At 40.5% G+C, this 284,723-nt stretch overlaps 2 protein-coding genes across 6 annotated transcripts; one reads left to right on the top strand and one right to left on the bottom strand.

Annotated features, from left to right (window-relative positions):
- Positions 1 to 48,547: 48,547 nt before the first annotated feature.
- PDIA4 (protein disulfide isomerase family A member 4) lies at positions 48,548 to 62,568 on the bottom strand. 2 transcript variants are annotated; one of them, XM_087766278.1, is made up of 10 exons: positions 62,097 to 62,568; positions 56,767 to 56,941; positions 54,845 to 55,050; positions 54,040 to 54,178; positions 53,302 to 53,507; positions 52,459 to 52,617; positions 51,200 to 51,351; positions 50,084 to 50,243; positions 49,756 to 49,989; positions 48,548 to 49,207 (listed from the first exon to the last, which is right to left on the bottom strand). In XM_087766278.1, exons 1-10 carry the CDS (start codon positions 62,197 to 62,199, stop codon positions 48,792 to 48,794), a joined length of 1,950 nt encoding a protein of 649 aa, XP_087622404.1. In that variant the 5' UTR covers positions 62,200 to 62,568; the 3' UTR covers positions 48,548 to 48,791. The 2 variants fall into 2 exon arrangements, with proteins under 2 accessions (XP_087622404.1, XP_087622414.1); XM_087766288.1 differs by having other exon boundaries at positions 50,084 to 50,240; positions 62,097 to 62,567.
- Positions 62,569 to 87,030: 24,462 nt separating this feature from the next.
- On the top strand, positions 87,031 to 175,690 carry RAMP3 (receptor activity modifying protein 3). 4 transcript variants are annotated; one of them, XM_087766239.1, is made up of 5 exons: positions 120,776 to 120,961; positions 122,264 to 122,341; positions 139,539 to 139,568; positions 142,270 to 142,402; positions 174,305 to 175,690. In XM_087766239.1, the coding sequence occupies exons 1-5, from the start codon at positions 120,907 to 120,909 to the stop codon at positions 174,558 to 174,560; spliced, it is 552 nt and encodes a 183-aa protein (XP_087622365.1). In that variant the 5' UTR covers positions 120,776 to 120,906; the 3' UTR covers positions 174,561 to 175,690. The 4 variants fall into 4 exon arrangements, with proteins under 4 accessions (XP_087622392.1, XP_087622365.1, XP_087622376.1 ...); XM_087766258.1 differs by lacking the exon at positions 122,264 to 122,341 and adding an exon at positions 133,966 to 134,008 and having other exon boundaries at positions 120,833 to 120,961; XM_087766266.1 differs by lacking the exons at positions 120,776 to 120,961; positions 122,264 to 122,341 and adding an exon at positions 87,031 to 87,048.
- Positions 175,691 to 284,723: the final 109,033 nt, after the last annotated feature.

Raw genomic sequence — 284,723 nt, 5'->3', positions numbered from 1 at the left:
CACATACCCTTTTAAAAAAGTTGGCCTCTTGTTACATTATTATAAAAAGCAGTTCTTTTGTGTTAACTTTTCAAAAACAATTAATGACTGTGTTTTGTAACCAGCCGTTTTGAGATCAACTATGTTTTTAAATGTTTTTCCATTAATATCTTAATGGTACTTACAGGCCAATTTCCCTGAAAGAAATGCAACCTTATGTCCTGTTTCGCAAACCCTTTCTGACCTCTTTTTTTCCATTTGCTATATGCTTCTCTGTAGACTTGAACTTAATAATCAGATAATCGGCCAGCGTAACTTTGGACACAGCAGCCATTAGGCCGGGTTAAGAGAACCAGGAGCCGGGTCACTGCAAGACATACCATATGCACAGTGTTTCTCAGGCCTGCTGGGTCTCAGGTATTGTGCTCGAGACTCCCGCTCTGCCCTCCCCTGCTCCTCTCGCATTCGCAGTGCAGCGCTGCGGCCTTGGCTGGTCCGGCACCTCGCGTGCAGAAGGCGCAGGGCCTGGGGGCTGCAAGGGACGGCAGCACAGACCCGCGGCTGAAGGCATGCCTCGGAAAGAAGCACCGTGCTCAGAGAGGGTCCCCGCTCGCAGAAGTTGCTGCTGCTGTGGACTCTTTCCCTGTCGTGCAGCCAGACGCGTGGTTGCCATTTGACTTGATGCGCTTGTCACGAGACCCAGTACCTGGGAACTCACATAACCAAAAGAAGGCTGGGAGGTGTACGCAGTCAGGGTGCAAAACACGCGTACAGTGGCAAGTGTAAGTGTAGTTATTGTCTCAAAGTACTAATACCAGAGCACCGCGACAATTAAATAGACTGTATGCATGAAAAAAAGGTATAGCAGTAAGTACATTGCTAAACATGACCAGGATTTCATGAAGTGCGGTCACAGGAAAACGCACGGATTTCTGTGCCACTTCGGGTCTGTCTGCGTCTGATGCTGTCAATGGTAACATGTGCAGCTGGCTCGTAGCTCTGCAAAAGCGTTGGTCGTCCCCCTCCCAGCAAGTAACAGGCTTTCACTGAATGTTTACCTCCTGTATCCTGATGAAGGCATGTCATATATTTTATGCTAAGTATAAGTGCTTTCCGCATGCTGGGCCACCTCAGCTCTATCATGCTGAGTTCAAGGAGATTTTTTTGAGGGAAGGGGATGCAAGACAAATAAAGGTGGAAGTGAGAGTGATGCAAGCAATTAAGTCAAACCATGGCTCTGTATCAAATACAGGGTAGTATCTTTTTGGCTAAGGAGAAATGCAGCCGGAAGGAAAACTCCAGTGTTGTTTTTATACAACAACGGAAGCAATGTAAGTGATTTTCTATTAACTCTTTTTAACACGCAGAGATAAAGCTTATCGCATGTGATCATCCATTTCAATTTGTAAAAAGGATTAGTTGACTTCCCCTGGCTTCAATTAGAAATTAATTTGACTTTAAACACTATTGGTAGGTAATGGTTTCACTTTAAAGAACCTACTTTTGTTTATTTTGTGGTCACAGAAGCTGCTTGAGTTGTGTAAGAAAAATACTTTCCCATGCTTGTCTGCTTGTTTTCCCCTTTTCTTTTTATTCTTTACCTGACCTGCATTTACTGTTGTATTCAAACCACTTAAAGGTCTAAATGGCCTCATGTAACAAAATTGCCATGAAAGCATATGCTTGAGAACTTAAATTCCAGAGCCCCATCCCCGTTTCCAGGTGTATTTGGCAGTGTAGCTGTATGATACTGCTGGGTGTGCCACTCACAGGGGAGGATTTTGCCCAGACAGAAAAAGCTGCAGATTTAAAGGTTCGAGTGGGCATTCAATGGGCGTTGATGGATGGTCTCCCACCGGGCCAAGTCCAAGATTAAAAGCCTGAGCTCTCTTTGAATATTCCATTTCTGAAGTGCCAAAATTCTTCAGTGGCAGTGGCTAAATTACCCTAGCAGAGGGACAGAGTTCACTGACTAGAATCAAATCTTCTTGTTCGGCTGCAGAAGGTACTTCTTCAGGCAGCAAAGCACAGTATACATGTAGTGATAAGTCAGGCTGTTTGCAAAAGTAAATGCAGTTGTGAAATCTCTTTCCTTCTGTTCATCATTTCACCTCTCGGAAGTATTACCTCCAAATGTAGCCACCCTTCCATCTGTGTGTGAATTTGCCATACATAGGCCTCCATTTTTTAGCATCATTTACCCCTCCTCGTTCTCCCTTTGATATTTATGGTACGCCTACTTTCAGCTCTTCCTTTGTAAAGGTGCAGTCCTGTCCTCTCCTAGAATTACCTGATCCTAACATCTAAAATAGTAGGAGGTATTTGCAGTTGCACTGACCCTACCTACCTTTTTTAAAAAGATAATAATACGTATTAAGTTATGTGTATATACACATGATCTGACGTACTCAAAGTTAGTAAATTCATAAAGGTAAAAATGAAAATATTGTTGAGCAACATAAACTTGATTAAACTGAAAAAAATTCCTAGTCTTCTCATCTTTATGGGAGAAGACTGGGAAAACCTACATGTGAAAGTGGATTTGATAATCTGTTAAATCTTGCCTGGACTAGTAAATTATATTGTCAAAAAAGTCAATTTGAGAAGATGTATGGTAAAGACTTTACAGTGAAAGTAAAAAGATAATGATACTCATCCACCCATTAAATAAACTCCGTCTAATGCAAGTCATAAAAATAAGATGTTCTTCACAAAGGTTTCTGGAGACGTACAAAGTACAAAATATGTATCCTATTTGAATGTGCTTCTGGGTTGTGTTAGCGTTTCTCATGATTCAGGAGCCTTTTCAAACAACAGGTTTTTGCAAATTTCATCCCTTGGCCATGGCTTGCAAAAAGCTTCTGTCAAGTCCAGGACCATATCAAGTTGCTGCCGCGTTCCTCTTCCTTGTTCGCATGTTTGTGAAGAGCTTGTAGTGAGCTGAGATGCTGGTCCCTACCAGCAGAAGGCCAAGTCTTCCGGCACCCCTGGCTTTTTGTTTACCAGTCTTAGCCCTCGATGAAAACATTCAGAAATAAACGCAGATTTTAAAAAAGGATTACACAGAGCCATTCGCTGCTGTGACATTGTGTCAATGAGTTTACTTCCTAGCTGTAAGGATTTCTAGTTATTTGGCAGTTTTTTGCCAAATACACGGTTCTTTATCATATACATAGCTCTGAAGATCGAAATGGTAAAACCAAAAATCACTCTACTGCTGGTCTGAGAAAGCTCTTACTGGGAAAATAATGTTCTATTTCTAAAATCAGTGGATGATAAGAGTGCTTTGTGCTTTATGACAGGATAAAAGGATCACCATTGCAGTGATTTATGTGCGTGTGCAAATACAGCCAGACCTGAACATTAATGTCTGTCATGCAAGACTTGATCATGAGATGGGCAGACAGCATTACGCTTGAGGTGTCAACTGAATATGCTGGTCAGATATGTAATGGAAAGAATCACCAATTTGAATTTGTATCAAATTCATATAGAATAAAAAAGGTTATTGGTTTAACAATTTAAAAATATTACGTCACTTTCCTTTCTGAAGACTTCATGCTGGGTATGAAACATACAATTAAGAGAAATTAAGGGAACTGGACTTTAGCCAAGAAAATTTTGAAATAAATGAGTGTCTGTGCAGACTGATGCTGAGAAATGCTCTATGAAGGACAGATTGCTGACAACTACATAAGTGTTAAAACCTTGTCTATAACTTGTGTGCAAAAGGCCACATTTAGCTTTCAATAATGCTTACTTAAATAAATAATACCAAGGGCAGAATCACGTGTTTTTCTTTCAAAGCAAGTGAGCTGAAAAGGAGAAAAAAAGAAGGCTAGGCAAGGCCTGCGCAGCACTGAATTTGTACTTCAGACCTTAAAATACTTCCAAGTCACACTGAGGCATTGTTTCATGAAGTTTAGTATCTCTCAGACCGAGGGTGTAATTCTGATTTGCTCGATCTATGTTGGTCTTAAGTGAATTTTAATTGGCACTACTCACTGGGAAAGTGAGATGAGATTCTAAGGCTGTAAGGATGAAGGACTGAGTCAACCAAGTGAGTGAAACAGTGACGAACTAATTAAGTGAACGAGTGAGCATGGCATTGTTTGCTTTTGTGACCCTTTCTATGCATGAGTGAATGGCAGGGCTATTACATGGGTGTGAATGAGTGGGGTCAGGGTTGCTGAACAATCCATACATTTGTGTGGTCTTTCCATCGTTTGATTAATGAGCCAAGTGTTTGGAACATTAATACATGCAGACTAGAGCTAAACTTGTTATGTAGTTTGGAGACAAATTAGGAAATATGAATGATAGCGTGCCAAAGTCTGGTTTTGGTTGCATACGTGTAACCCGGGATTGGGCAATCAGCTGTTCCACGGCAGGTTGCTTTCAGCCCATTGGCGTCAGGGAGCTGAAAGGTACACAATTACTTCTTCCAGGATTAGTGTTACAAGTGACATTACCAAATCTGTTTGTAGTTTATTGCAAATCTAATTGTGTAATATAAACTGAAGTATTATCTGACAATGAAATGATTTTCTGTCTTATTACACTTTCATAAAGGAACAGATTTGGCTATCCTTATGTCAACTATTTTGCTTCCAAAGTAGTTAACAAGGCTAGCAATAATTTTGGCACCCTAAAAGCTTATTCCTTCAAATAGCACAAACAGAAGCAGAATAAACCCTTCTTCCATTATGTCCTATAAAAATCAGGTTCCATTGTCACTTTTCGTTTCATAGCTTCATGCAATGAAGAGAATAGGAGTCAACATTATGCTGCTAAAATCCAATCAAATCGTAGGTGTGGTGCATGGATAGAAAGAAATAGTCTAGAATGTTGGAAAAATTAGAGGATTTTCCTCCCTACGAAATTTTTTTTTAAGATCCACTGGCCTTCATCACCCTGCCCTTTTTCTCAAAAAAAAAAAAAAAAAAAAAAAATTGCAACTTCCAGTAGTAGGAAAGGTCGAAGAAAATATATCAAGTATTAGTAGTTACCAGCATTTCAACAACTCTGATGTCTTGACCTGAGCTGGGGAATGCTTTTAATTATTCTGAATTTGAAATTTGAGGTTATGGGAAACATATGTATATTACATAATTAATCCTACAGTGTTTCAGGCTTTTTCTTGCATGATGGCTGATTGTTCCAGTGGAAGATATTTTCTGATCCTAAGCCAAAATCTGCCCTCTCATCTGCACTGCACTCTCTCAAAATGTTTCAGTAAATTGAGCAGCTGGCAGTATTTTTTCATATATCTTATGACCTGACAACATTTTGCCATTCTTTAAAAAGCAGGAATCCTTTGCTTTTTACATCCTCCAGGTTTGGGATGGCAGTCCTCCAGAGAAGGAGATGATTTGGCAAACAAACTGTGATATAGCAAAATGCTGATGTTCTGCATATGCTGCATCTTTCCAAGTGTATTTGATCTTGAGTTGGATGTCTTAAATTATGTGACTAGCTTTAGAGAGAGTAATAATTTGGGGATTTTTGTGGGTTTACCTAGCCAAAAGAGCTATCTGACTTTATGAGCAAAATTAGTCACTGATGTATGTGCAAGCCCAATGCCAAAGGTAAAAATTTGTGACTTCTGCTCTGATGGAAGTCACGTACGTATGTTCTTGTTATTCATGCAGTGGTAGGACTAGGGTGGGGTTCCACTCAGGTCTCGTGACAAAAATGATCAAACCCGGAGATAACAAAGGCAAAAATGATCTAAAAACTTTTAAATGGCAAAATTGTTTTATAGAAAGCTGAGAATTATCAGTCTGTGTTTTAAACTGATTGGTAAATGGCAAAAATCTTCTAATCGATCTCTTCAATCAAAACGTGCGTGTTCCTTCCTAAGACTACCGTTAGCAGCCGTTCTATAAAGAGCGGAAAATTGGCTGATGTTCTTCTGAGACACTGAGTCTCCAACTACCAATTCCAAACAGTGCTACTGAATAGAGAAGGCTGAACAACATTTCTGTGAGATGGATTGTGTTTCAAAGAAGAGGGTTTAGGGGTTATTTCAGTCTAGTTCTTTCGTTTAGGATTAATTGCTGGGAACTTGAGATGTGAGGAGTAGATGGTCCAGGATAAGGGAGCAGAAGTGATTTACTCTTCCTTTGATTTGCTTTGTGGTTTTTGACAACTGCACTTCCATGTGCCTAATTCTCACATTTTCAAAATAAGGATAGGATTAATGAATGTTTATAAAGTGCTCCTAATGCCTAGAGAAAAGGAGGCTTTAGCATCTCGGGATGTCATTATTAGAGAGGAAACTTACCATAGTAAGTTGTCACTGTTACTCATATTTGTGAAATATTTAAATTATTTTCAAAGTACATTCTGTATTGGAAGATGTGAATGCAATATTGAAATACAGTATCAGAAGATAAGTAGGAGTTAAATCATGTCATATTTGCTTTGGGTGGCCAAATATGCGGGGAGAGAAACCTTGCCCACAGCTGGATCAACTTTTCAGATAAGAAAGGGCAATGTGCCATGTTAGTTACACCATACAGCAAGCAAATGCTTGTCTGCATGTAATTCTTGCAGATCTTCAAAAGGTCACAGTCTGGCTGTGGCTCGACATCTACCATGGACCATGGCGCTTAGCTGAAGAGCATCTGCTGCACGCAGCTATCAGATTGCACTCTGTTTCTTAAACCAGACTAATAGACAAAACTAAATCAAAACGTGAATGATTCATTTCGTATTTGATCTTCGGCCTTATAGCGATGCCTGCACAAAAGCAGAACCTCGTTAAATACTTCTGTGCATGGGGTTGTTAAGGATAATGGGCTGCGCTCTGGAAGTGCTGCGCTTTCCCACCTTAACCCATGCTTCATGTAACCAGTTCAGAATCCTCCTCCTGCTTCCTCAGAGCGGGGAAGTCGAACGCGTACACTTAGCACTTCACGTGCTCGTTCGTAGTGCCTCTTTCGCAAAGGCTCTCACGGGTCGAGAAGTTCGCGTTAGTGTGAAGATAGAGAGGATCAAAAATAAAGAACTGCTGCCATTTGAGAGCTGCTGATTGACACACTTTATAAGTATCCAAATTTATTTCACCAGCTTTTGCTGCCATTCTCTGTGTATAGGCTCAAGGGACCTGAAAACTGCTACAGAAGCTACGTATTTAAAGCCAGTTTGTACAACGATGCAGGAATGTCCAGCATGAACAGCTTCAGATTCGTGCGTTGAGTAATTTTTACACATTCTCAGAGCTGTAGCTCAATTATTTATAGTATGTACAGGGTTTTCCTTAGAAGCAGTATGAAGGCAGGTAAAGAGAAACTTTGTTAATCTTGAGATCCAAGCTGTATCTGAAGGACACTGGCAGTTCAGAGGGCTCTTCTAAACGGCACAGTTGAGAAACACTTATCCCTGTGTGCCTTATCCAGCACACAGAGAATGCCACATCAAAAGCACCAAATCAGCCCCGTTGGCCTGCATAAACAGAAGGCTTTGTGTTTTTATTCGCTCTCCCTCTTTTTTAAAAAAGCACCAATCTTAGGAAATTAAATGCAAAAATAAATAAATGAAACCCTACATTCATACACACATACAGTTACCCTGTTAAAACGTAAGGAGTCAGGAAATGCAGAAGTTCGTGTTCTTATGCCAGCTCTGCCACACTGAATGGAGACAGTCTTTCTTGTCCTGTTTTCCTTGTTGCACTTATTCAGGTTTACGGCTCCTCTCTCAAACTGCAGAAGCTCCACAGTTTTGGGGAATAAGACATTAACGTCTGGAACAAACCAACTAAACTGCCCACACTTGTTTGGAAAAATATAATTAGACCCTTGCCTGATAATAAAATACAACTCAGTAATAAAATTAACTGAATACATTGATTGCTATGCTTTTGCTGTTTAGTGTGTGCTGTAAAATAAACCAGATGTACATTGCGACCAAATTAATATTGCTGTAGAAGCTTAATATTTGCATTTTGTGGTTGCTCACATCCTGCATTAGTGAATTAGAGAACAGTTCTATGCAGTGGGATTATTTTTTTAAATTATCTTCTACTTGTAGCCCGAAGTGAACAACACCCAGAAAGTTACTAACCAAGAGAGGATTCCCAGCACCTCTCTGCTGAAGGAGCTTTGAAATGTATACTCTTCTAAGGACTGCTGCAAGATCTGTATTAATTAGCATGTTCTTCATTAAATAATGGGTGATATTTGACATTTTATTATCTGAATAAATTTCACACACAACAATACAAAAATAAGGTTTGGGACCTGAGTTAAGTGGTTAGCAAACTTTCCAAAGCATTTTTAGAATGTGATTGATCACTAATATTGTGTACTCTGCTGAATATATGAAGAATTTGACTTGAATTGGTTTTGTCCATTGTATATTAATAAAAAGACCGTTTGGAGGGTTTTCCTCGTTTTGTTTAATTTTTTTTAAGGGAGGAAACATCTGAACCTTTACAATTTATTATTATATGAATTTAATACTGGATATTAAATTTGACTGAAAGGACCAATAGAAATAGCATGTACAGAAAGTCTCCAATTATATTAGAAGGATAAACACTGCACTGCTGTCCCCAAAGCGCACTTATAGTCATGCCTTCTAGTTGAAGTCAAGTCTGCCAAGAAACACATAATTTTCATCTGTTTAGCAGAAACAGTCTTATATGTTAGAGCTGGCTTTGCAACCTAACTTGCAAATAAGCATGCCTTGAAAATGTGAATATGTTTCAAATTAACAGCTAGCCCCAAACTTCTTATGTGAGTCTGCAGAGGGTGCTGAGTAAAGAAAAACGCAGCTTGCAGAAGCAAGTGGAGACCTTGAGTAGCTGTTATTTGGCCATTCAGTATTCATTGTCCATAACCAATGGCAGTAAAAACGTTTATGAACCCTGAGCATTTCCCATGGGATTAGCAATGTAAGAATTGGTACAACAGCACTTTATTTTCCATTTATGCATCATACTATAGTTTCTAAAGTTTTAATCATCTATATGTTTCAAAACATGCTGTGTGTGTAAAGGAATCAATTCTTTTTTATAAAGCATGTAGATTATGGAATACACCAATTTACCAACTATCATAAAATTTATTCTGTTTCATTTCAGAAATCTGACCCTTTTTCAATCTTGTCTTCCCTGAGAAAAAACATCTAGAATTCACATTTACTTAAAGAAAAGAAAAACAAAGCCTATGCATGCGCCATGCATAGAATAGGAGAAGAGGGGATCAGAAGAGGATTTAGTCCCATTTGTTGAATAGCTGAACTTTTGACAGTGATCTCGTCATCAGTAGAGGCTGCTTTGGCACTATGTTTGAAAAATGCTCAGACTTAGTCCCAGGACCATACAGAATGAATAATACATATACAATACTAAATATTAGTGTAAAAGTGGATAGTTGGGTATAACTGAAAAATTATAGAGGCCCTGTTGTGGCTCCTTTATGAATATCTGTACTGCCACAGTAGATGTGCAATATGAAGATACTGTCGGCCTGTATAAAGAGGTCTGCAGTTTTACTGTTTTTTTTTCCATTTTGCTGTTACATTAAAATTCTGTTGGTCATAACAAGTGAAAGCCGGGGAGAACAGATAAACATCTGCCTTGCAAAATTTCTCTCAAGACAAATTACGTTTGGTTGGCCTTATTTTTTTCCCCTCTACATGTAAAATAAATATATACATATTTTTTTTTCCCCCCAGTGCTGCAATCTTTCAACAGGGGCTGCACAAAGACTTGCAAACATTTAAGAGGGCAACCTTATCTTCAGAAAAGCAGCTGTTGAGCTGACTGTATTTTTCGTGAAGCGGTGGTTCCTCAGCCATTGCTGTCGCATCGGGGCACTGCGAGTCCCCACGAGTGTGCGTTCAGTCCAGATGAATGGGCCCGTGATCACATTGCTGTTGATTTACTTAGAGCCCGTGCTTATTCAGACGGTGTGTTTTCCGTGCAGGCTTTGCAACAGCCATGGCAAAATGGAGGGTCAGTAAGGTGTCTCAAGGTCAGGGCAGCTCAGAGAGAGAGTACCTGCTCTGGCACTAAAACCTGCCACCGCAAAGCTCTTCATCCGTGGCTGTAAACACATTTGAACCAGCTGGGAGAGTTTATATTGGGTCAGCGTTTCAAATTATGTGGCCATTGTGGTTTTTATCCAGCGCTGGTGTAAGTGTTAAATTCAAGTTTATAGTATCATGAAATCACAGTCTGACTTTAAACTCATTTAGCATTGCATGCGGCAGTGAGATGTGATCATACCTCATAAGCTGCCAGTGTCCTAATTTAGGAAATAATGTCTGCCAGAGATCTAAAATGGATTAGACCAAAATGTTAACACTGAGAAGAACCAAAAATAATGCATGTTTTCTTTCCGTAATGTCAATAACATTTTCTGTAAGCATACATACCTTGTATTTTACTGTTAATGGAAATAATTTTCAGCAATAAATGAAAGGGGCAGCTTATTTCTAATTACAGAACTTTTTTTTTTTTTTTTTTTTTTTTTAAAGAGAAAGCAGTACATTTGGAAGTCAAAGATACCAAGACAAACTCTGGGAAGGATTGTGCACCTGCCTTATTACTGCAAAGCAATAATAGATGCAGCAGTTTAGTTCAGCACCTTTCAAAATTTAACATGCTGTTGGTATCTGCCTTGCTTCAGTAAAACCTTAGTGTTGTGTAAACAGAACGATCCTCATCATTTTCTGGATTGTTTCCAAATGCCTTGTTTTTTGAAGGACGTCAGGCAGCTGAAATGTCAAAATCTGGAAACTAACACATATATATTCATTGTAAAATATTTGTCTGCTTTGATACTTCATAGGAATTTTTATATCGTAAGAATATGACACTTCATTTCATCCAAGTGCTTCAGGGGTTTCCTGGCTAAGTGGTTTGTACTAATACCTACACTTCTTTTATAAGTATAAACTCATTTAAGATTTTTGGATGGCACACAGTAATGTCTTCCAAGTTATGAAGAAAAGTATTTTTAGTAACATTTACCATTTGACAATTTTGCTTTACATACTAATAATTTCAAGCGCTTTTGGACTGTTAGACTGATTTCCTGACAGGCTTATCATACCTGTGCAAATATCACACACACTGTTTTGTACCAAGGGAAGAGCAGAGAAGAACAGCACCTATCGTTAAAAAGAAGTAAAAATTAAAAATATCGCTCTGGTCTAAAAGTTTGAAAGCTATGATTTTGTCAGATTACATGATGCTCTCACAGAGGACTTCATTCTACAATTTAATAAGGATGATAGATACAGTTTTAGAATTACTCATACTTTTCACTGAGTTCTTATTTTATTGGATTATTATAATTTCTAATTGTTTTTCAGCTACTTCTCCCTGATTTTGTTTTCTGTTGTGTTTTACTTAAGCTTTTTACCCATGCATAGATGAATCCACACATTATCCTTTCTGTCTAAGGATCCTGAGCATCCTTACAAACGGCTCTTGAGAGCTGCAGTTCAGGCCTAACAAGTAAATGAGATGGTTTAAGACTGCAATTATGTGATTACATTATGGTCTGAAACAGCCAACAAGGAACCAACACCTATTATCTTGTTACCACATATTGTATACACATTCAAAATACACGATGAAATGTATAATAGACCGGAAAGGGTTGAAGATGTTTGGAATACAGCTGGTCAACCTTTCTGATATTTTAGAAAGTGTATATACTGTGAAGAAAAATTACAGCAACATTTGCTCTGCAGCCAATTAAAAACAATTATAGACTGTCAGATTTTGTCTAAAGATGGAAGAGGTATTTACCATTTTGATTTGCTTTTTAAGTTATGGAATCGAGTTTGTTTGCCTTCACCTCTTTTATTGGAAGAGCCAGCCGGTAGCTTACTCACATGCCCAGACTTTGGGTGCCAGATGCTGAGACCTGCTGTAAATCTCTGCTAGTTCCAAATTTATCAGGAGAGGAGAGGAAAGACACGTATTTGTAGGGGATGAGGGAAAAATAGCAAAACTTGGCTCTTAATGTTATAGAGAGGTTGTTTTTCACAGAAGTTATGATTTTGTATACCAGTATATATGAATGAAAGTATACAGAAAGCACAAATTATGATGTCTTAAAGTTATAGGTATACTCAGCAAAGTCTGTTAAGTGTAGGCTTAAGTTCTTTGCTGAATGGGTGCCACATTTGCTACAGCATTCAAGTTTCCTATGGATTGCAGCTGTCTGAAACAGCTCAATTGCTGAAGTGACACCTTTAAAAGGGATGTGCAGCACATATGCTTTAACTTGCAGGTAGGATTGTTCTACCAAAATGTAATTTTAGACCTTTTTCAGGTATTTCAGTTGGAAGTACCAACATTTTTCAATACAATATGGAAAATTATAAGGCAAAGGCTATTTTTAATGTTATTTTCCTTCACAGCTATGTGGATAGAAAAGGGCATTTATTGTAAGCCCTTATGCGTGTGTTGTCAACCTCAGCCTACTGAATGGCCCCAGACTTTGTCAAATGCAATGTCATGTAACTAGGCCCCAAGCAAGAATTTTATGGAAAGGGAAACATATACAGGAAACTTTACAGCTGGGAGATGTATTATCATAGGTGAAGACCAGAAGAAAGCATGTTCATATGTGTCCATGGCTTCTGGAGTTTTGCTGCTCACATCAGGACGTACAGCTTGGCGTGGCTGAATTATCTGATCAAGAGTTGACCTGCTACAGACTTCCCTGCTGGAGAAGTCTGTGTCTCCAAGTAAGTTATTGAAAATCTTCTTTACTGATAGACATCTACTAAGACATGAAATCATCCACAACATGTTATGAAAACGGCTAGAAACAGACAAAAAATGAATAAGTGGAGCCCAAGATACTGTAGACAGAGGTGAGTATTATTTAATACTTATCTAGACTAAAAGATGTACTTGTGCTTGTGTACATATGCAAGACTGGTGATAATGTATTGCTTAACTGTTGACAGAAACAGGTCAATTATATGTAAAATTATTAAAACAGTGGCACAAATACACATACATGTTTTATTTTTATAGTTAATAAATACACTAGCATTCCAGTTTCTAATTTAGTTTGAATGCAAATAAATTTTAAAAGAAGTCTATCTTTAACTGATGGAATGAAATTCTACTTACTTACATCAGCAGTAAATTCATCCATTTAATAAAGCAGAAGACTCTTTGCTGAGGTAAATGTGAAATTACCCCTAGTCTAGAGAGCCCATGGATAGCCGAGACATCACTTCAGCTACAAGGAGCAAAAGGAAGGCCACCTGCGGTAAATTTTGTCTAGTATATATAGACATTTAAGAATTAATTAGGTAGCTGGAGGTTTCCAGGGTTTCATTTTGTTGGCGCATTTTTAAGTGACTCTGGTGTTCCTCAAGTACAGCAAAGGGTTAAATGTTCTGCCTACAGCAGGGTCTTCCCTGAGCTGGAGCTGCCCAGGTGCAACCCCTAAGGACTGAGGAGGAAAGAGAGAGGAAAGCAGCGGGAGGGAGGGATTTCTCTGCATCCCTGCTCCCCAGACAGGAAGTCAGTATGGAAAAGAAGGAAATAATACAAACGTTTGAGTGTAAATGAGTGAAAACCAGAGAAAAGGCGGAGTGCACAGAATGGGGAAGGGAAGGCACTGAGGTATTGAGTAGGTTGTAAATAGGTGAAAAGAGAAAGAGTTATGGACCCAGCTAGGGTTGTAACATAAATTACAGAATCTAGTGCTTGTGATAACCAGAGTGTTAGACCCAATGAGCTAGAAAATAACCTTTAAGACTTCTGTCCTAAATATAGCATCTTAGTAGCCCTTCAGTCTTTGGGGGATTACTTTGTGGGGTATAATGCTGATTTCATTTTCTCTCTTTGCTTTTGATCTCATTTTCTTTAGTTGTTAATATGTCTGTGTATACCAAGCATCTCCTGCTAGGTGCTGATGGGGAAGACCACCAGCTCATCTGCCAACCATAAAGAAAATAAGTACCAGTACTCTTTCACTATTACCTCCTATTCAAATCCACTCGTGGAAATGTAGAGCCTACACATCCTTTTTGCATCTCGCTAGTGCTCTGCTTTATTGGTGACCCAACAGAGGAGACGGATACGAGTCAGGAGGCCTCGGGTTTGTTCTTCGCTCTCCAAGTCGGTGTTTGGAACAATTCACACTTTTTATGCCTCTATTTCTTTATCTGTTATCAGAGAATATAGATGATGCAGGCTTTTGTAAAACACTTCATAAACCTTGGATGGCAGGATATCAGAGAACTAATCATTGTTAGCTAAAAATTATTTTAATTTTCCAACATGATTTTTTAATACCAAATATTCCCTACAAATTCCAAGGAAACAGAAAATAATAGTACTACCACTATTACTACTACTACTACTACTACTGACAATGATAGTGATGATAAAAAAAAATCACAGCTCACGGCACTTAAAGTTTTTTCTGGCTTTTTACTGTTGTTTAATTTCAATCATTTTTTCTTATCAAAGTAAAATTTAATTATATGTCAGAATGCAAATGCTCAAATTGCCTTCATGTAAGTTTTGTTTTACTGCTTTATGCAGGAAAATCATATAGTGTATTATAATATATTCCTTCTGGAATATTTTTAACATATAGAATAAATTACCGCAAGTTATGCAATGGTAATAATGACAATATATTAAATAAATAATGGTGTTATGTTCTGGTTTGAGTTCTGTTAGTGCAGGCAAAAACACAATGTAAAAATATTGATTTGGAAGCAGGTTTCTAGTTAGAAAAATAATAGTTTCACAAAAAGCTGCAGTTAAAATGTTTGTATTAATAATTAAAGTATTATTTTTAGAATACTGTATTTATATCGATATTTGGACAATTTAAGTCTTTGTTTTCAAAGTCTTAAAAAAATGTTGGTTTACTGCATGGTGTATCTCTTCTCTCCCTGCTTTTTACATGCTTGCACTGCTGACAAAACTAGACCCTTAACTACCGTTAGCACTACAGAGCTGCACAGCTAACAGAGAGTCAGCTGGGTTTTATTGAGACTCGTGAATCCCTAATGAAATTATCATTTCAGTTCTAATTCCCTTCCTACCAGCGGCAGCATGTGAACCAGAGGGAGTGCTCAGATCACTGTCAGACTGCAGTAAGCAACACCATGTGATGACAGGGGCAGAGATAACACGAGACTCTGTTTGGGCACTCATGCTACCGTCTTCTTGGGGTGCAGTCAGCAGAATGCTATTTAAACGTGTTGCTCGAATACCACTTGGCACATACACAGCTGCTCTCTGTGGATGATTTGTAAAAAGGCCATCCAGCATCCTGGGGTCAAGGAAATCCTAGCCAGCTTCTTTTTTGACTGAGAAAAAAACCCAGTCATTGTCTTGACAGCCATTAAGAAAAATCTGCTTGCTGTGGGTTCAGGAGAACTGAGAGCCGAGAGGATCCATGTTTATCCAAATGTGTTGCATGAGTAAATGCAATTGTATAAAATCCAAACCCCTTCATACTCAAAACTATAGAATTTTCTACAGTTCTTTGGGTAGCTTGCAATTAATATCTACTTATACATTCAAATGCTAATTATAAATGTCCACTGAGACTACCCACTTAACATCTTGATTTATATTCAAGCTTAACCGTCACTTCTAATTAATATTCTGTTTAAGCCTGTATAAATAGTATATGCCATGATTTAAATTAAAACACTTAAAACAGTAATAAAAAAGCAGATAAAATTTCTGCATGACGCATACTTTTTACACCCACAAAACAAACTCATGTAATCCAATGCATTTCCCATTTTTTATTATCTTTTCCTGCTTCCTACAGAGCAGGAATAGATACTTCTACCGGAAAGAATATGTAACTCTAGGATCATAATTTTTTTTTTTTTTACTTTTGACATTTTTTGTTTCATTGTTTGGGTTTTTTTCATTGTCCCTTTGGTATTTTGCTATTTTAAAGAGAATATATTCTCCCTGTTTGAGTCACTATTTCTTGTCATTACCCTTTCCAATATCTCTGCATTCATCTGCAGGGGAAACTGAACACTGCCTTACTTCTTACACACAGAATGACCCGAAGAACTGACTGCAGTATGGCTTATCACTGTTAGATCATTTCTGTTTTACCATATTCAAAGGAAAACCTAAATTTAGAATTGTTTTTAGAATTTTTTTAGAAGTGTTTTTCAAAAAATTGAGAGCATTTAGATTATGAATTTGACTCAGCTACGTCTTTTAATATAATTGGTTTGGGATTTTGAAAAAGCATGATGTAATATTCCTCATAAAAATAAAAAATAAGCCATAAAAAGACCCTAAAGTAAAGTGACAGGCATAGCTTGAAACTAAAATCCACAAAATATAGGAAGAACCTTTTCTCTTAGCACAGGTGTACCTAAGCATTCAGCCAGCAGTAGCAGATCATACTCTGTATGCCTCGTTGGCTGGGAAAAATGGGAAGATTAAATTTTATATTAAGGACATATCCAAGATAATTGAGGTAATGCTAGTAATCTTCATATCTTTTCTGTGTTTGTTTGGTACATATAGTGTAGTAACATCTTCCTTTTAAAGGCTAAAGAGCTGCTGTTGTAGTTACTGTGAAGCCTGTAGATGATTTTCCATAAATGCTTAGATATTCATGCCGAATACAGCTCAGAACAAGACAGGTTTTTACATAATTTCAATTAATTTATTTTACAGCCAGTAGTATTCCTTTACATCCATCACAATACTGACAGAAAATAGAGTTTTGCTTTCTCTCTAAGTGGGAATAACGTTACAGTGTACTTTTTAAGCAAATAACCCCCGAAGAATAGAAGATGTCATATGAATTAATTGGATGGGATGCCAAAAGGCTGATCTCCAGATTATTGTTAGAGTTGTGAAATAATTAATTTTGTTTTCATTGACTGGTTTGTTCCAGAAATTGTTTTTCATGAAGGGTAGCACCAAGTATGTAGATGCATGAAAAGTAAGAATCATTTTAAGAACACCATCTTTTCATTGTGAAAAGGAAAGTGTCACGCTCCACAATGACCTGAACTGTCAGTGATCTGAGCTGATGTCAGACAGACAGAAAAGATAACCGCTTTTCTGGGTCGAAACAGTCATACTAGACTCTGCTTGGTTCCCTTCTGAAAGGCAATGGTTACGATCTAACGGTGGCACGAATTCTGCAAGACTCTTCCTAGATCAGCTTCTCTTTATCAAAATATTTTGCTTAGACTTAATTCTAAGTATTTCACCTATTAGCGTCGCTGATCTGATGAACTTATGGGCTTCATATTCATAAGTTTTATCTGCAGCATAGTTTCTCTTAGCATATCTTAGTCACCACTGGCTTTCAGTAGATGAGTGTTATTATTATCATCTAGTGATGATAATTCTTTATTTTTTTGCAGTGGGGTTGGCTGTGGCCAAAAAAGTCTAGATGTCATTTTAAAAAAAAAGAAACAAAACTTTCATTTACTATTCATTTACTTTCTATTAATTTACTTTCCTTGTCACTAATAAAGGAGAAGGAAGCATTATTGCTCCTTTAAAAAAAAAACAAACCTTCTCAAGAAAGACAGTAGCCAGTACTGTCTTCAGTTCTAGGTATTAAAGAGCTTTACCCAAACACTGGTCACTGATACATTCCCAAGAAAGAGGAAAGTCTAAGCAAACCCTGCAGTTGGGCCAGAGGAACGCTGAAGACAGGCAGGGAGAAAAAATGAACTCCTTGTGGGTGCTTTTTAATGACAGCTGTGATTAACAGTGAATCTCATCTGCCTTTTCTCTTAAAGCTCATTTCTTGCTCTCATGGTTGAAATCAAGGGCAGATTCATTGGGGAGAAAAAAGGGAGTTTCAGTACCCTCCATTAGGTGCTTCCTGGGCTTTGTCAGCTCGCAACATACATAGAATCATGGGGCCAAAGAGGTCAGAAAACCAAAGTGTATACAATTAACCCACCTCCTTCCTAACACCTAATCTCAAAGCCATGCTCACGCCTTTTTTCGAGACTGATTGGTGATGGCTGTGTTTCTGGGCCTGGCCACAGGAACATCTCTATGGGGGATTTCAGCCACTGTTGCAGCTGAAAGCACATGCCCCAGTGCAGATCATACTTGTTGTGTGTAATTTGCAGGAGTGTAAATCGTGTGCACATCTATGGGGTGGCTGAAGTCTGAGCATACCTAAGCCCATCATTCATGATTTCTGACAACTGATGTCCAAGCCACCTTGCAGCTCATCACCTCTGGCAATGCTGGCTCTCACAACCCCACAGCCATATCACCAGGGTGGCCACAACCCCCTTGTCACAGGTCACAGCCCAACATATTAACGCAGAGCATCACCGATCTCGGGTTTGATACGTATTTCAGCAGAGGCTGAAAATCAGATGCAGCACCATTCAGCTAATTCTGCCGAATTTGTTTACAAGAAAAAGCTGGGTCTTACACTGCTGCGGCACAAACCCCACAGGCTGCGAGTTGGAGCCCAGAGTTGTTAATCTGACAGAAAAGACATCGAGCAGGGTTATCGTGGAGGCCGGGAGTGGGAAGGACTCGGGAGACCTCCCTCCTGAAGGTCTTCTGAGCAGCATCAAACAGAGGATATTCTTTCACTTCATTTTTAGTTAAATATTCTTGGGATGCTAAAAATTATATCATCATCTCTTGAAACACGTCAATAATACTTAATGTTTCTCAGTAAGATGTGCCCTATTTTAGCTGAAAGTTTTTACACTTTTTGCAGAAAATATGTGATGAAATTCTGTAACTGATAGCATTCAGGAGAGTTGCACTGCTCTATCTTTTTCAAATAAGCATGAATCCATGAAATACTGCTTTTTAAAAGTCATAATATTGGATTTATCTGATTCATCGTTTTGATAGTTGGCACAGGTGCTTTAAAAATACGGCTGAAATGAAGTCAAGATGCCATTCTTATTCTGAGTAGGTGTGCCTTAATATCAGCAGCTATTTCTTTTCAGGTTATTTATTTATGCTGACAGCATCTCAGTGATGTTCTTTTGAACTCGTAAAGGCATTCCGCTTTGAATCTTCCTGTCTGATTCTTGATTTAAGACACTTGATGACAAATAGACTAAAGCGAGTCGAAATCCAGACGAGTAAAATGGAGACACTTAGCAGCTCTAGGCCAGCCAGCGTGAGGAAGGGTGAAGTCTGTGTGCCCAGGGTAATCCTGAGATAAGCAAAGGATCATGTTTCCTTTGTACATTACTGCCATCTGCTGCATTTTATCAACAGGCTTGTGGAGCGTTTTTTTCTTCTTAATTATACACGGAAGAGCTCAGAAAGTGGAACAAGACCCACAAAATCCATCTCTCCGCACGAGTTTCGAAGCGCCCAATATTCTTTTTAATTCAGTAACTAAACACACCTCTCTCTCGATAGTCACTCAACTCAAACAATGTTTTCATAGCACAAAAAGGAGAGTTTACAACTCAGTCATTTGCTTATATTTCCCATCATGCAAATTTGTGGCAATCCAAGAACTAGTTCTGCCATCTGAACTGCCAAAGAAATGCAGCAAGGGGACTGAGAGATTGTTTGCTGGTGCTCATGCTACAAAGTATATACTGTACATTAATCATCTCCTTTGCTTGGATTAGTTAAATAAATCATCCTAATTAGGGTGGAACAGTGATTTGAGAGATTTATATAAAAGCCAAAGGAGCCACAGTGTCGGCTGGTCCGATGGTAGTGGGTTAACAGAAATTATTACTGTTAGTTAAACTAACCTTTCTATATTCCACCCCACTGCTAACCTTGACTGGTCTTTTTAATGCCTTTTAGGCACCTGCTTTTCCTAACAGGTTTAGAGCTGCTGGCCACATCTATTAGTCTGTAGTTGAAGTGAGCCTGTATCTTCTCAGATGATAAAGTCTTTGTGCTGTGACTGTCGGTTCTCATTACCTAGTGTAACTTTTACAGTAGATAGTTCAGTACGTGGTACATTTGCCTCTGAAATAAAAGCAAATAATTGTTCTACATATGGTGTAAGGAGAACTGAATTTCCAAATTTCTGTGTTTTTTTGGCAGCAGTAATAAAGCTCTGATTCTAGGTACTTGGGCCATAATAGTTAACAAAGGAGACTACCTAAAAATAGAGATGATAAATCTAGCTATGTGACCAGATTAAAATCCTGGGTGATTAACCCTAGTTGTCCAATTCATACAATTTCCCTGGACATTTCAAAAGGTTCCTAACCAATTGTACTGTGCTGCTATCTGCAGCTAAGCCGCTGCCAGGTGTCACAGCAGAAGCTCTGCACTCCAGCGGCAGGCGAAGCCAGGTGCCTCTTATCGGCAGGTCTGGACCTATGAAGCTGATGGCATGCTTCACTTGAGCACACAGATGGATCCCACTGGAGTCAATGCATGACTGTTTTCTGTAAGTGGGTAATATAGTATAATATCCCACAAAGACTTGTTTTTACCATCATCTGCCATTTGTTAAGGGTAACTACTTTTTTTCCCCTAAAGCTTGGCTTTTTATTGAGATCAGTGAACAGCTTCCTGGTAAATTGTTACTTCACCAATATTTTATGATCTCCTTTAAGTACAACTTTTACGTTTCACTCTTTTGAATACAAAAGGGTATTGATGATGGATTTAGATAAAAGGCAACAGGAAAAAATAGTACTTACACCTGGGTAAGATTTAAGTGGTCAGTAAGTGTTACCTAACCTGCAGAGAATAAAATAGAGCCAGGGAAACAAAGACCTTTACTTCTAAGAAGCCAAGGAGAGCTGGAAAGGAAATACTGCGGTAGAAAAAATGCAAGTTACACCCAGACAGGAGATGATGAAAGGTGGGGAAAGGTGTAGAGTGTAAAGAACTTGCAGAAGCATTGCTCTCTAATAAGACTTACTAGTGTTCAGGAAAGATATTTTGTAGGGGAGGCCACACCTGCATGATTGTTTTAAAGATGGATTTCTTAAGACTGCAGACTGATTTCTCTGTCTTTACAAGGGTGACTAGAAAAAAAGTACATGACAGTTGATTTAAAAAAAAAATTATTCCAGAAAATAAAAAATTCTTGTCATTGAAAGCTGAACAGTAATTTCAGCCTTAGTCTTGAAGTGAACAGAATCCAGAAAGGAAAGATGTACCTGCAGAAATCCAGGCTGAGCAATTTAACTATTACGTCAAACATTTGTACGGTAATATCATGAGTGTCTAAAAATTTCCCTTTCCTTTGATGCAATTCTCCCTGACACTGAGGGTAATGAGGGTATGGGTCTGTTATACAGAAGAGAGGAGATGAGCAGGCAGAGTTATGAGAGAGGGATGTAAAATTATAGCACAGAGAAGTGAATTTGGGACCCTACTTACACCTACTCATATTAAAATAAGAGGTGAGTTTTAACAGTAATGAAAGGCAATCAAGATATTGAAACAAACCATATTTTACTTCAGGCATTGGTAAGTTGTGCAAATTCTTGCCACAATATATCAGGAGTACAATACTGATGTGGCATTTATATGGGTAATGATCTTGCGCAGAGGATCATTTTTTACACAACAACAAAAAGCTAAGGAGGATTAGAAAAAAATCCTTTTCTTGATTAGAGGTTCTTGCATGCTTCTGTAGAAACTGGTCTTTTGATTATTGGTCTTGGTTATGAGTTACCGTACCAGATAAATGTTCTCTGTAGACCTCTGAGAAAAACTTTGCTTATTTCTCAAAATCTTTCATTTCTCAGACACATTTTGATTTTTCCAGTGATTTTTAGTTTGAGAATTTCCTCTGTAGGGCATTACATTATTCTCCAGAAGTCAAGATGATTCAGGGACCACTATGTAAAATTAGAGAAAACTCCCAACTCAGCAGGAAAAACTACCAGTAAAACGGGCTGAGTATATTTATTTAATTAACTTGGCTGTCCTCACAGCAGTTGAGTGTCAGGTAGCATTTGCTAGGTAGGGGGGGAAATGAAATAGAAACACATGAAGGAAAATTCTTCACAGTTAGTAGTCTGAAACATATCCAATATCTCAAAATGTTTTTTCCTTGCGATAGCAGTGCAAGACAGCAGAGATCACAATTCTGAAATGCTGGGAAAGGTAATTCTTTCCAGCTGAGATACACTTCACAAACTACATCTCACCGCATACATTCACAAACGACATCTCACCCCATACATATTGCATTAAGGAGCATTAAGGGCTGTTTCGTATAGCAGGCTTTGTCCGTAGTAGAACGTTTAAGTATTCTAACCAGTGTCAATCTAAAATTGATGTTGTAAAACAGCCATGAGCCCGTGCTGTAAATACGTACGATGGTTTATGTCTGTTACTGAACTAAATTACCTGAATACAAGCAAAGCAATCTTAATGGCTCTACATTAGATGTTCTCACCAGTTTCTAGATGAACTTTAAGCTAACAGCTAAATAGTGGAGATAGGAAAATGTTACTATATTACCTGATAATCTAAAAGCTCTGTTTCCAGGTATTCACTGAGCTTGAACAAAAGTAATAAAATATGTTCTCACAGGCAAGAATCCAACACTTTTAATAAAAAGGAATACTATTTTTGAGGAGAGGAGAAGATGACCACAAACACAAGGGATTTTTGTCCTGAAACCTGCCTAAATGCTGTGGTTTGAACCCAAACTCAGAAGGAACTTCAATTTCTTGTCCCAGTTTTAATGTAACTGATCTTAAAAAAGGTTTACAATACAAGGAAAGAAAGTCTAGAAGGAAAACCTTCAGAATGAGAATCTCTGGCTTGAACTTGGATAACAGCCTACATTACTATAAATGTAAACTGAATCCAAATGTGGCCCCCATAGGTCATTCCTGACTGTTGTAGCAACATAAACATTACTTGTGCATGAATATATGCAGTAATGTGTGTGTATATGCTTGCCCAGTGCTATTCAATGCCTTATTAAAGTACATTCTCAAGGATCACATAACTTCACTTCATCTCTCTCAGAGGACCTTCAACTGAAGTTAAAATACCTCATTAGCCTTGACTAACACCTTAGAATAAAAATTTAAAAATGAAGCTGTTAGTTTAAGAGTAACATACTGATTATTATTTTCCCCTGATACAAAAAACATGAGTATCTTTCCAAACTTTGAATCCTTCCTTCCTAGTGCACTTCAGTCTTTCAAAAAAACCTGTTTTCCTATTCCATAGTGCATTTTTTAAGTGTAGAAAGTAGCTGTTATTTAAGTTTCTAGCATACCAAATGTCTTATTTTGGATGTCAACATTAAACCCAGGCTGCAGGGGAGAGGAGAGAGAAGGGGAAATAAGAGTTATTTTTGTTTTGTTTGCTTTACAGCCACTCAGCAAGTCATTGAGACCCACTTTTGCAGAGGCATTTAGGCATACAAAAGTTACGAGGCACTCCACATCTGCTTGCCAAGGACTGAATTAGCCTAATTTTCTTGTGTCTCTAAGCCTTGGCCTTTTCTAACACTATAGTTTTGGGTAGGGTTACAGAGAAAAGGGCAAGAGGAGGACTGGTTTCCACTTGCAGCACAAATACGCAGTGTGCCAAAGCCTTTGCAGGAAAACAGCTGTAACTGAGTCTAGACAACCAGCATAGACGAAACACTATATGGCCTCGATTCAGCATTAAGCTAACGCACAATATTTTCAACACCTAAAGAAATAACTGCATGCTTGCAGTACTGCCAATATTTAAATATTTTGCTAGATCAGGACTCCAGTTGACACTGTTACTAAATGAGATTTGACTAAGCAGCGCTTTGCCATAAACCATTTAACTGCTTGCATAAGGTATAGTAAAAGGTTGTAACCTTAATAAAAACATGTAATATAAATAAAATCTTACGCAGAGAGGCATCCATTATTTTATTTTCTTTAATTGAAGGCCAGCTAAGTACTAAGTACCAATAGTGAAGATTATTTGAAACACTAAGTTAAAACCATGATGTGCTAAGCACTTCTCAGGGGCAGCCCTAAATCCTTATTAGTTGGAACAGAGATATTTCGGAACATGATTGTATTGGCATCCATGGCCATCATTTGTGTTTTCATATTTAAACCCCTATTTTCACCATGACAAGGTCTTTTTCCCTGATCAAGCCTACCAAAAGCAATTCAACACAGATGTTCCAAATGACAAATGTAATTGATATATCAGTTTACACAGGGCATAATATTACTATTGTATTAAGATTTCAGCATCCGCGGGTTCCTGAATAAGATGACGTGTCATCATAAATTAGGAAATTGCAATATCAATTCAGCTTTGGAAGAATGACTCAGATTAGAAAGATGAAGTACAGAGACTAGCAAGAGACTTATTGGTAGGCAATTTACACTGAAATAAAAATTTCTGATTGAAAACGGTCAGGACTGTCAGAACAAAAGAAACGGCAAGATAATTTTCTTGTTTGAAATTGATAGAAATCAATTTTCAGGTGACATTTCCTAAAGTTGTCTGAACAGGTGCAAATAAAATTAGCCTTAGTCTCTGAACAGATTATTTTCAAGTAAGCTAATAACCATGAACATTACAGGTCTTTAAATATTTTGGTCATGATCTCTTGCCTTTAGAGGTGGGAATGCTTGTTGCTCTGAATTAATAATCTTAACAAATTGTAACACTTAGCTGATTCAGCATACTAAACCATGCTGTACCTTAAAACCAGAAAGCAAGAAGTTAGACAAACATTTTTCCCCATGTCTGGAAATGCTCAAAAGATGGTATATCTGTTCACATTTCCAATTACATAAATACCAGTTTATAAGCTTTCCCTTAGGTGAAACAACAAAGACCCTCTGCCCAACTACATCATATCCTTGTCTGATCAGTCCTTTGATCTCTGAAATATCCTGCTATTTATTACTGCATTTATAGACAAAAAACCAAAAGCGGAGCAGTTGTTCTGCTGCTACACATGGTTTCTGATAATTCTGAAGTATTATGGACTTATTAAAACTCCTGGGAAGAAAGCAGAAGCAGTATATGCTAGCAAGAAATTTAGCTAGACTCATGACATCACTCTGTCTTCAGTGGGCACTTGCAAGTCTGTAATGAATTAGAGAGCTTGCCGGCATGCTACAGAGAACAAAAAGAAGTTATTTCAAAGAAAATGAGTGCCATACTGTCATATTTAGTTGGTTGATTTTGACCACGAAGCTCAGCCATCAGTGGGAAATTTGCATCACCAAACACTGTTTTTACTACTGCTTCTTGACCACAGTTTTGATGCTTTTTAAAACTATATGAGTCCAGGGACTTTCAGGAAAACATTATAAAAAAAATAAACCACGTGTTTCTCTTAGGAAATATAAGGCAAAGGAGAAAGGAGATGTCTTTGGGACCTTATCTCCACCCACTGCAACCTATTGCCAGATTAGATCACTTGGAAGGGTCATTTGTTGGCTCTAGACTCATATTTTCTTTAGCTAGATTAAGGCTGTATGGAAATCAAAGAAGATTTACTTCTCAGTGCTTTGAATAAGTATCCTGATGAACAAAATTCCTTTCTGAGATATGAGCTACACTATTGTTTGCTAAGATCAACAATATTGATAAAATATTTCTTCTGAAGGAGAAGTTATTTTTCTGGAGGAGAATACGTTGACTAACATAAGTTACTTTTCCCTTCCTACACAACGGAAGGAGACACCTCTTATTCTTTACATTGCAGATGTAAAGATGATGCGAACACACTCATCGAATCGTGTGTTGCCTTGCATTCCTCAAGCACTCTGGAGAATGTGGTTTACAATACATGTTGAAGTGTCAAGTGAGGTCATTTGTTGCTTTTAGTGAATGCCCGTACCCCCGTTACTAACATTAGACGCTGAAATGCTGTGTAGCACACTGTATTTGAAGCACACTGTAGAATCTTTGCCACCTTTTTCTCTGTCTGCCAAAATTAATTAAAAGTAACTATATGTAAGTAATAATAAAGGTTTCTGTAGCAACATTAACTCTCCCACTTAACATGTCAAATATTCTGATTGTAGGTTAAGCCCCTAAAGACACAGCTAAACACAGATAGAGGATAATGAGAGAGAAGAAGTCAGCATTAAAATTAACAGAGCTAGTCAGAAGAGCAGTGGTTCGCAACAAACAAATTAACACAAGCTATATAAAAAAATCCTCTTGAGCTTTTAGAAAAACCTGTCCTATTATTTTCAAAGTGCGTCTCCACTGTAGATGGGGTCCTCTGGAACAGATAGCAAGGCTCCAACCTGTAATATTACATGTGTATTGAAAAAGCTGGTATAGAAGATGACATATATCCCCTAGTTTAGCCCTGAACCCCAGTTCATGTTGCAGGGTATCTAATTAGTGTGCTAAAATAATACTGAATTTGAGGCCCGTGGAGATGTGGCTGGAACAAGGCCAAGGATGAAGCCAGGAGTAACGAGCATGGGACCAATCTTCATGTCTTCCTGTGGGCTGGCCCAGGGTTCCCATTGTGAGCCAGAATTTACAAATATTTTGGGTCTCTGCAATGATAGGGCATTATTCCTTCAGGTCTAATCCTATCATCCCTTGAAAATCTCTGCAATAGGTAAAAGATGTACCTGCGGAGGTAAGTAGGGCCCTGTTGTGAAACAATACGCATGAAAATAGGGGTATGAAAACTCAAGGAAAATAAAGAATCCCTTTTAAGGGTGAAAACAGAGATGACTTCCAATGCATATTCACTTGCTAGCATCTCTAAAATGGAATGAGAAAGCCAGTGAAGGAGTCTGCCGTAGCAATGGCACAAAAGCACTGAGAGGCAGCTGAGATTGGCTTAATTTTGCAGCCTTTTGAAGGAAATAAATTCCACAACAAAACAGATTTTGAAGCAGTAGCAAGTGAAATGGATTCCAACTGTGATATAGTCCAAAAAGATGTTGTTAGATTAGGAAATAATCTGAAAAGCTTGAATGAGATATTACTGATGTAAAATATCCACAAGTGAACGGCGTTGCACAAACAAATCCCTAACCAAACATATTTACAGCATTATCGAGTTATTTGACAAAGAAGAGAGGCAGCAAATAATCTTAGGGATCATTGCAAATTCTACGTGCATCCCTTGCATTGCATTTTAACTGATTTTATACAATGACATGCTCTTTTTTTTTCCCCACTTCCCTTTCTGCTCAGAAGGTTTATGCGGCCAAAAGAGCTCTGCAGTACAAAATAAAAAAATCACTTATAATTTCCTGATAAATCAGGAAAGGTAAAAATGTCCTCAGGTGGAGGAGGAAGACCAATGACAAGATCTGGCTGTTTTTTCTGGTTGGACGCTGTTTTCCCATGAAAGTGACACTGCTTCAGTGCCCCTGCTTGTGTCACACTAAGCTTTCTCCAACTCAAGTTGAACCTGCTGGGTCTCAAGCTCAATGGACTGATGTGCCTTCAGAAAGAACAGTTTGCATGAAGCTATGACTCTTCACTTCCTGGTTTATCTGGTTTCAGAATATAAAAATTCTGGCGTTTAATGGGTATTGGAATGAAAGCTCAGTACTGCTCTGAAAAAATTAATCCATTAATCGTGGTGCCATCACGGCCAAGTAGGCCAAATTTTGAAATTCAGACATTATTCCAAATTTTAGAAAATATTTCCATTTTCTATTCTGGCAGCCTGCGTGGTCTGAGAGCAAGCAATGTCTGTATTTTCACTTTTTGTAGCCCAAAAGATAGATCATAGACATCAAGCTGAATTAAGCCTCTGGAATATTTTAAGCTAATCTGTCTGAAATCAGTAGGAGCGGTATTTGGTTTCTTTAGGATTATTTAACCTACTCCTCAGATGAGTCAGTGAGCTACTGCACACACAGCAATTTAAAGACGATCTAAAATCAGGCTCCTGAAGATTTTCCAGGGCAATTCCATCCTTCTCATTTCCTCACTGCCCCTGTGCAATTGCACAGTGAACTGGTTGGGCTGTAAAGGTAACATTTGCAGTGTTATTTGCCACTGTATCACTTTCCTGGATTAGCTGTGTTGATGCAAGGGAGAGGGTGGGACTACGCAACCAGGGCATCGGGTAGAAAAGGTGTAACCCTCAGGAGCTGAGTCTCAGGTCAGCAGAAGGGGCTGTGGAACTGCTCGCAAGGTCTCTTTTGCTAGGCGACCAGAAAGGCGACAGTGAGAAGAGCTGCGATGCAGTGAAATAGCGTTGTGAGATGCTGAGCTTGGAGGGTAGAAGAACTCCTGCCCCAGTGCTGTGGTTCATTGCCCTTGCAGTTGTGCTCTTTGGGGATCTGCACTGTGAACTGTATGGCTGAGCTGATCTGCACTAACCAGGGCCCGCCACATATTACATGTTTTTTTTGTTTTTCCAAACTGAGGCCACTGTGTCCCAGGGGTGTGGGGTTTTGCTGTAGAAGCTTATTCCAGCACTGCTGAAGGGGCAAGTGGACATGGAAGTGGCTGGGGACAGGAGGGAGATTCTCCTTCAGCCAATGAGCATTTCACTGAAACTACCTTTTGGATATGTTCTTTCTTTGATGCACTTTGGCTCTAACATAGTCAGAAAATTAAAAAAAAAAAGAAAAAAGAAAAAAGAAAAAAGAAAAAAAAAAAAAAGAAAAAAAGACATTATTGAGGCATTTATTTTATTCCTAGATGAAAAGTTCTGTTTTGCAAGAATAGTTTCTCAGTAGCTGTTGAGATCCAGGTCGTATCCATACCCATTTGCTACTGGCCTCTCCATCTTCTCATCAGCAGCACTGATGTGGAGTGTAGCAGGGAACTGCCAACAGTGAGAGGCTTCAGCAGCCTCTCTGAAAGAGAGAAAGGTATTTGTGGTGTTACAAGCTACAGCAGACATAACTGAAAGAATATATTTGTGTAGATATGTGTGTGAACCTGCTCGTCTGTCTCTGGAGGCCTTCAGACATAGAAGTGGGGGTGCAGAGCGCGGCACTCAACACACACGTAAATCCTGCGTGCTCCACTTGTTAAAGATTATCTGAAAACAGTTTTTTTTTTTTCTCCTATCAGAGATCATCTGTAATGCTTGCTTCGCTACTTGAAAAGGAACGAGACAACAGCCCTCTTCTTCAGCAATTTTCAGTTTCTGGCTCGAGGCTGCTTATTTGCATATCACTTACCCATCATGCAACAGTGTCCGCAGTTGCTTAAAGGAAAAGCTCCACACGAAATATGTTACACAATGGGTTTTAAGAGAGATATGGCTGCATTTTTTGTAAAAGAGAAAACCGCAAGGATTTTATTTTGCAAAACCAGGCTACTAGCACACTCATCATAACGACGATGGTGTACCATTCTCAGAGATATAAATACTTTATCTAAAGGCACACTGTTTTGGCTGGTCCGATGGCAGTGGTATTTATAATTAATTGATCACAGTCAGTTACAGATTTCTTTGTTCTTTCTCCACTCCCACTGCTGCACTTGACTAGTCTTTTGCTGCTGAAGTTCTGCGTATTTTTTAATATCACTTGCCAGCGAACATTATACAAATAATGTTTGTATAGAGCCCCAATGGGCAGGACAAAGCCATGATGCAGCTGCTCAGGTTCAGGAATATTTCCAGGACTGCACATGTGTAATTCAACCTTCCTCATCCTGCCTCTGCTTTTTCAACTGCTTTAGTGACTTTAACGTTTTCCTTTTCCCTTTAATTTGTAAGCTGACAGTCTTCTTTGTTAGCCTCTGATTTTCTGGAATAAATAAGCATTGAGTCAAAATATATTTTTTAATCTTAATCCCTTATGGAATACGCTTTCTTCGCCAGTCTGTTTGAGAAGCCAGTGCCTGCTACTTCCTTGATTTTTACCATTGTTAACAACACAGGCACTGTGCTTCAAAGGCATTTGTGCAATGACAGTTGAAAGTGTTACTCGCTGCTGGGGGTAGACGAGGAAAGAGGAGTCGCTTACCTGAGATTCTGCTTTAATTATATGGTTTTTATTTCTAATACATCATGCTTACAACTTCAAGCATGCTTTTCACAGATTAATGAAACGGAATAGTCAAAAGGATAAATAGCAAAAATTAAGTGATGACTGCCTAAACCTTTCACATACAAGACACAAGAATTTCTCCTCTAGGTGCTTTAAGCAAATGTGCCATTTGATTATCAGAGAATACAGCAACTGAGCAAGGTGGAGGCCCTCATTTTATGCAGAAAAGTATTTAATATTTGGTTGTCATGACCCTCAAATATTTCTTTGATGATCTCTTCCCACAGGTGGCGGCTCAAAGCTCGTAGCCTGGAGCCATCTCAGCCCCCTCTTTCTAGACTGGGGGGGTGATGTGTTGGGTTTTTTTTTTAAATCAGCTGTGGAATGTTAATTGTGCTGAGAGGAATATATCCTCAGCCACTACAGATTAATTTGCTTGTAGGTTCTTTATGTCAGCATTTCTCATCTATTGAAATCTGCATTTATTGTTCAATTATTGAAGCCTGCTGGCTAAAATGCTATTGTTCCTATTCACCTTTCTTTTCCATTACCCTTTGTTTTTTTTCCACTGCCTTCCTTTCAAATATGTCTACCTTATAAATGCCTTACAGCCCCACAAACACATAGTGTACAAACAAAAGGTTCCTTTTGTGGACTGAGCTGCAGAGGCAAAGTTGCACCATACACTATCCCCATCTCCACAACCTCCTTCTCACTGCGTCCGCAGGCCAAACCTGCAAAGGCAGTGAGAGCTCACCTGTGCTCACATGGTGCAGCTGCACCATGAGCTCTGCAGGCAGAGCTCTGGAAATCAAGAACCATGTACCTCTCCATAAACCGAAATGACATGAATATACCGGTAGAAACCTGCATGCTGTCATTGATTTAAATCCAATATATATATATATTTTTCCCCCTTCAAGATTTTCCTTACCAGTTCGTGATTTCCCCCCCTACAGGTATTTCACTACTAATATCCCTTCTCAAAGGGTATGGAAGCTTTTTCTTAATGAGGGCCAAAGACAGCCTTCCAGTAACTCTCCTTTGCCACATATTAATATTTAACTTCGCAGTGTTAATCAACATGAAGGTAATTGCACTTCCTTTCCCGGCCTGGCAGTGGGTGTGGCGGTGGCAAACACCCAGCTCTGTCTCCATCACAGGGCCCTGAAAACATCCCCACCTGCGAGCCCTCCCCTCCCTACCGCAGGGACATGGCCCTTCAAAATCCCAAGGGATATGCGCCTCAGGGATAACGCTGAGAGCCTGATGTCAATTATCAGAGTTAATATGCGAGGCATACCTCCGCCGAGCTCCTGACCAAGTGCCTGCTGCCCATCCAGCCATGTCTGCCGGCATCCCAGCGGAGAGGCTGCCTGTTCGCTCAATGCTGCAACGTCCACCTTTGCATAACAGGTGCCCTGTCAGCCATTTGGCCAAGCGGACAAAAATTACAAAGCTGGTTCCAAACTCAACATCGTGCCTTTCCTGGGGGGGGAGGAGGGGTTGCAAACGCCTGAGGGAAGCCCTCGAGCCACCCTCACGCCAGGCCCCCCGCTGCTTTAGCCTGCCCAGCCGATGCTGCAGCAGCCATGTCTCGGTGGGCCAGCCCCACGTGTGGTGCTGCAAGGGGCAGGGTGGCAGCTGGGAGCTGACGGGAAGTGGGGCACCCCTGTGAGGGACAGGAACCATCCCCTTCTTTTTTGACACTTTTGACAGGTTTTTTCACTGTCACGCCTCCCCGCTCGTGCCAACAGCCCATCCGTCCCGCCGACAGCCCCCACTTGTTCTTCAGCGGCCAGGCCTGCTGCCATTTTCTCTTCCCTGCCTCATCCCAGCTTTCAGCCACCTCCTTGGACCCGGCTGGGGCCTGCCACATCCCAGGGCGCTGCCTGCCTCCTCACAGGCCTCTGGGCAGCACGCCGCCCAAGGGCCTCCCCATGGGGCCTCTCCCCTCAGTGCGTGGGGCTGGCAGAGCTGTGCTTCGGCTTCAGCCCAGCGTCAGTGCTGCCATGTCCGTGGTGAGAGAGGCCATGCCTGACCTGTCCCACTCCTCTGCAAAGTGCTGTGTAAAATCTGTGTTACCGCAGGGATATTTAATAAAACCTAGGCAGTATCCAGTGTGTGAGGAAAGACACCTGCATTATTCATCACTGCATTCAGAGGAATTAATATTTTTTTTTATTATTTTACAGTATATGCTTCTAGTCTGCTCTGCTTTCACAGGGAGTTTTCTCTTCCTTTTCCCGCTTTGGAAACCCAGTCTTGATTCTGTTTCCTAACCACTTCTCCCTCCCGCTTGCCGCATCCTCTAGGCAACCACACTCGCTTTTAAAGAAAGCCTCTTGAATAAGTGAGACCCAGCAGAGTCCGCCCTAGGGCCCCCGCAGCAGTCGCACGTGGGGTCAATCCCCTCTTTAATTTCGGCATGCCGTACATCCCTGCCATCCCTCCCAGCACATCACTCCTGTTGGAGAGAGGCATCCCAGTGCACCCGCGCCGACTGCTGTGGTTGAATAGGGATCTCTAGGCATAAATAGCGTATCGGTTATTTTCTTTTTGTCATCGCTGGTAGTTTTTTTCCCTTGCATCCACTTTAATTCCCAGTACACTAACGTCTTTTCCTATTGGGTGCAAGCAGCTTAAAACCCATCCCCCTGATGTCCATACTCTCTCTTTTGCCTCTTCCAGTCATGGAGGCCTTTTTTTAAACTCAGACACATTGAGGGGTTAAAGTTAAATATTCTGCTAACCCTCTTAGCACAGCACCCATCCCCGCTGTGACTCAATTCAGCAAACCTCTGAAGACAGAACCACGTCAACATCGTTTTAAAAAGCCTCAACAACCCACCTTCCTTTCAAACACAAGCAATGACTAAGTTTCATCCCCATCTAGGAGGCCCGTACAAATCTTGGGGTAGTACATACACCCTAAATGTAAGGTTCACCCCATTGTTTCCCAAAAATGCCCTGGAGGTCAAAAATTTTGAGCAGAAAAAGAGGCAATCACTGTAAACAGAAAAGGCTGCATGTATGCTGTTCCAAGAAATGCAGGAAAAGGTCAGCCTCAAAGCATTTCCTTCAAAAAATAAGCTGTTGTGAACTGAGTGGGGATTTAAAATTTAAACTTTTAATTTTTAAACATTAGGACTTTCTGACTTTAAGTATTTGGGAGTCCACTAAGAATGTAGCAACCAGCTCTGCTGATTACATTACATGGCTGGCTTCACAGTCACTAGATTGGTAGATAAATTCCTACTAAATATGACTGCCAGCTCAATGTAGATTTTGGACAGCAAGTCTTTACACTATACTTTATGTTTGGAGGTAAGAATGCCACCAAGTATCTTATATTTGTGTGATGATTATTTTTCCAGAAAATTTCTTATCTTCCTAACATTTTGAACCTGTGAAATTTGTATCCAGCTGCTAGGTTTCAAATGAAATTTTATAGACTGATTTTAGTAATTGCTCAGAGTATTAATTATTAGAATATTAATTACTAGAACATTGTAAAGCAAAAGCTAGTGAACTTTTTTTACTATGTGATATAAACTGCAACAACTGAGGCTTGCACAAATGAATGCGATATAAAGATCAGTGGTAGTAAAAGAGGTATTGGCATATGCAATCACGTGCTCTTAGTTTGGTCACCCAAGTGGAAATTTCATTAGGAATTTTTAATCACTTCTCCCAGACTCATAGGTCTTTTTAGGATCAGAGTAGCTTATTTACAGAGCCACTGGTTTTCTCCATCTCAGACCCACGGAGTTCAGCAGACCAAGAAAAAAAGGTTAAGATAACTTAATTGAGACCACTGAAATTTCCACCGGGGAGACATAATCCAGTCATCAGCTGTTAGTCCCAGTCCCGGAGGTGGATGCTGGAGAGCTCATTCCCGCTGGAGAGAAGGAAATATCCTCCTTCCTGCCACACCACACTGCAGCAGAGTCCACTCTGCCTGCCGGGACAGTAACTCACCGCGGGAAGCCCTTATGCAGCGGTGGGTACCTACCTCAGACTTACAGCTGATGCTTTCAGTGCATCCCTGCCCCTCTACGCAGGTGTGGTGCCTGCTCCACCAGGCACAACACCTGTACCTTCTGCAGGACAGTCTGCCTTTGTGCCACAGAAACGTTGCTTTTTTTCTGCCACAAGGTTATCTATACCTGTGCAGGAGGGAAGAGGATTGTCCCCAAAATAAGCTGCAAAAGGAAAACTGTTGCTTTTCTAGCCTCCACCTCAGTCTTTAGGCACTATCAATCACAATTGTTTTGGCCACATCCACACCACAAACCTGTAAGAGTCAAATGTGGTAAATAAAAATACTTAAAAATAATCTTCCTCATGATATGACCGAGTTTCTTGTGAAATTTACTCAATTTCTTTTAGCTGAGTGATAGGGAAGTAGCGTAAGGCTAACGGATTACAAAATTCTCTCGTTAAGGCAAAACAAACATTTTGAACAGAACACGGCTCAAAGTACAGTCAGACATAGTACCTTCTCTCTAGGCAAAGTTATCCTTTCACTAGAAGTTTTTGTTGTTGTTTAAACTGAATTCTGGAAGTATTAACTTAGATGCATAGTGTAGGAAATAATAATTGCAAATATGCAACATCATTACCTCTGCTGAAAAAGCTGAGCTATTTCTTCAGCAAGCATTCCCTAGGGAAAGGTGTTAGAAGACTCTGAATATACAAATACCTATAGTCCACAGAGATTAAATAAAGTTATTTTAATTAATTCCCAATGGGGAGAGAGACTTCCCAAACTCTAAATTCTATGGAAGCTGTGTAAGAAGAAAAAGACATGTTGTGTAATTCCACATACTTAACAATTTTTTTCTACCCCAGAAAACACGAAATGTTTTCAGAGTGATACAGGTTATCTCCCTTAGGACTGAAACCCTGAGTAGGGGAAAACCAAGTCTTACTTGGCCTCAGAAGGAAGTGCTGCTAACAATGTTACATGAAATAATTTTCTCTGTAACCTTGAAAATACAGATCTATAATTTAAGAAATCGCTCCCCACCAATTTAAAACAATGGCAGGTTAGACATCTAAAGGAGACACGCACTGTGTGTATCATTCCCTGTCACCGTCCTAGCCCTGTGAGGACCGTAGCTGATGTAAATCAGAACGCATTAAAGCTCTGCCTTAAGGAGCTTGCAGGCAGTGTCTCTTGCCTGTTGGTTGTACTGTTTGTCTGTACGTTGGGGGTGCTGTACTGGCTGTCAGAGGGGGTGCTGGTTTTGTTGAGACATGGGTGCTTTTTTGATGTAAATAATAGCTAACAGTCATTGATGTTAATAAAGCAATATTGATTTACACTTACTGAAGGTATGAACCTAATTATCAGCAAGTATAAAAATAAAATGAAATGGAAACCTATTGTTCATGCTAGCTGGAATAAAATAGCTACAGTACAGTGCAACATTCCCTTGAAAAAAAACAAGCTTCGGAGAAGCAAAACAGTATGGATAAAATAAATCATTTTGCAAGCAATTCTTTTGTTATGAAAATTTCTGTAGCCATAATGAACGGCACCATGGACTCCAAATAATTTCCGATACTTTCTGCTGTTGAGGAGAGTTCTCATTGTAAGCAGGAGGACCAGGCAACAAGTCGGACCTGATTTGTGTTCCCATCGTTGGTTCCAGAAGAGAAAGCTGGTCAGATAAAGATCTGAGTCCGTGATCTTCTAATAACCAAGCAAAAAAGAAACCCAGACTAAATCAAACAGACCAGAACTTACTCAGTTTGTAGTACTGACACATGGTCAAACTTTCCTAGAAGAAAAGAAGAAAGAATAAATTGATATAAAAGTGTGGGAGCTTAGCATCTCAGTAATTACCTGTGATTATATTTAATTGCAACCCATGCTCTGAAAATGCAAGATAAAGATCGGATATGAAGCGTTGGATAGCTAATAATGCTGCAGCTCCTGCTCCAAAACAAGAAGTCAAACCATTGCTACCAGTAATCCACCCAAACAATTAAGCACCTATCCTTTGCTAATCCTCACCCTTTTACTACATATCTTCTCTACAGTTGGGTATTTTCAGTATTACAAAAAATGAACATTCAGGGGAAAATGCAGGGAACATTTCTCTTATGATTCCAAACCAAGTACAGCAAGTGTAGCCCTTGAAAGATTTATCTCTGCTTTACCATCTTCTGCATTTCAGGTGTTACTGCTGCTGAGGGAGTTCATCTCGCCGATTTCTTTATATAACACAGAGCCCTCCTGAAAGCTGACTTTTGACAGTGATGAGTTTCCTCTCCTGTTGCAGTCAGTTTTACCTATCTCATGTTTCTGTTCATAATCACGGACAGATCCAAGGAAGCCACTAGCTTTTTTTAACAACCTACTTCATCAGACTTTCATACTGTCCTTGGGGCTCCTCTCAACGGGTCATGCAATAGCAATCGCAGTGGCAGTTTGCAAGGCCACAGAAGGAAAAGAGCACCTACTGCCATGGTTCTGGGAAGGGACAAGGAGGAGGCATTATGAAAACACAGCGATGGGGGAGGGATAAGTAGTCAGGTCTCCTCCTGCACATGTATTGGGAGCTTAATCAGACACTCGTGTCTTTTCTGCAGTGAGGACCAAAATCACTTGGGCATGTTGCATCTTACTGTACACCCACCAGAGCAGGACCACTGGGATAAAACTGTATGTTCTCCTGCCCATCCTTTAACCAGGACAGATTTTCCCTGGAACGTATGCTGGCACCTGAGGAAACTTTCAAGAGCTTGAAGAGAGACTTGGCTGAGTAGCATTCAGAGAATTCAATTATGGAAACACTCCCAGCAAAGACTTACACCAGACCTAACAGCCAATGGAGGCAAGTACCCACAGGCCTTTAGAGAAAAATCCAAGAGAAGCCCTCCAAATCCAGGAAAACCCAGCTTCCTTCAATAATCGCAGGCCTTCGGGGAAGGAAAAAGGTAGCAATTAGGGAGGTTAACCATCAGGTGCTTCCACTTACGGAAGGAGAGAACACAGCTGTGTCTGGCCTGGGGCTCCCCCAGGCAGAAGGGCCGGGCGGTATTCCCGGAGCAACAGCAACCCCCTTGAGAGAGGGGAGAGAAGCCCAGGGGAAAATAAGTCCTGTGAATCAGTGCTTATCGATATCTTTGTTTGTTACACGTGGAAGAAGCTGAAACATACGCTGGAGGGAGGCTCTCAGGCATGAAGCTCCTTTCTGCGGCCGAGCAGATCTAGCAGCTTGCTTCTGGCAGCTGCCGTTGTCCCGTACCCAGCTTCTCCCAGCCGCGTGCTCCTGCTGCTCGCCTCGGGCTGCCTCCGGTGCTCACCAAGTTTCTCGGTGAGCTCATACAAATTTTCGGTATCGGGCAGTGCTGAAGGGAGCTCTTCCCATAATTGAAGCGTGTACACAGGCCTTTTTTTGAAATACCTTTTTTGAAACCTGTGGAGCTTCCCTCCGTCGGGGTGCCTAGGAGCTCCGCTATTCCAGCCGGACACCTCCTTCCACTTAGCCCGTAGAAACAGAACTATTTTTGCCATTCCATCTGTCAAATGCCATTAAAACAAGCTAATGGAAGGAGACACAAGCAAGTGGCAGTCTTGTGCCTACACAAGTATGACACTAGAAGCTTAATTTTCTTAAGAAAACACGGTACAAAGTTGTGGGCGGGTCCTCCCGATTTGCATACTGCCTTCCCAGAATGCAGCGGGGCCGCCCAGCGGGAGGCGGCGGGAGGTTTTGCTGCTCTCCTTAGCGGCGTTTCTTTGCAATCGCGGCTTTCACCGCGCTGTCACGATTAAGGTAATGAATATATTGCCGGGGGAAAGGGGGAGCGCCGCGCCCGCTAGCCACAACCGGTGGGGCACCCAGGCAGCGGTGGTATAAATGGCCTTGGGGCGGAATGGCACTCTCGGCTGGTCCGAAGGTAGTGGGGTATCTCAATTGATTGTTCACAGTCAGTTACAGATTGATCTCCTCGTTCTCTCTTTCCCCCCTTCCCACTACTGCACTTGACTAGTCTTTTGCCCCTCCGGACCCCACCGGCAGTTTTCATCCGCCGCTTTCCAGTCTCTCAGTTTGATTTAGTGCAAGGGAAAGCATCCAAAAAAGTAAAAAATGAACTTTTATAAGAATCCCGTACCTGCTATCTCAATATCCACACTTCCAGCCAAATTCTCGGTGGTTCCGTTTGCCTGGCGCCACCTGCAGCCTCCCAAGCACAGAACGTGATCTGCTCATTTAGTTTAGCTTGGTGACACGCCAAAAGCACAGCAGGGTGCTGCTGACAGAGATGACCCTTTGGGACAGAACTGGCTACATAAAGCGTAACTGCACCTTGTGGCTCCTAACTGCGTTGGGGTAGCTGAGTGCAATGCACGGCGGTCAGCGTCGCTCCTGCCTCTCTGGGGACCGGGGTGTCGGAGAGGTGCTCAGCCATGAAGGCCCCACAGGCTTCTTGCAGCCGCTGCCCTGCCTTTAGCTGGTGTGAGAGCCAAAATGCCTGCTGGCCTTTGCACCCTTTTTCCCAGGGCCGTGAGTGGGGAAATGGGCGGGAAGCAAATCGACAGCGTACTGCCGGTGCCAAATCTGGCTCTCCTGCAAGGAAGGGGTTTAAAGAGTCAGAAATTGTGGGGGTTTAGGGCTCCAGGGGAAACCCAAGAAGAGCAAATCAGGTTTGCACGTGTTAGGAGAAACTGTGAGTTTTTGTGGGAAGGGAGGGTTGATGGACGATCCAGAATCTGGGCTGGGGGAATGTGGGCACCTTGGAGAGCCAAAGACTGAGCAACTCCGGGCACTTCGAAGCTACGGGTGGTTTGGAGGAAGCCCGGATGGCACAGAGCATTAGGGATGTAATTTTTTTTTTTTTTTTAATTTCAAAGTAATGGGCAGAGACCTGTCTGTTCTTCCTCAGAAAAAAAACAAACAAAGGATTTCTGAGTAAAATGGAAATATCTGCAGCAGTTAATTTGTTTTTGAAAACTAACTCCTACTTCTTTATGAATACAAACACATTTATAAATACATACCATTTAGTTAGCAAAATTAGAAGTATTTTTGTGAAACAGTATAAGAACCTCACTCTTGAAAGTATATCTGGTCAGATAAAGGGGGTTTCAGAGCACACTGGAGTACTTCCAAAGGTACATTTTGCCTGTTGATATATCTCAAATCATCAGGGGTGTGGGGATGGAAATTAAAGGTAGCAGCAGTTTTGGCATATAAGGAGAAAAGAAGGATGTGCCAACAGGGTTCAAAATTACTATATAAAGAGTGAATTTATGTTTTAATGCAGAGAAAGAAATCATGCCGATTTACAGAGGAAAAAAAAACCAAAACAAACCAAAACAGAAAATGACATTTCATTCTTTTTGGAAAAAAATCTTGTCTTTGGAACTTAAAGAAGTACCAGCTGATTAAGAATTGCATTACAACGCTCTCACTATCTTTGTTTTTCCTACCTCTTTGCTTCTTCATTCCTCCTTATGTTCCCCTTCTCACTGGGGCTTTATTCTCTTCCATCCATTTTTTTTTCCTTTCTTTTCTTTTTCTTGCCCTCAGCTCCATACTTCCTCGCCTTATCCCCAACTCTTTCCTTTAAAGCCCTTTACCTTCAGAAGTCTTTCCCCCAAAGCATGTAGCACAGGGAGGTAATTCTCAAACCACCCTTTCTCCCACCTGCTTGGCTGTACATGCAGGGACGTGGAGGAGATGCACCCCCCAGCTTCCCCGGGCCATACAGAGTATCAATCAATCAGCTGGGTGGACTGGGAGCGGCAGCCCCATACACCAGGTCTAGTAATCGAGTCATTGCCTCTGTCCGTGCTCTCTTGGGCAGCCTTGTTCCACCATGATGCAGGTCACATCTACCTACTGGGTGAGAAAGACCTGCCTGCCCTATGAACAAGATCAGTAAGCTGGTCCTCTCTGTCAGCTATCCACTAAAGTTTTGTTTTCTTTCTCTAACCCAACGAATTTTCATTTCTCTAAACAGATGCAGCAGAAGGGACAGCCTAGCTGTCTCTGACGGTGTGGTGGGTTGACCCTGGCTGGATGCCAGGTGCCCACCAAGCTGCTCTATCGCTCCCCTCCTCAGCTGGACAGGGGAGAGAAAATACAACGAAAGGCTCCTGGGTTGAGATAGGACAGGGAGAGATCATTCATCAATTACTGTCATGGGCAAAACAGACTCACTTGGGGAAATTAATTTATTACCAATCAAAATCAGAGTAGGATAATGAGAAATAAAAACTAAATCTTAAAACACCTTCCCCCCACCCCTCCCTTCTTCCCAGGCTTACTCCCTATTTTCTCTACCTCCTCCCCACCAGCAGCACAGGGGGATGGGGAATGGGGGTTGTGGTCTGTTCATCACACGTTGTCTCTGCTGCTTCTTCCCCTGAGGGGAAGAACTCCTCACACTCTTCCCCTGCTCCAGCATGGGGTCCCTCCCACGGGAGACAGTCCTCCATGAACTCCGCCAACGTGGGTCCTTCCCATGGGCTACAGTTCTTCATGAACTGCTCCAGCATCGGTCCCCCACGGGGTGACAAGTCCTGCCAGCAAACCTGCTCCAGCCTGGGCTTCTCTCTCTCCACAGAGCCACAGGTCCTGCCAGGAGCCTGCTCCAGCACAGGCTCTCCATGGGGTCACAGCCTCCTTCGGGCATCCACCTGCTCTGGTGTGGGGTCCTCCACAGGCTGCAGGTGGATATCTGCTCCACCGTGGATCTCCATGGGCTGCAGGGGGACAGCCTGCCTCACCATGGTCTGCACCAGGGGCTGCAGGGGAATCTCTGCTCCGGCACCAGGAGCACCCCCTCCCCCTCCTTCTTCACTGACCTCGGTGTCTGCAGGGCTGTTTCTCTCACATATTCTCACTCCTTTCTCCAGCTGCAGTTGCGCAGTTCTTCCCCCCCTCCCCCCCCCCCCCCCCCGCCTTCTTAAAGATGTAATCACAGAGGCGCTACCACCATCGCTGGTGGGCTTGGCCTTGGCCAGAGGCAGGTCCCTCTTGGAGTTGGCTGGCATTGGCTCTATTGGACATGGGGGAAGCTTCTAGCAGCTTCTCACAGAAGCCACCCCTGTAGCGCTCCCACCACCAAAACCTTGCCATGCAAACCCAACACAGATGGGTAGAGAGCCAGAGCACCATCTCAAGAGATGCACATCTGAGCGTTTTTAGGAAGAAAAGGGGAAGACGTCTCCCTGACCTTGGGCAGGTGCTATAACCACTGTTATAAAAACATGGAGGGTCACACCTCCTGGTTAAAGAGAAATTCTTTGCTGGAACATGTCAGTCACCTGCTTTCCAGAGGGAGTTTTATGCTGAGGATCACAACAGACTGCAAGCACATTCCCATGACCTCAAGAAATCTGTGGAAGCCTGAAAGAGAGGTGGCTTTCAGGCCCTTTCCTCAGCATCTCCTGCTGGCTAGAGCTTGATTCCTCCTTACTCACCACCCTGTTTGTTTTGTATCTTGTCGGAGGTGCTTAATTCTCCCCAGCCAGGATTTCTCCCCTCTAGGTGCATCCCAGACACTAAACTTCAGTCTTTACATTTCACTGCAGGGACCAGTCACACAATTCTTAGGTACCGAGTCTTCCACTGGATGTAATAAATTGTGACTTGGATTGAGGAAAACTTTGTTGCCACCATAATGCTGGATGTATCTTTCTTATTCTGATAGGTTAACACTGGATTCAGTGTAATAAAAGAGAAGAAAGAAAACTTGACCTAGGAGAAAGGAAATGTCACAGTCAGCAGAGAACCGTGTAATGACCACCAATAACCACTTCTTTCTGGTGGCAAACAAATGAGTCCAGCAGTATATTACTGAATGCATTTGATGGACTCACTGAAGTCAAAGTGTATGAAGCAAGTAAATTTAGCTGTTAGTTTCTTTGCCTATTAAAGGAGCACCTCTCTTGAGTCAGGCAATGCTCATTCATTCTTTTATCACCATTAAAAATGCGTGGTCTAAATTGGTTACTGATTTCAGCTAGTGATAAGATGAAAAAGAGGAAGGTTTCAAACCAATCTAGTTTTGTGATTTTTTTCTTTTTTAAAGAAACAGTAACATAAGGCCTACAATTCCCACTAGAACATCTTCATACTGTTCTACTTAGAATTCTATGTCTGAGCTGATGCATTTCTCAGATTAAATTTTTTCCCAGATTTTCCTGCACCCACATTCATCTGTATTTGCTAGTGGCATATACAGGTGATTAGCTGTATTGCCTGGTACCGCCTCTTATTCATGGTTACGTATGTGTAGTGATCTTTACATGTTATCCTAATGTCCAGTTTCCTTTCCACGCAGTATGTTTTCCATCAACGAGTTAGGTCTGGTCTTTCAAAGTGCAGAGTTTCATAGCCAAGAGGATGGCTTGGTCCTTATATATCCATAGTTCAACAGGATCTTCTCAGGCTGAAGTGTTTGAGTACTGTATGTCTCATGAAGGTTGACCGTTCCTACAGTCCTCAGCAAAACAGGCTGCATTGTTAGGAAAACAAACCAAAAAACCCACCGAACACTGAACTGCTCATACCACAGAAGCTGTTTCCACATCATTGTGACCAAATAAAGACTTTTTGATCCTTACCCATTCTTTTGGGCAGCTTCCAGTATGAGGAAGTGCCACCCTTACAGCCACTGCTGTGCTGCTATAGAAAACAGCGTGCTCCAAGGATCTCATTAATACTTGTGGTGCATCTTGGAAGTAAAAGAATGAAAAAAACAAAGCCCACTGTGACTTTTTTTTATTCAAAATGTGACTTCTCTATTTCAAGATTGGCTGGTTTGTCCAAATTGAACATTAAGGGTGATCTCTCAGAAAAATAGACAGACAGGCAGATTAGTAAGGCCACTTAGATTTCAATGGACTGGTTAGTACACCAATAAACGCCCCTCTTGATTTGCATCTGCTGTAGTTATGTGCTCTATTACTGCTCCTTCAGGCTCACTGAAAGGATCTTAAAGCTCAACCCACCTGCCACTAGGCCCTCCGTGAAGATCTGCTAGTTGGGAAGAGCTACAGCTTAATTACGCTTGTGGAGTTTTACCAGCTACCCTTTAGTTGTTCTATCATCTTGAGACTGTAAAAGACTAAAAACAACTCCAAGCACAAAAGAAGAGCCAAACCCCACATTAAAATACATGACTAAAATCTATTGTCCAAATGCATTAGCAAAAGTAACATATGAAATATTTCACATGGCAAGTGAATGCAAAACTGCCTTCCTTACTCAAAGCAGCACCAATTTCAAGAGCCATGTTCCATTTCCTGAATGCATTCTGTGGTTCAGAAATCAGCATTAGTGTAGCATCAGCACTTAACAGAGCTGTGGAGCTTTGGTTGTGTTGCATACTTTTTTTTTTTTTTTTGCAACAGGTGCATAGGTTAAATGCAAGTTATTAGGCTGAATATGGAAAGTAAACAGCTGAAAACTTGTGGCCTGATACATAAAGCAATCAGAATAGGTGAGTAAATGGTCCTGTCTAGCCTTGATTTCTCCGACTTTATGGAAATTTGAGTTACCATTCGCTTTTTTCCTGAGCCCAGCTTCTGCTGTATTTTCTTTTACTCTGCTTCTATCATTCTGAAGAGCAATTTATGAGGCTGTATTGCAGAACAACTCTCCCCTATTCTAAGGCAGAACATACTGAATTTCAGGAAGGCTACTGTAACTTAGACAAAGCAAGCAGGAGGGCATTCATCAAGAGCAGGCTGACAAGCATCAGCTTTCACTATGAAGAAACAACTGGCTGTTCAAAACCCCAGCATACGGAAATCCACCAGAGAACTGGGTTACCGATTGTAATAAGGGCTTTCTTTGCATGATTAGATTAAATATAGCTTTATCTCCTTTACCTTTTTGTTAATCAAGACACACGCAGTTTGGGATTTGAACAAACAGCATTTCTGAAACTGCAATGTCCACCTTTGTAATGTAAGGGTTCATGGTAATTCACAGAGCAGATCTCTTCCTCTCTATATGCAGAAACGAAACTGGAGAATGGCCACGTCCAGACCCAAGTAGTCTCACCCAGCCTCTGCGAAGGCATGGTAATTTAGATTTCATGGTGTGGACAGAGCTTGTCCAGACATTCAGGAATGGTGCAGAGAGCAACACTGCAAAGGGTCAGATAACACAACAGTGGCTTCATATAAAACCAGCTGTTCATGGCACAGAGACTCCAGCACCAACGTTAACTCATGTTAATGGTCTGTGGCCTCAGAGCATGCACAGCTGTGTCTCAACAAGCCGGCTTCAGTGCAGAGCAACCTCCACAGAAATCGAAAGAAAACATGCTGATTTATGAGCTGTGTACGATTCTAGGCACAGATGTCAAGACAGGTTGCACATGCCAGGAAAACGTTTCTCCTACCCATGGCTGTGTGGATTCATGCAACCTACCATGGGTCCAGGCAGGAAAAGAGGGGGAGCCCTCCCTTGACAAATGCACTGCAGTGGAGGTGTTGCAGGAATCACTGCACATCATACTTTGATCTGTGCAGCACTACTAGCTGAAGTACCACAAGTACCAGAAATGCCCAGCAACTGAAGCAAGATGCTACAGCATTTCAGTGCCTTTGGTTAGGGTTGCTCACAGATCAACCCACCATACCTGCTGTGTACTGAAAATGGAGTTTTGCAACTGAAGTACAGCAAACCAAAGACAAAGAGCTTAACAAATACAAGGCTCTCTACCAGTTTGACTGAGCAGGTTACATACTTGTTTGCACAGGGCTTGATGTACTCATTACCCCACGTCAAGGGCTAAGCGTACGGACTGCAATACTCAGTCCTGTGATCCTTGTCCAGTTCCAATGCAGGCTGTGACCAAAAAGCCTTTTGGAGCATGGACAGCTTGCAGTGGCTTCTCTTGCCTACCACAAAGGAAAGGACAGAAGTCTGACCACTACCGTTAATGCTACTTTCTTAAAAGCCTTTAACCCATATCATGTATTCTTATTCATGTTCTGCTTTTCAGAAGCCCGTTTTCTCACATAGCCTCAGGTACAAGAGGGAAGATAGATTAACTGTGGAGTAGTCTCCGGATCTGCAGTGCCTTGCTTGCTTGCCAACAACTAAATTTTGGGCCACACCCAGGCATCACCATAATTAACAGTTTTGAAGTATAAAATTGTTTCAAGTAGAAACCAAGTAATAACCTTGACTGTGAAGAGACATGTCCCTTTACTGTTATCAGTCTCTTCCAGTACTAAACAAGCTAGCTTTTAATGCAGTGTCAAGATCCCAGGCCAGTATTTACTGTCACCTTGAATGTCTCACAGACAGGGAACAGATGAACTCACTCCTCAGGGAGCACCGACTGTGCTAGAGTTGCTGCTTACCTTGACCTGATCCTTCAGGGAAAGGAAGCAGCCCTGAAGAAGTCTCAAGTCTGACTACTTAAAGACGTACTGCAGTTTACAGAAGATTCTTTATTTTCTAGAAGACGCATGCATGGAAGATATTTACACCAGGCCAGGCTCCTTGGAGCCTACCTGGGAACTGTTGGTCCTGTACTGAAGCATAACCTGCAGGCTTTCTTCTACTTGGAAGTATAATCAGAAGTGATGCCCTATGCTCATGCAGCTGTGGGTAAGAGCAAATGAGGGAGCTCCCTTGTTCTTCTACACTGCATGCAATTTATTTATTTCCTTCTGTAAGAAGGGAACACCAAAGCTGGTCAGTGGCACTTAGGTAATATTTTAATGGAGTTCAGGACGCTTAGGAACACATCCTAATGCATCAGGAAGGGAAAAACAGACATGCATAATGCATTTAATAGAAAACCCTGAAGATGGTATGACCTGTTCCCCTTAGGAGGCAATCACATTAAAAACCACTGTTCAGGTAGATAGCTTTATCTAACTGAGGCCTAATGATGGAGCCAGCCCAGTGAGTTTCACAAAGTTGATGTGATGTTGATAGTGTACACAGCAGGGGACAGGATACTGGAGCTAAGGAAAGCAGTTTGCTTTCCAGCATGACTTTGCCCAAAGCTGAAAGGCAACAGTACCCTCATCTTCCTGGGAAGCAATCAAGATAAATATATCAGTTATGGGGTGCAAATGCCAAGGTGTGTGGCACAGTCAAGAACTCGCAGGAAATGCAGCCAGAAAACACCAGTGTAAGGATGGATCAATTCCTCATTCCCTCTACTGCTCACAACCCAAACCCATGACCTACTTGAGGTAACGCTGCCTGCTCTTGCAGCTCACAGTTGTCAAGAAATTAAGTTAGCAATACTACAACTAGTGTATTCCTCTTCCTCATTCAGCTCTGACTAAAGTACGCTGCTCCAGAACAAAAGTCAGGTCTTTGAGCACAGCCACAACTTTGTACCTGTGCACCAGGCTGCCTCCACCTGCAAAGGCAGGGAAAAGAAAGCCAGGAGTGCCACACAAGCGCACATCGGACACTCCCCTGGGTCTTGCAGCTTTTACTGCCATGAGGGCTCCCAGCAGGCTGGGGAGGTTGTTTTCAACCCAGAGTGGTGTCAGCTCCTGCTGGGAGGAAGAAGTCTACAGAAACAGCACAGCATTGGCAATGACAACATTAGTAAGTCAGCACCTGCAAGAAGAGAGGCGAGAAACTCATCATCAACTTTGACACTTGTTGTCCTGAGAAGAATAGAGCTTCAGCCCTGCCTGTAGTCCCTGCCACCAATAAGGGACTTTCACTCTCACTTCTGTACATTCCATATTTATCCATGTCCTCCTGTTGGTTAGACATCTGTTTTGGAATAAATCCCTACAAGCCTGCAATTAACTAATAAGCAGGAGCTATTTAGTTCCCTGCAGTATTACATGAGATATGTGCTTAGGGATAGAAACTGAACTATGCTTAAGAACTGATTTATAATGTCTGTGCCTACTTCTTTGAAGAACTGAGTTGATCTCAACCGGCAGACAAGACAGAACTTGCTACTTGGCTTATGTACACTTTCTAAAGCTGAAAAGTAACCTCTAATGTAAGCTGGTACTCAACTGAGTCTGATCTCAGTCCTGTTGCCTACACACAGACATTTAATCACAGATCATAGCCTTTGAAGGCTCTACAGAAAAGCTGCAAACAGAAATGGCAAGTGATGGGAAGATAAAGCACTTGGTAAGAGTCTTGTAGGTGAAATATTGCTTAACAGATACCTGTACATTTAAAGGACAGTAGAGAAAAAGCCTTCTGCTATGAAAAGAGAAGACTGACAATGCCAGGGCCTGAAGCGAATTATTACACTGCTTTAACACAAAGCAGCAATTGAGATCTGATCCTGAATAGTTGCTTAACACTTCCTAGCTTTTGCTGGTAAACAACAGGAGCTGAATGGCATTCAAGCACACCCCAGCGCTCCGTGGAGATTTGATACCATCCCCTTCTTTCATAATCTGCTGGTGAGCTTTGTTCACCAGCTTCAGATAAATTGTTAAGTAAGAGAAAGCCTTCATGCAGTCACATACACCTCTGCAAGAACAATTCGGTAACAACCTAGACAGCAAAGCGTGGCCAACAGTCAGCATGGAACAGTCCTCTGTTCAGACAGCAGGAAGGCACATCCCTTCAACAGGGATGAAAAGTGCAGTAGGAAAGGATAGGGATTATGTACCCTCTTGCAGGCCCTTTTGGGTCCTTAAACTACAGCTTAACGGCCACCTCCTAGACATGAGTTTACCCTTGCTACACAGAAGACTGCGTCTCCACAGAAGAAAAAAGATTGGGTGGTGTTTTCAGATTTGCACACCCTCCAAAAAGTTGAAAACTGATGCAACAAGGAAATGCTGAAGGAAGACTGGTATTTGTCTTTTGCAAGACAGAAAACAGTGCTGCTAGGAGAGAAGTACTACCCATAAAATGAAATATGTATCGAAACTGCCTCAGTGACACTCAAGTCGCACACACCGCAGCAGCACAGCTCTGAGAAGAGGCAGACAGTGCTTCTGGAGTATATAAGTCTGCCATCCCAACATGTCCCATAAATTTATGGACATATCTAAACAGGACATTCAAGATCAAAATCCACTTTTAAACACATATACTGCCAAGTGCAGCACAGAGTAGATGCGATCATCCTTTGTACCTGCAGTAACTGCCACAGGAATAAAGTCCATCAGAAGGTCTCGGTCTGCTTCCCCAAAGAAGAATCACTACCAAACACTTTCCTCTCTGCAAAAGGAAAGGAAATGGTAACACAGATCTGATACCAGAATCCAAGCATTACCACCCACTAGATGCTCTTTCTACCACACTCCAATTACTCCAAAATATACATGGGAAGACTAAGATATAGATGGGTCAATACAGACTAGTAAAGAGAGGTAAATTAGAAAAACTTACTATGTTAGCATCACCCTCTCTACAGAGGGGCACAAAGCAAAAGCAGAGAGGTCTAGAGCACATGTAGTTAGCAAGTCACTGTTGTCTTATCTTAATAGGACTGAATAATTCATCCACACTTTAGAAGACCCTCATTCTTACCCTCAGCAGTGAATATGCTGATATAGTCACATGAATAGGTATACAGAAATAGAACAGAAGAGAGATTGGCTCAAAACACCCTTCCCCCCAGTAACCATACCAACAAATAAGAGAAAGAAACATTTGGCAGAGGCAGTTGGTTCTCCCTCTCTTTTTGGTAATACCTTTTAACTTAAAAAAAAACCAAAACAAACCCACACAACAGTTGCATTGGAGTCAAAGAATCAAGCTTAAGATAGTCACAAAAAATAAAGGATGTATTTTCTCCAAAGATCAAAACCATAACTAACGTAAGACATTCATATCAGAGAAGTAGTTCAGTGTCCAGAAAAACTTCTGCCATATAAAAAAAGATACTGCAATTGCTTTACTGCTCAGGAATTTCCTTGCTCAAATTGCTTAATTCTTCTTTCAAAGTTTTGTCAGTAACCTGCTTTTAACTACAACGTACAAACAATTTTTCTTCACCACTCATCTTATTTAAAGCTCTTCTTTTGTTCTGGAGAGTTTCGTTGCATGTTCCTCTATAAATTTGCTCAAATGCTCTAAATCTCTGTCCCCGCCTTCAAATTTAATAGGGCTGTTCTTCTTGTCCCTCGGAGCAAAGTAGATAGTGGGGAATCCCTCCACTTTGTAGCGGTCACTCGTCACGTCGTTGGCAGTAGCGTCCATCTTGGCTATGACTAGATTTTTCTCGTTCTTGTATTTTTTGCCTAGCTCAGTATACACTGGTTCTAGTTTCTTGCAGTGTCCACACCATGGGGCATAGAACTCTATGAGAACATCATTCTTTGGATCCATTACTATGGTATCAAAAGTTTTACCCACTACCACCTTCACGGGCCCTTTGTTATTTTTTGGCACTGGCTGGGACTTCACAATAGGCTTCAGTTTTCCTAGAAGGAAGCAAAACACATACCATTGTTAGAATACACTAAGAGCAGTCCTTACAATCTCCCCCAAGAACGATCAGAACTACATCCTCCCGCCAGGGAAAAGCGCTGCGCCAGGAAAAACATAGGCTAGCTTGCTGGTGACCTTTTAGCACAATAACCTTGTGAAATATGGGCAACAATTTGTTTCACAGTTTCCCAGAACCTTTCTCCCTCTTTTTATGGCTGTCCATCCACAATGTTTTAGACAGTGATTTATTACACTGGTTCCAAGTATGAACGATCAGCTCACACTTATTGCAAAGCTGCAAGAACATTTAGGCTTGCCAAACACGTTCAGTTTTAGAATATAGCTAGATGCCAAAGCACAGTTCAAGCAACAAAATTAATGAACTGAGATTAAAAAAAAGGCAAGAAACACCCAAAAGCTTTAAGCTACAGAGTACTATAAAGCTGCACGTACAACTTCATTGTAGCCATTGCCTCAGGAAAATCTCTTGGAAGGGGAAACAAAGCAAATGGCTTAGAGAACCCTATTTTAGAAACCATACCTTTTTTGAATGCCAGCACAAATTGCCTGAGTACATCAGAGTCAAACTCTTCTGGCTCCATGGCATATTTCTTGCCACCTTCATCCAAAATGGCGACATTGACATCCTCTCCACTCTCAAGCAGGCCCAAATCTTTTATTTCAGAAGAATAATCTTCCTCGTCAGAAACAGCAAACACGTATTCAGGGAAGTCTTTGGCCACTTCCAGGACTTTGCCTCTCCAGTACTGGGTAGCTAAGATACCAGAACACAACGGGATTAGTAATTTCTAGTTACTTACTGCTTGTTTCCTCCCAAAGTGAAGGAATGGTAATCTTAGTGAACTTACCAACACGATAGTCAAAACTAAAGTCTACAGAATAATAGACAACCACTAGAGGACGCTTAACGTATCTTTTAGCATCATTGGAAGGCTTGCGATGACCAACTAGAGGCAAAGCATGTTTTAGCACGTGCTCTTTAATCTCCGATCCATCTGTAGAGTCCTGCTTAAAAAAATCATGAAAGAAGTTCAGACAAATGCATTTAAGTGGCACTTCTGTTACACAATACTGAAAACTAATATTTATGCGTGCATGAATGAGAAAGAGGGGCATGTTATAAAAAATACTGTCACCATATACTTCAAATCCTTAAGCACTAAAGATAATTTAGTATTCTACCCTTAAACTGAATATTGTAATGGTACATTATTATTTGAATACGTAGCCTCTGGGTTAATGTCCTGGTTTCAGCTGGGATAGAGCTTATTTTCTTCCTAGCAGCTGGTATAGTGCTGTGTTTTGGATTTAGTATGAGAATAATGTTGATAGCAACAACTAAAACATCAGTGTGTTAAGTAGTGTTTATACTAGTCAAGGACCTTTCAGCTTCTCTTGCTCTGCCAGGTGCACAAGAAGCTGGGAGGGGGCACAGCCAGGACAGCTGACCCAGATTAGCCAAAGGGCTGTTCCATACTGTATGGCATCATGCTCAGTATATAAACTGGGGGAAGCTGGCCAGGGGGCAGTGACTGCTGCCTGGGGTATGGGCTGGGCATTGCTCAGCAGTGGTGAGGAATTGCATTGTGCATCACTTGTTTTGTATATTCTTTTATCATTATTATTATTTTCTCTTCCTCTGCTGTCCTATTAAACTACCTTTATCTCAACCCATGGGTTTTACTTTTTCTTTTTCCTGATTCTCTCCCCCATCCCACTGGAGAGCGGGGGGGGGGGGGGGGGGGCAGCGAGCAGCTCTGTGGTGCTTAGTTCTGGCTGGGGTTAAACCACAATAGTTAATTTCATAGAGCTTTCTTGAAAAAAGCAATACAGTTTGAGGGGACAAACAGGTTGCCTCAAATATGTAGTAGCATCCAACAGGAAGATGCCAACTGCTCATATGTACAAAGGAAGAGAACTTTTAATTTGCGCACAAACTTTCTAGCTTTGGATCAGCTACTCACTGTAAGATCCAAAACGTGCATCTTGGGCTCGTGCTTTGATTGAAATTTTTCTGGCTGCATGACAGCCAGTTTTCCTGGAGATGCTTTCAATAGTTTTGCAATCTCATTGCTGAAGGTGTGATGGAACTTGTAATCTTCTCTTAAACCGTTAGCTGAAAAATTAAGGGTAGGGAGAAGGAAAAGTCATCAAGAAGTGAACTGACAGCCTCTGACTGAAATCTTGAGACTGCACTGCAAGGAAACTCTCTTCCCATTCTCAAAGTGACATGGGACAACCCAGAGTCTTGGAGAACAGCTCTCATCCAGGGGCGAGAAGCATGTGAAAATAGATACAATTCGAGTAGCACTACTTGAATGCTATTCAACAACCCATCTACTTGATGAGTTATTCTACATATTCAAAAACCTTGAACAGCTTCCAAAACATATACAGTGAAACAGCTATTTGTTTATCAGTCTCCTACCTCTTGGCTTCCCCCCAAATAACAAAGTAGAGCTGGAAAGGAACTCACAAGGTCACCTAGTCAATCTATTTGCTTTGGGGCAGCCTGGGAAACAGTTCTGTATCTTGCCATGCTGGAGCAACCAAATCAGCTTCTAATGCAACTAAGTGACAGCAGCCCCAGAGGCAGGCATAGCCAGGGGGAAAAAGACACCACGCTGGTCTCAAGGCTCTGGCAGAAACCAAGGTGGCTGCGATTGGTTCAATCATGCGAGACACAGGGATTGATTGAAGGGACTGAGCACTTCAAGTGCTTAGTCTCTTCTGTGTGGTAGCAAATATCGTTAACAGAACTGCCTATGTGTCACATCAAAGGGGTTTTTAAAGAATGAAGATTGCCAGGAATGGTCTAGCTACCACCACCCCAAACAAGCTCAGCAGAGCCCAGCCTCTGGAACTGTCAGATACGACACAAGCAATAGCAGATGGCAAAGCTAGCAAAGATTTAAGCCAAGAAGCTATTTGTTCCTCAGCTAGGAATTTTCCCTCCTTTCTAGTTCACATGCTTTTAGGGACACAATACCAAGAGCAGGTATCTCCTGTGACTGGCTGATACTTTAGTTATAGCCTCAAAATCTGGTGTGAGCTTTATTCTTGAGTACAAGTGGAAGATCACCCTTCAGCCTTCTTCCTCTTATTCTTCTCCAACCTCCCCCACTGAACTAAGAGCAGAAATAAAGGATCTCTCCATGCCCAAAGTCCTGGGCAGAATCTCAACAAAACATACATTTCATTAATATTTTAAAACATTCTTTACCTGCTTCCTGATAGAGCTGATACGCTTTGTCATTCTCTCCACTAAAGACACCAATGATGATGACATCATCCCCATCCCTCAGAAATTCCTGTACCTGCTTGGTAGCCTGAATCTGTTTGGATGGAGGACCAGCCTGTTCAATCATGTAATCGACAATACCTGCGAGACAAACCCACCCCCAAAAAAGTTGCTTAGAACATTTATTGAAGTGAAAGGTTCAGGCATTCCCTCTACGACATTTTTTAATACCACATTTCCCATAGACACCTTTCTTTCTGTGCAGCCCTCCCACAGTAACTCAAAGACCCAATCAGCAAGACCTCAGTCCAAGTTTTTAAAGCTGCAGTTCTGGATATTGTCTTTCAGGTTGGTTTCAGAAGAGGTGACCGAGCACGAGTTCCATGGATATCAGCTGATCTTTCAAGTAACCCTCCCTTCTGAAATTCCAGACCCTTCACTGCCTCCTGACCTTGCTATGAGCCAAAATTCTATGTGGATAGTCTTAAGTTGTCCCTCTTATGAAAACCCAATATTGAGCACTTTGCCAGCCCTTATGCTGCATTCCAGTGCAATTAAAAGGCTGCCCATTTACTCATACTACCACTGCTTCACCATGTGCATTTAACTTATTTTATATTAAAAGGAGCTTATAGTACCACCATAAGATGTTATAAAGATTAGAGACAAATTTATATTGCCAGCCTATGTAGGTATGAGAGCACAGCTTTTGAGGTTCCTCAACTACCATTGCTATGATGTTAACAAGTCTGCAAGTCCTACAGATACATCAAAACATTTGTGGTCAAGCCCTCAGAAAATACGAAAAAGCAGTAGCTGCAGTACCGTATTTTTCCCGGGGACCACTGTAGTCATAAGGTTTGCCCTTGCGGAATATTTTCAGAGTTGGGTAGCCAGTAACATCAAACTTCTTTGCAAGCTCAGTTTCAGCAGTGGCATCGACCTTAGCCAGGGGAATAGGAGGTGTGCGCTTGCTGAGCTCCTGGGCAGCCTTCTCGTACTCTGGAGCAAGCCTTTTGCAGTGTCCGCACCTAGGGAAGGTGAGAGGAGGGGAGTTTTTACAAGCCATGAATCCTGCTAGGTTCCTTCTGCCTCTGAAGTGGAAGAGTTAAGTGTTCCAGAATGGAGAAAGTAGAAAGGGGGTTATTCCATCTACAAGAGGACACTTCAGTCTAGGAAGACTTGTCTCTCCAACCTGAAGCTAGCCTCTGTGTCTGGCCCCACATTACTACATGTAGTTTCATTTTGAGAGGCCATTTTTAAACTAAGAACCAGCTCTCTTTCCTTTTCAGTATCTCTCAACATGTCCTCAAATTAGTAAATAAGGAGAATCTTCAGTGAAGTTTTGGAGACCACTCCTTGCTGAGACACAGATCAAGTCTAGTTTTCAAGTGATTTGTAATGTGATCCTAGGTCCAGATTGGAACTAAGGTAACACCAGAGCTACGCACACCTGCACAAGGCAAGGCTCTTTAAAACAAGCACAACAACAAAAAATAGGTTCACCAAAAATGCTCAGGCCAGCTGTGCTAGGGAAGTACAGGTGACTGCCATCTTGCTTACCATGGAGCATAGAACTCCACCAGGATTATGTCAGCACCATTCACGACATCATCAAAATTATCCTGGGTCAATACCAGGGTAGCCTCTGGTGGAGGGGTCCAATTGGGGTCAGAAACCTCCTTGACTTTGGCCACAATTGCTGAAATACAGTTCAACAGCTCAATTAGCAAGTTTGCATTATCATACCAGTAGTGTATCAAATGCAAGAGTTGCTATGAAGAATTTAAAATCACGAGTGGCAAGCATGGTCTTGGATCAAAGCCTACATGTCAAGCTTACACAAGAACAGTCTTAATCTCCTTTATGCTTTACTTCATTGTTGCTATTGCCAAGGTCTTCTCTTAACCCCATAGAGCATTTTACTTACACAGAGCACAGATGTGTACTTTGCAGCACCATAGCACATGAATTCCATCTCAAAACAGACAGAAAAGGTAGTTTCCCCCCCCCCCCCGACTGAAGTTGGACACATTCATTAAGCAAGAAACAAATGGGTTTATATACAGTCAATATACAGATCAGATGTTTCTTATTAGCTGATCCTTCAGCAAGCATGAGACTACCTCTTCTAGTCAAGTCATATTTCTAGAAACCTTCCATCAGTAACAGCACTACCCATTACCTGCAAAATTGTTCTCTAGCATGCAGCCAATTGAGAAGAGAGGCAAAATTTGAGCCTTCATAATATTATTCTGCTTAAGATAAAGTAACTTGAGATCAAAGTCCTTCAAAATAGTCACATTAAGAAGCAAGACCATATACTTCTTTGCTTTATTACAGAGAATTGCAAAGGACCGGTGCTTACCATCTTCTGTCCGAGAACCGTCATAATCAACAGGCTGGCCTTTTTTCAGGATTTTGATGGTTGGGTAGCCACTGACATCAAAACGACTTGCTAGCGAAGTGGCTGCAGTAGCATCTATTTTGGCAACTGGAATAGGAGGGTCATTTTCCTTCAGAGTTTTGGCTATCTTTTCATATTCAGGAGCAAACTGCTTGCAATGCCCACACCTGTCAGAGGAAGACACAAGTAGCTACATAAATGTGAGACAGACCCACAAGGGTATTTTGCTATTCTGCATTTCCAGGATGCCTTCTGACAGATGTTCACAACATAAGAATGTTCTTCTTGTTATGTTTTCAGATCATGAAGAGGTAGAGAGTAACTGTAGCTAACGTGCTGTTTGTTCAAATCCCAACTTTTTTTTTTCATTCAAAAGGCAACACATTTCCATGTATGTTTTATAAGCCCATTGTAAAAAAAATTCAACAATTCCTTTTAAAAACAAAACTGCAAACCTCGTACCGTGCTTCTCCTTCCTCCCTGGCCCCCCAAGTATGGTCTCATTCAGACCAGCTTCTCCCTAAGCTAGGTTCGTCTTCTCTACCCAGCACCCTAAACTGAACTGAAGTGAAAAATGAACCAGTAGTTAAGTTGGCCTAATGAAATCTCACACCCACCACGGTATCGCAGCACCTGCTCTCTCTCTGGCCACACCAGAACTTTTTGGGAAGGGCAGAAGCTCCTGATGCAAAAGCTGGCACGACAGAGGATATCAGCATAAGAAAAGCTGATAGCTTGATGAGCTGAAGACGAACCAGGAAAATGAAGAAAAAAAGAAGGAAAGTCATGTGCAGCAGACAGCCTGTACTCCTTAGCCTCTCAACTGGCAGGAGGGGGAGTAGAAAAAAGAGAGGTGTTTAGTCTGTGATGACCACACATCTTTCTGCTCGGATAAATTAAGCTTCATGTTCAGTTTTCATGCAGGCAAACTACAGCTGCAGAAATAGTACCTACAGCCAAGCAGGGATGGCATTCTCTGTAATGAAAGTGGCATTAGTTAAAATGCAACTACACCTCAAGCAAGATCATATTCTCCCCTCTATTCAAAGAGTAGAAAAGGACAAACAAGTAAGTCTTTATATCACTAACCCACAAAGGAAGAGAGGTTCTGGCTGCAACACTAACTCAGCAACTTGACTGCAAATATATTCTGCTCTTGTTTTTCCCCACTTTTGTCCATAAGAATGCAAAAGAAGATACATTCTGACCTAAATTCTTGGTCTCAGTTGTATGCAGGTAAATCCACTGTAGCTCCTCTGAGCACACTGGTGTTACTCTGTGTACCCTCCTATGCCAGCAGAATTATCATCATTAGGTAGATGTATGAAGCACTGTTTAAATTGATAATATGAACAACCACACCCTTCTGGCAAGGGCAGAGATTTGAACCGCAGAAGGAAAACCTTCTAGCAATTCCCCTGCTAGAGAAGCCTCCTCCATTCCTCCATCTAGATGAGCAAGTGCACAAGTTCTCAGTGGGCCAGCACAATGACATGATAGCAGGCTGCGAGAACACACTCCATGACTTTTCTGGTGCTCACTGGGACCATCTCTGTTCCCTGACAGGCACAGAGCAGGGATGGAACCAGGGCTGTGCTTCCCTTGGCATGTGATCCCTCAGCATGACCCACATCTGTGGAGAAAGAAGAGGCTGTTGTCTGTTGCATGGTACAGGGGCAAGGAAAAGGGTACCTCCCACCACCAGAACCATCTCCTACCCTGGACTATGGTAAAGTCCAGTGCTTCTCCTGCAGGCAAGCTACTCCTACATCATCTTTAAAATTGCAATCCAAGCTCACCTTTTAGGAGTGTGTCCTGTCAGAGAAGCCCCCAACAGCCACCCCATCCCGTACCTAAGGAGGTACTACAGGCTGTGAACCCACCATGGTGCATAGAACTCCAGCAACACAGTGTCCTTGTCTGCAGTAAAGGTGTCAAAGTTCGCATCATTCAAGACTAATACGCCATTTTCTTCTTTAACTTCAGAATCGTCATCATCATCTTCGTCGTCTTCGTCATCATCATCACTGTCATCATCAGCTTCTTTTGTAACAGATTCTGGGAAAGTAATAGCAAAAATGCAATATGGATTAGATTGTCTCGAGTTTAACATTAAAATAACACTACCAGGTTAAAGATGGATTAAGTATATCCCATGGTTAAAAAGAAGTATCAACATAGGTTAATTCCTGCTTCGCATACAATGACAGCTCCCTCAGATTGCAAAGAGTCTGGACTCTGATGTTTGACCAGTCCCATTTCATTTCTGTCCATACTATGCCAGCTAACAATATCAATATTTCAGTAAAGTGTCAACATGTATTTTGCTCTTCAGGGCAAACTAACAAAATGGACACAGTAAGAATTAATGCAGACCTGTGTGACAGTTGCTACCAAGGTCCATTGGGTACCTTGTTGAAATGTGGTAAGTGAGGCACCAGACATGTTTTGTTGGGCAAGAAGGGCACGCAGACGATACCTAATTTTTGCAACCACAAGTTGCTGCGCTTGAAGGACAGTTGTTTTGCTGCATGATAGAGGGCTTCTGTTTGAATTCAGGTATCTTGTACCAAAAAAGCAGATGTTATCTGTCCCCAATGCTTTCCTTGTACACTTACTCACTACACCTGTAACACCACAACTGCTACACTCTGCCTGTCTGAAGGTCTAATAAACAGACAGGCTTGCTATAAACTCAAATGCTATATTTTCACTACTACCAAGGTGATTTAGAGTCAGCACTTAAAAATTTTGCTTCTATTCTTGACTGCTCAATCCCACCCCTGCCACCTCAATTTATCTTGCTTTCAGTTACAGCAATGTTTCAGGTCTGCAATTCATTGAAGAGGTTTTTCACTCACAGGAGCATTGCTCTATTCTGGATCAGCACCAAGCTACAGAGTGAGTGTAAAATCAAATAAGTGACTGTCAGGGAAGTCCCATCTAAACCCACTCCCACGTACTTGGCAGATGCAAGGTACTCTTCTGAAGTAAATGGAGTGAAAACTTCTTTCAAGAACTTTTGGGGAGGCCTTTGATTTAAGGAGACCAAAACAGCTAGTCCAGAACAGGCCTTTCAAGGAGAAAGTAGATTTGCTAAATTACCAAAGTAGAGTTAGCATATGAAATATGAAGCCAGGACATTTCAACTGGTTCAGTCTTTGTTAGCTTGGAATTTGAGATGGTTTCTTTAACATTTGATCTTTCACACGTTCCTTTAAACTTTTTTTTCCCCCAAACTGCTACAATTCACTGCAAGCGGACCTTCCTGAATGACTTTAAAGGTATTTCAGTCACAGAACAAGTCATGAAAATACCTCATCTCAAATGAAAACTATACAAGAACGAAGCTAAGGCCCTTTCAACCACGGGAAGTTCCAGGATTAAAAAAAAAAAAAAAAAAAAAAGTTTCTTGTTCAAAACTATTCTCTACTTAATTTTAATTGGCTTTTGACTAAGCTGACAAAAGTTACTGCAGCAGGACAGCAAACCATGTACATCTAAGTTACTTACTCAGGACAAGAATTCTGAAAATACTCTGATTTCACCTGGAATTTGAAAGTCAAGAATGATAAATACGTAGTATCCAGGTATGAAAAAGTGATTAAAAACAAACCCCACTATTCTCAGACCAAGAGCAGACCACAGGAACAAGCCCACTGTGGACATAATTATGATGTTGAATTGCAATAGCCATTTTTCTGTTAGAAGAAGGTATTAAAAAAATAATTCTATACGCTCTCAGAAAACAACATGCACCCCTGGAGAGAACGCATTAATTTTAATTAGAACCCAGCTTTATACACCACCAACATATTAAAGCTTCTGATGAGGAGAGAGATCACAGGACATCATTTATCATACAACAGTTGTCACCTGGATTAAGTTTCTTTAATAACTATTATGTTTCATCTGATCTATGAAGCAGGTAAAAGCACTATTTGTAAGTGGACAATGCCTCCTGTGTTGCTCCCTCTGGGCACTTGCAGTGAAAGGGCTGAACTGTCAAACGCCCTTGAAGTGAATCTACAGCAGTCATTTACCTATGGGACTGCACTGGTGAAAAAAAGCTAGTTTTCAGGAGGTTTCAGCAGTCAAAAATTCTGCTTACATGCATGCCCAGCAGTTTTGAGGGCTATATTTCACCACGGGGTGTTTGTGGTTGGTCTGTGCCTGAATTCCCAGCAAGTTGCACAATGCCCATTGCTTTTCCAAGCAAATCACTTCAGACTTGATTTTTCCTGACACAAGAGAATGAGCAGAACTAGATGGCTAATTCTGGCCATGCATCTCTGAAACTTACCACTGGGCTGCAACTCTCATTCCTGCTTACTACGCTAACTACCCACCCCTGACAGAGAAAGACCACCGCAGCTACTGTGGCACAAGCTCATGGTTTGGAAAGCTGAGAACAAAACATCACCTACAAAAACATCCTGCACAAGTGGAAAATCTTACCACTAGCTAACATTCACCATGGAAATAATTTTCTGTCTTTCACTGCAAGTGTCTGTATAGCCTGCCATCATAAAACTTCCCTGACAGCGATACATTGTCATGGACATTACAAGACACCCACTTCCTCTTCCTCAGAGATGGAGGCAGGACAGTGGCACATAACAGCAGGACTCCAGCTTTTCCCAACTGGCTTATGGAGGGCATGCATTTCCAAAAAAAAACCCAAAACAACCCCCCCCCAAAAAAACCAAAAACCCAAACAAAAAACCAACTAACCATCACCAAAAGTTAATCACACTTACAAACTGGTCCTTAAGAGTGCAGACTCACCCTCTGTAGTCTCCAGCTTCACCGACACCTAGGGTTATCACAGCTACCTCTCACATCCCCTTTAGTGTTGGGACTGAAAGACCTGCTTCAAGGACCTGATCGAGTATGGGAGAGGTAAGCTGGACTTTTTTCATTAAGAGTGAGAAACTTTCTTTTGCATTAATGATTTACAATTTGTATAGAACAGATACAGAATGAGTCTAACTGTGACACCTGAAATGGCAGAAGTAGCTAATAAATATTTGCATAAAACAGCTCATGAAAATAAAATAGCTGCACCCAAACTGAAGTGTCTTTGTTTCTTAAAGCTACTTGCAAAGCAGGTGGACAAACCAGCAAGTGACAGCGGTGGCTAAAACCTGCCCTCCAGTAAAATATGGACCACTCCCTTTTACCGCAACAAAGCATTTCCACAAATTTCAACACATGATTACAGAAGTCAAAAAAACATGATGAGGATGACACTCATTTTAAGACTTTAGGTACACGATGCTGGCTGGCACGTCTTCTTCAGGATGACAGCTACTCTAACTGAAATTCTTATAGTAACTTCACTGAACTTTCAACATTTATTGGAAGTCTGGCCTAGTAACTTTTTCTTAAGTAGAGTGAATCCCGCATGAAAAAGCTGCATCCAGGCATCAGTGACTTCTGGATTCTGCCTGAAAATTTCCTTTTGAGGAGGGCACTGCAGTGTCTGTTTCTCAATTGGATGAGCTCAGTTTCCAGAAACACAGAAGTCAAGACTTGTAATCTGTTGCCAGGGCATTCAAAAGCCTTTTTATGAAAGCAGTCTTCCTCAGTCTTTTCTGTAGTGGATCCTCTACATGATCCCTCCTTTTCCTTCATCAGGATGCGAAGGGTGTAACAGCCATGACCAAGGCTAACCGTGCTGAGAGCATATTTGCCCCACTGCCCTAGTCAAACGTCACTTCCAAAATTGTACAGTGCAACAAGTTTGGTTTCATGAGTTTTTCATCTTCTGAACAACCAATTTTCATAAGGTTACTTGCTTGTTGCACACTTCATACAGGTCTGCATTTCAAGGGCAAAGATGGAAATCCCTAACTACATGCATTTTTAAAGGAAAGGTTTGGTAGAGCCTAGTTCATGATTTATATACAATTTTGAGATATACAATAGAAATAGGAAAATGCAATGGATCAGTGTTCACCCTACACACAGGAGGAAATACTTTTGTCACTGTGCATCTTTGATCCTGAGAACTCATATGATAAGAAAAGTGCACATTGGAAACAGTGATGAGAGCCTGGCCCGCGAGAAGCTGAGCTACTGCTGCCAGCCACAGGACCCAGGCTTTGCTGAAACATCACAGGTGTCACTTCATCATTTGGAGGTAGTAGGGGGAATCAGTACTGGGCTTTGTCACATGTTACAAAGTGATGACAACCATTCTAGCTAAAAGCAGGGAAACAGACATAATACAGAATCTTCATGTGAAGCTCTTTTCTTTAATTCTAAGCTGAAATACACATATCTCCTTACTGCAGATGCTATATCCTATAAAAAAATCTTTTCATCTTTATTGTACAGATCATACAGTTGGTCACACAGATATAAATGCGTTTGTTCCAAGTTTCAGTGCCTGTTCACTGAGCAAGAATTTGCAGGGCAGGAGCTCAGGAGGTCATCCATAATCCTGTCTCCCTGAACGCCCTCTAATACTTAACATACAGCAGTGTTAATGTAGAAAGTACAAAACATGTAGGATTTCTCAAAATCCACGTGAAAGATGCTTAAAAACAAAAAAGAAGCCCCTTCAAATGCCTGCCTCCTACATATAGGCACTAAACTTGGTAAGTCAGACCAGCTTTGTTTCAGCTAATTTTGGAAAGGAGAAGACACACATCAGTGAAATTCAAAGACAATGGGAAAAAACACCAAGGAGCTAGCAACACACAGCCTTCCTTCTGGGAAAAAAATAAACAATCAGTTTCAAACACACAGAATGCACAGATCCCCTGAACTCAGGGGTAAGGAAAAGAGTGCTCTGTCGGTTAACGAAATTACAAATATCCTGCTCATGTAGAAGTCAGCAATTGCCAACACGGCTAATTACTAGCTTTTAACTGCGCGTTTAGAAGCGGCGCGGCAGAGCTGCCGCACAGCGAAGGAGAAAGCAACGCCGTTGTGACAAGCAGGCTCTGGGGGGCACCGGCACCTGCACGGAGGGGGACCAGGGCCCTGCCTCCGCCGCCTCGGCCCCGGGGCCTGCGGGGAGCAGCCCGGCGGCGGCCCGCCAGCGCCTCGCAGGCCCAGGGCTCCGCGCAGCGCCCGCCCCTCGCGGCGGGGGGAGCCAGGCCGCGCACCGGAGGCCGCGGCACCCACGCGCCCAACGCTCGCCGCCGCCAGTCCGTTCCCCGCCTCGCCCGCACGCAGCCCGCCGCCCCCCCCCCGCACTCACCCCCGTCGTCGTCGTCCTCCTCGGCCGCCACGCCCCGCGCCAGCAGGGCGATCTGGGCCAGCCCCAGCAGCACCACCAGCACCCACAGCCCGCTCGGCCTCATCCCGCCGCCGCTCCGCTCCCTGCTCCGGCCCGCACGGCCCGCCGCGCCCCTCGCGGGACGCCGCGCCCCCTTGATTGGCTGCTGCCCTACGACGCGGGGCGGCGCGGCCGCCAATCGCCTCACGCTCCCCTCGAAGCGGCTCTGCCGCGCAAGGCCCGGGCGCGCGTCACGAGCGCGGCGTTCCCAGCGCCCCCGGCCCCCAGCCGCCACCGCCGCTCCGGGCTGCGCGCTTCGCCGCGGCGGGAGGAGAGCGCGATCGACCGAAGCAGGGGGCGTGCGCGCCGCCGTGCGTAAAACTAGACGCCTGCTCTGAGGTGCCTCTCCCCCATTGGCTGCCCGGGGGCCGCCAACCGCCGGCTGCCACGGTTCAGGCGCAGCCGCTCTGGGAGCGGGAGGGGTGTGGCGAGGCGGGGGGGAGGCGGGGCTCCCGCCCCCGCCCCCAAGGGCGAGAGGCCACATCGCCCTTCGGGATTGGCGGGCTGCCGCCAGGGGGCGGGCGGAGGGCGGGGCGGGGCGGTGCCAGCGGGCGGTGGTAGCCTGTGAGGACGCGCCGCGTGCGCGGGGCGGGGCTTCCCTCGTGCGGGGAGGGGCGTGGCGTGGCGTCGGTCTGCCGTTGGAGACGGGGGGGAGGCCGGGGCGTCGCCTTCCGTCAGGAGCCCGGTGAGCGGCCCCGGGGCGGGCCTTGGCGCCGTAACCGGGACCCGCCGTCGGTGGGGCTCCCGGGGGCGGAGGCCCCAAAGTTGTGCTTGCTGTTTCAGTAACTTATTGCCGTGACAGTGCCGCCGCGCTTGGGGGCTCCCGTAGGGCTCAGGGGGATCGGGCGCAGCAAGTCCATCCGTAATGCCGTAATTAACGACTGTAAGCAAAGGTGTTACAGGCCTTGGGCGGAGTAAGGGTGCGCACTGTCGCCTGTCTGAATGTCTTAGGCTTAACTTTTTGTATTTCCAAAAAGCTGTGGTGAAATTAGAGTCGTTTATTTAGGTTATAAGAGAGAAGTAATTTGCCGAGTCAGGTTTTTCCAAGTGTATTGCCCTCCTATTGGTCAACAAACCCACAAACGTAAGCAGGCCTTGGGATGGTTGATTCTTCCCCTTTCCACTTCCCGACATAAATATGACACTTTTTTTTGTAATAATTGCATTTCTCTCTTTTGCTTACTGATGATGACTCTGGAGAGATATATCAGCATAATTTCTAGCGATGATTGTTCAAATGCTTATCTGGTGAGCATCTAAGATCTAACGAGGCAGTGCTAAAAACTGGGCTTTTGGTGCTCAAATTGCCACTTTGGCCACATACTTTGACAAATCACAGCTGTTCGTAGGTTCATGAGACAATTATTTTGTTTTTAACAAAATTTCTGACCGTTGACTAGATAGTTTGTAAGCATAAAGCATTGTTAAATTCAGTGCACAGTAGTCATGCTCTAAAGTGGTAGCAGTAGCTTGTGATAAGCAAATATCTTCAAGACCTTGAAGTGCAAGCTTAAAATATGAAAACCATGATTTTAGGGGACTGAGAAGGCATTGTGTCGCTCTGAAAGACTACTGATGCATCTAGGTTGCCATTTGGCATTTGTCAGTGGTCTGTAGCAAATAGATTGGACAAAAGGCATTAAAAACCTGCCTTGTTCTGCATTGCTAAGTTATAGAATGGGAGTCAATGCGTTCCCTCAACTCAGCTGCCAAACAAATTATTTTGAAAATACAGTGGCTGATACAGTAGCAATTTTTCAACTCACCTGTGTACCACTACAATTAAATGAGATCTGATTTGAATCAGGTTAAAGCTGTCTTGATCCTGTCAAGATCTTGATCCTGATCCTGTCTGGTTTTGGTATCAGTATAAAAAAAAACAGAACTTGTTTTGATGATTAGTTTGATTAACATGGATACTCAGTAATTTGACAATAGCACGTAATCAGATTGGATGCTCAGTGTTCTGAATGGGAAAAATTAAGTCTGTGGAAGGTTTTTATGTAGAATCTTCACTGTTTGGTTAACACCACCCTTGATCTGAATATTGTGTTGGTGTGTGAAATATTTACTGCCTTCGTCATCAGAGTTTATAAGAGAAATAGTGGCTATTGTAATCCATTTTATTCTGATTTAGGTTGGAGATTATGCACCTGACAGTGACCTGTCAAGGTAGAGGAGTTCTGTCAGGCCCAGTACTTCATGACTGACATTGTCTAGGCCATTGGAAAATCTGTTAACAAAGCTTACAGAAAATATAGGCACGTCAAATGGGGAAGTGATGTGAGTATTGCTTTTGCCTGTTAGAATGTGAAACACAGGATTAAATACTTTTTCTTTTGTGATGGCTGAGTTTTATGGTTATTGTGTTTTATGTCTATCCACAGATTTGCTAGGCAGTCAAAGGTGTCAAGCACCAACATCCAGCTGGACAGGGAAAAGGAAGTGCAAACCGTACAAACACACTTGTTTTTTTTATTATTTGTTTGAACTGCAGGAGGAAAGCCTGTGATATAGAACCCCTGTAATCCCTGTTCGGCCAAGGACAGCCTGATCATCTAACTGAGAGATTTGCTAAATGTAGGTTCATTGTGTGGGTAGTTACAGTATTGGTAGCCTAGATCTTAGGCACGTCCCACTAGACAAACAGAGCCTTGGCAAAGGACCATAGTCCGGTCTGTCTTCAAACCAACAGGGCTGTGCCTGTCTTCCTAGTTTGGGGTAACACAGGATAGCACAGCGAGTCATAAACAGCACACCAAACAGAAGTGTAATTTATCATAGACCAGCTGGGGTGTAGGCTCCATGCAGTTGTGAAATACACTGGGTACTGGAAAAAGTGTGCTAGCTGTGCAGCTTTTCCAAGAGATTCCTTCAGACTCTCTAGAGGCTTGCTTACCTGTGGGGATGGTCATGTGAAGCTGAAAATCCTCTGAACTAACTACCACTGGTAAGAGCACTGCTGCCTTTTGCCAAGTACTCATTCTTTGCATGAGTTGCATGAGTTGCATGAGGGAAAACCCTCCTCTTTACCAGGAGGGTCTCTAGGGACAAGGTAGGTGGAACAGAGCCTAGAACAGATAACGTAAGTATAGGGTCATCTCTAGGTTAGATGCATGGAAAAGTGAATGGCACAGGTTCCTTGCAGCCTGTCTGATGTAAGAAATTGGCCATACTTACAAGTCACTTCCACCCCATACATACTAGAGAGCAAACAAGCACTGAAAGTATGAGACCTCACAGAGCATCTGTGGAGCCGTTTCTGGGTAAAAGGCATTTCTATCTGATAACATCTGCTATGCTGCAGAAAAATCCAGCTGTTGGCATGCTTTGGTTATTTGAAAATGGATTACGTTTTGCACATACTATGTTTTCATATCCTTACAAGCTGTTAGCATTGCCATTGACAGACTTGCATCCTCAGGAGCAAGTGGACAATCATGCTCCTTAAGTATGCTTTTCCTCAGGAACATTCAGCAAGTGTCTTTCCTGTTGGTTTAAGTTGTCAATGGCTACCTTAAAGTCTTCACAGGTTGCACCTGTGTTTTCCAGCACCATTAAGTGATGGACTGTGGAAATATCTCCTTGTACCATACTGTAATTTTCTCCTTCAAAAGGTGGCCTAGACGCTAGTCATCTTCTGTACATCATTCTGCAAATTCTGTGGGGTACAGTTGTTGGAGATACGTGAGAAATAAGGCAAAGGATGTGAAGGCAGAAGATGTTAATCAACCTCTGTAAACAGTTAACAAGACCTGGCCTGAGAGAAGAAACAGGAGGACACCGCAAAACAGTCTGGCAGGGAAATACCAAGATAAGCACGAGAAAACAAGGCCGCTGATAAAGCCGAAGTGAGAGTCACTTGAACCATGAGTGAACTATCCTAATTAACATAGTAAAAACCACACCTCCAGCAATGAAGCCCCTGGCCCAAGCAATGACCCCTACCCACTGAGCATGCTCTGTAAATTTAAAACACACTGTACCTTTAAGTGGAGACAGGCGTGTGAGAACAAACAGAAGCAAGGATGAATAAGTGGAATTGTGAAAACACTGATAACAGCTACTCAGAATGTATAAAATATCACTGCATGTTAACCAAGGTGGGCTAGCTTTGTGGGGTTACCACCTAGCACCCATCTCTGCGCAGACATGAAATAAACAAATATCTCGACACTGTGTGTTATTTGGCTTTTGGCACACCGAGTAAAAGAACCCTGCTTTTTGGGACAACACGGTTGTTGATCTTAGAAGAGGCATATTCAGCAGAAAATGTCAAAGAATAAAAAGCCAGTGTTCTTTCACAAAAATCATGAAAAATGCAAGGTATGCCAGAATAAGCTACATTAGTCTAACTTCTGCTATTAAATTATATTACAGTCTCAAAGGTAGATTTGAACCTACTTGGCCTTTCACAGCCTGATGGTACTGGGTGGCTCCCTGTAAGGATACTGAGCAATTATAATGGTCTTACATATGTGGTAGCTCCTTCAATTTATTGTAATTCTTGATATCACAGAGTGATGCTGACTAGATGCTGACTGATACTGTCTGAATAGAGGTGCAACAAATTAATTTACTATTTTTAAATATGAATTTTGTGTCTGGGTGCTATAGTAAGTTGCTGATGGTGCTTAAAGGATTGGAAATTCATTTTAATAGGATGTGTGCAGCCACAGCACCCTGCCAGTTAACTAAGGTGTTGGACCGTGATGCACAGTATTTTCAGTTGGACTGTGTGACAGACCACTTTGTCTTTCTGTGATTTTTTTTTTTTTTAATAGAGTGTTTGATCCATACGGCATGAGCTGATGGTGCTCTTGATGCCACCCACTGGCAATGTAAAACATAGCTGAAATGCTGCTAATGCACACTTGACATTGCAGCATGTGCACAGTTCTGAATAGTTCTGGGGAATGCTCTCAAAACTTGTTTTCTAAAAGAAGTTCAGTTGCAAAACCTCTCTTTTATGTGATCTTCCAATTTTAAACTGGCACAGTGTCACACAGGTGTTTTGAATGATTTTTCTGATAGTTTTCTCGTGAACCTCATGTATCTTTTTTGCATAATAGCTAAACTTTGACAGCAAATGATGCTGAGTTGCCTTGCACATAATCTTCATGTGAATCACTTCAGTGGCTCTCAGAACAATGCTTAAAATATCTATTCTGTTTTGCATTTCATCTAAATCTAGAAACAATTTAGAGAGCAAGAGAAAACACTTGTAGAACTCGTTTTTTTGATCAGTGGTTGATTCATGTATTATCATGCTTATTTTAAAATATCTTTCAATAATTTTCAGTCATCGTTGTAGAAACATGATAAAAGTTTGATGTGAAAATGTTCTGCTTTAATACTACTAAATTCTTGCAAGTTAATGAAATATGGTAAGTCACAGTAATATAAATACTATTGATTCCTATATTGCACTCTTGTTTTGCTGCAGTGATTTTGAGTGTCTGTCTGGATGACTTCTTTTTTCCAGGTTTTCTTATGGCAAATTTTTTTTCTCTCTTTTTTTTGTTTTTGGCTTTTTTTTTTTTTTTAGGGACTTGCTGCTTAGTTCTTGGATGTCTGTGCCATATTAAGTAAGTTCATACTTACTATCGTATGATGTGCACAGCTCAAAGAAACTTTTACAAACATACCAGCCTAAGTTTAACATCTGTCATGATAAAATTCTGGATCATTTCATCTGGAAGCGGAAACATTCTAAGAATAGTGTACCATCCCCTCTAAATTAGAAGATGAATATATTGGTAGATAATGTTCAAACCTCATTTCAGAAGCAAATGATACAAATAAGTAAGTTTGCAGACGACACCAAGTTGGGCAGGAGTGTTGATCTGCTGGAGGGTAGGAAGGCTCTTCAAAGGGACCTGGACAGGCTGGATCGATGGGCCCGGGCCAACTGCATGAGGTTCAACAAGGCTCAGTGCCAGGTCCTGCACTTGGGTCACAACAACCCCATGCAGTGCTACAGGCTTGGGGAAGGAGTGGCTGGAGAGCTGCCAGGCGGAAAAGGACCTGGGGGTGTTGGTTGACAGCCGCCTGAACATGAGCCAGCAGTGTGCCCAGGTGGCCAAGAAGGCCAATAGCATCCTCTGTGGTGAGCAGGACCAGGGAGGTGATAGTGCCCCTGTACTGGGCACTGGTGAGGCCGCACCTCGAGTACTGTGTTCAGTTTTGGGCCCCTCACTACAAGAAGGACATCGAGGTGCTGGAGCATGTCCAAAGAAGGGCAACGAGGCTGGTGAAGGGTCTAGAGCACAAGTCTTAGGAGGAGCGGCTGAGGGAACTGGGGTTGTTTAGCCTGGAGAAGAGGAGGCTGAGGGGAGACCTTCTTGCTCTCTACAACTCCCTGAAAGGAGGTTGTAGCAAGGTGGGGGTCGGTCTCTTCTGCCAAGTAACAAGTGACAGGATGAGAGGAAATGGCCTCAAGTTGTGCGAAGGGAGGTTTAAATTGGATATTAGGAAAAACTTCTTCACCAAAAGGGTAGACAGGCATTGGAACAGGCTGTCCAGGGAAGTGGTTGAGTCTCCATCCCTGGAGGTATTTAAAAGATTGGTAGATGTTGTACTTAGGGACATGGTTTAGTGGTGGACTTGGCAGTGCTAGGTTAACGGTTCAACTTGATGATCTTAAATGTCTTTTCCAGTCTAAACAATTCTATGATTCTATGATAAATACTGCTAAAATTAGCATATGTAAACTGTCTACCTTCAGTTATTATACTGATGTCATTAAAAAATTTGATCAAGGGCTTCAAAAACATTTGAAAATTTAAAATGACAACCGTTAATAAAATTCTTGTAGCTGACTTCACCCAGTACGGATTGCAGTGTCTAATGTGTAGAATCATAGAACCATAGCATGTTTTGGGTTGGAAGGGACCTTCAAAGATCATCTAGTCCAACCCCCCTGCCATGGGCAGGGACATCTTTCACTAGATCAAGTTCCTCAGAGCCCCATCCAACCTGACCTTGAGCACTTGCAATGATGGGGCATCCACAGCTTCTCTGGGCAACCTGGTCCAGTGTCTCACCACCTTCATAGTGAAGAATAACTTCCTTATGTCCAGTTTAAATTTACCCTCTCTCAGTTTAAAACTGTTGCCCCTTGTCCTGTCACTACAGGCCTTGGTAAAAAGTCTCTCTCGATCTTTCTTGTAACAGCCTTCATATATTAAAAGGCTGCAGTAAGGTCTCCCTGGAGCCTTCTCTTCAGGCTGAACAGCCCCGACTCTCAGCCTTTCTTCATAGGAGAGGTGTTTCAGACCTCTGACCATTTCCATGGCCCTCCTCTGGACCCGCTCTAAACAAGTCCCTGTCTGTCTTGTGCTGGGGACCCCAGAGCTGGATGCTGTGCTCCAGGTGGGGTCTCACGAGAGCGGAGTAGAGCAGGGGAATAACCTCCCTTGACCTGCTGGCCACATTTCCTTTTATGCAGCCCAGGAGACGATTTGCTTTCTGGGCTGCAAGCACGCATTGCTGGCTCATGTCCAATTTTTCATCCACCAGCACCCCCAAGTCCTTCTCTGCAGGGCTGCTCTCAATCCATTCATCACCCAGTCTGTAGTGATACTGGGGATTGCCCTGACCCAGGTGTAGGACCTTGCACTTGGCCTTGTTGAACCTCATGAGGTTCACATGGGCCCACTCCTCCAGCCTGTCCAGGTCCCTCTGGATGGCATCCCTTCCCTCAAGTGTATCAAGTGTATTGGGACACTCCCTGCTAGTAGGATTTGGCAAATTTGTGGTAGTAAGTTAAACAGCGCCCAGGCAAGGGAATGTGATTACCTGCTCTAGTAAACTGTTAGATGCTCGCTGGCACAGTGCTGGCCTGTGCCAAGTAGAGCACTTTCAAGGACTTCCGGACATTCTTCTGGAGCTGGCATGTTCCTGGGAGCCATTTGTGTGCAGTCAGCCTGCTTGGAGAACAAAAGAATTTTATAGAATCATAGAATCATAGAATCATTAAGGTTGGAAAAAACCTTTAGGATCATCGAGTCCAACCGTTAACCTATCACTGCCAAGTCCATCACTAAACCATGTCCTCAAGCACCGCGTCTACCCGTCTTTTAAATACTTCCAGGGATGGAGACTCAACCACTTCCCTGGGCAGCCTGTTCCAGTGCCTGACTACCCTTTCGGTGAAGAAATTTTTCCTAATATCCAATTTAAACCTCCCTTCGCACAACTTGAGGCCATTTCCTCTCATCCTGTCACTTGTTACTTGGCAGAAGAGACCGACCCCCACCTTGCTACAACCTCCTTTCAGGGAGTTGTAGAGAGCAAGAAGGTCTCCCCTCAGCCTCCTCTTCTCCAGGCTAAACAACCCCAGTTCCCTCAGCCGCTCCTCCTAAGACTTGTGCTCTAGACCCTTCACCAGCCTCGTTGCCCTTCTTTGGACATGCTCCAGCACCTCGATGTCCTTCTTGTAGTGAGGGGCCCAAAACTGAACACAGTACTCGAGGTGCGGCCTCACCAGTGCCGAGTACAGGGGCACTATCACCTCCCTGGTCCTGCTCACCACAGAGGATGCTATTGGCCTTCTTGGCCACCTGGGCACACTGCTGGCTCATGTTCAGGCAGCTGTCAACCAACACCCCCAGGTCCTTTTCCGCCTGGCAGCTCTCCAGCCACTCCTTCCCCAAGCCTGTAGCACTGCATGGGGTTGTTGTGACCCAAGTGCAGGACCTGGCACTGAGCCTTGTTGAACCTCATGCAGTTGGCCCTGGCCCATTGATCCAGCCTGTCCAGGTCCCTCTGTAGGGCCTTCCTACCCTCCAGCAGATCAACACTTCCACCCAACTTGGTGTCATCTGCAAACTTACTGAGGGTGCACTCAATCCCCTCATCCAGATCATTGATAAAGGTATTGAATAGGACCGGCCCCAATACTGAACCCTGGGGAACAATTTGTTAGCATAGATGCAAGCGCTTCCACATTGGTTGGCCTGAGTGCCTAGGAATATCCCAGACATGTCTGAGTTACTGGTATAGATATGTCATTTCAGTGATTTGTTAGTTGGTGCCAAGAGTAGCAGAGAACATGTGTGAAAATATGTACTCATTGAGATAAGTGGCCTAAAAGCTGTCCCTTACATTATTTTTCTTCAGACTTCTATATTGTAGGAAGCAATGGGTAATGGATCAGAGGAGATTACTTCAGGTGTCTGTGAAGTTACACAGCTCCTAAATTTGGATGACCACGAATCCAATACAACTCTGTAAGTGTAGTTTATACTTGAACTGTAGTTTATACATTTTTTTTTCAGCTGAAATATATACATATAGATCACTTTCATGGAGTTTAATGGTAAATGAATATGGAATAAACATTGGAACCTTTCAGCAAGGTCACATTCTAGCGCTTTCAGTGTGCAAAAGCAGTCTTATCAGTATCAACACTACAATGTGTTGACAGCTTGGATGTAACAGAATGGATGTAACAGAACCTTGATGGTGACTACTGCTAGAATTACTTACTTTTTCACAAATTGTTTTTCACCTTTCGTACAGATGACTAAATGTTTGTCCTGCCTCCTGTAAGGGACAGTTAAACTTGGTGAAGTGCAGTGCATTGCTGTCTCTAATGCTTTTTAGCATATGGGGATCTCATTAGAAAAAACTGTAGCAGATTTATGTGTGCATATAGCACAATGGAGGTTTAAGAGAACAGTACTGTGAAAGTACAGAACTGTGTGGTAGTATCTTGCTAATGGTTGACCTAACAAGATGAGAATAGTTAGTTGTTTTATGTCAGAAAACTTGAAAAAAAAAAATAGTAATTACCTTGCAGAAGATGTTGTAACTTTTCCAAAGGTCAGAGGTGCCACAGTGTTTGGGCACATCTTTCCATCTGAAGAAGCAAGGGAGGATGAAATAATATCATGTAGAAAGGAAAAAGTTTCCTAGTTGGTTTCACCTTGCCTGAGTCTAGCCTGGAAAGCTGAAACACTTCTTTGCAGCCAGAGAAAACTCTGTTGTTTCCGCTGTGACCTGCCACAAAGGACCCTAGGTTAGGGCAGTACCTGCCTGATAGGTGCTGCCCAAACAGGGAGCAGAAAAGGCTTTGAGAGGCAAGTATTGAAGGATGCATCTTAAATAAGCAGCAGAGAGGAAGAGGAACTGTTGTCTTCTCAGCAAAGGTGCTGGTGAGGGACCCGTGTGGAGGAGTGGTTGTGCTAATGGTGTTGCGCAGTCACTGGAAGCACTGGCTTCATTTTGGGATTGTGTTTGGCGTTAGTGAGGCTGATGGAAATGCAGATTTCCCAGCATTGTCTGTTTACATTTCAGCCCCTGTGTGGATTTGTCTCTGGTTTTCATTTAGCTCTGACTCTGATCCATCTGGCCTGTGAAGAGATCCACTGATCCCACAGAAGAAAAAGGGGGTATAACATGGAATGAGCATCCCCTTGAAATAAGGGTCCCATCTCCATCAGAGCAGGAGTGTTGTCATATGCACAGTTGGTCACCAGATGTTGGTGTCAGAGAACAAGCTGCAGTGAAGGGCCTGGGAAGCTGAACACGGGGTGGAGATCTCCCTGTTCCCCATTCTGGGAACACTGTGGCGAACAGTTGCTGCATGGGCCCCTGGCATTGGAAACTGGCGCAGTATTGTTGCGGCGTGAGGCCACAGCTCAGGTCAGGAATTGTTCCAGCTCTTTGCAGGGTGGTTTTGGTTTAGTTTGACCAGCAGACCCAGCAGAAAGCCAAGAACTCTCTGAGGCAAGGTAAGAGCAGGAAGCAAACAGGATTAGGAGCAGGAACAGATTCTGGCCTGGGGGGAGGCTGTTGCCTCTTGAGCAGCTATCCTGTGTGGATGCAGAGACAACTTTTCCCAACTGCAGTAACTGCTAGCATTAGCTACTCGTTTGTATTGGGTGTACGTGGCAAGGTGCTGGCTGCACGGGGGGCACAGGGGTGGCCTCTGTGAGGAGAGGCCAGTACTCCGCTAGTCAAAGTAACTATCTTGCGCATGGCTTTTGGCTGACACATGAAAACACAGGCCTTCCAGGTTGTCACCTGTAAAGAGCCCATTTTTTTTATCCAGGGGGATGATTCAAGGGGTTTAAGCCTGAACTGTCGTGGTATGGTCTGTTGCAGATTACATCAGTGAAAAACTTCCTGAAGAAAACTGCTATGTGTAGCTGGCACAAGATGGCACAGCTTTTCCATCCCGGAGTGTGCTGCATGGGAGTCAAGGGAAGGGGAGCTTGTAAGCCCTGTATGCCCATGGGAGACCCACTCTTACAGTGCTTTCATTATAACCTGTCAAGTTATTCTACTTCCAACCCCAGTTCCATATGTATAGTGCCGTATTGACTCTATGTAGTTGAAGTGACAGATGCACCGAGAAAGGATGAACAGTGTAATTGCCATCCTCCTTCTTAAAAGTTGTATGTCTTGGGCACACATGAAACTGCAGAGATGGTAGGATGTTTGTTAAAAAGCAGTGCATCTTCAAACATTATCCAATACATCGCATAGCGTCTAACACATCCTCTAACAGCTTAAGGTTTCTTTTCACTTGCATGTGGTTGATAGATCCTTCGCAGCAGAAGCACTACATTTAACCTCCCCGGCATGAGTGGTATGTCAGCTACTTCGTAACAGTGCTGTAGATTCTGGTGCTTGCTATGTCTCACCATGTGCTCGTTACGGCAAGCTGTGCAGTGGCAGTGTTTTTCACAGATATACCCGTGCTCATCACTGGCGTTGTAGAAGAATTTCACACAAGTATTTTGCATTTTAAAAAGATTATTTACATCTTCATAATTTGCATATTGTGTGCAAGCAATACATGATCTAGGCACTTTTTTCTGTGTTACGCTGACATGCAGCGACAACTTTTCCCAACTGCAGTCCCTGCTAGCATTAGCTACTCGTTTGTATTGGGTGTACATAGCAAGGTGCTGGCAGTGGGGGGCACAGGGGTGGCCTCTGTGAGGAGAGGCCAGGCACTGCCCAGTGCCAGACCCACCGCAGGGCCCAGCCGAGCCCCTCAGCTATGGGCAGGACCTCGGGGAAAGCGCAGCTAAGGAAGGGCAAAACGCTGCCCGGCGGTGAGGGGAGAGGGCAAAGGTGTGAGGAGCAGCGCTGCGAGCCCCGAGGGGAGAGCGGGAGGGGGGGAGGAGGGGCTCCAGGTGTCCCCACAGAGATTCCTGTGCAGCCCCTGGAGAGGACCACAGTAGAGCAGGTATTTCCTTTTCTCCCGTGGAGAGGACCATGGTGGAACAGGTATCCACACCGCAGCCCGTGGAGAACCCACACTAGAGCAGATTTAGTCCTGAAGGACTGCAGCCTGTGGAGGGGACCCACTCTGGAGCAGGGGAAGAGTGTGAGGAGGAAGTAGTGGCAGAGAGGAGCTGTTGCTGACTGCAGCCTCCCGATCCCCATTCCCCTGTGCCTTTTGGTAAAGGAGTTGGTAATGAAGTGAAGTTGAGCCTGGGGGGAAAAAGGGGCATAAGAGGAAGGTGGTGGTTTTGGTTTTGTGTTTATTTCTCACTATCCAACTCTATTTTAATTGTCAATAAATTAAATCAATTTCCCCAAGTCTAGTCTGTTTTGCCTGTGATGGTAATTGGTGTGTGATCTCCCTGTGTTTATCTTGACCACCAGCTTTTTTATCTTATTTTCTCCTCCTGTCCTGTTGAAGAGGGGAAGTGAGAGAGTGGCTGGGTGGATGTCCGGCAGCAGGATTATGCTGTTTTTACATTAATAACTTGCAGAAGCAATGTAGAAGCCACATGAAAATCTGTTTGTTAGTTTGTTAGCCTTGTCATCTCTTTTTGGCTACTATAGTGGGAAAAAATGTAGAAGTTTGCTATCTCTTGTAATGTCCTCATGTCCTCATCTGTGGTTAACGTGGCTATGACATTTGCTCTTGAAATGCACCACAAATCTCAGCCCACCAAATTTATCTGGCTGGACCAGAAAGTTTTCTCTCCTTTATGCTCTGATTGCTATGGAGAAATGCTCTTTTCATGTCTCCAGATATCCCCTTACTTCCCTGAACTCCCTTGTGGTGGCCCCAAAGGGTTCTAGCTGTCCCTCAGAAAATACCCTACGAGGCACCAGAGCTCAAAATACCCTTCCTGGTAAGTAATTGCTTGACTGTTGCTTTTGTTGCTCCCTTTCTTTCTTGACTGGTGACTGGGAAACGTGCAGTTTGTCCTTGCAGCCCCAGTGACTGTCATGATAAAGAGGACACTTCTGCATAACTCTTTCCTTCCCTGCCATTGGGGCTTCTTTCTCCTGGGGTCCCCTGCGGTGGAGGGGAGAAAGCTGGAGCCCCAGGGGTTTTACCAAATTTTCAGCCAAAGCTATGAGCTAAAGTCAGGGGCCGGGAGATGAGCGAGCTGAGGGGAAGGGATCACCTCACAGGAAAAGGAAAAAGCAAGAATCGCTTGGTGCCTTGCAAAGAGGGAGCAGCACTGGCTCTGCACAGCACTCAGATAGCAGGCGAGGGGCACACAGTGGCTGGAGGATGCTAAGAAGGCACCTTTGGGGCTGTCTCCTGAGAGAAGATGGAGGGATACATTAGCCCAAGGTAGCCCAGATGCAGTAGTGTGGAAAAGGCTGGGCAGCCTGGGAAAGGAGGCCACTGCTTCCCCAGTGACCCCACTGTGATGGGACTCCTCGTTCGTTTGGGAGGCAGGGCGGGTAGCAATGCAGGAGCTCCACTGTTTCCTGAAGCTCTGGAGGCAAAGGGGGCTGATTTTCAGATGATTGTATGTATGTATATAAGTCCTTATCTTTCTCTCCATTACCCCAATAGGAGAGTGCTATAGCCAGGGTCTCCCATACCTCAGATGAGAAGATGAGCAACACTGGGGGTTTGCTTTATGATCCTTCTGCTGGCAAAATGGAGTGAGGGGCAAGATCTAGAACTCATTTCAGGACGACCCAGCCCCTGCAGCCTGTACCTCAGCCAGCCAAGGTCTCCCTTTCCTTACAGGTGGGATGTTGTACTATGGCTTGCTAAGCTTTATAATACTAGTGGATATTTATGTTAAAACTTGACTTGCAACAGCTTTCATGTGATTATGATTAATAACCTGGCATGATGACCATGCAGACTGCTGGGTACAAATGACTTGTGAGAAGTCTGCAGCTGAAGCTGCTTTCAGAGGAAGCAGGAATACCAGCAGGGGGAAGTGGTGTGCCATTATAAAAATAACTGAACAGCAGGCTAGCGTCCACTAGCTATAAAGCAGGGATGATGCTGAAGCATTCCTTTCGAAATTCCTGGACAAACTGTAGCTAGAAAAGAATATCCCATGGCTCGTTTTGATTTCGGTTTTGCTCTTGCGAATACCTGTCTTTTCTTGCTCATTGTCTCCCTAGGACATTTCTTTCATCAAACTTGTGTGATGATAGCTCATCAGACAAAACATTCTCAAGGTCATGTTGATGTTTCCTAATATCACCTGGAAGCATTTCAGGGACTAAGGAAATGTTGTACAGTACTTGGAAAAAAGTCATGTTTCCTTAGCAGTAAAAATCTCTTTATTAGACTGGTTGGAGTTTTGTCACAGGGTAAAGGAGTTGCTTAGTCTTTTTAGGGTCATTACTTGCTCTGTCTTTAGATTCAACTTCATGACATGATCTTATGCTGAAATCCAACTTAATTTTATGTTGTGTAGACTATGTATAAGATTCTCTGCATTGACTTATTTGCTATTTAGCCTTCTGTTGCTGTCTTCATAGCCTTCTGTTGCTGTCTTCATAAATGAACAGTTTCTTATTTGAATAACACGTTGAGTAGTTTGTCTAGTTTTTGCATCAATAGCTAGCTGCTCTGTAGGGTTTTTCTTATGTGTTGCTTTACAATATATGCTTCAGGATTTTTTCTTGTATCCAAACCTTTAATTTCAGGATGTGGTGCCTGACTAAAATCCAGGCCTTGTTTACTTTTCTCAGGCCACTAGATGCTCTTTGCTGTAGTATCATAATCAGATAAGCCGCATCTGAGGAGGGGAAAATAAATGAATATTTATTTCACACCATGTTTTTGTTCTGGGAGGCCGACATGGATGGACAACTTTCCTATAGTATTACTATGGTTCTGCCAACTTACTTACCACACCTTAGAAAACAGATTGACAAGCTTTTGCTTTTATTAGTTGTTCAGTAGTTCAGTTGGTTATTTAATATTAGTAATAATGTCTCTGGTGATACTAGAGACAAGATTTGAATGGCTGCACTTGTAAAAAGGTGAAACACTTTTGCATACATCTGTACTTTCTCATTTTGAAAGTATTTAAAGAAAAATATGCCCCTTTCCATTGTGTGCTATGCAAATTGAGAGAGGAGAAGGTCCTTTAAACAAATAAAATGGTTACTGTTAGCAACCTGAATATCTGTCTGCTGGCAGAGGAGTCAGTGGCTACAACAGGATCAGTCTCTGCACAGACAGTTTTCCACATCACCTCTGTTAAATGTAAGTGTGAGAGCATGGAGGAGCAGAGAAGGGAAGAATGAGTCATGTGAAATCCAGTGTGGGGGGTCAGTATAAAACATATTGTGTCTGTAGAAGGTTGTTCTTGTTCTTGCTGAGTGGTCTAACTCCATCAGTGTTTCTGGGCTGCATAACACCGTCATTTTGCGCCTCCAAAGCCTTCCTCAGCTGCAGGGTACTTTGCCTATGGCTAAAGATAGCCCTGCGGCCAGGTGCCTAATGTAAATAGCTAGACAAGGAATGCAAATATGATATTGTATCAATGCTACAGGAATTTCAGAGAGGGGGAAAAAGTTATTTTACTAAGTAAAATATTTCAGAGATATTAATAATATTTTTTTAATACAGCTTTCACTCAGGGCTTCCGTGTGACTAGTCACAGTCCTAGGTAAAAACAGAGAAGGCAATATTGTGTGACAACATCCATGACACAAGATTATGACAATGCTGAGAAGATTTTTAAAACAAACAAACAAGACTGTTTTTTGTGAGCTCTAAGAAATGGCTCACCCTCTAAGCCACCAAATTCTAATTGGCAACGGGTCTGTTGAAGCTCATTTCATGTTCAAGGGGTTAGTTGAAAAGAGTCAGCTACGGGAGTGTTTTTGAAGTCTTGGAAAAGGATCTTGCAAGTCAATTCCCCAGTGGTAGACAAAAAGCTCAAGTCAACTTCATCATAGTCTTCAGAGCAGACTTTGCAAGTGGGAAGAAGTTGAAGTTACTCTTCAAAATCATAACTTGATTTTGAAGCTTCAGCTTTGTGCAAAACCAGTAACATAACTAACAGGTGTTGAGTTTTGTTGGTTTTGATCATGTTTCTGCAGTTTCAGTTCACTAAGATGCTTGGTAAGTCTGTAAGAAAAAGGCATAGGTATTTGGAGTCCCACCACTCCTCTCCTAGATGAGCAGCAAGCAATTTTAATCCCTCAGAAATCTAATAAACTCTTTCCTAAGAAGTCTTCTTAAGACATTTTTTACAGCTAAACCATCAGCCTTCTGCATGCAGTAACAATTTTTTGGATGCAGTATTCAACCCTGAAAAAAAATGTAACAAAACTGTGATGAGCACATCCTGGGTTACCATTTTTGATGACAGTAACAGATTTCATGACCATTTCATAATATTTGTTAACTTTTAAAGGTTCACTGTGAAAGGCTTCCTGCTTAAAAATTTAATGTACTGCTTGGGTTTTGTTCCATTTATGCCTTAATAACCCAACAAAGCCATTATCACAGAACTTAATTTCTCTTCTAGGAAGTCAGATATAACGCCAAAGCCACCATATTCAACTATGGCATGATGAACTACTTCAAAAATATTGGCATTGTTACTGAGGGTACCAGGTAGCAACGTAGACCGGTTCTCTTTTGTGTGACAAAATCTTTGCTATTACTTTTATCAATATTAGCTCTTTAATGTTTGTGATATTTGTGCTGTCATCAAGGGAAAGAGAAAATAATATTTTGTTACTATAGCACCTAAAATTAACTTGAAATGTGTTTCTTCTTATTTGCAGTTTTTCTGTGCCTGTTTGTTTTGAAAGAGAAATATGAAAATGCTTAGCAACTTTGTTTTCATTTACATGTCATTCTATGACAGCCCGTAACAAATTAATCATAGTAGTTTTATTTCTCTTAGAAGAGCTTATAGCTTCTGCAGTCTTACAGAGGCTACAAACATGATGTTATTCCTGTAGCTGTTTTTATGAGGATGTTTTCTAGCGGCCAAATATGTGTATTTTTAAAACGCAGTCATGTCAGCATTTTGAGATTCACCAGAATACTGTGCAAATTTGAAGCAACAGTAAATGATATCATGTCTGTTGAAACTCTTCCCTGTATCTGGCAAGTTCTTGTAAACACACAAGACTATCAGTCTGTTGAACAAAAGGGATATTAAATTTCTTTAAAATAAGTTGGATTTTAAACCTCTTACTTCAGTATCCATTTAGGAATTTTTGTTTACATAATTCTGTGTTTCATTTACTGTCACTGTCTTCTGTAACAAGTACACAGCAAAAACCATGTTTCGAATCTGTAGCTTCAGTCCAGTTCAGGTATATGCCGCTATTTCTGGCTTTGGAGTGGATTATTACAGAAAGTACACAAAATACAGGCTGCAAGAACCCCTGTCTTGCAGCAGGAAAAAAATAAATCTAATGCAGTTATTTATTTTTTTTAGAATTAGAAATCCAGAAGGAGGAGAATGTTAGGGATCTGGGAGGACTTGTTGGTTAACGTCCACAAAGAACTTCGAAAGGTGGAATGCAATTAGGAAGCCTTTTCTTCTTAGGGATCCTGAGAAAAAAATGAACAAAAACTAGGGAAGTTCAAAGAAATTGCAACACCGTGCATGATGCCCTGTTGTGTAGAAAGGAGACTGCTAAAGATTTCCTAGAAGCTTTCTGTGCTCCTGATGTCTAGTTTTGAGCTGAGTCACTGCCAAGACTCCCAGAGAAATCCACTTACAACAGCAGCACCAGCAGCTGGCTCAGGGTGGGTTAAGGTGGAAAACAGGCTTGCTCTTACTGGGAACCAGACCACCTCTGATGAAGGGGGAAGCTGCCGTTGTGCTCTATGTAAAACCTTCCCCCATACTCTCTGGGTAGAAGCCTTACCAGCCCAGCTAGTATTGTGCTAGTAGAGCTTCTGGTTTGAGCTCAGGAAATTCATACAGTGGTTGATGATGATGATGATATTAAGACCTCACTACCCTGGTTTGTTGTCTGGACCCCTGTAGCCAGGGGCAAATAGTTCTGCAATGGAAGTTTCTTGGCAAGGCTTATTAGGGTGTTAAACAGGGCATCACCGCTTTTGGCAGGCAACAAATGCAGAAGCGATGACTGCAGCGGTAGTGTAGGTATAGTATTAAGCAGCACTGCAGAGGACCAAATTATTATGGCCACAGACAGGAACTAGACCCTAGGGAATCCATCAGTTTTGAAACATATGCCTTCCAAATGTCATGGCTGTCCCAGCATTCGTAACCGTAGCATGCAATCATGACTGTGAGCTTGCCCAGCTACTTTTCATGATTCAGTTAAGCATAACTTTGTCTTTTTTTCAGGCAAAGCCTGTGTGATTGCATCAAGGCAGTTTGTGTATCAGTCCAAAATTTTTGCTGTGGCTTAGCTGTCCAATAGGGAAAGAAATATTTTCTTTAAAACCATCTAATTTATTCATCACAGGTTTAAATTACCTGAATCTTTCTTGGCTTTCAAAGTGGGAAGAGTCTCTATATTTTCTTCATTGTGTGTATTATGTCATTAGGTTGAGAATTTAGTATTTAAAACAAATAATTATCTTTTGGTGGGTCAGGTAGTGAAATTTGTCAGTGTAATAGGCATTGAACTCTTCCTCTTTGCTTGTCTGTTATAACAGCAATACCATCAACAGTTACATTAAGAATCTTTTTTTGCCTACCGTCTTCAAAATGTTGCTCAGAGAGAGCTTCCATTGTATCTATCCCTTCTGTTTAAGGCAACACATTTCCTCTTGGATTCCATCCAGGGGATGAGGTCTTGAAAGAATAGCCATATGTGAGGTATCATTTAAATTCATGCTTTCATCAAGTATAAAACTAGTAAAGCTCTCTGTCTTTTCTCACTGTTTGTTATTCTCTAACAATTTCCATTTCTTATACCTGCTGTTCATCAGTTTTTACAGAAACTGGCACTTTTCTGTTCAGGACAACATTAAGTCATCATTTGGATGATTATTAAGCTAACACTCAGTACTTCTGAGGAAAGGGTGTTTTTTCCTCAGAACTCCCATCTGTAAATGCAGGGGTGTTTTGTTGTAATCCAGTAATTTATTTCTGTAATGTCTCTTTTTTAAAAAAAAGATTTTAGTGTGTTTCTACATGCATCAGAACACTGTCTTTTCATGTGCTACCTTCTTTCTTCTCTTTGTCCTGGTTATTACTAAATTATTTTTCATGTTTGATTTAAAAATGGTATTGAATGCTCGCCGGGTTATACCACACACTTTGGTAACATAAACTGCACAGTTGTCTTCGAAAAAAGAAGTCATCATCATGTTTGTTTGTTTGTTTTTTTTCATGAGAAATTGACAGGATGCCTAGCTTTGCTTTTTTATGGCTAGGCATTTTTATATTTGCTCACAACCCTTGTTGTGCTGCCTGATTCTTCAGCAACACCTGCCTGATCAACAACTGCAGAGGCCTCCCGAACGCCTTTCCTCCTTGTGCAGTGCCTCCTTGCACACCCGAAGCCCTGCCTGGTCATGTGCTACCTTGCTCTGATGGCTTCCTCAATAACTTCCTTTTCTGCCCTCTCTGAAGATGGTTGTGACTCTACGTCACTCCACTCAGTCCTCAGTGTCTGCTGCTGTTTTGTGAGGTTTGGGGTGGGAGACAGTGATTACACCAGATGTCACAGGAGCAAATGTAAGTTTGTCTTTCCAGAAGCCAGCGCAGATGAAATGACATATTAGGTGCTAGTGACTGTTGGTATTTGCTTTCGTAGGATGGACAGTCTGGGATGGGGGCCTGGGTGAAGACTTGTGTGTGTAACAGTACCCAAAAAAGAGCTGGATTGTTGAAATGTGAAAAGCAGTGAGGCGTTTGAGGGTTTTTTGCTCTAAACCTGTGTTCATTATTAGAGGTATTTTGCTGCCTTGCCTCTGGCCTGTAGTGGCTTGGATGAGGTGCAACTTAACATACACAACAAACAACAGTGCAGCTGTTTCTTTACCACATGCTATCCCTTGAATCCTTTTCACATAGTTCCTAAAACTATCTGAAGAAATTATTACAGTAATTTCTTTTTAAAAGGGAAAATAATATAACTTTCAAAAAACACATTTCCTGGAAACAATTTAGTTGTTTGAATTTCAAATTCTCCAGAAAAACTATTTTTTTACAGACTCTTAAAATGACCTATGTAACATATAGTAATAGTTGTAAAAATAGAAACCAAACAATGGAAAGAATTGGATTTTTGTTTTAATAAATCACAAACCAAGTGTGAGTATTAATTCAGAACACAACAATTAAAATTGCTGTGACATGATAGCGAACTGAATTTTCTGCTAAAATGCCAAACTGTCCTCTGAAAAAGTTGCAAATACAAGGTCAACTTCAGGAAAGAGTCAGTGTTTATGAGTTTCTTATCAAAACCATGTGAACTACAAGCTTTGCAGCATTTTCTTATGAAAGCTCAGGAGGATTCCTCTGCTTGATGCTCTGCCTACATTACAGAATATTAATCTACCTGACAGATATTTTTACTGTGAATCTGTTTATTACAAAATTTGGTATTTTATTTTTTCTGTGGTATTTGTGTTATAGAATATTGATTCAGAGCTTAAACTTGGTGAATATATGAAATTAAATAAAAATAAAAGTATTTCTCCATAACTTTCTGTCAATTTAAGAAAGTAAGCCTAGCAATTGTTATCAGTAAGGACTGATTATTTTTTGGTAAGTATCTGACCAAAATCTTACCTTGGACTGCAGCACCTAATCTAAAGTTCACACTAACCTTCCTCTTCTTGTACCTTTAGAGGTAGCCCTCTGGGCTGTGCTAGGGCTTTTCATTGCTGACTGCATCTCCTGCTGCACTGCAGAACCTCCTTCAGTCTGCTACAGGCATTTGTAACCCAAGCAGGTCTGCCTTTTGGGAGTGCAGAGCAGAGTTTGCTGGCTTTGGCTAGTCAGTGTGAATTATAGAGGTTATTGGGTGATCCCGAACTACAAGTGCGCAAGAGCAATCTGACTGAACAGCTAAGGGTCCTTTTTCTAATTAGCTAATGTTTTTTGTTGGGCTCATGAGTCAAGCAGAGATGGTCTGTGTGTAATGCAAATGTTGATGTGTTGGCTAAAGCTGGTCAAACCCCAGGGCTAAAGTGTCTGTCAATACTCAACTAGCTAATAATATGAGAATATGGAACAGAAATAAGTTAGTTTATACTTGAATATTATGTATTGGTTGACCCTATGAAGCTGTTGTTTGACTGTCTTTTTCTAGAAATAAAAATTATTTAGAACAAAGTATAAACTAAGAAAATTCTTTCTGATTTTTTTGAAGTAAACCACTGATCTCATTTATAAATTCCAGAGGTCAAGACTGGGATTGATATTGGATGGATAAAATCTTATGTCTGAAATGGAAATAGAAGATAGCCCTTTAAAAGAAGATTGATTAAAAGAAGGTGAATGTACTTCAGTGTCCAGAATGAGAGAAAATTTGGGAAAGCTGTAGAGAAACACTGCAGAGTGTGAATATATTTCTACAAAAATGCTGAATTTAGGGAATGGTTAATAGCAGAAAAAGAGAACTGAAAAGACTTCCAACAAATTTTGCTTGTATTGGTCAGGGATGTATTTAAGAAAAAACTAACAAACTGAAACTGTGGAAGATGACACTGTCTCAGAGACGTTCAAAGTGAGTGCATCTCTTAACTTAGTCCGTAAGATGAATTGCCAGTCCCTGATATGATTGCCTCATGTTCTCAAAGTTCTGATTACCACTGTTCTGGCTTGAACTTTTGGGTTAGAGGCCATCTTTATCTCTTCCTTTCAATAGGTACTGTCATGACGTTGAGCTTGTCACAGCTAAAGAGCTGTAGCAATCCTGTGACTATCAACTGCAAGTCAAGGACCGATGTTTCTGCTGCACATCCTTAGGTCACAGGCCTAAGAATTAATTTCTGTCTGAATAAATCACCTTAGTCTATGCTTGCCTTTTGAGGGGCAGGCAGCCAAGTGTTTGTAGCCAATAATACTTTGGAATTTTTTTTGCCCATGATCTAGTTCTTATCAGACAGGAGCTTTGGGAAGCAGTTGTTTTCCAGAAAGAAAATCATATCAGGATAACTCATGGTTCCTACTGAAACATAATTTTCCAGAACTGTAGGTAAGACATAGTCTGCTTGAGGTTCAGTTAGATGTTCAGTACTTCCTTTGTGGCAAACCCTTCAAAAGGGTTAGGAAGGAAGACTGGAAGTCCTAATTCCCTCTCTTCTACCACTGTCTAAAGCTGAATAACAAAACATGGATTACTGTAGATCAAAAATCCCTTCTATTTATAGCAAATCAGAACCAGATTCTTTGAACTGTGTGATATATATTTTTTTTCTAACTAGCACTGTATTTTTTCCAAGATGCTCTTGTTTTCTTATGCTTTAAAGGCTCAGCTAATGTATTTTTCTCCTGTTTATATTTCCAAGCACAGACTTGCAGTTGCAGTTTGTTGTATATTACATGCTTGAAATCTGTGTCATTCCTATTGTGCTTCTAGCTTTTGTAGGAGTAAAAGCACTAAGGGATGCTTCTTCTCAGTTTTCTGCTTTCAAACAAAATCAAGGCATAAGTTGTGCTGAAATCTCAAATTCTTAAATAATTACATTGGCTAGCTTACATCCATTTTCCTCATATATGTACAGTTTGCCGAACTAAGAGTCACATTATCGCCATGAGAATACCCTCCCTGCAATCCAGAGCTGCCGTTCTAGCCCATATGGGCATACCCAAGCTCGCTGGTTTTGGTACCAGCAGTTACAAAGCTGTTGAGAAGCTACCAGTGTGAAGGCCTTGGCTAGGCTTCTACAATTTGTCCTGACCCAGCTTCACTACTGTGCAGCTTAAAGCTACTGGAAGTACAAGCAAGTTTGAATTTTCCTCTGAAAGCCTGCATAATCATACACTACATTTATGTGAGTGTTGCTCCCGTAATTTCCACTTCTCCCTTTTCAGAGCCTCTTGCCAGTGCAGTACAGTACAAGTGACCCTCTGTAATTCCACAGATTTCAGCCACAGTTTGCCTATATGTGAATCCAGGTGGTGAAACCATTTTTACGCCTAGAAATTTTCCCATAAGAAAACATATTACTCTGTCACCTCATCCAGTGGGTGCCAACTGCTACCAATTTGTCGTTGATCTTCTCAGGTGGATTGTGGTAGGTGAGCAAGAATTAAGGAGAGCGTGTCTAAAATGCAGTCACATATAGGCTTGGAAGTCATAGGTGTTTACACTTCGAAAAAAAAGAAGGGGTCCTGAGGTGCATCCTCTCCTTTCTTTTTGCCTTCTAACCCTCTGACTATGGTTCAAACAGTTCTTTCTTCAAAATCCTGCCTGCCTCCTCCTGTCAGCGAGAGCCAGCTTCACCTCACCGGCTTCTCTGGGAAGAGCTCATTGTTTTGGCGGATGATCCAGGAACAGAGGCAGAGTCAATCATCTGTGGTAGTATTGTCATTAAAAACCTCCAGGCTGTGCCATGCCCCATCTGAATAGGACTTGACTGACATTTTGAGGCTTTGCTGCTTTTAAATTCCAGAACACCCACTGAGTTCAAACCATATTAGCATCTCAAGCAGGAACATCTTTCCCAAATGTGGGGTGCAGTGCAATATCAGCACAGAGTAGACAAGAGAAGTATGCAGAGCTGCATATGTATGCAGGCTGTAGCAAAATCAGCAATTTTCCATTTATGGGTATTGTGAAGTTTCTCACCTTTTTCTTTATGGTTTGGAACCGTGGAGTATGACTTTGCATATTAACAATGCAAATCTGTAACAGAGGAAAGTAGCGTATGAAGTTTAGGCTAGAAAATATTGAGGCTAGAAAGTGCAGATATACTCCATATCATACCAAGGCAAGGAATTCAGATTATTTGTGATTGTCCTATTCAAATTAATCATAATCATTAAATTAATCGTATCTATTTACCTCTGTGAAGTGAATCTCACTCTTGAGTATTTTTATCATTCAAATTTCTGGCTTTTATTTCCCTACTTTATCCGTCTGACGCAGTTCAAATGACACAAATGTTTTAAGAATTTCAGCACAATTCTAGCTCATGCAAACAACAGTACACTTAACAAGAAATAATTGGAAGTAATTCACATATAAAACAATAAGGAATAACTCTGTCCAATTTGACACCATGTGATTATAACTTGCCCTCTGGAAGAACTGTCTGAGAAAGTGTATATGCTTTAGGTTTCAAAAATATCTATACAACATATAGCGAAAGTAATTGTATTTGAACCACTATTGTAAAAACTGAAATAGATTCAAAATTCTGTTACGCTGACTGTATTTAAAAGCACTGACAAGCTCTCTTTGAACTGAATTTGTCAAGCAGTTGGAATAATCAAGATTTTCTGCTAGAGCTGTTTTCAACAGCTGACTAGTTAAACCAGTTAAATGAAATTATGACATGGTAGAATAAAGATAAACAACCTGATGGAGTATATTCTGATGGTTCAATCAGAACAGAAACTACTAGGAGGGCTTGAAGAATTAATTGGGTAAGGTAAGGGGAGCAGGAACTGGCAAATATAAAAATGAGTGATTTTTTTTTTCTTTTAGGAAAAGAACGTGGTTTTCGATCATCTGCATGAGGAGGACCTATGTAACACATGACACACAGTTCCATGAGGTAGCATATTTTACAGTCTGGCAACTAAAGAGATTTTTACATTTAGTGATTAAACTTTTGAAGTCAAAACCACTTTGAAAGATTGTGTGCACAATGAAGGGAAATTCTTGCCGTAGTATTTACATACTCTCATGGATGGGATGTAGAGAAACAAAATGAATGTTGAAAGAGAGTCCTCCTTTGGGAGGAGGTTTGAAAAAAAAAGTTATTGTAAGATGATATTTGCTTCTGCAAGCCAAGGAATGTAAAGAATTGGGCTAGGAAAACAAAGGCCAATGTGACAGTTCATTATCTGCACGGCAAAAGAAAATTACAAGGATAGGCGAAGGCAAACTATTTTAAGAGTTGCATATGCTCTCCTTCCTACTCCCCACAAATCACTCACCAAGAGTAAATCCACTGCTGGTGTGCGAACTGCTGCTGTTTTCAGTCTGCCTGAGAATTCTTTACCTGACATTTCTAACTTTGACATCAGGGGCTTAAGTGCAAGTTTAAATAATATTTTTTAAGAGTGTCCATTAGCTCTGTTTGACCTGGCTTTTGTTGCTTCCTTAAGTTGATACAGGTCTTGACATTCCTACAGGAGTATTTAATAACATTAGCCATGGCCACCTGACATATAAGACTGAGCATTTGGGCTGAATTCTCGGCTGTGTAGATGAATACAATGCCAGATGTTCTGTCCTTGTCAGGGTCCGCAGGCTTGGAGTAACCAGGGGCTACAACAAACACACCTACGTTTGGTTATCACCTACTGCTTTGCTACCCTATTTCCTAAAGACCCTCAAAAATCACAGTAGCACTGTCTGTAGTCATATTTATCATCAACCGTGTGTTGAACAATTTAGTCTATGGTTTGACATCAGAGTTGATGTGGATTAGACTTCCCAGGAGAGGTGGAAGGGTTCTCAATTATAGCAAATGTAGATAATCAATAGCAAAAATTCCAATAAAATCTTTTGTATTTTTATTTCAAGTAAACATGTCCCTGCTTACACCAAGAATTGGCAACGTGAAAAAGGTGAAGGCGCTGCTTTTTTCCTGGGTTGCTCTCTTAGTTAATTTGCTAGAAAGCACCATCTGAGGTTTCTGCTAAGAGAGCAAAAACCACTTTTGGTAATTACTATAATGCCCTTTCCAGAAGTCTTTACTTCTCCAATCCTGAAAGTGGGCTAAACTCAGCAACAAGGTTGCAGACCTTTCATTTCTCTTCAGGAATGTCATGCCTTTCCAGTGACTCGTGATCTGGTATTTGAACAAAGGTAAGAGCAAAGGATAATGTACTTCTTTCTTTGTTTTGAGTGAAAGTGTTATATAGGGTGGTATCATAATGCAAAATTCAGTTTTGGTGAATCTGTGCTCTTACATTAACTGGCCAAAGAAAGTTTATGTGTGTGGAATTCAGTGTGTTTGTGTAATTAGAATCACCACTAGATGGTACTTTGCAACAGACTATAGTTGACTTAAAACAGCTGGTCCTTCTGTAACTGCCTTCAGGCATGAGGAAAGGCTTCCAAAGGGATGTGCTTGTTTATATATATTTTTTTTTTTCCTTAAGTCATCATTTTATCAATAATGTACAGGTTTGAGTCTTGGCATAGTGGAGAGAATGTTATTTAATCCAGAATTTGCAAACGGTCTGCATGGTGTATTTTAAATCTGTAACATTTTAAAGGGGAAGTCTCAGGCTTTTCTTGTTTCTTTTATGGTGTGGATAATGTTTTAGATGCCCTCCTCTTTCCCTTGTGTTCGCGAGGAGGCCATCAAGGCATGGTGCTCTGAACCATATGGGCAGGTGTGCTGCGGCTGGGATATGAGTCCGCTCCTCTGAGCCAGAGTCATGACTTGAGCTAGCAAGGTTTAGGTCAGACAGGAGGTTTTACTTACTAACTAGCCAGTGAAGGTGGCTAGCTGTACATTGTATTTATTTAAAGGATGGCAAAGCAATTTCTTTCATATGTAGCAATTTCTTTCCTGCAGCCTTGTTTAGGAGTTGTAGGGGTCTCAGACCTTTCTCAGTACTGCTCTCCTTGCAAGCTGATAATGTTTCTATGCTAGGTGCAGTATTCCGCTGTTTTTCCTAAGAACATACCATCTCTGTGTGTGTGTGTATGTTATGCAGTAATAAAACACTTTTATTTTCATAATTTTTCAACAGTTGATTTTTTCCTATACAAGGAATATTATTAGTAAAGCAATGAAAACAGTAAGTCTCAGCTATGTATGAGATACTCATATCCATGAGATTGACTCTTAAAACTGGTTTAAATTCAAAATATCTATTTCAGATAATTTTAGTCTTGCTCTTTAGAGAACAGCAACAGGCCTTGACATTTATTTCTATTTCATTTGTAAGCCTCAATATCTAATCACTTGTAGGAATCATTTAATAAAACTCAAACTCTACTCTTTAGAAGAAGCTTTTTATGTTTTGTAGCATAGGTTCTTTACAAGAGCAGTTTGTTATTCTTGCATGTAAACATTGCATTAAGTTTACAGACACTCACAGAGAGAGAGCTATTCAGTAAGAATGCAATGGCTGTGCTGAAATAAATTATTTAATAAATATATATTATTTAGCACCTTCCTCTGTGGTTCGCAGCGCTTTACAAAACTCAAAATGTTTTCCTTATTTCCATGTCAAAAGTGCAGAAAGGTTAAGGATCTGTATTCTTAAACTGAGATTTTCCAACTTGACATGACTAAAATCATAATTACATTTCTACTTGGAAATGGTGGAAGGTGCTGGCACAGATTTACTCTTGAAAGGATTGGAAGTGCTAATTAGGCTGTAGCCAAAAAGGTTATCTCTTGTCTCTCCAACCACTTCTTAAGCAAAGGGAACTCTATGGCATGAACAAGAACGTATCTTCTCTCCTACAGAGCAGGTAGGACTTGCATCAGGTTCATTTCTGATACCAAGTGGGCCTTAGGAGGTAAAAAGTTGCTTCTTAGGACTGAAAGAAAGAAAATGGGGCATCTGCAACTAATGCTGCCAGAAGATACTGCACTTTTCAAACTATTTACGCTACTATATTTTATTCTGGACATGGAAATCTCACTGAAAACAATATGAATCTTTTTACCATTCTATCTTGATAAATCAGCTGCAGTTGTCTCTCAGGTCAAAGAAGCTCCTGTTCTGTGCTCATGTGTTTTCAGATACTTAACTTTAAAAAAAAGGTAAATATTGACACCATCACTTTTTATTTCTTTGTTTCCAGTGCTTTGTTCTCCTTTGCTGTCCTGCTATGGTTCATTCATGTGTCTTCAATGTTTTGATCATTTGCAGCACAGTTTCTCCTATAATTCTAAGAAACATTAACCTATTGTAACAATAGTCCCAGTGATCTAAATTTGACTTCCTCCTCCACTGAAATGATATGTGTCTTAGTGAGAGAATAGCTTAAATACACCACACTTGTAAAGAAATACCTGTAGAACTGCAGTGTCCCACAGTTCTATTTCTCCCCTCCAAAATTGCTATGAAAATTGCATAAACAAAATGCCATGTTTCACTGCTTTTGTTTAAAATGTAATTATTTTTCAGGATTGTTAAAAAAACCCCAAAACCCAGACCTGAATTAATAAAATAAATATAACTCCCTTTTGTATTTGTGTTTTTACTTATTGAAGATCATGAGATACAGAATATTTACTTTTATGAAAGAGCAGGAAATTATATATATGTCCTCACTCTGCTTTGTGTTACAAAAGCAAACAGAAGTTGTTGCAATGTCTAAGTGGTATTTATTTGTTTTTCAAATAATGTGAAACATACTTTTCATTATTATCTTCCTTTCATGTCACTGGAACTCTCTTTTAAAAACAAAGAAATTTATGAAATTACTATTGTTTATATGATGTCCTGGATTTTTATGAAACAGACATAACATCATGTAATAAGCCAATACTGTAGTATTAATTTTTTAGAATACATATTTATTAAAAGATTAATTCCATAGCACACACAATTTATTATTTATTGCCTGTGGGAAAAAAAAATCTTTCCTAAATACAGATACAATTAAGAAATTGCCCTCAACTTTAAAAAATAATAACATAGAAGATATATTCTGCACTCTAAAGGAAAGCTAAAAAACATTTGATAGAAATATAACACAGCAAAACGTAAATGATAACTTGAGATTAATAGAGATCTACTTAATGAGATGGTGGAGTTCAGGGTCCTGAGGGAAGGGAGGAGGGTAAAAAGCAAACTCAGAACCCTGAATTTCAGGAGAGCAGACTTTGGCCCCTTCAGGGAATCTGCTTGGGAGAGTCCCATGGGATAAGGCCCTAGGGAGAAGAGGGACCTGAGAAAGCTGGTTAATATTCAAGGATCGCCTCCTCCAAACTCAAGAGAGCTCCATCCCAATGAATATGAAGTTAGGCAAAAATGCCAGGAGGCCTATGTAGAGGAACAAGGAGCTCCTAACTGAACTCAAACACAAAAAGGAAACATACAAAGGGTGGAAACAAGGACGGGTAACCTGGAAGGAATACAGAAACATTGTCCAAGTATCCAGGGATGAAGCTAGGAATGCTAAAGCTCAAATGGAATTGAATCTGGCCAGGGATGTCAAAGACAACAAGAAAGGCTTCTGTAGGTACACAGGTGACAAAAGGAAGGCAAGGAAAAATGTGAGCCTGTTGCTCAACAAGATGGGGAACCTGGTTACACAGGACATGGAAAAAGCTGAGGTGCTCAATGGTTTCTTTGCCTCAGTCTTTACTAGCAAGACCTGCCTTCAGGAATCCCAGACACCATGCACTGGGGGAGACTGGAGTAAGGAAGATGTACCCTTGGTGGAAGAAGATCCGATCAGGGAATACTTAAGCAAACTGGACATACATAAGACCATGGGCCCTGATGGGATGCACACATGAGTGCTGAGGGAGCTGGCTGATGTCATTGCAAGGCCACTCTCGATAATCTTTGCTCAATCACGGTGATTGGGAGAAGTGCCCAAAGACTGGAAGAAAGCAAATGTCACTCCTATTTTCAAGAAAGGCAAGAAGGAACACACAGGGAACTACAGCCTGGTCGGCCTCACTTCTGTCCCTGGGAAAGTGATGCAGCATCTAATCATTGAAACCATTTCCAGGCACATGAAGGACAAGAAAATCATCAGGAGTAGTCAGCATGGCTTCACCAAGGAGAAGTCATGCTTGATCAATTTGATAAACTTCTATGATGAAATGACTGGCCTGGTAGATGAGGGGAGAACAGTGGCTAGTGTGTACCTGGATTCAGTAAGACCTTTGACACTGTCTCCCATAAGATACTCATAGAGAAGCTGTTGAAGTATGGGCTGGATGAGCAGACAGTGAGGTGCATTAAAAACTGGCTAAATAGCCAGGCCCAGAGGGTGGTGATAAGTGGCATGAAGTCCAGTTGGAGGCCAGTAACTAGTGGTGTACCCCAGGGCTCAGTATTGGGGACAGTTCTGTTCAATGTCTTTATCAATGATCTGGATGAGGGGTTCGAATGCACCCTCAGTAAGTTTGCAGACAACACCAAGTTGGCTGGTAGTGTTGATCTGCTGGAGGGTAGAAAAGCTTTACAGAGAGATCTGGACAGGCTGGATCGATGGGCTGAGGCCAACTGTATGAGATTCAACAAACCTAAGGCCTGCACTTGGGTCACAACAACCCCATGCAGTGCTACAGGCTTGGGGAAGAGTGGCTGGAAAACTGCCTGGTGGAAAAGGACCTGGGGGTGCTGGTTGACGGCCAGCTGAATATGAGCTGGCAATGTGCCCAGGTGGTCAAGAAGGCAAATAGCATCCTGGCTTGCATCAGAAACAGTGTGGCCAGCAGGACTAGAGAAGTGATCGTCCCCCTATACTCGGCACTGGTGAGGCAGCACCTTGAATACTGTGTTCAGTTTTGGACCCCTCACTACAAGAAGGACATTGAGGTGCTGGAGCGTGTCCAAAGAAGGGCAACGAGGCTGGTGAAGGGTCTAGAGCACAAGTCTTAGGAGGAGCGGCTGAGGGAGCTGGGGTTGTTTAGCCTGGAGAAGAGGAGGCTGAGGGGAGACCTTCTTGCTCTCTACAACTCCCTGAAAGGAGGTTGTAGCAAGGTGGGGGTCAATCTTTTCTGCCAAGTAACGATAGGATGAGAGGAAATGGCCTCAAGTTGTGCGAGGGGAGGTTTAGATTGGATATTAGGAAAAATTTCTTCATCAAAAGGGTAGTCAGGCATTGGAACAGGCTGCCCAGGGAAGTGGTTGAGTCTCCATCCCTGGAGGTATTTAAAAGACTGGTAGACGTGGTGCTTGAGGACATGGTTTAGTGGTGGACTTGGCAGTGCTAGGTTAATGGTTGGACTTGATGATCTGAAATGTCTTTTCCAACCTAACCGATTCTATGATGGGGCAGAGTCTACCATCAGCAAGTTTGGCACAAAAGCAAGATGACACAAAACTGGGAGGAGTGACTGATGCCAAAGGGTTGTGCTGCCATCCAGTGGGCTGGAGAAATGGGCTGATAGGGACCTCATGAAGTTCAACAAGAGGAAATGCAAGGTCCTGTACGTAGCTAGGAACAACCCCATGCTGGGGACCACCCAGCTGGAAAGCCGCTTTTCAGAAAAGGACCTTGGAGTCCTGGTGGACACTAAGTTGACCATGAGCCAAGAATGTGCCCTTGCTGCAAAGAAGGTTAACCGTGTTGTGGGCTGCATTAGGCAGAGTATTGCCAGCAGGTCGAGGGAGGTGATCCTTCCCCTCTACTCATCATTGATGAGGCCACACCTGGAGTACTGTGTCCAGTTCTGGGCTCCCCAGTACAAGAGAGACATGGACATACTGGAGAGAGTCCAGCAAAGGGCCACTAAGATGATTAAGGGACTGAAGTATCTCTCTGTTGAGGAAAGGCTGAGAGAGCTGGAACTGTTCAGCCTGGAGAAGAGAAGGCTCGGGGTGGGGTGTTATCAATGTCTATAAATACCTGAAGGGAGGGTATAAAGAAGGTGGAGCCAGGCTCTTTTCCATGGTGCCCAGTGACAGGACAAGAGGCAATGGGCATGACCTGAAATACAGGACGTTCCCTCTGAACATCAGGAAACACTTTTTTATTGTGAGGGTGCCTGACCACTGGCACATGTTGCCCAGGGAGGTTGTGGAGTCTCCATCCCTGGAGGTATTCAAAAGCTGGCTTGACACAGTCCTGAGCAATTGGCTCTCAGTGGCCCTGCTTGATCCGTGGGGTGGGACCAGATGACCTCCAGAGGAACCCTTCCAACTTCAACCATTGTATGATCCTGTGATTAATTTCAAGATTTTAAAGAATACAATCATTTAAAAAGAATGTGCAAGATAATGTGGAACACAATATTTGGTATCCTTAAAGCTAGTTATTTTATAAAAGTTCTTTGTGTATTTAGTTTTTTTTTCTGCTATACTTCTACAAAAGCCCTTTCTACCTTTTTTTGCTTTAGATGTATTCTACATTAACCTTTTACATTTGTGAATATTATTTTAATGTCATTGCAATGCAAGTTACTTATCAAACGTATAGTTTGCTTCCAGTATCAGCCCTAAAGAATTGTATTATTTGTACAAAAATACTTTCTGCTTAAATTCCACTTTTTAAACATCTTTTAATGTGTTGATCAACACTGAATTCATTACTAAAATATATAGCCTTAGTAACGACAGCTAATAAAATAGGCGATTTATTCAATAAATATACACAAGATTTTTTTCATTTTAAATTAATGTAATCAGAATAAGGAATGGGAAGTAGTAAATTCATGTTAAATTGAAGATATAATAGGAAATGTGAAATCTCTTGAGTGCTTTCCCTTGCAGAAGAAAGGGAAAACAGAGGCTGAAAGCAATGAGGACTGACCGACACCGTGTGCAATTTGCTTCAGATGTCTTTTTGGCTGGCTGGCCAGGAAACCTACCATTGTCTAAGGCTTCACCTTAGAAGGTTATTTTTCTTAATGTGGCAGGTGTCTAATCTTTTCCTGAGTTTGATCTGATTTGGGCTTCTGTTGCAGCTTTTACTGTTTTGAACCAGTTTTTCTCCATGGGTATATTTATTCTGTTGAAATTCATGGTGCGTGTTACCTCAGAAGCTCAGTTTGATGGATGTGTGATGGCTGAAAAGCTGAAAGGCATGCCAGGAATGCTCAGTTCAGCTGCAAATAGTGGCAGTTCCTGCTTCAGTTTGGCATGAAGGTGTTCCTTGACTGAACAGGCAGATGGACTAAGATACTGGTTCTCAGAGATACCAAAGCTTATGGAAAAGGTTGTGAGTAAAAGAGTGGAAGACAGAGGGTTTTGAAAAGCATTCTGTTCTGGCTTAGCCTGTGCCACCTGAAGAAGTTATAATTAGCTTAAACGGATGAAGTAGTAGGAGTTTGCTATGGGTGCATCTACATTAGTGTTTTAGTCCAAATGTAGAGCTCATGCATTTTTTTAAGTGAATCTCCTGACTGTGTCCCCTTACTGCACCTCAGTTCCCATTGTAGAGCAGTCTCAAAGCACGTGGGTTGGATGGCACTGGAAAGAAACAAAGCTGGAAGATGTGGTCCAGGTGCATACCTCATGAACTCAGGATGGCAGTCGGCATTTGATCCATAGGATCAGGCTAGCACTAAGTAAAACTCCTGAAATGTGTGTAGTGTGGAGACTGGGACCTTATCACCAACTGTTTCAGCCATTGGGCCGTGCTGCTTGGTAACGCGGTCTTCATTTCAGGAGTGGATACATAAACAGCTTAGCCTGCAGAGGTAATCTGAGGGGTTGGTAATGTCTACTGGGAGAGGAGGAAGAATAAACCAAGTCTGTTCATAGACAATATGGGTCTATTTACATGGGGGCTTTTGGGTAAAGAGTTTGCTTTAAGTGTTAAACTTTAGGGCTTCTAAGCAAAGGAACAATCTGCTTTCTTCATGTGTTTGGAGAAGCAGGATTTTGTGTAGGTTAGTTGTCAATGACAAATTAGCATTTAAAATTCCCTTGTTTTCACATCAGTGGCTCTCAATAATTGCTGACTGCTCCATGTAAGACACAGCATAAAAGACAATGAACATAACAAAAAGAACATAGTTAATACTTTTTCCATTGCTGTGTTTTCTTGTCCTGTATACCTTCAGCTCTCTTCTGGATAGGATTTAAGATTTTTAAAATAGTGATCTCATTACATTTTTAAGTATGTTTTTATTATTTTTGTCAAGCCTCGGAGTCAGGACAGGCAGAAAAAGCTGTCCATAAACATGCTTAGATACAGCAAATACCAGAAATACAAATAAGAGGACATATGAAATAATACAAAATTAGTTTTAGAGAACCATCAGGTATTGGAAGGTTTATTTTCTCCTTGTACTGGGAATTGCTATTGTTATTATATTCCCTTTTTCCATCATCTTGGTCAGCGTGAGCCAACTTTTTTAGTGGTGAGAACTAGACACTGATTTCAGTGTCTGATTTCACCTTCTGGTGTCCACATGGAGATGACTGGGGAGGCTTTGTTCTCCAGGGTGTTCTGCTTTTATGTGTCAGAAAGCCTTTCCTCCCTGCTGTCAGTAGCACAACTCTTCTGCTTGAGATACTCAAATGCCAGTGAAAATAAGAAACTTCTCAGGAGCCTGCTCCTCAGGTATTCTGAATCCTACCCCACTGTCACATGTGTTGATAGGGTTGTGGGTGGTAGTTTTTGAACTAGAGCACCTGATCTGTCTGCATTAAAGTAGAAGAAAGCAAGTGTTTATTTGTAATGCAATTTAAGAAGGAATCATGTTGCAGCTGATCAAGATTTGGGGCTGGACCTGGTTTTGAAGGTGGGGCACAAGGGTAATATTTTGTTGTCATTACCTGTGCGCTTGCTCAGGATCCTTTGATACCTCCATTCCCCTGGGCTCTGGCCTGGGTGAAACGTCAGAAGATGACTCCATGACGTCAGTCCTCCGCTGGTGTGATGTTTTTTAAATGAAGCCAGAAGCTCACCAGCACCGTTAGGCTGTGGGTGCTCTGCCTGCTGCCAGGAGGATGCAGGAGCCTGTCAGAGGTTCTGCTTGCTATTCCACACAGGGTCTGCCTTACTAGCTTGTTTTTCGGAAGCACCATTGTACTTAGATGTGGGCAGAGATAAACATTAAGGCTTCTATGCTCTTCCTAGATAGCATTTCTCTTGCTCCTTTTAGAGGTAGTATTAAAACTTTAGGCTTACCTAGCTATCGGTTCATTCTTGCTCAGTTACAATAATTTGCTGGGTTTACACTGCACTATCCTTAAGAAACAATTATTTTAAAAGGGTGAAAATGGTGACCTTAGAGATGCTTATGTATGTGTATTGGGTTTAGTTATCCTTGCATTTAAGTCTGCTCATACTTTGATACAAACAATTTATTTTTCTTTTTTGGGTTTCCGGGGGGTGTGAGGAGAGAGAAGACCATTGTTTATTAAGTGTGGTCCACAGTGTGGTTTTTTTCATCCCATGCTCTTAACTTCCTCTGGCCAAATCTAAGGCAAAAGTCATGAGAGAGGTCATATATATGCTGCCTTGGCCTCAAAAAGTCTGCCCGTGAGTGCCAAAGGGGACTATTGGTCAACGAGAGGGCTTTTTGCAGCCAGCATCGCGGCTGAAATCTGAATGCTTGTACTCTTTCGGACTTGTGGTGAGTTGCTGCTGTAGCTGTGTTCTTCATTACATGAGAATAACTCCAGACACATCAACTGAACTAAAAATATTACTGAGTCATTTACTGTTGGTATTTTTTACAATTTTTTCCTAGTGTGCGCAGTCACTAAATAAATGTGTAAGATTATGCTACCTGAAGTAGACATATGTGTAAACCTAATGCCAGTCAGAGTCATAACTGAATATACCAAGGGGTCAGGTATAGTTTTAATTAGGAGCATATTAGGCTAATCATTAAGAATTACATAATTGAATAAACTATATCAGTTTGCCAGCCTATTCTGAGCTCACTCTGCACTTCCAATTAATGCTAAAACCTGAGCTAGAAACTACTAATGACTTCTATGGGTTAAAATTAAGAGTGTGTGGGTGGAAATTTTAAAACATTTTTCCTGCTGAGGTATAACACATTGAGCATTTCAATGCTGTATATACACGAACAAAATAGTTCACTGTACTGTTCGATTTAGATGACACCATTTATCCATCTAAAGCTGGAGATATTTGAAAGTGTCATGATGTTTGACAATTACACCCATGACCTGTTTTGTTGCTCTAAAATACAATCTTAGGAATATCTAGTTTTATCCATCAAGGATGACTAGAAAGAGTTATCCCTTTTGACATGAGGGGCTGGAAAAAATTATATGGTCTTGCAGGTAAACAAGGAGTTAAGGATAAAATCTAGTTGTTTGAGTTTGAAAATTTAAAGTGCAACCATGGCTTTTTAAAAGGAACATGCCAAGTCCTGAACCTCAGAGTAGAAGTCATGTCTTTTGGTTCCTTGCTCCCCCAGATAATGTTATGTCCAAAAAAAACCTTTCAAAGCTTCTTTTCAGAGCCAAGTGCCCTTTAGTAAGCCTGTGCCTCTTTTTTCCTTCTTTCTTCTCTTTAGTGCTATTTTCTTCTCCTCCTCCCTTGCCCCAAACCTGCACAAAGCAATAGCCATGACAACAGATGACAAAACACTTGGATGCGTTTGGCACGTGCTTTCGTTCTCACTGGGACATGTGCTGACCTGGGGCTGCCAGCCTCTCTTGTTTTATGAAAAATGTTTCTTTTGGCTCTGTAAAACACAAAGGAAGTGGTTATCTCTGCAGATCCACATCTCCGAACTTTAGAGAAACACTGAAGGACCTGAAATATAAGCATTTGTTTCCTACTGTTCAGTTTTATAAGCATCATTTTTAAATCTAGAAAATCCAGTGTCCAGAGAAAGAGATTTCACCGTTCCTTAGGAAACCTAAAAACCTTTCTTTGATTTCAAGAGCCCTTTCAAGGTAGGAACAACTTTTTGTGTTCATCAGCTGCAAAATCATTGGAAGCTCCATGCTCTTCTAACACAGTTTCCACCCATCTGTCGTGGTAACAGATGACAGCAAATTGCTTTGCACTCAGTTTTCCCACAGGAAAATTTTGTTCTATATTTGAATCAGGAAACATTTTATGAACAGTTTTAAACCACTGTGTGCCAAGAGGTAGGAATGGTGATGTATTCCGTGGAAAATGTCTACAGTCTCAGCTAACGTGACTTTATTTTTGTCTACACACCTGTTTCTTACCACTAATCTTTTCAGCAACATATTTTTGCCTTTTGTCAGGCTTGTGCCCTTGTGCTCTCAAAAGATTTAATAATCTTAATTTTGTCCCTCTTGATGGTAAACAGGTACACATTACTTACTCTTGTACTCATGAAATTCAGTCAGGGATAATCACATTTGACTGAGTTTCAGCAATTAGAGACGCTCTGAAGCTTTTTATTGAAAATTGCATTGCTGTGCATTCACCTATGAATGCAGGTGAATACAGGGGCATACAGAATACTTTATGGTATTAGTAGACCAAGTCCAGAGCAATATGGTTTTCCTCAACAATATCAAAGCCACAGTAAAACTAACAAAAAAGCTCCTTGATTAACAAGAGCACCACCTTCTGGCACTGAAGAAGAGAGGTAACAAAAAGCTGAGTGGCCTTAGGAATATCTCCTAGAGGTAATATCAAAAGCTTGCACCTTTTCTTGCATGTCGAATCTGTTTTCTAGTGAAAATAGGGTTAAAAGGCAGGGTATTGAAAGAGAACGATGACCAGAATTTGTGTAAGAAAAGGGGAAAGGAGAAAACCATGAGGGTAAAACCTGGGGTCAAGGCTGTGGAGATGCCAGAAGAGATGGGGAACTGTAACAGAAGGGAGAAGCATGAGGTCTGCAAGCATCTAAAGGTGCGTTGAGGGAACTGTGAAAGCAGAGAGCCTTACAGCCAATGCGGGAGAAAATTTAGTGGGCTTTCCTATGGGGCAGGTGCCTGAAGGGAGTGCAGGGTTTACATGACTCCATCCAAAATGATTCCTCTGCCAGAGATAGGTTTTTTTTTTTTTCTTTTAACTCCCCTCTTTAGTCTTTCCATCCTACTATTCTGGTAAAAATCTGGTTTATATAAACTCTAGATATATATTCATAGATATGCATATGAGTCTATACTTTGGCTATACTGTTCATATATAGAATCTGGTATGGTTTTGTTTTGAAAATAATTCTTTGTCATTTTGCATAAGTATAATAATATACTATGTTTAGCAACCCAATTCACAGATCAGTGCCATCTGTTGTTAAGATTGCCTGACTCACACCTAATAACTTGTGCTGCGCTGTAACAGTTCCACGCTGAAAATAATCTTGTTTAAAATACTTTTATTACTTATTTTCTTGTAATAAACCCATCCTTTACCACAACTAATGGTGTACAGATGGATGTCATCATGCTACTTTGCTATTATAACCATAAATAATGTAGAAAACAATGATTATGCTAGTAGCTGAGCAACTGCATCTCAGTTTTATATTATACTTTCCTGGGTTCTTAGTGCGTGTGTTTATTTTTATGTCTTAAGGCAAGCTTATTCTTTACTGCAAAATTTCCAGGCTATGTAATTTCTGCATTCTCATCACAATTTTTTCCAGTTACTTCAGTACTTTCTCAGCCAACACTTCTGTAATGGTTGACCCCATATGTTTTGTGTTCTGAGGGTGTTTAGAAAAGGAAGCCAAGGGACTGCAGATTCCCTAAGCCAGGTCGCTGCCCTTGATTTTGTGTTTATATACATCATGGTTTTAGGCAGATACGGGCTAAATGCTACCCTTACTGTAGCCACACAGCTTCTTGATTGCCTTGCAACATGGGCAGAGCAAACTCAGGTCTGGCTGCAAGAGACTGCATAGGCTTTCCCTGCATGGAGATCTACATACTGGATCAAACTTCCCACAAACACAGGACCTGGAACCAATTTCTTCTGAATTTTTATGAGTTTTAGCTTCCAACCCAGACTTAAGTGTGCAGCTCCATTTCTAAAACAAAGTACGGTATAAAATCATGTATTATAGCTAAGGCTTTCCGCTTCTCCCGTTGTCATCTTTATCAGCTTCCCACACTTAAGGTGTTATGTCCTCCATCTCTTGAAAAGTTGTTCATGACCAGTACCCCAAAACATCTGACACTGCTATTATGTCCAATATGTATATGTATCACCTCAGTAATGGATTAGATACAGTTTTCGGAGCTGACATACTGACATACTAGCATTTAGCTTTCTGTAAAATATCAGTGAGCTCTTTGTAAGGTCTTTTAACGGACTATTAGCATGAGATGTAGCTACAGCTTCTGGCTGTTTTCCAGCCTGTTGCCCTTAGCGACAATGGACAGCACAGGAAGTACTGAACATAGATTGCAACAAAAGGAAATTCAGGTTAGATTTGGGGAAAAACAGCTTTTGTGATGAAGGTATTGAAGTATTGAAAGAGATTAAAAGGTTTTGAAGCCTTCATTTTTGGAAGTCTTTTACAACTGTTCAATAAATATTGTGGTTCCTGCCTTTGGTACCAGAGAGAGAATTGATCACCTCTGGATTCCAGCACTGTGATTTTATTGTATTTTAGGAAGAAAACTTCTGTCTTGTGGGTTTTTTTTTCCCCTTTTCTTTTTAAGCAGTTATAGGAGTTTACAGAGGGAAGAAAGAAGGAGACAAGACAGTGTTCATTAGAAATAGGTTAATACTATGAGTGGTGCATATGAGTCTCGTAACCTGTCCTGTCCATACTGGCAACCAGACTGTTTAAGCAAGTGATTTTCAAGAAAGAGTTAGAAAGATGTATGAGGTAAGACTGTCATACCAGTCAGCATGGGCATTTTAAAACAATGTTTGAAAAGGTCAATGTGACCTCTTCTTTGGGATGCAGCAGTATTTGTCAGATGATCAGAGCTGAGTTCTTCCTCTGTGTTTTTTCCTGAACATACCTGTGTCATAACAAAACTCTGCACCAGTTTTTGCCTCAAGGGGGAAGTCTGAACTCTTCCCAGGTAACGAAGAAAGGATGTGCTCCACCTGCTTTTCTGCTGCCACAAGGGAACAAATCATTGTGAAAGGCAAAATAATGACTACTTTCTTTGATTTGTCTTATGCCAAGGTTTACTTTACACATTATCAATGGCAAGTCTGAAATACGTTATTAAATATATTTGATATCTATGGTGAGAGTAAAGCAGAGGAAGAAGGGGAGGGTAAATTCCCTCTTGGTAAAATGTGATGGTAAAGCTGTTTGAATCAGACCCTACAGATGAATCGAATAATTACTTATTAATGTCAGTAAGCACAACGCTTTCTACTTGGAATCATGGAAAGATCTCAGGGTATTTTCTTATCTGTTTGTTCATAGTAAGTGAACAAATCTTGCTCATTTAGAATAAACAGGTAAAGCTGCACTCAGGTGTTTCTACTTGCAAACCTTCAGTGAGTTAATGAAGTGCTACTGCCCTTTCCTTCCTGTATGGAAAGCCTAGAAATCCCTCTGTTAAGCATTTTGCTTTTTTCCTGCCTGCTGGGCTTATCTATTTGGTTCTTAATGATGTTCACAGTGTAGACTGAGTCTCAGCTCTGTAACAATGAAGCAGCTCTTCAGTCAGACTCTCTTGTAACCCATGTTTTCAGAGCTATCACAGCAAGGATTTTCCATCACAAGGAAAAGAACTTCTGAGATGTTGCCCTAGAGCACCTTTTCTGTACCGTGCTTGGGTGTAGCAAACATTTATTGGGTGTGTATATTAAGTTTATATTGCTAACAATCTCTGCTTTAAGCCTTTCCGTAGTCTTTAATAGAAAATGTTCCTAGTTCCATTGAGCCATGTGTTTCATTATCCACTTCTCCCATCATAGCACCAATGCAAATGTGATGCTTGGGTCTTGAGAGGGCAGGTCAAAGTGGTTGGGTAAGATGGCAAAAGTTGAGTAAGCGTCGCCGAGTGCTCCAAGGTTGACGCTGGCAGCCAACAGGAAGCCATAGCTTAGACGACTTTGTGGTAATTCAAATACCAGACAAGTGAATTTTTCAGAACATCAGTTTCCCACAGGGACATAAAATCTCTTGGTTCCCAAGTGAAAGAAAGAAAATGCATGGCTTTATTTTTAACCGAGGGAGGCAGAGAAGAGTTTACTGAGGAAGGCTGTAAGATGGCCGTGTTGAGTCAAAAACTCCGTTGTCATTGGCCCTGTACTGATCGTGTTTAGCACTAAAAGTAGAGATTACTCTGGGAGCTGCATTGTGGGATTCCAAAGAGGCTTAGAAGGGAGGCTTTTTGTACCTTCACTTGTAAATTATGTGCTACATGACTCAAGGCTAGTTGTGTGACCTTCTGGTTAGTTTATCTGCCAGCAAAATGGGTGTAATACTAAATTGTATGAATATAATATTAATTTGAAGTTTAGTTGCTATATTTATTTAAAGTCTTTTGAAGGAGCTAGAATCTACATATAAATGAGCCATTATAAAACATTTGCAAGATTTCTTGTATATCTTTAGATTATAGACCTGTTTTCTTTTTCTTTTTTATTTTTTTTTCTTTTCATCTTTTTTAAGGGAATTATAGCCCTGACTGTAACAGGAATTTTCAGAGCAGAAAACTTAAATAGGTTGTATCCATGCCTCAATTTCATTCACTTTTTATTCTTCTCTCAACATATTCTTTTCAGACCTGGAATTCCATCAGATTTTTAGATCTCGAGCTTTCTGGTCCTCTATGAATGTACTATTTCATGGTACAGGGACCCCTGTACCCCAGGGTACAGGGTTCAGGGACTGAATCCTTGCAATTTTGTTTTCTGATGCTTTACAGACTGATTACTTCAGTGCTTTCTAGCATTCTTTCAGAGTTTGAAACAGATCTGATAAAAATTGAATACCTTTCTGATTTAGCCACTGAGTGGTACTAAATGGTTCTGGCATTCATCACCTTGACAGCTATTCTTTGGTTAGTGTAATTAAGTATCGGTTGGACCTCCGGCTTATCATGGGGAACAGTGATATTTGTTTTCTGTGATATGATTATTTCTTTTTCTGTCATGCAGTCTAAGTGAATTTCCTCTTTCTCTTTATAATTCTGTTTGGTTGGTTTCTTTCTATTAGGTTTGCTAATAGATTATGTGTACTTCTCAGCTTTCTGAACTCTTTCAAACTTTTTGCTGATCACTGTGGTTTTTTGTGTGATAGTTGTTTTCCTCTCTTTTCCTCCCTGCCCTAATTCCTTTCACTGTCCTCTTTTCGGTTCTCTTACCTGCATACTTTTCTCAGCCACCTGTTCCACTACGTAGGCACAAGACCTGTGTGAATATCAGTTAAATAGGAAAATGTGCTGAATGAACCTTACTGTCTAGCAGATGAAGGAAGCAGACCACACATGGAGTCACCTGTTCATGAACAGAAGCACTTTTGCTTCTTTGCACTTTGTGAGCTACCTGCTCTGAGTTCATGTCATTGGTTAATTATCATTATTTATTCTCTGTGTGCAGTGCTCCTTGTTGGAAAAACTGTTTCCACTGAAACCAAAACTCCATTTGAAAACCAAAAGTCCTAAGATACATATTTTTCCAAAGGTGCAGATTCACCAATAAACACAGGAGATAAAAAATTAAAAAAAAAAAGAAAAAAATGCTATTTTTTCCCTATCTTTTTATTAACATTGAAATGCTAAAACTTGTGCTTAACACAAAAGTTATTGACAGACCAATGTGAGTCAGTGACTAAAACTCCACAACTCCCAGAGACACTTATTCCAGGATTGTTCTGGTTTTCTTTATTTCTTTGGTTTTCATCTTTTTTCATTTAGTTTATTATCATTGGACTAACCTTGGTTTAGTCAGTTTTGAAAATTGATCAATTTTACATTGAATCTCTTGTCTCTGTTATATTGATTTATAAACCACATATAATAGCTTTTCCCTTGCTTTTCTCCTTATAATACTTGTTCTTTCTTCAGCAGAACCTTTCTTCAAGCTCTGAACCTCATGGCTTTCATCTTCATTATCTTTTATGTTCTTCCTGTCAGAATCTTTGTTCGGAGGGTCATCTTGGCTTTTGTTAAAGTGCATATCATAAAAGAAAAATGGAAGTCACCTAGTCCAATTCCCTCAGACTATTGTGGCATTGTTCCCTACTTAGTATTTTTCAATACTTCATCTATTTTTAAATATCAAAAGATACAACAGCATTAGTTATTTGTATTAGAAAATTATACAGTAGCTTGATAGCTCACTAAATTATCTTCTTCACACTCAACCATTTTTTCTCATTAATGCTATTTGCGCATTGTACTTCTAAATTTGTAAGAACTGCAAGAATCCCCTTCTTTTCCAATGAGTTTAAAAATATTCTTTTTTGACCTTTACCCTATAGTCATGATTTCATGTCTGCCTCTTACTACTCATTTTTTTAAAATCTCTGTAGTCTATTTTTGTTACCAGTAGTAGTCTTTTTTCTGGCCTCTCTTTAAAGCTTTGCCTTTGTTAATCGTGATGGATTTGAACAATTCTCTTCCACTGCAAGTTTTATTGTTGTCTCTAATACCTTTATCTGTATGGTACTGAAGATGAACACTTTTTACTTAGCAGTCCTGCTAGCCTCTGTGGAGGAGCCTGGATTGCAGGTTATAGTAAGTGATCATCAAATTAAATTGACAATTCCCGCAATGGAACAAAAAAATAGTGCATGCGCTGTGTTTTGAGATCCTTGACAATCTGCAAGAGAATGTGGAAGTGCAGAGAAAGATAATGATCGATTTCTGTGGGAGACCGAGACCCCAGGAGGAAGAAGCTTCAGTAGGTCCCCACTCCATGTGCGGTTTCCTCTCTATTCTTTGTTTCCAGAATTTATGAACCTGGCAGGACTCGCCTTGAAAGATACCTTGCCAACAGCTGTCTTGGGATGTGCCTGCGGACCAGCCTGTCACAGTGTAAGAGGTGGTTCTCTCTGGGGATTTGTGCACCCTTCTATTGGATAAAGTCCCCCCCTTGTACATGTGGAGATACCTGCATCCAATCTGGGGGATGACACAGCTGGAAAAAGAGAGAGATTTTCTGATTTATCTTTCGTAAACTTCAGAGAACTTCAGGACAGGTGGGACACATAAGCCAGGAGCCCCCTTCCATTGCCAAGTTCTGCTGAACTGGATGAAGACACTGAATTTTGTGGTAGTTGTTGCCTCACAGAACACGCTTTGAAACCTATGTCTCTGTCAGAAGAGCATAGGAGACAGGGAGGCTTAAACTGGAAGGAGTGCTTTGACGTTACTGCAAACACTGGGAATGCTCCCTCATTCTCTCGGAGGCACATTAGAAAGGTAGAAGTTGGGACAGCGTTAGGGGGCTCTCGAAGGGAGAGATCTGGGTGTGATAAAAAGTCTGTAGACAGATGGATCCGATAGCACTGGAGAGTCTGGTGAACCTTTCTGGAGTTCAAGGGAAAATACCAAACACGGGGGCAGAGCAGGAGGAGAGCAGGTTATCTGCTGGGAGATGTGGGACTGCTACAGGACTAGTGGTGTAGACATGTTGAAGGGACAGGGAGTAAGTTTACATCAGGTCAGCTTACAGTTCTGGATTTTTCCTCACTAACCCTCTGTCGTCAGTTCAAAAAGAGTACAAGATGACCTCTACCTGAGCTGGGCCAGGGATAAGGGGAAAAAAGGAACCTCACAGGATCTGGGAATGCATTTGGATATTTAAAAATCTTTCATCATTAGTGTTGTCCCTGTCATTGTTAATGACTTATTGTGTCTTAAACAGCTCTAAGTCTGCCTCTTTCTTCCATTTTCATGCTCTTTACAGATGGGAATTTTCAACTGCTGTCTGCTTTGATATCTCCATGTTGCCATATTTCTCACTGTGATTTCATCATAGGTACATTCAACATAAAAAAACTGAAGAGAGAGATTTTCATGAAACTCTTGATTACTTTACTAGGTAAATGGTTAGCTTTCCGAGCCTTTAAATACTCTCTGCACAGTCCTTGCATTTTAATGACTTGACCACTGGAACACAGATGTTTTGGCTATTCACTTCTAAAGCAATGATGTAATTAATGTTCATTAGCAAACAGGGATACTGAAATGCTTGTTTCTCTGTGGGTCAGCCTCTATTTGGAAATGAAATTTGTTGCAGAAGAACTACTGTCAACCAGCACCTCGAGACCCCTGTTTCAGGGCTGCTCTCAAGCCACTCCTCTCCTCATCCTGCTGTTAAGCCAGTTCATCACCCCTTCTTTAAATAGTCTGAATGTCCAGATATATTTAGCGGGACACCCATCAGTTGTGCCCAGTGCAAGGCCACCAAGGGCAGGGACAGCCCCCTGGGCCTCCTGGGCACAGGGACTGCCTCAGGGCCAGCACCCCAAAGGCCTTCCTCCCAAGGATGCTGGGCGGAGGGGCGGCGAGTGGGGCTGCGCAGGGGGGGCCCCGTTACCCCCACGTCACAGGGCCACCACCCGGCAACGCAGCAGTCACAATGCCCCGGGGCAGGATAAAAGGCAGCATCGTCCCCTGTCCCACTGCCATAGCTGGCCTGGGCACAGCCCGAAGATATCCTGGAGGAGGTCCTTGAGGAGCCGGTGGAATTACTTGGCGAGGGCTGAGGGAGGAAGGCCGGAGGAGGCTTGACGAGGCTGCTGGAGACGAAAAGGACCACCAACCCGTGGAGGTTCCCGAGGCTGTCAGGCCTTTCCAGCTGGATAGCAGTGGCAAGAGCAAGGGAATGCCTTCTGGAGGAGCACTGCAGAGCTCGCTGTCCTCATCCCCTGCAGAGCCAGGGGCAGCAGCCGTAAGGAATAGGATGCAGAGATGTCGCCAGGGGTCCCAGTGCTTTGGAGCAGCCACTGGTGCCCTGCCAGGCGTGGGAAGGATCCTTGCCCCCAAGGTCGATCAGGCCGGGGGCCTTTGGGCACTCTGGGAAGCCCCTGAGGTGGCAGCAGGTGGAGGGAGAAGAGGGCTTGGGCATCTGCTGGGAGGCGTGACCAGGCTGTGGGAGGAGGAGGCAGGTCTTGCTCACATGCTCAGGGAATAGCCGATCGCCAGCGCTGGGGTCAGGAAGGAATTTTCCCCCGGGGCACATTGGCACTGCTCCCCGGGGGTTTTTTGCCTTCCTCTGCAGCATTGAGCATGACCACTTGTCAGGGCTCCTCTCGTCCCTTTTGGCTGGGTTCCTGCCTGCTGCTCATGCACCACGAAGATGGCCTCTCGTGCCCTGCAGCTGGGGGGAGGAAGGCTTTTTTCCCCCCACGGTGGGCTAGCAAGTGTCTCCGGGGGTTTTTGCCTTCCTCCGCAGCGTTGAGCACGGGCCCTTGCCAGGGCTCCTTTGGGCCATTTTGGCCAGGTGCCTGCTGCTCCTGCTCCACGAAGGTGGCCCTCGTGCCCCGCATCCGGGGGGAGGAAGCTTTCCAGACTCCCAGGGCGGGCCCAGGGTGGCCCCCGGGGGTTGCTTCTTGTCCTCTGTAGCACTGAGCACAGCCCCTTGTCAGGGCTCCTCTGGGCCCTTTCCGCTCGCTTCTTGCCTGCTGCTCTTGCACCTCCGAGGCGCCGCTCGTGCCCTGGCTCTCCCTGGCTCTTTTGCCCATTGCAAGTGTGGAGCAGGAGCGAGCTCTGCTCTTCCCTTGGCTCCGTTTCCCCAGGGCTTCTTGCTTGTGCCAAACAGCCGGGGCTTGGAAGGGCTCCAGGCTCACTGCACCACCCGCAGCTGCCACTTTGCAGCTCTCCCTGCCTGCAACCCAAGCGCAGGGCAGGCACGAGAGCGCTTGTCATGCATCACTGGCCAGGAAGCACAGTGGAGTAAGTTTTGGAAGGCAAAAAGTGGGCTCGTCATTGACAGGTGTCCTGCTTTGGAAAATACCCCACAGCACCGCACACCTCTTCTGCTGCTGCTGCTTTTCTGTGTGTGGTCGGTACCCATCCTCATTCTTCCAGTTCTTCACTGTTCAGAAAAGAGGGACTGCTTGGCCTGTGTTCCTGCTGCTACTTTCCATGGCTCTGTGGCTTGCCTTTGCCAGGCTGCAAGGGAGGTTTTTTCAAGCTAAACTGAAGAATGCATCAGCCTGCTCCTGGCTGCACATGCGCATTGTGCTAATGCTTGTGAGCATCGGCTCTGAAACGGATTCAGAAAAATGACATAAAATAGCATAAAATAACAAAATAGAATAACATAAAATAAAATAACACAAAAATAAGATATCATAAAATAAAATATCATAAAATAAAATCCTGTTTCCACTTGTAACCTTTTTGATTTGTGTCCTTGGGAGTGTTTTTGGAGCTGAAAACCCCCTGGCATTTCAGGCAAATACTGGTCTCCTTGTTATTCGACTCATCGTGAGTGCAGGGAATAGAAGAGAACAGAAGAGAACAGACGGGTTGAGTTGGAAGGGACCTACATCGATCCCCTGGTGCAACTGCCTGACCACGTCAGTGCTGACCAAAAGTTAAAGCATGGCATTAAGGGCGTTGTCCAAATGCCTCTTAAACAGTGACAGGCATGGGGCATCAACCACCTCTCCAGGAAGCCTCTTCCAGGGTTTGACCACCCTCTCAGGAAAGAAATGTTTCCTCATGTCAAGTCCACACCTCCCCTGACGGAGGCAGGTTTGAGCCATTGCCATACAATGTCCTGGCACTGGGTACCAGGAAGAAGAGCTCAACACCTTCCTCTCCACGTCCCCTCCTCAGGAAGCTGTCGAGAGCCATGAGGTCGCCCCTCAGCCTCCTTCTCTCCAAACTAGAAAAGCCCAGTGTCCTCCACTGCTCCTCATAGGATGCACCTTCCAGCCCCTTCCCCAGCTTTGCTGCCCTTCTCAGGACGCATTCATGTACCTTAACATCCTTTGGACATGGTGGGGCCCAGAACCACACACAATCCTCAAGGTGAGGCCACATCAGCACTAAATACAGCAGGATAATCACCTCTTCTGGCCGGCTGTGGTTGATGCACCCCAGGATACTGTTTGCCCTTTGGCTGCCAGGGCACATGGCTGACTCCTGTTGAGCCTGCTGTCAACCAGCACCCCCAGACCCCTTTTGCAGGGCTGCTCTCCAGCCACTCCTCTCCCAATTTAGACTTGCGCCCGGCGTTACTCCGTCCCAGGTGCAGAATCTGGCGTTAGGGTTGGGGGTTACGGTTAGGGTGAGGGGTAGTGTTGGGGTAAGGGTTAGGGGTTAGGGTAAGAGTTAGGGTTAAGGTTTAGGGTTAAGATTTAGGGTTAGCGTTAGGGTTCAGGGTTAAAGTTAGGGTTAGGATTAGGGGTTACGGTTAGGCTTAGACTTAGGTTTAGGGTTAGGGTCAGGAGTTAGGGCTAGGGTTAGGGCTAGGGTTAGGGGTTAGAGTTTTCCTTAGGGTCAGGGTTAGGGGTTAGGTGTTAGTGGTTCGAGTTAGGGTTAGGGTTAGAGTTAGGTTTATGCACATGATGTCTCTTGGGATGGACGACGAGCAAATGTCCACCTTGTTCCCAAGTTTAAGGTATTTTAAATTCTAGAATGGAGTATATTTTTTCGCACATCTAAAGGCACATGTCTGCTCTGGGAATTCATAATGAAAGAAGATGGTCCTAATTTTTTCTTTTTTCCTCCTCAATCATTCAATCATTTCTTGATTAAATGCTTTCAAATCAGAAATGATCTCTTTCTGCTAATGCCTCTGCTGTGTACTGTGGCAAGTCGTGCACCGAGCAAGCCACTGCCTTTTCTTTTTCAATCATCTTCTTGCTTGGGCTGCAGGTTTCTCTCGGGCCTGAGATCCAAGGCTCAGAATTGGTTTAACTTGTTAGGGCTCGCTCTTTGTAGGTGTTTTTACAGACTGGAAGACAAATTTGGTTATGCTTCTTGTTATTCCTCTTTTTCCTTTGAGTATCAGCGAACCTGCTCCTCATGAAGCAGAACTATAAGCTTTGTTGATGCTTAGTAAAAGATGTATTCCTTTTAGTTTTTTTCTGCAGTGGTTTGATATTTTGTGATGGTGTATACAGAGGCAGCTGTTCACAGACACAACATGCATATTGAAGCAAATTGATGTGGCCCCCATCACCATGTGACTGCTGCATGAATTTCTTTTAGTACTGATGTCCAATGTATCTGACTGAGCTTTTAAAGGCGCATGAAGAGGCTGTGGTGAGGCTTGGCCAGTTCCTCCATTGCAGTGTCATGCTCTTGGGTAATATAAGATTAGGTCCATGATGCCTGATTCCTGGATGTCAGCACAGAACAATCTGAAAACCCAGCTTCTCAACACAGGGGAAAACAAGAAAATAGCTTTGAATATTTTCTTACATTATTATTTGTCTAATTTTTTTTCACTCCTACTTTGTTTTAAATAAGAAAACTCTTAGCTGCTTTTCTGAAGATAAACTTTGCACAGTAGAGGGAGCTGAAATTTTAAAAAATATATTTAGGGTGTTGTTGCCTGTAAAGATGAGAAATGTGGGTGAAGTAATGCATGAGGTTTTAGTATTGCAGTTCAGGAAGATTATGGACATTTATTCCAAGCTATTAAGTGAAATGTGTCAGAGGATTTTAAGTCAGTGGTGTTAATTGTCTTACCTGAGAGCACTACAATGCAGATCATAAAACAGCAGAGTAGATGCAACATGCTGCTCAACCATATACTTTGCAGCTGATTTTATTAAATTCCAGCTTACCTTGATGCTGTTTATTCAGAAATACTCATTTAATGGAAAAATTTAAATGAGATATAGATCTATAAGAGAAACTTTTCAGTTACTTTATTATGCTTTGAGAATTAAATAATCTTTCCAGATTCTTTAAGTGTTGGGTTTTTGATTTGTCTGTGTATTTTAGTTGCTGTCAGACTGGTTTCAGTCAAGCCTGAGATTCAGTCCATTGGAGCTGCCAGTATAAAGGCACGTGTATTTACCCCTGAGCCTGTTTCTGTGAAGACGATCCAGGTTAACCTCTCATTTTCCCACCTCCATAGGATTAAACTATTTATGCTAAGCCCATTTTGATAAAACCTGGCAAAGGAGAGGCTGCATGTTTAGCTGGTCTGGTAGATCTGGAAGAAAATATAAACCAGTCTTATCTCTTGCCTTTCCAGAGCTACAGGCACCACGCACGCTCTAATGAAAAGTCCCTCGATTGGTGTTTATTTCCAACGCACATGGGAATTTATCAGAAAACCCCCCAAAGAGCAAAACACCCTGTTTTCTTCACTGTGCTTTGGCTGTGTAAGAAAAATGACCTACCTGGCAGCAGGCCTGCCCGATCCTGCCATTTCGGACATATCTCTGAACATGTGCATGGGAGCATTGGGCGGCTTCTCTTGTCTGCTGAGGGCAGAACTTCTTTCGAGCAATTTGGCTGGGGCCCAGCTGCTTTCCTAATTGCAGAGAGGGGCCAGCTTTTAACCTGCCTCCTTTCGGGGCAAGCCTACTGCATGGCCTCCCCTGGGTGGAAGCAGCGGAGCAGAGCAGAGGGAAGAGGAGGTGAGGAGACCTCATCATGCAGCTTGGTCACATCATGATACCACATCTGACCAAAGCCACAGTGACCTCTGTGGGTGTGAGTCCTTGTGGCACTTACAGTTGAGGGAGCCTCGTTTTCCTTCTATCCTTCATTTGTTTGGCGGTTAGAGATGTCTAGGGGTAATGTAAGCATACAAATGTGTCAGCAAAAGGCAGAGGAGGGGAGGGCTTTGAAGGATCTTGTAAATGAAGACAAGAAGTTTGAAAAAACAGATTTAAGGAGTAGGAGTTTCTTAATGTGATGAGCTGGTGGGAACGCGTGAACTGATGGCAAAAGTGGTTATTGTGAATTGAATTAATAGGGGATGTGATAGACAGAATGAGAGCTCCGGCTGCATGGACAGTCACACCTCAGGCAGGGCGACAGGAAGGCACAAAAAAGATCCACATGTTGATTTGTGAGCTTAAAGATGAGCTTAAATTTGTGAGCAGTGTTTTGGAAACAGAAATTGCCACTTTTACATCAGATCTGTGCTGTTGTTACATGTATTATTAAAAGAGATGGCTTTATAATCTATTATTTAATCATCGTAAATCATTCATTCATCTGCTGTTTCTTTGCAGGTGACTGCAAGAGTGACAGTTCAGGCTGTTACCACAGGGTGTCTCTCACTGGTAGAGTTTGGCATCCTGTCCGTTATGACCCATATAATCTCCAGGCTGATAATTACTTTCTCTTATTTGGTCAAGATAATTCACTTCAAAGGATTTCTTTGATTAAGCAAATCCATTAATATGATCTCTAGATGATATTAATGCTTCTTTGCTTGAGTCTTCTCGGTTACTGTTTGGACAGCACATTTTTCTATAGTTCATTAAGGAAGATTAGCATCTTTTGAAGTTTACTTTAACTGAAGACCTTCTATCAATTAATTAATATTTGCTAGGTTCCAGAATGAATTAACTGAGGAAAGTAAATCTATATGATATTATTGTAGGAAACAATGTGCCCACCTCTTACACAGACCGATTTAATGTAAACCCATAGAAGTGTTCACCTGAGGAACAGTCTCAAGCTCGGGCTTTCTGAGCCCATCCCAAAAACTGTCACAATGCTACCCAAAATGCTGATTTCATACTCAGCAAAACAGAAAAATGAAAGAAATGTCCAGGAAATTATGATCTTTTTGATCCTTTTATTCATTTCTTCCAAGAAAGGATGAAATGTTATAAGAAATGTGTTAAAGGAAATTTATTCCTTTAAGAGACGGAATTGCTGTCTCAGTCTATGAAAACAGCTTTCCTCACAAGCTCAATCATAGACATGTATTTTATTCAGAATTAGAATAGCAATGTTCTGAAGAGTAGACAAAAAATAAACAGAGATTGTTCTCGTAGAGGAACAGTTGGGATACATGTGCAGAAGACAGAGCAAGTTAAAAATATTTGGAGGTAATACTGCCTTTTAGAAGTAGTTGCCCAATTTATGGTGTGCACAGGTGTATGTTTTTCATTAAATATTTATGCTTTTTTATTTTTTAGCTCAACATGCACTTTAAGCACTCTTGGGGAAATATATTTTTGTTTCGGGTTATTCTGTTTGGGGTGGATTTTGAAACTCACATTTATTTGAACCTCTGATGGATGATTGAGGCAAACGACACACTTGCAACACCAGTGAAAAAAAACCAAAACATGTCCTTGCTTGTGTTCAACACCTCTTGACTTCACTATGAACTTTAAACCTTAGTTTGGCTTTTGGGACGGGGAGATTTCATATTATCTGATACCTCTTGCTTCTCCTAGTGCAGCGCTGTACTTTTTACACTGAGCTTTGCTTCAAGTGTTCCTGTTACCCTTGCCAACATCAAGCAGTAAATTCCACCTGAAATCATTGAGCTGCAACTAATTAATCAACCAGCTGATATAGTAGATGGAGACGGTGAGTGTGCATGCGTGCTGGTGGTACACCACCTGCTGTGCCTGTCATCCACTTACTCACATCCTTCCTCTGATTTAGAAATCTCCGGAGACAATGGTAAAGATAGCTCGCCTTTGGAATATTTTACATCTGTATCTACCAACAAAATAGCTGCCTATCTCAGTTAATCTAAGTTATTTAAAGTATTTGTGCTCATGTATATTAGTTGTTCACTTCCTTTCCATGGAACAATTTAGTGTCTGGTAAATTTAACTTGTTATGGGAACTATTGCTCTCTCGTTTTGTTGCTTCTGATCTTTTCTAAGTTGAAAACAAAAAGGAGCAATGGTAAGAAAAGATCCTGTGTAAGATTTCACTGATACTTTAATGAGATGCAGTAACATTATACTACTAGAGTTAAAAACAGTGAGAGATTTTTACAGCAAATCAACTAACTATGAAGGGCTAGATATTCTGCTAAAGGTAATTATGAAGAATAAAACCTTCATAAACAGTGAGCACTTGAAAAGAGAATCTTCCTTCCTTTCTTCTATATTTTATATTTTTATTTGAGGATAGATATTATTTCATGTTAACTAATCCATAAACACACACTTTACTTTTAATAATAGCTGGAATATCCTTAAAGTGTAGGTTAATTCTCAGTGTATCAGAGATTGAGCACAGCCGTTTCAGCAGTATACGCTGCTGTTTGATGTAGAGTGAAGATAGCAAGTACTACCAAGATAAATCTTCAACTCATTTTTCCCACCTAGTCCTGCTCTTATTTTTGTGCTGCTCCAGATGCTTGAGACACATCATTTTCTCAAATGAGAGTTACGGTCACTTGTCACACTGAGCTACTCTCTGTCATTTGGCATCAGCAGACCCCGAGCAGATGCCGTCTTTTCTGTAAGTGCAGTAAACTTGCTTACAGCTTTAATTGATGCACTTGTAAATGCAAACAGTAGTTTCATTGCTATGTGAGGGAAATAATTGGTCTCCTTTATTGAAGCCATTTGGAGGGAATCCCGAGGCTTATGAAAGTATGTGCTCAAAGGGTGAAAAAACCCTCATGAATGGATACATTTGAGATCCCTGGAAAGATCTATGACAGTGATGGAAAACGCGAGCAATGATGTGTCTCTGACACGTCATCTTTCTTTCCTCCCTTCCCCTTTTTCAATGGCAGTGACGATCAGTGATGTGCTTTAGGCACACTGCCAACAAATTTTCTCCAAATTTCCCACTAAGAAGCAAAAGTATTTACTGTGCATCACTTCTCAATCCAAGGAAAAGGAGGCAGTACTTGTAAAGAGAATGTATGACACCGGGGAAGCTCCCTGGGTCTTGTCCTCGAATAATAGAAGCTGGAGCTCTGCACCATCGCACTGCAAGGGAAACTGGACAAGTAAAACACCATGAGGCAATCTTTGTGCCTGGGTTCACATCTTATGCAAGCATTTTTAGCAAATGCTGTGAGATGTGTCTGTGGAAAGAGGTGTAAGGGATCTGTGCATGAACTGGGGTTGCCTTGGGGCTGTAAAGATGACAAGATTAAAATAGGATGACTTATTATGATAGAAATCTAACAGTGTGAATGTAATAGTAAGTTGAACTCAGCCTTAATGAAACCATGGGTTTTTTTAAATTTTCTATTTTACTTTAGAATGAGAACTAGAGGAGTCACTAGGACTAGAGAAAAATAGAAATGTTATATATCGAAGTCATTTTGTGCTTCCAAATAACCATTTATTTACTATGGCAATATTTTCCATTTCATATAGTGCTGCATTTTTCCATGGAATGGAAATTTATGGAATTTCCCACCTAAGAAGTGTCCTAGGATCTGTCTTGCTCAGCCCTAAAGCCAGTCTTCCATGTGCCTAAAAAGGACAATTAGTCTGTTTTCATGCTAAGGAGATGCTGGCTGGTTCATAATTGCACTGATCAGAGTCCACGTGTGGAGGCAGAAATCCTGGGTTCAGACTGAACTCGAATAGGCTTTGCTGCTTTCTGTCGCAGGTAGGTTTACGTTCGTACTGTGTGCTGCTTCACCAGTCTCTGCAGAGTCAGCTGAATATCAAGGGTTATAAATTGAATATTCCCTCAGATGGCTGCAAGAGTATTGATGTCTCAATCCTGTAAGATTTCAGACTTCAGGTCTGTAAGATTTTATATCAAGAGAAATTGTAACAGCATTATTATTTCTAAAAAGAAAAAAATATATGTGTGTTTTCATCTCTCTTCTTGTACCTTTCTCCCTGATTTTCCAACTGAGTTATTTCTCAGAGACACAACCATGTATGGAGACAGTCTACATATTCCCTTGCTGGCATTTCCCAAGCTGCTCAGACAGCCTGTTATGGAAAAATAAATGCATTTTCTGAGTAAAACTTCAGGGCCTCTAGAACGTAACTGACAGTGAAGTGTTTAAAAACCCATAAATTAATTTTGGCTTTATTTAGTCTAGAAGGAATAGAGCGTTGTGCACATTTTGCTAATGTTTACGTTAAAAATGAAAGCATGATTTGTTTCCCATGCCTGAGCCAAATTACAAAGACTTTCTGTTGCGCTAAAGCTTCTGCCTGATGTGCGAAAAGAAGAATAGCCATGCTCAACAGGAAGAGAAGATCACGACGCGTATGACATGCAGTCACCAGCGGCCTTGGGATGCTCCTTTTGATAAGAGAAAAACATCTGGGAATCAGTGAGACATCCCAGCTCTTACAGATTCGTGCTCACATCCCTTGTCAAGTTTTCCATCCTAGAAACCAGTATGGAAGCAGAGTAATTGAATGTTCTGGTTCCTTCACAGAAAGCCTGCATGTTGTGCCAGGGGAAAGGCTGTCATGTCATAGCTGGGTATGAAAAATAAAATGGTCTTAGAGGTGCTTCACACTCACAGCTCAGCACCTCTGAAATTGAGTGCAGATTGGAACATGTACACACTGCTTAGATGCTTCAATCTGAACATGGGAACCCTGCTGAAATCACAGAGGATATTCACATGTGCCTTAAAAAATGCAGTTTTAGAAGGCTGGCAAAATATTTGTGTGCTCCCCTAATCCCTGTCTGCTCTTACGTAAAAAAATGAAGATCTTTACATACAAAAATGCCCTTTTTTTCTCCCTCTTCGGTTCAGGAAATATAGGCATAAAGAGTTTCAGCTCATCAAATTCAACTGACTTAAAATCACTTTGGCATTTATGTGCAGTCAATACACCACAGTGTGGCCTTTGAGTCACAGGAAGAAGCCATTTTATTCACTATGGGGTTTTTTTAGCATATTTGTACATTTTCTATATTCATGGTAAAAAGACAGGAGAAAAGACTTGTGTGGAATTATGCAAGCAGAATATAAAGGAGGAAATTATTTTAATGACTGCAGATGCCTTTTAGTTTTTTAAATTTCTGGAGTGGCATGCTCCTAGGAGTACTGAATGGGAAAGATGACCTACTTCAGTTTAAAACCACAGATGAACCAAACCTACTTTTTCAAACCTCACTCTAGCAAGCAATCCCATTAAAACATGGTCTTAAAATCTTAATGTATTTTTTATACAAAATTGCTGTGCCAGGAAGAGGAGAAGAAGACTTTCCGTCCAACACTCGGCAAGGTCTCTCCACACAGGCAAGCGGCCACTCTATCCGGGCCAATACTTGAGGCAAAAAGGAAAGGCAATGTTGCTTTCCATAGTGTAATGCCTTCACTTTGTTTTGTTTTCTTTTGTTTTTTAATTATTTTATTACTTTTTAAAACATTTTTTAGTTTCTGTTGGGTGAATTTAACCTCTGGAGCAGGAGAGTTTATTACCTTATCCCGCACTGCCCTGAACACCCTAGCGCTCACGGTAATACGCGTCCTGGATGACTTGACTCCTTCCATCTTTTCTCATCTCAGACTCCTTGGGAAATTTCCGTACTGAAACAACTACCTACCTGTCTATTGCTATCATTGTTTTTTAGTCAGTGGCTTATTAGCAGATTTAAGTATTTTAAAGCAATGCCTGAAGTAATGTGATTGCAGCACCCGTCTGCAGGGTACCTGAAAAGGGGTTCATATGACTTCTGGAGGTTGCGTGTTCGGAAATGACAAGAGACTATGGTTTTGGGGTTATCGTTACAGCATGTTGACAGGGCTGGGACTCAGAGCTCTGCACAGCAAAGGGAATTTATGGCGTTTCTTATCTGAAGGTGACTCAGATTTCTGCTGCTGGCATAGAGGCATGATGCTACTAAGGCAGCTTTGTAGAATAAAAAGGTTCACAGCCTTTCTGAAGTAAATTTGTTGGCCTTACTGCAACAGAGGGGGAGAAGCAGTCTTCAGGAAAACCTTCAAACAGCCCAAGTTGCCTCTTGCTGATGGTTCTAACGCTATGACAGTTTTGTTCAGATACACCTGTGAATCAGACTTACTCATTTTAGATCATGTTGCTGAAGGTATCACCTAGCATAGTTGGCTTGTCATTCAATACAACATGCTAGTGCATTTGCCTATACATTTTAGCTATTGTTCTCCGTCAAGGATGCTATTTGCACCTTCATACTATCTGCTGCAAGTATAAAATGGGAAGTGCTTGCTGGATCTTGCTAGTTGAAAGCAGTAATGTTCACTTACAAAATTTGCCAGTTTCTTGTCTGAAACAGGTGAGAAAAACAAGTACAAAAGATGTAAAGGAGAATTATCAGCATTATCTCCATATCCTATGTGACAAAAATGCTGTCTGTGTACTGTATATTGTATAATATATTGTATATTTTTTAATGTATAATATTGCATATAAAGCACAATATGTACTAATCCTCCTGAAGATCGGTCCAAATTCTTGAAAATACTAATTGTAACTTTAGATATTGCCAGTAACGGATTTTATGAGGGATATCAAGATCTTACCGTTAGGAAGGATGTTACAGCAAGTCTGCAGTGTATGCACCTTCACGCTTGTCGCTTCACTGTAGTTCCTTCTGGCAGGGGCAGCTTGCAAACACTCCTTGCAAAGCAGAAGTGGCAGCCCCTCTGCTGAAGGATGACCTCCCTGAGCTATGGTTTATTTATGGTTTGTGGTATTTTACAAGGTTTGCTTTCAGCTAAGAGGAAAAGGTGGCATGCAAATGATAGGAGGTTGATTATAACCGACACACTTAAATGTCTCCAGAGCTATGTCAATGCTGTGGATTCCCAGCCTTCTCTGTGGTTTCCCAAGTTTTCCATTTCCTTCAGTGTAGATAACAGCATAAATCAGGCAGAGTTTGCTTTTGGAGGCACGTGCAACGGGTAGTTCTGTGGCTGCGTTGGGGCCCCACTCTCCAAAAGTGTTTGAGAGCACTGTGCTATGCAAGTGTGCAAAGTCAATGGGAACAACCTGACTGATATATAAAAGTACCCTATGTTCTTATGTATGGCATGCAAATCTTTTTGAAATTTGAAGTTTTATGGTACATTTGACCTTTAAAAATGGCAGTGATTTGACCTTGTACTGAAAGGCAGTTACTGAGGTGGAGTGTCCATTTACCTAGAAACACACTCTGGCTCTGTATTACTGAGCAGTACAATTATTTTTAGCTAAGAAGAGGCTTCTTCAGCAGCTTCTCGGTCTGGTGTTTCTTGCTGGAGATGCTAATTTCCTAGAGAGAGAGCTCCAGGAACACAGCCTTTAAATATTGATGAAAATGAGGAGCCGTACCATTCTCTGAACAGAGCCACGCAGAGATGAAATGGCAACATAAAAATACATTAAGCATTTTCTTAGAGCTCCTGGCTGCTCTGCTCTGGCGCTCGGTGGCATTAGGCCAGCTCGCTGCCCATGTTCAGCTGTAAATATTAAGCGTGCTAACGTGTGGGTGCCCTGCAAGCCAAACTGAAAGGGCTGCAGGTGGGCTAACACAGGTGGCCCTCCAGCCCCTCACCTTCGCCCCCGCTGCCAGGATGTCGTGGCAGGAGAGGAGAGGCTGCTCCGGCTCCCAGGACAGGGGGCAAGGGGCCCCTGAACCCCTCGGACACTTGGGACCAGAATCTTCCCCATGGAGGGGAGGGTCCTTCCCCCCCCAACACCCGCGCGGCCCCGTGGGATGGGAGCGGCATCCCTCTTGCCGTGGCTTTTGGAGGGCCTGGAGGCACGGCTGCCCTTGCATGCACACACACACACGTGCACGCTCACACGCGCAGAGGCGCGCACTCGCACACATGCACGCGCATGCAGAGGCACACTCGCCCGCGCACACACGCGCACGCACGCTCCCAAATGCACACCCCCATCCCCCCGGTGCAGCCCCCCGCCCCCCCCCGGCGCCGGGAGCACCCCGGGGGCGGGGGAGCCGCTCCCCTCCGCGCCCGCCCCCGCCGCCGCCCCCCCCGCCGCCGCCGCCGCCCGGGGCTGGACGCCGAGGCATGAAGAGGAGCCTCCCCGGCGGGGGGGCTGAGGCGGGTCTGGGCCTTGCGCGGCTGCGGACCGGCCGCCCCATGCGGGCTCCGTCCCCCGCGGCCCCTCGCCGCCGCCCGCGCCGGGATGGAGGCGCCCGGCTGCTGCCGCCGGCGGCAGCTCCCCGTCCTGCTGCTGTGGGGTGAGTGGAGGGGGTCTGGCCGGGGGCGACCCGGCAGCCTGCGGCGCGGCTCGCCGCTGCCGCCCTGGGACGCCGGCGGGGGGAGCGGCGGGGAGCGGCCGAGCATCCTCGCGGCGTGTGCGCGGCCCCCACGGGCAGCGGTTTCTGCCGGGGCGTGGGGGTGAAGTTCGGGAGAGGTGTGAGCTCCCCCCTCCCTTTGCAAGAGCATCCCTTGGGGGGGGGGTGTGTTCGCCGGGGTGCCTTGCGGGGGCCGCCCGGAGAGCAGGCAGGGCCTTGCGGGTGGGTCGGGCCGGGCCGCGGGGGCTGCGGCGTTCCCCCCGGGCTCTCCGTCCCGAGCAGAGCGGCGGCTTCGCGGCCGGAGCGTTTCGGCATCGCGGGCCGGGCTGCGCGGCCGGGCGGAGCATCTGCGCCGCCGGTCCCGTCCCGCATCCCGCCGCCAGAGACCCTCCCGCCCGGGGGGAGCCCCGAAACACGGCCCCCCGGCAAAACCGATCGCCAGCTTCTGGCGTTAGTCAGGCTTCCCGGCTCGGATCCCAAATCCGATTGCGGGGAGGCAGGTTTGGCCGCTGAGGAGGGCTTTCGGCTGCAGGCGAGGGGCTGATTCCCATCACCATGGTGGAGTTACAATCAGGCAGTTGTAAAAGTGCAGATATCCTTCAGGTCTTTCACTTATATAGGAGTAACTCCACTGCTAGAAAAGCTGTGTTTTTTTCTTTGTCAGGTAGCTTGTTTTAGGACTCACAGATTTAACATGTTCCAGTCAGGTCAAAAGTTGCTGGGAGCAGTCAGTTCTGATCTTCACTCAACAGTAAACCCAGAGATGTAGTTAACTCCCCATGAGTCACAGATAGGGGAGAAGAAAATCAGGCGTCATACGATTAGAAGGTTTATGTGAGGACTTTATAACTTAGTTTGCTAACTTTATGCCCCTTCCAAAGTACAAAGCTGGTAAACACTGGACATCTTTCTATGAAAAGACTCACAAATAAATGGATAGTTATATTGACAGTGTTCAGTAGCATTGTCTTGATCTGGTCTGTCAAATTAATGACGTCAAATGCGTAGATTTGCTGATTCTCTGTGGCTTGAGGACTGCTAAAATCTTACCTTGATTGCTCAATTTTTTTGTGATTTCCCGGCTGAAAAGGAATAAAAAAATGGCCAGCACCTGTCTTGACATGTGAAGGGTTTATGCAGTCTTGAACTTAGGGAACCAGACAGTAATCTTTTTGTATGGGGAGACATCCTGATGTTACTGTGACTTTTACAAAGCAAAATTGCTCACTGGAGATTTCTTTGCAGAGAGGGAGTGGAGTGAGGGACAATGTCCCTGTAGCTCAGAAAACTACAGAAAAACATTTTTTCAGTGGAGAGACACAGGTAAATCAATTGTACTAGACATTTTTGACTGTGCTAGTTGCTTTCTTAATAGAATAACACACACACACACACACACACACAAATTAAGGATATCTGTTAACTGATGATGCATTACTTTTTCTTGGAATTGGAAAGGATAGATATAATCAAGAACTAATGAAACCAGACTAATTTCCTATGGAAAAGCCCTGAAAGTTTTATGATGTGAAACTGAGGTTTTTAATAAGGAAAGCCTTAAGTAGTAGAAAACAAAAGTTCTTCGAGTAATACAAACACACTTCTAATATCAGTTATTTTGGAAGGATTTTTACTTGAACTGAATGCGCTCTCCTCCCTCTGATTAACCAGAGACCCGTGACCTCTCTCATTAAGGTAGAACTCTTGCCAGGATCCACTGGTGTTAGCCCTCACTGAGTTCAGTGTGAAGCCTGCCTGGGTGGGGACTGGGACCGTACTTCTGTAACCTCAGACCACTGCTTTCTACATATCTTTCTGCCTAGGGCTCTGGAAACATTATCACTACGTAGAACCATCTGCTATGTTGTCCCTCCTTAACAAGGATGGCAAAAAAGGCAGTGTGTTTGCTTGCTGGGAGCTCAGTGATTATAGGAGAAGTTGGATTTGCTGTGTGTGTATGGGGTGTGTGTATTGGGGGAAGGAATGTGTGAACTGAGGTGTCACACCGGCACTGTTTCCCCTATGAAGTGCTGATAACATCCAGAATGGGGTGAGATGCAGAGCTGGAAACGCCAGCTGTCAGGTGAAATCCTCTGTACTTTGCTTAGCAGAGCTGTAGGTACTTAGAAGATATCTACTTACTGCAGGATCTAAGCGCCTCAGAAATAATGATGTATTTACCATAATACCAGATTCTTTTATTCCACTTCTATGTATGGAAACTGAGGCAAGGAGAAACTTAAGGGCTTGACCAAGACTTTTAACAGACTAAGTAGGTTTTTTACACAAGTCGTCATTTTGGCATCCCTGTCCAAACATTTGCTCCTTCATCCTTTATGTAATGCTTGCATTTCAGTGGTGCTATTTGTATGTGAGTTGAAAGATGCTACCGGAGTAAAGCTGGATATTTTTTTAAATTCTAGAGGAATCTTTCTCAGTATAGGTATGTATACCCATATAGAGAGAGATGGTGTGATTCTTATCTGGAGCAGTTTTCCTGTGCAGATTTCAAAGACTGTATATAGTTGTTCGCATTTCATAATCCTGTTTCACAGTGGTTAGCGAAGCTTAGCATTTTGGCCAGAGGTGAACAACCGGACAGTTGGAAAGCTGGGAACAGAGCTTGGCTCCAGGCTCATGTTCTTACTTTCTGTTTTAAAGAACATGCTTCATTCTGCAGACAATAATGAAAAGGCTGTGTATTAAAGTCCGAATTCTGTAAGGTCCTGAGCTCCCCTTGCGTGGAACACAGCGTCCGTAACTCCTGGGGAGTTTGGACTCTAATGAGGAAGGAAAAAAAAAATTGGAAACAGTTTTATTGAGTTAAAGTTTGAAAACCAAATTAAGTTTTTTTCCATTATTTTCTTGTGAATATATCATGCTGTTCTGCAGCTGCAAAGGGTGGAACGAAGAAAGGGAAAACCATTGTGGGAGTCCTGAATTTAATAGACCCAGGTGGGTATGCGTGTAAAACAAATAAACCTTTGCAAAGCAGAACATGTGATTTTGAAACAGACTAAAGAGTTTTAACAAAAACGCTTCTCTACCAAAAGGATGCTTCATTTTCTAAAGACATGATTTTCAACACGAGGCAAACAGGGAGACAGTCAGCAGACCCCGTCAACATCCATCCTGAAAGCAAAGCATTGAGTGCAAATGCAAGCTCTGTTCCAACTTGCTGTTGGATCCAGACATCCTTCCCACCATCCTTCACCCTTTTTGTGTCTCCTGATTCCTTTTTTGGGAAGGCGTTGCCCTTTTCCTGAGGTCTGCACGGACAACAGGAGACAGATTCATAGTACATGCACTTGACAGGGCTAGCGGCAGTATTTTCTGTCAGAGTTCAGTTGTCTGTGGTGACTGCAAGTGGACCGCAGGTGGTAGTGCAGAGCATCAAATGCCGTCTGCAGCTGGCTTGGTCCCAGCAGCCAGGAGGAATGGCACTCTGTGTTTGAACGTAACTCCAGATTGAAGGTGGGAAGGAAGAAGATGGGCTTCCTGAACGTGATTTACACCAATGAGATCCAATCCTGGAAACCATTTTAGCTAGAGCTCTTGCTCTTAAATTAGTAAGATTTTCCTACCTACATAGTAGTTAGGTTTTTAAATACCTTTGACGTCTGAGGCCTTAGCTTTTAGGTTTGCTTTAGCCAAACCTGCGAGGCAAACTGTCAGAGGCTGCGAACTGAAGCTAGAAATATATCCTAAGATAGACAGGTACTGCTATAGGTACAGATACACACAAACCATGTGATTTTAAGGAAAAGGTCTTGAGCATGACTGGGTGGGCTTGAGGGGAACTCTGGGAGGTTTTGCCCATTAAGTTGTATTTAAACATTGCAGCACCAGCGGTTTTTCTACAGATTGTTGTTTCAGTTTCTCCCACCTCTCTACTGATAACAGAGATGATTCGTGGCTTGGATTGGAGGCAAATGAATGAAATTCCAGTTTCTCCTACCAAGGAAAGAAATACAGTGAGGGGGTCCTTTACAAAACAACATTTGCTACCATCTGTGTCTTTGCGGTTGAAATTAGTGCTTGAGAGAGAGGTATGAAGAAAGCAAACTATGTTCTCATTTAGGGCTCATAAAGAGATTAATTTTCACAAACATAATGAAGCCTGTTTTAATTCACACCTTTTTGTTTTAGCGAAGGGTGTCCCATGAACCATCTTATTTCAGAATAGAAGTGTAGAAGTGTATTATTTTGTGTTTTATGAAAACAGCCTGTGCTTTTTTCTAAAATAAGAGTCTCTTCACAGCCAGGCTTGCATTGAGATAAACTGGAAAATATAAATGAAAAAAATGACATTATTTTAATTTGACTGTATATGTAGAACAACCTAAAAAGCTGCCTGAAGAACTTTTGGGTCATTTGGGAGGAAGATGTGTGGGTATGAAAAAAGAAAGGAGTAGGAAAGCAGAATAGGAGAAAGGCTTCTTGTCCACAAGTTTTTAGGCTTGATCTCCGTTCATATGCTGGCTTCTCTGAAACGAGTCTGAAAAGAGGAGGCAGCTTTGTTCCTCTCTAAAGGCTTTAAAAGAAAGTGCGTTGGTGCTGTTAGAAATGGTCTGAAGGCTAGAGAGGGTCCCAGGCTTTGTCTTTAAAGCAGCTTGATGTGACCTGCCATATTGGCTTGAACAAGGGGCATGTCTGCATAACAGCTGGTGGCCTCAATTTATGCCCTGGAGTACAGAATTTTGTCTGTGTGAAGCCAGGTTTATGGCCTTCTGCAGATGGCATGTCACTTGCTCCACCTATGCTCCAAGCCAAGGAGACTCTGATCTGAAGAGGACAATGTGATAGGCGCTGCTGGGGCCCTCGCACAGCACCGGGTTGATGAAAGCACATCTTGTTCGCATCTAACCAGATTAAGCTGAGTAAGCAAAGGACTATGCAGAAGCACCACACCCTACAATAAAGCATCTGTCTTATTACTTTCACACCCTAATAAATGTGACTAATTTGCCCTTATTTTGGAGAGCATTATCTCAGGAAAAATTCTGCGGGCGGTGTGAGAGGAAATACTGTAATTCACGTTGGCCAGTAATGACTGTCACTTCTTATGGGAATTCAGAGTTTTGTTTCCAAATGTAGGAAGTGACAGATTTCTTTTGCATCCTTTTGTGTGCGGAGACATTGATGCTGAAGACTCCAATCTTTAGAAAATATTCTTGCCATTTTTGTTATCTCAAAATACATAGTTCAGGATTTGATAGGGTGTGCTGCTCTTGGTCTGTGTGGCCCTCCAGCCTTCAGTAGAAAGGAAAAGAGAGTTCACAGCCATAGGGTATTGCAAAGAGACTGGGAGATACTGGGACAGGATTAGCATCCTGTCGAAGTCATTTAAGTGCTCATCAATAGGATGTGAAGTCCAGGTTTCTTCCAAGACTTAAGCTCTTGGACTTTAGCTTTGGTCTGTAGTCCTCTTTCTTGCTCACCCTCTGCGCACAGAAGATGATCTTCAAGGTTGTGAGGAAGATGTCCTGATGTGGTGGTGCAAAGGCCACATGAGTGCTTGCAGTCAGTCTCATTGTCTGAAGAGACTTGGCTGTCTTGGGGTACCCGGACACGTTCTGCAGCTTTGGAGTGGAGGGGGCCCTTTGCTCGAAGGGTATCTCAGCCTTGGCATCAGAGCTTTGCTGCCTGGTAGCCACATGGGGCTGTGGAACAGATTTTCTGTTCACGTTTGGTTTTGGTGAGTTGCTGCAAGTGTTACTCTGTCCTTCCACACTCCTTGAGTTCATGAGCTGTTCCAGCTTTACTCCTCAACGGTCTCCATGTATCAAGAACATAACTTGTCCAATTTAATATTAGAAGAGATTTCTCTAAATGTATTTAGCAACGTGTGATATACACTTACTATGATACAGCATTAAGCTTACAAGTTCAAGTGAAATAGCAAAAATAAATTTGTTTTGGCTTTCAATTCAGAGATGCTCAAAGCTTAATATTTCCATAGAAACATTGACTGTCATACAGTATGTGTGAAATCTGCTCTATTCCCATTTTATTTTTAGAAAAGCAGATCAATATATAGTTTTGTTATAAGCTAAGTACATACTTCAAAATAACTCAAAGTTAGAACTTACTGCATCATATTAAAAAATCATGGAAATTGCCTTCCTTATTTTTGACCAGTGGACCTAGGCTGGATTTGCATTCAAGCAAGCCAGCCTTTGCTGTTAGTTAATGTTGCTGTTGAAAGTATTTCCAGGAGTACGTTTGGGGTGGGAAGTGTTCTGCCATAAAATACTTGTGATGCACAATGAAGTAGCAGCAGTGTTGCTAGAATACCCATTGGTCCAGTTTCTCTTTAACTAGCTCTAGTGTAAACCAGAAACACCAACAAAGTCAGAGCAATGTGAAGGAAAGGTCAAAAGAAAATTAAGCTCCTCAAAATATTTGTGTTTTCATGTCTTCCTGCATTTGAAGTTTTTGGAAAGAAATGTTAATGTTCTTTCTTGCATTTAATTAAATATTTTTGCTAATGGGGGAAAAAAAAATCTACCTGTGTGTAGTAACGTAACATTTTAAGCCTGGTATTTTCAGTGAGTTTTAATTAAAGTAGGTTCCAACTCTTCTTTTTCTCACCTTTCTGGTGGGGCAATACAGAACAGGTAGAATATGCATTGCAACACCATAAGGATTTTTGATTCCTATACTGGTCTGCTGAAGATTTTGGCTGTTACAGGCTGAGTATGCCTTAGGCATATTTGGATTTTCTTTTCCTCCCAGCTACTTCATACTTTATCATGCAATGAATTATAAAAAACCTTGTCAAAGAAATAAAAATTGTTGGCAGAAATAATAAAAAATAAATGCCTCGTGTAGGAAGTGGGGGATTCTCCATCACTTGCAATCTCAAAATCTACACTGGAAATGTTTATGAAAAATATCCTATCATTTGAGTAGGTGTTATTGGTTTGGTGCAGAAATTGTTGGAAGACTTTCTTTACCTTGTGTTACAAAAGGGGTAGATCTGGATGATCCAAGGGATTCCTTCTGGCCTTGGAGTGTATCACTCCACAGGGTTTTAAAATAAAGATGTTTGTAAGTTTGTAAGGAAAAGAATCATTGACACATTTGCAAAATGAGGGAGAGGAAGTCCTCATTCTTCTCTATTCCCCTTTCTACTGATTTCTTGCATGACTCAAAAATCCTGAGGAGGGTTTTTCTCAGACTTCAGGGTGAAAAAAAGTTCACCCCAATACAGGAGCAAAACCATGGGAAATTTCAGCCCAAGAAGAACGCCTCCAAGACTCTGAAAGCAGTCAGGTTTAGATAAACTGTTTTGCAGCTTCACTGATGGTGTTAGAGTTAAACAAACCCTTAGGTTCTATAGATCAATAGAGAATAACCAATATTGGTCAGATTATGTCTACACTTGCATTTTAGTTCCTGTTTTTTGGGCTGAAAGATCTGAATACGCAATGAAGTGGCTGGAGGTCTATTGAGTGCTCTTTTCTTTAAGGCAGGGTGAGTTAAAGCACATCATTTACTTACTCCTCAGGGCATCAGTAAAGAGTGATAAAAAGGCTCCCATAGCAATGCAGGGAGGCTGGTTTTATGCAAAACTAAGCAGCCAGCTCTAATGCCACTAATTGAAGTCCCGTTTACAAAAGAGGTGTTAGCTGAGGAGACAGTCACACAACAATACAGTTGGCTCTGATGCTTTTTTTGAATAGCAGGACATAAATTTTTTTGCAGCTGGCTTTATGCAGATGTTTATTTTTGTAACCCCCAAAAGGAGCTTACACTTTATTCTTAAGTTATTGAAGGCATTTTTATTATTTATAGGGTGAAAGCTTGAGAAAAAGCCTCTGCAGAGAAGGCTTGGATAATGACCACAATACAGTGGCTGTGCAGCAGGGGACTCGGGGCTACGCATCAGCCATTCCAGAGCTCAAAAACATGCAGATTTGAAGATCTTAGGAGCCCGCTCTTCAGGGTTGGTCATGTTCACTGGTTCAACCTGGCTCCACAAATAGCGATGAATGATTTCTTCTGCACTCCCTAGGAATTCTCTTAGCTCAAGAAGAAATATGGTTTCACATTTTTCTGTACAGTCTTTACTTTTTTGGTTTTCCATACTTGTTAACTGGCATATTCCTAGCACAGTCTTCGTTTTCCGATGTAAATGTAAGCACTGCTGAGCTGCTGTTGCTGACATGTCTTTTGGTCTTGGGCTGGTTGAGAAAACAAGGTCAGACATACCACCCTCTTTTTAAATTTTCTTAATAAAACACTGACATGAAAGAAAAACAGGACAGAGATTATTAATGTCTGTAAAGAAAACTTTAATTTAGATTAGGGTTTACTGTCTTGTTACTTTATGTATACCTTTGTTACTCTAAGTTTTTTTTATGGAGCACTTACTTGTAAATGCTTTGTTTATATTACTCGGGAGTAATTGTAATCAACTTTCAGTACAGTGTTAATATATGAAGATTGTGGATGGTGGAGAGAAGAAAGAAAAGTTTAAACCTTTCACTGTTATATCCTCTTACTCCTTTAGTGGCCCATGCCTTTTGAAAAACAAAGCAAAAGAACTGTGTTAAGAAACGTGAAATGAAAGAAAATACAGAAAGTGCAAATGGAGAGGCACTGAGTTCTGCATGAGCAGCCAGACCTGCCCTGCCTTGCCAGCTAGGCAGTGTGCCTTGAGAGGGGATACCTGGGAATTTGTGCCCATCTGGGGTTCGGGTCTGCTTCTCAGATCCACTGAGAGGAATGATTTACTCCAGGATTGGCCTAAGTAATTTCCTACGCCAATCTGCTGCTGTGCAAAGTTTCTTATGTGGATATCCATCCAGGGAAAATTACGGTGTGCAGGGATCATGCTGCCATGTCGGACTGGCAAGTATCTGTTTTCAGTGTTTATTCCTTGGAGCAAGGATGCTATAGTCAAGAGCCACGCGCACCTACTATGAGCAGGTACACACACAGCAGTGTAAGTAGGCATGTGAAGCTCTGAGATTTTGTTAGTGTTTCATTGCTCTTGTGAGTTCTCCATGGCAATATGTCATTTAAAATATTCTGTGATCATGTACTTGAGTATCCAGAGCTCTGGAGCACTGGTAGGTGAGCTGGGCTACTGAAGAAAAACAACCCACATTTGAATGGGCAGGCCAATTTATTATTTCATGGTAGATGTAGAGTTCACTGAAAGCATGACTCCACTGAACTTATGTTGATGTTATGACTCGACACAGTATGTAACAGCATTAGGATTCTGCGAGAAGAGTACACATAGCATCAAGAGAAGGTGGATGTGCAGGGTGGGGACTTTTGTTGTCTGGTCAGAAAAGGAAAAAACCATTTTCCCAGGCCTTCTATGATAGCAGTATCTTGATTTAAATGTTCTGCCTGTCAAGGGAAGAAGAAACTTTTAATGTCTTCAAGTATCCCATGGTTTTAAACACTTCCTCAGGAGGGAGTGTGCCGTGACCCTCCTCTGTGAAACCTTCACAGGTCATTTCCCATTCCCAAGGTTATTTAAAAAAAAAAAAAAAAAATTGCTTGGCTCCTCTTTCAGGCTACTCCACAGGAGCAGATTAGAGTCCTTATTTGCCTTGAGGGACTGGTTTTTTACCCTCATTCACAGGTGGATAGGTATAGAGTAAAATAAGTATTGTGCTGACCTTATGTTTCCTTATTACAGGGAAACCTTATGTCACATCACATTTTCTTTTGTGTTTTCCTGCCTTTTTGACTAATGACAGGCAGCTGGGTTACGGTAACGAGCACCCATTAGATCAAATGTGTGCTTCCAGGTGACCAGGTGGTACAGTGTCAGACTGAGGTCTCGGATGTGGATGACCAACTTAGGTGGCTATCACAGTTCACATGCGGGCTGGGGGTGTGCGTCTCTCCACAGTAATTGCAAGCCATCTGGCCTTTTGGGGGGAATAAATCTGAACTGTGCTGCCTCATTTGTTGATGTACCTTTTGCATGACTTACACAGCAGACACGTTTCATGATTATCTTTTAGGCAGAGAGACATGGTCATGTTCTTCAATTGCTTTGGTAACGTTTTCTGAGAGGAGGAGGTAGTGGTGAGACAGAAGTCCTGGCACAGGTCCACTACTGGGGTCACACTGTACACAGCATGATGCTGGTTCCTGTTTGTGACCTTAGACAAATTTCTTACTAGTTTTGTCATTATTTCCATAGTTGATGTAAGATGGAGACTGCAATAGCGATACGTCACTAGGCTATAATGAACCTGAAGAAGTGCAGATGTTTAGGGGGCGAAATAGATGTTCACCTCCTCTTGCTAGAAGCGTATTTATCTGTAATCATAAATTATTAAGAGCTATGATGTGTTTGGTTTAGAGATTATACATCTGTGTGACAGCCACTGTATCCCAAGACCCAGAAGACCAGGTCTCACAGGCAGAAGTTAGATGACAATGAGGAGCACAAAACCTTTGGAAATCCTGTAGATACATCCCAAAAAACAGTCTTTTCCTAATTCCTGAGGAAAACGCACAGAAGTGAATTCAGCCAGAGATGGTTTGGGTTTGTTAGGAAAGCTGTTCTGCTCGTCTCTGCTGGCTGTAGGCTGTAGCACCTCCTGAGGATCATACTCGTTTGGAACTCTCTTCCATCCACCTTTAAATCAGATCACGGTCCCTGCATTGTTGTTAAGTGTAATCTTTAAACAGTTGCTAATGCCACAAATTTCTTTCTATTCTAGAAAGAAAGGTACTCCTCTTATTCTTCAGTTTTACTCTCTGGAAGGATCTTGAGTTGGAATTTCCATCAAGGAGCATATTTGTCTATACCACTCTTTTAAAAGAGTGTGAAGAGAGTTTACTTCAAGCAATTGATTCTGCTCTTGGAATATTTAGGTCATCCACTGTCTGAAAGTGAGTGGCTGTAAAAAATACCTTTTTATATTTCAGTTACACAGTGCTTCATCAAAAACATAATGGACAGAAAAGGTGAAGAAAATGTTACATGGCATTTCAGGTTGAGTCGTGCAACTTCTGTTACAGTACAGATCTCAGCATTCGGTTGATTGCTAAGTAGTCCCCTCCCTAAGTATGTTGTTGAACTGGTATGGTTAATTTAAATATTTATTTAATAAACAATTAACATATAATAAATAAATATTTAAATAGAACATATTGGTTGTATATTTATTTAAATAAAACATACTGGTTTCAAACAATGTAGCAGAAAACCCATCCAACACCTATGGAAGTAGACGTAGGCTGTTCAGAAATTGTGAAGTGTGATTTATATGTTGCCAGCAGTGATTTAAGAACTTCACAAAGGAATGTAAAGGACAATCATTTGTATTTCTGCTCTGAAAAATTCCCAATTGAAATATGAGTTCAGAATAATTGTCAGATTTCTTTGCAGTCACTAGAAAGCTGGGGAACTCTGAACCAACATGAGACTGAACAGTTGATGCCCTCAGTAATGCTCCCTGTTGATTTTCACTGATGAAATGAAAAAGCTTAAATTACTTTCTTTCATGCTTTTCTTGCTCTGCAGGAAGAAGACTCTAATGTCCAAAATTGTTAACTGTCTGAAGTTACCTTACCAATTCAAAAGCAATAATGTAATGCCTCAAACTGTGATAAAGTACAGCACTGAACTGCACTTTTAGTTTTGAATGTTACATTTCCATGGCTCATATACATCTTCCATATAGTTCACACAAGAAAAAAAAAATATTAAAAAGGATTCAGCATCAAAGCAGGGGATAATGCAAAGCTGACTTCTGAGTTACACTAGCTCTCTAGATAACTTCTTGGATGTAGGAACAGATTGATCCACCTTGCCAACAGGTTTACCTTGCTCCTGCATCTTCATGTGCTAAGGCGTCTTTTTTCGGGGCCAATTTTGAATGCAAGTGTAACACTTCTTTCAAGTACTATATTTACTTCAGGCTTCTGTTTATTTCTGGCATCCTTCCTTTGTGTTGGGTTCCTGTCATTGCCCGGCTCCATGAGCTTCAGTTGCCTCATTTCCTCAGCTGCTTTCACACTATGTGATAACGTTCTTGCGTCCTGTCCCCTCCTCCCCATCCCACTCCTCTTATAAAGAAAAGTGTCAAAGGGACAGTTAGTAGCTAGGAACAAAAGATGACCTTCTGAGCCATATATATCGTAGCGAAGGTTATTTAAAGATGGGTAGGTGGGGCTTTAGTTTTTGTACCAATAGCGTTATTTTTCCTTTCTGTACTTTTGCAACAGCCTCTGGACTTGAAACAATATGGTCATTCATGTTAGCTTTCTCTCTGAGGGCGGGCCACCTGAGAAGATATGTTTCATTTTCCCCAGAAATATATGCATGCATTTCACTGTGTAGCAAGCAGAGGTATCCAGCTGGACCAGTTTTTGAATCATGTTCATTAAGCCTGGGTGGAAGGCCAGTTTTTTTTTTTTTTCCCTGAGTGTGTTTCAAACTCTTTCATAGCAGTAGTTTATGCTTTGCCCATCTATGTAGCAATTTCATGCTAAATTGTCACTTTGTTATCTCTGCTGAGTGCTTAACATCCTGGTGTGATTAGCTGGAATAAGAATTGGGCTCAGAGAAGCAATTTATTGTTTAAAAAATGACCCGGAGCTGCAGTTTGTCGGGGTATGAAGTAGGCCTGTAAGGGCTGTAAGGATAAAGGCTTAAGCACAGGCTGTTGCGGGGGGAGGACCAGCCAGCTGCCTACAGCACTCGAGCAAGGTGTCTTGCGTGGCTGTTGAGAAATACATTGCTTCAAGCTTCCACAGCCCTGTAGAAGCCACTGTTAAGACTCTTCTCTCCGAGTTGCAGGCAGTGGCACTGCGGGTGTTAAGCCAAATCTGTTTCAATAACTTGGTTATCATGTCTGGTAAGTCAACGTATGTCAATCAGCTCCTCAGCGGGCTGAGGTGGTCAAAACTCAGAGTGCTCTTTTATACTAGCTAAGGATCAACCCCTTTTCTCCCAACAGCTGGCGTAGCAAACCTTGGCTTTTAGCTGAAAGGACAGAAATGGTAAGTTCTTTCATGTTTCTCTTACTGTTGGGACCAGTTTCTGCACTCCTAGCTCCGTGGCCATATCCTAACTTGGTCTCACCTCTGCCCCTCCTGCCAGCACTGTGTGTGAGCTGGTGATACAAAACTGCGTGCCCTAACGTGATACAAAATTGGAAGAGAGAGATGTACCTTTATATGCCTTTAAGAAATCCTTACTAATGGTATTTAGCTGAAGCTAGGTATAGAGACTATGCAGGGAAAAAAGTGGGTTTGATGAAATATATTTGAAGAAACTGTTTTGTCTTACAGTCTTATTATTCAAAGCAGGAGGGCTCAGACCTTTGTGGGACCTTTATGGGCTTTCCCGTCAAGTTTCAGGATTGCTCAGCCTCTTTAGAGTCTGAGGTGTCTTGGCCACATACATTTGACTTGTCCCCCATAGAGGGCTTTTAGAGAAGTCTTTGGAAGGCATCCACATGACGCCTGTGTTAGCTCATCTTTTCCTTCTGTATTCATAGAGACCCTAGTGAAATGAGGCTCTTGAGCTCATAAATGCCCAGGAAGACAGATAATAAAGAAACCCTACCCCAATTGTAACCAGTGTTTTTCTGATGCAGTAGGATGCCTCTTGACATTGTGTCAGAGCATAGGTGAAGTTACTTCTGTGGGAGTTTCTTATGCATTAGATACCCTGAAGTGTCTGCACATTCCTGCCAGAAAATCTGTAATGGTATAACTTGGGGGTTACATAAAAGATTGGTGAATTTAACATGATCTTTAATGCCACCTATGTAACAGGTAACTTTATGTAACATTTAAATACCTGGAGAAACATTAGTACACTTCTGTAAAATCGGTTTGTTCAGTATTTAAAATCAAATTTATAAAAGAAATATGGGTAATGAGATTTGATCAATATGACAAAGTGATATTAGTAGAGTATTAATCTCTCTCCTGTGTTTCCAACATATCATAGGTACATGACTGCAGAGCAGCAGTTGCTATTTCAAACTGTGGTTTTAATTGCTTTGATGAACTGTATGTTGGAGCAGTTCTTGCACAGTTATGTGCTGCTATCAGTAAAACTTCAGGTTCTGCAGAGAGGCAGGTGTTTGTTTAGTGCATAACTTCCAATATAGATCTGATGTCCTGACATATAGTTAAAGATTAGATGATGGTAATTGGCAGGATTGTCTTTAAAAAGAGGTATAGAAGTAGAGTCTTGACATGAGGTTTAACTTGAGGGCATTATGTGTTCTTTTTTTTGTATGAAAATTATGATTGATCAAAATATGGTTTTGAATCAGACATCACATTTCAAAGAATATACATAGGATTACACTGCTGTAATTGCTGGTGAAAAACTGCATACAGCGGTCAGGTAAAACAAGAATTATTTGATATCTGTATTCTGAGAAAGTATTGGAGCCGCTCAAAAATCTCACTATCCTGTCAGTAATTGCAGCATCCTGAAGAAATGTTCAGGCAAGGGAAAACAATATTCTAACATTTCCCTCTTACATACTTATACAAGGTTTTCAAAATTGTTCTTACAAAGTGTTTGGAGGAACATGCAGTAGGAAGAACACACAGCAATTCATATGCTGCTTCAGATTTATGAAGCAGTTGCAATACAAAAACTTTCAGTGCTACTTTTAAGCCTCTGGAAAAAAATACCAGTGAATAATAACAGTATAGCAGAAAAATAAATATTGAGAAATATTTATCCATTTCACAGAAAAACAGAAGTTTATATACTTGAAAAATTATAGGACCATTACCCTCTCATGCATCCCAGTAGTGAATTTACATATTGCTGTGAATCCCATTCTGAATTCCCTTTTTAATGGCAGAAGAATGTCTGTTTACAAAAGGTGAGTGGAGAGTAGATCATAGGAGGCTGCAGTGAACGTCTAGGATCAGATTTTCTTTTATTTCATGTACAAGATTTTGGAGTAGGTTGTTAATAAAAACTTTGTTTTTTCTGGGTTTTCTCATGTGGTAAGTTGGCCTTTGCTGGATGCCAGGTGCCCACCAAGCTGCTCTATCGCTCCCCTCCTCAGCTGGACAGGGGAGGGAAAATATAACGAAAGGCTTGTGGGTCGAGATAAGGACAGGGAGAGATCATTCACCAATTACCATCACAGGTCAAACAGACTTGACTTGGGGAAATTAGTTTAATTTATTACCAATCGAATCAGGGTAGGATAATGAGAAATAAAACCAAATCTTAAAAGCACCTTCCCCCCACCCCTCCCTTCTTCCCAGGCTTAACTTTACTCTCGAGTTCTCTGCCTCCCCCCCTGGGGCTCAGGGGGACAGGGAATGGGGGTTGTGGTCAGTTCATCACACATTGTCTCTGCTGCTCCTTCCCCTCAGGGGAAGGACTCCTCACACTCTTCCCCTGCTCCAGCATGGTGTCCCTCCCACGGGAGACAGTCCTCCATGAACTTCTCCAATGTGGGTCCTTCCCACGGGCTGCAGTTCTTTATGAACTGCTCCAGCATGGGTCCCTTCCATGGGGTGCAGTCCTTCGGGCACAGAATGCTCCAGCGTGGGTCCCCCACGGGGTCACAAGTCCTGCCAGCAAACCTGCTCCAGCCTGGGCTTCTCTCTCCACGGGTCCACAGGTCCTGCCAGGAGCCTGCTCCAGCGCAGGCTCTCCACAGGGCCACAGCCCCCTTCGGGCGCATCCACCTGCTCTGGCATGGGGTCCTCCATGGGCTGCAGGGTGGAGATGTGCTCCACCTTTAACCTCCATGGGCTGCAGGGGGACAGCCTGCCTCACTGTGGTCTGCACCAGGGGCTGCAGGGGAATCTCTGCTCCGGCACCAGGAGCAACCCCTCCCCCTCCTTCTCCACTGACCTTGGTGTCTGCAGAGTTGTTTCTCTCGCATGTTCTCGCTCCTCTCTCCGGTTGCTGTTGCACAGGGTTTTTTTTTCCCCCTTCTTAAATATGTTATCACAGGTGCTACCACCACTGCTGATGGGCTCAGCCTTGGCCAGCAGCAGGTCCGTCTTGGAGCCAGCTGGCTGTGTAAGACACAGCGGAAGCTTCTAGCAGCTTCTCACAGAAGCGACTCCTATAGCCCCCTGCTACCAAAACCTTGCCATGCAAGCCCAGTACGTTCCGGCCCTCATTCTATTACTTTATCCTATGTTGCTTATCTTTTCTTTTCCTTTCCAAAGGCTCTTCAAACCTGTTTTTCCCTGTCTTTCATTTGATGGTGCTTTCTTTCACCTCTTGCTCCGGCTCCAAGTTGGTTGGTCCCTTCACATCTGATTCCACTAATGCTAGGGGCTGGTACAGTGTATGGAGAAAATAAAAGTTAAAGGCCATTGCTGTGGTCCATTATTAGCATGATTTAACCTGCAGGCAATTGGTACAGTTAAATTGAACTTCCTTTTCCCTCCCTTAAATGTTGGTTCAGGTAGGAGTGTATGGCAACTGTTTGTTTTGGGATCATGGCAATATCTTCCAACACTGTGATCCACTTTGCTTCCTCTGTGTGTCTTCTAATGAGATGTGATGGCATCAGCCTTTCAACAAACAAGCTGAACTTGCCCCTTCTTAAAAGAGCCGCTGGAAAGGTCATACTTTTTGTGTAAACTGTCATGGCCAGCAAGCTGTAGTCTCCTGATTAAATCTTTGTTATGAATTGAATATCTGGGAGCAAAGAAAACAAAGAGGGGTGCGCATGATAGCACGTGGTGGTCCTGATTGTTGTTTTACCCTTCTCTGAAGGTATCTGAACTTTTGGTTGAGGCTAGGTGCAAAACATCCTGTGTTACCTTGTTATGAGCAGATCAGAAAATGCAGAAAGCATGTTTTCCTGTGAGCAGTGGGATTTGTGAGCACAAACCTGTGAGCCTTTATTTGATACTTGGTTTATCACAGCTTCCCTGCCTGACACTGGGGTAGTCACTCAACCTCTCGTCTGTAAAACGTGGATGTGTTGTTTTCTCTTACCGGTTCTCTCTCATTGTAAATCCTGTTTTATTTGCCTCAGTGTGATCTCGTGAGGATTACTGCAGCAATAACTATGAAGGATCTAGAGATCAGTGATAGGAATTGATAGAATAATAATTGGAGGTGCAGTCTGTGATCCTCAAGGGGAGCGTCTAGGGCACCTGTGTGCGTCTAGACTGTTTCCTCACAATGGGTGGGTTTGACTTCCTCATAAAGTGTGTGCTTTTAATTTGATCTTCAGTTTTCTGCAGTTGATAAGGCACGTTTTCAAGTGAGGATTAAAGAAAATCCTACCCAGGGACTCAAGTATCTTTACTAGTATAACACCTAATAGCCTGGAAAGAAAAATGCTCTATTTGTGAAAGAGATACAGCCATTGGAGTGTATAATGGAGTTTCAGCTCTGTGAGTTTGGGTGCAACAGAGTTTTCTGATACATGGATTCCTGCTCTTCACAGTTTCAGTACATTCTGGCTCATTAGTAACTAAGACAGAGATTAATGCTTGTCTGGAAGAAAAATATGTGCCTTAGAAGGATCTAAATTCTTCTCAGATGTACGCACGCAACGATTTGCAGTTTACTCAGTCAAGAGCTTGGCATATCTCAGTGAATGCACAGTCTAGATCAATATGATTGGGACTGATATTCTGCTACGTATACCTTAATTCATTTTACTGGAGTGGTGCATAGGGTATAAAAAAGGAGCCTGAGGCACCCATCTGTGTGAAATTACTCATGTAATTTCTTACGAAAGGTTAACACTATAAAGATTTGTCAGCAATTTTTTTTCAGTGGGACATAAGAAATAATTGAAGCCACATCCCTCTTAGCTATATTTGCAAGATCCTAAGTGTGACTGGAGCTGTGTGAACACAGTGGGCTTCTGTTAATTTAATCCGTCTGGATGTACTGCAGATTGTTGATCAGAAGACTCCTTCTGTCGGCATAGTCTGGGTTTCTATTTGGATCCTCTTCTGACATATCTGTGTTAGTGTAATGTCCATGTGATTAGCTTACGTGTTTTGAATGTAATGGCTTTCAAAATGTATGACTTCACTGTGCAAAAGGTGGAGACCATGAAACACAGCATTACATTTCTAAATGAACAGAGTGGACACTTATTTACGATTCTATTCTTGCTTAATTTTAATAGCAAAACGATTTTTTTTTTTTTGCTCTGCTCTTTAGAATGTGCAGTTCATCTGCATTTTTAGTGAATGTGTTATCTTCTGCAACTTTTTCACCCTCAAGAAGCTTAAAGTAAAAATTGCCCTGTCTATAATCCTTAATATTGGAGGCTACAGGAAAGAGTGATGTGGACAGACCCATAACAAGTCTGCATGATTCAGCCATTTAAAGGATAGATAAAAAGGAATTTAAAAACATAATGTTCTCTAAATATTCATTTTCCCATTCAGACACACTCTTTAATAACACTGAAACTAATGTTCGAATGAACATTTTGAATATTCTGTTGAAACCTAAATTATGCTCAAGTTTACTTGTATCTGCACTAATTCTTTTATATAATAGTATGGAGGTATCTAACTCATCTCTCTCCTTTTTTTTCCCCCCTAGTTAATGGTCTAATGACGCTTGGATTTGCAGGTGAGCTTTACTTCTAACATTCAAACTTCTGTTTCTGTTTTGTTAATGGCAGCCATTTGAGAAGTGCTTCCATCTTATCTCATTTCAATTAGTCAACCATCATGCATTTTTTACAAGTGGTCTTGTCCATCGGCTGTATGAACAGAGTGTGTTGTAGTGTTTTGTAAAGGTCAGTCTCAATAGTGATGGTAAAATCATAGAATTATTCATAATTTTGAACCTCTTTGCCCAGGGATTTAGACAGAAACCCTTGTGTCATCAGATTGTTCCTGTCAAATGACTCTGTCAGAGTCTTTTCCGTAACCCTGCAAAATATTGATGTTATGAAGAGAGCCAATCAAAAACACCAAGGCCATGGAAAATCCATTTAAATACCCTGCTGGGAAGGGGCTGGAGTAAACTGTCAGCACACATGACGTAATGGAGGAGAAACTTGTATTCTGTTGGATTTACAGGGTTATAAATCAAGGGATAGCTGGCTGTTTAGAATACCCTGCCAGGGAAGGCAGCTTTGCTTAACTTTTGTCAAAGCATCAATGCAGGATTTAAGTTGCCAGCTATGCAATTTTCATATCTGGTTTTGAATTCTGCCCAGCTTTAGCGTTCCATCTGCAGATCTAGCTGTGCAAAGTATAACTTCTGCAGCTGCCAGATGAATTGGCGGGAATGCTTAAATAGGCACGGTCCATGCTATCACGTAAACTTCCCAAGGACAAAACTACGCTGCCCCTTTTTCATAACTTTCACCATTTCTATCAGTGATGATTAATTGTAGTTCTGATTTTTTTTTCTGATATGGATGAAGACTTAGTGTCAGCTCTAAGAGCTCTGACAATCAGACGTGACGAAGGAGGTAGGGTCAGGTCCCAGTGAGTCAGCCGTACACCTGGAGAGGTTTGTGGTCTGTATGAAGTAGTAAGCTTAGGGTCTCAGGTGCAGCATAGGCTGTCCAGTTATGGGCCTGGTGCTCTTGGAAAGTATGTGAAAGCAAAGTATTTCGTTGGTCAGATGTGATGGCTGTCTCTTGTTTGGCACATGACATCACTGAGTCAGTGACTTCCCCAGCTAAGGAGTCGGCTGCGATAGCTGGAGTTGAATTGCAAGGCGCTCTGTAGGAGCCATCTTCTTCATGGGCGAGACACTTAATGTGCACTTGAGCCTGTTTTACAATCGCATGCCCCATTTTGAATGGAGATGTTCAAGTTTCTGATTGATGGCTGGGTCATGATGTGAAGCCTGAAACCAGTCATCTTGCCTTAGGTTTTTTTTGGACTAAATAGTAAGGAACAGTGCTCTGTTCAGTATGAGAGCTGTGCCTGACTTCTCATCAAGCAAAGGCTTGCACGCCTTTGATCTCACTTCATCTGGCAGTGTGTTTGCCTGTCACCACACAAAATTAGAACCGCTGGCTCTTTTCAGCAATGATGCAATCCTGCTCTCAAAGTAACTAATAGAAGGAAAAGAAATACCTCCTCTGCCTGGTGTCAATAGGGTCTCAGTGAAAATGCAGGTTCAGAAGAAAAAGGTGCAAGACCTGATTCTACTTAGACTTCCTTTTTCTGTGATTAAAAAAGGATGAATTGGTCTGTTCTTCTTGGCGTTATTCTGAAAAAAAGCTCTTCCTCTAGAGTTCTCAGGGGGGTTGCCTGACACACGGGTTTGTTAGGGTTGCAGTTTTGTTCAGGTAAATCCTTTTCTCAGATTTGTGCTGCTGTAAAGAGAAGAAATCACATTGGGTTTTTTCCTGACTAATTTAATTTAGACATTTGTATTAAATATGTTGACATACATATACTTATAGGTAATTCTTAATGTTCTACAAAATGTATGCATTTTGTATATAGAAGAACAATCAAAGTAGTGGCAATTAAAAAGGTACAGCAAGACATATTTAACTACTTAATCAAAACAAAATGTTTCAGCCTTATCAAAATCAAATGCTTAGTCTGAATAGAATTTTTTCAGAATTTTAATTTTATAAGAAATACCAAAATGCTATCTTTGTATTCCAATGCAGGCGTGGGCTGGATGAGAAGAACCTTCAACTTTGACTGTAAATATTGTAGAGTTGCCATTACAGGTTTCAAAAGATACAGGCTTGCTCAAGTCAAGGTTAACTCTTTCTTTGCAAGTAGCTATATGCTGTAACATCAACATCTGATAATGGTAGATAATTCCTTTAGTGGATGTACTAAAGAAAAAGCTTAATTGTGACTGTAGGAATTCAGGCCCTTTAGTTGGATAAGATATACAAATGTTTCTGATGTCGAAGTACATTTACAGTCATATAGTTCGTTGAATGCGATGCATCTGTGTAAGCTTGAGAAGTGCTTTCTACACTGAAGTATACAATGAGTAACTCCAGTTACCTTTTAACTAAAAATGCAAATGGGCAGTAGTAAGTTAGTATGAGTAGAAGCTAAGTAAGATTAGAAAAGTGACTAGGTAGGTTCCTCTATGCTAGGTCTAAAAGATGACACTATATATGGTACCCTATAGTATTGTATACTAAGTTACGTTTTTAATAAATTTACATAAAGGTATATTTAATCTATTTTCTAAAATTGTTTAGAAAGTTGAATGTTAGGTTTACAACAATGTAAGTGGCAAGCAGAGTTATGTGAAGGAGTTTGTGAGTGATATGTTCTTGCATCTTCTATTTCAATGTCTCAGATTTAAGGTGCTTTCTGATTTCACCTAGGTGCACATCAACAGGCTAATCTCTGCAATGAATCTCTTATGTTAGAAAAGTTGCCTGCCTGTGGAAAATCCTTTGAAGAGATGATGAAGAAAGTGGACTCTAAAAAATGGTGCAACCTGACAGAATTTATCATGTAAGAATTAGTTTTGGTTTTGATAGTTCTCACATTATAATGTTGTTTGTCTTTTTTAAAAAAGGATCACCTCAAATACCAAGAGCACTGTAATGCCTGTATCCCTAATATATCCCTAATGCACGTAAAATGTTTGTTTTCCAGATAAATTGAAATGCTCCTGTATTTGGTTGCCAGTTGCAGAGGGCTAAGCTTTAGCTCTTAAGTCCCTGCAATATGGCCACATGCACACAGAGACCCAGCTCTTAACTCCAGGAGTGCACAAAATAGAGCACTTTAATAAAAACTAACCAGTGGGCTAACCAATACTAGCTGCTATTGCTTTTACCTCAGACAGTTATGTTTATATTTAATCTATATTTCTGTGCATTTTAGGCAAATGTTACTTAAATATTTTTTTTTTCCTGTGAAACTGCTAAAGCAATGTGCTTTCAGAATCACGCTATTCTGTTTTCTCTGTTGGTAGCAATGCAGTTCCCTCCTCTGATTTCTTTTTTTTCAGTAAGATGACAGGAACATTTCCTCAGACAGAGTTTCAGAAATCCACCTCTTGTGTGAAATCATCTTGTCCAAATGTAAAATGATTTGTCCTATTGAAACTGCTGTGGCTTGTTTCTTTGCCTGCCAGATAGCATGGAGAGAGTGAGCACCACTTGTTTTGTTTGGATGACTAAAATACTGCAAGACTGACAGTAGTGAGGGTGGCATTTCTATTTTCTTATCTTTATTCCTGTTCTGTAGTTGCTGGAGGTGTTTAAACATCTCTCTATAAAGCTGCACGCTTCAAACTCGGCGCTGAAGGAAACTCACAGGGCTTGTGTAATTGGTGGCTTTTTTGGCTTGGCGGAGCATCTGCTGCTTCAGAGTATGTCTGCTCATGCATAATGCTTGGTTTTCGGAAGCGCTGAGTACCCTCTACACCAACTGAAATCAGAGGAAACTGCAGGTGTTCAGCACTTCAGAAAACGAGACTCAAGTGAATTAGCTCTGGTGTGGTGCGAGCCAGCCTGAGGCAGAACATCTTCCTCGATTTTAAACTGCACTGGTGCTGTTTCGGGGGCTGGCAGGGTAGCCACAAGCTAGCTGTCACCACGTCTGTTACAGTGTCATATAGCCCCAGATACGTTCTTGTCTCATGCGATCTTTGGTCTTGTCTCCTGTTTAGTGTCACTTCATGTGATGGAAGATTTTGCAGTGACCTTATGTAAGATTTTAACTAGCTCATGGCCAATAGACATGACAGATAACGAAATGTTGGACTGCTGTGCTGATGCGGCAGTTCTCCATGTTTCTTTTACCGCTGACACCCATGTTGAGATGTCCCACCTGTTGATAATGTTTCATAATCTCACAGCATATTAACAACTTAGATGCTATTCCTTCTTAGCATTTTTATTTGCATGCCCTGAAAGACTTTGCAACCTTACAACCTTTTAAAAGGTAGATTCTTCAAACTCATGACACTGGAGTGAAAGATGCATTCATGCAGCTCTCTCCAACCGTGTGGAGAAGTAAGAGGAAGTAAGCCCTTCTTATCTGGCTGGCAGAAATTGCATTCAAATCTGACAAAGAAATGTGCATATACAAAGGAAAAGAAAATCCTTGCAGTGCAGGTACTGCTAAATTTATTTAACAGATATCTGTACATTATGGGGCAGTAATTTTGTAGCTCATGTAGGTAGAAGTTGTTTTACTTATTTTGAAGGAAGCCCTGTAATTTTGCTCCATTTGATCTTTGTTACAGTTGTATTATAATCACAAAACTGAGTTCTTTGCTAATATCTGGTTCATATTGATAAGTGTCCTCAACTAGTGGGAATACTTGCAGTAGAGAAAGGTACCTACAGGAGTCAAAATATTAGACTCTGCCCTTGTTAATGCAGGTGAAGAAGCAGGCAGCTTTTTTTCAAGCCTTACGCTAAAATTTCTTCAAGAGTTTAAATATTTTGGTGCAAGGTTTTCCCAAGTTTTGGAGGTGACTGTAGTGTCTGAGTTCTCCTGACTTTCAATTAGAGTTAAGAAACCACCTTGCTTTTATCCTTTCCAATTGCGCTTCTCCTTTGGTGTCACTTTCATTCCCTGTACAGGGAAATTCCTATCTGTCTATGGAGATTGTTTTGTCTGAAGAAATCGGTCAGTCTGAGGGGTTGCTGATTTTTCCCCACATGCAGTGCTAGAAGAAGAATTCCAGCTTCTTCCAAAGAAAGATCTCTTACATTTTTACATAATATACTGTTTTATAAAACTTCTTTCTATCACTTATATTTCAAGTTCTAGCTTAGGAGACAGCAGAGGGAGGAATTTGTTTCGGAATTTATTTCCTGAATCAAGTGTTAATCAACCATTATCCATCTGATTACAAAGTTATCTTAAGGGTTCGTTGCACTGAAGAAACAGCACATTTACATCTACCTTTAAGAATTTTATTCTTTAGAGAACAGACGTTGTGATTTGATGTCATGCTTTATGTAAGAAACGTATAGGCTAATTTCTTCCAGTTCATTGGAGGAACCCTGATGGCTGGGACTGAAACACTTCTTTATTTGGAGTATTCTGACAAATTAATGAAAAAATGGTATTTCTAGCCATATTAACTTAAAATTCTGATATTTAAACCTGGTAGTATTAGTTTACCCTGATTTTACATCTAGCCTCCAGCAGTAAAAATTAGTCAACCTGGATCAGATAGTGGGTTAAAACTGTAAGTTTTGTATGAAGGAAACTGTTTCTTCATATAGTAATTTCTGTACGGTGCTTCTCACTTGCAGAGATCTTGCAAAATTTGGCTTTGTATCTTGTATCAAAATGCAATCATTTATGGAAATTTACTTCTTTTCTAAACTCTTCGTTTTACGGAGGAGTTTTAGCTTTTCACTGTAAATGGCTGTCCTTGGTTATGGGATTATAAATAGCAGTTATCTGCATTGCTTCACTGTTTGGCCAAACAGTCGTGAGAGAGATTTCAGTGACTTCAATTTGCTGTAACTTAATTATACTGTAAGATTTTCTGACAGCTCCGTTACTTATTTTTTAACTTTGTTCTTAACAAACTCGTGTTCTTTCAAAAGCAGCCTTTTGACTGATTTTAAACAGATGAGGCTCTTGTGTGGCAGCAGGTACTGTAAACCAATATAAGAGTTTATCTCCACAGCTGATCATGATCTTGCTGGAAATCTATAACGATCTTATATAAACTGTAAAATTTCAGGTAAAGTTTTACAGAAACACTATCAGGAGAAAGTTTCCCTATTAGTTTTCACATTTTTCTGTGAGGATTCATACAAATACTCTGGATCAGATTGTCCAAAGGTGTTTGAAAGCTTAAACATGATGAGACATCCAAGTGGGGTTTTAAAATATTTTGAGTCATTTTGGCACTGTGGGTTTCAGTGGTTCTTGCTTGGACACCAGAATATGAAGCACAACCAGAAATAGCTTACAAGAAAGGTAAAACCTTCAAAAAACAGCTGGAGACATTCATTGACATAGAGGAGGGGATCAGCTGTTCACAGTTTTGCTGATGCTTTTAGGCTATTCAGAGGCAGCCCTGAAGATGAAAATGTGACTGAGTGGTTTAAATGACAGGAAATTATGGTCCATGGCAAGTGAACAAGCGGAGACTGAAGTGTGGGTGAAAGCTATGTGGGGAGTTAACAAAAGCAAACAGTCTTTTCATTCACCAGAAAACTGGAAATCGCAGAAAGTTTTTTATTCTTAATGTGTAATATTTCTGGTTTTTATATATATATATATACACACACACTAACATATATATTATATATTTCTGTATTTTTATATATAATATATATAAAATATATAATATATATAAAATAACATATAAATGATATATAGTAACATGTATGTTATATATCTGTATTATATTCTTAATATTTAGCAACAGCAACTAAATATGTAAAATCTGCTACTGTCCACAAACCTAAGCTCCTTATTAACGGTCAGATTTTTTTCACCGTGCTCTACGTGATAAATCCTGGTCTGGTTACAATGGGACTGTAGTTGAGAGGCCAGGTATGACTAATTCCTTAAACAAGAGGCCAGATGAAGATGGGAGTACCCAGAACTGTCTTACACGAACCTGAAAAAATTTTGCTTATTGTAGTTGTGTAGATTACTTTCTATTCTTAGCTAATGAAAGAGTTTTCTAAATACTTCTAACTAGATCCTGGAAACAATTTAGCTAGAATAAACAGTCTCTAAACAAATCTCTGTGTCTCTCCCAGACCTAACCCCTATGGAAATATGGGACTGAAATGTGCTCATGCTGGTTCCCAGTGGCTCGTTAAGCTTTTGGCCTGCTCCCAAGCACCGATATCTCCTCCCTCTTCTGCATCCCCGTTTTCCAAATGTTTCTGAGTGTACTTACTAGCATTTCAGTAACTTTGAGGCCAGAGAGATGGTTATGGCCATCTGGTCTGCACTGTTGAATAACACAGGCCACGCAATCTGCCCAGTAGTCGCTATTTTAAACCCTGTAAGAGTGAGTGAGTATCTTATGGGAAGGCATCAACTCTTCGTTTCAAAGATATCAAATGAGTATTAATCCATTACATCTATAAACGGATTGTTCCAAAGGGTTCACTGTTCACAGTAAGAGGAAAATGTGTCTTATTTCTCATCAGTTTGCCTGACTCCAGTTCCCAGTGTTACCTTCTTATATATTTCCCCGATGCAGTAAAACTCCTCCTGTTATCAGAAATCCTTTTTTCCCAATTAAATACAATCAAGTCACTTTTAAGTCACCTCTCAATCACTTTTGTTTGGGGGAGGGGGGTAAATTAAGATCAAACTTTTAAAGCCTGTCATGATAATGCATGTATTTCAGACTTCTTGAACCCTTTACAAGTTTTGGCAGCTTTTCTTTTAGAGAGTGGATTCCAATCTAGAACTGAACATTTCACCCAGCAGTAGTTTGCATAGTATTATGTACAGACTCCCTGTTTTTTCCTCTAATCCTACTGGGTATTCAGCATTTTTCTTCTGCAAAAATATTTGTGTCTTGCATTAACACTCCTAGCTACCTAGTAATTCCAGGAGGACATGCTCTAAAAGCTGTACATGTTTTTAAATCCCTTTCAGAGTGACTTGTAAGTGTGACATACATTATTTGTTTCTGGATCTACCATCTTGCATTCACCAGTGTTAAAATACATATGGTTTAGATAAGTCCACATTTGTGAGTGGTCCAAATCAGTCTGTGTAACTACACCAATGTCTTCTACTCCTTCATCATTTACTATACTATTTACATACTTAAGCAAAAATTATTTGTTTGCTTCACTTCGTTGATTAAGATACTGGGCCAAAACTTTTGCAGTGGCCCTCCGTGAATGGCAATTACTTGTTTGTCATTAGTTTTCCAGTTGCATTTATTATTAATTCAAGGGCTACCATGATTTTTCATGGGTTTTTTTATCACAATGTTTTAAACAAAGTTTGATAAAATATTCAGTCTTTAAACGTGAATGAATGAAATACAGTGATTATAAGGAAACATGTGGTATCTGCTCACACAAAAGTCCCAAAAGATTAATTTGAAAAATACGTAAGAAAATGTTTTGGACTCCATGCATGCATTTCTGGTTGATTGGCTGCTTTGCGAACAAACACTGTAGAGGTAAGAAATACAGATCTATACAGTATGTCAATGCAAAAAGCTTTAGTACCAATGTATACCAAAAAAAGAGACATATATAAAGAGCTTTGATTAATTAGAATCTTTTACTTAGTATATGATATCAAGTCTTGTTAGATTAACTTTAATCTTTGCTGTTGGTTAATCCTGTGTTGTGTTTGTTATAGACAAAGAATTATACTAATTTTTTTCGTAAGGGCATCCAGTATCTCCATTCAAAGACAGCAGTTAAAAAAAACCTGTCCATATTGAACTATACTGTAGCACAATCCAGTCAGCTTTCCTGATTTTATTATATCATTATATCTAGAAATAAAGTATTTTCAGTGGTAGTAATAGGGCTAATGGCATTGGTCTCTGACATTTATATACTCTTTTTGTTGACATACCACCAAGCATTTTCTCTGTTTAGAAGTATGTGGATCTCCATATCATTGATTTGGGCTTGTTTAAGTTTTTCTGCAATAAAAATTCTTAGGCTGTAAGAATACAGAGAAATAATCAAGGGGTCACTATTGGAAGAGCAAAGTTGACCATGACATAGATATTTAGTCATAGGCCATCTCCTTTCTTTGATTGAAATGTTAAGAGTTGATGCTTAATTTACTTGGCTGCCAGAAGGATCCTGTTTTAGGCAGAAGATGCACATTGTGTGTCTGGGGCACTGGGCAGCAGATGCCACGAAAGAACGCGACCCTATTGCCATCGCTCAGGCAAGTGTATCAGGAAATCAAAACGAGGGGAGGATACTGCATGGTTCTGGACAGGGAAAGATATAGTGCAGAGAGCACCCTTACGTCTCTGAGTAGAGCTGATCAGTCTCTCTCGGATGTCATTAGGGACAGTGATGGCACATGAGCCCAGAAAGTGATCTTCCTTCAAAGACATTCCTTTCACCAAAGAGAAATGGATGCCTACATGTTTTATACATGTCTTTTGCTGCACACTTACCCAGTTGTATCCGTACACATTTTGTCACTCCAACAGTCCTCTCTTAAACTGAGTCTCCACGTAGGCATGCCAGCTTGAAGTTGTCTAAGGAGCGCATCCCCAAACTAGTTTCTCATGGATCCAAAGCAAATGAGTGCTTTTCTTTAGCTGAATCAATTTTTATTAAAAAATAAAAAAAATATTAAATGAAATAACAGTTGATAACGTAATATCCAAAAGATAGTGCTTATATGTAATTTCCAGTGTTTGAGTCCACTAAACATTTCCTGAGGGGGCATAACAATAACATTTAGTTGCTATTGGACTGAAATGAGAAATGTTTGTTATCTTTAATCTAGTCAGGTGTCATCTATTTCAGTGTAAGGCATTCTGTTACTTCAAGCCAGTATTACTGTTGCAACAGTCATCTCACAAGTGTATAAAGTTGCACACTGCTACCCTGGGAGGTCCCAGCCAATCATTCTGTGTTTGCCAGCTGAGGAATAGCTGTGGATTGAGAGGCTGAGGATGAAATAGCAATTTGTGTTTTGGAAGAGAGTTCTAGCAGAGTAGCACATGTAACGAGATGTGGCTTCTCTGTTTCAGCAAAAGAATTGATTGTAACAGGCTTCTTCCTGCAGTCCCTACATTTCTTTTCACCTCATCAAGCCTGTCTTCATGGCCCAGACAGCCCCTAATTTGCTGTGAGGCAGTGGCCGTGTGGCACTGCTCTATGGCACCTGGAAGATATTACAATTCTGATTTTTCCAAAGTTTTGAATTTGAGTCCTTAGTAGAATAGGAGAGGGCAAAATTTGTCTCTAACTGTATGTCTGAAGCTGATTCATTGCATGTATGTGGGTACCTGGTGCAGTTCCCTGCTTTGCTGTGAGCATGGTCCAAGGTCTGTCCCCACGCTGAACAACCATTTTATTTTCTGTACAGCCTCAGTGTCTTTTTCCTAGAACCTTTTGCACCAAAAATGAATCCTATAAACAGAAGCAATAGGCTTCAATCCCATTGAAAATGACGAAGGAGGTCCACCCATGTTCTGTACAGATGTTGAAGATTTAAAAAAAGAATTAAGGAGAAAAGATGTGCATGACTAGAGCCAAATTTGATCTAATCTTCTGGAAAAATAATCCTAAAGCTGTTGCTCAATTTTAAAGTCAATGGGAGTTTTGCCTGTTACAATTTGGCCCAACTAAATTAAACTAAACTAATCATAAAAGTGCCTAGTTTTCAAAGAAACATAGTAAAATATTAAAGAAAAGAAAGCCAGATGACATTAAGATCAATGGGAAAATAAACTGTAGAAGAAACATGTGCAATCCAAGATGAAATTATATGCCCCCAGTTCTTAAAGCTCGGACCTAATAACTTGTGCTGGCTGAGTGTGTATGTAAGAGCCCTCCAAACTGAGTCACTTTCTTGGTCGGTTGTATGAGTTTTTTTTCATCTTTGACTCTTTCACCGTTGACTGCTGCAGGAAGTCTGATCTAGATGCTGGTTGGTGATTGCATCCAGCTGCTAATGTCAAAATATCTTTAGAAGTGAAGTGTACTGTGAAAATCTCAGACAAACCACTGGGTTTGTTTTGCAGCTAAGGTGAGGCACTGATTCGTGTGAGCTAATTCGTTCCCACAGTAACATGTCTCACAATTAGAAAGTGGGCACCTTTGGCTCATTGTTTTCAACATTATCAGAAAAGCCTCAATTCTGGATTTTTACATGTGATTTTCTCACACAAAAGACCAACTGGGGCTGCCTGGAGCTGAACCTTTGAGTGGCCAGCACATATGTGATTTTAGATCCAGAATAGTACTGATTAAAGGGAGTCCCACTCTTCCTCAGCTGTGCCATGTGTGACTGTATTTGTGTTAGGATTTACATCCCAGTAGACAGACTAGTACATTGGTTATGCTTTATCTTGGACAAAGGCATGGTAAAATGCTGCAAATCACAAATGTACTTGCACAGGAAAAGCTCACTGTATTGTTGCCTGCTCTCCAGATTATCTTCTGCAATGTTTCTGAGTAATGTTCTGTATGTGTCTGAAGAGTAATTCTCTTTTTTGCTGGAAGATTTACTGGGGAAGGGAACCAAAATTCCTTATTTAGCCTGGTGTAACCCCTCCCAGTTTTGTCAGCCCAGATTTTTTAGAAGAAAATATTCTTAGTGTCTCTGTGAAGGAAGGACAGGGACTGCTGTGGTAGATGCTAGCATTTTCTACTTCTTTGATAGGGTGGTCGTCCTCTGGGCTTTCCATACAGGTACAGTTGCTGCTATTTTTTAAGCTCTCAGTGAAATGCAGATAATGCTGATATTTCATCCTTTCTACCTGTGTATTTCTTTCACCTCTTCAAATATCAAAACGTACAGTAATTTTGTATTTAAAAAAATCCTTCTAAAAACTCCTAGAGGTCATGGCAGCAGTGGCAAAACCAGGTACTAATTACACCCAATAACCTATTATTTTCCTCCTGTGACTCATGCTTTTCTTTTCAAAAGCAAAGAAAAGCGGCTTGTAAATCAGTTAAGTGTGAGCAAGTAAAGCAATGGAAAAGAATGTCATATTTGAGCAGTTGTGTGGCCATCATGCTGGTAGCTGACAATAGCAATTTTTCATTGTAGAAATAATAATGTTTGCAATCTATTATTTAAAAAATTGGAAAGAAAAGAACCCTGCAGTTTAGAGGGAAAAGAAAAAGAAAAGAACCCAAATCTCACCAGATTGCCAGATGCAGACTGCTGAAAATGTGTACCTTCACATGCTGTTTGGGATCAGCCGTTCTAGCCACAAAGTTGCTGTGAAGTTAATGCAAAGGCACAGCTTTTCCCTGAATGAGGATGTATTCTAACATCTTTAAGAGGAACTGCATTTCAGGTGAATCTCTATTACTTTCATATGAAATATATTAGCTTTGTTTTATATTGTGTAGATTAGAGTATGTCTTGAATTTGAATAAAGGGGTTAGTTTGAATTCAGAGACCAGGATTCCACATCAGGCAAGAATACTCCATTACCGCATAATTGCTTTCCTCCTGATAGATGCAGAGGCTGAAATATGGTTAGTTAATGCAGTTATAATTTTTCTCCTTTACTACATAGGAGAGGGAAGGACATTTTATACAATTCCTGGCTGTGAAAATGAAATCTATGTTTGATAATTCCCGACAAGGGACTGAATAGGCTTATGGCTTTGGACACTCATTTTTAATATTTTTTCTCTCTTTAGCGCAAAGTTATGGCAATGCGCTCCTAAATCTGTGTCTGCTGTGGCCACCTTACATGGTGCAGAAAGGTGGTGAAAAACATTCATGAACATCAAATTTTTAATGAATTATTCTAAGTATGACTTCTGAGTTTTAATGATGTATTAAGGACATTGGCATTTATGAATTCTGTGAAGACCTGCAGACCATTTTGCTTATAAATGCAAAGCCATCACTTTGTTCTGCAGCATATTGTAGAAATAGCTATGCTACAAACTAGCAAAGCCATATCAGCTTTTCATCCGATGAGATTTCTTGGGTTTTTGTTTTAGACACTGGAAAATCTTGCTTTTTACAAAGAAAACCTTGCTTTGAAGAGCTTCCTTGAAACCAATAAACGGGTTGAATGAACAGGATAAGGAGAAATTGGCTGATCTTTTGGGAGGCTCTTGAACTAAACACACAAACTTCCAAGAGCTCAGATTTGGTGAAGTAAGACAATGTTATTTGTTATTTATACCACAACACGTTGTAACTGCAGACTACAAAGGCCCTAAGTCAGGGATACCGTTGCTGAGGAATGGGGAGAAGAGAAAATGATTGGAGTTTGTTCTTCATCAAGGATAACTTTCTTTCTTGTTAAACCAGTGGAGACTCTGGGTCTGCCATTGAGAAAATGATGATGACTATACCATGCCAAAATAGTGTGCTTTTGCAGCCCATTCTCCATCTCTTCAAGGTTTTTAAGAGCTCAGACCTTCCTGTTCTTCAGTTTACAGATAATTTTGCAAATCTTTATGAAAGTTCTTACCAGTGTGAGAAAAGAGAGGGATCTTATGAGCCTGAGACTAAGTAGGAAAAAAAATGACCTTTTCATTACCAGTAGCTGAGAACTCTTCAATTTTTAATATCAGATTTCAATTTTTCAAGTGCTTTTTTCAACAAGTTTTGACATCTGTTACATTTATTTGTCATAAGTCATTGTTTTCAAAAAGAGAGTGAAATCTGGCATTTGCCAAAAAGTCGCCAATGTAAATATTGATAATTGCTTCTTAAAGTTCTGAAGGAGTTTTCAACACTGGTGAAGTTAAGGTCACCAGAAGACACCAGTTACCATATTTTAGCAAGGGTGCTGGGAGTCAAATTGATGTGTACTGCAGTAGATGCATTGGACTAATGGCTGGTAGCTTGCACCCACAAGCGTGGGATTGGTATGTCAGTGTTTACTTTACCAAGTCAAACAACAAATAGTTCAAGATATAAGAATATAATAAGCCTGATGAGTAAGGTCACTTGCAAAATATAATGTAAGCCGTTTAGAAGTGATGTTAGAAAGCACTCTGCTGTTAAATCTCATGACTGTCAGCTGATATGCCCTTTCAACACCTTTCATGCCCTCTTTGAATTTTACTGTGGCGAGATCCGTAATAGAAAACAGTCTTCATGGAGCTTATTATTAAAGATTGTATTTCAAAATAAGCAATACATAAGATTTCTGTCTAAAGTTACGTGGTGGTAAAATAATATGGCATAACTGATAGACTGGTATCAATTATGCAATGCAAATATCACAGATAGTGTATTTTTAGAGGCAGTGAAAATGAAAAAAGAAGATAAATGTGTTATGAAAATGAATACATAATAAAAACTTCTGTGGTTCTTCTGTTTTGGTTTGCAAGACAGTTTCTACATTCTTGTTTTCTAAATGGATCAACCACGAACATATAACAACGCAGATTAACTCGCAGAGGCAAAAAAATAGATTTTCTTGCTTCAGGCTACATGTGGTATTAGTCATGTGGTTAACTGTTGACAGCACGACGAGGTATGAATTAATACTACCCATTTATTCTGTATTCAGGGTCTTGTTTCAATTACAGAAGTTTATTATATAACGATACTTTAAAAAAAAAAGTATTTTACATGGTTAATTGCCAAGGCTCTGGCGTTTCTGTTCACCCTTGCAAAACAGTGTATAACTCAATGTTGGAAAGTATATCCAAGACAACAGATGCAGTGTTCTGCACTCTTAAAGACATTAGTCACCTTCTACAGCCTATTGTATAATTTGCAAAGGGCAGATATGTATGTTGCTAGCTGCATTGATAAACTTGATGGCAATGTATGAAATGACTATAGTACTTATGAAAAATAATAGAGGTACAGCAGGTTTGTAAAATTAAAGATCTTTTCCGTGATAAGAACTGAATGTGTAAGGGGTGGAAAGAACAAAGGTTGCCACGGCATAGTGCATAGGTGAACAATTAAGAGCACCATTGTTTTCAGCTTTCATGAAACTGATGTTTTACATTTCTCTTGGATATACAAATGTCCTTCACACATTTCAATGACTGCTAAAATGTACTGTTTCATATTAAGGTGAGTATCAGTTCATAACAGACAGGTTTTGGGAAGGGAACTGTTAAAATAAACATTCTGGCATCTAGAGCTGGGTTCTGTGTCTGCGTCCATTATGGAGCTTGTGGGACTAGGAGTTATCGCTGAGGCCCTGAGTCTGGTTTTTATCTGCAGGACAGTAGCTTAAGAAGCAGAATGATCTTAAGATGGTCTATGTTATGTATAATTAATCACATGGCACTGTAATCTATCATGGATTTTTGCTTTGTATTACTGGGGAGTATATATACCTAATATATATATAGGCTGACATGCAGCATACAGGTGTAAGGTATTAGTGTTAACTGCTTATGAAAAAATAGGTACAAAAATGTAAGATTGTTTCTGCTTTTGACTATTGCTGTGCACGGGAAAAAAATAGTTTTTTTAACTGTCAGTGTGAAAATAAGGCAGTGTTTTCATCATCTAAAGAGGAATTAGATAAAGGCTCAAAAAGTAAAATCACTACTTGGCTAGTCGCAGTGCTTAAAAATTAACAGACCCCATAATAGCCTGCTTAGGGCAAGTGTTTGTAATCTTTCACAGGCGATATGCTATATTACACTGTTCTTTCTCAAGGTAGAGCTTAGCAGGACCCAAGAAGAAGTTGCGTAAACTCAGCAGAGCCAGAAGCTGAGAACCAGCTGCCTCTCTCGGGTGACACCCTCAAGATGCTGGGTCCCCCTGCTTCTGATCTGCAGCCAGTCTTACTGAATGTCATTCAAAATCTCCTGCCATAGTATTTTTTGCACCCGAGGCTGCTGACTTGTCCTTAGGCGACTCCAGGGAGTGTTGCAACACTCAAGTCTTCCATAAACAGTTGTAGAGAAGGAGTAGAGCCCTTCAGGTCCACCATTTGTTTCTGTTGTCTGTATGAGATGTCAGAACAAGAATTTTATTGTTGTATATAAACCCATTTTCCATAAATAATCAGGAAAAACTCTACATTCTTGGCATGCTCATAAAAATTAAGTAAGGAAGGGTATGGAAACTATGATGGAAAGTTCAACTTAGAAGCAGATTAGTTGTTTTTTATTTTATTTATTTTTCATTCTGTGAACGTGGTGTAGTGGGTGTTTCTCAAAGTGTAAACCTGGTTGACCTGTGATTTCTATGTCACAGCTGGATATCATCAGATATTTTTCTCTCCTGTTTCCACTTTAAGAAATGATGCTGTGGTGTTAGAAAAAGGCTTGTGCTACTTAGTCCAAAGTAGAATCTAATAACAGCTTCCACTCAGCAGATGACACTTTAATATCCTTTTAAAAATGGAATCCGAAGCAGTTGTTTGTAGACATAAGCTGGAATGAATGAGGAGGGCTCTTCTGTTATTTCTTTCCCTGCGAGTTTTTGTCTGCTGGTCAGAAAGATGACTATGTTCACAGGTGCCTGTTTTGAATAGCTGTCTGGAGGCCCAGCTGTGTAGTACTGATCTGGATTAGAGCCACATTTTCTCTGCTTGCGTGTCAGCTTGGTTCGTCTAGATGGAAAGAAAAGCCTTGAGCTGCTGAGATGATACAGAGAGCATGCTGTGAACGACTAGCTCAGAGCAGCTCTGAGCTGGGGACTGGCTCTTCCCTCCTGACTCTGGCTCCTCCCCAGGTGTTGGAGGATTGGACTGAAGCCGGGTGAGCATTTCATTTTGGAAGCAGTGGTGGAATAATGGTTTTAGCATGGAGTTGGAACATTTTGAGAAAAGTGGTGTCAAATAAGCCATTATTCAGAGCAAACTTTACAAGGTGAATGAACAAAGCGACTGATGTGTTTGGGAGAAAGCAGAATTGCCTCAACAGATCACTGATGCTAGTGACTAACCTGAATACATGCATGCACCAAGTGCATTTACACTTGGGCTGACTGGAGGGAAGATTGTGCAAACCAATGGTGACTGTGATGGTAATACTTTTGGGAAGGAGTTGAGCTTAGGTAGATACAAGGATAGCATATTGGTTGCATGTTTCTCCATCGCTGACAGTGGCATATTTGAGTGTAATTCTTGACTAGCTTACTTTTTTTGTGATGCCTTTTTTTTTGCTACACAGAACAGGTGTGGGATTCATCTGTCCAATGTACTAGTTGTTCTGGACTCCCTTCCTAGTCAATGGAAACTTAAGGAAGGTGTCTTAAAAGAGGTCATATACATCATGCCCTGCAGTTACTCCAGTGTCTCCACTGACTATAAAGGCAGCCTTTAAGTTTCTAAGCATGCAGAAGTTTGCTTTGAAATCTAACCTGACAAGAAATAGTGGGAATGCACCTTCAGATGGTGTTATTAGCTTCTTAGGGCTCTAAGCTCCTTCACGCTTGGCCTTTGAAGAAGGATATGCGCTAGAAAATGCTAATGGTTTTCTTAACGAGACTGAAGGAAGTGGCGAAGCTGATAGGAAAGAAAATATACCAGATCTTAGTCTGGTTTTGTCTTTGCCTTGACATATTGTGAAATAATCTAAATTTGGTAGAGAAATAGCTGATTGTAAGAGACAAAGCAGATGGGGCAGCAGAGATTGTGCATCTGTGATTTTCAGCACTGGGAAGTATTCACTAGAAATCAAAAGATGGTCTGATCATTTGGGTCTGAATTTTGGAGTACTTCCTCCTTCCCTTCACACGTTCTAGTACAAGGATTAAAATTCTAGATATAAAATTTTAAATACTGATGAATATAGCAACACAAAAACATGTGATGTGTTTCAGTGCTTGCCCCAGAAACATGCTGTCTCCCATCATGAGAAGCCCAAGAAGATGAAGTGCTTTCACTAGTTTACCAACTTGACAAAACGTTTGAAACTTGATCCATACATCAGAAGTTTTAAAGTTTACATTTCACTTACAGAAATACAAGCCTGATTTGTTTGACTGTAACGGGTAGGTATGTAATGATTCGTGCTGTTTTATTCAGCTGATGTCACTTGACAGGTATGTTTGTGGTCTGGTAGAGAATACGGCCAGGGTGTTCCCTAGTGTGTTGTCTGGCCAATTGTATTCAGACCTAGGTGATATTTTAATTGTGCAGCTGGCAGGAATTGTCACACTTTAACCTTGTTAATTTCAGAACCATACCTCTTTTTTTTTGCCTTTCCTCTGTTTTCCGGTTCTTGTACTTTAAATATGAGGTGTCTTGTGGATATATGTTTTTGGAAAGTTAAAAATTATTTTCTAAAGAAAATACTCTGAATTCAGATACTACTTTGAACCAGAGGGGAGAATTTGTATTAACCCTGGTGGGTTTGCTCACTCACTTCTACCCCCCTCCACCCCAGTGGGGCAGGGAAGGAGGAAAGGAAGAATAAAAGCAAGAAAACTTTGGGGTCATGATAAAACAAATAAATAATTAAACTGTTTAAAAAGTGAAGGATAAGTGGAAAGAGAGAGAAGAAAATAAAACAAGTGATGCAAAGGCAATCACTCCCCACGTCCTGTGGGTAGACCAATGTGCAGCCAGTTCCCAAGCAAAAAGACAACTAACCTCCCTAAACCCTGCTTTTTTCCTTTTTATTGCTGAGCATGATGTTATATGGTATGGAGCATCTCTGTGGTTAGTTCGGGCCATCTGCCTGGTTGTGTCCCCTCCCAGCCTATTGTGCACCCACCAATCTATTCATTGAGCGGGCAGAGTGAGAAACAGAGAAGGCCTTGATGCTGTACAAACACCGTTCGGCAACAGCTAGAGCATTAGTGTGTTACCAGTACCGTTTTGGTCAAAATTCTAAAACACAGCACCATATGAGCTGCTATGACGAAAATTAATTCTCTCCTAGCCAGGCCCTGTACAATCTCCACCCCTTATTCCATACCATTTATGTCCTGCTTGGGAACTACACTATTCAACACATTCTCATTAACCACTGGCCCCCTTCAGATCCTTTAATTTGTACACGGATATCTTCCCTTAGTCTGCATTTCACAGTTCCTGTGAAATGTCCATAACAAGTCCACTGAGTTAATTTAGTCTGTGACTTGTGTTCTCTCTATTATGGTGGTCACTCTGAACAGGAGAGGTGTGTTGTGTTGAGTTACTGGACACCAAAATCGGCTCAGGTTAGGTCGCTGCTGCACTTGTTCAGCTTTTGCAACACTCTTGCTTTAGGTGATTCCTGCTGTGGTACTTCCTAAAATAGACAACTCAAATCATGTGTTATTTTCCCCTAAGGTTAAATCTCCTTGAGGTACACATCGGATTTCCCCATCCTCCTTCATTACCCACCATGTGTACTGGATCCTTGAGCAAAAGCAATCCCACAAACAGGTTTGCCTTTTCCCAGGGGAGAAGCAAACCATGCTGTCTTTCCCAGCCAGTTCACATGCATTACAGGGCCCTTATCTCCTTCTACAATATGCAGGGGTTTTATTTGGTCAGGGCTAGGTCAGTTTCCCGATCCTCTGGTATTAACTAGCCAAGTGGCTTCTGCTAAATTTGCATCCTGCTGCTTATATGTCCCAGTGCCCATCCCTTTCAGTATGGTCTTTAACAGTCCACTGTGTCTTTCAGTCTTTCCGGCAGCTTGTGTGTGATAGAGAATGTGGCACACCCAATCAGTGCCATGTTCCTTGGCCCAGGTGCTAATGAGGTTGTTTTGGAAATGAGTCCCGTTCTCTGACTCAGTTCTTTCTCAGGTGCTGTGCTGCCACAGAACTTGCTTTTCAAGGCCGAGGATGGCATTTCAGGCAGTGGTTTGGGTTACAGGGTATGTTTCCAACCATTCAGTTGTTACTTCTCCCGTGGTAAGCAGATGACGTTTGCCTTGGTGGGTTTGTGGCAGTGTGATATAATCAGTCTGTGAGGCCTCCCTTACTGATATTGCAGCCACCGTCCTTTACAACAGAGAGGCTTTACTCACGTGGCTCACTTGATTATGGTGCATGTTTCACATTCATGAATAACCTGTGCAATGGCTTCAGTAGTTAGGTCCACCCCTCGATCTCAAGCCCAAATGTACGTTGCATCTGTCCCTGGATGTCCTGATGTTACATGGGCCCACCGAGGTATAAATAGTTCGCTCTTACATTCCCAGCATTGGAGCAACCAGGTAGAAATTCGCTCGCCTGTCTGATGGGTGAAATCTTTTTGCCTATCTTGGAGCTTGGTCATGCATAGGAACTAGATAATTTTTGCCTCTTTTATGATTTATATCTCTTTCCTCTCCTGTCTTGCTGCAGAATAGGCTGCCTCTTCTGATTCTTCCCCTCTCCCCTTCTCAAGAGGAGCTGCTTCTCCTCTTACTAACCAAGTTGACCTCTGCTTCCACTGTTTCTTCTTGACTACAGGAGCAGCTATTATAGTTGAGGGTTAGGTCTCTGGTTTAGTCTCAGTACACATTTGCGTGGCCTCAGAGCAGGAGACCTTCTTGCCCCTTTGAGGGCACTGGGCAGCGGCTCGATAGGCATGGGCCAGGCCCCAACACGGCTTTAGAAGTTGCTGTGTTACATAGAAAGTGTTGCCAAGCTTGCACCATGTAGCCACTGAGGATTTCATGGGTCTTGGAAAGCAAACTACAAAGGGGAAGATAAACAGCCATATTAGAACATCTCTTTGGAAGCAAAACCTATGTGGTTCTGTAAAGATTCTGATACTTATTTTTACATTATTTGCATGTCAGCATTACAGGTGTGCATGTGAGGGTCTGAAATACAGCATTATCTTGAGAATCTCTTAAACTTTAGAAGAAAAGGAACCTAAAGTTCATGCAACTCCTCAGCCTTTGAGGAGATGTGAATACTTAGGAGGCTGCTGAAACAGGCAGTAGCTTGAGTGCCTTTCTAAAGTAACTCTTGATTTGATCTGTTTTCTCTGAAGAGAGAATTGCCTCCCTCGCCTTTGCTTAACAGAGTGTTGCCCCTGCTGCCATCTCTGCACTGCTTACAAGGCATTTAGAAGCAGAGTGGGAACTGTTCATGTTAGAGGTCAAGACTGGTGGCAGCCTGGTCTGCAGTGATCATGCCCTGGTGGAATTCACGGTCTTGTGGGATATGGGCCAGATGAAGTGTAGAGTCAGGACCCTGAATTTTAGGAGACCAAACTTTCAGTTGTTTAAGGAATTAGTGGATGGGACCCCCTGAGAAATTGCCCTCAGGTATAAAGGAGCGGAACAGAGATGGCAGCTCTTTAAGGACATGTTTATAGAACACAAGAGCTCTCACTTCCTATGTGTAAGAAATCAGGCAAGGAAGGCAGGACACCAGCATGGCTAAGTGAGGACCTCCTGGTCAAATGAAAGTGTAAGAAGGAAATGCACAGGCAGTGGAACCAGGGACATGTATTCTGGGAAGAACATAGAGATGCTGCCCAGATGTGTAGGGGTGCAATCAAGAAAGCTAAGGCATAGCTGGAGCTGAATTTGGCAAGGGATGTGAAGAATAATAAGGGCTACAGGTATGTTGATGAGAAAAGGAAGATGAAAGAAAATGTACCCCACTGATAAATAAGATGGGAAAACTGATGACAACTGACATAGACCTATTTTGTCTTTTTAATTTTTAGGGGGACATTAATCATCACTGGAAACATCTTTTATCTCCATACAAACTAGAAGCGGGTCATGTAGATCATGTGAACAAAAAAGCTGTTTTGTAGCAGCAATCCCTTCAGCTCTCCGAAGGAGGTTTGGTTTGCTGGCAGAAGAGCTTTTCTTTTAGGTCTTGCCAAGCAGAAATGTGTTACCTTCTCCCCATGAAAAGTATTCAGTGGTTGGAGACTGTTAAATGTGAAGTGAGAGAACGGGCTTCTGTAGCAATTCTGTTCCCTGTAACTTGTTTTATGTATTGGCTGCTCCCCTTCATTAGAGATGTGTCTAACAAAATTGCAGCATGGGATACCTTGAATAATAATTCTATGTAATGTCCTTGCTACTAAACTGAAAATTTATTGCTTGCATGCACTGAAGATATTTTCTACTGATAAAATTCTCCCATTCTAGAGACAGCAAAATACAGATAGGACGTTATTTTTTTGAGAGAACTGTCCTTATGAAATATTTCTTTTCCTCAAAAACCATGTTATGTCACATAGGATTGGAAGTATTTAGTGCTTTTACAAAATTTAGCATTCAAACCCATTCTGCTTCAAAGAAATACTCTAATATGAATTAATTACACTGATTTTTGGGGGAAGTGTGGTTTTTGTTTTTTTTTTTTTTTTTTTTCTTAAAGAAGAATCACTGCTGAACAGTATTGTTCAGTATAATGCACTTGTATCAAGATAACTGTCCTCACTTAAGATGTTTAATGCAATTAAATTCTCTGAGCTGCTGAGCTATCTTGTGCTTTTGTACAATTTCTCCTTTTGGCATGCTGTTAAGTTTTATTTTTTTTCTCTACTGACTGTTTGCAAGCAAATACCTGTTTGTGCATGGAAGGTCCACAGCCACCTGCTATGGCATTTCAACTGAGAGGTAAAGAGCAATGCTGAGCAGGAAATAAGTGACAAGTGTAAGAGTTCATTTGTGACTGGGGTGGTGGTATTTGAGGGTGCAGTGTCACCAGCCAATTTATAAACTTGACACAACTGAGGTTTTCTACACACAGATAGTGCTTTGTGCAGTCAGAATACTCCAGGAAGGAAAACAACTATTCTGTAACAGTAAGAACTCAAAAATTAACCTTCATGGACATTGTTCAGCGTCCTTTACTTTTGTTATCTCTGAATCTGCTTACTTGAAGATATCAAGGAACATGTCAAGGCCCCTTTCCCTCAGTTGTTAGATTCATTTACATTGAGCTTTGTTTTTCTTGAAAGAAGCTGGAGGGGCTATAGAAATCTTGGAACAATGAAGCTCAGTAATCTTGTACAAATGTTGCTATGGCATTCCTTAGACTTCCAGTGATATTGCTTTGAATATAAATGGGATAGGACTTGATCAACAAGGGCACTTACCATTTGTCTAGATGATGTGGGTCTTGCTATTCTTCGTTTCCAAGCAGTGCTGAAAACACAGCTCACTTTTCAGAAGCATAAAAACATGTTTACTGATAAGTTGTGATGTTCACTGTTGGCTACAGTTCTGCAAATGAGATTCCCTATTCTTCAAATGACAGCAAACAAATTTTCTTCTCATTCATATGAATTATTGCTTTTGGAGTTGAGCAGGGACCTGTGCTTTGAGCTTCAGAAGAAAAGGAGTCTTGCAGTGGATACGTCCGCACAAAAGCTCCAGCACCAGCTGCAGTGCAATGTCAGCTCAACTGTCTTCCTTTAAAACCAGGTAGATTGGGAATGATACCAGTCCACTCCACAGGAGAATGGAGCTGAGCAAAGCTGTCTGCAAAAATGAGTTACATGAGCTTGTTCTGAGGTGCATGTAGGTAAGGCTAAACTGTTTCTAATATTCAGGCTGGCCAACTGAAAGTTACCGTGGTATAATTGTATTGCACTGCATTGGTTTAGTGGCTTACTGATCTACAAATTGAAAAAGCATCTTTTTATTTGTCATCCATTTACCATAAGAATAAAGGTTATAGACTAATGTTGTATAAATATAATTACAGGGAAAGTTACTGTGTTAGAATTACCTACATTCTTTCCAGGGAATGATTAGTGAGAAATTATTATCTTGCTGCTTGGCCAGATTAAACTGGCAAGGGACTGAACTGTATTATGGTATTGAAGGTAGGAGTTTTTTGACAACATTATGTAGGCTGTTTACAGGGCGGCTTTTTTACTGCCATTCCCACTAGAACACCACCTCCTTTATCTGGGTCTGGAAGTGATGATTTAAATAGCAATAAAACATTACTGTTGAGGAATTCCATTCTAGGTCTGTGGTTTAGCAGTAATTTTGTTTTTCCTGTTGCTGAATTTGAGGGTTAGAATTTTTCAGTGTGTTCAGTGATTTGGCTGGAGGAGGAACTCTGTTCCTGTGGGAACACTACGTTTCATTAGACCTAAGTTTAGCAGAACATTGCTGCAGCTTAGCAGTGACCACTCCCACAGTGGTTTGCCAGTAAAGCAGTTAATGTCCATGCTCATTCTAGATTTTCATCTACATTTTGAAGTAGATTAATAATACTAGGATTAATATGTTTAGTTCAATAGTAGGATTAATTCTTAAATGATTAGGGGCTAGTACATTGCTGCAGAGTTTGATGGAATGGAGCACATCTTTTTTTTTTTGCAAATTGGCAGGAGTTCTGCTGGGGACTGCAATGTTAGCGAAGGTGTCTTTGTGGTTTTGTATGCATTTGTTTTGCTGTTGAGACTTAGTTATTCAAGAGAGCTGACTCTAACCAGAGCCCCAGACAAACTGCAACCTCTGCTGCTGCTCATGCAGGTTTCTGTCTTTTAAGCTGCTCCTGTGCATCATTTTGCTTACTTTAAAGCTAGCAGCACAGTATATCTTTCCAAAAGTAAAGCTTGCTTCTGCGTTGTGGGAAAAAAAAAAAGCCAATAGCACTTGGAGAGAGTAGAAGACAGTATCAGCTGGTAACACCCACCACTACAGTACTTCGTATAGTCTTCGGACAAACAGGCTTGCAAAACAGATCTTGTGAGAAGTCGGACATGTTTTGAAAGTACAGAAGAACCTAGCTACCCATGAGCAAGTACAAAACCTGCATTTTGTCTGTCAAGGACCATGTTCCCTTTTTGCAATACCTGGAGAGATGATGAGCGGTCACAGATGAGTTGATGGTGACGTGATTCCATAGGTGACAACAAGCCTGGTGCACAAGTATTGCTAGGAGCAAAAGTTTGCCTCTCACTAGGGAGTAAACTATTATCAGGTGTCCATGCATTTTTCTGTATTTAAGACTGGAATCAGTGCCCTGAGTTTATTCTGAAAAATCAGCACATAAATGCTACTGGTCTCTTAAGAACATTCCTGGTTCCATGTATATAAGGAACACAGAGATTTCTTTTTGTGTGGCTGAGCTGAACTCAAATGTCTGGTCTATTTTTAAATGGAATTATTTATTTCCTGGCTTATTCTTTTCTGCTATGAAATGTGCATTTTCCCAGACATCAAAGTTCTTTGATGGGGTCATCATTTTAATGAGAAACTGTGGAAGGGAGAAACAGCAGGTGTGAAAATCAAGTTTAAAGTAGTCACAAGTATTATGAATTCTTAAATCTGTTTTACCTCCTCACCTTTATGGACTTATTTGCAGCATGTCTCAAAAGTATGATTTCAAGTTGTCAGGATATGCAAGTCTATGTAACATAAATTTCTTTTAGTGAGCTTTGCAGGATCTATGCAGAACTTAAAATTGGCAAGCCATTTGTTGAATGTAGGCAGGGGTTTGATCTTCGGATGAAAAATACAAATTTGATGCATTTGCAGGGGAATGAAGTGAGATGAAAGCAAGATGTAATGAGTCCCACCCCCATTTTGTGTCTGATTTCTGGTATTGTGGTGTGGTTCACTTGCTGTGCAATGCTTCAGAAGCCTTCTCTTCTGATAGCCTGTTATTAGGGCTCTGTTGAAGCATGTTGGGGATCTCATCTGGCCTGTGTGCTGAGGTTTGCTTTTTGTGGAAACAAAGGGAGAGAGGAGGTGGATAACAACGCAGAATTAGTTTGTAACCGAGTTCGCCTTAACCTGGGAACTGTGTTGCAGTCTTCAGTAACATAAATGAAACTGGAATTTACATCAAAGCTTGCAGGAACTCCCTGGGAGCAGAGCCTCTTGTATGTGCTCAGGACTGAGGTACGGGGTGTCTTTTATACTTTGAATTAAAGATGGTAGTTCATGTATTCCTTATTTGCAAATGAGCAGCTCAGGTCTCAGTCACTCAGGGATCTCCTTCAGGCTGTTGCAATTTTGTGTATATTCTGAGCTAATTGCTCAGGTGTAACTTTGTGCTTTGTTATCTGTCCCTGACTTCAGTGTGGACAGCATTTTCCTTTTCTGTATATGTCAGTCAGGTGCAGAGGAGAGAGCAGAAAGAAGTTCAGGGCATCCTTCCATTCCCCTCTGTCAGGTTCTGGCAGACGTGGTGCTCTGTTGGCCAAGTAATCCCCAAAGACTGAGCTTTTCTGGAGCTCCTCTTTCTCGGAAGAAACAGGCCACTTTCTGGCCTGGTTTCCTAAGGAATTAAGTCATATGTAGTTGTGGGGGGGGTGTGTGTGTGTGTGTGTGTGTAGCTCAAACAGTGTAGATTTCACAAGGAGAGAGTGGTTTTCAGTACCCTAGTTGCAGGATAAGAATCAGAGTCCTCGTAAGAAGTGTGGGTTGTATCTAGAGCCTGGTCCTGAGCCCAGAAGACCCATGCTCTATTCCCGGTTCTGCCACAAACTACTCTTCTGTGGGCAAATTGTGAGTCTGTATTATGATTGAGTTTTCTCATCTAGAAAGTGATGAGCACGTTTGCTTCCTTTGCAAATCAATAAATGAAAGGTATTAGATGACACAGAGACATTATTAGCAATTTTTTTTTTTGCCTATATCCATTAGTAAAAAATACAAACCACTAAAATGTTTGCGTATAGAAGCCAGTGTCTGAAATAGCAGTCTTGGACACGTTTTTTGTGTTATTACCCCTTTTATTTAGAAATTAGTTGTTTTATTTTAGCTAGTGTTTCATAACTGCTCACTGACTTTGAACCCAAAACTATACAGTTTTCCATGCTGGTTTTATTTGTTTATTCATTTTTCAGTGGTATCTAGTCTCTCACTGTCACTGCAGGGATGCTTACATGTGTGAGTTTGAGTACAGATATTATGAAGCGTTATGGAAAATATGCCACATTTGTCTGGCTCTTTTATAGCAGAAATTGTAAAGGGAAGGCTTTCTTTGCTTTGTTTAACCTGCTACCTACAGTTTGAGCAGCACAGCAAACAGGATTGAGAATGAGGAACAGATACAGCTACTGTGGGCTTCATTTTAACACTTACAAGGCAATCAATCAAATAATACAGGGATTATTGTTATATACTTGGGAAAATTTTGGACATCTAAACTGGGCGCCAACTGTTTGTATGTGACACATGATCCCTATTAAGGTAGTCATCAGAGATTACATTGTCTTTTATTACACAGTATTTTTGTGAGGTTGGACAATGCTACTTCAGCCTCATTTTACAGAGGGACAAATAAGGAACAGAGATGTCTAACTGATGAGCGCATGCAGATTGGGTTGGTAACACCTCTTCTTCATGAGCATCTGGATGACAAACTGCCACAGTTCCTTGTGGTGCTCCAGCGTCGTGCTGTACAGCATGATGGTTCAGAAACCCATTCGTGAAGAGTGCATATCGTGGTGCTGGAGGAGGAGGAGGAACACAGCAGAGTGTAGAAACCTTGTCATCTGTGCCAAGTTAAACTTGCTTTTTGGTTATATGACCAGAATTCCCAAATACTTTTGGAATGATTGTAGCTGAAATTACAAATAACACGCATGATTTCAAGGGCTTTTAGTGACTTTCTTTAGGGATTTCACTAGTTTTAAAAATCTATCTCTAAACAATTGCTGTAGGTCTCGTAAGGGCTCATTTCCTTCCAGACCGACACTACACACTTAAGCTCTGCTTATAAAATAAAATAAAGCACAAAATATTAAACAAACAATTATGTCCCAAACAACCGTTCGCACAAGACAGAAGAAAGAGATGTGAGAAAATACATCAGCGTTACAGTTATCTTCATTAGCTGTAATATCATAGTTTTCTAAAATGAAAGGTACATTATAGTAAAAAGGTAAATTTTAATTAATCCTCTTTCTCCTCCACATACAGTCTCATTCTCTTTCCAAATACCATTTTGTGGTTAAGCTTTCTTCTCAAAGTTTGGGAATTGGAAGTGTCTTTTTTAGCTCACAGCACTAAAGGCTGTTTTAAAAATTACTCTGCTTTCTTTCAGCTTTCAGTGAATAACAAATGGCCCTTCTTTCCCCCTTGCCATTCTCTCTGTTTTCCATCAAATGTCAGTGTTACTACAATAGCTGCTGGTGTTGGACCAGGGCAGAGAGCAGGCATCAGACTTCCTAAAATAGTACCAAATCCTCACTGTTACGTATTAAGCTTATTCTGAATTGAGATAGCGGGGTTGCTGCTGCAAACCTGGGGACATCTGTTTACCAAGGAACTTGTTAACAAGCAACTCTGCCACGTCTCAGGAGCTTACGCAGAAATGAGCTGTGGTTGGAACTGTGATCTCTATCAGCTGCTCTATCATCAGCTGTAATTCAAGTCAACTTTAGAAACTGACCACTGATTTAAAAGCAGTGAGTCACAGATGACCCTGTTCTTATGATAAAGAAATGTACAATTTTAAGCCAGAAATGCGAAGTGTCCGATATGTGTGTTAATTAACTCAGGAGCTTAATGTTAAAGTTGTGTCAAACTGGTGAAGGGATTTGCCTCAACCTGGCAACTTCCAGGAGAATTCATGTTCACCACTGAAATAGCACATATTTCTTCACTGCTACTCTGAAAACTAGCTCAAGAAGGATTTCTTTGGAGAAGTTCAGCCGCCTTCATTTTAGTCTTTGTCCCTGATGAGTTCATGATTAAGTAATGTATTCTGACATAATTTGTTGTTCATGCAATAGCATAGTAAATAATGGTTTAGACAAACTATATTAATGCCACAGCTCTTGAGCAGATCACTGCATAGAGCAGAGGGACGCTGCAACAGGGTAATCATCTCTAAGGCGCAAAACAAACTCTTATCTGGAAGATACAGTACATGAATGAACCTTTGCAAGCCAGACATTTGCAGAGCGTTTCAGCATTTGGATTGCAGGATGCGAATTCCATGTGCTGCTCTTGCATCCTGCATTTTCCTGTGCCCTCCGCAGTGCGTTCCCTGTATCTCTGTTTCTCTCTTGGCTGGAGAGGTGGGAATTTGTGAGGTGGCTGACAGCATCTGAGACCCAGTGCAGCCTCTTCAGTGTATTAAATACATCTTTTTCCACACATCATCACTGATGGTGATGGCTACTTAGGAGGTGCGGTGCGTATAAGAAGTTGGATACATATGCTTAAGTTTTTGTGGGATTAGGATTTGCCTTCAGTTACTCTTTTCATTTTTGTCTAATTCAAGGGAGTTATGGGACTGGCTGCAATAGACATGGCGTAGTGATAGCTTCAGAGAATACTTCCCCTCTGAACTGCTGTTCCCCAAAAATGAGCTGAGTTTACAAATAAATAATCATTAAAATATAGCTCAGGAGTGGTGGAAGGCAAAGCCCACTTGATGGTAGAAGCTTCTGGCTTGGTAAAACTCCAGTGCTACTAAATTTTTCATCTGTATAAGATAGTACCCGGTGTCAGTCTACATTTCCTTCCTTGTTCCACATTTGCTTAATGTTGTTGTTTCTGCTGCTCATTGGAGATGGATATTAGGTATATAAATTACTGCTTACATCTACAGTTGCTCTTTATATTTACATTTTCTTGCTGTACCTTTGGGAAATTAACAACAATTTAGTAATAGTTGTGTACTTTAGGGTTTTCAGTTAGGTTTATTCAACCATTTTTCATTTTCCATACAGCTGTTGATGTGAAGCCAAAGGTGGAGATCTGTAATTATTTCAAAGGACACCAGAATGTATTTATTATTTTCAACCCAAGTGAGTAAATCTGTCACAATACCCATTATTTAGTGGCATGAGAGTAAGCTATACTTTATAATGTTGTCATTAAACCAGTGAGGGGTTTTTTGCCTCCCCCCCACCCCCATTTATTTCCTTCTTTGTTTTGTAGTGCGTTATTTTCTTCTGGCTGAAATCTATATTGGAGATGCACAACAGCAGATCTGATCCGAGTAGGGAGGTAGAAGTGTGTCTGTGAGAATACTCTTGGCAGAAGATACATGATTAAAGGAACGGTGAGATACAGCCACAAATCTGTTTGGAGAGATGTTGAATGAAAAAAGCTCAGAAATATTCCACCATATTTGTAGGCTCATAGCTGATTATAAAACTAAAGCTTTCCTTTTAATGTGATGGTGAAATCTCAGGAGATAATAATCTTAAGGTTTGGTTCCTTATTTGAAGTTCATCCAGACTGTTACACCCTTAAATTCTATAAAATCTGGCTGCATATCACAGAAGAATAGGCTTTTTTTTTTTTTTGTGAGGTTGCTTGATACTTCCTGCCTTCATTTCATCTGTGGAAAATGATATATGAAGAGCCTTTCTCATCATATGATATTTATAATTATTATTATTTCAGCATTTCTCATTCCAGACTGGGTGGAGGTTACAAGGATGATCATTCACTTTGAACTCTAATTTAATATATGACTATGTATAAAGACATTTCTTGGTTGAACCATCTGGGGAGAAAAAAAAGATTTTTAAAACATCTTTATTAAAATACGCCACATAACTTGTAGTATCCTGGAACAGTGCCTCTAGATTCCTGTCCAGGATTGTAGGGTAGCAGAAGGAGTGAGTGTCCCTGGAGTATTTATTAACTGATTTACATCAAAACTTGTTTATGCTAGAGAGAATTTTCCCTGTATTTTCTGAATACTTAGTGGAATCAAAATACAAAAATTAACTCATAGTGTATATACTCTGCTGTACCCTCCCATAATTATGTCACTAATCATGAAGCTGATTTATGTAAAATGGGAGAGTGAAAGTGCGATGATTGTTTTATTTTTTAATTCCTGACCCATCTCATTAAGCAATGGCAAAACACCCCTGACTGCATGTGCGCAGAGTGTCTCTGGAGTGGTCTATCCATGAGTGCTGGAGAGGTGGCAAAATTCTCTTACTGGAACTTCTGGTGGGTCTGCTGGCTGCAGCCAGCGAATGCCTTCAGAAGTTTGTCTTCAGTAACATGATATATGGTACTCTGCTTTTTGAGAATTGTTTGGGATTTTTTGAAATAATAATTTTTCTTTGGAAAGTGCTCATTTGTTGAAACTCTTAATGACAATTTATTTGTTTTCTTGGTCTCATGAAAATTTGGAGGAGGGATTTGTATTTTTTTTGTGTTTGTAAACCAATCATCTCTGCAGTTTTTCTGTGCAGGGGTGTTCAGGAAGAAAGAGCAAGAATTTACCACATTCCTTCCTGGGGATGTGGCAAGCTATGGATGAGATTCAAGCCCCAACTTAGACTGAGCAGCTCCCTGAGTGGTAGGCAACTGGGTACCCTGAGATAGGTGAGATGTAATACATCCAGCTGTCTATTTAAATAGTTTGAGTGGGCACTCCATGAAACACTGTCCCATTAAGGCAAATGTGTGCACTAGCATTCCTGAAAATAACTGCCTGTTGTCCAGGTTCTTGGTTATAGGTAAATATATATAAATACATTTTCTCACAGGTAAAATAACTCACAAAATAGAATTTTCCACATTTTTTACAAAAACTAACCACACAATTGTTATTATGTGTTTTAGTGGAAACATGAAGTACAGGAGAAAGTGTTTGTGCTCTGAAAATGAAGTGTTGCTCTGGAATATTGAAAATTGTCTTTCAAGACAAATGTGTTTACAGCTCACAGATTGCTCCAAAGAGGAATTAAGTATTTTTCACGTTCTCTGAAAGTGAGAGATACACAGTATGACCAAGTAGTTGGTTCCTCACTAAAACTTACAAAGATTCTCCTGAGCATATCAGGGGAAAGCATATCTTTATATGAATTTTGGTGCTCAGACTATGCTTGGTTTTGTTTTTTGGTACTGGCCTACTGAACTGAGTTAAAACTCACAGATACATTAATTTTTCAGCCCACTGATCACAAAGCTTGTGACCTGGCTCCCAGTGAATATACCTTTTCTGAGTATTAACTAACTATGGTGCTTGTAGCTAGCCTGAAAGAGATGAAAATGTGACTCAGCACAGAGAATAATAACCTTCCCACACCTCCTTATAATCCAAGAGGTGAAGTAGCTTGTGCTACTGTACTGCTCTCCAATTACTTGGTCTGGGAATAAGTAGAAAATGTAATATCTCATTCTTTCCTTTCACAAAGTGTGTAATTTTTATGCATTTGTGTTGAAGTACCTCCAGTCAGAGGTCAGAGTGTCTTTGTGATAGGCATTTTATTATACAGAATGAAAAGGTTTCCTACTCTAGCCTCTACCATTTGAATAAAGAGAATTACATAAGGCATAAGAAAATTAAGCATAGGAGAATTGAACTGGAATTAAATATCTATTAACCCCCACCTCCCTCTTAATAAAGCCCAACAACTTGCAAACCGATTGATCAACTACAAAATGCCCGTGCCGCAGTAATGAGGATTCAGTTGCTCACTTCTGAGGCAGCTGTTACAGTACCATGCAGAGGATTTTTTTTTTTTTTTAACGTGAACTTTCTGTTGCAGTACATAAAATCTAAATTACTAAATTACATAAATATTTAAATGAATTGAGCTTTACTGGCAGACATGTAATTCTCAAATAGTTGAGATTTTTTTCTTATCTACATTCTCACAATTGTGTGAAAAAACAGCTATAGTGCAGGTAGCTTTTTTTTGAGAGAAAGAGGGTGTTAAGGGAAAATTGTAAGGAATTCAAACTATTAAGATAACATTTTTACTCTGTTTTGGCTCTTAGGGATTCAGTCTTTCAAATACAATATAACTCCCTAATTATTTTTATCTGGCCTTTTGGCAACATTTAACCAGATTTTTCTAGCTATGTTGTACTTGAAATGCAAAATCAGTGAGAAATGTTTTTGTTGACACCATCTAACATTTATGAAAAAAACCTACAGAATTCTTGAAAGAACAGTGAACTTTCAATAGGATTTTACACCCAGAAAAAAAAAAGAGAAAAAAAAGGGGTTTCTATCATTAAATATTCCAGTTTAGGGTACTTTTATTTAAAGTCTGCCCAGGTCACCAGGATTTATTGTTGGTTTTGCTATTCTGCATGAACAGATGGGCAAATTGAGGTGCCTGTGGCAGCGGGGAGCTGGAGCAGCAGTTGATGGGACAAGCTTGCTCACCAGAGCAGGGCTGGAGCAGAGCCCAGCGCTCTCTGGAGCCCTGCCTGGTGTCTGTGCTACATGAAGCACTAACCTGTCTGGGCAACTGGGTGCTAGCTCTGCCATCTCTGCATTGTAGTCTGTTCAACCTTGTAGGCATGCCTTTAGATGTATTATTCTTCAGGTCCTCTGGGACTGTCTGTCCCGTATTCAGCTAGACATCTTCAGCTTCTAATTTTGTCCAAGGACATAAAGAATGGATGCTACCGGGTCGCATGGAAGACTGACACTATTAAAATAACAAATATTTTATTTTTAGCTTATTTCCTGTTGTTTCCCTGCGGCTGCTGACGTTGTCACAAAAACTTCCTTTCTAGTTGCTTTGCTTAAAATATACCTACATTGTGCATAATATGCATCTGCGTATTTGCTCATGAATAAAGCGGCATCAGCTCAAACTCCCTGAGAATGAGAACTGTGAGGAGGCTGCAGAAGGACCTTTCTGTGAGGCTTTTTCTTCTTCCTTGAACATAGCCTGAGAACGTAGATGCTCTGCAGCCTGTATTCTCAACACGTGTGCTTGTAGCATGGGCAGGCAGACATTTCCCCTGACAGACAGGCAATAGAGAGTGGACGTCAGTCTTGACCCAAACACTGAATATCTCTCCTCCACTACTTCACAGCAAAGGATTGAGTCAGCATTAGTCCTGTGCAGTACTTAATGTCAGAATGAGTCATTCATCAGGAGTTACTGTATTTACAAGTACTGAAAGGCAGGGTAGGGCCTTCAGATAATAGTGCAGGATGCTATCTCTTGAGGTGTCATGTGGTTTCTTGCTGTCTCCTTTCTGTTTTTAATTTCCCTTTGAAGTGAGTTTATTGAGTCATGCAGGACTGAAAGAAATATTTAAAAATGCAACAGACAATAATTCAGCTTCCTTATTTCTTGCCCTGTTCATGTACTGACCAGACACTCTTCGTCTTCTCAATTTCCGATCTCCGTCCCCAAACTCCATTTGCTTCCTGAATTTCTTCAGCTTATGATAACACCACAAAACCCATCCGATTACTCATTTAGGCTTATTGTTTCCTTTTTTTTTCCTGAGGGGTAGCCAATTCTCATAAATATAGGTTATCCCTGGACAGGTAAATTTCAGCACATGCTGTGTTGAAATCAAGTATTAGGCTTTACAAGGGGTTCACAATCTTTCATGAGCATTGTGAACATGTGTAATTAGGTGTGATTCTTTTTTTTTTTTTTTTTTTTTTTGGCTACTGGGCATTTGCTGGAGTTAGGAAAAAGATAAAGGTTGTCAAAAGCTAACTTTCAGTGTGTTTATTTTCCCATTATCTTCTTACTGACTGAGGGTACAACAAAACTAAAATTGTTACGCAGTAATGCATGTTGTGGCACAGTCCCAGCGTCACATCATCATTTTTGCCACAACATCATGTCCAATGACAGATGAGGCATGAATTATCCATATTTTGCTAAAATGTCCTGTTCTTGGCACATTTGTATGTATGTTTTTTAAAGATACTGTAGATGTCTGCAGTGAGGGGTTCTAATTCTACTTAAGTGGCATTAGGAGGTCCTGTCTGTAGTAACAGCACCCAAAAGACAGGGTTTTGACCACTGTCTGTCCAAGATGTCAGGATTTCACATGAAATCTCTCAGTTGTATGAGTACGTGTGAGTCCATTCTCCTTCTGGCTCACTGTGTAGTATTTGGTACCCACAGCTTCCATTAAAGATCCTTCAGCAGAATATCTACATGATAGACCCACTCTTACAGATTCTATATGGAACCCTATATAGCTTTCGCTAAGTGTGATATGCGTATATGTTCTGTTTAAACTTCTCTTAATTTTCTTCTTCTCCTAGGTATTACGACAACTTTACCCAGTGCACAGAACGTGAAGCTAACAACGCGAGTTGTTTTTGGCCAAACCCCCTCGCAGAGGGGTTTATCACTGGAATTCATAAACAATTCTTTTCAAACTGTACTTCAGAAAAGGTTCACTGGGAAGATCCACCAGATGAAATTCTCATAACTCTGATCTTGATCCCAGTCATGTTGACATGTGCCATGATAACATTGGTTGTATGGTGCAGCAAGAGAAGTGATATCCTGGTGTAAGTTGTTCCTCTAAGCTTTCCTTTTCTCCATTTCCTTCTTCCAAAAACATTAAGAAAGGAGGACAAAGAGAGAAACTCAACATAAAGATTTCAGATCTGAAATGGAACCTGTGAGATACTGAGACGGAGACAATGCTCCTGTGAACAAAGAGCTGCCTGCTGCTGCTGCTCAAAGTCACTGCTTCTGAGCATGGCCATCAGTGTTGCTGGTGCAAAGCTCTCTACTTCCATCGGGCCTCATCAGCATGGAATTCACAGGCAGCTCCCAGAAACAGGAGAGTTCCCAGGCAAATGGACGCCTTAGCTGCAAAAGGCATAAAGTTACTTTCCCATGGGTAAAGCTTGTTGGTAAACTAAGTTTTGCAAAACTGTAAGTATATGTACACATGGTGTAACATTGGCTGCAGGGGAGATATCTCTTGAGTTTTTGTGTGGGACACTTAAGGTTTTCATCATCTGTGAACCTTGTGACTTGAACAGAAGGTCACTGGCAAAGGAGCTGAACATGGATGTAACCAAGTGGCAGCTTTTCCTGGAAGCTAGTCAAAAACATCATTATCAAGAACTGGACGTATTGGCCTGGCAAAGAAACAATTTATGTGTCCAGTGACTATCCCCATGGGGAAATTATTATGCCATGTTATAAAATAGTTTATAAAATGCCTTTAGACATGGCTACTTGGAATTGTATGGCTTACAAACAAACTCTGGGAAGATATACAGGTCTTGTTTTACAGAGCTGTGAGAGGAAATTGGTTGATTATAAATATACTAAGGAGTAATGAAGAAACATTCATATGCCAGACTCTTTATTTTTCCTCTTTTATAATTATTATTCTTGACGACTTGTGTTCACTGTATACTCCCTGCTCTCACTTCAATTTGTGCAAGTGATATCCTACAAATAAATATAAAGGTGTCATGTTGATTGAGGTGCCTTTCAGAGTATAATTTTGTACATAAATAAATCTTCATCCCAGGAAGAGTGTGGGAACTAAAGTATGAACATCAAAGCTTGGAACAGACATAGGAGGAAAGAGAAAAAATTCTACTCAGAAATCTTATTCTATAAAGCTATTCCTATGTAACAGTTTAAATAAAGATTATATGCCCAAAATAAAACAACTTCTATGTTTGTGTTGTAAACCTTTCTTTTCTGTCGTTTCACAAAATGCCTTTCAGTCAAATGCTCTTCTATTATAAGTGAGCAATATCTGTTACAAGTGACTCTTCATTTTTCCATATCTTATGCATGCAAATAAAATACAGGTTGAATGGCCAACTAATGGCATTTCATATCTCTGCAAGTTAGATTTTCTCCTTTAAGATTCTGACCCAGTGTTTGAGATTTATATCTGTGTGTATGAGAAGCGTTTCCAGGCTTGAATCAAATTTGAAGTGCCCCCTTTACTAGAATTGTTTATATGTAGATAAAGAACACCTATAGCTGTACTGGTTTGTTCTCACATCCTTTCACAAGGGTTGAAGGCACTGTCTTGTTTTTTCATTATTCTAATGTTAGAATGATGCATTTTCTAAGGTGTTTCCTATCTGTTTCCAAAGATACTTTTTCATTCTCTAGATGCCAGCAGAAAATTGCTCTTTGTAAAAGAAGAATGACATATGTACTGAGGATTTTGGTTTAGTTTTCTACTTAACTTATTTTCTGCATTAAAATGTTTTGCTCCACCAAAACTAGTGGTGAAGTAAAAAAAAACAAACCAACCCATTCATTTGATCCAAAAGATTGTTTTGTTAAGCATTTTGTGTGGCCAAAGCCAATTTTATTTTCTGCATGGAGTTTCATTTTAATCCTCATTTTACTTTAAATTTCAACAAGCTTCAAAGCAAGTTTCAAAATTTAGTTTGGAAACCACATAGCAAAAATTCTGACTTTTTCATTTCAATTTAATTGCCATATCTGGTGCAAATTCTTGACCAGTTCTGGTTCATTTGAAACTGTGTTCACCTGATCAACAGGTCATCTGAGAGATATCAGCCAGCTTAATTCAATATAAAACAAATTGGCCTGGGTACTAAATGGAGAAGAAACTGTCACCTTGATGACATCATACTACTAGATGTGTTTTGTGGTCTTTAAACAAATGCCGTGTTTAAACAGATTCTGTTTAATTTGACAATAAAATCTAGTGTGAACTTTTCAAAAATGCGAAGAAATACAAGATTCAAAGAATAAAAGATAGTGGATTTTTCTCCGTGTGCTGTGCGGGAGGGGGGAGGATTCTGTCACTGCTGTGAGCTTTCGATGTGAAAATTTAATCTTTTTTTGTGTGTCTTCCCCATCCAAAGTGTGATCTTCCACTGTTTTTTTGATATACTTGATAGAAGGGCAGAGAAGTTGAAACAGTGCGTGGGAAACGACACTGCTAATTTAATGCAGCCTCCGTGGTTAAATCTGGAGAAACATTTATAGTGTTTTAAGGAAAAAAGGAACCGCGGTGTCCAGTTCTTAACAGCTGTGTACAGTAATAGGGAACCAGAATGGTAACTGTTGGATATTTTGACATAACTTGTACTGTGAGTTAGTGAGAGTTAGTGGTTATTTTCTACTGCATGGAGCTTGCTACCTTTCCCCCAAAGCCTGTTTCCATTGCCAAGAAAATCACATCTGGGACCAAGAATCTGGCTCATTTTGTAATTGCGAATTAATTCTATGTTACAACAGAATCCCAAAGGAAAATAGGCAGAGAGTCAAACAGAAAGGAACTGGTTCAAAATCCTTCCTAGAATTGGAACAGTGGTTGATCCCAAGCAATGCTTCAGCCAGAAAAGAAGTGACAGGCTTGCTAAGCAGCTAGCTGACATCGCTTAATTCCTATGAGTTGTGGGATTTTTTGCATTCAGGAACAACTGGGAAAATGTGTCTGTCCATGGGGTATAAGAGCTTCAGCAAAGAGTTGACAGAAGATGACTAGCAGGAGCAAGACAAAGGCTGAGAGGGCTGCTGTCACTTTCAAGAAAGGTATCAAGGGTGAAGCCTAAAGGAGTAAAGGAGCTACTGAACTACAGGGAAAAAGATGGTCAAGAACAGAAAACAATGTGGGACTTCTTTCCAAGAAGACCTCACCATAAGCAGGGCAGTAGCAAATGTCCCTTGGTGCATTGGTAAGGACTGGTGAGGAAATCCTGCACATGCTCTACATCTCTGGCAAGTTCATGCAGAGGGAACCAAAAGCCTTTCTTTCACCTCTGGCATCCCCACAACCAAGTGAATGGATATGGTATAAAAGCCCTTCTTGACATAGTCTGAATGTCCAGATGTATTTAGTGAGACGCCCAGCAGCTGTGCCCAGTGCAAGGCCACCAAGGGCAGGGACAGCCCCCTGGGCCTCCTGGGCACAGGGACTGCCTTGGGGCCAGCACCCCAAAGGCCTCCCTCCCAAGGATGCTGGGCGGATGGGCAGCGGGTGGGGCTGCACAGGGAGGGCCCCGTAACCCCCATGTCACAGTGCCACCACCCGGCAACGCAGCAGTCACAATGCCCCGGGGCAGGATAAAAGGCAGCATTGTCCCGTGTCCCGCTGCCATAGCCGGCCTGCGCGCAGCCCGAAGATATCCTGGAGGAGGTCCTTGAGGAGCCGGTGGAATTACTTGGTGAGGGCTGAGGGAGGAAGACTGGAGGAGGCTCGACGAGGCTGCTGGAGACGAGAAGGACCACCAACCCGTGGAGGTTCCCGAGGCTGTCAGGCCTTTCCAGCTGGATAGCAGTGGCAAGAGCAAGGGAATGCCTTCTTGAGGAGCATTGCAGAGCTCGCTGTCCTCATCCCCAGCGGAGCCAGGGGCAGCAGCCGTAAGGAATAGGATGCAGAGATGTCGCCAGGGGTCCCAGTGCTTTGGAGCAGCCACCGGTGCCCTGCCAGGCGTGGGAAGGATCCTTGCCCCCAAGATGGATCAGGCCGGGGGCCTTTGGCCACTCTGGGAAGCCCCTGAGGTGGCAGCAGGTGGAGGGAGAAGAGGGCTTGGGCATCTGCTGGGAGGCGTGACCAGGCTGTGGGAGGAGGAGGCAGGTCTTGCTCACATGCTCAGGGAATAGCCGATCGCCAGCGCTGGGGTCAGGAAGGAATTTTCCCCCGGGGCACATTGGCACTGCTCCCCGGGGGTTTTTTGCCTTCCTCTGCAGCATTGAGCATGACCACTTGTCAGGGCTCCTCTCGTCCCTTTTGGCTGGGTTCCTGCCTGCTGCTCATGCACCACGAAGATGGCCTCTCGTGCCCTGCAGCTGGGGGGAGGAAGGCTTTTTTCCCCCCACGGTGGGCTAGCAAGTGTCTCCGGGGGTTTTTGCCTTCCTCCGCAGCGTTGAGCACGGGCCCTTGCCAGGGCTCCTTTGGGCCATTTTGGCCAGGTGCCTGCTGCTCCTGCTCCACGAAGGTGGCCCTCGTGCCCTGCATCCGGGGGGAGGAAGCTTTCCAGACTCCCAGGGCGGGCCCAGGGTGGCCCCCGGGGGTTGCTTCTTGTCCTCTGTAGCACTGAGCACAGCCCCTTGTCAGGGCTCCTCTGGGCCCTTTCCGCTCGCTTCTTGCCTGCTGCTCTTGCACCTCCAAGGCACCGCTCATGCCCTGGCTCTCCCTGGCTCTTTTGCCCATTGCAAGTGTGGAGCAGGAGCGAGCTCTGCTCTTCCCTTGGCTCCGTTTCCCCAGGGGTTCTTGCTTGTGCCAAACAGCGGGGGCTTGGAAGGGCTCCAGGCTCGCTGCACCATCTGCAGCTGCCACTTTTCAGCCCTCCCGGCATGCAATAGAAGTGCAGAGCAGGCAGTGTGTTTAATGCACCCCAGGATGCAGTTTCCCCTCTTGGCTACCAGGCCACACTACTGACTCATGTTGAGTGTCCTGTCAACCAGCATCCCCAGATCCCTTTCTACAGGGCTGCTCTCCAACCACTCTCTCAGTTTATACTTCTGCCTGGCATTGCTCCCTCCCTGGTGCAAAATCCAGAAATACTTGATTGGACTGAATCTGCAATCCTGGAAAGGCTAAGTGGAGATTTGAAAATAGGCCTTAGCCTTTACAGAACTTTTTGAATTGGGAAGAGTCTCTGTGTTTCAGGCTGGCCTGGGTTAGTAACTTCTGCAGGTCCGTTGTGGATGAGAATCCCTCTGCCTAACGGATCATCATTTGCTACCTTGGGGAACGAGACTTAGGATCATCCCCTTCTTTGGCTGGTGTAGGTGGTGTCTCTGCCTATCTAAATGTCATCTGTGGATCCTGGTGGCAGGTGTCTACCTGCTCCAATACATCATTTGGATCTTTTGGAACCTGATGCAAAGTATGAATTTTGCGAGGCAGCAAGACAATGTGTAACTGTAATGCTGCAATGCTGGACATTGTTTTGCTTAATCAGTAATCATCAAATGCATGAAGGTACTTCATTTCCAGAGAATGAAAGATCTTGACCTGAATTTGCAGTGTCTGTGTTCCAAAGGGAAAACAAAAGGTTGCGTTTTTTTACCTCATGGATGTGTTGGGAGGATAAGGACGATTAATGACTGCCATTGCTTCTGAATGCAAGAAGAATGAAGCTCTGCCGGTGCTTAGACAGAAATACCTAAGAACATGTGGTGTTGCCTTAATACTGAGAAGTACTTCAGGACATAGCACTTTAATTTTAGTTAAAGAATCTGTGTTTCTGCTGCTCTAACAGAACTTTGCAAGAATGAGCTGAGACCCCAAAATAGCTCTGTGAATTTGATAAAAAAAAGCAGATTTTCTGCATAGTAGGAAATCTGAGGTACTGAGAGCTAGAGAGTACTAGAGGCTCTGGAGCACCAAGACTACTACCTTGTCTTTAGGTAAATTCTCAGAAGAACATTTGGAAAGGAGACAAATAGTAACGTTGCATAATGGTCATATTCTGTCAACACCAACTGGGCCAAGACACTCAGGGAATGGAGGCAGGAAAATGCCATATTTCTGGATCCCAGGTGGTCATGGGCAGCATAGAGGCACCAGTTTGCTTAGAGCTCACTGTGAAAGCTGTCTGCTCTAAAGTGTCTGGAGCCACATTAATGTGATACTGTACTTGGCTTTGAGAGATGTGCCTTGTTGTATTGCCTTATGCATAAAGCCTTACTAATTCAATGAACTGACTGCTGGGCTGGAGACAGCTTGGGGCTGGAGAAGATGTGCCTTTGTAGTTTCCTGAGGGTATGTGTATACAGACAAGACTATCAGGCACGTTACTGGTTTTTTTGGGAACCTGCAGGACTGGCAGCAGTGTAGCTGGAATTACTCCTTAAGATTTGCCATTCAGAGATATCGGAATTCTTTCTGAATCCTTCAGGGTAGGATATGTTTTCTTTGTAATTTTTTTATATCTAGAGTGTAGGTATCTACGTGAGAGCAGGCTCTCTAATCTCATTTTCATCACATTCTAGGGGAAACACCTGGTTTTGGTCAGATTAATGGTCAGATTAAATGCTCTCTAGGAACCATCAAATGGATCCTAGTGATGATAGTCTCAATGTAGCCTCAGCTACAAAGTAGACATCTAAATTACAGAGGACGTTAATTATGCTCCCAGGTGACTTAGTCCTCTGTTCTTCAGTGCCCTGTCTGAGAAGGGAATAATCGCAGAGGGGTGTTATGAGGATAAAAACGTGACTGATCAAAAGTTACTTGCAGAATACTGAGTACGTAGAACATATCTACAACAATCTAACAATTCAAAACAAAAGCAATTAAAAAATCAATGGGTAATACATGCAGGGAGAATTTTCAGGATTCAGTCCATTTGGCTAATTGTTTTTCTTTGTTGTTGATTTTCTTTGCTTTGCGGTCATTCTTTTTAAACAATAAATGGACAAGAAGGGAGAAATAAAGAGCCTATGGCTGTTAAAGCAGAGCCCTATGTATTTGACAAATGACGTCGTATTTCCCCTCTATGATTAACATTAGCATGGGTCTTTTGTTATCTTCATTCTCCTGCTGCTCAGAGCAGCAGGAGAATGCAATTTTTGTCTGACAGTTTCAGTAGCATTAAAGGTGCAGGATGACAACAGTGGAAGCTTTTTAGCACATAGCTGCTTAAAACTGAAATACGTTGACTGGCTTGGAAACCAATTGCACTGGTCTTGGAGAGCACACCAAGGGACTGCATACAGATAGTGAGTGGGAACACACAGATAATTCCACTGGCACAACTTCACTTTAAAGCCTAGCTTAGTTACTCAAAAATAACTGAAGAAAGTCTGACTAGCTCCATCGTGTACGTAAGAGACTGCCTTATTTCTCCCTTCCCTTTAACAGGACTGTAACATAGCTGCAAGGGGATTTGCTGCTATTTTCCAGCTGGGCTAATAGTTTGTGTATACCTTATGGAGACTCCTCTCCGCGATTGTGTGTGTACGATTGTGTGTGAACAGTATATCTGCTCAATAATTGACGCACAAACACACTCTGTACAAAACAGTCAGGGTTACATGTGTGCTTGTCACCGTAAAGAGGAAATCCCACAAGTTTATCTGCATGACAAGCCATTGGAGGCACATATGCTATTTCAGCATATTTCAGCCACTAGCAAGAACACAGAGCCAAGCATCATTAGAACCAAAATACTTGGGGGAGACCAACAGATACAAGTCTTGGAGCATGCCTGTGTCTGATCAGACTCGTATAACACTGTTACTTACAGATCTTGTCAGATAGAACTGGAGAGGGCTGTTAGGTATTTTATATTTGGTCAACTGCTGTAAAAGCAAAGATACTGTATCAGAATTGAACAAACAAGTATTTTTGTTAGGAACTTGAACAGGAACCAATTTTGAAGGCAATGTTACATTAAATCTTTCCTATTCCAAATGACTGGAAAGAGACTTGGATTTGAGTGAGCTGTAGGAATTATAATAAATTAAATATTCACTTATAAATAAAATCATGCATGTGAAGTTACATATTGATTTTTAAGCGGGTCTTCCCCACTTGCATGAATTTTAACCTGAATGAAGAGAGAAGGGTAAAGAAGAAAGAGAAATAAAAATGCCAAAACATTCTATGAAATATCAAGAATTATATTTATTTATTTAAATAAATTCTTTATTATTGCTTTGGTTTACTCTGCAATGTAGACTTTGTATAAAAGTACATTACTTTCTTTAAGGTCAAGCATGTGTACTTTATCAAAAGCATGAAGCTACTAACCCAGTCAACTTTGGAAATGTAGGTGTCTGGTTTTCTGTTTAGTGAATGGTGGGATGCCACTGCTGGTTAAGTCTTTTGGGACATCTCCAGATGAAGATGTTGGAGACAGTTGCGGCAGGGTCACGGTCTCTGAGCCAGCAGAACTGAAGGAACAGCTGGGTCAAATTTTAAAGGAAGTCTTGTTAGTCCTGATGGGGGACTGTAATATGAGTGCTTCATTCAGCTTGGGGCTATCTGGAGTCAGTCTGCAGGCATAGAAGCCTCACTTGGGAAGACTCGAGTTCGCTGGGTTTTGACAAAGAGAATAATTTCTAAGGATAACTATTAATAAGTGAGGTCACCGTTTATAGAAATTTTATAGGATCAGCATCTTAGAGACCTGTGTACCTTTGCTGGGATTTTGAATAAGTGGATTCCCATGAGCTTGAATCTCTAAGGAGAGAAATTTGCTTAGAGTATAATATTTATGAGGTGGTTGCAATGAATTTTCCTGTCAGCAGTGAGTGAATCCCAGCTTTTTTGGACTGCCTAATTTGTCCCAGATTATTTTAAAGTGAAAAGATCTGCCAGCAAATTTTACCCTTTTTAGGAATTCATCTGGGCATTAAAACTACTTTTTAAAACCTTTGGAGAAACACCAGTACTTGACAATCGTGTTGGCAAAATATTTGCAGACTACATTTTTTTCGGTCTTTCAACAATTTGATTTTGCTAGCAAAAATAATATATTTTGGGAGTACATTCTTTAGCAGAGTAGCAGAATTGGCAGTCCAAATTTAAAAACACCTTTCTAATAACTGAATCTGTAATACTTAACACAAAATACTCTGATAAATCTACTATATAAACTTTTTTTTCCTGTAATGAGTATAAGAAAGTCCAGCCAATAAGCATAATTTTAGTACCTCATCTGTGGTGATTGATCACTGGATCCTCTCCATCTGCATGCTGTATATAATCTGAAATAGTTCTGAAATAAGGTTGAATAGTTTTAATTTAACTGCAAAAAGTGAAGGAAAATGGCTCTGGCTACATACAGTGAATTTGGCAGATTATAAGACTGAAAGATACAGTGCTTTGTGTAACACGAAGTACTGTCAATTTATGCTGTAGAGTGACGGTTTAGAAATAGACATAAAGGACAGTAACAGGCCACAAATATTTCTGTTACTGCAAAAGTATACTAATGAAAATGGAGGGTTTTCATGAGGAAAAAACATTATAATATTTGCTTAGATACATCAAGGATCCAGTATGATAGTTAATGCCAGTTGAGGCTTTTATTAAAAATAAACAAAAACCAAACCCTGGTAAAGAGCAAGAATACAGTTAGATGAATGCTTGAAAGAGCAAAGACCTAGCTCTGCATCAGCTTCTGAATTTTCCTAAACATAAACAGTGTTTGATTTGAGTCTGTCAAATGTTTTTGCCATGCTGTGGATTATTACGATTAATGATCCTGGTTTCCAGAAGTTTTAAGAACATTAAATTCAAGGGAGCAAACACAGTTAATCAAGTAAAATTTATAAAACAGAATGCAGCTTAAGTAACATGGATTCCAGAGACCATAATGCAGTGAATTCTGTGCTAAAAAACCCACATTGCTTTTTTTTTGTTTGCTTTTGTTTTTTTTACTTTTTTTCACAAATACCCCTGCTCACATTCTTCTAGTGTTATCTATTGTATAACAGTTTTAGCCTCTGAATGTCTATTGATTTGAAGTGAAATCTGAAAACCAAAGGATCTGACTTTAGCCTGAGATCTGAGTCTTTAGGTCAGTAACCAGCATAGTAGCAAAATCTACTTGGAAGACTGTGTATGTAAATGTGATAATATTCTTTGATTATACTGCTGCTCAGTCTATAAAAGTGCCAGAGTTAGATACACACTGAAAAAGGATCAACATTCATCCTGCCTTTCAAATTGAATTATCTGAATATATCAGCAGCTGTGGAAAGTACATGGGGGAATTACAATATTTCTTTTATCAGTATTTAGCCATTAGGCTCTACTGCATTAAAAATAGTAAGTAACTTAATAATAATAATAATAATAATAATAATAATAATAATAATAATAATAATAATAATTCCTTTTTTCTCTGTAATGAACTTGTGCAATTAGACCAAAATATACGTCAGTCATTATAATTCTCTGCTGACAGTAATTCTATTTTAAAAAAATCTATGTGATTGGTTAGCTGAAAGAAAAGAAAGAAAGAAAGTGGGTAAAAAGTATCCAGATGAATCCAAAGTTATAGACACTGAGAACTTAGATAAAATGTCTGATTGCTGTTAACTCAGCATAAAAAGATGATTATGGAAAGAAATAATTTATCTCTCACTGAACAAAAACGTGATTCCTAGTAAACATGTACCAATAGCCTTTTAAAAAACCTGATTAAAAATGTCTCATACTTCTCCAAGCAGCATCAAATATTTGCAAATAAAGGTTTGCATCTTGCTTGGACAGTACACTGTGTAATGTTTCATGGGTAGAATGGAAAGATTTAATAAAATCTACTGCAGGGTGTATGTAATATAACTGAAATTGAAAAGTCATGGTAAAGAAAGAATACTTTGAGCCCTGCTTCTCCCAGATTGATACATTAAAAAAAAAAATTGCTAACAGGAGACAATAAATGTGCTCACAGCATGTTGCATTTAAATTAACCATGTACAATAGGCATGCTGAGATCTATCCATAAATCCCTCCTGAAGTGGTGATTCGTATAGCTAATACATGAATTTCTGTGCAGTGAATGAGTATCTTCCATATTATTCAAGGCCATTGCTCCAAAACAATATACAGTATTGGAAACCTGTCATGATATGGGCCTATAATAAAACCCCCAAATCTTCCAGGGTATAAAAATTTTGACATATAAAATCACTAAAGCATATTGCTACCATAGGTGTTTTCTGCATGCATCTTTATATAGTTGGCTGTCATCCATCCTTCTGAAAATTCTCCAAAATTCTACGTAGTAAGACATTGCAGTAATGCAGTAAGTGAGGCTTGGTTTGTTTGTTTTTTAAACTGTTAATTTGTCTTAAAAACTCTCACAACAGTCAAAGCAATTCATCTGAATTCTAGTTCATTCTTTCTTTACTGTGAAGTCTCTTTGCAGAGTCCTGTGCCCCCATACTGAACAAGTTTGGTGTTTTCTTTTTTTTTTTAAAGTCTAGAGTAGCATGATTGAGAGATGATGCATTTTTGTTTTTACGTTCTCTTCTTATGAACAGCCAAAGAATTACACTTCTGGATATGGTCCTTCCTGGTCCTCCAGTACACTTCCTGTTCGGCTCAAATGCCTTTGAGTCCAATGATGGAGATACTCTGCAGTCTGGAGAATTCAAAGAACAAGAACTTTCCCTTTTAGCTCAACGGCTTTAAACAAATGTCAGTCAAACATTAGCTCCACCACTGCATTTCTCCACTCTCAATGCAGACTAGAGAGTCTTACAAACTTTTGGCCTCCAGAAATACACCAATCAGCATTTAAGGTTCTTTTAAAATGTTGCTGGTATTAATAACATGTTAGCAGATGGAAAATATTATCTATGCCCCTTTATCTTGATTTCTAGATAGGTTAGAGAGATGTATAAAAGGAGAAGTAAAAAAGAAATGCTCACATATTTTCTTGAGAAAAAAATGATGACAAAATTGCTAGCTTATATAAAACTTGATGGAAGTTTTACAGCACCTGTAACAAGTGTGGTGTCAAAAATCATATGATCAATGTAAGCATTTAAATTTTCATTATACTGGTAAAATTAATTTATGCAAAAATAGTTATACACTGATGTTTTCCCTTGTTTTCCAAATTTCCCCAGTGTATTAAAGTAAATATTGTACAGAGTTTTTATAACACAAGTAGGGACAAGTAGGATGAATTTGTCACACTCATATTCTGTTGTGCTCAAAGCTATTATTAAAATCAAAGTGTTCAGAGGAGAAAGGCCAATGCACTAACCAATTGGACCACCCAGCTCACAGGCAAAAATAGAAGCAGCATTCTCTTTGTTCAACATATGTTATTCTAGCTCATGGGGATACTTAATTGAAGGGAAAAATGTGGTTGTTGATCTTTCAAATATTTCTTATAAATTGAAAGCTTTGCTTCTTTTTGCCCTTCTGTAATGTACTATCCAGAAAAAAAAGCCTTGGAATAAAAAAAACCCACAAGTCATGGTGTCTCTTATGAAGCATTTGTTTTAGTGTTCAAGTATACAGCCATGGGAACAGATGCCTAACTGTGTTTGGTGGAATTTACAAATGGCCAGCCATACAGTATGGTAAGCATCCAACAAAAGTTGGCTCTGTTTTGCACTTATGCAATGCACTTTATTGACATGGAGAATGAATGTACCACTTATGGTAAATTGTTATCACTTGTGATTCATGTACTAGGGTTTCCAAGTCATCTTTTTATGTATGAATTCTGTCAAGTGTCTCATTTCACTGATAGCTATCCAAGACAGTAAATATCCCTGATCAAAACTGAGTATGACATTAAGAGTAAAAGCTTCTCTAGAAGGTCCTTCCAAAGTTTTCTCAGTCCAGTCAGGGGGAAGATTCCTACCATCAGATGTGAGCTGCTTCTCATTTACTGTGACATTGAGGAGATACATGGGCAGTGCGGAAACCCTGGCCCTGTGGTGGCATGAGAGGTGTTGGCATCACCACTCCCTCAGAGATGCAGTGTCATTTGACCACTTACTCAAGGAAGCACACCGAGTTTTGGGAGGCAGCCTTTTAAAGAAGAGAAGATAGTGAAGTCAGCATACAGAAGCTATGAAAAAATCCTCCATCAAGGAGGATTTTGTTGCTACTGATGTAACCTGAAAATGAATAGCTGAGTGATGGATATTGTGTACCTTGCCTCCCAGGGCTCTGTGGCTGTGTCCCTCTTGCCCTGGGGGACCTGGTGGTGATGCCCAGCCAGACTTGTTGGGGGCAGCCGTGGGGCTGGGACAGGATGGCCTGGAAGGAGCTGTGCAGGTGTGAGCTGTGAGGGGGCCTGGGGGCCTCCCTGCTTGCTCAGGGCTGCTTTAATCTCAGCCCTCGGTCTCAGCCCACACCATGTCATGGCCATGCCATGCCTGTCAACGTCCTTCCTGCCAGCATGGGTTCTCAGCCAGGCCTTGTCCCAGGCTTGTCCCCGTGGCCTGCTGGCCACAGCTGGGCCCCACGCCACCTCACCTGGCTGGGTGCCGCAGGGGTGAGGGCCTGCTGCCTTGCTCCTTGACACCTGGACACTAGGGAAACGCTGATTAACTTATTATACACACTTTCACGCCTCAAAAAACATCACATGGAGTTGTTATTTTCACAAGCCTGTGATTACTGACAACCACAAGGTGCTTCTGTCCCATTCACATTACATTAAATAAACCACTACAAATGAGGGTGAAAGGACGCGTTTCCAATACGTAAATTAAGAGCAATCTCCAGGGCAAATGTCACTTAATGTTTGTAAGTTAATGGCAATAAGAGCAGTAGAGCTAAATCACCTGGTTAACCTGGGAATGTTTTCATTGAATTGAAGCCAGAGAGCAAACTTGAGCTAAAGTGCACATCTATCAAAATGCAATTTACCAGTCAGTGCTCCAAAGGTGGCATGTAACCCCCTGACCTGGGAAGTTTGTTTATTTTGGCTCAAAATTTCAGTGTCTTCAATGGCTTCAGTTGCTTCCTGCACGAGCTTGTAAGCTTGTACATTTCCATGGTTCTTTCCTGACTCATTCTTAAATGACTAAAGGAACTACTCATGCACCAGTGAAGTCAATGGAGGTTTTGATCCACTGGCCTGCCTTTGGCTGGATTGTGCCAGAACCATGACATTTATACAAAGCAAAAATTGGATCCAGCTTTGAAACTGATGGAACAGAAAGAGCAATGCCAAAATAAAGTTTGACTTTGACTGATGTTGCATTTTTGATTCAGCATTAATAATCCAAATTTGGACTTTTGAGTGTCATCACAAACGAAGCCGCAAATACTGGGGGGAAATTTTGCCCTTTTTGGTAGCTGAAGCGCATTAAAAGGCAAATGGATATTGCCATCTACAGAAGAACTTTCAAACCAGGTACTTGCTTCTTGCACCAGTCTTTGACATTGTGGAAACAATTAATGTGTGTGCTAGCAGTCATTAGCTAGACACTAGCCTCTTGGAAAGTTTTGGTTTTGAAGTAGGAAATAGGGACTTAGAAGTCAAAGAAAAGTCAAAGAAAGTCAAAGAAGTCAAAGAAAAGGGGGGCTGAAAAAATTGTCTGAAACCAAATTCAGTTTATTGTCCCTTACAATATCTTATCTTACAGCTTTACAGACAGTAACAGAAAATACACCTGAAATCCCAGATACAGAAGTCTGTGTCAAACATTTCTCCTTTTTTAAGACACACTACAAGTTCCTTTACCTTCCCCCCCACTAACCATGATGTATAAGACAGACACAAGTCTTCCAAAATGGAAGATCATTTTTTGTAGTAACCCATATATGAGAACAACAGCAGTAACTATGAAGCATGCTGCAAGCCACACATTTCCTGAGACTGATGATCTAGGCCAAAAGTTAATGACTGCTGTTAATGTCACCAATGCATACTATTCATTAGGATCCCACCAGAGAGTGTTCATATCAGAGAAATCATTTCAATAACTCCTAGGGTCATATGATCAGCCTCCTCAGTCTTATTTCCACTCTCTGGGGTGAAAAAAGTGCCTGAGAAAAGAAGAAAATGGAAATATTTATAGCATTGTGTTATGTGTTTCTCTCTTAAGTAGTTAGCAGAGTTTCTGGCTGCTGCAGTGGATCAGGAGCATGCCATGACTGCCTTGCACTGTTTATATTTCTCTTTTGAGGCTAGCATTAGATTGACAAGGAGACATCTAAGCAGTTGACAAGGACAATGCAATTTATAAGAAACCTACTTGGTGGTGTAGGGTCACTTCTACTTCAGCTGGCTTATAATGTAATTCATAGGGAAGTAAGGTCATTTCTATTTCAACTGGCTTGTATTTTTGTGGGGATTCAAAACAACTGTGGAATCCCAGAAGAGCTCACTCTGACCATACCCTAGCCTAGGCTTTTTTGGGTTGATTTCTTCTGAACATTCAAATCACTCTGCTCATGCTTAATGTGAATGTCCTTTGCCTCTACCCTGGTTTGGGCTCTTTGCACTGGTGTTGAAGTGCAAACCAGGCACTCCCCAGGTTTCCTACGCACCAGTTTGTCCATATGGGCCAGGATGGAGGGTTGGCCTGGTGGATGTGTTTGGCCCATTAATCACTGAGGTGCCTAAAAGCTACTTTTCTTTAATGTGTGTAATATAATGATTAAGCTCAGGAGAGTGAGTTGGTCCTCTCTCAAAAAGGTGCCATGTGTTGGATCTCTGCCAATACAGTCCATACAGAGGGCATTAAGGATGTCACCCAGGGTATACACCCATGGCAAATAACCTGAATAGAGGAGCCTACAACTTTCTATTGACTTTACAGTCAGACTGTGGGTGTCACTCATCAGTGCTGATGTTATTAGAACCAAATTCTCTTCGACGCTCTGTGTAGATATCTAATTATATCCCTGAGTACTCTTCCAAAATTATTTCTTACATAAAGGAAAAAAAAAGCGGCCACAAAACATTCATCATGCTCGCCTGCTTTCACATCATTCAGGTAAACTGGTATTGCTACTGGGAAGCACGATCTACTATTATTTATCTAGAAACTGCAGTCAGAAATTAGAGTCCTGGTGTGCTATATATATGCGCATGTATATATATATACAACAAACTCCCAGTTACAAATACTGGAGAATTTTGAGTCGCTTGTGAACCAAGGTGATGCATTAGCCAAACACAATTGTGAGGGGATGGAAATTTGCACAAAAAAGTAAAATAAACAGTTAATTATTTGTGTGCCTATTATTATTATTTTGAAATAAAAGTCTGAGGAAGTAAGGTAAGATTTTTGCCACTTACCAGGTACATAAGCTACAGTACCAGACAGTTGCACAGTACAATGACACCGAAAATAAATTCATTTTACTGGGGAACGTTGTGATCAAAAGATGAGAATTATGCAGTGATACTTTTTGGGAGTTGGTCTTCATGAGTTATGAGGATGTCACAGATTAGTAATCTTAACTGAATGGAAACAAAAGCACACAGTAGATTTGGTGGTAATTAAAACAGTCATAATTTGCTTTATTTTGTTCAAAATACAGTAATATATTCACATTGTTGGTAGGAAAATCTCTATTCATATTTCTGTCCAAGTCTTTCAAACCACTGACAAGAAAGCTGTGCCAAAGAATACATCACAGATTTTGTATGAAATACAGTAGATGCTGTGAGAAGTCTAGTGTTTTCCAATTAGACTTTTTTATTAACCACATTTTCCCTGGTGTGTAACGCAGGAGCTGGAAATATTAGGTAGATTTAATAGGTACAAAATTCTAATCTAGTGAACTTCTTCACATGAAATATGGCTAAATTGTGGAACTTACTGCCCCAGGAAGTTGTTGAGATCAAGATTTCAGTGACAGTAAAAAACAGATTGACTTACTGTATAGAAATCAAGATTATTAATGTTATCAAAGCATACAGGAGTCCTTGTTAGTTTTGGAGACCATATAGGTTTCTGCCTTGAAATCTGAATCAAAAAATATGTAATGCAGAGAGTGGCTTTGGAGGAGCAACAGATAATTGTGTGTATGCTTCTTGTTCTTGATGTATAACTTGCAGCTTTCATTTGGTTTCTTGAATCCACATATTGCCTGCTGGAGATTGAGAAGGCATTTCAGGAGGAGAAGCAATAGCTTTGCAGAGTATGACCTTGGACTAGAAAACAATAACTTGCTGTTTAGCCCAGAGAGGATTGTACTTGAAACTGAAGTGAAATTTTCCCTAAAGGAGCTGGCTTGGCTCACTGGCCACAGCTGAGCCTCCAAGTGATTTCTGTGACAGGGAAAGGAAAGAGTAGAGAAGGGGAGAAGAGTTCTTAGCAAGTACAGCCTCCAACATTCCCCTACTTTTCCAAAGGTAAAGCTACTGACAGAAAAAAAAAAAATCTGTCTCCTGGGCACATACAAGCTTGAGCTAGATGTGAAGTAGCTGGCTGAGGCATATTAGGAGAATAGATACCTTCCCAGTGCAGAGCTGTTCGCAGGCTAACAATGTAAGTCAGCTTTGCCAACTCAGTTTCAAGTTTATTTCTACACAACGAGCAGGTAACAAGTCAGCTAATTTCTAAAAAGCTTTGATATGTTTGCAGTGTAACTGAGATGCCAGCGATCCTAGAATGGGGATGGGATGGCTCTGGTGACAGCTAACTACCACTAAGTAGCTACTACTTACTTAGACCTCTAACTACTCTTAAGTATTTTCTGCATTAAGCGATGTGCTTTGTTCTTTGCAAACCTGAGGTGACTAGAAATTATATACTTAGTTGCAAAAGTTTAAACAATATTGAATATATAAGTAAGGGCTTGGCCCAGCTGAGTAAAAAATGAAGACAAGCAAGTGGTAGGGTAGGTGAATTACTGCATGTTGTACTGTAGGTAATTTACTGAGCAGCTCAGGGTTTTGTCATCCCATCTGTCATGGACATTTGTGAAGGGAAAGTGCATCTGCTTGTTATTCAGACCACTACTTTCAGAGGGACTTGTAAATTAAATTCTAATACAAATTAAAGTATTAAAAAGAACAAGCATTTATTTTAAGGTGACAACATATCTGGCATCTAGAATTATAAGCAGGTTGCCAAACCTTGTTTTAATAAGCTTGAAATTATTTATATGTGATTGCAATATCACTGGTCAAGCCTTGAATTTGGGCTATAAAACTTTGAAAGTTCTCATTCTAATTGTCATCTCCCTATTTTCTATACTGTTTCTGCCAGGACCATCCCATAGGCCTTATCAAAAATCTTTTCAGAGTTTCTGGAGCCCTTCCTGGATCTCATCTTAGCCTTAATGTTCTCACAAGGAATTGGCTTTGATACTGATGGAAATTTTAGAGAGTGCGAATGAGACTAGGCCCCCAATACGGAGAAGAAGGAATTTTCCACATGAAGCAATGCTACTTGGTGTTTGGTACTCCTCACCCTTTCCTAAGCTTTGACTCACTATTAATTGTGTCACTTTGGAGGAAAAATAGTTGATGTTTGCTTGCTTGTTTTCCTCAGAAGGGATTGGTTGCTCAGTGCTCAGGACCATGTTGATACCGATGATTGTACAAGAAAGACATGGACCTGTAAGAGCAGGTCCGGAGGAGGGCCACAAAAATCATCAGAGGGCTGGAACAACTCTCATATGAAGAAAGGCTGAGACAGTTGGGGTTGTTCAGCCTGGAGAATAGAAGAGGGGAGACCTTATTGTGACCCTTCAATATATAAAGGAGGCTTATTCGAAAGACTTTTTACCAGGGTGTGTAGTCACAGGACAAGGGGCAACAGTTTTGAACTGCAAGAGGGTAGATTCAGATTGGATATAAGGAAGAAATTCTTTATTATGAGGATGGTGGGACCCTGGAACAGGTTTCCCAGAGAAGTTGTGGATGCCCCATCACAGGAAATGTTCAAAGTCAGGTTGGATGGGGCTTTAAGCAACCAGATCTATTGCAAGATGTCCCTGCATATGGCAGGGGGATTGTACTAGATGATCTTTGGTGGTCCCTTCCAACTCAAACCATTCTGTGATTCTATGTTTCTATGACTTTTCTGGCTTAATTTTTTTTCAAGTTAAAAAAAATACATATTTTTGTTAATTGAAGGTTTTGATGATTTAATATTTATTTTGCTGGACCCTGTTGGCTTAAACAGGCCCCCAAATTCCCCAAGATATTTATGCTGACATTTTGTTATGTGAAACAATGTTTAGAAACTTTACAAAAATGCAAACCCTGTATGACTGTGGATCAGGCATTGACCTTCCTTTAAAGCTTTTTCTTCACCATTTTCAAAACTTCTCAGTAAGAAAACTGATTTTAAGAATCATTTCTTTATTGCCTAGTCACAGGCTTGATTACATAACCTAATATACATGATCCTCAGTTCCCATTGAATTTATACTTTCCTGAATTTCCTTACGATCTTTCTTATAAAGCTATTCATGTTGTAAATCATAGGAAAACCGAGATCAAAAAATTGATTGCTAAAGTGATTTTGTAAGCAGCTGCCATTTCACAGGCCACGAGTAACCTGAAATTTCCAGAGACTGGGACTTTGATTCATCATCAAGTTACTCCAATTTTATTCTGCTGTTATTCTACTGATTCAACTGAGCAACCCTGAAGTAAAGCTCAATGATGATGAATTATGCCTTTTTTTTTTTTTCTTTCTGAATGTAAAAGTTACATGGTAAATAATATTTGCTCCTCACAGTGTAGCTATGAGGGGAAACATACTTCTCCTGAATATTAAAGATGCAAACTTGGCAGCAGTTAAAAGAAAAGTATTAGAGTGTAGAGGATTGGACTGGATAGCTCAGTGAATTATTTGCTTTGCAGTACTGCTGTTGACATTCTTACTTCTCTCAGGACCCATTTGGAAACAAATGAATATATCTCTTGGTAAAGAGGCACATGAAGCAGAGCTACGGAAGTGATTATAATTAAATTAACTCAGAACTGTAACTTGGGTATACTTTGTTCCCATAGGCAAAGAGGGATCTTCCAGAATGAAGCACTGTGGTCTGTGATTTCATATTACCTTAAATTGGCCAGCTTCTCAGAGTTTGGATACTCAGTGCTTCCTAAAACTAGGGTCCTTTAAGGCTAATGGTGGAGTCAAGCCTCCTGAGCCTAGCTCTGGTGCCCTGTTCCCAGGACCACCTTCCCTTGAGTGTTCATTGCATATTCCAACCAAACTTTCAACTTTGCAAATTTTTCCCCTGTTCTACTCCTTCCAATCCTTTCATTCCATCTTGAATACAGACATGTTCTTTATGTTCTAATTCAGATTCCTCTTGTTAATTAGTTTTTAATCTTGCAAATAAACTTCAGGCAATTTAGTCTTGCTGACTTTATGTTTCTAATAACTGCTGCACTCATTTGGCTTCTGCTCTGCTTACCCAAAGACCACACTGTAATTTTGTAGGGCTGTCTACTGAGGTGGTCCACCAAGTGAGAACAGTTGTATTTTATTAGTTGGCTATACGGATTCATAAAATTATGTAAGGAACATAAAAATTCCCTTGGACTGTTCACAATCAGTGATACAAACTTCAGAATTAAAAAAAAATAATAATATTTAAGTGGGACCAAATGGCAGATAGTTTTAATGAAAGATTCTCTTCTTTGCAATGTATGAGAAAGAACCCTGTGATATGACTTACTTCACCAATGTAGGCTTCTGGGAATCAGTAAAGGTATGACAACTTAAGTCAAGTTAATAGTGCTAGATAACTAATGATGTGTTGTGTACAGGTAACAACAGTTACAATGTGGTGGGCACTTTAATGGATATTTTCCACTGCTATACATGGAACTGCTAATATCCACATTTATGTTGCAAATTGTTACAGCGGAAAAAATATTAGCCACTTCTGTCAAAAATTAAAATGGAAATCTTACAGGGCATACATCCTATATTTCCATTAGGCTTTAGGCTAAACTATGTCCTCTTCTGTTGCATGCTTAAGATTTTTATAGGTTTGTTCATGTGTCAGTTCTTCACAGCATATTAGTTGCCTGTTGAGAAATCTGTCTTCAGCATTTTATACCTGTGTGTGGTCCAGAATTCTGGTATTCACAGTTTGGAATCTGCTGCAGAATTTAACTATGTCTTTTCCCTAGGAGGAAGAGTTTCAGGATGCAGGCCTTTTCCTGACAAGTACAAAGACATTGTCAGCTTCTATATCATGGTAGACATATAACCCAAAATTTTATTCAGACTTTGGAAAAATCTATTTTGCTTGACACAGACTATGACTTTTTCTTGCATAAGACAAATCCTGGATAGGGGACTGTGAGTATAGTATGCTATTTACAGATGGATTACTCCATGTTATAGTCTTCCATATGCTCTCTTCTTCTTGCATCAAAACAAGGCAATGGTTTTTCTATAATAAGGATGTGTCAGGTCTTACATAGCTTCTGAGATGCATTCTTTATCTGTGTCTGCCTGATCTAATTTTTTTCCTTGGATAGGTCATGAATCTTTGTTTCATACCTAGGATGGTGCTTGAATTATAACCTTGAGTAATTACATGGAAAAACAGGTGCTTGCTCTACCCCCCTGCCCCCCCCCCCAAATGAATATGCACCCAATATTCTCCTGTGCACATTTAGTCTGTAAGAAATTGCTGCAATAGTCAAGAGAAGCTAAGTAATGAACAAAGATGGGGCAGTAGTTTATCAACTTGTTGAAATGTTGATTTAGCAGAGATGCCAAAAGACCAATCAGTAGCTCATCTGATGAAAAACTGTGAGTAACCTTGGATTAGCCACTTAAATTTGCTAACTCTGACTTGCTACCTATCAAGATAACCTTATGGCTTAAATCTGTTATCATTACTCAGAAACAATGAAAATCAAAGAACCAAATAGACAAAAAGATCAAAGACCAAATAGACAGGTTCATCAAAGATTATTAAATACTGTAGTCTGATGCAAAACTTCCGATTTCACCAAGACAGCGATTGCTGGAATCTGGGAGGAGCTTGTAGAGCTATGTTCTACACTTACCTTATTTCTTGTCATTTCCTTAGGACTTTATGGGTCCTGTGAGGGATCAGCAGACGGACCTTTGGTCTGAGCAACAGTGTTTATCTTATGTAATCCTCATGTGCAGTTATTGGCTTCAAGGGAAATAGAGTCCTATCCCGTGCCCTAGTGGGATGGCTTTTCCTATGCATATGGTAGGGAGACATATGCCATTGGTGGCCTATGTAATGGATTGATATTCAGCTCTTTTGAAATGCTGTATATAGTAGGAGAGTGGAGACAGTAGGTGAGGGCATGGCATTGGAGTCCATTGGAGTTTGGAGATGTAATACAAGGTGTGACTACTGAAGCTGAGTTTCTGGTTTGAGAAATTAGAAAGTTGAAAAGTATAGCTGAGGAAAGAGAAGCTGTTGCTGCCATTCCTACCAGTGGTGATACCAAACCAAAGTAAGTTAGGGTATTCATGAGCAAGAGCATTTAAAAGACTCTGAATAAAGTAGTTCTTTGCAGGGGTCTGAGATTTTCCACTTAAAATAATCCTGAGGTATTTTTGATTCAACTGTTCGAGAGCTTCTTGATACTAGGGGTTCTAGCATATGACTCGGCTGACTGCTATGAGTTGGGTGTGCATGGTGACTTCTCCTGTGAAGACAGCAGTAAAACAATCTTTGAAAAGATCAGTTCTATATCTGGATTTTGATTCATAAATGATTAACAAACATATTATTTGGTATGTCTAAAGGATATCATGTTAATAAAAAAAAATTGCACTTTTTCTGTACAATAGTAATTAAAATATCCCTGTAAAGTTGTGATTGCTTGATGAATTAGAGTATGACTTTGAATGTGTGAGAGAGAAAAACAAAGGAATGAAGAGAAAAGCAATAAAATCTTTATTTTTTTGGTTGCTCTTTTCACAAAACCCTCTCACTGGACCACTTAGACCACATCTCATTGAGACATTTACTTCCCATCTGCAAACTCTAATTTCCTATGGGATTTGTAATGGAAAAGCTGGATCCAAGTGTGATTTGACTATATTTCACTGTTCTCAGGGAGTTTATAGTATCTTTGCTTTGGAACCCTTTCTCTTTTGGAAAATGCTATAAAACAGCTGTCTTATTTTTCAATTCATAGTTGAGCGGAAGTATCTGTAAAGCTAAGCTTTAAATCCTGTACTCAGACTGTTGAATGGGGAATAGCAAAACTGCAGTATAGATCAACTGTAATTCTGTCACAGAGTCTGCAAAGAAAGAACAACACATGTCTTTAAGTATTATGTTCTGGAAAGCTTTTCAGTGGTTGCTGAGTATATGGATCCAAGCATGATGTATGGGGTTTGCATTCTGTTCATTTTATGTGGAACTGAAGAGCCTGAGTATACTCATAGTTTTTAGCAATCCATCACATGGGGAGAGGAAATGTTGCATTTTTATTTATGAATCTCATGCTGAGTTTCCAGAAACAGGGAAAAAATAATCTTTACTTGTATACTTGGTTCATTTTCGAATTCACAGTCAAAGGCTGAATGCAGGAATCATAGTATCGGTTTAGGGTAAGAAAGATCCATCTTAAAAATCAGTTCTGTGAAGTGATGAGTTATCCCACTTTCATCTGACTTTACAAAAACATTCTATTATTTGGCACCTATTAAAACACACCCAGCATTTTACGGGGTGAAGCTTGGAAAAAAGATCTAAAGCATTAGTATCTTCAAACCATTGTAGGAATAAAAAATATCTGGTTGTATCAGTCATTAAAAATCACAGGGTTTTTTTGGTTGAGTGATACTCCAGAATAATGTCTTTTTGCTTTAGTTTTCTTACTGTATTGCTATACCACTATCTAATCTACAGGCCAGTTTTCAGAAGTGATTACCTCTGTGGTTCCCTGATAACATGGGAGGGATGGATATTAAGTCAGAATAGATGAGGAGGCCACAGACTTATGTACCCTTATGATAAATTGCTCACTCTCTGCTTTGGAATAAAGTTTCCTAGGGAATTGATTCAGCAACCTATAAGGAATAGGGAATGTTTGGTTGCATTGCAAGTGTATGGTTATAAGCAATGACATTATTATAGTAAATATACATATGAATAACATTGTCAGATTAGAAGAAGAGCAATAGAAAGAGCCCAAGTTAAGAACACCAAGAGAAATCCAGATAAAACACATTAGATTATAGAGGTAATAAAGTATGTAGTACAGGCCATCTCATTATGGAGTATGAGACCATATGGCAACAATGTAAAAGCAATGGAAAATGATATTAAAGAAGAAAGGGGAAATATTGCAATTTATAGAAGCTTACAATGTAAATGAAGTAACAGCTTGGCTCCATAGTTTGCAGGAAGATTATACAAAATTCTCACAATGACTGTGTGATCCTGAACGGGACAAATTCTGCTTTAGATTCCCCTAATCTAACTGAAAAAAAGTATTTTTAAATGACTGAAGAACTTGCTTGTAACAAAATACTTAGTCTTTACTGCACGGTTAATATGTGGTTCTGGGTATGTAGATGAAAAGGGGTGATCTCTGACCCCTCTGAACTTGAGTCTACTTGAGTTGTTTGTTCTTGTTTCAGAAAGGAAACATGCTCATATATGTGTCCATTGTGACCCTTCCAGACTTTTTGAAGGCACTTAACTCCAGCACAGGCACAGACACTGTCCCATAGTTATTGAGTCACTTTAGGGAATGTGGGGATAGCACAACAAATGTTTATAGCTGACCTATAAATCCCAGGAGGTTCAGAACAAAAGCTCCTAAGAATTCCTATGTGTAACGGTACAACAGGGCATTGCCACAATAAAATTTCCAATGGGTTTCATTAAAATGGAAAGGACAGCTTAGTGGCACTACGGCAACATGTCAAAAAGAAAAATCAATACTTACAGAGGCTAATAACACACTTACTTGTTTTCTTTTAGCACAAAGTTTGAAAAGAAATAAGGCCCCTATTTCAGTATGAAAACTCATTCTAAAGGGATTAAACCTCCAGTAAAATTGAATCATTTCAGCTTTATTCAGTGTCTTGACTATAGTTCTCCTACAGATAAGGACAACAACACCCCATTTGATTGAATCCCTATTTGAAAAACTCAGTTCTTCCGTATGTCTGATGGTGTGGTCTCCTCAAAAAGCCAGACTTGCAGTTGGCACTGGGCTACCCACAGGAGCCTATGCTAGTTTACCACAAGGGGGAAGTTCATGTCCTAATGGAGTTAGCGGGGAAGTAAGGAAACAAAAGAACCATTATTTCAATATATTATCTCCCTCATCAGACTCAAACAACTACTTTCTTTTTTATTGCTCCCTGCAGTATAACCAAGTTTGATAGATAGTCCATTACCTCCAAGACCATTGTTCTCTTGAACAAATACTGCAAAGATAAGCATTTGCCATGCTGTTGTTCTGTTTCAACAAACATGTGAACAAGAACAAAGTCTTCTGAACTAAAACCACATTTAAATCATAGACTGGGTGAAACAATTCTTAATCAGGCATCACCTGATACGGAATAGTTAAATGACTATATTCCTGCTGTAATGTGTGACAGTGAATTATAATTATTGTTTTTACTGCTGGAAGCAAAGCAATGCCATGCAAATATGCATTCTGTGTCTCTCTCTTTTTCTTTAAATACAAAATGAAGCTCCTTACACAACAGAAAGTGAAATTGTGTTGAGGGAACTAGTGAAAGAAAATACTAACTGGAGGCAAAAGGGCTCTCCCTTTGTGTTGAGTTTATTTTATAGGACATGACCAGTAAAGAAGACTATGCAAAAGACCAAATTACATTCTGATAATTTGGCCCAGACCCTCAGAACAAGCTGACTTATTCTGAGTTATGTGAGGAGCAGACTGTATAAGAAAACATTCAATTCACTTTCTTCCAGTAAAAAAGCACATACTTTCAGCTACATCTCTAGAGGTTTCCATCATGTTTCTTCCTAGGTGGCAGGATTTCATATGACTGCACTTGCAGTCCTTTTTCACTTTTTCCTTTTTCCAGTAGAATTGTGACACCATAAAGTGATTACTTCGCTGTAGGTGAGAACTGAATTTACACTAAAGGTGGATGTTCCAGGATATAGTTAGAGTCTGTAGCGGCTCCAACTGGGTTTAGCTTTTGTGCTGTGGTGGAAGTCTGATTAGCCTCCTTCAAGCAGTGTATGAAGTCAGCTGTCTGTATCAGGACAGATGACACATTTGAAACAAGACTATTTTGAGGCCTTCTTATTTAGATTCTACCTAAATTGTTCACTGAAAAGAATGGAAGAGTGTCTGTGTATCCTCATCTTAGATGATGACTACTTAAGATTAGTACAGAAATTGAACTGGCATAGCAGGAATCCTCTTTTTCTGAGTAGCACCTTCTATTTGAATCCAAATTACCTTTCCTCTCCTATTCAAGGATTTGGCCAGACATGTTGTATTTATTGTTTATTGCTCCAAATTTCCAGTCTTTAAAATCAGAAACATTGTCTTCCTTCTCCTCCCTAGGGAACACACATCTGTATTGAACAGCTGCTGTAATTAATGCTTGCACTTTCAATAGTGCGTGGAGAGTGCTTATAAGCAGCTCTGTTCACAAGTAGAGAACTCCTGCTATTGCTGTAGTCCAGATATACGTGGTATGAAATACAACACAATCTCTGTTTTTTTGACATAGAAAATGTGTATGCATGTGATCCTATTAAAGAAGAAAACCTTATGGATTAATGGATTAATTTAGCCTTTGGATTCTGTGGTGAGAATTGCTTGATGGCTTAATTGTCAGCAAATCTATGAGTGCGAGTATAGAAGACTGACTATGAAAAGAAGTACAAATTTTCTCCTGCTTGCAGCTTTAAACTTGTCTCATGGGCCTGGCAAAACAAAAGCATGGTCACTTTAGAAGCTGAATTTAATATGGAAGCCTAATTTTAAAATGGAAGGAATCTTGACCAATTACTTTGTGCTTTCTAATTAGTAGTTCTTGAACATTCATTAAATGTGTTCTGTTTAAGAACTGTAGTGACTTAAAACTAAAACAAATTCCTGTTTTCAGTATCTGTGATTTGGTACAGACTCCAAAGGAGGTAAAGGCCTGAGCTGTAGCTGGGCCAAGAACTCCTCTAGTTCCAATCTGTTCTCTAAAAACCCACACAGGAACAGAGTGACACAGTGAGCATCAATGCATACGAGCTTGGAACACCGATCACGTGATTGACACATGAATAGCAGGTGACTTTTCCAAGACTCATTTATCAAGGAACAAAGTTAGTTGTGGGTACAAGGATACCTGCATACCTTTCCCATCGCATGTAATTTGACTATGAGCCAACCACTTTATCCCATAAATATGAGAGCCTAAAGGAGCCTTCTTTGAGCTCTCCCTGCTAGGCAGCGTGGCTGCATGGCGGTGATCTCCCCTTGAGCTGGGATGCCTCTCAAGGTTGCTCCTCGAGGTAGAGAGACCTTTTACCAACAGCAGATCTTTGGTAAGTGACTGATATTGCGCATAACCTTGTAGTATGGTAACTTTGATTTTGTCTTGGTAACTTTGTTTTGTGCCTTGATAGTTTTGAATCACTGTTCAAATGATTGTGCTGTACAGTAATAGACTGAACCTTGCCACTGAACAGTTAAGTCGCACTTTTACAACATCATATTAAACCCACTTTTGCTAATACCTTTGACAGTGGTTCTTTAAGCGATCTAAATCATGCATTTGTGACTGCATCCATGTTTTAAGTTCAGAATTTAACTTTTTAGAAAAGTTCATTTTTTTTAGTTGTAAATTCTGATATGTTGTCAACCAAGACTTTCAAGTAACTACATCTAAACTGTTAAGTTAAATAACAATGTGATTATGTATTTGGTCCTGGGCAACCTGCTCTAGCTGATCGAGTTTTGAGCAAGAGAGTTGGACTAGAAAATATCAAAAGGCATCTTCCAGCCATGGTGACGCTCTGATTCTGTGCTTCTGCTCTTCATTTCAAGTGTAAGCTTTCATGTAATTTGACAGATGTATCCAAAAGGTGTAGGTACCCCAAAATTAGATTTGTTTAGGAAAAATCTTGGATGAAATTAATTGGTTAATTTTATTTACCTTTTTTGCAGGCTTGGTTTATGGAGCTGTACAAAAGCAGATCTTCAACTATGTAGGAAGGAAAAGTTATTTAAAAAAAGAAAACAAATGATGTCATTTAAGAAAACAGTGTTGATATTCTAGCTATACCAAGTGAAACTCTTTCAGATGTAGTGTGGACACATTATTCCTTAATCTACCACTAAATTAGCTATGTTCTGTGTCTGAGAAATTTCTTAGTTGCTTGACCTTTTTGTATTTTTCTAGAAATTAACTCCCTTGTTCTGGTAAGAGGACTTCTCATTTAATATCTTCCTCCTGGGCCACATCTACATATGTCGCTCAAGGCACAATTTAATAAATTTCAGAATTTCCATAATTTTCTATGAGCAGAAATGACTGGATTAGTCTAGGAAGCATTAGAACTGAGTGAACCATGCTCTGCAGTTGCACACAAACCCAGAATCAGTCTTATTAGAGCCACACAGTCAAATCATTAACACACTTTTAAAGTATGTCTGAGAATTAGAACATTTGCATCTGTACTGCATATTTCATATTTGCAGTCCAGACTTAACTCCCTTTTTATGATCTTGATCCAGTAAAATATTTTCTCTTCAGAAAACTTCAATCCAAAGGTAACATTGTGGTTATTTCCCCTTGAGAGTATTTGACATCTGGCTTGGTTCAAATGCTTAAACTGTCCAAAGCTAAAACTTCAAAACATACAAGGGAAGCACTATTTCCATTTTGATGCTTTCAGGAGATATTAAGTCAGTCAGATTCCTCATAAAATCATGTTCACCCCGTTGTCAACAAGTCCTCAGGGAAAGGGACACCTATTTCAAAGGCTGCAGCACCTGGCAGTCTATTGTCCCTGCATACATGTGCCAGCATAAGAAGTCATCGCACCTACATTTGTTAAAATATGACAGCAAAAGTGGAAGAAAGCTAATGAGTTGGAAGGCTACTCAGAATTTGTCTGCAGTGCAAGCAAAACCAGATTTTTCTGAATCAAGGATGTTGGACTACAGTGAAGCTCTGGCATGGTTGCACTTGTTATGGGAAAGGGAATGGCCAAAGGTAAAATGGAAACCTGGACAAACTTCCTAAAGATCTAAATGTGGCTGGCTTGCTGCCATGGGGGGAAAATGTGGTGTGGAGGTGGTAACCACTGCTTTTGGAGTAGAAAGAACCAAAATCCTAAGTACCTGTCCTCTTAGACACTCATACTCTTTCTGAGTTTTGGAAATATCAAAGCTGGCAGAAGAGCCATGCTGTGATCTTTCCTACAATATATAGAAGCCACCTGTCTCTCTAGCTGTGCTTAAGAGCAATTTGTCTGAAAATGAACCCTAAGGTAAACGCAAGTTAAGGCCATCAGATGAAACTTGTTCTCTAGAATTACAGGTTAAAGTTTTATGTTATCTTGTTAACCTTGATAGAGGCCAGCATGCATTTTACATTAGCTGAAAAATTATCCATGTATATATTTTAAACAGAAACTGCTTGGAGAATTAATCTTTACATTATATAATATGTATAACACATATAATTGTATGTAGCAGTCAGGGCCACAATGTGGTAAGCAATGAACCTGCAGAGTGTTAAGTAATGGTTCCTGTCTTGAAGATGTTACAGTCTTAAGGAGACAGTGAAAGATGAAGACAATTAAAGGACACAAAGAGCCAGGGAAGGAAAATGAAAGAAAGGCTCAAAGTTAATAGTAATGATGAAAATAGTAACAGGTTTTTTGGGCAATTTATTGCAGTCTTAGCACTCAATTTGCTTTACAGACATTAAGCAACTTAGCACCAAGATGAAGAGGATCTTGTCTCAGAAAGTACCCTGGTTTTATTTCTAACTTTTCAACCATCTCCCAACGAAACTTTCAACATGCATCTTGATAGCAAATTCTCAGTTTTCTGCCATAAACTGGTATCATTTATTGCTTATGGTCCTGAGCGTTGAAACTGTGATTGACAGATGAAAGCTGTGTTTTACATGAACACATCCTGAGCTGTATTTCTGGATCGAAGTGAGTGGAGATCATTGATATCAGAAGCTTACAATGTGAATAACAGGGTACTTTGCTGCTCAGAGTTTGTGCTTTGCTTCATAACCCAAAGGCAGATGGAAATGTTTTAAATACAAACTGGTCAATGCTTCCAACCAGACTGTTAGTTGATGTAAATTACTTCCAAGGATGGCAATGATTTACAACTGCTGATGACTCGTCCCAAATTATGATGCTGCATTTTGAACAGCTCTTGTTTTGACTAGTGCTCTGTCTGAGTGTGCTCAGCTGTATAGTAGACTTTAGGACTGGTGGCTTTCTCTGCTAGTGCTAACAGTCTTACTTAAATTTATTTAGCTTGATAGCATGGAAAACTGAAAAGTATTTTGAAGAATGCTTTTATCGAGTAGAAACTGCAGTCTTAATAAGAGAGGCACCAAATTGTAGATTGTCCTTGTAGTCTTCAGGCTATACTGGAATTGTGTATTTACATTTGTGGTTTTATGTAATTTGAAACACTTGCAATTCTGGCTAGAGAAATACACCTTCTAGTGATTCACAAAATATAATAAAAATGAAAGCTCGAAGACATAAAGCCTAGCAAATCCCAAAGCAAATGATGATATTTTGCCTCATATCTACTAAACTTTTATACAGATTTCTCTTTCATAATGGCTTTGGAGCACACTGAGGAAGTAACATTATATATCAATTAAGAGGTAAGACTTCTCTTCAGCAAGGTCTGAGTTCCTTTCCAAAAAGTTTTATGATGTTACTCATTCTTATTATAAAAAGAATAACAGTTTGACATGAGACCTGATAAATTTATGAAGTGAATAATATCATTGCCTGACTAAGGAATCTGAAATATGGTAAAAATCAGCAATATTACCTTAAGCAGATTCATAAATATTAGACCTTATGACAGGTAAAAAGTGACATGCCTAGTAAGTACATTACTGATAATATACAGGAAGATTTCCAACTTTTTTGAAGTGTTTATAAGCTGCTTTTTTAAAAAAAATGGAAGTCGAGACAAATCTTATATGAAATTTCACACAGGTGTGAGTAGCCCTTTTGGGCCTGATCCAAACCCCTTTAAGCTCAGTTCACTGATGCCTGTGGACTTGAGTCAACTTTGACACTTATTGGGGTTTTTACACCTTATTTCAAGCATAGAAACCTGTTGTAGCTCTGCTCCATGTTATCCTCTAAAGCACGCCCTCCCAGGACTTTTCTATGGGATTTCCAGAGATCTACCCAGTGCTCTCAGCTCTTCAAGGTGGGCAAATCTCAGGAAAATGCTCCCACCAACATCAGTATATTTTAATCAAAATACATCTTTGCCTGCAATGGCCAGCTTGTACAGTGAACATAACTCAGAGCTCCATGTGTTGGGTAAGTGGATATATGGTATGAATACACTAAGCAAATAAATGGCATCACATTACAGTATCAGTGCTGTGGTGTTAACAAATGAATAATCTGGTGCGTGTGTGTGCTGCCTACTGATTGCCTATATGGAACCTAGTTGGCTTCTTTTTTTCTCCCTAATGTAATGAGGAAATATTTGTAAGGAGTAATTTGCCAGTGATTAGGTCTCAACAGTCTCAGCGGATCTCTAGTTTCTCAGACCATTCAGGTGTTGTACCTCTCCTGTTTCATCTGTTTCTAGTTTGTAGGCTGTTTGGGATATGAAGGATTTGGTTTGTTCAGCTGACTGTGTTTACATCATAATATTGAATCAAAATTATACGGAAAACTGGCTTTGAAACGGAGAATAGGGAAATTAGCTGTCTTTCCATCCTTTTTCCACTAAACAGAATGAGAAAAACTACATCTTGTGGTCCAGTCTTACAAAGTGATGAGACTTTCAATATCCCATGAAATCAAGCTATGAGAGGCTTGCAGAAAGGGATGAGTTCCACACCTGGTGACTTAGCTAGTGTAGTTGTGTGTGCCTTTTCATTGCCTATGCAAATGGGCTTTAACAAGGAGTTATAATTTCTCACGTTTTCTTGTGTCAGCGTGGTGTAGGTAATACTTTAATCACTGAAGTGGATGGATGAGGTGGATGAATAGAGAAAAAAATATCTCCTTTGCAATCTTTATGTAACTCTTCAAACCACAACAGTTTGTACTCTGTGCTGCTGTCTGATTCACTGAGCTGCTAGATTACCACTGACATTTTGTACTTTTAGAAGAGATAGAACCGGTGAAAAATCTACGGGCTGCTCTATGCAGGCTTCAGATTTTTCCAGGACACAACTTTTATGCCATCCTGCCAGTGGAAGCATGTGCTTCACTCCCACATTTTTGAAATGAGTTTCACGTGACAGTCACACAAATGGTCCTCTAAAATGTGTTGAAATTCCTATATGCAAAAAAATCTGTGCCTGATGCAGTTTTGTAACAATTCTCTTTTAAAGCATTTATCTTCTATTGTTTTGGACGTTTCTGGAGTTTCATTTCCTTAGCAAAGTTTAGTCAAGTCTGTATAACAACTGGCAACAACTGTATATGCACCTTGTACCCTTTCTTTGCTGCTATCAAGATTTTCTCATCTATTTACACATACAACCATTTGTTGGTGGTATACTGCTCTGGGTAATCTGTGTTTTGGAACGTAAATATTCCATACAATCCTGCTCATTCTTTGCCTCTTTACTGTCCTCTGGTATGCAGCTTTCCTATTTGTGCTACATCTTCAGTGGATAAGGCAAATTAGCATTTAGCAAGAACAAGTCATGAAAGTAATACATTTGTATTTAATTTATATTGAATTCTTTATTTCCTTTATCTAAATAGGCAAAGATTTCTGCAATTTGGGCTAGCTGGTAACCATGGATAGGTATTATTTGTCAATGAAAGTTCAGGGTGGGATTAGTTTATTTTAAAATTCACTAGTCTATAAAATCTGATAGCCACTTCTTTTCATAAACTACCAATGGTAAAATTATTACAGGATTAATGACTGAATTAAGCCATCATAAATCTTGAAAAATTATAGCTGTGCCACATATACAAGTAGCTGATGATTTCAAGAGTTGCATGTGTTTTATTGCAGGCAAGACTAGATGGTAATGTTACTGCTGCTGTATCCCCCAATGCCAAGAAATAATGATTTTTTTTTTTTTCTACAGCTGAGCAGTTTTGTATCAGTTATTCTGCTCTACAACTTCTCTTTGGTACAAAATCTGCAATTTAAGATGGTATGGTCTGTTGTTTTCCTTACCTCCTATGCTTACATCCAATACATTTAAACCTAATGGATTCTGTGCAGCCCTCCCTATGAATTTTAGCAAGGAGCACTGAAAATGTTACACATTCTCCTCTGTCTTTCTCTCCTGAATGTCTGTTGAAATCATGGAGGATTAAAGTGGAAGTCTCAGCAGCTTAATGTGGAACAGGTGTTATCTTAGTGTGGCATGACAGCTCCAGTGTTTGGTGTATGGGAAATACTAAATATAGCTCTATGTTCATCAGATACCTTCATTAATCATGTTGTTCTCTCTATTTAGGATATCAGATACTTGACTTACTGTATTACTTGCTCTCAAATGATAAACACTGGCTACCTATTCGCTACCTTTAGATTTTAGACCAGATTCCCAACTAAAAATTAGTGATAACCACAGTCCGTATTAGTCTTGATGTTATATCCAAAGACTTTGCTCCAATTTGAAGTGTGAATGTTGGAAATTAACCTCCATTCTCCAATAAATAAATGTGACATGCAAAAATAGAACTCTGTCATCATGAAAAGACATATTCAAAGCTGACATTGGAAAAAACTGAAATCACAAGACCATCACTACAGCAATTAACACCTAGAATTTTCAAAAGTAGCTCATATCCCTGAGTATTGCATTTGTTTGGTGGATCCTGTTTAAGACCTCTTTAAAAGATTTCATCTTCTGGGGCTCAGTGCCAGGCAATTTAGAAGAAACTTGCAATTGGAAATCCTAGCTCCACAAGTTACCTAAGTGGCATGGCTACTCGTATAATTTGTTGCATACAATATCTGTATTCTTTTGCATTTATATTCTTTATATATATTCCACTGATATGTCTCAGAATGACAGAAAAAAAAATACCTGCCATATTTCCTTTTGCTCCTCTAGTAAAAGGTTAGTCAAAACTATCTAAAATATGAGGAAAAGGAGGCTAAAACTCACCTCCAGCTTCTGGCATGAAGATTCAGACATTGTAAAATCCGTAACATCTCCTGGATGAAAGCACATCATAGATGCAAGGTATGACACATGCTGTATGAGGAACTTTTGAAATATTAAAGACCAGTAATTAATTTCTCTGGGAAGCTTGGAATAAGCTGAGCTAAAACCAGGCAGAAACCTGTTTTCAGGTATTTGGAAACACTTAAATACAAGACAGCTAGAAAAATACTGGAATTCTGTTTCTGATTGAGCACAGGCAGAGACTTAGAACTAGGAAACTAATCCAGACTTGATGCTGAATAAGTTTCAGGTATGAACAATTCCATTTAGGTAAGTAAAAACTTAGCATATCTCTCCAAATAACCACAGAAAGCCATCTGAAACTGGTCTGTAAATCAAGACTTCCTAAATGTCATTAAGGTTTGTCATTGTACAGTCAATTACTAGACTTTACTTGAAAAATGGGTTGGGATGAGAACTGAATGCACCTTTAAGCAAATAGTTTTTGAAGTAGTTTAACCAGTTTGGATTTCAGGAACTTGAAAGTGCTTTCCTGTGTATAGAGATCAAAAGTAAGTGATGTTAACACGGTCAGACGTCAGCTGGAGGGAAGTGTACAGTGTTAGGGAATAACCAGAATGGAGGAAGTTAGCTTAATTTATGACTCGGAGGATTAAGGTTTATTGTCTTTTTAAGATAAATGCTTTTTAAGCTAAATTGTCTTTTTAGCTAAAAGCAAATGCTGTCATCATCTACCTGACTAAGACCTAATGAATGTTTAGCTTTTTTTATAGACCTCCCCAAATCTAGATATGGTGATATCTTGAGGCCATAAATTTCACATAATTGATACACAATGTGCAATACATTTTTCCTACACATGTTGACTTCTACTGTATGTGTCTTTGGCTCTGAACTATAAGAAAGAATGATCAGTGAATAATTTACCATCCCAAGTAAAGCTATTATATCTGCTATGTCTGTTCTTATTTATCTCATCCTAAAACTGTACAGTGTCTATGCCTACAGTCTCTCTTCATATGGAGTCATTCTAGCCCTCTAACCATTTTCCTTACACATCTCTGACTTCTCTCTTTCTGCTATAAAATATGTATCATTGCAAAGCTTTTACAACCAGGTACCAACTTCCACAATTCACTTATACATGAAAGCTAGTGTTTATTTATAAGTTTAGCCATTCTCTTTCGCCAGCTATGCTGTACCAGATGTAAACTCTGGCCTTCATGGTTTAATGAGAACTAGAGAGCACTAGAAAACAATAGGAACCTGGGACTATAATCTGACACGTTATGTTCTCCTTCGTCAAATGGCTAAGACGTAGGAGTAGTATCACAGTGTGCCCTTCCATGGGTATTGTTTATCCTCCATGCTGGGTTTTGTGTGTCTCCCCCTCTCTCCTGTTTCTGTAAATGGATTCATTTGAACACAAGAAAATCACCTGTCTAGCAGCTCCCTGCCAGCCTTTCTGAAGACTTTGTCCTGTGATTAGCTTAAACTGCAGCCTGTAAAATCAAGATAGAATCACTCTAAGAAGAGAGTCCTCACAGGCTCTGATCATCTAAGACATGGTCACGGAAGTCTTCCCAGTTGGATTTTTTACTTCAGTAAATCTTATTTATATGACTGTGGTTTGCCATGTCAGAATGATGCACTAAGAATTACACGCTATTACCTCAGCTGATGTATCTTGCTTTTTTTTTAGTAAACTGAACACTAGTTTATATTGGCCAGACCTCTGCCCGTAATTTTTTTTTTTCAACTTTTTTTTTGAAGGTCTGTACCTAGAAAAGTGTCTAATCCTTTAAGTGCTAGGAGAGAAATCCTAGCACCACCAATATTAGTGGCAGGTCTCCCCAAGACCAAAGTTGGGAGCGGTACTCCAAGGAGATGTTTAGGAGCTATTACTTTAAGTGTGTAATGGCAGTACCACCATTTCTGCCTAGGAGTTGCTTGACACTTCTTATTCTACATCTATGAAGTTAAGAAATTCTGCCCAGCTGTAGTATTTCTCAAGAAAATTAATTCTACATTAAGAGATTAACTGCATACAATTTTGTTGCTGTTCTGATCTAGGAAGAAGCCAGTATAAATTATGAATCAAAAAGTGATATTGGCTCTAGCACAAGGGAATCTCATAAAGCACTAGGGAGAAGGAAGGTTAAATTAAAATGTTTAGGCATTTAATCAAAATCAGCCATCAAATTCATTTGATTGACTGGAAGCAGGGACTTGTAAAGGTCAGACACAGCAGATGAGTCATTATTTATGATCCAGCTGATATAAATTGACAAGCCTTTTCACACCTGTAGGGAAATGTTTCTTAATAAAAAAAGAGAAATTTCTAAATTTGATTTACAGTCAGTAGATGCCTTGCTTTTCATGTCCCTGCTCATCTTAAAGCTAGAGAAACCTCATATAAGCTGTATTAACTTGTTGCTGTCAGCATGGGTGTTTTCTTTGGTTTCACTATATGTAATAGTGTAGTCCTTCATATTTTCCTCCGTTCCTTCTTTTTTTACTTGGTTTCCTTTCCTATATTTAAGCACTTGCCTTGCTTAGAGCTGGGTAGATAATATTAGGCAAGAAATGTCTTGTTATAGTTCATTTTAGTAGATAAAAATTGTTCTAAATTCTTTTAAAAAAACCAACAAGACACAACCACAACCTGGTTTTAAAATAAAACCAAAAACCAGAAAAAAAGAAAAAACAAAGCTTAAAGAATGATCATGTCCCAAAGATGGGATTTGTAGCTTTTGTTGATGTTGGCTTATGAAAGCTTCTAAGAGTGCATGGGAGTTTTTTGTTCTTTTTTGTTGCTGATTTTTTTAATCTTTGCTAGAGCTGTGAAAGAACGACAAGAAAACATTCTTGACCTCTTGGAGACTGGGAAAGTCTTCAAATTGTTCCTCACTCAGAGGCACTGAAGAGTTAATTCAGGTTCTTGTGTCTACTCCACCTAAATTCCCTTTAGCAACATCTCTAGAGAAGAAAGTATCATTTTTCTCAGACTATGAGAAACAATAAGCTTAATGGTTAACTCTGAAGAGCATTGATTAACATCCTTTGACAAAGGCAAAGCTTAAATCTTAGCATGCTTGTTAGGTGAAGCAGATATTGATATTCCTGACAGACCTAGTTAGAAAATGTCTTTTCCCTGGATAAATTTCAATATGTCCTTCCATCTGCTTTTGCTTTTCTTCCAAAATACCTCTAGAAGAGGCTGGGAGAGGGAGTGGGGGGAAGAGTTCAGCAATTGGTTTTTCCACTCAGCAATTTTCATTTTCCTACCTTTCTAGAGGAAAAAAGGCTAGACAATTCTCCCATCTGTCCCACTAGCTAGTGCTGCCCAACCATTGCCACCCGGTGTAATGGTGCACACACCTCATCTGGGAAGTCAAGGTCCAAGATGACTCACATATGCTAAGGCCATTGCTGTCACCATTCAAACTGGATCATTACTGAGGCTCTGCAGCTTATTGACAAAAACTTGCCCTACTATTAGTCAGGGAACCAAGTTCCCTAGGGAATTCAGGAACCATAAATCAGTTTATAACAGCTTATCTGTTACTTACACCACTTTTAGATCTCTTTGTTCAGGTCAATATGTTCCAGTGTTTTATTTTACATAGTTCAGTTGATTTTGTGACACAAACACACACACACCACCACCCCCCAAAGCAAAAACTATTGGAGGAAAGAGAGGCTTTGTTTCTTTAATTTCATGGGAACTCCCACAGCTTCCAGTTCTCAAAACACAATGAGAGCACGATGTTGCCATTGTTGTGTGTTAGTATTCTTACTGGAGTGTAAATCCCAAGGGACTGAATTCCCCTGTTCCAGGGGAACCTGGAACAGCAGTGGAATTGCAGCTTTTTTTCTCACTTCTTTCATACCACAGCCTGTACATAGTACAGCCTGCCTGTACTATGGTAACTACTGTAAAGCATCTCTTCTGCTTTTTTAGTATCTTTCCCTTTGGTGTTGCAGTAATAATGGTGAAGACTTTTCTCTCACTGTTAAGTACCCTCCCCTATGATGAGGGACATAGTATGATCAGACACAGTCCTTTACCACCTCAGAAGATAAATCAGTGTTCTCAACCTTGTAGCTTTGGTCTTCTTACCCCTGTATCCACAGAAAGCAAAGACAAACAAGTAGCTCATGTGGCTGACATTGAAACAACAAATGTTGCAGTGGCTTTGTTCCCTGTTGTAACTGATCCACACATGATGGTAACATTCAACTTGAGTTGTCAAATCTGAGGCGAGGCTTTCTTAGCTTAAAGTCTTGGCTTATCTGTTTGTAGTCTTTGCTTTAAGTTTTGTTGATGACTCAGGTGGTATTCCTTTAGTGGTGAAATCTGCACATAATTTAAAGTTGTACGTGCAGTGATCACTTGTCAGAAATTAAGATGTAATTTGCTCACTTGCAGATCAAAAAGTTTGTAAGTGACTTGACTTTCCTTTTAGATAGGATGGAGTTTCAAGAAGGCAGAGTTTCATTATTAAGAACCTGAAAAGGTCATAATACTAAATCTGCAGAAATGGTAGAAACAGCAATCAAATAATGTCATCAATTGACCATTTAACTCCAATTTAGTTCTTTTCCCCAAATTCTTCAACATTTAAAAAGAGAAAAAAAGTCACAAGGTTAAGTAGCTTATTCTTAAGGCTCACACTAAATGTTTCATTTTCAGGTAATTGAAGAAATCATTTACTGCTTTAGAAAACTATTTTTCAGCCTGGGAATGATTGTTTTCTAAACTGGATCACTAACATTATGACTAGCCAAGTAACCTCTATGTAAAAACACAGCAAGTTCACTCTTTCCAATAAGAACATACACTGAGATGATCTTTATATGTTTTGAAATAGCTCTATTCAAGCCAGCAGAGTGTTAGCAACATAAAACTAATGTAATTCAAAGTCCTCAGACCTTAGCTACCTTATCAAAATTGACGTGGATTTCTCTTTATCCTCCCCCTGCTCTCGCAACCTTTTCTTCAGATAGGTACAGTATTCATCACATGTGAGGCCACTGAGTACCACAGATCTTCACTCACTGTCTGCGTGACTGAGTGACACCATACCAATAGTGTCTACAGTTACACTTCGTAGCCATGGACCACCTGCCTTTAGAGAACACTAGATGTTTTCTATCAGCTTTACCACATCTAGTTAAACTCTTATTCTCCTTAAGTTGATGAATTGATTTGCATCATTCATCTTGTAAGTCTTTTTGATCAAAACCTGTTTGGGACATTCCATTATTTCATTTGGAAACCACAACAGCTTTACCTGTCTTTAATTTCTGAGTAGTTCTATGTAGATGCTGAGATAACACTAATTCTAGTTTTCTGGAAATTCCCCGACACTTCAAGACTTCTGTGGATAAGGTACAATTTAAGTCCTTCATGAGGAACTTCACTAATGCTTAGATCATTCCACCCACTTACTGTACTCAGGGCATCATTCAAGCATATATAGGAATTATGCACATTTTATTCACCTAGGACAATGAGATGCTTCTCTCCCAAAAAAGGCTCTCATATGCAGTGATCTACACGTTTTCTAGATCCTCTGCTCAGAGGTAAACCTCTGGCTACATCAGCAAGGATGAAACGGGGTTTTCCTGACACTATATTGGTATTCTCTCTATCAGAGGCAATGTCACATAACTGCTTTTTTCCTCCCACTTGAAAAAGGGACCATTAATTGACTGCAGTGCAAAAAGCTAGGTAGCACCTATCCTTGTCAGCTCCAGAAAAAAGGTGGTTTCTGCAAAATAGAAGCATATCATATTTTGAAAACACAAACAGCTTTGCAACAAACCCGTAGACATGGCAGAGTCTCCATTACAAATTCAAACATTCAGAGTGCAGGCTACAAAATATTTCATCAAATAATTTTGTTACATCCTAAAAAACAGATGGAAAGAAACTACTTTGAATATTTAATTTCAGTAACGAGTCTAAAGATCTGATATGCTCAGCATATCCTCTCCACAAGGTTAAGGGAAGTTACAACTCAAAGACAAGAAGGTACTTTAACTAATACCTTTACACAGCAATGCTGAAGGATCAGCTTTACACCAGGAGCTCTGGTTTTATTTAACTATTTTCATTAAAGCAATACTAACTTCACGGAACCAACACAGAGTAAGATAAAATTCAAAGTCTGTTTGTTATGTGGGATGAGTATTGCAGGCAAAAAGTGATTTCTGTCCTATAACACTCTCACTCAGTTGCAGAAATCAGGCCTCAATGCCTCTGGTCCAGTTCCGCCTGGCAGCATGGACCCAGGGGGACAGGACACTTACTCTAATCACTTGATGTGGCAAAGTCTTGGCTGGCAGGTTGGCCACTCCACGTAGCAGTTCCACTTTGGACTCAGCCTTTCACATGATGTCAGGTACCTGTGCATATGTGTTTCTCCTCTTCCTCCTGCCCCTCTCCATGGGGCTACTGTCTCCACTGTTTATTACTTTCTATACTGGGCTGTTGACATGAACTGCAAATTGCCTCACTAACTACATAGTTCCAGGACAATGTCTTTGATTTTCTCCAAGGCCAGTCAGCAGTGTCACTTGAGATTTCTATCACCTTCTGGTCTCCTACTTCAAATGTATCAGGAAATCGTTATATAACTGTTGCTGACTTTGCAAAGTTCATCTGTTCCTTCTGTTTTCTAGCCGCTACTGGATTCATCTAGTTAGAGCTGGGCAGATGCAGTCAAAGTCTCATCTACCTGAGAAGCTCTTTAAGGCTAGCTTCAACCCAAGACAGAAATAAATTAAAGAAATATTTCTCTGTCACTTCTCAGCTCTGGTATGTGTCGCTAAAAACTTGCCTAATCAGACACACCTTTTACGTGCAGCTCCAAACAACTCAGTAGTACGGGTGTTGTCTTGGCGCCCTGCGGTGCTGGCAGGGTACCCTTGGCAGACTTGGCTGTAGGCAGTAAGAAGTTACTGCCTCCTGGTAACATCCTTGTTTCTCTTCCAGATGTTGTATGCTGTATCACATTTTCACCAGCAAAGTCTGAATGTATTGAAATATTCAATGTTATAGTAATAAAATACTTGGTGTGGTTGCCAGATGACATGGTTTGTAAAAGTAATTTTGTTTTGTCACAACAGTGCAGGTGATTGATAAAGGAAAAATCCAGTGGGGGCTCATTAGTAATATTGCTTTTCTGGCAGATCTAAATATTGCTTCAAATAGATGTAGGCAGTTGCAGGTAGTTGAACATAGAGGAACCTGTTTAAGGTTTCAGCTGAGACTTATTATGCCCTCTGGGTCTAGAGCAAAAATCCATTGCAGGAATACTAGTGCTTGAGACTAGAGTTTGGGACCAGGGGAGATACCATAATGAAAGCAACTAAGGATTACTTTAATTTTTATTTTTTTTTTAAATCTTAGAGAAAAGCCACACTAGGCAGCTGAGTAGGTATTTAGCAAACTGGAAAATTGGATGGGGTAAATCCTCTGATTTTTGTAATTGATTGTGTCAATAAAATGTTTTAAATGATTTTGATACCTATATAGATGGAATAGTGTCCTGCATGTGGATGAGATACATATACATGAGATGATAGATGACACACATAGATGAAATGACCAAATATTTGATGCTTTTGGAAAAAAGTATGGGAACAAATCAGGTGTCACTTCTGAATCATTCCAAACCTCTACCTCTTTTGCTTTTCTTGGTTTCATTCCCAAATGAAAGACTCTCACAGGAAGACTCTGGTTCTGCCACTATTACCAGGCCATTTCCGGAGCCAGAGGTTAGATGTCTGATTTTGGACTTTCAACAAAGTGTGTGAACCTCTCAACCTCTCACACTTCTCAGACTCATTTGAGTTCTAATTGAAGTATATATTTAGGCCAAGTTTTGTAAAAGAACCCAAAGTCATAAATGGGATTTGAGCTAACAAATCCCTTGGGTTCATGAAAAATCCCAAACTCAGGCTATAGTCCTCTAAGCAATTAAATAAGTAATTAAATCAATATGTTTGAACTATTTCCTTGAAAATCTGTATGTCCATGTAAAATTAAGAATACACAGTAGATATCTGAAAGATCAGGGGTGTAATTTGCTAAGAATTTTTGCAGTCCAGGTGGACATGTTTTTGTGAGTAACAAATATTTGCACATTTGTTCTTTCTTCGAGTCACTTCCTTCCTGTAGGCTTTCATCCTTAATTATGCTGCCATAGTATGGGCACCTTTCTTGTATTCAGTTATTTGTTTCCTGTTCATTTTTCTTTGAGAAATGATCTCAGTTCTGTGCAGTTGGTTTCTCTCAGGAGAAATGCATTGCTTTTCTGCTCATTATCAGTTTTTAATTGTTAGTGAAAGTATGGGTGGTTCCATCCTGTGTTCCAACAGAGCCAGAAAATACAGTACCAACTCACCATTCCCATAGACTCTGACAAGGGGTGAGCTGGTTTGGTGGAGCTCTGCAGTGATCAAAATATTTCTGATGGACTCTTTTTCTGCTCAGAAGTATTCTCTTGTTCCTCTGAAATAAGTTTTCCATATCAGTGTATCTTTTTGTACTGAAATGACTTTCACTTCACACTTTTATTACAGATTACCACATCGTGTAAAATAAGGAAAAATGAGAATGGAACAAAGCAAGTATTTCAATCAATCTGAAAAACTTTTTTCTTGAAACTTTTCTTCATATGTTTTCTTTGCTCCAGTTCAGAATGAAAACAAACTCCTAAGCAGAATTTTCTGTTTGAAATTAGCTTATATGTATGATGACCTAATGGATTGTTATGTCATACCAGAACTTCAGAGAGGTACACACACATTTAAGGGCATTCAGGACAATATAATATTGGTTCAGGACTTACACTTTTTTTCACATGGTCCTTGCACTTCCTGGAATTTCTCTGATTTGATGGTCCTGTCGGAATTTCAAAGATTATCCAGTGCTTTCTTCACATTTATTTTCTTCTGGTATAGAAGAAAATTCCTGTAAATCAACCTTCTCCATGGTATCTTTTCCCCATTCTCTCTTACTTCATTTCTGTTTCTTTCTTTCTGTGACCTTATGGAGCTGATGCTTGTATCAAAATTTTGCTGTCCTGATGGCTTCCAAGGGCTGAAGACCAGGATATTTAGTCAAGCTTAATCTCCTTACAGTTATCTGTATAATGTCATGATTTGATGGGCAGCAGCAAGGGTTGGATTCAAAACTAAAAGGGGCATGAGGGAAAACAGGTGTCACCCAGAAACCTGGGGAAATTGTAATAAACCTCCTGGGGCTCCACAAGATAATTTTTACCACTTCAATATATGAATCGAATTGCTAACAAGCAATGTTTTTACAGAAAGGGAGAAAAGAAAACGCTACGATAGATAAACTATTATTCCTAAAGTGTAACAAATACCAATATCACTGCTTTCTGGAAAGGCAGCTGCTAGATCATCTGATTGCTTACTCTCTCCTGCAGATCTGTTGCTGTTTCAGTCAGTCAGTCTTGCTGAGTAGCAAAGTCTGATTTAAGTTGTGTTTAGCTGTTGGATTGAACTACTTTCTGTTGGTTGCAATTCGTGCCTCGTTGTCCTTGCTGCTTCTAGTAACTTCAGTTGAGCTAACAAATCTTATTATCTCAACTCTTATGCTTTGTTATATTTAGAAGTATAATTCTGAGAACGGAACACTGGTAAAGCTCAGCTCCTTCTCCTTCTTTGCACATGGACCTCTTGCAAAGCATAAACCTCCAACTTTTCCACCAGTTTTTTTCCCCTCCCAAAGTTCTGTTTTTACACCCAGGTGCTATTTGCCACACCCAAGTATGACAACTCATTCCAGAAACAGTGAATGGACTTAGGTTTTTGTAAAATCATAAACTCCCTCTGCTTTATAACATAACTTCATCCTTCGCAGAGCTATTTAATTATAACAACAATACACACATAAACCAACTGTTTTAGGCCTGCCCATTTGTCCTTTCTATTTCTCTCTCCATTGCTCCATGACATCCTGGGCTCTGAACTGCTCCCCATTCCTCGGTATCGGATCAGAGTTTCACTACATGAAAAGAAAATCAATCCTTCAAAAGGAAATGTGAAATTCATCCTTCAAGAGCCAGAGCTGTATGCTTTCCTCTAGCCTGAGTGTAAAGATTGATCAGGTCTTGTTCTGCATCTGGCTGGTTTCATTAGCATGAAGATATTAGTCAAGGACACGAGTTTGCAAAAATTTCATTAACTGGCTGAGATATCAGCAGTATATGGAAAGCTCTTTGCACATGGAAAGAAGGTTTGCAGTCCTGAGGCTCAAGTAACCCACAAGAAGCTCCTTCTGAAAATATTCCCTCTTTCATTCCTTCTATGGACAGCAAAGTTCTATGTGTCCTGTGTGGAAGCAAAATATTTGTGATGCTGGGAAGAAAAAAAGCCATCCCAAGTAGCACAGGGCAGACAGGGATAAAAGGAAGAAAGGAGTGGAAAGGTACTTGGAATCAGCTTGGAAAGAAGCACTTAAGTGTGAAAATTTTTTAAATTTTAAGGAGGCTTTGTCTAAGGATTGCTTTGTCTGAGGAGAGCTAGAGGGAAAAGGGACACTATAACTCTGCGGTCTTTGAGGGGAGATGGGATTCCTTGCATTCAAGCTGGCTAAATATAGCTAAGATAATGTTTTCCCTAGTATGATGAAAGTCACCTCTTGGTTTATTGGGTACTTCACATACAAGTAAGAGAGAGGAAAAACATGTACAGTAACAGGAAAGGGCAGAGTTCCCAGTTCTTGTTATTTTTCAAACAACTAAAAGAATGATCTACTGATCTTACGTGAATGTATGAGAACCTAATAGTCCCTAGAAATAAAAAGACTCTAACCCTTTCTGCTGCTGCTGCTCCAAAGAAAAAGCTTCCCTGTTTGGTCTTACTCTAGCCTATGAGCTCAGAAGCAGGGAAATGAGAATGACAGATTACGAGAATGACAGATTACAAGAATGACAGATAAATTTTAGTTTTAAATCACATTTTATAAGGTTTTATATGTGATCGTTTAAAACCTGAGGTCAGCAATACTGCAAATGCTTTTATAAAGCACAGAATGGCTGTTGTCACATATGAATCTTTCTTCAAAAAAAGCCTCTTATTAAAGCTGGTGAAATCCCTTTAGGTGAGATGCTTTCAAGGGAAAGTGATAAAGCCTTTTTAATACAGAAGTTAAAAAGTTCATTGTATAGTAGTGGATGAACAATCAGCCAGTCAGATTTTAAATATACTGCAAATGTTTTATGGACGTGACAGAAAGCTCAGTGGAAAAGGAGGTAGAATAACTGTTGCAAGACTTACATTGCATGTTAAGCCTTGTCTGCCTTATTTCCATGCTATGAAGACCTTAAACCAGGCCATGAACACCCAGGGTCCCAAAGCCACTGGCTCCCTCCTTGTGGGGTCAGTATGGTGGGACCAGCCTCACTGAGGTTTATGTGTAATAGGAGCTGACCGGCATCTGAGCTAAGATGTGTGCCTGTATGTGTCCTGCTTTTCAGCTAGCAGGTACAATAAGGCAACAATACATCCATGAGCTAAAGGTCTTAAGGTATTTTATGGTGTTAATATGACAAGAAAAATTCTCTGAAGGAACAAAGGAACTGAGGAAATAGAAACCACGAGTTAAGAAATGCTTCCCAAGTGAACCTGTGGGAATGACTTGGGAGAGCCAAGGCAGAAAAGCAGCCAGTCACTGCATAAGGCTCATGCAGGGTTACTCTTGCCTGCAAGCAATCTGCTCCAGAGGGTGTAAGGCCACCCAAAACCAGTACATCTCACAGTCATGAAGTTCTGCAGGGCCATTGGGAAATCTGCAGGGATGAGTGTTTGTGGGAAGCAAATGAAATGGAGTGACGCAGGTGAGCAATGGAAAAGAGGGCTAGAATGAAAAGATGGCAAACACTGGGGATCAAATTGCAAGGAGCAGATAGGAAGGAAGGGAAAATGAAAAGCTGTGCTAGGCAAAACTGTGTGGTTTGGAAAGGTGAGGTATGAGGGAGGGAAGGAACATTGCTGTTGAACTTGCTCTTCCCTTCTTTCCCAGGATGTCAGGACACTTTCTCTATGTCCCTTCTTAAATAAATGCCAGTTCCTCCCTTTGTGTTCCCCCCAGATTTTCCTTCCTTTTGCCTCCAGCTGACAGGCTTCTTTGGTACTTACCGCCTAGCCCATGTAGGAAGCAATGAGTTTTCGCAGTTTCTTCTGTGTTCCAGGAATATGCCCATCACCATCTTTACTGAACACATTTCCATGCATGGGAACTGATTCTCTTGCCACACAGAAAGAGTTATGTTATTTAGAAAGTCATGTTACCCATGGACAAGGCAAAGGACTAAGTCCCCACACAACTATCAGTCCTTGCTCTGAAAAGGAGGAAAGATAGCATTGCCTGTGTGAAGATGTCTCAGCTGACATTATCAATTTACTTTGTACAGGACAGTGTAAAATCTCTGACTCATGTGGTGTTGCCAACTAAAAATTTATTTCCTTCCTTGAGAAGTGAGCATGAGCCTTTAATAACAGTCACAGGCTTTGGAAGGAAGTGGCTCTGTATCAAACTCTGGAGGATTTAAATATTGGATGTTGTGCATAACTGTCCAAATCATGGGACTGAACTAATGTTTGTACAATGTTTTGTTCTCTTTGAATGAAAGGTGCTGTAGAAGTGCTTTTTAGCAAGCTGTTTGATTCTAGGCACCTCAGGCAGATGCGTAGCACTCCTGAAACAAGTGTATGATAAAATATAATTCTGTAATATCTTTCCAAAGGGGAGGCTGAGAACTGTTTCTGTGGGGAACTGAGTAGAACGGCATTAGCTTTTTTAAGATTAGAATATAGGCCAAAAATTTTTATTCATTCTGTATAAAAAGTGTTATTCATATATACATGGACAAAAATGAGCAATAGGCAAGGCAAAGTGAACTGGAAAGCCCATTGTTCTTGCTTATTGCTTCTTGGGATGCGCCTGACAAAGGGAATGTTAAACAGCAAACAAAAGGCTCCGTTGGCACTTCCCTTTCCATTTGCCTGGCTCCCTCTAAACGTCTGGCAATTAAAGCACTGCACTTGTGGTTGCCTTCTTTAAATCAAAATGAGGAAAGACCAAAGACAACTCTGCTGCTTTCAGTTTGATAACATTTCCTGAACAGACTGGCCTGTTTTCTTAGTTGCGCATTTCCACTAGGCTTGCGTGAACCTAGTCATGTTACAAGAGTTGTCTTGAGCAGAGAAAACATTTGTTTCCCAGAAGGGATCCTTAAAAAGGGTGTGGGGTATTTTTCTTACTGTTTGCATGTCTCCACAGAGGCTGATTTACTACTTGGGTTAGAAATGAAATAATAATCTACATGAATCATCTATATGTCCATTCCACTGCAGACCTGTGAGCACGTAATCAGACTTGCTACATGTCCAAAAAGTCTAGCTCTGTGTAGTACCTAAACAAAACCTACAGGCTTGAGGGTGGATCAGGTTTCATCAGGAGAGTATAGTGTGGCCAGAGCAATCATAAAGCAGAAAAAAATTAAGTAAGAGAGGGAGCGTAAAGAAAAGGCACTTGAAAGTATAAATAGGATCTTAGTTTAAATTACTGCTTTCAGGTGACACTTGCAAACTTTCCTAACAATTGGCATGTAAAAATACCAGGTGATAGTCTTGTTGATATTGTATATATTTATGCAACTATATAAAAAGATGTTGGAGCCTGCAATTTATCTGAGAGCTACTTCCTTTCTAGGCACTTCCTAAAAAAAAATTCATAGAGGGGATGAGAGGGACAAAAATTACAGCTGCTTGCAATGCCTTTGGAGCATGAATACTGTTATTCTCTATTACTCTTTCAGTTGTGAGCAACTGGTCTTTGTATTGTAAGTGAGAAGAAGCATTTCAGCTATTACTAGGTGTATTGGGATGCCACTTCCATGATTCAGAAAGGCCCAGCAAGATTATGTTACACACTTTCCAGCTGAGCATGCATCCAGGTACAAAATGAAAGCTCGACGATTGGAGAACTGATCTGAGTAGGAATAACGGCATATGCAATTATGGAGAAGAAGGAAAATTGCAGTAGTTGTGACTCTAACCTAGCATGTTAGAAACATGTCTGCTGCACCACAGATACCTGGACAATTTGAAATTAATTCTTTAGACCTCAGTTTCTATGAACAGTGTGAGGAAACTATTCAACACCCTACAAAACTATTGTCTCACTGGGGGCATTTGGATGGTAAGGCACTCCAACCCTGGTGAGAGCAGCAATATAACGTTGATGACAGACAAATACTTAAATCCCAGACACTTCTGTTCTGGAAGAGCAAGCCAACATATACATCAGTGGTGACTTCTAATTAATACTCTGCGAAACTTAGTTTTGCTGCCCACTTAAGTATATCTGATCATACCCAGAGGAACGCACATCTCTCCCTGGTTCTTGGAAAGCTTCACTTCCAAATAGAAGCACAACATCTGCAAGCCCTTGCAACATGTACAACTGCAGCAATGCTACTCATAATGCAATATACTTACAGCATTCCCTGGTTTTACTCGTAACTAAATCTGGAGTTTTTCAAAAAAGTTTTCTTTTAACCAAGTTAATGTAGAAACAGAGGAAAGATGCAAAATTATTTTAGCAAATATGTGACATTGTTAACGTTTTTAGGTGCAATTACAGATTTTTTTTCATTGCATTAATGGTAGAGGTTATTCCATTGTTTAGCAAACAAAGGCAGTTTCTCTACAGTGACAATGAAAAAAAAGTTTATGCACTTTGCATGTCTCCTGTCCTGCTGCTTCTGTGGGAGCTCATTTTTTTCCCCAGAGAAGTCCCTTCAGTACTGTGCAGGCTTTCCTTGATTGCATTGTTTTGGTTTGCTTTTTCACTTGCTTTAAGAGATGGCTTTCAGTCTTCTGTAATGACACTTATGATACCAGCTATATGGACACCTTCACTAGCTATTTTATACTTTGCTTGCAAAAAATTTTGCAAGCAGTGGATTAGGAAAAAAAAAGAACATAAATGACACCGTTAATAATAAGGTCAGAGACTTGAAGTCCTAATCACCCATAGATTTGGCTCAAAGCTTCTGCCTGATGCTGGCAAAGCTGAGTGTTGCCACCATAAAGGTCAGGATGACCTAAGTTACTGAAGCAGCAAAATTAGGTGTTGCAGTGATGGCAATATTTTACTTTGTCAGAGATTACTATTTCTGGGTAGCTCTGATTGATTATTAAAATTAATCACCCAGCTTCAGTGAAGAGGGTCGTGGTACTGATGCTTGAGAGCCAGCATCGGCTTTGCAGCTTTCTCCAGCTTTGCCAAGATGTGTCATTACCTCTGAGATATCCTGTATATGGCTGGTTTGGGTAGCAGAGAGCAGCTGAACTCTGGCTTCCTGCTGCCAGGGCAGTCCCATGTGTGCACAGGGTGGGATACAGGCTATTTAGGAAAGACAGACTGAGGAAAGGAGGAGGAGGAGTTGCCCTTCATGTGAGAGAACAATTGGAGTGCATGGAGCTCTGCCTGGCGATGGATGATGAGCCAACTGAGAGCTTACGGGTAAGGAAGAAAGTGCAGACCAGTACAGGTGACATTGTAGCGGGTGTCGCTATGGGCTGCCTGACCAGGAAAAACAAGTGGATGAAGTCCTCTACAGACAGCTAGAAGCAGCTTCATGTTCCCCTCTCATGGGGGACTTCAAACACCCCAATATCTGTTGGAGGGACAACACAGAAGGCCATAAGCAATCCAGGAGGGTCCTGGAGAGTATTGACGACAAGTTCCTGACCCAAGTCAAATAGGAGACAACAAGGAGAGGGTGCTGTGCTGGACCTCATACTCAATAACAACGAGGGTTTTGTTGGGGTTGGTAAGGTGAAAGACAATGACCATGACATGGTGGAGTTCAGGATCCTGTGGGCAGGGAACAGGGCAAAAAACAAGCTTACAACGCTGGACTTGAGGAGAGCAGAATTTGGCCTCTTCAAAGATCTGCTTGGAAGAGTCTCACAGGATAATGCCCTGGAGGGAAGAGGGGCCCAAGAAAGCAGATTAATATTCAAGGATCACCTCCTCCAAATCAAGAGTAATCCATCCCAATGAGTAAGAAGTTAGGCACAAAGGAGACCTGTGTGGATGAACAAGGAGCTCCTGGCCAAACTTAAACACAAAAAGGGAGCATACAAAGGGTAAAAGCAAGGACAAGTAACCTGGAAGGAATACAGAGATGCTATCCAAGCATGCAGAGATGCGGTTAGAAAAGCCAAGGCCCAAATGGGACTGAGTGTGGTGAGGGATGTCAAAGACAACAAGAAGGGCTTCTGTGAGTACATAGGTGACAAAAGGAAGGCTAGGGAAAATGTGGGCCCGCTGCTAAATGAGGCCCATGAGAGTGTACCCTCAGCAAGTTTGCTGATGACACAAAACTGGGAGGAGTGGCTGATACACCAGAGGGCCATGCTGCCACCCAGAGGGACCTCGACAGGCTGCAGAAATAGGCTGACAGGAACCCCAGGAAGTTCAGTGAGAAGTGCAAAGTCCTGCACTGGGAGAGGAACAACCCCACACACCTATATATGCTGGGGGCCACCCAGCTGGAAAGCAGCTTTGCTGAACAGGCCCTGCGGGTCCTGGTGGACACCAAGTTGACCATGAGTGAGCAATGTGCCCTTGTGACAAAGGCAGTTACGGCTATCCTGGGCTGCATTAAGCAAAGTATGGCCAGCAGGTTGAGGGAGGTGATCCTTCCCGTCTAGACAGCACTGGTGAGGCCACACCTGGAGTACTGTGTCTGGTTCTGGGGTCCCAAGCACAAGAAAGACATGGACATACTGGAGAGAGTCCAGAGTCCAGGGTCATGAAGATGATTAAGGGACTGGAGCATCTCTCATATGAGGAAAGGCTGAGAGAGCTGGGACTGTTCAGCCTGGAGAAGAGAAGGCTCGGGGAGGATCTCATCAATGCATATAAGTACCTGAAGGGAGAGTGCAAAGAAGAGGGAGCCAGGCTCTTTTCAGAGGTGCCCAGTGACTGGACAAAAGGCAATGGGCACAAACTGAAACACAGCAGGTTCCCTCTGAACATCAGGAAACAATTTTTCACTGTGAGGGTGACCAAGCACTGTCACAGGTTGCCCAGGGAGGTGGTGGAGTCTCCCTCCCTGGAGATATTAAAAAGCCATCTGGACATGGTCCTAGGCAACTGGGTCTATGTGACCCTGGTTGATATGGGGTCTTGGGTTAGATAACCTCCAGAGGTCCTTTCTAACCTCAGTCATTCCGTGATTTTGTGAACTCAACTTTTATGTAGTAGTAGTATACTAAACATGAAAAGTGAGAACAAAACAATCAGTTTGCTACATGTAAGGGGAAAAAAAGAAAGTAAGATTCCCTTCAACATGATTAAAGGCAGTGTTCTGCTGTATGCAAACACAAAAGCATGAAGTGGTGTTTCTGTAGAATTCTAGCTCTCAATATTTGTACTGCAGGCTTCTGCTGTTGTTTAAGTGGGTGAAATAAAATGGAAAAATGTTATTAACAGGAATAAAATCCATTAACACCTCTGCAGTCCAATTAATATTGTGAGTGCTCATTTGATTGCTTTTGAGGTAAATGATTTGGTATTTTAAAAAAAGAAAAAAAAAGAAAGACCAGCTTTTATTAAATGAGAAAATTGGGCAACTTCAAGAAAAAAAGGCACAAACACTTCAGAATTAATTGCAGCTAGCCCTCAAGATGGGAATGAAGCTAGAATGAATCTTTCTGACAAGCTATTGTAAATCAGAAGAGGAAAATGAGATTGAGTGATGAATCAGAAAGAATCATGCTATAGAAATTAATCAGTTTTCAACAAAACTGAGAGAATGAGGCAAAAGTTTTAAAATGAAGACAGCAAGACAGCTCAGAGGCATATTCTTCATGTTTACCTCTTCACTAATCGCTTGAGGTATGCTGTCTATGGTTCTGCCCTATTCTATCTACATTTGTTGAGTGATCCTATAAGCTAGTAGGAAAATGTTTCATCAACAAGTAGTTTGATGTCAATGAAACATGCAAATGACAGGTATTAGGCATATTGGCTCAGAAATCTAACTGCAGGTTCACGGAGTTGGAGATTTAGGACCTTTTAGTATTAATTTGTGCTCAGTAAGGTGGGTGGCAGTACAGAGCCCTCCTGACACGAAATCAGCTATCCTTCATTAGCCTCAACCAGAGTTTTGCTCTGAGCATTTGGGGTCATTCAGAACTAAGCCCAGGTAAGAAGTAGAGATATGTTGTGTGACGGAGAACAGGATCCTTGTATATGTCCCTCCAGCCTCAGTGGATGCATTTTCTGTAGATAGATCCAGGAGACAATGAAAAAAAGGTTACTCTTAGCCCAGAAATACATTCTCATTACAAAAGAACTGGGTACTTTGCATTAAGTGGCTTGATGCAAGTGATTGCACTGAATTGTTGCATGGGAAATAAAATATATTTGTCCTTGTCATGGAGGAGTTTGTACAACATGGTGGTGACGTTTTCTTTCAGCTATTAAATGCACTAACCTCTAACATTTATAGCAATGTGTTCTTAAAAATCAGTTGTTTTTAAATGATTTTGTTTCAAGCAGGAAATATGACTTGAGCTCAGCTGTTGTGTAACTTGGTTTAAATCAGTTGACAGCTCTCCTTGAGCAAAAACTTATGGTCTTTGATGAGTCACCAAATAAAGATTGAGGCTGTCCTGGTGGGTATTTTGAGGCTCTGACATATCCCTCTGTGCATCAGTTTGTGTGTTTCGCTCAGGATCATGCTGCCAAGGCTCTGGAAAAAAGCGAGTCAGGCTGTGGCAAAAGTCATAACTTCTCTTCTGAACTTTTCAGTATTTGACCGTTCTTGGTATTTTATATTGCAATTTGTGATGCTAGCTGAGGAGTTTCACTTCAAGATGATCAGCAATTGGCAAAGAGAGACCCTCCTGAGCATACTGGGGGCTTGCTTCAAAGGATAAGGTTTCTGATTTTCTGTGGAGAAATTTTGACCGCAATGGGATTTTTAAGAAGGGAAAAAGTCAGGGTGTCTGGTTCCCATATTTTTCTTTTTGTTTTTAGTTTGCAGGTGGGGGGTGGTGGTGTCACAGATCTGTCCTTGGTTATAGGATTTATGGTGTTAATTCCTTTTTTAGCCATGGCATATATGTTAGAAAAAAAGCCCAACATTAATTTAAAAATGTTCAGTGATGAGCAACACAGAACAGACCATGGTAGATTGCTCTGCTCTCCTAGTTAATTATACTCTTGCAAAAAATGAAATAAAAATCCTGAACTTGTCAAGCATCCAGCCACATGGCTTTTGTCAGTGCTTGGTTGCAGAGCTTCACACTGTCAAATTTATGCTCCCTTTGCTGGGATTTAGGCTGATCATACCATTTCCCCAATATGGTCTGCTTGTTCACTTAAAGTGTTTTTGAGTCTTTCTCTAAGAGGAAGGTTTCCTTAACCTGGAAGCATTCTTGTCTCTCTTCAGAGCCACTTCCAGTTAATCAACATGATTTTGCAGTAGTAATTAATTTTTTTAGAGGTAATAAAGGGATCAGAAGCTCTCTGTCCCTACTCAGTATTTCCCCTGTGTGTATCAAATATCACATTTTGCTTTTTTAGCAACACTGTCACACTGGGAACTTGCGTTCAGGTAATCAGTAGTCATGGCCTCAAAATATCTTTTCTGATTCATTGCTTCTATTTGATTAATTGCTGCTAACATAGAGTCCTTCTCTTAAGTACAGATTTCCTTTATTATTCTTATATGTATATAACATTTCATGTAGCCTTTTTTAAAAAAAATCTTTTTGCTTGCCTGCATCCAGTTTCCCAACTGACTCTGTTCTCTGGCTGTACAACTCACTCATATAGTTCCTCTGTACATGTAATCAGTCCTCCTCAATTTTTGTCTTCTACAATTTGTAGAAGGTCATATCACTTAACCGGATTGTCCACTCACATAACTAGATCATCTTTTCTAGTTTTTTACCTCCTCTATATATCAGCATGTTCCTTTCTTCCGGGACTCTTGAGCTTCTCTAATGATCAAGATATACTGAAAATCAACAACAGTAATTCAGAGAACTTGTCAGCATTTTTAAACTCTTAGATGCAAGGTACTTGGGCTTGTTAACTGAAGGCGGCCTCCTTTAAGTAGTCATGTAAAATTAGGAACTGTTGGAATAGAAGTACTTCGATGTCATTTTATGCTATGACCGGATCACAGAAGACTCATTTCATGTACATCTCCACCCTGTCTTTAATGTAATTGTTAATTCTGCCACTTCCATCTAGTAATGCACCAAGAATTCCTCGGTTTTTCTGAATATACTCAGACAAATCTAAGTTTCTTAAGTAGCATGGTCTATTTCTCATTTGCAGGCTATTTGTGTAGCTAGTGAAATGATTCCAAATAGTTCTCTATCATTATTCACATTTTAATCTTTGAACTCTCTCTGCTCATTGTTATGGCTCCTAGCTGTTCCCTGCTTTGTGCGGCTAGCCCTTTTAAAGCCTGAACACGTTTAAATATAGATGTTCACATATATAGGTCATATGTACTGCTTTGACTTTATTCTGTTTGCAACAACAAATCAGAGCAAGTTGTTAAAATATGGGAATGTATGATTTGTGGAGCCAGATTAAACCAGTATGTCACATTAGTTAATCCCATGCATCTGGCAGTTTTTCAAAGTAAAGCTAACCACTGACCACGTCCTCCATGAATCACTTCAGTGAGGACTCATCTGGGTACTAAGACAGCTTTAAAATTTCAAGCAAGTGAAGCTAATGGGACAACTGACATTTTAAAATGTACTTTAAACATCTCACCGAAGAAGGGCTCAGGACAGCTGTGCAGTGGCATGCAAGGAAGCATGCTTCCTGACCAACACTGAAACAGAGCTTGCCAAAACTGAAGAAAAAACCCAGGGACGATGGGAACATGCCATGTCTGTCAGGAATAACTGGGGCTACTTTCACATGAAAAAAAAGGGTTGATGACAGGGAGCAAATTTACTGGTAACATACAGAGCTTCATTGGATGAAAATGGTGTATGATGGTCTATCAGCACCATGAGGTGATATCAAGAATTTTGTTTTTAATTTCTTTCACCATAAGGAATCATTCTACAGGAAGGTGAAGAGAGAAAATGTCAAATTGATATCCTGTCTTGGGTGGCAAAACTTCTTGCTGCATTTCCAGGAGTCAGGGTGCTGAGCTTTCTCCAGACCTTTAAACGCATTTCAACAGCTTTATTTGACTTTTATGATTACTTTCTACAGCCTTTGTATTTAGAATGACAGTTATTTTTGAGGTTTTTGTTTGTTAGCTGTGTAACTAGAAGTTGTGCTGAAAGTCTTTGAGGAAAGTTGCATCGTTTATATTGTGACAAATCTTATTTCAATTAATTCTGAGTGCATTTCACTTATCTGCCAAAATTATCATTTCAGACTTCACAGTCCATTCAACACTAATGGGAACCATGCTGACACTGTTTCCTGATGTCATTTCATGTCTGCTTCTCAACATCAGTGTACCTCCAAGAAAGGAGGTTTCATTTAGAGTGTAAATGCTGACCTGAAACAGGCCTGGGTAAAGCTTTTCTTCATTTGGAACTGCTGATCTGTTGAACTCAATATCCTGTAGGAAAAGGTTAGTTTCAACAACTATTTGTTTAATGTTCAAATACAGGAAGAGACCATGCAGATAACTTTGAACTGAAGTTTTGGTTTAAACACTCTAATTGATTTTTACTGTTTATTTTTGCAAAATAGAAACACGTCAAAACAATTAAGAGATATTTCACCATTAGTATTTCTGCTGAGATTTTGGTTTCCCATTCCAAATTAGGATGGGAAGATTTCCACATTCCTGTGGGACAGAAAAACAGTTTTTCTCCCCTCATTGTAGTCTCATGCAATCATTGAAGATTGCACAGATTGTTTGATGAAGCATATTAAAAGGAATGAGTTTATACTGATGACTTAGTAATGATTAAGTGGAGATATAAAAATTATTTGTAGGAAGTTAAAAAACACAAATAAATGACTGAGGGCACTTGGAGGACTTGTCATTAATAGCAGTGGGATAGCATTAATAAACCAAAAAATTAGTTTGATCATCATCCTAATGTTCCTTATGGTGAGATTTATTAACTTTTTTAATAGTTTCACATGAAGTGTCTTGCCTGTCAGAGATTGTATACAGCCAAAGAGAATCATGTAATAGGACTTTCACAGTGCTGAATCTGTTGATTACATTTTCCTAGCTCTCGTTCAGCCTCTTTCATCTTTCAGGGCACTTTTGAAATGCAGCTGCCCTTTCACGGCTGCTAAGATGTTCTTTTCAAATTTAACGCGTTTCATTTCATACTTATGGATTAGTGTATTTTGCATTGCCTTGCTGACATTGCCGCAGCCCAATGTACTTGGAAAGTCTTTCCAGAGACTTTATAAATTGCTGATTTTGATGTATCTGTTGAACAGTTAAGAAATTCTAGTAATGAAATGAACAGAGATGATAAATAGTTGGCACTTCCAGCTAAAACTGCTTTCTTTTGGAAAATGCACTTAATTGGCCTGAAACCGTTGGCAGAAATGTGCAGACTAGTTCACTTGAAAAGACCTCTCCAGCTGGAAGGGCTGAGGAGTCATGAGTGCTAAGCGAGGGTGTTGAAAACAGAAGTCCTCTGCTCTCTGAATCTGGTAGAGGGAGACTGAGCTGGAGTCTTTTACAGCTCCAGGGAATGCTCTGGCCACCTGAATGGTGCTTATTCATTTCAGATTTCTGAAAAAGATGGGATATACATATGGACAGTTATTTAAAATAAAAAAATATGGATCACCAACTCTCCTCTCAAGCGAACATGGAGATCAGGCCACAAATCTGTGTGCAGTGTCAGCTGAAGTCATCATTTTCAACAGTGCTGCCTGAGAGTACCAAGGCATCAGATGTTCTGGCAAATGCAGCACAGAAAAGTGAAAATGAATGTGCAAAACAAGCTGCTGACCTCTGAGGACTGAGGGAAAGATCTGATTATTCTAAGAGAGAAAACCTGCCAAAACGACCGAGAAGATCAAAAGCACTAAAAGCAACAAATCCCCAGAGGAACAACTGAAATTATTAGTTAAACTGTTTTATAAAGTCTTTACGACATAAAACTTCTTAGCTGAGCTCAGCAGTTTAGTCATTTTAAGGAAAGTTTTTGTGTCTGATCTCAAACTCAAGTGAGCCACGGTGATCTCCTGAGTTTTGGATTAGGCATCTGTTCATAACAATTTTAGCAGAAAAAAATGCCAGATTTTAGATAGCAGTTATATTTCTCAGGTTGTTAGGATACAGATAGAAAAATAACACTGCCAGCAGCATCTGATTTACAGTAACTTCATGGCATGTGTCTTTAACAAATGACCTGTTCAAGCTATGGCTATTGTTATCAGACAAATCACAATAAATGACAGTTTGTTCCTATTATGTACTTTATAAAACATACACAAAACAGAAATTTAAAATGGATAAGGATGAAATAAACATTATTTAAAAATGTATTTTAGTTTATTTTATTTTACTTATTAATAGTACAAAAAATATTTTCTTCCCACACTTCAATGACTTATCTTGCACACACCCTGGAGTGTGTGCACCCCACTTCAGAGACCACTAGTCTATGTCCCAGGTCACTTGAGTGCCTTTTTGTTCCGTTTTCCTCTTCCCAGAGGAAATAAAGGACATTTTTCTCCTCTTGTTTCTGTAACTTACTAAGCTCTGAATTAATGATCCATTTTCTGGTGCTGAAAGTCTGCATAAATTCTTGATTATACCAATAAATAATAATAACTGAATAAATATATTAAAAGTGGAATGAAATATTGCTATTAACTTGAAATGGAAATACCATAAGATGTGAGAAAACTGTCAGGACCCTGAGGACCATATCCTAAGGCCCTGACTAGCCTCACCTGGGACCCCCACCCACACCCTCTCCCCATGGGCCCAGGAGCCTCATTTCACCTCACACGTGGGCCCTCGGGCCTTACCGAAGTTCTTTGTTAAATCACTTTTTCTTGTGAAAAAGATTAAAGTACTTTCTAGCTTAATTTATGATTTATGTCATCTCTCCCAACCTTCCCCCAGAGTAGTCCTTTTTCTGGAAAAGATAGTGTCTTTCATCTCTTTCATGATCCACTTCTCAAAATCTGATTAGACACTTGCTGGGCATCCCCAGTCATTTAAAGGGCTTTTGAAAATCTGCCCATAAATAGTTTAGAAGCTTGCAAGAGCTTTGAAAATAGAAGTGATGCAGTAGTCCAAATTTTTGGTGGAATTTAGGTGTTTAGTCAGATTTTCAAAAGCATACATATGCCCGGGTAGGCTCTGAAAATGTAAATCGAGGTTGCTAAATTATATATGGTAATGGGACCATAGTCTTTAGGCTGTTGTTTGTTAATTTACATCCTTCCCAAAACTGTGAAAAAATCCAGGCTAATGTAATTCTAGATGTTCTCATCCATATGAACATCCAGATTTTAATTTTTAATTAAAAATAAGTAATTTTGGGCAGTATTTGTACAGAAACACTTAACTTCAAAAGCTTTATGCATATCTTGTATTAGAATGTATATAATAATTATATTTCATAACAATGCAATGTATTTATAAATATGCATAAATATTATATAGAATAACTGACAAAATATAACACAAATTAACATCAAAATAATTACGTATCGGAGCTTTCACAGCAACTTTCTCTTTGAGAAGTATTTCCTTCACTAAATGGCCAAGGTACTAATAATAATTAGTGACTTAATTACTGAATAAAGCTAGGTACAATGCCATGAACAAAGTACAGAAATTGGATAAATACAAATACAGATAGGCATGGAAACATTTTGTTACATGAAGCTTTGATTAAATTGGTCATAAGATCAAATTAACCTTATCTTGACGTGAACAGATGACATTGTACTTGGAGTTGTTATTGAAGACATGAAGGATTATATCCCATTGTCTATACTTGTTTTATTTTTATGTTTTCAGTTTTGAGCCTAGCAGGATGTTTACGTGACCTGCTCATCTTTATGGTATGTATTTTGAAATCTGTGATTACAAAATAAATAAAGTACAAACAAGTCATTATTTTATCTGGAAAGGGATGAGACTCTGCATACATAGGAAAAACACAACCAGGACAGCTGTGCTAACGCAAGTTCTGGCTCTGACCGACTGATGAACCCCTCCTTTCTTCCAAAATATCTCTCTAGAACCCGTCAGTGGTACTTTTACTGCACACATTCAAAAAACAGCCACTGATTTTTATTTTTTTTCCTGCCTAGATAATAATTTATTTGGAACAGGGCACCGATGTCAGTTTCCAGATGTTTTGTCCAAGTGAATATTTCAAAGTAGCTGAAGATTTGGATATTTGCATAAGGCTTTGAATGTTCCCAGCATCCCTTTGATCAGTGTCATACTCTGGGCCCTAAATCTGCACTGGTTGCATGGCTTTGTCTATGTTTTCCCACAGCATGTGCAGATCCCCTGCAGAACAGCAGTGATTGACTCCCCTGTCTCCTGGAGGAGAGGAGCTCAGTGCTGACAAATTCTGCAGGGCACACTGCAGCCCTGCTGCCATCTCATCTGTCTGAGCAGTGGTATTTTGGCTTTGTCTCTTGAGTTTCAGTCTTTCATTGATAGGGGTCTACAAGAAAAATTTTGGCATTATGATGTACCTTTCTGTGTCTCAGGCACTGCTCTGGATGTGGAGCTCAGCCCCTAGGCAGGCTGCTGTCATGCTTGCCCTGAAGGTCCTTCTGCTCTCCATTGGTGTTGGCTTCTCTTGCCCCTTCTGTTATGAGCGTCCTCCACCTCAGTGTGGCCCTGCACCACCATGTGGACAGGCCAGAGGGTGGATTGAAAAAGAACCTTGTGAAATTCAGCAGGGACAGATAGCAAGTCCTACCTCTGGCATGCACAAATCTCTTTCAATGCCACAGGCTGGAGACTGCCTGCTTGGGGAGCAACTCTGTGGAAATGGCCCTGAAGGGTGTCCAGGATGGAAGGTGCTGGAGGACTTCCCCTGTGAGGAGAGGCTGAGGGTCCAGGACTGGTTGAGCCTGGGGAAGACATGGCTTCAGGGGATATGACAGCAGCCCCTCAGGGCCTATGGGGATGTCATGGAGTAGATGGGGCCAGGCTCTTCACAGTGGTCCAGGGCACGAGAATGTGAGACAACAGGCATAAGTTGAAAGAAGAGAGCTTCAGAGTGGGTATAAGGAAATGTTTTTCCCCATGAGCAGAAACAGGCAGTGGAGCAGGTTGCTCAGAGAGGCTGCACACTGTCCTTGGAGGTTTTCCACATGTGACTGGACAGAGCCTGGAGCAACCCAATCTGATCTCAGAGATGAGCCTGCTGTGTTGGGGAATGAACAAAAAAAAAAAAAAAGAAGGATAGGGACACATGGACAAGGAGAAAGTAAATGGAGATGATAAGAGGTGGGACGGGGAAATGAGTGAACAGGAGGGAAGTGGGAAGTCTGAAGCAGACAGAAGAAAACACTTAAGGATCACCCAATATTTCTTTGATAATTTTAAAAACATACCCAGTCCTTTGATGGCTGATACTGAAGATATCTTTTGGAAGTTTAGGAATAACTTCTTTTGTGATAAATTGGTTTCTCTTCTATGGGGACAAAAGTTCTCTAGTTTGGTCTTCGCATGACTTCTACTAAGTTAAAAAAGTCACAGACAAAGGCATTATTCTTTATTGAGTATTTCTGAGTAGCCTACTTTAACCTTGTTTCAAGTGCTGAAATTTCTATCTGTAGGAGAGAAAGGCATCTTCTATCTTGAGAAAGGCATCAACTACTAAGTTATTAAACACATACAATCTTCTATTATCCTGAATAACTTTGAAGATTTGAAAAGGAAGTTAAAATATTCTTTGTTTTTAGATTTTGCATAAGATAAAGCTCCTAATATTAAGAACAGTTCTAGAAACACAAAGCAAATGACACTATAAGTTAAAGCAGCTTATTGTATATAATTTTCCCTAATTAAAGATCAAGTTCTACAAAAATACGCACTTGTGCCTCCTCTCACACACCAGAGCAGGTATTTCTGTGATGAGACACTGGACCTCTATACCATACTTCCCTCAACAGCTCAGTGTATGTTCTCCTTGTAATTTGTCATCCTCCACCACAAAAGAGCTGCTTTCCCACTCACAGCCTACAGTTAGGCTTTCTAGCCCAAACAGTGGCACCAGCCTCTTCTGCAGCCAGCATAGGAAGTATGTTGTGATGTGTGCTACTGCACACTGTGCCAAAGGATACCCATAAGATCAGGTCACCACACTATTATGGCCACTAGTGCCACTATTCACATTATTTGCCTTTTGCCTCCCAGTATAGCCCTGCCCAACCCTGTTCTGTTGTCCCACTTCATCTCTGCTCCAAGGTTGGCATGAGGTCTCAATGACCTCTCTGCATCAGCAGTAGCAATTGACTTCTTCCCCCTCCATCCTGTGCTCCTCTCTCTCTGCAGCAAAGTGGCAAAGCATGTTAAAAATTCTGTTGAAGTCCTATCAATTTTTCCTGTGAATGTTTCTGTTATAATTCTGGCCAAAGTAAAATGGAAATTGAGGGATCTTTAACATGACAGAGTTAACTTCTAGTCAGAATTCTGTATACTCAGCTTTCTCATTAGCTTTGTAACTTATAAAGAAAGCTTAAAAGTTTTTTGATGGAAATCTATATTTGGGCAGCAAAGTAAGACACTTAAACGACCAATTCTTCTGAAAATTAGGGTACCAATTTAGGAGTTAAGGGACCTAAGGCATCTAAGTTGAAGAAAGCTTGAAAGAAAACTCAATGTTAATTCTTCTAAACATCATTATTATTACTACGAGATTTAATCTATTAATAAGATCTAATTCACTTTGATTGATGCGCAATTTTAAGTGATGTTCATAATTTAGAGAAATGCCTTTGTTTTGATTTTTTTTTTAAATATTGATGCATTAAAGATAATGGCATATATGGAAGAAGAAAACTTCAAGTGCCTTAGATGTATATGTATAAGCCAATAAACCACGACAGAGACTCAGTGATCAGGGAATATGGAGTGATGTGAACCAAAGGTAATATGTAGCTACCACAGATGTGGCCAATATGGGGTTGGCTGCTCCCTCTTTCACATGCAATGATTTTTTTATGCACATGTTAAAATGAAGCATCTTCACAGTGGCTCAAAATCATTCCACTTAACTTCAGGGACTTAACGGGAGCATCTACATGAAGCGCATAATTTCCTCATTCAAGTGCTTAGTTTGGGACTTGGGGAGCAAATCTTTGTGCAAAAACTCAAGGAAATGACTTGGTTTCAGTTTGCTGCAGTTTTCTGTGCATGGTATGGGATGCTCTGCCATTGTGGTGGTGCTGAAGGCTCTGAGAGAGTGTAAGATCTCAGGCTAATAACAAGTCCAGACACAAATACATGTAACGGATAAAGACTGGGAAACTTTTAGCCTGTAATTATGATATAAATACTACTTCCTAATATGATTATCTGGATAATCGGAATTCATATACACTAGGGCTTAGAATAATCTAAGCAATCATCTATTTTCTTTCATGTCGTGTTTTCTCTATAAATGCATCCTTCCTTCCCCCCTTGGTGTCATCAGTCTAGGGAATCTCTCTGCCTGCAGTCATCCCTAGCAGATGAAGCAGTGCTAACTGAAAAGAACTGAGGAAAGAAGCAATGTCTGTTTAAAAGAATATCTATATTCTAAAAGGGCAATATTTCTCCCACAGCCTCAGAGAACTTTAATTTCTAACTTTATTTTCAAACTTCTATCTATTATTCCCTATGTATCCTAAATATTATTGGGACAGCACCAACATACTGCTTGCCTAGTCAGAGGGAACAGGATCACTTTGCTGTCATCCTTCAGGCACTACTTTGTGTCTCTGAACTGCATTCAGCTACCAGTTCTTCATGAAGCTTACTCTTAGAGCTGCTACCTGTCTGTCAAATTGTCTGAAAATGGCCTACGGTTTCAAAAGTTTCCTGTGAGGCTGACAGGTAGTCAAAAGACTTGAAAGACAATTTTATTACCACACCAGGATGACAGAAATATTTATGCATTTCAGACATAAAGCAGTCCAACACTGTATTGCACTGTAATCAATTTTTTACAACTTTCAGAGACATAAATGCCACATCTAATCACTAGAGAATAGCAATCTTTCAAATAGAATTGAGATGTTTCTTGAAAGAACCATTTGAACACTGGAAAGGCACTATGTTTTTCCATTAAAAAACATTCACTCAGAAGTCAAACACTTCACTATTATCAACAACAAAACTGAACAAAACCTCACAATTAACTCTAAGGAAAATATTAATATTGATCGGAAGTCTATCTTTTGTGCATGAACATCTGTCTTCCATATGGCCTAAGTTATCTTTTATGCCTCATATTTTATCCTACAGTATGCTCACTACCTTACAGCATCCTCAGAAATCACTAAACACCACCATGAGAAATTCTCAAGGTCTGGTACAGAAATCACAGTAACAAACTAATTTTTTAAATTACCTCTGCCAGTATTTCTGTATGAATCACTTACATGTATCCTGCATATGCAAAGGTACATTTTAGTAGCACAATAGATACACGTGTGTATTTTGAAAAACTGGATCTAGTGGTAACTTTTAAGCTTCACCCTTGGAGCAGGACCTAAAATGTGACTGGGAAATACTCCCAGATTCAACAGCAAGAAAAAATCTCAGGAAACAAATTAATGAAGACTAACCTGCAAGAACTGTCAGCTGTCTATTCAGTTTTGATAAGGATGCTTCTCTAAATGGTCTCAAATGCTAAGATTTTTAGGCTGGTCTAGAAATCTCAAGAGATAAGACTTGTGAGATTTTAGGAGTAAATACCTCACATTGTGCTGAAACTGAGGAGATAAAAAGAAGATGTGGTTGAAGATCAAGGAAAGAGCATAACTTAAAGATTTGCTATTAAGTTTGAGTTTGTTTGTAAAAATGGGAAACTCTGAGGAGCACAGGAGAACCGCACACTTCAGTGAAACCCTGATGTTTTATGCCTCTGACTGTCACTCCTGCTATGTAAACCATGATGTAGTATTTGAGATTGGGCCAAACTTTTGCTAACAAATCATGTGAAACTTGTCTGCTTTTAGGTGTCTTAACAAATTTAAGCATGTTTGTTAAAAGGGTTGTTAGGGTTCACAAATGTTTTGAATTAACTTGGGCTGAAAATCACATGAAATTCATTATTTTTAAAGTTTTGGTTGCAAAGCAACTTTGCTCTGACTTTTTATTCACTGGAGCGTGAATCTCTGGGTGGGGACTGATACAAATTCAAACCACAGATATTGTTCAGGAACATCTGTGGAGTGAAAGAGATAGATTTGGTACTAGTCTTCCTGTTTTTCGCTGTTGCTGATGCTGTACATAACACATTTGGGTCTCTGCATGGTGTATGTAGGCCCATCTTTGAAGAACTGGACAGGAAAATTACCTACCTGCCTGCTTTTAGGATTCAGGAATCAGAGAGGTGAGGGTAATGCAAATAGAAGTTTATGACAAATGCTTCTTATTTTTTAATTAAGCCCAGCTGATTTATATACTAAAAAGCAAAAGAAGGAAAGGAGCAAAAATCCTTTCAAAGAAGATAAGTAGGCTGAGCACTCTGCAACTTGAATTTGAAAAGATTTGTCCAGAGCTATAACTCATTATGAAGAGAAAAAACTTGTTTTTAGAATTGTTGCTTTGCTGAGTTACTCAAGAAGCACTTAGTATATTATTCCAGTGATATCAGGGATTGCTAACACATCAGGTTGGTTGCTTTGAAGATAATAAGACTGGATGCTAATGTTGCATCTTATTTCCTTTCCATCTTCTATCCTTTTTCTAAGTTCAGAAGCTCTCCCAACTTCTTACACAAAACAATTAGCAGCTGTTGCCAACCTCAGTTCTTCATCTTCAATTCCCTCATGTCTTGTCAAAAGAGAAAGAAGTAAGTAAGATGAATGCATTCATTTTTAGCTGAATTTTTGGAAGCACTCTTGCAGGAACAGCTGACCTTAACCATGCTATACTACCTTCCCTTTTCCTTCTTTCAATCCATGATCTACAATAACTTGTGACTTTCCTGAGTATCTTACTGAAATAATTTCCATCTTTCTCTGCCTACTGCAACTAAAACATTTAAGCTTATGCTTCCTGATTTCTCTCTCTTTCCCTGGTAGTTTTATCTATATCTTTCACCAAGTGTACAAAAGTCTTCCACTAATTCTCAAAAAGGCTTCATTTTCACCTCCTTCTATTGGTGGTACCCGTTTCTCAAAGTTTGTACCAGGAAGATGTGGTAGACAGAATAAAACTTTTCATAATATGGAGCATTGCATACTTCAGGGAATGTTGCTTTCACTTCCTTCAAGGAACATTTCATTTGTTCTGAATTCTGAAAAGGAAGCTGTGGCTGCCAGTCATCTCCAGTCTTTCAGATTCTACTAAACCTCTTCGCCAGTATACTGTCTTTAAAAGCTGAGCTGATCTACTTATGCTAGAGTTGGACTGTTTATCATAGATGATAACAGGATTGACCAAATACTAACTCACTCTTTATTTGTTACAGTCCATATTTCCTACTAATTGTTACTATCTCTGGTTGCAGTATGCTTCACATAGTTTTCTTTTTTTAGCCTTCATCTATCTTTTCTACCAAAAGCTGCATTTATCGAGACTTGGCACTAATGGATACCATAGTCTCACTAAATCTACAGGGAATTGCTTTTGCTTATGTCAGGAAGAGTTCAACTTTTCTGATGAGAGAAATAATGCCATGCTGTTTGTGATATGAAGAATGGTGTAATAAGTTAGGATGAACTCTAAGTATTTTCAGAATCCACCTCATAAATGAAAAAAGAATGACAGAGTTATGAGCTGAGGAAAAATACAACTGTCATTTTACCTTGTAGAAGATCTAGAGGCAAAGTGATACTGTGAATGGAGAAAAAAACAATGACTGTGTATGATCAGAACAAGGATAAAGAAGTGGATTTCTTAGATGGTATTGCATAACATTTTAATTATTTGCATTGATTTAGAATCTACACTTGACTATTCAGAGTGTTGGGGTATAGCAGAGGGAAAAAATTAAGCATTTCTGGACAGTGGAAAAACTTGGGTAATTTTGGTGCTACCTAAAGAACAGGAGAGGGTGATGATACTGCCACTATGAAGCAGAGGTACTTGCAAGGGAATTAACTTGGATCCAACAGGACTTAGCTAAGGCACAGTTGCCAAGAGATGTATCCAGAGAACCTGTTCAGTGACTGTTCTTTCTGGCACTTTAGCTCTGAAAGTCCTACTAGCTTCAGCAAAGCACCAGATTTGAGCTAACAAGCCCTCATAGAGAGCACAGCATGGCACAGAGACTCTGAGTAGCTGCGCTCACGCAACACCCAGCTGCCGATGTACTAAACACTACTAGATCCAAACTTACTGTGTGAGGAGCTGCTGCTGGTGAGGGGCAGAAGGAATGAAAAGCATCTCCCTCTTCTGCACTTCTTCAGTGTATGTGGTCCCATGCTCCTTGTTCAAAGTGCCAGACCCAGAAGACCATGGCTGCTCAGCTTACGCTCTGCTCCACGTGAAGCTTCTGTACCACCACCTGAACCAAGGCTTGCCCTGCAGCCGCGTGCTGGTGTTCACGCTGTGCTGACTGACTCACACTGGCTCCAGACCCACAGTGCTTGTCATCTTCGCGTGTGCACTGTGACAGACATTTCAGGTTATAAGTATGTTTCACCTATAAGCGGGTCTTTTAGCTGTATGTGCACTACGTGTGTTTCAGCTGAAGTCTTCCATGGCAGCACTCTGCCTCAAATTACCTTCTTCTGACAGTGGGATGATAAGAATTCAGCTCAATTGCCCATCTGTTTCTGAAATTGAGATTGGACCAAAACAAGGCTTGTTTTGCCATGTGGAAAAGGATAACCATTCTGAGAATTTCTAGTGCCTAAATGATTTGGAGTAGGAACTTGAACTTTGGCAGTAAGTTCATATCATCCTGGTGTATCTGTTAAAAATCTGTCCAGCTTGGCTAAAGTATACCTATCTGAGAAATACCAGTTTGCAAGTGCAGAGTTATGCCTTTGTGCAATGCAAGTGTTCCAGCCTCCCCTGGTGCTTCTGTAGCAATCACATAGCATATCTGCTCTTCAACACAACTTAATCTGCAGCTGGCCTGGGCTTTGGTAGTACTTTCCTTGTAAATGCTTTTTCCAGTTGTTGGGGACCTCCTGACATGGCGGAACTGCTTCTCCATGCTGTCAGGGTTACTCATGCACAGAGGTGAGGACTATCAGAGGAGGTTAGAGGACCTCAGGCCGACATGGGAGAGTTTAAAAGTAAAAAAAAATAAGAACACGGAAGAGGAACAACGGAGATGAAAGAGTTGGGGCTAGAGAAGCTAAGAAGATCAAAAGACAGGGCAGGGGCCCCTGGTGATGAGAGCTACAGACTCTGCCTGGAAAGTAAGGAGTAATTAGAGGAAGAGATGGAAGAATTTGGGAGGGGGTGGAGCTGTTTGAAATCATCACAGTGTTACTGTGTGGAAATGAAGCCAAGAACTGCACATCCTAATAATCTCTTTGCTGTCTTTGCTGTGAGACCTCCTGGCAAATCAAATGCTTTGTCCAATGACAGGGGTCATCCATCCCACTTTACGCATAGATCACAGAGAGCAAGCTGAAATATTAAGACAGATCAGGCCACTGAACACCACACAGTACTCATATTTTTATAGGAGAGCTTGTGTGGAACTAGCAGGTGTGAGGACTCAGCGCTTCTGAAGACCAGAAATGTCAAATGGGGAACCTGGAGGATAAAGAGCAATCACCCACTGATTCAGTTTGGAAGAGCACAGTGAAAGTAGCTAGCTTGGTGCTTGCTGTAAATCGAGGATGGATGTTCTGAACTGCTTTAAATATGAGACTATTCTAAGTCCTATCACCCGTCTCTCTGGTTTTAATGCCCCCATCAAATGCATCACCAGTTAGCAGAAACAGGTTCATCCACTACATAGCCCAGACTTACTCCCAGGGTGAGAAACAGTCTGTCTTGTAGAAAACTCTAAATCTGGCAGTTTTTCACTTGAATTTGCAATATCTTTTAAGATAGTTGTCATTGGACATAATACTAAATATTTATGTAATTGCAGTAACGTATGTTTGTGTATTTACACACGGCAGTATGAATGAAGTATGACTCTTCTGCAGGTGTGCATATCATATTCTCCTTGCCATTTTATAGTTTGGCATCCAAATTTCCATGTAAGAAATTTTGCTCCTAGCTTCTAGTATTTAGTGTTATTTCTTCCTTTGTGGGTCATTAAAGTGAAATAGGACAATGCATGTGTAACTATGCTTTTATATTTCTAGAATTAATCGTGTCTGAGAGGAAAACAGATATTTTACAAGCATGGAACTGTTCCAGAGAGAATACATTCTGTTGTGTGCTAACAAACTACTATTCATTACACACTGCGTGGATGAAATGATGTAGAGTAAAAGGCTTTTGGGGAACTGAAATAGCTTCCCCTCATAGAGAAGACCAAATTTCATAGCAATGACACTGCTGGGTCTGGAGAAAAAAAGTGTAATATGATGTCGGTACTATAGATAAATACATATAGATACTTTATACACATACAAACACACATGCACAAATGTAGATATTTATAGATTTGCAAAATTTTCTATGTAAATCTCTGAAAGGTTCGAAGTATAGCAGCTTCTTCTTGGGTACGCAATAGCATAAAAGAAAGTGTTTGAAGATGTCGCTTCAGTGATAGTTTTATTTTCTTTAGCTCAAAGATGGTTACAAAGTTTAAAAAAGTTTTGTGTGCTGAGTAGCCCTCTCCTCTGGAAGCCCTTAATAATTTGCATAATTTTAGGCAGAGAAGAAGCTGCCTTGAAGGATGGGAAAGTTAATATACAAGCGTCTGTAGGGTAACTGATAGTGATTAGGATCATCATCCTTTGACAGGATATGGAAATTCCTGGTTGTTGAATAAATTGTATCATAAAAATATCTCGTATTTAATAATTTCTTTGAATCGTGTTAACATTTCTTGAGCTCATTAAGAAATATAAATTATCTAACAGTGGTTTGAGATATTTTAACGAATCTCAGTCTGCCTACTAAACTCTTAAGTGGGCTGAAATCTATTCACTGGTAAATGTATTCTTTTAAAAATAGCTTATTTAGGAATGGAATTATGCATTTGTGTTTAACATTTAATTTTTTTGAACGAATGTTGTAACTAAAAAAAAAAAAAGATGTGATCATTAACAAATTAAGCATAAGATTTTCCCCTTTCAGTCATAGGCTGGGTTTTTCTCCATTTTCCCCATCACGGTAACAAACACAAAACACATTCAGGGATGTTGTGGTGGAAAATATTTCCATTTCCTTACTTAAAAAGCGTTGTGGGCCAGTCCAGACTTTTAGCTCTTCAAACACAACTTTTAGTCTGAAGTACCCTTCTCTCTGTCCTGCACACTGCAGTTGTCCAACCAAAATAAACTGATAACACATAATAGAAAATAATAGTATGGCCCTGAAGAGGTATTATATGTGGACAGATTTATTGTTCGGGTTTTCTTTTTGAAAATGGGGTTGTTAAAAACATTTACAGTAACTGAAAAGAATTTGGGACAGTAGCATAAAAATATTGTGAAGCTGATTGAGGTTACTCTGTGTTTAGAAAGAATAAAACAGGCTGTAAATATTTAAAAAAATCACTTAAAATAGAGTTGTCCTTGCTAAGTGTACTTGTGGTGTTACCTTATAAGGATGTACACGTTTCTCTCTCTCTCTCTCTTTTATTTGCTCCCACCTAATTAGTAAAAGTGCTAGCTTTTTAAGTGGTATTTAGTTTCTGGAGGCAGGTGTGGATCTGCCACTTTATTCAGATCAGAGTTAGAGGGTGCTGCTATTTGAAAGAGGACAATTAATGGAGACACTATAGACTATCAAATGAGGTTTCTTTCGGTTTCAGAGCTGTCATCTGTTCTCATCTTCAGAACAGCTGTCTCTTTATCCTCTGTTTCCTTTCTAAAGGATGGCAATATCTGTTATATGTTTTGTAAGGACTGTATACTTCCTTAGGGCAACAGTATGCCTTGCACGTTCTTCCCCTTTTTCCTTTGGGAAGGACTTTTCATTCTTGTGGAGTGAGCTAAGGTCAGAGGTTTGAATCCCCGACTTCTCAGTTTGGACTTGGAAAGCTGTGACAGACACTTCGATGTCTTCCTCTGCCCTTGGTCCTGTGTTGGAGAGACTGTGACAGATATGGGGGTTACTTGGTCTCTGTACCCAGTGACTCCTTGCCTTTGGGACAGGGTTACCAAAGAGACAGTGGATTAATACCCACAGATCAAGATCACAGCTCAAGACCAGACCTATTTACTTGGCTGCTGCCAGTGAGTGTTGGCTTTCACACAGTAGGTGGAAGTCGCTGAGGAAAATTCATGTGCCAGTTATGGTAACAGTTATCAAATGGAGCTGTCACTTGCTTTCTAGAGGAAACTGCGAAAGCATATACTCACATAATTCAAATATACATTTACAAAATATGAGAATACTATATCAAATACACGCAGTGGTTGTGTAATGGTAATACAGAATTGCTCCAGAGAGGCTAAACTCAGAACAGTCTCATGTCTGAGAACATCAGGTTGCCCCTAGGTCAGACCAAGTTGCAGTAAGAATGGAGGTGAAACTAAGAATGTGACATTGGATTTAAAGCCTGTGCTGTTCTGGATTACATTTGAGTGAACATTACTGATTTAAAAACATGTATGAAATACTCCCTCAGAAATACAAAATGCAGTGTTCCTACCATGATACAATTGAGCTATAAATTCTAACTGTATTTTAAAAATACAGTGCTTGAACAGCTGTTTTAAACAATACAACTGATACGGATATCAGGAACAGCCACTGACCTTGGATATACTGTAAGATGAATAAACAGTTCTCATCATTCTCCTAAGGCTCTGAATGACATTCCCGAGCAGAGAGACAAAAATGGGTACAGAATACAAATCTTACCAGATTGCTGGCAGGCTGAATGCATTTAAATAGACTCATAATGTTGATTTAGCTCTCTTATCTATGCTGATTTACCTCCACAAAAATGCAGAATAAAAGAATATAAATGCAGACAAAAATAGGCATACATGAAATAATCGAAAGAGGACATAGGGTGAATAAATAAATGAAGATGTAGAATAGGACAATCACATTTCATCAAGCAAGTACTAAATCAGAATGGAATCAAGTTCATCATATCTATAAGAGGTACTGTGTCATGATGACAGTGACTTAGGTTATACTGTGAAAGCATATTCATAGAGCCAAATTCTGGTCTTTGCTGGAAGTTTATTCTTTCAGTTCAACAGAATTAACATTTGGCCCATAATAAAAAGCCTCTAGACTTCTTTAATAGCTTGCAGTACTCAGTAAGGCTTTCAATCAATGAAAAGAGAAGTGTATTTTTATGGCTGGTTTTCGGATGTGGCTATGAATTAAAGTCATGTTGAAATATATTTCCCTTTCCCTTTATTTTAGGAAAGATTTATGCCAAAATTCTTTGTTTCTTCTCATGAGATTGGTTTATATATTTATTCTTATGACTAGCTTACCAAAAAATGTCAATGGCAGAGTACATGGAAATTGTACTAGAAGTGTTACCAATAACGGATTTCTCTAAAGTTGTTTCCCCTCCCCCATCCCCAAACCTTTAATGTTTGAGAGTGAAGAGCACACTTGGATTGCCAGGAATAAGAGCCCAAGGCTTTAGGATGAATTATCTGTATCTCTTTGGCAAGCAGAGATGGGCGGAAACTACTTGGCTATCTCACAGCTTTTATTCTTTTACTGTCTTCTTTCAGTGAGCTTAATAGCACCCAGACAAAACTTCCCAAATCTCACCACTTTTGCCTGCAGCACTGCTTCTAAGAAGGCTTAATGGCTGGATGAAGTTATTTTCTGGAAGAACAATGAGCTGAAGCTGTACTTGAGCAAGACAATTTTGCAACCAGAAAGCAGGCTAGGAAGCTGAGGTGCTACTCAGCATAATCCCTTTTGGCTGAAGGGACACCTTGCAATCATTTATTTCAATAGCTTAGGAGCACCTAGGAATTCCTTGCTTCTCGAACATCCATTTGCCCAAAGAATAACTGCTGTCATCTGTGGTAGATACAGAAACACCATCATCACCCAGAGAACAACGGTCCTGGTTCCACATCAATTTACATTTACCGCAGAGCTTTTGAAATCGCTCTCTGGCACAAAACAAGTCCATCTCCTCAACCTGATGAGTGACTGCAGCTACTGCCTCTCCTCCGTAATTGCTTTGCAGCTGCACTAAATGGAGCTGAAGGCCTTGGAATGGACTGTTAAATAGCAGCTAGCTTAGTGACTTTTTCAGAAGTAAGAGGTTTGTAATATTTGTGGCATATTAAGAGGTCTCTGTCTCTCCTGCCATTGTCTGATATTTTGTTTCTGTTCCCCGCTGAAGGTTTTCCACTCTCCTCACTTACAGCACAGCCATGCAAACAGTGTACTCTGTGGGGATGGATGAGCTGAAAGGGTGAAAACATCTGGCAGGAAAGTGAGAGCAAGTGGCTGATGGAAGAAGCAGAATTTGATCTGCTGCTGATAGAAAAGAAATTTTCTCTGTTAGTAGTACATCTGTTTTATGAAGATCGCACCCCTCTGCTGAGCTATGTGCCAAACCCACCAGCTGTGTGATCAGAGACCACAGGAGGTGGCCCATTCTGGGGGAGCAAGGCGAGACAGTCCAACCAGACAAAATCTGGTTCACATCCTATTTTCCTTTAAATTATAAACATATCTGGCAACCAAGACAATATCATCAGCCATACCCTCTGCAATTACTTTAAGGGCAAGCACTTCTACTCCTGTCCCCAAGGGGCAGTACAGTTACTTACGAGTCTGCCGGCAGTGCAGTGGAGGGGCATCGTGCGGTATGCTTTGTTACAGGGAGGTGGCAGAGCAGTGTAAAACAAAGGCCTTTTGTTGGTCTTGCTGTGGCTACATGTGCCTGGCCAGGCTGGAATCTCTGGAGGAAGAGGGGGAGCCCAGGAGCACAACAAGAAAGGGTAGTATTAGTTTCTAACATTTTATTTTACTCTATTTTGCCCAGAAGATCTGAGTACCCTGTCTTTTGAAGGGCTGTCGTGTTCTAGTTTGGTATTTCTAGTCTGAGAAACTGGAATTCCCCTGGGCTCTTGGCAAAGTTCATTAAGGGAAGAGGACAGGTAATTGCAAATCAAGCGTTTGGCTGACCTGCAGTTCTTTCACTCTTGGCTAAATACTCTTTAGATGTGTAGTCATTTTTTATTCTTCTAGTAGAATTCAGGAGCAATGTGTAGGATAGTATAAATGAGACTCTTTTCCTTGTTGTTGGGTCTTCTTAAGCCCTGCTTCCTTCAATGTGTAGGGGAGACTATGTTGGTATAATCCACAGACATTTGGTAGGAGGTAGAAAAATTTCAGGGAAAGCAGAGTTGTGCACAGTAACAAGGAAGTGCTCTTTAAAATGGGACCCAGCGTGTCCTGGGGAGTAACAGCCAAATTATTATCCATGTTTGTTTGGGTCAGTGTTGAGCAGGAGTGGAGATGAGGACAGATAATAGATGTTTCTCATTTGACTGAAAACACCTGCTGAAATGATGCTGCTTCTTAGTGCTCCAAGGGGTTGAATGTGAGTGGGAATGATCAGTAAGAATATCTAATGAAATAAAGAGGTTGGAAGGCATTAATTGCACCATGTAATATTCATTTGCTACTTCTTTCTGGAAAGCATTGCCACTTGTCTTGCTGTTATTGAAATTTGGATTTATAAATTCAGTGCAAATATCTTAACCAGGTGTGGTGCCAGAAGAAGCTCTACTTGTTCAATCTTTTTTTGTTTATTCCTCTCGTGAATCAAGGTTATCAAATATCTGACAGATAGGACTGCAGTATTTTACAGTATTAGGAAATGTAAAAATATCACAACTCCATGCAATATTACAAAGATGGTTACTCCAGCACAGCCTGCAAAAAGGCTGTAAGAATGTAAACACTTTAAATGTTTGAATTATGAAGTGATTGGGGAGAATGGGAAAGCATGAGGTAGGAAGAACTGAAGAACAGGTGAGTGCCAGGAAAGGCAGAGGCAGCAGGTGAGACATCCCCTGCAATCAGTGGAAAGTGGGGGTATCGTTTGTATCACTAACCGGGTGAGCAAGGGGGGAATACACACAGTGATATTTGTAATATGTCTGAGGCCTTTCTCTGCTAAACACCCCATGAAGCTTAATTTGAAGGCTGGGATCAAGGGGCAAATTGATCTTTCTGGTAACTGCATGAACCTTCAATGCATCTGGCCTGTATTAGGAACAATGGGTGAATTGAAGAGAGCACGATAACTCCACCTGACAAATGTGATATTGGAGCTCTGCAGGGAAATTACAGCTGACATGTTTAGCAGTTCTGATTTTAGATTTGTGACTAAACACATGCTGTTAGTTTTAGTGTATATGTAGAAAAAAAATATAACTTGTTGGCTGGAGGAAAAAGTAGTTTGCTTTGGTTGCCAAGATAGATAATCACAGGCAAGCATTCTTTGACGTTTACAGAGATATTTATACAGCCTGCAAGCAGAGAGCATAGACTGGTCTTGCTATGGCATGATGTCAAGCTGAATGAAATATTCTTTTTCTGTAGGTCTGCTGGTGGGGTTTGAGCAAAAGCTCCTCCTATGCAATGGCTTAAAAGAAAAAAAGAAGAAAAAAGAAGAGGTGAAGTTCATAAAGTTTAACATCGCTGTGACTAAGGAGGAGTCCAGGTGACCCCTACAGGACCACACACAAGTTTCAGAGTGGTTTAATGGCCAGTTACTGATCAGTGCCATTTCAAAGCAGTTTCTGTGGGGCTGCATTTCAATATACATGTAGACAGAGACCAGGAGAGATTGACTTGGAGAAAATGACTGACAAATTTACTTTCATTTTTAAAAGAAGACATGACTCTATTTTCTGAATTCCTTTCTGGCAGCTGAACATGAAAACTTGATGACAATAAAAATATGTCACATTTTCCTGCTGTAAATAGGATTTCTGGTCATTTCACTGACCACACAAGAACTACCCTGTGGAAATCGCAAAAAAAAATTGATTTATTGTTAGAAGTACAAACCAGAGAAAATTATTATACTATCTATATGATCTGTGTAGTATTCAGCAAGGCTTTAAAAAGGATTAATGTTGCATGCTGGGTTTCAGCTTGTTTAATAATTAATTATGTGATTTGTCCCAAAATGTTAAAATTGGATGGAGGTCTAAGCTTAGACTATTTTTTGAGAACAGGTATTCTTACCCAAGATGAACATAGTAAAATGTAATGCCACCTATGAAATATGCTGTTTAACTATTCTTTTGTTTATGTTTTCCAGCTTGTACACATACTCTGTTTCATAGCCTTTCTTGTTGTTGTTGTTGTTTTACAGTTTCTGTGAAGAGTATAGTTTTTCCTATTATTTCAGGTTGATTTTCATAACTTGTCTAAAAGTCCAGGGAAGCAGATAATTTTTCTAACTGCTTTGTCAAATGTGTGCAATGCACTTGCTCTGAAACGCAGACAGCAGTGAAGATTGCTCAGTTCAGAATTCAGCTGATAATTTATTCTTATCACTTTGCTCTTTCACGTGTGTTGGCTCTGCTGTGCTGACAAAAGTTAACAACCAGAGAGGCAACAGTTGCAAAAATATTCTAGGAATACTTATTCCCATGTATAAATGAACTTACATTCACCATTTGAATAATTTTTACATCTTCTAGTTATTTAAGTGCTTAGGTTTTGTTGACATGTCTGTTCCTGGGAATAAATTCCCAAGCACCAGCCTACATAGTAATCAAGCTTAACTGTGCACCAGAAATTTCTTGTGTCAGATATGCTTAATCTTTCTTTCATGATAATATCAGATAAGTACCAACCTTACACTGAAAATTTAAATAAGATGGGGGTCAAAGGCAAGTTCACCACTTCCAAGAAATCAGTGAATGGACAGCTCAGGCAGTGGTAGGCTTTAGCATGTATTTTATATGTTGTTAAGCATAGTGGCAATGGAGGGCAGTGGGCAAGGGGCTGTGCAGTAAAACATGGTTTTTCTGGTATGTTCTCACAGTATGTGGTAAGAGCTAGTAACACCAGTGGAGTTACTAGCCACTAGTCCTTTGTACTCCCATGAGTACAAAGGACCATGAAGATGAGGTAATTGAAAAACTTATGTTTATATTTTTTTGTTTCCCCAGTTTTGTTGTTTATTTGGTATTTACCAAATAAACATTTGGTAAATTTCAGACGTGATTCCAAAGCACGTCTGAAATGGCAGTTCAGACATTCTCTGATAACAGGAAATAACAAGGTGAAAAAAGAAACTGAATGAAGTTATCTTCTTTCTTCTTTGGGTTTCTTTCTTGTGGGAGGGAGAGAGGAATAAACCAATGTGGCTTACTGTTAAGGCTAAAATGAGAAATTAATATTTGCACTATTTAGAGGCAGACTTTTGAAAAGGCATTTCAAATGCTTAACACCCAGAGGTGGAGAGGCAGCTTTCTGCTTCTGAGAAGCCCATAAGTAGTGTTTCTGGAGAGGGACAAATGCAAGAAGAATGCACCTGACACTGATTTTTTTCAAGAGGAAGTAGCTAAAGACAAGTAACCATAAAAATTCCCTAAATAATTTGATTCTCAAATTGTTTGACTAGGGACCCTCCATATGGGCATCCTGCTCTACACAGGTGCCTAGAGAGAAGACAGAAGTCTCCCTGATGTTCACCTTACTGAATACAGCAGGGCTTGGATCTGAAATCAAGGACCAGATAATGTTCACATTGACCTCTTTCATGGGCTTTTTTTCTACTTTGAAAATACATGTGAGAGGCAGACCTGGAAACGATGCTGTCTTGTTTCCTTGCAGCTGTGCTAGCTGGGAGATGGGGCTGGTGTGAAACTTCGTGATCACCACAAAAGCAACATTTCCACCAGGCCTTCTGAGGGCAAGGGATGTGGTCTGGTCACAGCCAGGAATGATGCCTTTGCATTTTGGCTTTGAAAGGATCATGGTAGCTACTGCACACTATAGCCTAAGAAAAGAAGGTTAGTATGTTTGTGTTAGGACTGAGGAGATGCAGAAGCAGTCCGAAGTAAAAATGAAAGCCTTTCAGCTGTCATTCAGTAACAGGTTTTGCCCCTGCAGAATATGTTTGGAGGAAAAAAGAGCTACAAAATTCAACATATCTAGTTCAGATTTTGCTGCTGTATAAAAGGAAGGTGATGATAAAGCGTTATTAATAGTAAAGAAATGAATTTTCACTCTGAAATGCTGTGCTTCAAAAAAATAACATTGATATTATTGAGGGAGAACTCAGAGAAAAGTATTTACTGATGACTGAATGAGCATTAACAAGATTCTGCAATTTACTTTGCACAATACTTAGAAATGTGTTAAAAAATGAAAAGCACTTTAGCATATTAGGGTGATCATTGGAGCATCACCTGAGGGAATTAAAATCTTGAACCATTTTAGTGAAATGCTTTAGACTGCCATGAAGTGAAATTAATCTGTTTACAATAAGAGGGACTAGCTCACCACAATGTGAAACATTTACCTTCTTGATTACTTTGCAGAGCTTCGTGAGAGGAAAAAATGACTTTTTCTGTTAAATAAAATTATGGGAACAGGACTTGATTCCTGGTTTCTGAAGATAAACGGAACCCAGAAATATACATATACTGTGAGAAAAGATGATATATATTCTGTAGGCAAGAAAGCACAATCAAGAGTATAAAAAGAGATTGCACCTCCTTTTGCCACAGTAAGTAGAACTGATTAAAGCTTTTGGAACACCTTTGCTTCACTTGTTTGCCAGAAAGCCAAACTGGCTGTGCATAAAAGGAATTTTATTAGCACTCAATGGTGAGTAGAATGAGCTGTATATATATTCGTATTCCTGACCTCTTTTAGTGAGTAAGGTGGAGGGAGGACATTTTGGCTGAAACACTGTACTAATCTGCAGTAATCCACAGTGGAATGCAAGTTAGAGCCCTTCCAAGACTGCCTGTCAGCCTTGATGTTAAGGAGTATCTTTTTCTCAACATGTCCAATCTTGTGCAGCTCAGCTTGACCTGGAGAGTACGTCCAGCTACAGTTTTTGCTTAATGGCTAGTTAACTATTTCTAAACTGCTGTATTTGTTTGCCATGTTTGATCAATAATGTAGACAAAAGCTTTCCAGACATGTTTGTTGTATTCACTCCAGCTATTCCATGTTATGTTGATTGGTCACATAACTCACAGCACGATTTCTGTTCTTTGATAGTATGACTAAAATATTGAAATTAGAGAAAAAACTTCAGTATGTAACTAAAAACGGGCATATGGTTTATTCAGATAATCATTGTTTTGCCAAATGTTTAGGGTTTACTCATATGTGTGTAATAACAAAAAAAAAATCCTGATAATCCATTTCATTTGTAAGGATGTAAGTTTACCACCATTTTCTTTACTTCTAGAGCAAATCAATACTATAATGAATTTGGCTTTGCTTCTGTTGGAAGTGAAAGATTTGCTTTGGTTTTGTTGGAAACAAAACTAAACATGAGATTGCTTAACTTTTTTTTTAAGCAGAGCAATTAAATATCGGGGAAACTCTCTTTTAGCTTTCATTGGTGTGAATCAAGAACAAAACAACTGGCTAAAACATCTGTACTCTTCTAAATAATTTAGTTGGTACTGATGCTAACATCTCTATTTCTTCATGCTCAATGGAGCTGGCATTTAATGTTACACTTTGAAGTATTTTCCTTTGAGTAAGTCATTGGATTGTTACCCAACATAATGAGTCAAAGTCATTGTTAATGAAATTTCGTACTAGTTCACTAGGCATTCAGAAAAAACTTGGCCCTACCAGTACTTTCAGATTTGAAGTTTAATGAACGAAAGGGAACAAGAGTAAATCGCTTGTTTTTTATGCTACTTGGGTTTTGAATTATTCCCAGTTTAAGAGTGACTGGTGAGGGAGCTACCTTAATTTATTTTGTTCTTTATGGAATTAATTGTATATGTGCTTTCAAAGACAGCCCATTTCTAAGGGAGAAGGGAACACAGAGACAGATGCTTTGGGGAGACAAAGTAGAAGGTAGTGGAAAGAGAATACGAAATAACTCCTAGGACAAAGGAAGTTAGCATTTCAGTTGAGAAGATGAATAGCTCCTTCCTCTGGAAATGTTTGCCTGCAGAGGACAGACTTTTCATTAATAAAGATGTCCCTCATTACCAATGCTGAGCTATGGCAATCCTGGAGGTCAAGTAATAGGATGTGCACAGACCTCTGGTGTCCACCAAGTCTGGACAGCTGTTTATCTCCATAGTTGATGTTAATAATGTTGGTCTCTTAATTGTCATGGTAAAGTCACGGGGAGAAGATTGCTCTCTGTCTCTAGGCAAGATGAAGCGGGATTAAAATCCCATGACTAGAGGTAAACACAGCTGGATTTTGCGTGGTATGGTGAGCAGACCTCAGGTGCAATGCCCAATCTTCCACCCAGTTTCAGGTGTGTAGAGATGGTGAGAAGTGAAAATAGAAAGAGCTGGACAAGTGGAAAGATGTGGGCAGGCTGCAGACTTGGTGAGGGACCTGAAAGAGCAGTGCTGTCTCTATCAATTAACTTTTTAAACAGAGATGAAATTCACAACTTAGGCCATTTTAGAAATGTTAGGAGGTGGTACAAGATCCTCCAGTAAAACTGCCTACGTAATATTATTGTTTAGATATGATGCAGAAGGAACCCATGCACATATATAACTAGATAAAGAAAACAGGGAAATCTTTCATGTATCTTTTTCCAAAAGTCTGGAATATTTTTGTTATATTACAGCAAAACAGGATTTATTATTATAAGTCATCCATGGTGAATGCCTTTCATACTATTTAAATTCAAACAAAACAAGTAGGGTCTGGAATTTTTCCACATTTAACTTGGAGATCCTGAGGCACCTTCTTCAGTTGCTTTAGTTACTGCATGATACTACATTATTTATTTCATGCTCAAAGAGGAACAGGCAAAGATGTGCAGTGTGAGACATTGGCCATTACATAGGTTTTAAAGGAAGAGGTCCGTTACATGGACACAATGGACTTTCAACCAAAAAGACTTATTTTTCCACTGTGAGGGAAAGTTTCCATTACTGCACTGATGGGCAAGCCGGGTGCCACCAACTTTTTAACTCAGTTTTGAGCATCTGACCTCTGTCAGGACACAATTTTTCCTGATGTACATTGACAGCACTGTGATCACAGTCAGGACCTGGCAAAAGAACAGATCAGTGTTAACTTCCCTACTGACTCTTGTTATCCTCTAAGTCTCATCTGCAAAGGAATCAGTTTTTCCGCTTTCCTTCCTGAAAATGGAGACAGTGTCTGCTTCTCTTCAGCCCACCACCTCCAGGTTATGTTGCCAGATGATGACTGACTATCAGATCTGTCACTGAGCCATGATCTGTGTCTTGGAAGTCTCATGGCACTTTCAAGTGGTCAAATAGTACAGCAGAGACATCAACAGAAATAGTACTACTATCCAGGAAAACTTATTCTTTTGTTTTGTTTGAACTCTAACTGTGGGAAGCCATTTACTTTGTACTTGACTTTGGTCACAAGGGACTTGCTTTCTGGCATGTGTTTACACAGTTCCCACAGTGATATGACTTCCTGGTGTGCCACGTAGACTAGACTTGTGAGGCCTGAAATTACATCCTCACCTAATGATATTTAACATCTTCTAAATTAAGAAATGAAAGAAATTACAGCAGGGTGAGCAAAAAATAATTTTCACAGAGTATAGCAAGGAGACAGATATTTGGGGGTTACCATTTATTGTGGAGGGCCAATAAGGGTCATTTTGGATGGGTAGGTTCTCAAAGAGAAATACATAGCACATAGACAAACTCTATCGCTCCTAATTTTTCAGTGTCTTTGGATGAAGCATTTCACTGATTTTTGCCTTTGTGATTACACACCGCTCTTAAAATATATAGAAAATATATACACATATTTTTCAGGCCACAGGAGACTCAAGTCTAGAGGATGAAATATTAACCTTAGCATTCTTTATTCAAAGCTCCAGTAATACAGAAAACAATTAACTAATTGAAAAGACCAGAAAACTTGGACAGGGTGACGATGAATTTGAATTGGCTTAGCTCCATTGGTTTGGGTCCCTCCTGACATTTCAAAGTATTTTGTGGATAAAACTGATAACATTCATGCTGAGTTATCTGCTCCCATTAAACCACATTGATATCTTGTGGGTGAGAAAATGCATTGTCTGCTAAGTTTCAGTCTTTGCTGCTTGGAGTCCTAACTTTGTGCCACTGATATTTCACTGCAGTGTTGAAGGCTACTGTTGGGTCAGTTCATCCATCAGGGAAAGGTTATTATCCCCATCAGGAAGGGAAAGGTGTGACTAATCTTTAAAGCTTGTCAATCTGTGCTCAAGAAATCTGGAGCATTAAGAGTCAAGCAAATAGCCACTGTCCTCATCTGTACCTTCACTGAATAATAGACTAGAAAAACTATGGCAACTTCTCAGTGTCTAAATGCCTGAATCTCTTCCACTCTGGTTCGTACAGGTGCCAGCTGGCTGAAATTTTGGCTTTTCAGAGGTGTGAGAAAAGGCAATTGTAACCATTTAGTGCTTTTCCTTGTCTTGGGGAAGAGGGTAGGAAAGGACAATGCCAGCTTTTGGGATCAAAATTTGGCTCCTCTAAGCACAGCAGGCAAGCGTTTTTCCACTGAAATGTGAAATGTCAATTTTCACACAAGCATTTGTGGATGGTTTGGCATCATAAAAGGTCACTTCCCTTCGTGTATTTCCCTTACCTCCTATAGATTTCTATAGGGATTATTCTGAGCTGGAAATGTATGTACCATGTGAGGTACATGAAGCATAGCCAGCTCCTTCCCTGAGAGGACCCAGGGGCTTAGCATTTGCCCTCTCGGGATTCAAAGCAGCTTGTGGTGTACAACACTGGACTACATGATAAAGCCCCCAGACCATGTTATTTGCTTTTTGGAGACTGGGAACATAGAGAAAAGGATGCAAGCTCAAAAAAAAAAAAAAAGTTTTGTTTAAGTATTTCTTGTTTTCTGCATAGCCTCATTCTGTAAGTACCAGTATGGTTGTTTAGCATGTATATATGTTAAACAAAGACAGGAATCTACTTGGACACTCTTTTGTTCTCGAAATCAAAGCATATAAACAGGACACTTCAAATGTAGTTTCTGTCACGGCAGATACAGAGTATGCTTATATGTCAGTAATGATAACTTTGTGGAGGGTAAACACTGTAAGGACAATTTATTGGGCTGTGCTCTGATATCTTTTATTTAGTATAACTTTTAGTAGCTCCCTTTGTATTTGGGATGTCAAGAGTTGTTCAGGAAGAACCAAGGACTTGGAGTTTGGTCCAACAATTTGAATCATGTATTCCTTAAAGCATTAGAAATACTTGCATTTAAGATGCTAAATAAAAGGGCTTATGAACACCAGAAATATGAAACAAGTAGCTTGGAAAATAGCTTCCTTATATGAGAGTGCTTTAGTAAGTGCCATTTGCTTGATTTGTGAACATATTTGGAAATAAAAATAATTAGATCTAATAATGTTATATTAGGAAACACAAGAGCTAATTTTACAGCTGTATCCTGATCTCAGTCACTTTGACCTTGACACGCAGTGCAACAATTTCACAGTTTTTTTGTTGCCGTTAAGGTGATGAAATCTTTCAAAAACCACTGAGAAGGGAAGAGGGGCACAGAAATGGACTTTCTGTCAAGATAAATCTTTTACCTCTTATAAGAGCTCTGCCAAGGGTGTTTGTTTATTCTACTGTCATGATGGTGCAAAGATCAAGAACTGTGTTAGAAAAGGGCAAGCATCAATTAAGTGTGAAAAAGGATCAAAATGAAAGTAACCAGAAAAGCAGATGATCCAGGGCGAAGGTACAGTTTGGGTGAAAACCTGAAGATAAACAAGGTGAGAATAAAGGTAAAACAGAAGGGGTCATGAGGCACAGGAGGGGAGACATAAAAATGGAGAGAGAATAAGAGAAGGGACCAATAGGTAGAAAACTTGTGGAAAGCCATTGATCACACTGTTCATTTAAATACATCTATCAGGACAATCAGCTACCTTAGGCTCAGCCTCAAAGGAAGCACGGATATCAGTTTTAATGGGGCAGCAACCCACCTGAGGGAGAATCAAAGCAAAGACTGTGAAATTCAGAAGTGGTGAGGAAATATCTGGGAGAGGGTGAGGGAGTGCAAGAGGGGTGTTATGTATTTTGTTGCTAGAGAGTGCCCCTATCACATAAGCATCTTAAGTGTTTGAAATGTCATGTGTCATAACTTCATGAAAATGCTGGGTGTACATGAGAGGATAGTGGGTTGTGCAACATGAAAGAAAATATTCAGAGAAGACAAGCAGTTGGAGTTCTTACAGCCTGGTCTGCAGCCAGGATCCCTCCTTGTTGTTGAAAACATGTAATGAGAAAAATCTGACCTCTGTGAATTGTGTACAACAAGGAACATCTGTTGTAAGGAGGTGCTGTTGAGTAGACAGCTTGCTTATGCCACTAAGTTATTAGTGCTGTCTGCAATTTTCCCCTCTCCATTTGTGAATCTTGATCTCAGTATATCAGTTTCCTTCTATAAAATTATTCTTGCATTGCTTTTGGCACAGGAGTCATAAATGAAAACCCACTGAAGTTCTTGGGAACACATATTTAGTAACTGCATTAAGTAAATTAAGAGTATAGTAACCAAAACACCTCTGTATTGTTCTTGAAGCATGTGAATGGTGAGAGCAAGGAGGATAAATAGTACCAAACATATAAATCTCTTAAACGGGGTTCATAGCTTGAAACAAACAAACAAACAAAAACATTAACACAGCTTGCAATTGGAGTGAAATCAACTTTCAGTATTTTCCATAAACCTTGATTCGAGAGCCTTGGCCAGTGTTTGTTCCTCTGAGAGTAATGTGAGTTGCTCCTTTCACCCAAGGGCAGACATGCTGCCTTCCTAAATCTGCCTCAGAAATGAGAGAACAAGTGGATGATGAGAGCACAGCCCTCTCTTCAGCAAACCTCTGGCCAACTCAAACATGCTCTTATTTCCTCTTTGTACTGACCTCGTGTTCTGCCTGTGTAGTATCCTTCTGCAGTAACAGGACCAATTGGAACAGTGGTTTATATTCCCAGCCGCTGCCTGCTGGGAACACTTCTCCCTTGCACAGTCTGCTTTATTCCTCCCAACCACGCAGCATCGTCCCCCTTCCTGTCAAGCTAACTTGAAGGTATAGGAGAGCCTAACCATGAGTCCATCTTCCCTTCCCAAGTCCCACCCACTAGCTGCACTATCTGTGAAAGAAATATGGAGTTCATCACCTGGGCTGGGAAAAGACTTACTCTCCCATGCACCCACACAGCTAGTCACATAGTCTTTTCAACAAGGTATATCTGTGCAACATATAAACTCAATGAAGAAACCTCTGAAATTCTGAATCTCTTGTTGGAGGAGGTAGGCTCCCCTCGTTATGTGCTCTGCTTGGCAACACATGATATTCTGCATGTGTGCTCATTTTGGCAGTGCACAAAAGGATGTGCACGTGCATACTGAAGACTCAAATCAAACCCCATGGCTTTAATTCTGGAGCAAGATGTTTTGGTTTACTAACAAAGCTTATGGCCATTTAATTACTTTTAATTTTTTTGTAACAAATTACAGCATTGTAATACTTGGCAAATTTGTTAGAAAAAAATATGAAATGGTAAAAAGACAATTTAGGGAGGGATGATTCAAATTCCCATTTATTTTTAAATTTGAAAATAATTCAGCTTTTCTTTATAGTTCTCTAAGTCACCCACTCTCGTATATTCAGAAATGTGATCTAAATGCAGCTATGAAGCAGGGAGGCATTTTCTGCTGTTTTATTCAAGAATGTCACAGTCCTTTTCAGTGCAGGAAAATTAATTAGAGAGGCAAATGACAAAAATGATAATATGCAAAATAAAAGGAACAATCTAATTTAGAGATTTCACATTTATACAAGGAGGAATGACAGCTGAAGAGGGGCATGAAGGAAGCATCAGGAAATCTCATCCTCATCTTCAGCACTGGGAGCCCTCTGCAGCTGAAATGTCAACGGCAATATGTGGTGGGTGCTCAGGGGGCTAAGTTCCTCCCTCATAAGACTTGGTCCAAGCTGGGATGGCACCAGGCTTCTGATTCAATTCAGCTCCACAAAACCTTGTTGGCTCCTTTGGGGTGTCAGCCCTCCTCCATTGTGGCTCCCACTACTCTCCCCGTCCTCACTCCCTTCGTCTCTTGCCTTTCCCTGCTCAGGCATAGTCGATTTCTGTAACATTTCCCCAGCTGTTTCAGCAGAGGCATACAGAGAGATGATCCCCAGGAAATGAGCAAAAGGGACGTGGCCCCACTCCTCGGCCCCCGTGATTTGCTAAGTGTTTGGGCAGTGGTCTCTCAAACTGTTCTGTAGTCTCAGACTGAGCATGTTCAAGGTCTGTTCAGTTGCCAGACGGCTAATAGAGGCAATGAAAGGAGTTTCTGTTCCCCTCTGGATGTTCCCCTTCTGGCTGCTTCAGCTAATAGAATAAATCACCATTTCTCTTACTGCATAAGATTTTGAATGAATATGTAAATAGCTTCCAATGTTTGCCTGGGTTCCTGAGTAAGGGATTATTAAGTCTAAATACTTGTTGGCTGAAAGAGGAGTAGAGCTTAGATTCAAGACCCTCCCAGTATTTCATTCACAGTACACTCTCAAGTCTGTTAAATTTGACATGGGGTAGAAAAGATGATCAAAGTGATTTAGTAGTTTCAGCACAGATACTCCCAGCTTGAGAATTTAGCTAAATCATTCATTTCCCACATGCTCTTGGCTTCAGTCTTGCTCTTGGCAGAGCATATAAGGTGGTGTTTAAAGGTAATTGTCAATGTTAGGAAGGCTGTCTGCCAGCACAGAGCACTGTTTTGAGTGGCTGTATAGACTTAAGCTTGTGCTATGGATGTTTTAGATGCCAGTATTGCCACCTCTGGGGCACTGGTTAAGTCAGGCTCAGATCTTTGAAGATGTGTACATGCTTCCCTGTTGCTCATATCTCTGGGAAATCAGTTCCTACCCGTATTCAAAGATGTGGTTCTGGATGCCTTGGCTGTCCAAGGGATGTCCAATAGACCAGGGATGTCTATTTGCATCTAGTATATGGAAGCTGGAAGATTTTCAAAATAATTTATCTATTTGTCCACAAAATAGAAGGGTACGATAAACTTTATTTTGGTTGGGTGTTTTTGTTTGGTTGTTTTTTTTTTCAGAGACGTCTAATTTGAAAAGGAAAATTATATACACATTAATTAAAACTTTGATATTTTGTGGACAAAAAAAGACTTTAATGGTTTACTATTCAATTCATGATCTCACACATTTATGGGTACATTCCATAAAATACTGAAAGCAAATGTTTTAGTACAAGATACAGTATATGGAAATATTATAGCATTTTTCAGTCACAATTGTATTTTGCTAAATTTTTCAAAATTTGTAATGGTTTCAGTGTAGACTTTGGAACACCTTGCCATTTCTAATGTGTAGGGATACTTCAGAAAGTAGAAAGCAGGGATATTTCAGAAAGTAGAAAGGAAAGAACAAATTTTAGTTAATACTTTGAAAGCTGGTCAACTAGCTTTTAATCTCTATATAAAATTCAGGAGGGTAATGAGGACTACGAATCCTTATGGTGTTCCTACACAAACTGTATCTAATATTCTCCACCTATAAACCAGTTTATGGCAAGGATAGGAAAGAGGCCATTTTATTTCCACTATGTGCATCGATAAAAAATGATCCATTTTTATCTCTGACCTATGCAGATATCCTCTTTCTTATGTGCAGGATGTAGGTGTCATTACAAATAAACCATTCTAAATACAGAAACCTTATAAAGTTCAGCTTTGTCTCCCCATCCCTAAAACAGTGTCCACTACAACTCAGTCAAGGATGGACAAATTTCAGTAGTTACTGGAACAAGGATAAAGCATAGAAGGAGTTAGATCCCAGAAAACGCTTCATGTATTCCGGGCTAAAGTGCTGGCTTGTCTGACGTGCAGGGAAATGCCATCATCTTGCAGGAGGAGAAAACTAAAATACTAGTTTTCAAGGATGCTGTGTAGCTGAAATCACAGTAAGATTATGAAAGTTGGTATCTCCCATCTCATGCTAGACCGTGTTAGAGAATGCATAGCCACAGCTACAAGATAGACTTGGTTTTTTACCTACAATAGTAAAAAATCTGTCATCTCTGGCAATTTTGTGTCACCAACACAAAATAGTGTTAGGGCTAAATATACTCCAGCCTTACCTTCTACAAGTTCTGTGCTGTTTGCATCTTCAACCAGATAAAAGCAAAGCAAAAGTCAGTTGTGCCACAGAATGTCTACTGCCTACACTCATTTTGTTGTTCAGATGGTAGATAACTGTAAGACATAGACCACGTATCTCATGTCACAATCACATGAATCTAGTGATCCCTATTCTCTAATATAACATAGAGGAAAGCATTATAAATTGAATTGTTACAATTGTAGGGTATTCCATACAAGTGACTACAAACAAAGCCTAGTCTCAGCCTACTTCAGTCTGAGCTTGAAGGCTCCATAAGTTCCCTTTTTTTCTCCTTTTGTTCTTGTGTCAGAACCGTGTATACTGATCCATTTTTATCTCCAACATCTAGAGTGACTGACCTGTGCAGATATCCTCCTGGCTTATGTGCAGGATGTAGGTGTCATAAAAATAAACCATTCTAAATACAGAAGGTCTATAAACATGCAGTGGAAACAACTGCCTTTCAATTCATTTATGGACTTTTTCTTGAATTGTTGGATGAAGTTTCAGCAATAGCAAAAAAAATTCAATTTATTAGCCCTTTGGTGCAGAAGTGAATCCTGAAGCTGCTTGTACAGTAAAGTTGCTTTAACTGATACCATTCTCTGCTGGAGATAAAGCTCTTAAGTCACAAATAGCCTCCTTGTTTACACTACTTTCAGGGCTAAATATGCAAAACTTTGCTTCAGGGTGGGATTTCTTGCAGCAAAGAAAGGTCCTGCTTTGTCCCACTTGTTAATACTGACTGGAAAGGAAAGATGTTTTCTGGTCATGTTGGCAAGCCTGTAGGGAATGTGATTTATCTTCTCCATCCTGTTGCCTGGGCAAATAAGGAGCTTCAGGAAAGCAGGTTAAGTAACTTTCTTAGTAGTGGATAAGATAGTTCCAAAACACAGATATCTCTCTTATCCGATTAAGCCACCTGCCAGCTGCTACTTAGGATAAACTAAACTCCTAACAAGGATCACAGCTTTTTTTATTAAGTTATCCATAAATTTCAGAATGAGATCTCAATCTACAATGAACTGCTGAGTCAGATATTTCTTAGCCTGAATAAAAGGAAAAAAGTTGTGGTATATAAGGGCCAGATTTAAAAAAATAACATTATGGCCCTGTGCATGATTCTGCTCCAGGGCACCTGCAGAAGGGACCTGCTCTCTGAAAGCACGGTGCATTCTGCGATGGACAGCTATGCTGTGTCCCACAGTGTGAGGGGGCCGAGTTCCTACCCATTTACTTTTCACTCTTGTTGCCTTCATTACTAGTGGTACTAAACAAGAATAACCCTTTCATGCCAAAAATTGCTATTGTCCCAGTAATGTTACTGGATATTAACCATGAGACGACATTACACAATCAAAATATTTCATAAATTAGTTGTTGTCACGGATTCTTTTGCAAAACAGCAGACATTCTTAGTAACAAAAGCCCCACTTGATTAAAGAAAAATGTTAGGCAAAGATGGGACATAGAGTGGATGTCCAACCGAAAATGCTTAAATCCCCAGGCTTTCAATAAGTCTGCAGCCACATTTGAACTTTATCATTGGAACTAATCACTAGCCTAAACATTTTGCTTTTTTTATGATTTTGGTACATAAAGGCTCAGGACACAAATCCAACAGAGGTAAATCCAATTATTTTTCATTTTATTTACTTTAGTAGTCAAACAAATTGTGTAGACACTCAGAACTTAAAATAAGACAATTAAGCAACCCTTGCAGTGCATTCAATGGTTAATCACTTTTTTCTGTAGCTGTAGAATGCTTCAGTAATATCTTCATCTATTCCAATACAGTATAATAATAATTAAATAAATATTAAATAAGTTCCTCCACGATTTTACCAAAAGGCATGCCTTGTGTGCAAAGGTCTCCAGAAGGTCTGGAGTCTGTTGTCATCCATATTGCAAGTCTTCTGTTGGCCATGGAAGATGATAGCCAGAAGGTCTGAATCAGTGAAATACCACTGAAGTGAATGGAGTGATAATTATTTCCTCCAGCTAAGAATTAACCTTAGGCTTTTGTATTGCATTTCTTCACCTCTGTTACAGGAAGAATAATATTTCCTTTATCTGCTTTATCTATAGACATTCCAAACTGTGGCAGGTAGACTAAGTGTTTATACAACACCCAGTATAGTAAAATCCTTACCTTCATAATTTTATCATAATAAGGCTAGTAGAAATTGCAGCGAGGAAGATATTCCCATTCACAGGAAAAATATGAAATTTCAAGTATCTGTTTGTTCCATAATTCAGTCAAATAGAACTTTATTTTCCCTAGGAATAAGAACTGCAATTTCAAAATGAGATTTTGTCTTGGCTTTTTTTTTACATGTATTTGAAGGAGATGTCTGGAAATCTGACAACTTTGTGGCGATGAAGATAGATACACACCTCAGGAACACAGAGCTGGGCACTTAGAAACTCTGCAGCAGCTTCTGTTTAGAGATTCCCTGAGATTATCAGCCTGAAAGCTTTTAGAGCTATATTCTGTTAGACCCTAAAACATTACATTTAACAACAGACCACAGAACATTTCATCAAAGATGTTCCACTAAAAGTAATTTCTTTCTAAATCATCAAAATAGGTTACCTAAGAGTATTTAAGCTTCCAATAAGTAACAATTTCTTATTAAATTACTTTTAAAAATGAACAATATCCCGAGATTCCTAAATGGCCACAGTCAGTGAAATGGTTTTATAAAGGTTATCTGTAATACACCACTGAAAATCCTAAAAACATAAGCCTCTCTCGCATTTACATGGCACAAATTCTTCAGGTAAGGTTAATGAGCAAACTAAAAGTCTGGCAGAACTAATTATTTTGGTGTGGGACTTGGCAACTAAACGTCTCTATAAAAGTCTAATGTTTACTAATGAAGCAGGGGACACATTAGGCACCAGCTCATTATGTTTTTAATCCAAGATAAAATATTACCAAGCAGGATGTAGCTCCAAGGTGTCTGTGACATTCAGATTACCGTGCATCAGAATATCCTTGTGTTACACGTAGCTGGTGTAGAAGTTCCAGCTCAAGCACCCATGACACTCCAGGTTCTCTGTCCGCTAATACGGTGCTCACAAGATTTCTACTCTAATAAATACTTTTGCTGATAAGTAGAAGTGAACTAGTCTGCAACTTATCATGTTTCAGTGGAGTAAAGATATTGAGAAATTAGGTTAATTAAATGTAATTTAATGGTCCCACCAGGCAGCAGTGGACCCTTGCAGCAAAAGAGGCCAATAGTGTCCTGGGCTGAACTAAGATGAGTGCTGCCTGCAGGTCAAGGGAGATGAACCTTTCCCTCTGCTCAGCACTGATGAGGTCGCACCTTGAGTACTGTGTCCAGTTCTGGGCTTCACAGTACAAGAGAGATGTGGACATAATGGAGAGAGTCCAGTGAAGGGCCACGAAGATGATTAAGGGACTGGAGCACGTCTCCTGTGAGGAGAGGCTGAAAGAGCTGGGGGCTGTTCAGTCTGGAGAAAAGAAGACTCAGGGGAACTCATCAATGTGTATAGACACCTGAAGGGAGGGTGCAAAGATGCACTCTCCTTTTGAAGAAAAAGAAAGAAAGAAAGAAAAAAAGCAGAAACAAGGTTATAGCTGCATACTTGTAATGGAGTTCATAGATGAGAACAAGGTGATCCATGAGACATCCCCAAAGAAGATGCACCTCTTGAAAACAGCCAGGCTCTTTTCAGTGGTATCTAGGGAAACGACCAGAGGCAACGAGCACAAACTGAAACACAGGAGGTTACCTCTGAACACAAGGAAACCTTTTTTTACTGTGAGGGTGACTGAGTACTGACCCAGGTTTCCTGGAGAGGTTGTGGAGTCTCCCTCTTTGGAGATACTCAAAAGCTGCCTGGGCAACTGGCTCTAGGTGACCCTGCTTGAGCAGGGAGGGTTAAACTAGGTGATCTCAGATGTCCCTTCCAACCTCATCTATTCTCTGATGCTATAAATGTCTTGCATCTCTTTCCAGACTTCCAAATCTTTTACTAATAATATTTCAAAGCTTAATAAATGACTGTGCTTCATCAAATCTGAGGAAATGAAGGCATACTGCTTTTTATTCTTTCTTTCTTTTTGCTTCTTTCAAAAGCTCTGAAGCACCTCTGAGGCACTTGCCATGAAAATATCACTTTTCTAATTAAAGTGAATACAGTGTGGCATACTGTATTCAGGTGTGCGTGTACACTGAATACAGGCATGAGGCAACATTATGAAAATAGGATTTAATGAAATAGTGAAATAAAAACTGCCTCAGGGAAAGACAAAATAAAAATTCTCATAAAGTACACTTTGTGTACTTTACAGAAATGTGACTGCAGGTCGGAGACCAGAACAGGAAAGAAATGGCATCAAAAATGGGTGCTCAAGCAGAACAATAAAATGATTTAACTTCCAAAGAGATTTTTTTTCTGGCATCTTTTTGTGAAATAGTGTGAAATGATATTACCTGATCATTGGCTTAATGGGTCTCCTAAAAGGCTTGTCAGTTGCAATAATATATCTTTGATCAAGTATTGATACTATTTCTGTATCTATATCTACGAGGAGAAGAGGAAGAAGGGGGACAACAGGAGAAAAGTGAGTGGGAAAAGAGATTACAGTTTGTCTGCTTGTCCTGGTTTCAGCTGGGATAGTTAATTTTCTTCCTAGTAGCTGGTATAGTGCTGTGTTTTGGATTTAGGATGAGAATAATGTTGGTAACACACTGATGTTTTAGTTGTTGCTGAGTAGTGCTTACACTAGCAAAGGACTTTTCAGCTTCCCATGCTCTGCCAAGTGCACAAGAAGCTGGGAGGGGGCACAGCCAGGACAGCTGACCCAGACTGGCCAAAGGGCTGTTCCATACCATATGACATCATGCCCAGTATATAAACTGGGGGAGTTGGCTGGGGGGCAGCAATTGATGCACAGGGATGAGCTGGGCATTGGTCGGTGGGTGGTGAGCAATTGTATTTTGTATCACTTGCTTTGTATATTATTATTGTATTATTATTATTATATTATTATTATCACTACTATTACTACTATTCTATTTTATTTTCAGAATGGAGGATCTACAGGCCTGTCAGCCTGACCTCGGTGCTGGGGAAGGTCATGGAGCAGATCATCTTGAGTGCCATCACGCAGCATGTGCGGGACAACCGGGGGATCAGGCCCAGCCAGTATGGGTTCATGAAGGGAACATCCTGCTTGACCAACCTGATCTCCTTCTATGACAAGGTGACCCGCTTGGTGGATGAGGGGAAGGCTGTGGATGTTGTCACCCTGGAATTTGGTAAGGCCTTTGACACTGTCTCCCACAGCATTCTCCTGAAGAAACTGACTGCTCACGGCTTGGATAAGTGCACTCTGCGCCGGGTAAAAAACTGGCTGAATGGCTGAGCCCAGAGAGTGGTGGTGAATGGAGTCAAATCTAGTTGGCGACTGGTCACGAGTGGTGTTGGGGGCTGGTATTGAGGCCAGTTCTGTTCTATAACTTTATTGATGATCTCGATGAGGGGATTGAGTGCACCCTCAGTAAGTTTGCAGACAACACCAAGTTGGGTGGAAGTGTTGATCTGCTGGAGGGTAGAAGGCTCTACAGAGGGATCTGGACAGGCTGGATCGATGGGCTGAGGCCAGCTCTATGAGGTTCAACAAGGCTAAGTGCCGGGTCCCACACTTGGGTCACAACAAGCCCCTGCAACGCTACAGGCTTGGGGAAGAGTGGCTGGAGAGCCGCTTGGTGGAAAAGGACCTGGGGGTGCTGGTCAACAGCTGGCTGAACATGAGCCAGCAGCGTGCTCAGGTGGCCAAGAGGGCCAACGGTGTCTTGGCTTGCATCAGAAATAGTGTGGCCAACAGGACCAGGGAGGTGATAGTGCCCCGATACTCAGCACTGGCGAGGCTGCACCTCAAATATGGTATTCAGTTTTGGGCCCCTCGCTACAAGAAAGACATTGAGGTGCTGGAATGTGTCCAAAGAAGGGAAATGAAGCTGGTGAAGGGTCTGAAGAGCAACTCTTATGAGGAGTGGCTGAGGGAACTGGGGTTGTTTAGTTTGGAGAAGAGGAGGCTGAGGGGAGACCTTCTTGCTCTCTACAACTCCCTGAAAGGAGGTTGTAGTGAGGTGGGGGTCGGTCTCTTCTGCCAAGTAACAAGTGATAGGACAAGAGGAAATGGGCTTAAGCTGTGCCAGGGGAGATTTAGATTAGATATCAGGAAAAATTTCTTCACGGAGAGAGTGGTTAGGCATTGGAACAGACTGCCCAGGGAAGTGGTCCAATCGCGGTCTCTGGAAGTATTCAAAAAACATGGGGATGTGGTGCTTAGGGACATGGTTTAGAGGTGGACCAGGCAGTTAGGTTAACGGTTGGACTTGATCTCAGAGGTCCTTTCCAACCTTAATGATTCTATGATTCTATGATTTTACTTCAATTATTAAACTGTTCTTATCTCAACCCATGAGTTTTCTCACTTTTACCCTTCCAATTTTCTCCCACATCCCACCGGGGTGAGGGGAGTGAGCGAGCAGCTGTGTAGTGCTTAGTTGCTGGCTGGGGTTAAACCACGACACTGCTTTATGCATATGACTGGTGTAAATATTTTGGCTGTTCCATTCTGCCCAAGTAAAAGTACATGTTGAGTGATTTTGATTTATTTTGGGGGGTGAGGTCACCCCACACTACAGGATTATCTTACCCATCATTTGGATGAGGTCTGTCTGCTTCTGAGTAACTTAATCTATTGTACACATAAATAAAACACGTGCATGATTTGCTACTTTTTATCAGCTTTGATTTTTAGGAAGGACAAAAAATCCTCAGGTCAATCAATGTCCATACTAAAGGACATAAACTGATGATCAGAAATTTAGGAAAAGAAATGTTTACCAATTGTATAATAAGACAAAATTGGCCAAATACAATGTGTCATTGACCCTCTTCGGACAGCAGGTATGCAGAACGCTACAGGAAGTAGGACACTTCACCAAAGATGTAACAAGCTGATTGTCTCATGGATCACCTTATTCTCATCTATGACCTCTATTACAAGTATACAGCTGTAACCTTGTTTATGCTTTTTTTTGCTTTCTTTTCTTTTTCTTCAATAGTGCATGTTGAGGAAGCATTTCCTTTTGGTAAAATATTATGCTCTCTTTTTAGTTTTGGGAGGAATGCTTTCTGAACAACCTCTAAGGAAACAACAATAGCTCTTTAATTACCTTTATCAAGCTAGCTTTGAAATCTGAATAAAACATACCAGGCTTATGACAGTTAATTCAGCTCCATCAGGATGCTAGAGCAATACTATTAAATAATTGTTTCTTTACAGTTATGCTTAAGTGCTCACAAAAAGCTACTGAGGATTTTAGAGCAGTCTTTATCCCTTTATTAGCACAATAGTCAGCCCAAACTGAAGCATGCATCTACAGCATTAATAAATACGTATCTCAAACCCATCATGCCCATTATGTCTATAGCAAATTGCAGTAATATAATATTGGAATTACAGTGAATCTAGCAAAAAATCCTAATCAATGGATTTCAATGGTTTGTTTTCAAGGAGCATGTTGGTGTAAGCACTGAATTTACATCAAGCAGCAACTGGAATTAAAGTATTTTGTATTTTTCAGTGAAAATTGCTAACGTGTAAATACAGCTAAGTTTAAAAGTGCCATATCAACATTACTTATAAGAAAACACAGAAAGGAGAATTTTTGCTTTTACATTTTTGCATGAAAGCATGAACTTTTTTTCCTATGTGTTTGTAAAACTGACAGGAAGTGTTACTGTAAATAGCAGCAGTGGAAGAAGGGCCAGCTGAACAGATGGCTGGTGAACAGTCATCTCAAAGCTGTAAATACGAGTCTGATGTGAGCTACTAATTAACAAATAGCTTTAATTTTTGATGGATGCCTAATGATACTTACGCACAGAGATCAAAATTACAATCCTCCCCATCCATCAGGCTGCTATAAAAATGTATGTTGTCACATTTGCTGGCAGTGTTCAAGGAATGAGAGACTCCAGGTTTAAAAGAGACACTAAAAAGTGGTGATACAGAGTACTGGGGCACCTGTGAGGAAGTGGCGTTCACAACCTGGCACACACATTCACAAGTATTGTGAGCCGGAAGGGGTAGGATGCTGAGCCTGGGATTCATCAGACTTGACAGACATTAGGAGGGCAGGGAAAAAAGACACAGAGGAACAGGCTGGCCAATTGCAATCCTGGCAGTAAAAAAGGCTATAGGCAATGGTGTGTCTGAAACCAGGGCTCTCTCCTGACTGCGGAGGGAAGCAGTAGCCTTGGGATCGGAGCCCATGTGAACTGCAGTCCTAGTCTGAAGCCGTTTCCCTGGTCTTGGTTGCTTGGGTTGTCTTTTAGGGTGTGTTTTCTTTCCTTTTTTCTCTTAAAATATGCTCTGAAGAGATGGTCTCCCACAACTTGTCTAACTGTTTAAGATGAAAAACTGATCAGGAAATGGGAGACCTGGCTCTTGTTGGCCTCAGGGGAACAAAACTCCAGAAGAGAAGAAGATATTCCATGGAGGAAATCTTCATCTCTTTAGTTAAAGCACTGAATGATCTGAAACAGAATTCACGAGACCAGGAAGATTTACTCCATTGAGATTAGTTAGCATCCTAAGATGAAAAAATGCATTTTCCCCCATGGAACATGAATCTTATAACTGAAGGAAAGACACATGCAACTGAATTACTGAAGCAAAATTCTTGAAACTGAAGGGAAAAAGCATTTCCTAAATAAACCACATAGTAGAAAAAGTTGAGACTGAAAATGTCATGATTAAACATGGGTTTAGTACATTTAAAGAAGAACAAAGACTGAGACACTACAAACTTTTAGTGAATTTGAATGTCTAGTAATGTAGTCAGCTAATCAAGTTTTTTGTCATTTATTACTGCAGCACAATAATTTCTGCCTTATTGTAAAGTAGTTGTGATGAAAGGGTATAGCTGGACTTCCTCTTTGTGGGAAATGTATAGATCTTAGGAAGTGGGAAACAATTCTGGAGACAAAATTTTTTCATTCAGGAAACAAACCATATGGTTAGTGGTAGTGTAAATTTTCCCACATTGCTAAACCAATGTGCAGTAGAATATTATGGGTATGCAGCCAAGAAAATAGCTGACAAAGTATCATCATCAAGCAAAGTCAGAGTTAGTCAGTGCTGACTTGGCCAGCTTGGAAATACTGATTTTAAAAGCCCATTACTAGGCTCCTAACTATAAACTACCAATTTGTTAAGGTCATTAAAAAGGCAAACACAATCTTAGGGCTACTTTAAGTGAATTATTTCCCAAGTACAGTGCTTTGATGAGACTTTAGCTTGAGTACTGAGTACATCTAATCTGCCACAGTCCAGAAGTGCTTGTCCAGCCTGGAACTGCAGCTGTGACAGTGAGCAAGACCCTGGCTGATGAGAAGAGATGAAAACAGTACAGCTAGTTTAGTCTAGAGAAGTAAACAGGCTGGAGGAGAGCTAAAAGACTATGATTGTGAACAAATTCAAGTGTTTCACAGTTTCCAGCTTGAGACTTGCAGTAGTGTGACTTTTTTAAAAATAGTTTGATAAGGGCACACAATATAATACCAAGTGGTCACCTGTGATTGTGGAAAACCAGATAGATTGATTTGAATTATTGCTTCCAGACCTACCTGGAGATAAGGACTCTGAAAGTAATGATTTGTCAACATGTTTCTTTCAAACTTTGAAAACAATATTAATGTACTTCAGCTCTGGTTTTGGCTTAGCCTATAATTTTTACCTATTTTTATTCAGCAAAACTGTAATATTCAAGCCACCAAATGTGAGCAGACAGTGCAAATAGGCTCTTTATTCTAGTACTTTATTTACTCATTCTGGTATCAGTTCTGGACTGTTCAGTCTGATCTGTGACTTTGGCGTTTCAGCTATGTGTACATGCTGGAACCACAGATGCTATGGTGAAGCACATTTCTTGGTGCTTCAGGGATCTCAGCATGAAAAGTAGATTTCAGCTGGTGGTGAAGAATTGAGTTGGGCATGACGTGATTCAATGTGAGGAAGAGCAGGGAAAAGAAATATCATTTATTTACCTAATAGATGCCTCAATCTCAAATGTATTTGGTTTAGTTGGTCTGATTTTTTTTTTGAGATGAGAAACAAGTGCCTCATCATAGAAGCCTCCACTTGTTTCATCATCATAGTTCAAATCTAGATTGAATCCTAGTCCAAATTTAGTCTGTTGGACTAGGTTGTGGAAATCCAAGACTCTTCCTTATGAGACGGGATCTCTGAATGTCTCAGTTTCAGGAAAGTGGCCTGCCTAATATTGACTGGCATGTTTGCTGCTGCCATTTGTATTACAAGTGACTTCTCTATGACAATCTCTTCTGTGACAGAAAAAGAAACTGAATCATAATCTCTTGCCATGATTATAAGTACATCCTTCTGCCTTACAGTTTGGGTTTGAGATTCTTGTGAGCCTCAGGTTCAGATGTCCCATTGCAAGTGAGAAGGAGAACTTTAAAAAAACCCAAACAACAACATTTTAAAGAATCCTAGTAGCTTTATTTTCTTGTTCCAGGACTTAATGATCATGAAACATTCATTATCCATAAATGTCAGAGAAATAAAATATATCATCAAACCCATACCCCTATATAAGTAGGTATTAAACTACAGGGAACAGCTTTTTCAGTGCTGTACCACCAGTACTGTTTTGGGTGCTTGACACAAAAGCTCCATGAAACACAGACTCAGGGGTTTAATCAGAGATTTAATATCTAAGATATGTACTTAGTTTGATGACTGAAGAAGTAGTATACACAAAAAAAACTCATTAGGAGTGTCTTTATAGTCATAAGTGAGTAAAACAGGAGTGAGCAGGTTCTAAAAATTGCAGGAGACATTTCAGGCATGGGGAGATAAGATGGAGCTGAAGAAGTAAGAGGAGCTAAATGAAGGGCATTTAAGGGAGAACATGAATTAGGTCAAGAGAGAACATTTAAGGGAGAACAAGATTAGATCAAAATTACAGGGTTGTGACAAAGCATCTGTGGTGAACAGAAGTTTGGATGCTTGATACATGGTACATATGAGTATAAAGCAAAGGATATGTAGAGAGGAAGAGATGATATAGCAAGAAAAATAATTTTTGGCTGCCATCATATATAGCTATCTACAAGCCAGGACAAAATGACCACTCACAAAACCGGAGAAATGGAAAATGCTGTAGTCTAGATACGAGAGAAGCTACCATCATACCTTATTCTTTCCTGAATGATGAAGGAATGATCTGGCTGTTTGGAAAGGAATCAGTGAAGACAAGCTAGGAAAAACTTAACACCAGTTTTTAGGGCTACCACACAGTAGATATATTCTCACAATAAGTCTTTCAGCACTGATAGTGAATGATTTGTTCCAGATCAGCCAAATGTTCCAGTGTACAATTGTATATGTGGATTTTTTTTTATAAAAAGCTGAAAAATTCTAATCTCTATTTTGCAAAAATTAATTTAGAGTCTTATGCCTCGGTGTAGCAGATATAATGCACCCAGAATATAATGCACCTTGGATTTCCACATGCACTGCCAGCTTAGGAGAGTCTCTCACCAAAAGTCATGTTATAAAGCATTCTCTATATGTTATAATATTATAAATGGAAAATGTGCTGGCCTGTACAATCCCAGATTTGGTACAACTGAACATCTGTTTCCCTACAGTTTCTTGATTGCCAAATATTCTTGACCATTCCTGACATAATTCCTGGGAAATGTCTGTACAAAGAGTCATGTTTACCCAGGGACCACCTTTGCTTTGATTTCATTATGAGGTCACTATGAGGTCATTATGATTATGAGGTCATTATGAGGACTTGTTTCCAGGGATTTTGTGACAAAGGTCAAAGTAAAACTAATTTCTTGCCTCTGGGCTTTATTTGCCTCATCTTTTGGGGAACAATTTTTTTCCTTAAGTTTAAGTAGTTACCTTGTAACAAACTGAAAAAAAATCTCCCCTTCTCTCCTATGGCAAGCCTTGGGACCATTATCATCACATAGGGATAATTTACCTTCCTGTCTCTAGGGCTGGCACATAATTCCTCTATAGGCTTTTGCTGTATGAAGGTAGAACTATTGCTTTGTCTTATTGTAGTGTCCAAGAGTTCTCAGCTGCTAAAATAATTGTCATGTCATTGATACCGAAGAGAAAAGGAAGTTTCATCCCACTGCACATTTTTGGTCTGAAACCTGTGCTTCTAAAGCAAATGCACCAGTTTCTGGTTGTTTTTGAAACCCCGCTATTGCCAGACTGAGATCACATCCTTTTCCTCAGTGATGGCCTTCCTTGTCTGAGTTATAAAATGCTGCAAATGCATAACATTACTAGGAATCTTCCATACATCTCATATGATTTCTTACAGATAGATAAAGATTCGTGTGTTCTCATCTTGATTTCTGCTGTCCTACCTACAAAAAATTTCATTTTTGGATTTTACTGTATTTTATTGTAGAACTTGCACATTCAAATCCTGAGTTTATGAACATGAGAAATGTTTAGGATGATGAAGCAGTTTGGCTGAAGAGTGCTAACAAACTTTAATAACTTTGAGCTTTAGGAGTGACACATTAAGTCTACTCTTAAAAAAACAGAAATGGCTTTCTCTCAGTTATGTTTCGCAGAAGAATCATATGTTGTATACTGCTTTCAGAAGTAAATCCACAGTATTTAAAAAAACCCCAGGGATTTACCAATATTACAAAATTTGTAGCTGGAAAACCAAACTATTTTTAGGGAAGTCTATGCCTAAAAACATTGTGGCCTAGAGCAAGTTGAAGGAGCAGGGAGGAAACCACAAACTGAAGTATTTCAAAAGGCTAAAATCCATGTATAATTTAATACCTCTTGTACAGTAAAGTGGTAATTGGCTCTGATATTCCAGAGAATAATCTAATCATTCCACAGCTCAATTTACTGCAGCACAGGGAAGAATATTAAAAGCTTTCAGAATAATGAGGCACTAATTTTAGTTTCTGCATTATTTCCATTAGTGATGATTGTCTCTGCTGTATGGAGATTTCAGTTGAAAAACTGTAAAGCTACCACAGTGGAAAAGGAGCCAACAAGCACACTTTGTTTGAAATACATTTAATGAATAAATATTCCTTGAATAAAGAATGAAGTGGCAAGTGTTCGTACACTATATTAATCCAAAACAGGTTATTAATATAAATTGGGATTTAAAATGTAAACATGAACTTTCATAAATTAATATTTAATGATTTAGTTGCAGGGTGCTTGGTGTGGATTAAAAAGTTTGAGCTGGGATTCTGGATTTTATCTGAATAAATAGTATCTTAGTGGAAGTATATTTCTTCAGCACTGCTCTTCTCTGTAATTCAGCACATTTGCATGCCTTTCATTTAATTGCAATCAGACCGGATTGTTGCCAGCAGGTTGACTAAAGGCAACTCACTGCAGAAGAACTGCAGAGACCCCCAGGAGAGGTGGTCATGAATTCTACTCTCACAATTTGGATGCGCTTAAGTGCAGATAGGCATAAAGCCCATATAAGCAGCTGCCTATAATTCTCAAGTTTGTCAGCTAGCAGTGCTCCCTTATAGCCAGAAAAGGTAGTATGGTCATAGGCACAAGCTGGGCTGCTTTCACGTCAGGTGAGAACCCCTCTCCTGGTGGAAATCCTCAGCTACCTGGCTGGACCCTGAAAGGCACTATAACATCAGAAATAGGTGGTGGTACTGAGCTGAATTTAAGCTGAAAATGAACAGTTCTTGTATGACAGTGCCTGGGGTTTTTTTGTGGATTTTTTGGTTGGTTTTGGGTGTTATGTTTGGGGTTTTTTTTTCCTTTTTTTTTTTTTTTCTCCCCCTTAACCTTGCTTGCATTTTCTCATATAACCTCTGTAGTAGTAAGAAAGTTGTTGTTTATCTTTGGTGGCACCAGGCAGTACGTTTGGAGGGAGAGGTTCCTCCTCTTGTATTGGCAGCTGTGTGTGCCTGATGTGGAGGAGGTCCTTAGTGTGTCTGTGTCCTGTTGGGATGAGCAGAGCAATGTACAGATAATTGAAAAACATATAGAAAGAAATACTTTGTCTAGGGACATATAGAAGACAAAGAGTTTCCACAAGGAAGCACTTGGAGAAGTGGAAAGCAAGGGAGATAAGAGCATGGCTGGTTGAGAAACCCAGAATTTTCTGAGAGAAAGTGCTTGGAACTGGGGTGGGGGGGGAGAAGTCAGAGAAAGTACATGCAGTTTGCCGGTAATTATAGAGCTAAAAGTGACTCAGTATTACTTGCTAGCAAATTGAGTGAAATCATCTTGTAATTATCAGACTTAAGTGGGAAAGGGTTTTTGACACTTTTAGTTGTTTTTCCTCAACCCCTAAAGTCAAAATGTTTTGCTCTGAGATTGACTTGTGGGTTGTTGGTTGTCTTTTTTTTTAATGTTTCAATCCTTTTAAAACCCATCTAGTAATAAATGCTTGAAAACTAAAAACCATTTCACACAAACTTGAAAATTATTTTTGCTTAAAATATATTGAATTTGGAGCTTCTTCTTAATAAGAATGTTTATGGACGCAGGTGCTTTCACATAGTTTTGTCGAGGGGGGAAAACCCCCAAGCTTAATGAAAAAATCTGTAATCAGAATATTTGCCATCTGCTGTCCTAATCTTAATATCTACATATTTGTAGACATTTGTTTGAATCCTCTACTCTTTATATGATCTTTCATTGCCCCTCACCCTAGAGAGGGGTAAATGATATGCTTTTGAGGAAAAGAGATATGGGAGGTTGGGAGCACCTGGGTCAGACTTGGGTTTGCTGAAAAGCATCGAAACCTGATGGTTCTTCTCCTGTAACAACCACAAATCAGAAAAGTCAACACCTTTGCCTACATGGGGGTTAAAAGACTAACAACCTGGCTTGGTCACTATCAGCAAGTTATCTATGAAAATATTAGTTTATTAGGAGCCCTTGATCTATTCCTCTTCACTTAGAAGTTGCCAGCATTTTTCCTCTGGAAGATGGCGAGTTGTGCTGAAAAGTGTGATACTTGTAATCGGATAAGATGGATGTTAATGCTGAGCTCCAACTATTGAAAATAACTTCTGTACTGTTGAAATAGTTCTCTGTTCAGCACTTATTATTTTTGATGTAACATCTTAGGCTTTGTGTTGTATCTATATGCAGAAGAAATTTCTTTTGTGTTGGGCAAATCAGCTTCTAAACAGGCTTCTTGACTGTATACATGGTTAAAACAATAAAGATATTTAAATCACGCCCCATCTTTTGAATCCACTACTCCATTATTTTAAGATCCTGTTTATAAAACCTCTTTTACAAAATTATGTGAAAAGAAAATTTAGGATTATCTATCAATTCACACTGATTAAAGCTTCAGGGGGCACAGTTATAAGCAACTTCATAGCATGAAAAGCCCTGATAAAATAAGAAATTATCAGGCCAGAATGTTGCTTTGACTGATAGGATCAAATTATGCATTTGTGCAGAGTACCAGCTATTCACAGTGGGACCATGAATCACCTAATTAACATTGTACTGCGCAGATGATCCCATTCACGTTGGGTCCGGACTTTTTCCATTTTTAATTCTAAAACTTCCATTTACATAACTGTATATCTTTAATACATTTAAATACAAAACTGTTATCTTTTGTGATGGTATATACCACATTGATTGAAATTGCAATGCACTCTTGGCTCTCTTCACTTTTAATGTTGCTGATGGAATTTTGTATCTTTAGTAGCTTTTTGGGTTTTTTTGTCAATATGTTCCACAAATATTACTGATATATTGCAAAAAAACCCTTGTAGCATGCAAAAGAGCTGTTACCCTCGTCTTGGTTTTAGGGAAGAAAAAAAAAAATCGCCCCAATAAACAAATACATGATCATAGAAAAAAAAAAAACCCTGTAATAGAGCTAGAAGAAAGCTTCTTCTAACTCCTTAACCTGTATGTTCTCTTACTTATCTAACAGCTCTGTTTCTCTCTCTTTCTTTACTAAGCAGAAGACTAATTCTTACTTAATTGATGATTCTAGATGGCAGCACTTTTTCCGTCTATGTATATCTAGACATGGTATGTATTGTACTAAATGGCCAAAGCATATTGAAGAAGTAAGGAAATTGCCATGTTGAATTTGGACACAAAAATATTTGATTTTTTTAAGCAGAGTAAAAATAGTTGTGGATAGTGTTTATCTGTCTCTTGTTCAACTGAATACACTTCTTCTAAAAGTGCTATTATGTAAGCTGTAAATCATAGCTTTGTGGCAAATTCATGACAAAAAGAATTGTCCTGTTTATACACCATAACACAGTATAGCATAGGGATCTAAAAATCAGTAGCTGCAGATGACTGATAGTCTTGGGAATTGCACTTCTGCTGCTGGCACAGGAAATGACAATTTGGTATGTCATGGGAGATGCTAACTGCTGCAAAGGACAAACCAAGAGGATTTCCCAGTGTTTGTTCTGTTTCACTTTAGAAAGCTCTGCAAGACACTAGCATCTTTATCTGAGGGGGAATCCTAGCTATATTAAAATGTGGTGGTTTTTTTTTTTATTTTATGTGTGTTAGAATACAGCAGGGTGAGACAGTAAAATCACTGCCTTTTATGGATACTGTCATCACTTGACACTGAAATGAATTCCTTTCAGAAGAAGCATTCCAGAAGGGTGTGAAGGCAGGGGCCAAATAGCCTTCTCATCAAAGCCTGTGCTAAGAGTAACAAACCTGACTAATACATCATGATTAAGTGCACCAAAGTACTGTATGTAAGCATAAGAAATGCTACACAAATAATTAGGCTGGATGAAAGCCATTTAAGACACATTGTTTGGTTCTGTATAATCCTATGAAACTTTCTTAGTAACTTTCAAGACATAGATAAGTGATTATTGGGTGAATTAAAATGAGCAGCTATGAAGGCATATTGCCAGAACTGACATTCCTGTTACAGATATCCTGTGGCACTCACCTGCTACTTACCACAATATAATATCACTGAATCTTCTGCTATTTATTGCAACTTTTCTAACCTTGGGCTGAGAAAAATACACTGGTTGCCATAAAATAGCACAACTCCATTTACTTTACAGTGTGAAAGACCAGCCCTCTGGAATTAACAATATTACTTACATTTAAGGAGGGAGGGGGAAAAAAAAAAAAGTGGAAGCACGGTTGCAGAGAGGGGTGCTGTTTTCTCAGGTTTTATTATTATCTGTTTATCTGTTACCTGAAGAATTCTCTTCAATAACTTATTAGATTTCTATTTTCCTCAAAGTCCCTTGGATATTTGTGAGACCAGCATCTCTGTAGGGAGTCAGCCTAATATATTGCAGTGAAAATATGCAGCTGAATCAGCACAAGGTTTGCTGAGGGATGTTACGCAAATGTGCATTTATTCGCTGTCTTGTTCTGCTGATGATCATCTATCAGTATGTAGCAAGAGGCAAACGGCATAGCTGTAAGTCCTAATATCTGCCTCAGTATTGCTTACTTGACACTTGTATTCCTTCAGAAATATTCAGTTTGGGGAGAATGATCCAGCTATTGGGTAAAGCAGTGAAGTAAAACCTCCCTGACATTAGCATTTTGTAACAGCAGTTTATCATCTTTGCAATTATCCATTTATATACTTCTGAAATCTCTTTTATCATCACTTTTTACAGGTAGCAGGTCTCCAAAATTAGGCCCTTCAAATTATTTAACCAGATCTCTGCATATCTGGCTTGTGCATCTGAAAGGTGTGCTCCCTAGTACCATCACAACTGGATTAAACAGAAAGGAGATTACTATAGGAGAAAATACATCATATGAATTACACTTCAGTTGATAAATACACATGCAGTTGTTTATAAATAACACTTAATAGTGTTTTACAGTGGCCTAGGTAAATGTCCTGTTAGGTTTTTAGCTTCCTTAACAGGATCCCTCTAGAACACTGGTCTAGACCACCTCTCCTCTTTCATGAGCCAACACAGCTTTAGCTTCACCTTAGCGTAGTTTCCAGGAGGATCTGCTCCATGATCTTGCCAGGCAAAGAGGTGGCACTGACTGGCCTGTAGTTCCCCAGGTCTTCCTTTTATCCCTTTCTAAAAATGGGGGTTACGTTTTCCCTTTTCCAGTCAGGGGGAACTTCACCGGACTGCCCCAACTTCTCAAATACGGTGGACAGTGGCTTAGCAACTTCATCCCCCAGTTCCCTCAGGACCTGCGGATGCATCTCTTCAGGTCCCATGGACTTGTGTGCCTTCAGGTTCCTTAGATGGTCTTGAACCTGATCTTCTCCTACAGTGGGTGGTTCTTCATTCTCCCAGTCCCTGCCTTTACATTCTTTACATTCTGTAGTTCCCTGGGTCTTCCTTTTTTCCCCTTTCTAAAAATGGGGGTTATGTTTCCCCTTTTCCAGTCACTGGGAAATTCACCAGTATGCCACAACTTTTATCTGATGTATGTATTGTATATATGACCTGACAGACATCTGTCTTTCTGAAAAGATACAGAAAACTTCTTAGTGGAGAGATTGACAGTTGTACTGATTACAGTATTTAGCATAGTTCTTGGGTCAAACTACTGTCAGCATAAAGCATTCATGTCAGCATCTAATGTCCCTGTTAGCCTCTTATGTAAGTAAGAGTTAGTTACTCCTATTTTACAAAGTGGACAATGAAGGGAGAATGGGGAGGAAGCTGACTGACTCTGTAAGGATGCATTAGACAACTATGAGGCAGAGCGAACATCAGGAAAGCTAGAACTGTATATTGCATTTAGCTTAGTCCCACCATCCTGAAAAAACAAGTGCTTTTTTGTCCTAATTTTTCTTTGTCAGGCCTCTTTATTTTATACTAAAAATACGTTTAAGGCTGTTGATCTTCTGAATGCTTTTGCTGAGATGGCTGTATACCAGGAATTTATCTAGGTGTTCATGTGTGGTGTATGGGTTGGTTTTTTGGGGAGTGCTGCCAGGCTGTTCTGTTTCTCCCCATTTAGCATATGTTTATCCATGTAGATTTTGCTTTTGTTCCACTACTTTTTTTTTTTTTCTCCTCACAATGTAGAAAATTATAGTTTCAATCCATGTGGCAGTGAAAAATCTATACATGAAAGAACTGGATTATGTGGGAATCTCAGAAAATACAGTTTTTTCCGTGGAAAAACTGTGCAAAACTGAGTGCACTGTGTATTCCACAAACACACAAATGTCGTTGAGTTTTGATTCTGAGCCTCCACCAGTGAAAATTCTCTCTCTATCAATTAATCCTGGTAATTAACACTCAGAGTCATGAGTTCTGTCAGCTATCAGTGTATTATTAAATGACTCCTAGGAGTAATTGGGATTGCTGCATATGATATTTTGACTGTAAATAATAATAAAAAAAAAAATCCCTGATGATTTAATCTTGTTTTAAGAAATAACTGAATTATGAGTACTGTAGAAAATTGAATATATTAAAACACTAACAAAAATGGCAAAATAATTGTACAATTATTTTTAGCATTAGTTGAATAAAGGCTCTTGTATTTAACAGCTTCTGTTAGTGAAACTACATTTGAATTTCTAAATGATGATGCATAGGACAAATTGTCTCATTTCTCTGCTGTTTTATTCTATATGTAGTCTATGAGAGGGAAAAAATGTATTAACATTAATTTGTCAGGAGAAGGGAGGCACAGAAAATGGTCAAGATCCCTATTTACTGATTTCAGGTTTTACATTGAGAGTATTTAATTGGCATAAGTTTTTATCAGTTCTTACACTTCCAAGATGAATCTCATGATGGAGACAGCTAAAAAAAATTGCATAATTATTCAGGTGATTTATGGGCTTCCTCCTTTTCTTTGAGGAATGATCGTGCCTCTCAGAGGGAACGGTAGATTTGATTAGGCATTTGTCTCTCCAGATATGGTAGGTCCTAAACCAAGGCAAATGGCCTTTATCAAGCGTATGTAAAGATCCATGAAGATATTCCATTAAGGTTTTCCCCAAAAGCTTGATGTTACTATACCAAAGACTCATCCAGTGCAGGATTCCCAGAGCTTGCAGTACGGCCACTCCCTTGACCTTGAGTAAGCCAAAGCTTCCTTCTGCCAGAAATGCATCTTTTAAAACATTGCTCCCAGAAATTGGTTGGGGCAGAAACTCAAATGCCATTCTTAAGCATGTCCTTGACAGAAGAAACCTGTTCTGTTATATATTCTTGAGTTCTTTACTGAGTCATTTTCAACCATCACAGCAGATGAAGCTCCTGCTGTTTCTCTGAGCTAGTTGTTGCCCTTGGGAAGTGATTTCAAATGGCACGGGAATAATTAATCCTTATAAACAGATGGAGAACAAGCATGAAAAAGGTAAACAGGAAGGCAAAAATATTAAACCGAAAAGATTACACAGATGTTTTGGACAATGGTGAAGAAAAGAACAAGGCAAAGCTGGAAGGAAACTGGTGTCGCTAGTATCACATAGCTAAAGATGCGAGACCAGACTCTACAGACAGGAATTTACTGTAACAAGAGCGTGAAACCTGCCTGAAAATTGTGGTCTCCTTAACCACCAAACTGAGCAAGGTGTAAGCCTCACTGGAGAGAGCTAAAGTGCTGAGTGACCACAATTGCAGTAGTTTACCTAGGTCGTCCCAGCTGTCTGATGTTTAAACTGTTCATGATCTCATTCTTATTGTAACATTCGAGCTAACGTTAATCTCTCACTAAAATCTCTCACTAAAAATGAGGGACCATGACAGGATGGAGTAAATGACTTGTTTTAGGCTTGTGGGAAGTATTTCATCCAGGAATAGAGCGTAGGTTTCTGCTCCATTGCCCTAAATCAATCATCTTAGTAGTAGTTCAGCTAGATATATTACCTAGAGATGTCATCATGATGAAACATAAGCCACAGGGGGACTGGAGAAGCCTGGAACAAGGTATCTACATCTTACATGAGTCCATATATATATATATATATATATATATATTGCAATGCTTTGTAGACATGTAGCTAGCTCTTAATAAGCTAAGGTGGGTATCAGGAAACAATATAACTGCATTCGCGTATCTACCGTTCTCCCATGTCCTTTGCTGGCTTGTTCAGAGGTAGATCAGGTTTCTCTATGCCGTATGGCAATACACCACGAAAATACATGCTTTAAAGTATATCAAATTATGGTAGCCATTTTTTTTTCATGCATGGAAAAATGAGAAGAAAAAAAAAGCAACAATAAAATCAAAGATATATAAGGAGAAAGAATGAAAAGAGGAATACAATGGTTTGTCATCTGACAAATGATAACATGTACCATGAATGGAAATAAAAATGCTGGTTGCCAAGGATGAAGAGAAAAAGAGTGGGGAAGTGACAGAAGAGTCCTGGGGAACACCCACAGAGTGAAGATAAAAGGAAGACAATTACCATCCCAGAACAGTTTGAAAAGTAAGTCAATTTGTGAAATGCAAACCACAGAGTGATGGGTGTTAGATACACTAACAGTTTGCATCAAAGCAGTGGCAAACAGCTATCTGCAGGGTGGAAAACAACTGAATAATCAGAGAATAATAAGAGGATGAATCAGGCCTTCACAGGTGGTCTGAAGTAAGTAATGAATAATGAGAAGACCTTCTCTTTGGCCAAAAGAGAGGTCATGATGGAAAAGTTCAGTGCAATGTGATAGGCATGGATAGGATACTATGCAAAATTATAGATATCTATCTCAAGACTCTGAGAAAGGTGGGAAGAGGGAAAGATGATAGTAATTTTTCAACAAAGTTGAAATTATGTGGTATTTCCTAACTAACATGGGAATCATCTTTCTTTGATGACCTCAGGAGACACATGAATATTGAGGGGTGTGAAGTAATAGTAGAAAGAAGGAAAAGAGAAACTTGAAGTAAAGCCCATCTAACAAGGAAGGTCTTGCCAGACCAGATGAATGAAATAAGGGGGAAAATAATAAGAGTGTAAGGGAGGCAAAGACCTTTGTTGCTGCACTTAGAGAAAGAAATAAAAAGGATACACATATTTCACACTTTTTCCTGCTGAATTCACTGCCACTGTTTGAGGAATAAGTACTGCTTTGTATGAATACCTGTGGCAGAAATTGGACCTCAGTCAGACAAGAGAAGAAACTGGGGTGGTTACAGGTGTGTAGGAGCCAGCTATGCTATTTTCTTAGTTGTGGATGCTACAGGACATGCTTTGCATCGTCAGGCTCCTGTGCTTACTTGCTGAGATCCCTCTGCAACCTGACTCAGAGCCAAATGACAGGCTTCAGTAAGAGCTGGCATGTTTTTTTCATTATTTTCAGTGGTTTATCTTCTCA

This window comes from Nipponia nippon, unplaced genomic scaffold, assembly GCF_047370975.1.
Source record: "Nipponia nippon isolate SJK-2023a ecotype South Korea unplaced genomic scaffold, ASM4737097v1 scaffold_1, whole genome shotgun sequence".
NCBI lineage: Eukaryota > Metazoa > Chordata > Aves > Pelecaniformes > Threskiornithidae > Nipponia > Nipponia nippon.
The sequence above is the reverse complement of the archived record's forward strand: the minus strand, read 5'-3'. Positions and strand labels throughout refer to the sequence as shown.

Excerpts from the sequence above, each read along its gene's own strand:
- PDIA4 (XM_087766278.1), bottom strand. The coding sequence starts at position 62,199 with ATGAGGCCGAGCGGGCTGTGGGTGCTGGTGGTGCTGCTGGGGCTGGCC. Across the intron at positions 54,179-54,844 it reads CGGTTCTCGGACAGAAGATG|CAATTGTGGCCAAAGTCAAG; the intron begins GTAAGCACCGGT and ends ACTGTATTTCAG. Across the intron at positions 52,618-53,301 it reads TGGTCCCCGGGAAAAATACG|GTATTGTCGATTACATGATT; the intron begins GTACTGCAGCTA and ends TTTGTCTCGCAG.
- RAMP3 (XM_087766239.1), top strand. The coding sequence starts at position 120,907 with ATGGAGGCGCCCGGCTGCTGCCGCCGGCGGCAGCTCCCCGTCCTGCTG. Across the intron at positions 120,962-122,263 it reads CCCCGTCCTGCTGCTGTGGG|AGAGGGAGTGGAGTGAGGGA; the intron begins GTGAGTGGAGGG and ends ATTTCTTTGCAG. Across the intron at positions 122,342-139,538 it reads TTTTCAGTGGAGAGACACAG|TTAATGGTCTAATGACGCTT; the intron begins GTAAATCAATTG and ends TTTCCCCCCTAG.